The sequence below is a fragment of the Pseudopodoces humilis genome, chromosome 3 (genome assembly GCF_049639895.1).
Source record: "Pseudopodoces humilis isolate 2021_Gansu_Grassland_sample_001 chromosome 3, ASM4963989v1, whole genome shotgun sequence".
Classification (NCBI taxonomy): Eukaryota; Metazoa; Chordata; class Aves; order Passeriformes; family Paridae; genus Pseudopodoces; species Pseudopodoces humilis.
Window position 1 is genome coordinate 68,060,020 of NC_142202.1, and position 262,133 is coordinate 68,322,152.

At 42.5% G+C, this 262,133-nt stretch overlaps 2 protein-coding genes across 16 annotated transcripts; both read left to right on the forward strand.

The window, feature by feature from the left end:
- Positions 1-61,779: 61,779 nt before the first annotated feature.
- Positions 61,780-199,427, forward strand: FYN (FYN proto-oncogene, Src family tyrosine kinase). 9 transcript variants are annotated; one of them, XM_014263524.2, is made up of 15 exons: positions 61,780-61,874; positions 121,744-121,814; positions 122,390-122,551; positions 145,652-145,786; positions 158,118-158,375; positions 158,932-159,028; positions 162,985-163,083; positions 164,190-164,293; positions 168,504-168,653; positions 170,984-171,148; positions 175,350-175,529; positions 177,300-177,376; positions 177,480-177,633; positions 186,038-186,169; positions 196,488-199,427. In XM_014263524.2, the coding sequence occupies exons 5-15, from the start codon at positions 158,129-158,131 to the stop codon at positions 196,694-196,696; spliced, it is 1,614 nt and encodes a 537-aa protein (XP_014118999.1). In that variant the 5' UTR covers positions 61,780-61,874; positions 121,744-121,814; positions 122,390-122,551; positions 145,652-145,786; positions 158,118-158,128; the 3' UTR covers positions 196,697-199,427. The 9 variants fall into 9 exon arrangements, with proteins under 9 accessions (XP_014118999.1, XP_087908568.1, XP_087908566.1 ...); XM_088052442.1 differs by lacking the exon at positions 122,390-122,551 and adding an exon at positions 171,623-171,778; XM_088052440.1 differs by lacking the exon at positions 145,652-145,786.
- Positions 199,428-205,764: 6,337 nt separating this feature from the next.
- Positions 205,765-231,986, forward strand: TRAF3IP2 (TRAF3 interacting protein 2). Of its 7 annotated transcripts, XM_014263329.2 has the most exons (10): positions 205,768-206,107; positions 213,306-213,390; positions 213,640-214,392; positions 217,413-217,602; positions 219,905-220,080; positions 221,454-221,542; positions 223,243-223,311; positions 225,503-225,619; positions 226,730-226,804; positions 231,382-231,986. In XM_014263329.2, the coding sequence occupies exons 2-10, from the start codon at positions 213,375-213,377 to the stop codon at positions 231,526-231,528; spliced, it is 1,632 nt and encodes a 543-aa protein (XP_014118804.2). In that variant the 5' UTR covers positions 205,768-206,107; positions 213,306-213,374; the 3' UTR covers positions 231,529-231,986. The 7 variants fall into 7 exon arrangements, 6 of the variants coding, with proteins under 6 accessions (XP_087909575.1, XP_087909576.1, XP_014118804.2 ...); XM_088053449.1 differs by lacking the exon at positions 225,503-225,619 and having other exon boundaries at positions 205,765-206,107; XR_015772254.1 differs by lacking the exon at positions 231,382-231,986 and having other exon boundaries at positions 205,766-206,107; positions 223,243-223,306; positions 226,730-226,805.
- The last annotated feature ends 30,147 nt before the right edge of the window (positions 231,987-262,133 follow it).

Consider the following 262,133-nt stretch of genomic DNA (forward strand, 5'->3'; position numbering starts at 1 on the left):
CTCATTTGTCCTTGCTCAGGCACCTCCTGATGCCCAAGAATTACTAGGGGAGGCTGCCAAAGACCTCACTAACACAGCAGCCATGTGTAGACAGAGGCAGTAGTGGGAGTAGGGAATCAAATCCAGCCCAAGCAATTCTGGCTCCCAGACTTGGAGCACTGCATGCCCTCTGTGGTTAAAAATGCAACCTGAATTGCCCCTCCAAACTCTTGAGCGTTTAGCTGTAAAACACTGAAAATCTGTTTTTCTTTAGCACAATCACTTTGTCACGTAACTCAAGATAAAGTCCAGGCAGTACCAGGATGACAAGTGGATGCAGCAGATCAGTTCATTTCATTATGTTACTCTGGTGTGTGGCAGTCCAGACACAAGCCATCCTTGTGTTTCCCCTTGAAAGATTATGAACATAACGCACAGGTGTCTTAAAAGTCTCTTCTGCATACAATCAAAACATAGCTTCTTTCTTAGAATCAGAAGATAGTTGAGGCTGGAAGAGGGCCCAGGGGGTCTCTAGTCCAACCCCAGCTCAAGCAGGGCTCATTCTGAGATCACACTGGGTTACTCATGGCTTTGTCTCTTTGGATCTGGAAAACCTCCAAGGGTGGAGGCTGTTCAACCTCTCCCGGCAGTCTTTCAGAGGGATAATAATGAGCAGTGCCAGCTGTCTGAGGAGATTCCAGGTTCAGTTTTCCCTTGCAGCTCCAAAGACACCCCTTTCACTCTCCAGCCTATAAGAAGTGAGGAAGGCCAGAGGACTAGCACATCCATTCTTCTTCTAGTACTGCAAGAGGTACACACAGCATTTATTTGAAATGTGGCTTTTCTCTTTGCATTGCAGAGATAAAGTATGTGACCAGTGCAGGACTGGGAATGCTCTGTGTGAACTAGCAAAGACTGGTATGATGTGAATAATGGTCCCCAGTCTTGGGAAACAGGAGAGAGATATTTCTGTAGGATTACCCTTTGGTTTTATATGGTGTATTTTGCTGGAATCATCTGGAGAACATGGTGTCTGAGCTGTAGAGAGTGAGACTTTGAAACTATGCTTAGAGTATAATTCAGCTGATTGGTAGAAAATGTTGGGTTTGGAAGGAGTGGGAGGAATGTTCATCCCCGAGGAGGACAATCTGATGATGTAACACATTAAAATGTCATTTTAGGTGGCTGGATGAATGCTCACATGTGTGCAAGTCAATCAGCATACCTCTTCAGCCTGAGAAGGGCAGGCTGCTAGGAGCACCACTCCTGCTATAGTAGGACTCGGCTCTCAAAAAAGGCAACAACATGCCTTCACTGCCTTTCCTTAACAAATGCACTTAAATGAGGCTGTCTGGACCTCACAGCACCTGCACTACCGACCCCTGCATGTAAAAGTAGCCATAAGGCCACAAAGACAGCGGCACTAACTCCTATGCATAAATAGTGCACCGGTGCTTTGACCACTGAGTATTGGAGTCTGTGTCTCTGCTAGTATTGGCTCTGATTTAAATAAATGGAGGCAATGTGCCCTTTTCCTCTCCTGCAGGTCTTTAGTGATCCCCCACAACCTAAAAACTAATGTTTTTAATGCCATGTCCAGACTCGGCAATAGTTTGTCTTTATGCTTCGTCCTTGCCAAATCTCCCTTGCAAATTTGATTATATAAAGCATCATTCATTTCCTGAACTAAACCTGCTCTGCTATCTGGTGCCATTCTAATACTACCCTGAACAGAATGTAATTTATTTGTATATTCAGTGACCTCTACATACTGCACACATCTCTTCGGTGCAAAAAAAAAAATCATCTTCCTGTCTGTGAAATATGTCATGTAAATCCATTGTCTTAAAAGATGGAAAAGTATGAATTATAAACCCATAAATGGATATAACCATGCATTCTAACTGGATTCAAGGTCTTAGACAAAATGCCAGAGGTATTTGTTATTGATACTTGCTGTGGGCCAGGATTTTCGATACTCCCTAGTGGGCTTGGTGGAGTTACTGCAACAAAACCCATCAAAGCCAGGGTTGGATTTGGTCATTCCTAATAACTGGGTGTTAGTTCCAGACACACACCAGAGTTGGAGTTCACCTTTTGGCAGGAAGGTTTTTGCACATTGTCCTGTTTCGTTGTTCTTTGGGCATGGATGTTACAAAGAGACTCCTCTGTTTCTGTCAAACCTACTGTTTGTGCCTCTTCCTTCAAATAAATAAACAGATGGGTAAAAAGGAATAGAAATATTACATGACAACATATTGCCTTTGTCTGGCCCTGTCTCACATGCTGTTTGCTCACTTGGGCTTTGGAAGGAAGCTGCCTTCTTCAAGACAACAGTGCTCCAAAAACACTGGTAGATTTTGCTAGGCGGTCTGCTTGCTATTGCTGGCAACTTGGGCACGCAGAGGCACAGACTTCTCCCTGCTGGGAGTGGCAGGGTTTGTTGCCAGACAGCATGGCATGCTCCAGGCCCTGGGATTAGCCATGCTCAAAGGAATGGTGAAGTTCCCAGCTGGAAGCCTGAGGCCAGGAGCTGTGATGGTCACTGCAGAGGAATCGCCTGCCCACCATCAACGCACTGTTGTGAGGTTCCTCTCTTCTCTGCTGGTCAGCTGCTCAGCTTTTGTAAATTTAGGGCAATTTTGCTTCTCTTCTAATTGAGTTTCAGACAAAAGTTGCGCTCAAAAATGTTCCATACCTCTTCTCCTGGAGCACCACCAACAACAGCATATTCTCAACAAGCTGACTAATGAACTTCTCCCAAGGTATTTCCAATAGGACAGAAATTTATCTTGTCCTGCATACCCACTTCAGCAATAGCATGTGCAACACCAAGATTGCTGTTGCAGGGGTAGAAGTGCTTTGTGCAAGGTTACACCATGTTCCCCACAGTTTGTGGGGGACCCACAGTGTGCCACTGTTTCTGTTTCAGCTGAGGTCTGCTTCCAAACTAATTCATAAAGCTCCTCCGAGTTATAATAGGCAACCTCATATATGAAGATATTTACATAGAGGTTTAAGACTAGGTCCCATTTTCAAAACTGACTTATGCAGGTAGTTGTCTGCACCCTATTTTCTTCTAAAAGGCCTTAAACACAGAAAAGATGCCATAAAGTGCTTGTATTCCAAAGCACACATCTCCGAATTCTTTCTATGACTATCAACAATGTGAAACTAGAAATTTTTTTATGTTGACTATTTGCCACCAAAGACAGCCTGAGTTTTCATGTTTCTGGTTACCAGATCATAAAAAAATATCTGTTCGCACTGAACAGGATCAGTCTGTGCTCTGCCTAGCTCTGTGGGGCAGGCTCTGTGCAATCAATCCAGAAAAGCACAGGCTGCAAAAAAACAGACCAAAGTGAAGGTAGAGACAGGAATAAAAATGAAGACAAATTGGGGGCCCACCAAGCAAGGCAAAGAAGCACAACTGCACCGAGCTAGCCTATTACATGCTGGAATGGGTCGATTCTGCATACAGCACAGCAGCTCTGCTTTTTTCAGTTTGATACTGAATTCACTGTGACAGAATAAACTCAGATCAGCCCAAACCGTATTTGCAAATCAGCTTTTCTCCTCATAGCCCAGCTCTGCAGGCACTGCAATGCTGGCAGCTCCAGCCTCCCCTGCCTTTCTCCCCCACTGCTGGGCTGCTCTGCAGAGCAGGCAGACAGCTGCTCCTCAGGGAGAAGCACCATCAGGGTAAATATTTGAGCAGGGCAGCTAATCCTGCATGTCAGGAGACATGTGAGTGTCCGCCGAGGCTTGTACAGTTCTCAAAGGGTTTCCATTGTTAGTTATAGGAGGAAATAGTAAAGAAGCTTCCCTAACTCCTGAACTATTTACACACATAGTTCGTGTGCCAGCTAAAAAACATTCCTGATGGAAATGAAAATAAGGTCCTAGCCAATGTCCTACCCAAACCTTCCTTGAGGGTAAAGCATGGGAGAGACACAAAAAATGAGTTGTATTTTTTCCCAAGCCACCAGTTGGGGATTTTTATTTTATTTTATTTTATTTTATTTTATTTTATTTTATTTTATTTTATTTTATTTTATTTTATTTTATTTTATTTTATTTTATTTTATTCTCAGTACATACTTTATTAACCTTTAAAAAAAAATCCCACATAAATAGTGGTGCATTCACATTGCTGTCTCTGGAATTTATTTTGGCACCGAAAGACAACCTCATCTCTTTGGTCTACAGGAAAGATATAAGATGCTCTCTCTAGACCCAGAGACACACGTAAATTGTAGGGCACTGGCCAGATCTGGTGCCCGTTTTTCATGTCAAGCATCTCAGGAAGTGAAACAGCTTAGAGAGAGGAAGAAAGGCTGCGCCTGCTCCTCTCCTTCCTGCTGGTGCCATCATCTCCACTTATTTTTCCTCATGAGTGAAGAAGGTCACCACCACATCCCTCCTCCTGCATGCAAGGAAGCTGCTCCAAGTTTCAGGGCTGGAAGGATTTATTCCTTCATTGGATGGGTACATTAAAAATAGCAGAAGCTGGGGAATTAGTGGTGGAAAGTCCAAAGAGCAAACACTAGGTGGGCACAGCAGACCTGGCCAAGGTCCAGGGTTCACAAAGATGGTAACAGCACGTGTTCAGATGCTTGAATGGGAAGATTTTGGAAAAGACATAAGAGAGTTCTTGTCCCAGCCCTCAGGCTATGTCTTTCAGGGTCTACAAAACAATGAACTAGCCAAGAGAAAAAAAACCCATACCACTTGATGACAAGGGTATGGAGAATAATGTGAAATTTCTTTATTTTTCTACTTAACAATTACACCTCAGCATATTTGTACAAAAGTGCAAAACCTATGGGAAACTCATTTTAAGCATTCACACTTGGTTTATTTTCATTTTCCTTTAGAGAAAAAAGCATCAAAATCTATAAATATCCAATGAAAACCCCACATCAACTCAAAATCTCCAGAGGGATTGCAAGCTTGCCCAGCTTTCAGGAAAATGCAGCTGAGTTGTGTTGGGTTGACCCCCTCAACAATTCAGTTGTACAGTTATGTTTTGCATGCCTGTTGCAAAATTTCCCTGTAAATCATCAGGGGAAAAGCAAACAAACACCTCTGTTGCACAACTATGTCCATTTATTTTATCCCAATTCTTCGGTTCAAATAACATGTTCACCATTACCACCAGGATGAAAGAGAAGAGATGGCAGGAAGGAATCATCAGGTGACTTGCCCAAATCTCATTAGCCATGGGGGTGGAAGGGAAGGACAAGACAAAAGAGCACAAAACAGGAAGGGGTTAAGGCAGAAGTCTCCCAGCGAATGATTGCACCTGAATCAGGCATCTCCAATCCAGAAAAGCCCACAGGACATTTCAAACAAGTGAATAATGTGTCTGGGATCCAGGGTTTTCAGTACTGTTTTGTCTAAAGGATTATTTCATTAGCGTTTTCTATAAATGAGTCATGACCTATTGATAGCTACAAAATTCTCCATATTTATTCTGAAAAAGTTGCACCTCAGAGATATCACCTTATGTTTTTTTGCCTCATCAAAATTCTAGCTTGCCACGTGGTGAGAGACAAGGTGTTGACTCTAAGTGGGACAATGCAGTGGCAGAAAGCAAAACCAGGGAAATCTAAAAGGGATAGAGAAACAGAAGGTTTAGTGCTGCTGGAGCCAGATCATTCATGAGGCTGGTGTCCCATCATCACTGCTCTGGTCTCCTGCCTAGAAAGACCTCAGCTGCAGCTGAGGGGAGCAGGCACTGTACCTAATACCTCACCCTGCCTTTTCTGTTGACTAATTACCAGAGAAAGGATACCCTGGAGTACCTGGGCAGACAACCAGGAGGCTTCTGAATAAACCAGGCATGGCTCTGCACTGCAAAGCTAATTAGGAAAAAGGAAGAAAACCTTCCCAATTTAATTTAAAGGAAGAAAGATATTACGGTTCTTTTTATATATATTCTTAATAATATTCTCCACCCCTTGCCTTTTTAAATCTCTTCCAAACCACCTTAAATTCACTGGAGAAATGCTCAGTCTTGCATTAGGTACAGCCCTGCCATCTGTCAAATTATTTTTTTTTTTATTAAATAGTTGTTTAATATCAGGGGGGAAAAAAACCTGCAGCAGTGGCTTAGTTTTTTATTTCAGTCAGATACATGTTTGCTCTCCTAAATGAGTTCAGAAACAAGCAGCAACCCTGACATTTCCTAGGGAATTCAGTTCATCCGGGACCCCATCCAGACGTCCCAAGGTTGGACTCCTGCCTCAGAGCCTGTCTCGCCAAAACTGTAAACCAGCTTCAGTGATGGCAACGCTGATCTGCTCCTGTGGGCATCTTCATGCAGGAAAAGGAAAAGGTTCATTTTATGGGAAAAGGGCTGGGTTTTTTTCTCATAAGACTATCAGGTCATGTAGGTTTGTATACGTTCCAGAGAGACTCTTTGAGGGAAGACTACCAAGGTATCAAAAGACCCTTTAACCAAAGGAAGAGATGGATAAGAAGACACGACAGTGGGAACCTTAAGCCAGACAAATTCTTGTATTTAACAGAATGAACTATAACAAAATTTATGGAGGGATGTGGCAGTTCTCTGCCTTTGTTTTAGGTGAGATTCCCCTAGGTGTCCTCCAATGGGGACAGGTACATGTCACTAGGAACCCTTTCTGTTTCTGGAGAGCCACAGGTGCTTTCATGGTTCATTTCTTCAAATGGACACTTCATCTTCAGGCTGAAATGAATTGCATCTGTTTGAGTATCTCTGTACCTTTTTGTCTCTGGTGACCATCTTGGGGTGGCATCTGAGGAGACAAGGGTATGTTTTCTGTTTAGGCATCTCTCTGGCACAACTACGTGACTGAAACAAGTAATTGTTCCCAAAGCTTAGATGACAAGGTACATTGTAAGACTTGATGCTCAGACATGCTCAGATGACCCCAGAGGCCCTTCTGGCCTTCTCTCTGAGTTTCTGGGGCTGGCACCACAGCAGAGCCATAGGCATGGCATAGGCAGTCAGGACCAGCCCATGATCCAGATGACTTTGAAAAGTGCGTTTGGTTCCCTGCATCATATGAGGGGCAATGAGAGGGGATGCTGTTTTAGCAGTGCCCAGGGTGAAGTCACAGGAGAAATCAGCCACTAGCAAGCAACAACTTGGCAGCTCTGCCCAGCACATCACCTTCTATGGGCTTCTTCCTTTCAATATAAAGAGGGCATCAGCAAAAATATTGAAGGAGACTCACTAGAGAACCTCTGAGCACTGAGGATTCATTCATTGTCACTGTTCTGATTCAAGCCTCTGAAGATATTGAATATGCTCACATTACTCATTCACTCTGAACAGAAGAAATGAGCACTCTGGCTTCTGTTTCCATGTACTTAAGCTACATTCAATAGAAAAGAAACCCCAAGTGGTTTTTGTTGAGACACCCAGGTAAGGTTAGATAAACTGGCAACTGGATTTTTTTTCTTATGAAAATATAAAAGGTGTCATTTTGAAACTGCTTATTTGAGATGCTGTTGCAACTGCAGACAATGGCAGATGTTCCATGAAATATGCTGCTTGGAAGTAGGATATTTAGAACAGTTGCTGTATTTGTGGTGGGGAGCTTGCATTGCTCCTTGCATTGATAAGACAATGGTCTTGTCCAGTTTCACATGGTAACTCTTTACTGCTGTGTCAAAACACAGGCAAATTTCCTCTCTGAAAGCCAGCAGGCAGATAAAGGAAACAACTGCAAATAATGCTCTGGGGCTTCTATACTGACACTGAAACAACAAGAAAAAGCTCATAGTTAATCTGCACTTGTGAGGTTTTCCCACCCTCCAGAAGTTCTTCCCCACAATGGACTCAGACTTACTCAAAACCTTTCAGGGGACTTAGTCCTGCCCCAACTGCAGCTGGATCCTGACAAAAATAATGGAGAACCGAGGCAAAAATTGCTTCCCTGAGTCATGTGTCCAATTCAAGGCAAGGTCGCAGTGTGCTGGGAGACAGCCCGGGGTGCACACGCATGGATGAGCGGCACTGCCTGACACCCAGCCCGCGTTATGACAGCAGCGAGAAGGTGACACTGAGCGAACTGCAGAACATGCCACCCAGAGCTTTGCCATGGGCAAATGCACTCTCACAGACATAGCCCAGAGGATGGAATTGCAGTGGTACAGAAGGATAAAGCTCAGCTGTCAATTAAAATCTCGGCAAAGTCTCACTTAGCATCCACGTTGCTCGTACGCATGTGTGGGCAGCCTGAACTTTGCCCAGATGGAGAGGAGGCTGGAGGGGAGGACAAAATGACACACCAGCTCAGGCAGGGTGGTCACACCACCTAAATCAAGCAGCTCGTGTATGGATTGTAACACCTCAACTCCATGCACAGCTCACATTGTCTTCAGGCATCTTCAAAGCAATGAACTGAGCTCAGCTTTTCCTCAGTGATGCTGGACCTCCAGCCAGACACAGCCAGGACTCAGCGTGGGTCTGGAGCCCTTTGTAGTAGTTAGGGCAGAGACACTGATCCAGTTTTGGGGAAAAGTAAATGTACAAGTACAGATATGAGCAGTGCTGTGCCTGCAGCCCTCGGGGCCAGGTAATGATGTCTGATCTGTTTTATTATAGTGGAGAGACAGCCTCTGGCTCTAAAATGTACCTGGTCATTTTTCCATGTACCTTCTGCTAACAGAATCCAGAGTGCAGTTGCCTATTATGCATTAAATCAGGAAATTACTATCATTAAAAATCACTTTATTCAATCAGTTTTATAGTCATCTGGCAGTTGCCAACTTTTGTCTTCAACTGCACACTGAGACTTTGTCTACGTGACTCTCAGCCCTTTGTAGGTCTCTTGAAAATAACAAGTACAACTTTAAAATGTCTAGTTGGGGTCCTGCAAACAGAGTTGCCATGGCAGCATGGAAATCTGGCCCAGCAGAATATCTTTGCTTGCCTTTCCAAAGGTGACAAACCAATCAGAGCATCCAATGGATACTTTTTTAAAACGAAGTGGGCTTAAAGAAAACTTGGTTTGTCCTTCTCTCTTAAAACAACAACCTGAGACCTAAAATCAGTAGTCACATAAGAAAAAGAGGGAGGCCACTGGCATGAGAGGCCTGATAGGATCAGAAACCCATGTAAGCCTGTTGTGAAATCAGTGCAAGTCCCCAGCAATGAGAGGACAGATGTGTTGCTGTTGGTGGCTGGAGCAGCCCTCAGCACAGCAGTGCCTCAGTTTTCCCTTTGCTTCCTGCAGATGTCTGTCACAGTAGTGATTACTGCCACTGAAAACACCTGCCTTTATTCTCCTTCCTTCCATTCCTTCTGACAGGATACATTGCTGCACTCGGAAAGCAAACAGCTTTTGCAGTTCTACTGAATATCAGTGCTGTTATAAAATATTTAGAAAAAATGCACACAATGCAGAAAATAATACTGAACATGAGTTTTTAGTATTTTCATCACGCCATAGGAGTGCCTAATATTTAACTGGTATAAGAGCTGAGAGTACCTTCCCTCCAGGACCCCAGGCCTTGGTTCTTCAAAGACTTCAGGATGAGCTTTCAGTGCAGTTGCACAGAGGGACTGTTTGATGTGCATAAAGGTTTGTGCCTAAGTATTTGTAGGGCTGGAGCCTGACCTGATGAGCACAGAAAATTGGAGAAAACTATGAGTAGCTGATCAGTTCAATCTTGATTGGACAAAATCAAAGCTGAGGCACTCAGCAGTGCCAAAAGCCATTTAGGACAGGTAACTTCTGACCCTTTTTGAGAGAAATCCAGGAGTTCTTCTTGAATGCTCAGGTTAATTGAGTCCCATCAAGGCCTGAGGAATATAAACAACCTTAGCTCCACCAAGTTGCTCACATTACATGTCCAGCTGTACAATGATGAACACGGGGAGGTAACAAAGGGAATCCCTCATTATTTATGCCCTGTCACTTGATCTATAATTTAAAATCTCTGAGATCCCTACGTCTTTATATTCAACCTCACCCAACACAGAGCTTTATTTTGAGCCAGGCAGCTCCAGATCTGAGTGCAGAAACTTCCTGTTGGCCTACATTTCTTTCTGCAGACTGTCCAGTCTGGATTTGAGCTACTCCTTCTCCTGTGTAAACAAGTCCAATAACAGTAACACAAGCATATTCCCAGCCTGCCTGAATCTGAAATTCAACCACTTGACTATCTTGCTCCTTTTAAATAATGACACTTTTTAAGTCTTCTCTGAATGTATCCCAGACATTTATTTGTAGGCTATAAGGAACTCCCACATTTATCTTCTCTAGTGCAGCCTACATGACTTGTTGCATCTTCTTCTATATTTGCCTTCTCCTATTCTCCATCAGCTTTTTTATCTTCTTTTTGTACTTTGGCTCACACCCAATCTCTGATGGAGCTCCTGCTAGTGCAAGTTCCAAGGAACAACACTGTGCAGGGTGAGGGGCTCCCTTTGGTCCAGGCTCCCTCAGCCATCATTTCTCCCAAGTGACTCCTTGTTCCCAGCATGGACCTTGCACATCAACAGCATAACAAAATAAGGGGACAACTAAGCTGCAGTTTTTCTGCGGGTGCTGTGTTTCCCCAGGTGTTTTTTCCTCTAAGAGGTGATCTCTTTCCTTATAAGGGGTGGGAGGGAAGGAAGGAGGAATAGAAACATATCTGGGTCATATCTTCTTTCTTTGGGTTTTTATTACCCCTCCTTTTACATAAGACATGTCAATAGTTTGGAAGCCCTGTAGTGAAATCCTCTTGTCGACAGTCAGGGTCGGAGCAATACATATTGGAAAAACCATAACAGGACAAAAGCTTATACAGGTTTTCTCCAAACTCAACATCCATCCCCAGCCAAGACTAGCTGCTCCCCAGCAGCCCAAAGCACAAGTACCCCATGGGATGATGGCCTGAGTGCCTCTGTCCCCATAGTCAACCCCTGCCACCCTCAGCACAGGCTGGCCTTAGCCAGAGACAGTGCTTGCAAAGGAGCTGGTCACTGCCTCACGGGTTGGGGTTTTTCAGACTTATTGTTGATTAGGTAAGCCAGTCTTTCTTGAAAATGAGGGAGGAATTTCAGGGTTAATAAAAGAAAAGAAGGAGAAGCAATGAACCAGCCCAACATGGGTACCTGCATGCCCAGCAGCTACAGGGGAGGTTGTTCAGGGTGCCTCTCCACTGGCCACGACTACTTGGAGATCAATGCTTTGACTTGACTGTCAGTTGCACTTTCTCCGGGCTTTGCCCAGGCTCTTGTAGACAGCTGCCTTGGTGAGGCTGGCAGGAGACTAAAAGCACTTGTTCCTGAGGCTGTCTCTTTTGTCTAAATGTGGGTGGCAACACACACCATTTCACAACCATTATTCTCCTTTCCAGAGGGGCAGGGGGGGAGTTTGGGCTGAATTTTGTAGTGAGGAAAGACTGAATGTTTCACAGTCCCCTTTGTGTCCTGCCAAGGTCTTATACATCGAAAAAATCCTTATTTCTGCAGGAAGTGGAATATCTGGTGGGAGATAGGAGAGTAATTGCCCCACATCCAGCAGCAAGTCCAGCAGATCCTACATTTCTCTCCACTCGGGTAATTAATGCCATTTTGGAAGTGTCAAGCAGAGCACTGTGGAGAAGCCTATATCCTGATAATCAGGAAAAACCCACAGAAAATGTGAAAGAGGCTTTTACTGTGATATTCCTGGATGGCTACAGCTCTGAGGGGCAACCACTGGAGATTTCTTTTTATAGCAACAACAGATCTACTGTCACCTAATGGGGACTGAGAATTTGGGTCATAAGCTGGAGCTTTTGCAAAGGGACTTCTGCAAATGCAGCTCTGCTCTGTGCAGCGCTGCACGCCGAGCATCAGCAGGTAGAAGAGGAAAAGGCGGCGCTGGGGCTCCCAGGTAAACACTGCCCTTCCCACCTTCCCACTCTGAAGCATTGTGTCTCAGTAGCCAAAACTCCCAGAGGGACAATTTTCCTACTGCACGGCGAGGCATCCCACAGGGAGTACTAACACCACTCTGCCGGGAAGGTTGGCAGCTGCAGGACTTGCAGGGAGAGCTCTGCCTCGCCTGATGAAGAAGGACAGGGCGGCTGACACGGACGGCGCCCTCCCGCTCTCCCCGCGGCGGAGCAGCCGCGTTTGGAACACTTTCTTCCCAGGGAAAAGCTATCTGGCTGCTGCCTGAGCAGCTGTTGGTTCACACTGCCAATGACAGAGGGTGAAAATGTGCTTTTTACAAGGGTGGTGGTGACAGCGTGCCGGCTCACGGGCTATCACCTCCGGGCCATGGGGCTGCCCTTTCTGTGCCCAGCCGCAGCTGTAGCTGCGCTACTCGAGCCGGGAAAAGGCATCGATCGAGCCGCAGATCCAGGGGAGAGCACACGGAGCTCCGGGGAGAGGACACGGAGCTCCGGGGAGAGCACAGAGAGCTCCGGGGAGAGCACACGGAGCTCCGGGGAGAGGACAGAGAGCTCCGGGGAGAGGACAGAGAGCTCCGGGGAGAGCACAGGGAGCTCCGGGGAGAGCACAGGGAGCTCAGTGCTGCGGTGTCCATAGGGAGGGTGCCCGGGACACAAACCAGCGCTTGAGGCAGCTGCCGGTGCCCAGCAGGAGCCTGGGCAATTTATAGAAGAGAAGTACACGCTACCCTTGATTTAGAAGTTTACTTTGTGCTGTCAGAGGGAAGCAGGGAATTATGATGGTATTTGCCCCAGAGATATTTTTCGGAAGCTGAGTAAGAGGAAGGCGTAAGCAAAATTTGTTGTGAGACAAGAAACATTAATAATGAATGGATGTTTTCCAGAGTGGAAATAGATTACTAAAACAGGCTGCTCATCTGACCAGTGGCAATTTGGGAAAAGATTCAGACAGAGATGTGTTAATTTGGCTAAGAATAGAAATACATTTAATTTAAACACAGCTGTAATGTGCCACAGAATCTACAGAGGAGTCTCTACAGTGACCATTGCTGGGGTTTCAAAATAAAAGAGTTTTGAGATTTAGGAGATATTATGTGATATAACACTCCTGGTTATCCCTGCAGGCTTTTGGGGAGAGTCTTCTGTCCTCCTTATTCCCAACAGCCAGACAGAAAAAGTTCAGGTTTTGCAGCAACAACTATATTTTGGAAGTCACATCAAACAGCACAATGTTGCAGAAAAATACACAGTAAAAAAATAAAAATCCCAATTTCTTTAATCTGAAAAACTATCCAAATTTCACTCCATGACTGTGCTGGGCCAAGGCATGACTGATCAAAATGAAGGGGCAGCAGCTGGGTTAGATAGCCCAGCCTTTCATCTAGGGTTGCAGGACAGCAGCTCTCTGCCACAAAAGAACAACAAAACTCCACAATTTGCCTGGAAAAATTAAAGATTTGGGCCCAGGGCCATAAATCCTTGGAGCACCAACTGAGTACCCAAAATTGTCCCCAGCACAAGGAATGGTGCCATGTTGACACACAGGGAAGAAAGAGCTCATCCTCCCAAATGTGAACTGATACTCCTAAATTAACACACTCAACCATCATGCCACAAACCTCAAAACTCATAAAGTTGTTTTGAAAAGCACATTATTTAAAAAAAAAATAACATTTTTTATTATTTTTCTGTTTATTCAGTCTCTAGACTTCTGGTCCCTGAGGTTAGTTCTGCAGCCAAAGGGCTACAGACTTTTTCCAAAACTGAAAGCCAAGTTTGCCAAGGAATTGTTTAGTCACACAAACCGAGACTGTAAGGAAAAAACACCATAGATCACAAGACTCCTGATAATTTTCTGGACTTGTCATCACACATTATTTGTCATGAAAGCTTGTGGAGGACGATGGTTTCAAAATCCTCTGAAATGCTTTCTGGTTTTATGGAAACTCTTGAAGAACTAAATACTGTATTTCCTTTTTAACCTTTTATTTTATTTTTCCTGGTTTTTTTTTGTTTTTCCTTTTTTCTTTTGTGCCATTGGGTTTTTTTTGCTTGGGGGGGTCAAATGGTTTTTGTTTTTTTGATGGTGTTTTTCTTCATTTTGTTTTTGAGAGGGGATTTTTTGGTGCATTTTTTGGTTTGGTTTGGTTTGGTTTTTTTGACTAGAGCAGTACCTGAAGTACTTAGAGTGTTTTTATACTTAGTATTTCAGAATCTACGTAAGGGAACATCCAGAAAGAAGCAGTTTTCTGTCCATCCAGCTGGATTCAGCTGGGAAACTTTCACTCCTCTCTTCAGCATATTCCCTAGTTCAGATTTTCTAATAAGAGAAGAGAGAAGTAAATACTAAATTAGCTTCTTTTATTGAGCAACTGAACAGACAGAACTGGAAATAAATGCATAGTATATGAAAAATGAGTTTGTAAAATAGGTAAAAATAGTTTTGTCAAATTTTCTAATTTGTAATCCCACACACAGTTCTGTTAACCTGCCAGTGGGTTAACAGCTACTTTAATAAATCTGAGAAGCAGCAAAAAATTTTATTACTTTGTCTTTTGTCTGTTTGTACTGTCAGTAAGATAGCAGAGAGGAGTAGCTATCAGAATTAAACATCCTCTTTTCCAAAGTCTGATCACGTACAAATATGTGGTACCAGGCACTAAAAGTGACCCAACAGAGGGATTTTTGCAGCTGTGGAGTTTCTGTGTCTGCCACCACAAAGCCTTTCATGCTAGGGAGTGCTGAGAGAAAGGCAAAAGGCTCACTGATCCCAATGCCTTTCTGTGTCCTGAAATTTCTGCCCACAGCCAGTGCCATTGCCCTGTAACCTCAATACAGCCACAACCACACCAGGTCTCTCCCCTCCTGCTTCCTCCCAAGCTTAGTAAATAAACTAACTGCAGCATTTGCTAAAGTACAGACAAACACACTTTTCAGCAACATGAGTGTGAAGGCTGCAGTCCCTCTGCTTCTCACCCACGTGTGTGAGGTTGCTCAATTAATGTGCCTAGCCTTAGCACTAAAATGAAATTCTGATTTTTTTCATAACACGCTACTTGACAATATCTCACTAAAAGAATGAAAAGCTCCACAATACCTGTCCTCCCAACCTCACATGCCACTTCCTCAAGGTTAAATAGCTCACACTGCACCACTGTCTCCACTTCTTGCATGCAATTATATTTTCTGTGAAAGTTTGTGTGCGTGTTCTTCATCTCACAGCAATTCATACAGACATACTCAGGTGGCATACTCTTGTGCCAGCCCTTGGAAATTGTCTGTTTTCTGTGAGATTAAATTCTTCCCTCCTAATTAAAAGAATTGCTCAAATTTGGCAAAATTAATTGAATATACTATTAGCTAATTTATTTTTAGTTAGACCTAAGGGAAAATCCAATTATAGATGACAAAGTTCTTCAGTGGATCTCCATCTTTTCCTTTCCCCTCAAGAAACTATTTCTGATGAGCCAAACCCTCCTAACATTTCCTACCTCCGATACAGCACTACCACTGCAGGCTGGCTGGAGAGCTGTATATGACCAGTCTGCAAACCAGGGTGACCCCAAGGACCTGAGCTCTGGGTTCAGGGACGCTGGAGGTGGTTCTGGGTGATGGCAGCTTCCTCCACCAGTTTGCATTTTGTAGAAAACCAGGCAGTACCCACTTTCCGTAGCTGCAGTGTCTGCCCCTGCTAGTTGCCCATACATGAAGTTAAAAGAATTCCCTCCTGGTTTAATTGAATATTTGCTTATGAAAAATGTCTTTGAGGGTAAACATTCCTTTGAAGACTGAAGGTTATTGCAGCTCTTCAGCCTGATGCTTATAGTTATCCACCTCAATGGCTTTTAGACACCATGGTATATTTTAGTTGAAGCTTTCCTGATGGTGTGCTGAGAGTTTCCCCAGCAGAGCTTTTGCCTTTGTAGGAAAGAGCAGTACTGTAGCACTGCGTGCCAGGCTCTGCTGTGAGGAGCACTGGGATGGACTGCATGCACACAAACTGAAACTGCCCCACTGAAAGGCCACAACAGCTCCATTTTACCAGCCAGCAGCTGATAAACAGGGACATGATTCTCTCCTCACAAATAATTAGAAGATGAAATAAAAAGAAGAGTTCTGTGTTAACACTCTCCTGAGAGGCATCTGGCATTCAGGTCCAGATTCTTTCACTGTAGGGCAAACCAGAGCTTCCCACCACTTCAGCATGATAGCAAGTGACCTCAGGACTCTACAAACCCCTCAGGGCTGGTGAGAGCAGCCCAGTTCCCCTGAGGGTGGCACCAGCATCTGCCTCCACCTGCACCCAGTCCTTCTTGCTGAGGTTGTGCTTCCCTCTGGAAGCCAGAGCCTGGCCCCAGGGAATGTCATCATCTGCCCTTGACACCCCTACAAGAAGGCTGCCTAGAATAGCTCTTGACAGTGTTCCTTCAGCAGGCCATGCTCCTCTCAGAGAGGCAGCAGTGGTCTGGTGTCCATCTCTGGGTGCAGGTACCTGTGGTGTCAGCAGCCATGCCAGGTAGAAAGGGCTCAGGGGTCGTACTTCAGTGGGAATGGCCCCACAAAGCACTGTTAGGGTGAGGTTTATTGCCTTTTGAAGGGTCACCTGCAGTTCTGAATCAGCATGGGCTGTTGCAGGCACAGCCTTTGCCAACCAGCTCCCCACAGCCAGCTCACCAGCCACTGCCCCGAGGCCTGGAAACAAAATTCCTCAAAGACTTAGTGATGCTCTCAGCAACATTGCACAGCTGCTGAGTGCCTGGCACTGGGGAACAACGATTTGCAGCTAAATGTTCTGCTGGTGCCTGCAGAGCAGTGGTGGACCACTGGAGCTGCTGCTGAACCATTTCCTCTGACCCTACTGTGGGGTTTTATCTTTGTATACCACTGCAGTGACCAACAGATCTTGCCTGCTGGGACTTGGCTCCTCCACTGGGAAGGCTCAGGCCTGTAATTTGTCAGACCAGATGCAGCTGTATGTAGGGGTTTTTTGGGTTTTTTTGCAGGTCTTCAATTGCCATCAAGGCAGATGTCTATTCCAAATACATATCTAAGGATAGCCACACTTTGCTTGTCCTCAGTGGATAAAAATATTCTTTGGATGCAATTTGTCTTCTCAAAAAGAGGGGTCTAAGCAAGTCAAGTCAGATGGCTCATGTGCAAGAAGGATCTACTCCTGTCCTTCAGCTGGAAGGGGCACATAGGGTGCCCAGGGCAGCAGTGGGCACCAGCAGTGTGTGGTCCCATGCAAGCAGCAGAGGTGCTCCCCAATACCCCTCCTGGCTCCCAGGGAACCCCACCTTGGAACTTCACAGAGATCTGCTTTCAACACCAGCAGCTTCTCCTCCTCTCAGCATCCTCACAAAGCACAGAGCACAGAGAATCCTGGCTGTAGAAACAAAAATGTGTATTTTTGTTATAATCTCGGTGGATATAGTAATTACATGCATCACCTTTTTATGCATATCTCTCTCCAGGCAGTTCTTCATCAAGCACAATGTCTGCCTGGTGAGATGCCTTCGCTTCTCTACTACAAAAGGATGCATCTCTCACCATCTGAGCTCTCATTTTCCCTGCATGCCCAGAAGATCTCGCCTAGCATGGAGAATAGCCAGACATCTGTGCTGTGTGCAGGGTAACAAGTGTCCTCTGTTTTCTCCCATAAGAATGATAAGGCTTTCACTGGATGTACTCTGAAAGAGCAGACTTCTTGCTCTGCTATCAGATGTTCTCCCTTATGGAAAATGCAAGCCCCAGGAAATAGTTACGGCTCTACATCATTTCAGACAGGGCCTGGCCCCAGCCAGATTTTCAAAGCCCTGTTAAAAATAGATTTTCACTCCCCAATTTAATTTTCTATCCAATTTTCTCTCAGTGCTGCACCACGCCCACACTATTTCTCCTTAAACTGAAATGCTTCCCACCACTGCTTCCTTTCAACACCCCTTACCAGGCTTGTCATTTACTGTACATCTGCATTTTGCAAGCCACAGCCAGCAACCCAAAGGACAGAGCCTTTCATGTTTTAACACTGGAGGGGGAGAAAGCTACATGTTAAAAGGAGGCACCAGCAGCTGACAAGGCACCCCAAAATGGGGTGGGTGTGAGGCTGAATGAGAGATGTGGGAGTGCTCTGATGGCTGTACAGTACTTGAGCATGGAAGATACTGGGGCAGTCTGACACATGAAGGTTATTTAGGGCTAAGAGCCTTCTTAAGGTAAATGTTCCTCTGCAATCACCAAAGAGAGAGAACAAGGTTCACAGACAAGTCAGTATTGCAGTTTGGAGAAGAGCTTTAAAATACAGTGAGAGCTAGATAATCTGCAGAAATAGAGTGCAATGAAACTGAGATTTAAGAAGACAGATGTGAAATGCTTCCTATCTGAGGGGAGCATCAGTCACATAAACACAGAAAGTAGGGATGTTACTTTTGCACAGCACAGCCCAGCCTGAGAGTGGATCCTGAGCCATACAGGAGCACTGCATGTGCATCCCAAGCAGGAGCATTGCTCATGCAGAAAACTTGCAGGGGCTTTTCCCCAGGTACACTGCCACGGGTAGGTCTTGGTGTGAGCACAGCATTTATCTGTGGGACATCCTTCTGTCACAACTGACAAAAAAATGCTGGAGGACATCCTGAGAGAAAAATGAGAAAAAGGAGTTTATAATAATCTAACAGCTGAAGAAGGTGAAACTAAATGTGTTCAAAAGAGGTAGCAAGATACCCAAAGAAATCAGTGAGGTGAAGAAGATTATTTCTACAATTGCACAGGCCACACCCCCATCCATTTATTGAGGGCAAAATAACAAGCAGAGTACAAACAGAGAAAGGAAGGATGAAATTATATGTACTTTCAAGAAACCATGCAGAATTTCCACAATTGATGGAAATAGATGTGCTACATGCTGTGTAGTCCAGGCAGGCCTGTGCTCCTGGCTGCAGCTACTGTGGGCACACCATGGTTTCATGCAACAATACAGCCCTGACAGGGTGCTGCTGCTCCAGCTTGTGCTAACCAGGCTCCCTCCTCCTCCCACCCACAGGAACCTTGTCCCATTGCCCCTCTGTTAACACTTCCTACACTTCATTCAGTGTAATTATCTTAATGAGCATTTTCAACATGGGTAGCCTTAGAAGGATTTTCTTGCTCAGAGCTATAGGCACTTTAAAATGTTACTCATCTTGCTCATAGAAGCGTTATTATTTCCTTTGTTTATATCACAGGTAATCTGTTGAAAATCATGACAATCATCCAGAGTAATACATCAGCCAGCACAGAGAGGTGCAGAGGGAACTTCCTACAGTGTGACACTTCAGTGGGTCCCCCTGTCCCCTGCTGGAGTTGGACACTGCCTCATGCAGAAATGGTGAGATGATGTTTTGAAATGCTGAGGAGAAATTGGTAAGCCTTTATCTAACTTCAGGGCTTCATTTTTTCCCCAAATGGTGTACTGTGGATATTCTGAAAGATTTCTTTTGTTCTTCAGGGGGAAGGCTATGCTATGCAGCTCTCTTCTGCAGAGGCTGGGGAGCAGGAAGCCCCTTGGAGCTCCCCAATTCTCCACAGCTCCCCAGAGCCACTGGGCTTGCATGACAAAAGCAGATGGGTTCATTCACTGGAGCAAGATGTCTGCAGGGAAGCAGCTCATGGGCTCAGTGAGCAAGGAGACAGGAGGACTAAGTAGTTTATGGCTTCAGCTGCCAAATTCTATGTCTGCTTCTCTGTAGCGAGGGTCACACTACTCTTGTCTGTCATCAGGCACTTTGCTGTTTAGTTTAGCCAACACCTTCCATATCAGAAACCCTTGGGCACATGGTTCTTGTAGAGGGCTCGGTTGTCTCACTTGGAGGCAGGGGACACCATGGCAAGGCGTGGTAGATACCCATCAGATTTTTTATGTCTGGCTACTCCAATGCACAAAGGACCCTTCTTCTGTACAACGATAATGGGAGAACTGCACACACAGCGTGGCAGCAGGAGATGTCCCACAATCCCAACAGGTTCCCTCCAACATATGCCCAAGAATAGATTTATCTTTTGCTTTTAATTTTTTTTTTCAGTTTGAAAAGAAGAAAACAAGCAAAGCCACAGGGTACAGTAAACTGCTTGGAAGGGCAATGATCTGAAGTTGTAGAAATCACCACAGTGCTGTGTTAGGACACTGGGAATTGAAAATGTTCAACAATAAAAGGACAGCTTACATTCAAAGGTGACATTCAAAGCAATTCAAACAGCATAATAAAGCAGTATGTAATGAGGTACACAGTTCGTATCAAAGGTCCTCTTATTAAAGGGCTGCTGAGTGGGCTATGCAAAAAGATTTAAAATAGACATTTCTGGTTAAACAAGGTCTCGTTTCTAACATATCTTCCTTTTTAACTGTTCCTGCAGTCAGGGAGGTCATATCATAAGGATAAATTTGTGACGACATAGCTGTTTCTATGGTAGCAAACTATTGTCATAAACACTGAGCTTTGTGATTTCACAGCTGGATTAAGAAAAAAAAAAAAAGAGAATCAGGCTGGAAAGGGAGGAAGTTTTTTATTCCAATGAGACTTAGGGGAATACAGAAGATTGCAGGCAAAGTAAATTGCTTTGTGCGTAAATGTTCTTTTTTAAGTTTACCCCAGTGTGAAAGTCCTTTTTAAGGGATATAATTTGGGTAACGATCCCTCTCCTATTTAAGTGCTCACAAGGCTAATGAGCAAGCTTGCCTATTTTTGGAACACTTCAGCAATAAGGCTGGATGTTTTGCAGCAGGAAGCCAGCAGTATGAAAATATGTTTTCTTCACTTTCCTGAAATCCCCTGACCCCTTCCTCCATGATTTTCTGTAACTTCACCATCTAGAAAGCAATGTACAGGTGAGGTTAGGTTATTTATGATGGTGAATAAACCCCACCAGCCACCCTTCACCTCCTCATTACTTGAATTATGGCTTCTTTTTATCAACTTTGATGAAACATCCGTAACTACTGAATGGAAACACCTGTCAAGGTGGACAGATACAATTATGTTATTAGGGAAAATTGTTTTTCTGACATGGTGATTTATGTCCTTAAGTTAAATTAGTATTGATAATTATCAATAGCCCTTGAATATCAAAATGCAGTCAAAGATATTTGGTTGTGGGAGGCTGGAAGTGGCCTGTGGTGCCAGACCACCAGAAGGTGTAATATACCATCACACCTTGGATGACAGGACTCATTTTGCCAGAGACAAATCCCAGAACAGATTTGCAGGCGGGAAAGTCCATTCCTGCATCCCCAGCCTCATATCCCAGCCTCTCTATGGGCAAGAGTGAGGCCTGGGGAGATCCCTGGTGCCCATCAGGCCATGGGCAAGCTCCTCTCCAAGCAGCATCCAGTTCTGCCTCCATGGGAAATAAGGCTGGGGTGTCTGTAGGTCTCTCCAGGGAGAGGGGTAAAAGATCCAGTTCTCTGACAGCCCTCAGTGGTCCCTGGAGGGATATCTGGCAGGTAACTGGCTTGTGTGAGAGGGCTCCCTTCATGCTCAGTGGAACAACCTCCATCCTCACTGTCTGGGAAGAGGCAGCATCACACGATGAAACACACAGTATTCCTGCAGGAATACAAGTGGTGAAACATCCTATATCTCCAACAAAGACAGAGCTCAAAGCTAGAGGAAGATTATTGCTGTGTGTCCTAGTGATTCCCCTGGAATTTCTACAGCAGAAACAAATTAAACGTAATTCATCATACAAATAATTAGCACATTTCATTTCAAGAAATCCCAGCTGACTTTACCTACTAGGCACTAGATTAGTGTGTCCTGCCCTAAAATGCATCTGACATTTAGCTTTCTAACAAAGAAAATTCCTGTGCAAGTAATCTGCTTTGTCAAAATATAAAATTACAGCCCAGGCAGTGCTACAGGCTTCAGAATTTCACCCTGTGCTACTCCAAAATGAAAATGTTTTAGAGCATGGAGGCTGGGCAGCCACAGATCCAGTGTGCTGATGTAGCCCGACTTTATTGACTATGAAAGTCTCAGGTGAGTTTTTTTTTTTATATTTTCTTTGAAAGAAATCCAAAATAAACAGAAAGGTCACTTTGTAAGGCTGCTTCCTTCCCATGAGATGGGAAATGGCCTTGCTCTGCAAGCTGGAATTGCTAGGTCTGGATACTGAGAGCTGTACACTAGAGGTCACTGCTATAATAAAGGAAAGAGCTGTCTAGCAGCTAAGGCACCCTATTTATTATAAGGTGACTCACAATGAAAAGCAACAGCTAACTGAATTATACCGTATCAAGTGCAAAGAATCACTGAATAATGCCTATTCAGCTGTGGATGAAAACTGAGAGATACTGAGATTTTTGGAGAAATGGGATAAAGGCACATATAAAGCCCTTTATTTTGAAACACCAGTTCACTTTTATCGGTTTCTATTGCTTTAAGTGGAACTGGATAATTATGTCAGCCTGTGGGATTTCTGTCACACTGGTTCTCTTCCTTATATCTTTTTTCTCTGAAATGAGTACTACTGGGTTGGCTTGTCTGGACCAAAAGCCCAGTGCTGCCTTAATCTCCAACATTCAATTTCTGCTAAACTATATTAGTAATAAATGGACACAAAGAATTTTAATATGAACCAGAGATGCAAACCAGTGGGTAATTAGTTGAGGATTACAGATGGGATGCCAGCGGAATAGTTTCCTGTAGAGAGATTGTCACTGCTTACTATGCACATGCCAACTTATCCTGAAGCTTCCCAAGTCTCCAAGCACGCTTGCCTCCTTGTATCTGTTTCTGTATGCTCCTAATTAGTGTCTGGGACTCTTTGTTTAATGAGGCACCCCACACTGTGGCAGTGTAGCTTCTCTCTCACGCGCATCTTGTGGCTGAGCAGAGATGATCAGCCTCAATTTTCAGCCTGTATTTCCCAAGCTTGTCTCACACTGTTATGGTGCAATTTAAGTCTCTTTTTTCCCAACCCTGCTGAATTATTAATTTCATTCAGGATCAAGCCATGTAACCTGTCCACAGCTTGTTTGCTGATGATTCATTACATTTCCTGTTTTGTTTCCTTTATAGGAACCATGGTTCCTGATGATTTTGCACATCTTCATGTGGCACATCCTGTGCAGGGAACTTCTTATCACAGTAGACAACAACATATTTTGTCAGCTGTTTCTCCTTATTAAGTCTTAGTTCCAGAATTTCACATCCTTCTGGCATTATTTTATCTCATGCACTTAATATTCACAATTTCATTCTTCACTTGCATCAAATGTCATGCGCAAGCGGGAGCATGACAGCAAACTTTTGTAGTGGTCAGCTGTGATACAAGGTTGGCTCATCTCATAGTCCTGGCCCATTCCCATGCTCACTTCTAATAAGATGTCTCATGTTTCATCTTGTTCAGGTGTCAGACACCAAGAGACAAACTCATCATGACTACAGAAGCCACCTAAGACCTAATGAGTTTCTGCACAGATCACTCCATCTCTATAAAGCGTTCTGCTAAAACATTCTTCATGAAACTTAGTTTATATATTTCTTTTGCAGTTATCATCTTTCTTATCCCTGAATAGTCTTCCTGTTTTCTTTCTTGTTTTCTGTAGCTAAGGAATAGCCAAAGAGTTACTCCTCAGTTCCTCTGACAATACTATTCAAATATCTGCAAATTATTTTTCCCCTTCTGAAATCTGATCTGCTGCTTACGCTTTTTAGGTTTCACATCTGCAACTGAAACTCAGGGTCAGCTTTGTAAAGATGCTTTATATGACAGGTTCAGGTCCAGTTCAACCTTTGCCTGTCTGTTATTTCTCCTATGCCTTTTTCAGCACAATCATTTCTTGGGTTTCCTACATCTTGAGAATCCATTTTCACTTTATATACACCAGAAACTGTTTCCAACATTCATCTCATTGCTATGAGTCTCTCCCCACCCAAGAAAAGGTTACTGGGAAAAAAGAATGTTAGGGTTTATTTTGGTCTAATAATTTTCATTTAAAGTAGCATGTGTTACATGAAGTATGCAGCATGCTAGAGCAAATTTTGGGAAGAAGCAGCCTGGACCTATGAGTACTGGTAGTGTTTTACATGAGTATTAAGACTGCTTTCTACTAAAATGTCTCTGGTCATGTCTATTATCTTCCTACACTTCTCTGTAATTGAAAACAACCTTGCTGTGATGCTGTTGAAATGTGGACAGGCTAGGAAAAAAAAAAACAGACCAACTCTTTTCTGGGCCCTGAACCGAATAAGCAAATTGTAATATGTTGGTCATTTGGAGGAATTCCCGTCATAGCATAACTCCCCCAGTTTTGCTCAATAATTGCAAAGTTCTTCTAGCAAAAACATAATTTTTTCCTGCCCTGCCATACATCTGCTGTGAAATGAAACCCTCAAAACAGCCCTGTGAGCAGCCCAGGGTGTCCTTCTCTGCTGTTCCCTCGAGCACCCTCTGCCACACAGCCTGTCCCCCAGGCCTCGGGAGCCTGAGCCTTGCTGGTCCTGCTGCAGCCACCGAGCTGCTTCCTCCCCTCTTTGCCGTCGACTTACTGGCACCCTGCTGGCACCCAGCCCTGCAGCATCTCCCCAGGCCTCCCTGCAGTACAAATAAATAATAAGCAAGGGGGTTGCCTCAGAGCTGCTGGCCAGACGGTGTTTCCAGGTCAGCGGTTCCCTCTCTTGGAGCCGTGAGCTTGGAAGCACTCGTGCCAGCGACACTGCCACTTGAGGCCGCAAAAGAACAAGGTCATGAGAAGAAAAGTTTAAAAATCAGTGCTTCAGACTGTTCATTTTTCTCAAATGGGGCTTTCTTTCAAATGCCTTTATAGAGCATTGCTCACACTGACCTTTCCAATGTGTCATAAGAAATAGGGGAGACTGCATTAAGGTTGGGTGTATTTTGATGCTGTTACATGCAATAAATCCAGAAACTGACTCCATTTCTAGGCTGGGCTGCTGTACATGCTCTTAATCTACATACACTCTCTGTTCTTTCTCCTAGGTTCTAAACATGTATGCACACATGGTTTATTCAGCTTATACCCATACTCTTGTTCTTTCTTTGAAGGTACCTGGAGACCGTGAGATCTCCAGGAGATTTTGCACATGAGCATCAGCCTTGTCTGGAAAGCTTTTTGGTGACATGCACATGGCACTTGGGGAGGGCAGAAGACCACAACAGGAATGTTTCTTAAATTTAGTCATAAAACAGAAGCAGCTTGTGGAGCTGGCACCTTCATTCATTTTTCTAATTCGTACAAATTCATACTGCAAAGGAGTGGTTTGGAAGACTCTGGTAAGCCTAGACTATAACCTAAATTCCAACTCCACATTTTATATAATACTTTTGTTCCGTGTCTATTTCCCTTTTGCAATTACAGAAATTCTAAGCTTGTATCTAAAGAGAATAGGTGAGTCATAACGTTTGTTGCTTCATCACTTATTTACCTGGAATGCATGAAGCTGCAAATATAGGAAGTCATTTTAATCTCAGATATAGATGTTTCCAAAACAGAAGGACAAATGCCCTATTTAGCTTGAAGATGGAGCTGGGCTGAGATTTGGGACACAACTCCCTGCAAGCACAAGGACCTGACCTTAGTGACCTCCCAAGTCCTTTCCAGGCTGGGATTTCCACATCTGCTTTATCCAAGTTCCCCCGCGGGTCAGCCTGATCGCGGTACACATCTCTCCGAGCGAGTTCATGCTCTCACATGGTATTTGTATGGATGAAGCTTTTCATTGTTTTCAAGTGTTGTCAAGGAGTAGAATTGCAACTGTACACGCGAAATTTCGTCATGTCACTTGGCTGAATGCTCCTTGGGGCTGGGATGGAAGGCGTACGATGAATTTTTGGATACTAAACAAATCGTTATTAATATTTAGCATGTTGTACTGCTGACTCATGGAAATTTGTGTGTAGAACTTGATTGTTTGAATGGTTTTGGCTTTATTTCTTCCTGGGTAGACTTTTGAAAATGCTAAAGTCCTGGCATCTGCCTATCTTGCTGTTTTCCAAGGATGTTTTTGGAAAGTTCTTGGAGACTAATACCAGACCGTGCAGACAGACTCAGAAACCACAGAGATCAGCCATTTGAGACATTCTCAAGCTTTTGGGACAGGAAGCTCTAAAACACTTTGATTCCCCCATAACCTAGGTGTTTAGGGGAACAATGTGTGTCCACATCATAAGAACAGCCATGTAGTACCTTTGAGTAGCACATGCTGGCCACCACTGTACAAGACATCTTTACTGGGAACAGCAAGCATGGCTAGTGTAGAGCTCCTGGAAAGGTCTGAGATGACTATAGAGGTCCTCTGAGCAGTAAGGCTTCTCAGTGGGACTTTTACAAACCATTTCCAAAACTCTTTATGTTCACAGACTGGTAGCTAACATAGGGTTAAGCTGTGGAGGCTCCTGAGCCTCTGTGACTGTGGAGGGAAGGTTCTCCCTGGTTTGCAAAGGATCAGTGGCAGGCAGGCTGCTGTTCAGCCAAGCCATGCAGATACCTCACATGATAAAGGGAAGATCACATCTCCTCATAAAGATTCTTGCTTGGTCCCCACCTACTGTTCCTCCTTTCCCATCCCATTTTTTCCCAACCAGAATACGAATGCATCGACTGTGAACATATTGCCATCCTTCGTGTGTGGAAAACATGTCAAAACAACAGCAAGATATCTGCAAAGGGTAATATTAACAATATCTCTCTGCCTCAGAGGGTCCTGGAGAAATTCATTAATTTATTTGCAAGATGTTCTGACTGGAGTAAGGATCCTGTAATTAAATTCAACTTACTCACTGTCAATGCCTTTATCTGCTCTTAGTAAGAAAACAAAGGAAAACATAAACATGCGAAGATATTCAGTTTCCAGTAAGACACACAAGAGACTCTTGTGCTCACAGAGATGGTTCTTTTTTCTCAGGCTTTCATTGCCCAGACCTTTCCACAGACATGTGGCATTTCATAAACTGCATCTCCGTGACTACAGGGATGTGGGATTTCTGGAGACAGCACAAGGTGACATGTACCATCCTATCCTCCATGCTTGTGTAACTCCTCCTTAGTGGATGACTGCCTACTGCCGTGCCACCCTGGCAGGACATTGCCTCATCCCCCAGCTGCAGCCAGACCCCCTGCCGCAGGAGACTTCCACTGTGCCCTGTCACACTTTGGCAGACCCTTAGCTCAGAAGGGCTCTGATAATTAATTGCTAGAGTATCACCAAGAAGCTTGAAGAGACAAGGGTGGGGTGAGCACACCACCCCGTCTCAAGGCTAGGAAGAAGCATTACACAAGCAATTGGGAAGGAAAGTCTGGCAGCAAGATCCTGGAACTCCCTGCCTGCAGCAGGGGATGTGCTTCTGGGACCAGGAGTACACATGTGCAACCAGAGAAGTGGTTAATCAAATCGTGTAAGAGATGCACAGGATAGAAGATACAAAATCTTGGTCACTAATCCAAAGGACTTTCATCTTAGCAGAGCTGCTGAGGCAAAGTTTTAAGAAGTCTGTTAATGAAAACCATTACCTACAATTATCATTACCATTGACCCCTCTGTGAATCTGCATTTCCCTGAAGTCTGGATCAAACCAATTTTTTTTATCAGGAGAAAGAAATTTTTTCTACTGCTTTCACACAGAAAAGTACAAGGTTATCTGCAGACTTTAAGCAGCACTGTAGAAAAATGAGCTCAGTGGAAGGTGCTAATGGGGCTGATTTTTATATCATCTGAAGGAGATAAACAGTCTGTAATCTAAAAACAAACTAATTTTTTTTAAATGTTTCAAGAAAAAAGGTGAGGGAACACACCACAAAACACAGCTCTCTTATGACAAGTCCAGAGAAGCACAGGGCTTGAACCTCTTTGATTCGTTTTCTTCTAAGAAGTACAAGACTACACAAAAACTATTTTTTAGTGGCTCTATACTGGGCATTCCTGTACCCACTGCTGCCATTCAGACTGGACAAGGAGCTAGCAGATTACTTTTTTCCAATTTGATTTGAAAGAAGTCATCTCAGAAGAATACTCTTGGTCCTAACAGCCATGCAAGAAAAATGTACATGTCAATATAGAGGAACAGAGGGAGTCAGATCATCAGCTCTGGTAAAATTAGAAAGAAGCACAATGGAATCTATTAATGCTACTCATAAGCAGTAAGGGCTGTAACATAAAACAGAAGAAACATAAAAAGCTTGATCATCCACAAAGACTATAACCAGTTAATCAGAAATAACAGCAGCAGGGGACTTACTATACCAAGAGCAGGCTTCACTTTACTGAATGTCATACTCATAATGAACTATTCTGGACAATAAACTGCAAAGTGAGCATGAGGAACCTGGAAAGCTAGAGAGCAGCCCCGTTTTAGTTTGCGAGTTAGTTTTGGTTCACGAAGAAAGATAACAGAAAGGGATACACCCCTCAGTTTGTGTTCACATGGAGGATATCCACCTACAAGCAAATCTTTGGATCCTGAGGATTGCTAGCACAGGGCAACACTGAAGGCACTGCCTGTAATGCTGCCATCAAGAAAAGAGACCACTAATCTTCTAATGGTCCTCACATCCATGAGGAAAACCCAACACAGACCTACAACCATAAAGCACAGTCGGCAGTAGGTCCTTCTTGCAAGGACAACAGTAGTACTTCAACCAAAGACAAGAAGAGATTCAAGCTCAGAGGCTAAAGGGGTCATCTGGTGGTGCTGCTTGACAAGAATGTCAGTGATTGCATCCTGTTGTGGTTCCACCCCATCCAGCAGCCCAGCCCCACACAGCTGCTCGCTCACTGCCCCACCAGCAGGATCAGGGAGAGAATCAGAAGGGTAAAAGCTGGAAAACTTGAGATAAAAGAAGTTTAATAGGGAAAGCAAAAGCTGTGCACACCAGCAAAGCAAAACTAGGGATAATTCACTGCTTCCCATGGGCAGGCAGATATTCAGCCATTCTCCAGGAGAGCAGGTGATGTGGGAAGACATCAACACCTCAAATGTCCCTTATTATTATGTCTTCTTCCTTATTCCCTTCATTTTATATAATTTTTATTTATGTAATGAACGTGATGTCATATGGTCTGAAATATCCCTTTGGTCAGTTGGGGTCACCTGTCCCAGTTGTGCATTCTCCCAACCTCCCAACTTCCTTGCTGCTGCGACAGGAAGAGAAGCAGAGAAGACCTTGGCTCTGTGTAATCCGTGCTCAGCAACAACAAAAACATCTCTGTATTATCAACCCTGTGCTCAGCACAAATCCAAAACACAGCCCCATACTAGCCACTGTGAAGAAAGTTACCCCAACCAAAATCAGCACACATCCCCAGTCTTCTGCTTTCTAAAGAAAGAAGACGTGAGAGTCTGGGATTTATTTTTTTTTTTTAATTAAAAAAAAAAAATTTGGGCATTCTCCCTTCAAAACAGGACAAACTTAAAACTTCATGTCTGCTCTGCATATGTGTGTGTGTGTGTGTGTGCTGGACCTTGGGAAGTAGAATGTGTTAGGAAACCAGAATAGTAAATTTTAATTTAATTTACCCTACCCAATGTAGGAAAGGGACCTAGCTGTTTCCTCACTGCTTATGCAATCTTTCCCATTGAACACTACCTCACAAGTCATACACCTCCTTTCCAAACATAACACTGCCTCATAATAAAACTTAGGAAAACATATTGAAAGGTCAAAATAACAGTAACAAGTTATAAAACTATTTTACTTATTCAAGGTTTCTATTTCCAATATCCCTTCTTTAATCTTTCACTTTCAATATTTACATACACTTTTGCAAACTTTATTAGGGTGATATTTTGAGTTTTGGGTGGACAGTGTTAAAGTGTTAATCCCTGAATACATTTAAACACCCCAACCAGACTGTGTAACTAAAATATTTAATGTCTCTATGGCTCTCCCTCTCCACTTTCTTGTAAGCAGTTTTCCTTAAACTAATCCTGAATGCCCTAGCAGAAGCTCACTTTTCTGTTGAGATGTTCTGCCAGCATCAGTGGGTATTTTAGCCTCATCACAGAGGGACTAAGCTGGGGTTGGTCCAGGTAATGGAATCTCAGCAGGGCAAGCAGTCTCACCCTCCCAACATAAAGTACTCCTTCTGATGGAAACCAGATCATGGAGAGCAAAAAGGGAATTACCTGTGTTCAGGCATTGTCCTCAGTAATTTGAGATATTCTCCAGTGTCCTGCCATCAAACACAAGTTAAAATAATGATCCAACTTCTGGGAGGTAATCACAGACACTCATGGAAGTTGCATCAAAAGAAGTTTCCAATTTATTATTTTGAAAAATGTGCATTTAAGCAATTTTCTCAAAAGCATGAAAGAGGTTGATACATAGCTAGAAATGGGATTTTGGTCTTCTAAAGAAAGGCATAAAACCCACCCCAGACTTCAGTTCTTCAGCATCATTCATTCTCTGAGACTCAGAGCATGGGCTCATGGTTGGGTGTGAATCCCACAGCTGTGGCTTTAGGAGTTGCTGCTGATCTGTGAGGATGCTGCATTTGTTGTGTGCAATATTCACAGAGCACATGCTCTTTCCAAACTGCTTATCATCTGTTTCCACACTGTTTGTCACCAACTCTCTGGCCCTGCTGCCATACCAAAGCAAGCAGAGTAGAACATACAACCACACCTCTTTCAGTCCCCTGCAGCAGTTCAGGCTTCATCACTGGATGTCGCATCAAGAGAGGTTAGGATTGCCCCAAAGGCACCTGACACATCCCATTTGACTGTCAGGCAAATTGCTCCCAAAAACCAGGTGATAGAACATGACTGGGGTTAGAATGTAGAAGGAAAATTGCAGCAGAGTCTTATACTTCCATATGTTTTTACTCTGACAAGGTTTGAGGGGAGGGGGCAGATCACAGCCTCAGACTTGTCCAAAGGCAGAGTAATCCTGCTTTAGGTTAATCCTCCCTGAAGCTTGGTACAGCAATGCTGCCTTGTGCTGGGAAAGGTTATGAATGGCACATTGACAGCTTGGCTAACAGACAGGTGTAAAATGAATTGGTGCTAACATGATTGTGCGCTGTCTCTTACTTCACATCCCAACAATATTTCTTGTGGTATCACGTGAAATGATAGAGTCTTAATTGAACCTAAAAGCTCTGGGTCCTTGATGGATCCTGAGGCTTCTGTGACAACAAAATTGGGTAATGAGTCCAATGTGAGTGAAAAATTTCAAATACTAAAGCTTCTACTACAATTTCTCTGCTCTTAGCTGTCTCTCTTATCCCAGTTTTAAAGCTTTTTCTGACTATGGAATGCAAAGCCCTGCAGGATTTTTGCTGCAGTCTCCAAACTGGTGTGGCTATTGTAAATTGAGAGTGCTGGTGAATAAGGATTGTTCATTTTCTGAGCACTACACCAGCTGCTGCATATCCTGCCCTATATCCTACTGCTCTGCCTGAGCTACAAGTGGAGTTCACATATGCCTTGGCTGTGGCTCCTGCATCTCCAATGAAATAATTAACACTTTCAATTGTGCACATTCGGGATGCAAATTGAACTGCAGCAGCTTCAGCTTACTCTCTTACTACAGGCTTTAACCACAGCGATGCTACGACAGGAAACCTCTGCACCTTTGCACACAGGACATTACTTTTACCTGCAGGTGCAAAGGAGGTCACAGCTTCCCCTGCACATTCGCCGCGCTTCTTCTGCTCTCATCAGCGCTTCGGTACACGGCACACGACTTCTTTTCCTCGAAGGGAAGCAGCGGGTGTGGCTGAGGCACTCCTATCCACATTGTCCCGTGGCCATGGCAGGCGATGGCAGCCGGAGGCAGAGGAGGATGAAGGCACTGAGGGTCTGTCCGGGCTCGGAGGCACCGGCACCATGGGGAAGTTCACAGGGAGCGACTGGCTGCTCATCGGCAGCGCCTCCTCTCACTCCCACAGCTCAAAACTTCTCCTGCATGTCTTCTTAGCAGGGTCCTGTCACCCGTGTCTAGGAAGGGAGGAAGCCCGGGCAGAGATGGAGCCTGGCAGACTGCTGCTCCCCGAGACTCCGCCTCGCCTCGGCTTCCGCTGCACGCCTCGGACGTGAGGGATGGAGGGGTCGGTGCTTGGAGACCGGATGAATCATATTTTCCGTGTTCAGCTGTAACCTGTGTAATTTCTTTATCACAGAGCATAATGCATTAAAACTGAGGCGGCTGCAGCGCTGTGTGGGCTGCCTTCTGGTTTCCTCTGCCGTCAGGACCCAGAGCCGTCCAGCTGCCCTTCCTTGCGTATCCCCGACGTTCAGGGCACTCACCTCTTGGCAGCTTTCTTCTTTCCCTCTGGTGCAGCAGGGCTCAGGGGTGCTGAGAGATGATAACTGCTCCTCAGTTGCTCACTCTGTGCCCCAGAAATACGAATCATCTTGGAAAAGCACACTGGGAGCATTAGCAAAGTGCTTCCTTCATCCGCAGCCCTGAAGCGTGTTTGGCTTCTCCTCACCTTGCCATTCCTTTAGGAGGTTTTGGTTCCTCCTGCTGAATGTTGCTGCGGAAGGAGATGGACAGTGCAAACGGGGAGCTGGAGCTGTGTGATGTTCCCTGCTCAGCTACTCCTACCTGCTTTGGCTGTGGAGGCAAGAAGTGCCTGTACCTCTGAACTGAACACGAAGCTTCTGCTCCTGAGCATATTGCCAGGAAATGCTGCCTGTGTCTGTCAGCCTCACCAGGGCCCAGAATAGCTGTGCTCTCTGCCTGCCCCAGATCTTCACCACCTGTGTGGATTTGCTTTTTTAATTCTGTCACGGCCCTCACATGAGCTGCCCAGCTCAAAGCAAATTTCTTAGTCATCTCTCTGTCTACCAGACATAATGTCACAGTGGTCACTGTGCCTTTCTATGTCGTGGGGTCCTGGTTTTGATTCTCTAGCTACACCTCCACTAGTAAGCAATGCTGTGTCATGGCTCTTCTCCTGGGGTTTTTCCACACTGTCAAACTATGACTGTGGTTATGTTGGATGATTCAGGCCAACACCCCACAGCGCTGTTTCAGATGGTGCCCAGGACCAGTCTAGGGTTAGCAGGGACAGGTGTCACCTTTAGCAGATGGGGTGGGTGCAATTGCCTTCATCTGGAGTGTGAAATGTACTCTGGTAGGAGCACAGCCTGTGCTGTGCCTCAATGACAGCAAACAGTCCATTTTGTGGATAGGGATAAGAACCAGAAAGCCAAACTTCTTTCTCTGTAGAGTTACTGCCCTCTGACCATCACTGGATGGACAGCTCTAGGTGGGCTTCGCCTCACCAGCCTTTGGCTGTTTAAATCTAATTATCCATTAATTTCCCTCTTAGTAAAGGAACAGAAACAGGAACCTCTAATGGGCAACCTAAAATAGATGGGGTGAGTCACCAACAGGAGACATCTGTTACTATTCACTAATTAAAGACAGAGCCAAGAGAACTAACTCAGACAACTTTCTTCACCCAGCTACACTTGGGTGACATGAATCTTCCTTTATGTGGTTTTTGCCTCTACCTAGCCTAGTGAGTCCTAGGAGAAGGCATTGCCATATGCATGTTTAACAAGTACACTTTAACAAATGTGTACATGTAGAGCTTCCTATGGGTTTTTGAACTGATCATTCCTGACTTCTGAATAATTATTTCTGCAGAATTAGCATTCTGAACATTTGCTTTCCAGAGGAATATATGTCATGCCATACAATCTGTGATGTGCAAGATTCTAGATTCACATAATAAATTAATTTCAGTTATATTTTTAACCAATATGTTTTTTCCCTGAGTTATACCACATGGCTGAAGGAAAATACACACTTCTGTTCATTAGATCCCACAGCTCAAGAAGCAATGTCTCAGTAGTAGTGACTCTGAGCAGCATATGTAAGAATAGGTTAGCAGCATCATCATTTTATACCCACTGAACGTGGCACTTGTGACAGCATGAATAAGTGAGAAGCTAAGGGGTGGTTCTGCCTGAGTCCTGTTCTTTTCCACTTTTCCATTGTTGCAGCAGGGATGAGGCAGGAGTATCAAAAGAATCCATGTTTGCTTCTCCAAAATACTGGTATGACAGTTGTCTTTGAAAAAGGGAATAAAACTCTTTTTCCTCTTGTCTCCATGTGCTCACAAGCGTGTGAATAAATATAAGCTGACACAGGATTTGTATGAGTGAGATACTGTGAAGCACCATTTTATTTTGCACCGCCAAGATTTTGGCACATCTCATGTCAAAAGGAACGGTTCACAAACCATGCAATTCACTCTAAAACACACATCATAAAACCTGTGGTCTGTTCCTAGCCACTGTACATGCTGTTTGTTCCACTTACTCCCTTCCAGTGTTAGTCTTCGCCTTTCAAAATCCTCTGATTTTCCCCCTCTCATTGAACGACATTAGTTACTATGGAAACTGTGGATACAGAACTTGGTGACATCCACATGGAAGGGATGCTTCCCAGGAACCTAAATATCCACTGGATGGTTATATGCCAACGTTGCATATGGCATGGATTTTGTAAAAACCCACAGAAGGTCACTGAGGGAAAAGAGGCATCAGCTGAGGTTATGATGAAAGAAACCCCAAATCCAGCCACTGGTATGTTTGGCAGTCCCATGACCTTCCTGGTGACAGCCCTGTGACTCAGAGGGAGAAGAACCAGAAACAGGCTGTGCTGAACCACAGGACTGTGGATTCCTCCCAGGAACTGCTCCACACTGAGAGAAACACACAAGGTCACCACAGCTTTTGTGGCAAGCTTTAATGATGCTTACCAGAGAACTGTTAGCTAAAGTTAAAAGTAATTAAAGAAAAAAATGCCATACACAGCACACCAAAAACATTTGTGACCTAGCTGTTTCAGAGAGGTTTCTTCTCATAATACAGAAATTTACCTATTGCAAAAAACCCTTTGTGAAGATACACTTGGATGGGTGATAGTTTGCTGTATCACCACGAGGAGAAAAACCTCTTGGAGGGATTAGGTCCTCTAGAAAACAACTGCAACAAAAAGAAGAGGTTGTGCAGAGGGAAACCTGTGGGGCAGACAGGAGGGAGATAGCACTGCAGGAACAGGGCAGAAGACTGGGATGAGGTGACTGGACACAGCACAGTCTCAGCCCAGATCTATGGATTCCCAGCCCTTGTTTTTGATAAAAATATTAATCCTTTTCTACAACAGAAGCACACAGCCTGAGCTGGGGCATTGTGCTGCAACCAAAGGTGAATATTTTGGAGGAGCAGTTGCTCATATAGACTTTTTTTCTAACTGTGTTTCCAGAGGAGTAGGAGACATCTCCAAGCACCTCCCAGTGTTTATCAGCAAAAGTCACTGCCTGGGCAAGTGCTGCCAAATGAGTATTGTAGGGTGATAAAATCCTCAGAGTGGAGGAATCATTTGATTTGCTTTGGGATGGGTTGGTTTTTTAATTTAATATGAAATGCCAGCAGTATTTCCATTCACCTACAAACCAGGTCAGCTGGCTGCCTTTAAGTATTGAAAATCCTGTTAATTTACCTGGATGCACAAAGGAGCAGGTCAGAAGTGTGGGCTCCCTCTTCATCCTTTGCTCCTTACCCCACAGCCCTGAGTGAGGACCACTCAGATTGCCCTTCCTCCCCTCGAGCAGTTCAAGAGGAAAAAGGCTACATTAGATTCAGTGATCAATGGCTGAGAATAAAATCTGACCCAATTTCAAGCTCTTCTTGAAAGATTTAAAAAAAAAAAAGGACTTTCGGTATTTTTTGGAGGTTGGTGCCATTGCAGCAATAGCAAACCTAGTATGGGCAGAAAGGTAAAGAGGTACAGATTGCATATTTTAAGTGGAACTATCCTCAAAAACAGCCAAGTAATTTAACACCTTGCACTGTTTTGTCACATTTTGGTTTAGCATCTACATGAAAAGTCATCATGTCCCATTTTTAGACGGCCACCTCCCTGTTCACACTGATCTTTATAACGAGCACACAAATCCCCTTCTATATTTAATGGGGGATTTTTGCAGAACCCCAGAAATTTCAGTGTGACAGAGATTTTAGGCTGGATACGGACAAATACACAAAGTGATGAGTTTTGCACAGTTTACCTAAACTTTCAGGACCTGCTCTCTCTTGCCAGGCTACCCTCTGACACTGCCCCATCCTCCACTTCTCTGCTCTCTCAGGGCATTAGCAGAACACAGGCTACCCAGTGAGGGGAGTGGCTCTAACACACTCCCCTGTCATTTCCCAGTGCATCAATTGTAGGGATTTTCCAGAGGGCTTTTTTAGACCCATCTGTTGTTTGTTCAGCCAGCCCCACAGAAACATATAAACCTGTTTTACTTGAAAAGGGAAAGCAGGCAAACCTCTCTGTGCAATTAGATTGAGTTGTCTGTCTGCTTTCAGCCAAGAAAGAGCTGCCAACCATGTTGAAGGAACAATTTACCTGACTGACATTTGAAGAGGAACAGAGTGAGTCCCCTAGATGAAACTTCTCTTCAGCCTCAGGAAAAAAAAATCTATTCTATTCCCACAGTTTTGTCTGAATTCCTCTGAGTCTGTGTGAGGCATGATGGCTCTGAACTGTTCTTACTTGAAATAAACTGGATGGCCCACCCCTAACCAAAACCAGTATTTAGAATGTGACAGAGGAATAGCTGTCCAAAAATTAACAACAAGCTGATGACCCAGACTTAGAAATTGTCAAAAACTCATGTTTGAAAATGTATTCAAAATTTACGTTAAATAAATATTGCTGGATACCAATAAATAAGCTACAGATACAGACTCAATCTACTTCTGCTTTTAGGAATCTTGTGTGCTACACACACTCAAATATATATATATATATATATATATAGAAGTGAAGTAATAGCGAAAAAAATAGCAAAAATTGCACTTGATGGGAAATCAACTGCCTGAAATCAATACTGGTCAGAAATAGAATGACTACAAGTTATAATAAGTTGTGCTGAGGAATAATTGAGTGGAGAAATGGAAAGAAAATTGAGCAGCAACCCCTCCCTATCTTTTCGAACAAGGAGATGTCTCAAAACTTAGCGACACTTTTGAGATGGTAAAAAGTAGCTTCAAAGCAATCAGCAGGAGAGCTGACACCCCAGAGCTGCAGAGTTCCAGACAGAGTGGAAAAAACGATGCTGAATCTGATTGCTAACATATTCTGTCCCTATACAAGTGATGCCACAGGAAAAGGCAGTGGAAATTCCAGAGCCACTTGCAATAGGGTCAAAAATGAAAACCAAGACAGGAAAAAGATGAATAGAAGGGCAGCACCATCCTCTGCTCACCTGCATCAACCAGCAAGACCTCTCCCTTATTTGCATTTGTTTTTGCATAGTGATGTGAGCTCTAGACTTGGAGCCAGGGGACTGAATTTTTATTAGGCATCGGCTGTCACACACAGGCAGCAGCAGCCTAGCAAGGCTTGGGCAGACTCAGTTTAGCTAAGCGGGACCGCGGCTGCTCTCTATAAATACACCGTGTGGGGGTAAGAGCCAGGGGGAGGGGAGAGCTATTTCTGATGAGAGAGACTTCCCAAGAAGAACACATGGCTGTGAAGGGAGGGCAAAATCCCTGCCTGCGGAGGGCACAGGCTCTGCCACTGTGACCGCCCTGCCGGGCTTTGCCTGGGCTCAGGCCAGTCCATTGGGAGCGGCAGGAGGGCTGGCATGCGCCCTGATGCAGAGCATGGGCACCAGAAGCAGCTCCAAGCCCGTGGGTTTGGCAAGGTGTGCTTGGGCAGCTGTGTGCTCGCAGGACTCAGGGCAGCATCCCTCTGCACACCAGGGACAGCAAGGCTGCCAGCACCGGGGCACTGTCACACAGCGGCACCCCGGGCTCCTGAGCCCCTCCGGCGCATCCATGTCTCAGTGGGACAGCCACACATTCAGCAGGATTTTCCCAAAGGCTTTGGCTGGAAAGGCCAGATTTCAAACAGGGGAGGGGGTGTCTCTATGCTGCCAGCAGCAGTGACTGTGAAATGAATACTAAAAATTAAATAAACACGAAAAAATACTCAGGGAAATACTGCAGTGTAATTCGTCGCTGCTGGTGCTCAGAAACGCTCAGCACACAGCTGGGCAAGGGTTCCACTCGAACAGTGAATTACCAGACTTGAATAACCTCCGTGTTTCTCTTTCCAGGACAGACACAGAGCAGAAGAATGGGAAAAGAAGGAAAGCTCCACCATAAAGGGCGGCAAAGAAAGCAACAAATGGGACATGTGACAGGGAAGGTCCTAAAGTGCCTTTAGCCCAGGAGGGGCAGGATGGTGCAGGATGGGGCCTTGACAGGGAAACACGCATCTCTTCTGCTCCAGCAGCTTGTCCCTGGGCTGCAGGGCATGCAGCCGGCCTTTCATGCTCTCAGCCCTGCTGCTGGACCCCAACAGGAGGGCAATTGGTGGCCACACACCCACAGTCCTCAGGCAGGGCAGTCCCTAAGTATCTGGCTGAAGCACAGGTTTTTCTCCCACCAGTGCTAGGCTATTACCATTATATTTAAAAGACTTACAGACAACCCACTTCTTTCTCTCTCTCTTTTTTTTTTTTTTTTTTTTTTTTTTTAACCAGAACTTTAAGTAAATAGGAAAGATTTGAAAGGCTTGCTGGGGAGGAGTGTTCTGTCCTGGTAAAAACAGTTGGTTCAGATAAATAAATATTATGTTCCTATGTAGTAGCCACACCACAAGCAAGACAGCACTAGGAGCCTAACAGCAAAACTACCTTAATTTAAAACTTCATTTCATTCCCCAAGCTAAGAAACATACACAGAATATAAAGAAGGATTTAATTTTTTTTTAACTCATCTCAAATTTAATAACTACTGGTATTTCTGGTAGAACTAGTAAAGAAATATGTGTTCAAAATATAAATTTTCAATAATGAAAGCAAGGTTATAGACTGTAGGGTATAAGTTTCCCAAAACAAATTTATTCCTTTTCAAAACTAAAAGATAGCAGAAGAAATATGATAAACACTGGACTCTTGAGGCCTAGTATGAAGTATTTGTGCAGAACAGGGAAACATTTCTATTAGAAGCAGTCATCTCTAGGTTGAATCCTTATGTTGGTTTCTATCCAAATTCACTTAATTCTTAATTGTCAAGTTCACATCAGAAGGCAGTTCTGTGGCTTGCAATTATGACTTAGCAGCAACAGGATTTCAAGATGTAAAATAAAGCTGCCACCAGACCTATCTCAACTCCCATTGCAGTTCCAGAAGTTCGCCTTAATGGTATAATCATATTCTGACTGCACAATCCTATCACTGTAGGATTTAGAGCCCCCTCAGAAGGGTGATTTGGAGACCTCCAGTGCTGAAGGTGTTCAAACAAGTGAATAAATGGTCATTGTTTGTTGTGGATTTGTCTATATTTGGTACCCATCTGCTTTCCTGACAAGACCATGAATGGCACAATTTGTAAAATGCATGGTTTTATTATGCCTGCCTGGAAATTACCTCACCTAAAAAGTCTGTTTCAGCTGACTGGTTTGAAGTACAGTGCACTGCAAAAACTCTTCTTCAACTATGTAATCTAGAGCAAACCCAGAGTTTATCAGCCTCCATATCTGACTTCCTACATTCCATATCACAGCCCTTCACTTCTCTGGTAATGCTTTCAAATAAATATAAGAGGCTTTTCCTAAATGTGCGATTTATTCAGCAGGTCACACTGGGGTCTCATTTATGAGATAAATCATGGTGTAAGAGAGATGGCAAAGAGACAAGAGCTAAACAGCTTTCCAGCTGGGGGTATGAGGTGATACAACTTTGGAAGATGCTGCTGGACTGAAGGAAAGCTTGGTAAACACCAGCCCAGTTCACCCGGACAGCATCTGTGTGAGGTCTACAACTGGCTGGAAGGAGTTTTGCTGCAGAAAACAGCTGTTCCCCTCAAATTTTGGTGATCTCACCCCTTCCTTCTCAACATGCTGCTTTTTGAAGCTCTAAATACCAGAGTTTTGAGGAAAAAGCTTCAGGAAAACTGAACATTTCCCCTTTTTATCTGGAGCAGGCCCCTTGATGAAGTTCACCCAGAATCAGTCTTCGCCAGGGTAATTTGAAAAGCAGACCCAAGCTGTCAGTGTCCTGTGCCTTCTAACCTGCCACCCTCCTCTCTCACCCCTCAGGACAATGATGTTTATTGTCACAGCTGATTTTGATGGCAATGTGGGGACTTGTTTTCTTCCTTTTAGTTGACGTGCTACAGAGATACTGCTGGGAGCAATAAACATCCCCATCCATTCACAGGGGACCAAAACCCACCCTGAGGTGATATTTTGGGATGCAAACAATCAACTTCAATGGAAAATTGACCAGAAAAAACATTTCCGAGCTGCACTGCTGATTCCAAATATGTAGAGAGGAGCTTAGCTCTCCTCCTTAGTGTTAAAATGATCCCAAGAACACAGCATAATAAATTGTTCAAAGGGAAGAGTGGCCCCTATATCCTTTGTATCTGCCTTGCAGTGGAGAGCTTGGCATTGATGTTCCTCCTGCCCGCTGTCTCCAAACTGATCCAGAGTTTTCAGTCATTGTGAGGGGATTTTTAGCTCTGCAACCAACATGCATTCCAGGACCACCTTGGCTCCATCACCCCTGGGCAGAGAGACATCATGCATGTTCCGTGGGACTGCACGGCCTGTGGGCTCCTCATGCCCAGCAGCTGGCTCACCCAGGCAGCAGGGTGTGAACTGAGCCGTCACACCCACCTGTGCTGTGAAACAAAACACTGCTCTGGCACAGATGTGCACACTCCACACCCACATGGCCCAGTCCGGGGCTGGGGCCACTCAGCAGTCTCCCAGGGGAGTGTGGGTGCCAAGGAATGCTTCCCCAATGTGCTTTGGATGGGGTCACTCACATGTGGATAGCAGAGAAATTTACCCAGCTGGCCCCAGCATCAGTCAATGCTGCCTTGTTTTCCTGGTTTGCAAGTAAAGCCAAAGAGCAAGTAGAGGTCAGTCATGCCTTCTAGACACTTCTTCAAAACTTGCACAAAGAGGTATGGAGTTACAGCAGGAAATAATTTTAGAAATATGGTACTGTATATTAATTTTAAGGTTTTCTTGTCCCTCTCAGGAGAGTGGCACTCCTTCATTTTAATAGAAGGGAGACAATCACGTTCCTGAACATGGATTATTGGACCTCTCCCAGTGACTGTTCCTACCATGTGATCTAAAATTCTTGTTTTCCTTTCCCCAAGCTTGCAGCCAACTAAAGCATTTGTTTAGGGGAAGCTTGTCTAGAATTATGCAGTTCTAAATAGAATCCCATGGAGAAGAGAGATGAAGGAAACATGGCTTAGGTAGGAGAGGTGGAAGGCTAAGAGGTTTACTCCAAGCTTTCACAAGACGTAATGAATATGAAAAGATGTACACAGCCCTGCAAGAAGTTTAGCAGCTCCTGTCAGTTCCATCATGGATGGTCTCCTTGTCATCTCTTGCTTCATGGACAGCCATGATCTAAATACAAATCCTAAGTACAGCTGCATGAGGAATACACTGCCTGTTTTTTAGCAGAACCAAGCCTGTGTCAGTGTACGCAAACGTAGAGAGGGAGTAAAAGGCAGCGGAGATCATGCCTGTGTGTGACAGAGTGGAATAGCAAGATGAGCAATGCTGGCTAGAGATGTGACTCCACTGAGGTCACAAGGGCTTCCGACTGCCCCAAATCAGCTCCAGCCTCAGACCTGGGAGGATCTGGGCATATGTAAAAATAGGGTGTGGAAACAACCTTATCTTTTTAGCTGCTTTCCTGTTTTACATTTGCTGCCTGCTTTAAGCCACATCACAGGGGCTGGGTAGGGTTAGTGCAGAGCTGTTATGCCAACTCATTCTTGACTCCCTGGTGAGAGAATCCCCTCCCTTGCTTTTTGTAGTGCTCAAGTGTTGCCAAGGGATCATCACAGGGCTTAGCACAGAGCTCATGTTGCTGGCTCACTGTATATTGTACTGTGCTGTTATTCCTTCACTTTTCTGCCTAAGCAACAGCTGCAGTAACTTTCCACCCCTGGGCTAATTGACCAATTAGTCCAAACCGGGATTTCCATGAGGTGGCACACACCTGTATCTGCCCGTGTTTTCTTTGTTTGCCTCATTGAGTGCAGGCAAGAGATGGGAAAGTCTGACCAGTGAATAAATCTACCCCAGCCTTTTGCTACTGGCTGGCAGTCAGCAGACAGACTCTGGGCACAGGGATAACGTGTCCAGATGTGTCACTGCCAAACTGCCTGGTGCCAGGGAAATGTCCCTTGTCATACCAAGCTTTTTTAAACTTCTCTCCACAGATCAAAGTCCCTGTAGCCAAACTAATGCTGTTTGCCTCATAACAGTTTCCGTCAGAGGAAAGAAGAGTGGACCTGCTTGGGGTCATCTGCTGTACACAGCCACTTCAGGCAGAACAAAGGGAGCTGCAAATAGAGGAGCCTGCATCCCGAGACTGGCTGCCAGAGTAACAGGCTGTAGATTTCCCAAGACATTTTGACCTTCCTCTCATTTCAGGAGGCCCCTTTGGTCTCAAGTGTCCACATAACCATACAGAAAGGGGAGAGGAAAACTTGGATTTTACGCTGTTTGGTACTAACCCTGGGAGACATCCCCAGACACAGCCCTCCCTCATCAGATTTACGCTGAGTCTTTATGGAGTCTCACTGCCAGTGCCCCAGCTACAGTGGTCTTTTCTGTTTAAGGGTGTCATGGGATTCACATAAGGCTGAATTGCCCTGCAGCCCATACAGTTAATGGGGGAAAACAACCAAAGCCTACCTGAAGCCCACAAGATGGTCACAGGCACTGTAAAACACAAGCTGGTGGAAAGAAAAGCAGGATAAGGACCAGTAGCATTGATTATGTGTGCGATTCAGCTACAGCATCAGCCTGGGATGACTCCCCTGAGGAAGGAGGAATCTCCCTGAGGAAGGTTTTCTAAAAGAAGCTTGATTTCTGCAGCCAGTTACCACACAAAACTTGGCAATTTGCAGCACAAGCCCTTTTGAAGGCTTTTTTCCCCCCTCCTTTCCCTGCCCCTACCACAAAATGTATATCAAACCCAGGACCCCAGAGTGCAATCAGGGCAGGAAAACAGTTGGACTAGGAAATCTTTCCAATGTCAACATCCTCTATCCTGGGGCCTTGCTTTCTGTGAAAAATGGACTTTGTGTACACATTTGCATGGACTGGGCTTAAAGGCAAAGACCCATGCTGTGGGTTTAAAAGAAAGTTAAAAGGCACTCTACATCCTAAAGAGATTGTGCTCCCTGAGTACTCCAGTGATGTATTAGCAACATTCAGCAACATATTTATTTAGACTGAGCAAAACCTTGGGCATTTCAATGCAGAGAAGCAGAGGCCACAGGGTTCTATACCAGACCTCATAGCCATCAACACTGTAAACCGTTCCTCCAGTCCTCAGCAAAAGTGGAGTGATTTAGGGATGCCCGGGCTATTCAGACTCCCAGCATCTGGGCTGGAACATCTATGGCTAAACAGATCCCTAAGGCTTTTTATGTCATCACCCTTAATTTCCAGTGGAGCAGGAAAACCCTGGCTTGATCATTTCTGGGACTTCTACATGTAGCCAGCCCAGCAAAGGCAGAGATAAGAAACCGAACCAGTGCATTAAGGCTGGTGGTGGCTGGTCCTGAAGAGCGACCAAGCAGGATCTGCTGAGCTGCACCAGTCACTTGAACCACTGGTTAGGAATTGCCACAGCACCATTGTCTTTCTTCCATGCCTCATCCCACCTCAGTCTCAAGGCTGATGAAAGGTAATCCTTGATGCAAAGCTACCCAAACCATGCTTCTCCTAGGGACACATATCCCTGCCAAGAGAATCCATAAAACAGGGACATTCATGCCTTATATGCCGAAACATTGCCATTTCAATAGACATACTATTAATTCTGCAAGGCATGAGCATTTTGAGAATGCACAACACCAAGAAGCAGCTTGCTTCACAAGACTGACATGCGTATTATTTTGAAGGAAGTCGTATCCATGTCTAAAAATAAATCTATGCCATTTCCCTGCTTGAATTTCCTGTAGAATACAGAGACCTAACCAAGTCATTCTCTTTGAAGGAAACATTTGAGATCATTAGCAACTTGCCTGCTGGGAGGTTCTCAAATCCAGATGTCTTTGTGGTAAATTTGCACAGAGCCTTTGATACCTATTTATCCCCTCATTTACAAACCACGTGCAACTCATAAAGTCAGCACTACACTAAGAGAGGCATGACTGGTGATTGCAATGCTTGCAATAGACAGACCTTGCATCAAAATGAGGTTTCGTTTTTAAGTGAAAAGTTAACTTCCAGGCACAGTTCTTAATTTTAAACATCTGAAAAATTAACATTCTCATTTTGGCCATTTTTCCAGGTCAGATGGTAATGCCTGGATATTCTCTGGACAAACTATCTCATCCACAGTAAGTGTCTAAATATTTGGCTCACTTCTGTAATGTATGTAAGTGAAGAATTATGTTGTTTTTATGAATCACCCCAGAATAAGTTCATCACCCCACATCATAGGTTTTGTTTCACTTCTGTGGCTGGCTTACTAAAGGCAGAGCACTTGTGTTACACCCTCTGACAGTCCCCACACACTTTGGCTGTTTCATATTTGGATGACCCCAGTTGCTTTAATTTTGGATAATTTCTTGAATCCCTTCAGCACCTGTCAGCTCTAGACCTTAAATATGCTATGGGTCTAGGGGTTTTGGTGGGGTTTCTTTTCATTTGATTGGTTTGGTTTCTTGGTTTTGAGGGGTTTGGAGGTTTGTTTTGTTTTGTTTTTTGTTTTTTCAGAGGGTTGGGGGCTTTTTTTTTGTTTTTCATTTTTTATTTGGTTTGGTTTGGTTTTGGGTTGTTTTTTTGTGGGGGGGGGAGGTTGGGGGTGTTTTGTTTGTTTGTTCATTGTCTGTTTGTCTGTTAGGGTTTTTTTCATTTGAGTTTTTTCCTAGAAGTTAAAATCTCTTGACTCATTTATATTCCATGATTCTAAGAAGATTTAAAACACAAAGGGACTGTCCACACAGTGCATCCTGCAGTGGGTCCCCATTCCTTTGGTTTCCTTTCCAGGCTCTTCTTGTTACATCTTCAAGTAGCATCTTGTTCATGGTCATTATAAGCTTGAGCAGCCCTTTGAAGGAAGTCACTTGCACCTCAGTTTGGTGGAAACTGGGGCTTACAAGACTAGAGAAGGTTACACGGGGTCTAATGGACCCCAGTAAGCCATGCAGAATAACTTTTATTAAAACATGTAAAATAATCTTCATGTTTTATTTGGTGATGATGTCTCTGATGGAGAATATCAACCAGTTTTGGGCACCGTCCTTTAAAAAAGACAGAAATTTAAAAATGAGGGTGTAGGAAAAATGACTTGCTAGGAAGGGTTTAAGTTGATTGGTCTAGCAGGAAAAAAAAACCTAAGGAGAGACATTAAAAGCCTTTAAGGGCAAGACAGATGCAAAAAGGGAGAAAAGAAATTATTCATATGTTCTTTGGAGATAGGACAAGTGTAATGTATTTTGATTGCACCAAGAGAGACGAAGGGTTGGTGCGAGAGACAGCTTCCTCTAGTGATAAGGACAGTAAACAGTGGAAAAGATTGCCTAGGGAGGTTGTGGAATATCCATCACTCTTGGCTTGTAAAAGAAAATGTGACAGATGTGAGTTGGAATCATTCTGGTATAGCTGGAACTGCTTTGAGCAAGGACTGTGGACAAGTTTATTCCTCAAGGCAGTCTACCAGAGCTGTTTTTTTAATATTTGGTGATAATGTGCCTCATAGGCAGAGACAATTAAATATGTCCTATATATACATGTATATATATGTATATAATATAATACAATAAAAAAATAAAAAAAATCTCAAGAAAATAAGGAAGATAAAAAGGTCTTGGACATCACCAAGTTTTGGGGAGATAGAGGTGTGCTTTAGTCTTCAAAGAGTCCTCTGATCTGTTTTTGTTTTGCATAAAGTTAATATAAAAGATCACTTTGTAGGCAGCATTAAGAAGCCTGTTGACTTCAGAGAGGTCACTTAAGGGGATAAGTTGGGTGGGTACTGGAGTAATTTCAAATACTTCATCGAGTTTCTTGTATCCATCCCAGTGGTGGGCCTCATGAGAGGAAGTGCACATATTGCCTGGCCAAGCAAAGATTTGTGCTATAAAGTTCAGAATCCTTTTGGAAGAGATTCAAAACTAAACATAATTTAAAAAAAAAAAAAGAAAAATGAAAAGAAAAAGAAAAATAAAAAAAAAGAAAAAGAAAAAGAGAAAAAGGGAGGGAGGGAACAGGGGGAGGGGGTGGCACACAAAAATTCCAGTTCCAGGAAACTGAACTGAAGTTTAACAACCACATACAGTAAGGAAGAGAGAATTAAGCTGGCCATAAATGTTTATGATGTAAATATTAGAGGTCTGCTCACAGTGCATGTCATGAAGTCTCGGTTTACCGTGTTTCATGCTATGTACAAGGATTACAGATATCCTGGTGGGGGAGGAGTTTCCTGGGTTGTCTCTCTTCCCATGGAAGAAACAAGAAGAGTATGTGTTTCACAAAGTCATCTTTCAGAATTCCAGTTAACTTCCTCTTCTCCTTAAATCATCCAGTACTCTAATATAAGCCTCCTAAATGTTCACAGTTACTTCAGTAAAATCCAAAACCACATCCATCATATTAAGGTGCCTTCCCCAATAGCAACTCATTAACAGATCTTCCAAATTCTGACTTCACTGACACAGTATTTAATGAACTGTTGAGATTCAAAGCAGAATTCCAGTGATGGGGAAACTGAGGTCTAAAACAGCAAAGACATAAGATGACATATTTCCAAAAGCTTCACAGCCTTTACTTCTGTGAATATTCTCATCTGTGCTAGAATAAACTTGGAGCAACTCCACTAAATGTGGCAAAAACCCCAATAATTGCACATCAGCATAATCCCTCTGTGACATCATGATCAGTCCTGAAAGTGCTCTCATGAATTACCATTTAGATCGTACCTTTTTGAAAGCCTTTAGCAATAATAGAGAAGAAAACAACTTCAATAAAAGCACCTCACAGTTCTTCTCACTGCATAATGACATTTGATGAAAAGAGAAAATCTACATTATTTTTTGTTTATGAAGCTGATGTGGTTTCCAAATGCACACAGCAAAGCCAAAATACTTAATAAAGCATTTCCAAGATAAATGTTGCTAGTTTCAGGATATTTTATGATAAGTGTCTAAGTAGATGAAAAAATGGCATTTGAGAGGTTATGAGTACATTACACACAAAGAAGAAAATGATTGCTTAAAATGACATAATAGTTTTGATAGTCAAGATTTTCAAGTTATGGGAAGTGGACTTGTAACAGCAATTAATGCTTCCCTTTCCTCTCCAAAACACTCAGACCTGTGACAAATACAAAGTTCATTCAGAAGCAAAAAAAACCTCAGAGAAACTCCCCTCTCTGTCCTGATATAAGTGTAAGCTTTAAACTTACATATCACTAACTGGAATGGTCTGTACTTCTTTAAATAACTTTAAATTAAACTTTTGATCAGGATTTATGGACCACTTGAGTCTCATAAACAGTATGTAAATTAGTAATATATATTTTTTCAGCTGGAATGCTGGAGAAGATGGAGCTTCCAACAAGTATTAATTTCTTGGATTTTTTCACTTGAAACAGAAAATTACATTTTTTCCATTCAGTACAAAGCAAAAGCATAATACTCAAACATACCTAATATAAAGCCTAAAACTGCCAAGTTTGCATGACAAAAATAAAGGTGGGGGGTAGTGGTCGGGGAAAGTGGGAGAAAGAGAATGACTTTGGAGCTAAATGACAGCAGTTGGTGAAGATGAATGAAGAAAATTGAATTCTCTGTGTTTGTATTGTGTGGATTAATTTACAGAGCCTGAATGTCTTTGAATGCCCTTACTATGGATACATGAATACTTTTCATCAAGAAAAACACCCTTGGTGAAGAATAAAGAAATTACTAGATTTCAATACTCCTAAACTCTGTATGAAAACCCCACGCTGAATAAGAACAAAAATCACAGATTCTTATAAACAAGTACAATCAGTCACGGTTATGTAAACATGAGTATATATTCAATTTGTAAGCACATATTTAAAGGAAATATGGTAAAATCATTTTCAGAATAAGACATATTATAATGAACAAAATCATAGCACAAAGGGGGAATTTTTTTCTCAGGAGAAAGTCATTACAATAGAGGGCTGCCAGAATGGGCTGCATTGGACTGAGGGCTCACCACAGAGCCACATTTCTCTTTCTTGGCCACCAGTGAGGATGCTAACACTGGCATACTTTTCTCTGGCAGCAGTCCCACTAGTGTAGAAGCGAGGATAGCTAATTCCATATATGCTTACTCTTGGGGTTTTGTTTTGGTTTTTTTTCTTTATTTGGCCCTGTGAAGCACAGTCCAGGTGGCCAGGACAGCTCACTCATATGTATTTTAACACTGAACAGAGGATGTTCAGGTAATGAGAAAAGGTCTCTATAGGGCAAGGGACTCTTTGGTCCCTTTCTTCTTTTATTTGCTATCCGTCATGTTTCCTGGGATCCTCTAAATTTGTACCTAAGCCTCATATTACTGTTCTAGGTCATGAATTGGTCAAGTTCCTCACAGCTACTTCCTCCACTCCCTTTGCTCTTATGTGAATGTTTTGATACAAAATGTAAGTATAGTTTCTAGATATGATAAAACCTCAAGTGGTACTTATTAGACATTTTTGAGCATCTCACCTAACGGATCACTCTTGAAAACTGTTTCCAACATTTTATTTGTAACTTCATGCCTCTATTAATTAAAAAGAAATTCCATACTACAACACTTTCACTTCCTTCCTTGCAAATTTGACGCTGTTCTGCAATTGTCCTAGCACAGATCATATCACTGTCAATAGCTGATCCTTAGACTGGAAAATGCAACATTAAATATGCAATCTAATGCCAGCCACCACATTTGTTGACTGCAGTTCCAAGACAGCTTTGCTCTTTGGTGTGCAAGTTGGTGTGACTGCCAGTAAGCTAGAGGGGTTTGTGATTCTACAAAGGCTCCTCTGTGCCAGCAGTGGGAGCATGGAGTAAGCCCAGTGAGCATGCTGGAGTGAGGGCTACCACGGGAATACTGACTGGCTCTGGAGGCATGAGAGAGCTGGTGGAGGAATGGTAGGTACCTCTTCTTCTCTGCTTCTTCCCCTTTTAGTTTTACCTAGGCCAGCCCTCCAGTCTGCCTTTTTTTTCCAAGAGGGTCTTGTTTAGCAACTCTGCTTGCTTTTACAGGTGGATCTGCTCCGAAGACTACACAGTTAAAATGCCTGAACTTGCCAGATGCCAAAAGTCTTGCTCAGAATTGCATGATTTGAGGCATACAAAGCACCCTAGCAGAAATCTTTGCCTTGCTTCCCAAAACATGCATGAAATTAGCAAATTTGTTGAGAAAACTGGCATCACAATGATGTCTTCCCATTCCAGAAGAGCTCATGTGATGCTAACTGGTGGGGCTCTGCAGTGTGCTGCACTGCACAGTGATAAGTGATAATGACCTTAGTTTGTAGGGTCATTAATGCTGATTAGATCTTGAGCATCTGCACTTCAAAAATATTTGGGACAGGACAAAAGTATTGTGCCAGAAACAGCTCAAAACAATAGGCCAGACCAGAACAAGGGGGAGAAGCCACAAATTGCTGATTTTCTGGGTGTTTGGGATTAGCTCTAGTTTTTTCAGTGACAATATTTAACAGTACTGGTTTTGCAGAGAAAACCATCCACAACAATTCATGAGAACACTGTGAGTAAAGTATACATTATATATGTTCTGATATAAAATACTAGTTTTAGCCAACTGATACTGTTTCTTTACATCCATGAGACGTGCTCTTAGTGAAGTCCATTGTTTTTCCCACTGTGCTGACATTAAACTCCCTTAAAATTCCCTGGGTAATTACAATGAGTGTTCATAGAGCTGAGAATCTGGCCCATCTGACTCCAAGCATCTGTGAAGTGTGAAGCACAAACCTCTGAAAATTAGATTGTTTTGTCAAAAAATCATCTTAAACTTTAAATATTCCAGAAGCAAGAGATGTCAAAATAAATTTTGCACACCTCAAAGCAGAACAAAATAACAGGCTCCAAAGAGTAAAGAGAGATTCCTGGCTTGTGCTTTAAGTGCTCCCTTCTCTAAATTTAAATAACAAAAATATTTTTAAAAGTATGAATCTCTTGGGCACTGTCATATTATGTCACCAAATAATTCATTAAGGAATGTTAGCTCTACCTCTGCTGTTTGAAGTGCCAGAGGTTTCTTTGCCCGAAAGGGCCTGCTACTCCCAAGGACAGAGGGGAGAAGAGGGTTCTCTTTGTATTTTTCTTTCAGAGCACAATGGATTAAAAACAAAACACAGCCAATCCTAAATAATGAGATAGTGAGGAAACTCATTCTAAAGGATTCCAGAGTGCTGTAATAGTATGTCACCATCCATAGTAGAACAATGCTTTGTTCCCTCCCTGTGCACAAATTGCTTGATTGCTTTCACTGCCACAGTCTGTTTCCTAATATTTGGCATGACATTTCCTGCTTTTAGCCTTGGGCTTATATGGGTTTGATCCAGCCTTCCCTGAAATTAATGGAAAGACTGCTACATACTTCAGTGTCCCTCTTCCTCTTGCTGGGGCCTGTTGGCTGCACCAATGATTTCTCTTGCTTTCATTTTGGCTGGCCTTCAAGTGTTCCAAAACATCATGCCTCTTGTTCTGTACACATGCACAGACGGAAAGAGGGAGAGACAAGATAAAAAATCCCTTTGCCCCATGTGGTGGCCAAGGGGCATGGAATGGTTCACGTGGAAGCAGTGTAGGGAACAAAGTGGGCTCCCTGTCCCAGGCAGCCCTCGGCAGGTGCCCCAGCCTTCCCCAGCTGCTCCCACTCTACTGAAACTGCCAGTACCAGCAAAGCCAAGAGTTACTGCAACTCTCTAGCTTTGTCAAACACTACATGTTGAGTTTTTTGAGGTCCTTAGACACAATCCCATGCCTGGTCCTGGTATAATGCCTCCCACTTGGGTGATTTGTCTTGCAACATTAAAATTTCTCAAAAAATGAGTGTGAATACTGTTCCTTGTTTACATGTTAAGATAGCACTTAATTATCTCTAGAGATAATCTCTCTTTGAGTGATCTGCTTGCTTGACTGCAAACACTCTGGGTTTGTGAAGCATTGTAAAGAGTCAGGTGTATACTTTCCAGGTGCTCACTACCAAAATACATATCAAGCTATTCTCCCACTGAGGACCAACAGCCTTGCACTGCTGGTAGTGGGGTATTTAGTAATTGTGGGCTGATACTTTCTTGTCTGGCTTTATCAATATAAAGTTCTTGGAGGATTGTAGTTTGCCCACATTGGCAGGCTTTGGCCCATAAGTATTTCTCTTTCATCCTATTTCTTGCTCTCACTACCACTTCTGTTTGATGGGGTAAAGTACCAAAGGTATATATTCATCTTGACAGCAAGCATTTTCACCAGGCTTAACACTTTGTGTAGGGAACGTTACTATATTCAGGGATGGTTTGGCATATTTTCCTTTTAGCATCTTGCTTTTATAGGTCTGTGGCACTTTTATGTGGTGATTAAGCTTTGTCATCATAGCATGAAGGTGACATAGGACTCCTCTTCCAAGGTAAATCATCTGAACAGAGTGGCCTAAGTCAGGGCTGTTATCTGAAAGCACGAGGCTGTGGGTACCAGGCCTGCTGAAATGATTCCTGCTGTGGTCAGTGCAGTGTCTGACAGTCATCTGCTTCCTGTCAGACTGAAAGACAGTCCACAGTATGTGCACAGACAGGGAGGCATGAGCAGCCAAAGCAATTTCAGGGTCTCAGGTAGGTCAACTCATTTAGGCAGTAGTGAAAAATAATCTGTGGTGTGAGTGGGAGGGCATCACCAAGATTTAACTTTTTCTGAGGCACCTGTAACTATGTCTACACCACTAAATACAGGAGGATCAAGGACTGATTCCTGGTCTCAGTTTTCAAATGAAACACAGTAGATCATGCCTACTAATCTGCAGGGTAGTTACTTGAAGAAACTTAAGTTTTAATCATCCAAGAGAAGTCAGGAATGACAATTAAACAGTGTGGACAATGTGCTACCAATACTCCAATTCATTCCCACACTCTCCCTTATTTAGAGCACAGGCAAACAAAATGCTATGTACATTTCATCAGCTTTGGGTTGGTTTGGCACATACCCACATGAACCCCAACCATTTACCAGGTCTTTGATATCCCTGGCCATGTCTGCCAAACAGTGACATCTCCAGGTTTTTGGAGACACACTTCAGTTTCAGAAGGTGCTCTGAGGAAGCGCCTGTGATCTGAATGCTGTGAGCCAAATGCCTTTATCTATGATGCTCTATCTTGCATGCCCAGACTGCCTCAAAAATTCAAGTACTCTGTGCATGTGGGTGGGAGTTGTCCTTTGGCATATGCCAAGTTCCACAAAATTATAGATATGAGCACTTGTTTCATATGGTTTGTTGTCAGCTTCCTTTCAGATGCTTCTTTGACAATGGTAAATAATTGGCTTGATTTCTTTCTGTGCCTTTCTCTTACCCACTTTTCTAGCAATTTGAGGATCTCATATCTTGGTTCATCTGCTGTGCTTTCATGACCAGAAAATTGTCAGCTATGTATATCTAATTCCCACTTTTTGTTGTGTACCTCAAAATTGTAGCACTGCAGTTTCAGCATCATGGAGAGTCACAAGCAATGACTCTTTTAAAATGCTCTCTAGTTATTTAGTGTCATTTTCTACTTCAGTTGCTTTACACCCTCAAACCTAATGGTGAAACAACTTACATCAAACATGATTGCTAGACATTTCTACTTCCTTTGGGTGTCTTTTGGTTCTGTGGTGACAATGAACTCAGTCAAAAAGCTACCAGTGTCTTCCACTGTAGGAACTGGTACTCCAAACTACAACTCACTAGCATCACACCGTGCTGTTACTTTTTCATACAGCCTATTTTGAGACAGGATAAATTATTATCTGTTTTCTGGTGGTATGTGATGGTTATTTGTGGTCACCATTTCTGTGGTGGTTTTTTTTCCTTTTTTTCAGAATTCAGCAGCTGTTCGATGGTGAGGAAATAGTATAATGTCTGCTAATTTTAAAAAAACAACAAACTATTATTAAAGCCATTTAGAAATTATCTTTAGATGCAGCTTTGCTGCTTTTACCTCTTTGGCACATAATCCTAAGGAGATCAGCAAATGCATGTGAATGACATGGTAGAAAAGCACCGTTTTCTGTGGTTACAGTCAAATTTTATTCTACTTACTGAACTCTACCAAACCAGTTGTGGCCAGCAGAAGGTTGTGAGATACATGCTGCTCCCAGGAGATTCAGCTAATCCCACTTCTGTTGTTGACAGGGATTACTCACTTCTTCTGCAGACAGGAGCCTGAATGTCATTGCCAACTTTCTTTATCTAGATGAGGTCCATAATGTTGCAGAGGAGCCATTTGGCTTACCTGGGTGCTTTTAACATTGCCACTGTTGGCCATGAAGCACTGGGAATCATCCCTCTTTTCCAAAGCAAGTAACCCTCATCCAGGAAGGTATTTAGTCATGAACTCCAGCTGCCTTGTCCTGGCTGCAGTGCTTTCTGAGCTTTTCCTCATCCAGCGGGGATGGGGAAAGAAGAAGCACACTTACACACATGCTTCAGGGACACCCAAAAGGCACTTTTGGGAAAAGGAAGCTTGATTACCAGCCAACCCTTCTAAGTTCCCAAATGAAATAAACACTGAAGTGAAGTGAAGCATGGGTATCTGAAAAGAAAGAACATCCTGCTGTTCCTGGTAGGAAAAGTGTGTAAGAGAAGGGTGAAGCAAAACAGCACACAGTCATTGTGATCTGTGTAAGAGAAGAAGCTTATCCCACCTGACTTGGTACAGACATTCACACAGTGACACCCATGACAGCCCTGTTGACCTCGCCTTCAAGGGACTCAGTAATGCTGTCAGTTTGAATTTTATACCATCCTACCACCATTACAGTACTTTGGTTGACTGAGTTTTTCTCTCAAACAAGACTGAAATCTTATCGCTTCACATATTTCCTACTACCCTACTGCTTGTTTTGCATTTGATTTCCTGAGGGGTTTTTTCATTTTCCATCATTGGGTTTTATTTTGGAACAGGTTTTTTGATGCTACCTTGTATTCATATCATTAGGTTTTTTGTGGTTTACAGCATCATTTCTGTTTCCATTTCTTTTCTGTTCTTTTCACCACATTAATACCATGTGTCTGCAAAACCTGATTCTTGGTCTCACTTCCCATCTGCCTGACAATGTTATTTCGTATTATCAGTACATTTAATCTCAACGACTCCTCTTTCCATGATTACTGCATACAAAATCTTTGTGCAGGGAGACCTTTATTATTCCTCAGATTATTCATTTTTCCCTTTTAATTTTGTCTAGATTTTACATCTGTGCATTTGGGTTTTTGCACTCATATGGATACCTTTCTGTGTTTTTTCTCTTCTACTAGTGCATTAACAGTTCTGGGTCTGGCTCATCTTAAATCTTGCATTTACAAGGGAAACTGTTCCTCACCCTTGCATGCAGCTCCGGGTTTTGGAGGCTTGTTGAGGAACAATCTTATATTTTCAGGTTTGATAATCATGGGAGCTTTGAACAGTTCAGCAAAATGGTCATCCGTTCCAGACTAAGCAGATACCCTTTTTGGGTAGAAACAATCTTTAAAAGTTTTTAGTTCTGCACTTGGGTGAAGACAGGTTAGTGCTGACACATCTGTTCAGCACGTGGCTGCACATTTCAGAGAGCATTGTGGCCACATTTACTTTGTTCCTCCTTCTGCCTGGCTTCACTACATTCTATGTCTATTTTCCAGTGCAGCTAGGGACTGTCCAAATGATGAGCATGGTCATCTGTATACAGGCTGCTATGGCACAGTGCCACAATTATTGGTTTTTCTTTAGCTGAAGGATCCAGAATTCATCCCTAATGACAGATGCAATTGCAATTGCCAAGCAATAAAGACTCCCAGTTAGAAAATAAGCTAAGGAGGACAGGTTCACTTTGACATTGTCAACAAAACAGTCTGTTCAAAATACTACAAGAGGTGAGAACGATGCAAAAAGAGGGCAGTGGCATTCAAACCTGCAGCTCCACAACAGCATTCCGTGGTGCTGCCAATGTGATGACAGCAAGGTGAAGGCTGCCTTGTGGGAGGTTTGTACTGAATCACATCCATTTGCAGGTGCCAGCAGACACAGTGTGGGTAAAGAGCACGATGAGCACACTGCTGGCTTGGACAGGTTTTCCTTGGAGACAACACCAGCGGAAGAGGCTCTGATTAATAGGCTGAAAGCAAATGCAAATCTTATTAATGCTTACTTGGAATCCAGTCCACAAGGCAGCATCTCATTAGAAAGAGGGTTACTGTCAGTAAAAGAGTGCATCAAGGCTGTTGGTGTGTGATAGGGACAAACAGACGGGGAACTAGAGAGAACACAGCCTCTATGAGCATGAGTAGAAAGGGGCAGATTTGGGAAAGAAGGCACGTAAGACAATCTGTGAGAAGCTCAGCCCCTACCCCAAATTGTGAGAACATCCATCAGCACTCCACTGTCAGCAGATAGTTGGAAACTATGTACTTTGTACATTCCTAATAGTTGTTCCAGGCAGACAAGGCCAACCCACTGCTTCTGAGTGGTAACTACAGCCTCCAGGAGGAGGAGTGGAGGCAACCAAAGGTTTCTCCCAACCCTCTAACAAGCTCATTAGCATATGCCTTTGTTAATGATATACATGGAACCGGTCTACTTCCAGCTGACAGATCTCTTGGCTATTTTACCATTAGGAAAAAAAACAAAAAACAAACAAACCAAGCAAACTGGGAAATCACATCCAAAAATAGATGAAAAGAACATGAGAAGTGGAAGGTCAGGAGTTCAACAGTTGGGTAGTGCCAGAACTGGGACAGTTTACATAACCTTGCTGTAGCCTCCCTGAGTGCATGCAGCAGTTAGTCACAGGAATATGAATCGGTTTTTTGAGAGGATCCTGACTCATTTGGTGACGTAATGGCCAAAAGGATTAGAGAGAAAAATAGAAATATGCCTCTCCTCACATTCAGGAGATGGCACTGTGCAAAAATTCAGCCCCACAATGGAAAGAGTATTAGTAATTTTCTTCATGCTTCTGCAGTACAGCCTGCCCAGAATATTTAGAATTCTTCACAAATAGTAATTAATCTTCAGGCTGCACAAGAAAGAAGACATTTCCATCCCCATCTTGTACACTGGGGACAGAAGCACTATAGTCAAAGCACTCCCTTGGATAATCTGAGCCTCCTCATGGAGTCAGTTAGTTCTTAGCACCTGCTGACATTTTAGACCTGGAGATTGCTATGTTGGTTCTGTTACACAGCGTGGCTTGGAGACAGTGACAGACAAGAAACTGTTTACTTCTATTCTTTTGGCATTTGGAGGTATTTCTTTGAAAAGTCTAAACTTCTGGGAATCACAAAGCCCTGTGTGGGCCTATTTCCTGGAAATATATCTGCAGTTTATCAGTGCATCTACTATGGTGTTGGTGTCTGCAAGTAAATGAAGAAAGTGGCATTTAAGAATAAACTTGGGTTTTATTCTACTGTAGGAAGCCAGCCTTCCCAGCATTCCTCTGATGCTCAGGAGAGGGCTAGTGCTGACAGAAGGAGGAGGACAATGGCACATCTTTAAAGTATATTATCTGTTCATCATCTCTACAAAATTATGTGATGTAATATACACACTGCCTCCTGTATCTTTGAAAATATACTATCTCAAGAATAGAACTGCTATAATTCTAGGCTGGATTATAAGTGCAACAAATTACTGTTGTCCCCAGTGTTCCTATCTCACAGGCTCCTCACTGTCATTTTGAAAATATTTTTTACTGAAAGTCAATACCTTTTACCAACTTTCACAGAGAATTTTAAATGTTTATTTGAGTACATAAAATAAAAGTAAGAATTTTTTTCTCACTTGAGTAGGATGTGACTTGTAATAAATCTGGAAGTTATGAAAAATGTCTTTAATATTTTTATGCTATTTCTCGAATTCCTAAGGTTGTCCTATGTCTGTGTTTTCCCCCGTGTCAGTGTGTAGCCACAGAGAGTGCAAACACATCTGGAACTTATAAACACAGAAATTTAAGCTTTAGACAATGCATGGTGCCATTTGAAGATGCTATTCTTACAGTTTAACACCTGCTTTGCTGGCTTTGGAAAACCTCTGCGTAGTGTCTGAGGAAACACCTCTTCCAATTTGTTTTTTGGGATATTCTAAGACAGTTAGAAAAGCAGGCTTCTATGAATGTAAATGTTCAAGATTAGACCCTCTACAGCAACAAGGAAGGCTTCTTCTGTTTATTTCTTAAAGATATAAGGTGATGATGTTTCTTCTGTCTACTTGCTCTCACAAATAATCTACCTAATACACAAATGCCAAAGTGCTCTTTTCCTATCCCTGCCAATACCCTTCCTTCAGCTTCTGTGTATTAATGTGACTATTGCTGATGAGCATGATGAAGAGCTCAGCACAAACCTTCCCTTTTTGCTTCCAGGTTGCTGTTCACACCTCATGTTGTTGTCCCCAGGGAGGCAGACCTGCCACCTCAGCCTTCCCTGGCAGTAATCACCTGTGAGTCAGCAAGACCCATTTAGCACTCCCCAGTTGAAGCATCTCCTGAAAATATAGTGGGATGTTTGAGGCAAATACTGTCAGCCTCCTAAAATACTGTAGGCAAGTTCAGATCTGTTCCGCCCCCCCCCCCCCCCCCCACTACCCACTACTCTGTAATTATTTATAATATGCTATACATGACAGGCTGGTAAAATACACCCAGCCAAAACCAAAATGAATGTAAGTGTTGCCAAGTTAGCAATGTAAAAAAGGGAGGAAGTGTAAGACAGAAGATAAAATGGTGAAGCAGATTAGTGACCTATCAGTCTGTGACTAGTGTATTGGTTTGAGTGAAGAATTTGAGCATGACGTTTGTTTATCCTTATGAAAGGTAATCGCAATCACTACATTTGTTATTTAAAAAAAAAAAAAAAAGAAAAAAAAATAAAGACATGGTAACATTTAATACTTTGGGGATCTTTAAAAATACAGGTTCCTTAGGATCTGACATTTACAAATTATGGCTCAGAAGAATCCAGCAAATAATTCTGATGGTTATTCCTGAGAGCCAGCCTAGTTTTACCAAGAGTGGTTTGACACAACCAAGGAAACTGATGTCCTGCCCTGTTCTACAAAAGAGCTGCTTTTATATCTCTTTGCTATTAAGGCGTGAGCATTTTTGCTTCTCAAAATATTACCTTCCATTGAAAACTGTGGATATTATTTATTCTTTACACATTCATGATAGCTGTTTCTGACTTCTTGCCCACTGACAAGCCCAAAAGACACTTGTGTGTCATTTTGTGATTGTTATCTTGTATTCACAGGTGCTAAATTACTAATACTAATAAATCCTGATCAGACTGTAATTTTCATATTGCTGTGAGAAGCCATTTATCTCTATAGGAAGATAGGAGCAGGGAATAGGAAGGAGAGGAGAAAATCTTGACACCACATCTTTTAGCACATGTGACTGCAAAGTCAAGGTTTTGACAATATTTTCATGAAAATGACTAATGGAGAAGCAGTGTTTCAATGGACATTATGTCAAGATTTTAATGAATAAATGTTTAAAGGGATGTTGGAGAAAGGAGAAAAGAGTTTGGCATGAGAAGGAAGGCTACACAGATGAAGGTGAGAGAAAACAGTGTCATGGACTTAAGGAATTTAGAAAAGTTGAGAGAATAAGGGGAGAGTATAAAGAACTCTTCCTACCTTATGTAGGTAATTTTAATTATATCTTCTGTTTAACTGGGAGAATGTCTGTCAGATTTTCTGGGTGATTCCTGAAGGCATTTATCAATACACTCATGGTGATGAGTACTAAAGAACAAGACTTGTGTGAGGAGGAGCTGCTGTGGGGACAAGTGGGCTTGACCCAGGCAGAGGGAACACTCCAGCACTGCCACTGGGGCTGCAGGAACTCGCAGCAGCTTTGTGATCCCAAGGGAGGGACAGGTACCCTAAAGGGGAAACCCAAGGCTTCTTCCTATGCTTCCCATACAACTACCAGCACCTGATTTCTGGCTCCACACCTTGCTCCTCTTCAGCTATACTAGCTCAGAATCAGACTTTCAATGACATGCTGCTGAGCCAGTTTGTCTGCCCAGGCTTACAGCAGCTCTTTGGCTGCTGTGTGATATTGTTTTGGTCTCCTTTCATTGATTAGTTGGTTACTTTCTAGTTTGGCTCAAAAAAGAGTTTTTTGTAGTAGTTTTTTGTCTGGGCTTTTTTTTTTCTTTGTGCCATTCTGGTTTTCATTCAGAGCAAGAACATTCCAATTTTAGACAAAGTTTCTTTATTCCCACTTTTTTGATTATAAAATTAAGTCCATTTCTTTCCTGTAGCTTTTGCAGAAAGAATATCTGATTGTTTGATTTATTTCCAAGGCGCTTAAAGTCCCCAAGAAACCTCTATTGACTTTTGGGGAGGTTATATTATGCTAAACTCATAAAAAAGGCAAACAAGGCATGCAAAAGTACCCCTTTCCCTAGAGCCATGTGCTGGCTTTCTGCTGAGGAGCCTGGAGTATTAAGACACCACCTGCAGTCCTGATAGTCTCCAAGACAGAAGCCCATAAATGTGCTGTGTCTCCAAACTGCTCTGGGCCAGCTGAAGCTCTATTCTGAGGCATGAACTGGTGCCTGCTGCTGGCCCAATGGCTGCAGCCTGAGCTCCTCAAAGTCTACAGGATCAGGATCCCAATCAGTGTTTCCAGAAAGGCATAACCAAACCTCTCCACTGAGCTGCAGTTTTCATCCAACAGGAGGAAAATCAAAAGTTGGTTTTTCAATTGATCTATACGTTTCTACTCTTGTGTTGATTATATATTTTACATGGCAAAATAAATGATTTTAAAAATCAATCTGCATAGAAGGATTAGGATGGAAGCTAAAAATGAAGCTACCTAGGAGCCTGAAATACTTGTTTCTTTCTACATCCACAATCAGGTTTAAAATGAGAAGTGGCACAAGTGACACTTTATTTTGGAATTCCCCATCTTTTCCAAATTATTTCTATTAATTTGTGGAATAAACTCTGTTTGCTCCTGAAATTTAATGATCAAGAGTCATCTACACACAACCTACACAGTCATCCAGACAGAGAAGTGAAACCCATTTTTTGTTCTGAACACTCAGCTGTAGACATCTTGATAAGAAACAACCTTATATTTGAACTTGTAAAACTGTAATTTCATCAGGAAATCAAATTGTCAAGATGATGTAATTCTCTGGTTAAATACCAGCACACAAAAATGAAGTCCAGGGAGAAATGGGAGAGAAATGTAAGCCTCATTTATTGAAAACTCGTGTTATAGTTCTCCTTGCTCTTTCAACATATTTAATTAAGTTTCTCTCCCTCTGCATTTGTATTTTGTATGTGTCTCTCCTGTTCTTGTTGAAGCCTAAACTGCAATTTCTTCAGTCCTAAGGCAAAAGAGCTTTCCAAGCCTAGGAGACAAGTGACAGCGAGATGTGCCAATCTGTCAGTACGGGAGCACCCAAGGCCACAGACGGGGCGGTGCTGGGGAGGGGACCTGAAGCTGGAGCATGTGGTGCTTTCAATGGGCGTTGGAGGTGGATGCAACACCTTGAGAAATGCTGGGAGGGTTTATGGCGTTGCCGAGAACCTGAAGGGAACAAAGTGTTCAGAGAAGTTTTCCAATCGCCTGCCTGTGGAGCAAGGTGCCCCGTGACTGGAGGACAGGGCAGCCCGCACACCTTTGACTACAGCGCAAGACCGAAGCCCCAGCAAAGGTGATCAGCGCTTCTGTGGGGACAGCAGGTACACCCCTGAAAGACAAACATCGTGGGGTTGACGCTCCTCCCAACACGGCTGCTGGAATACTCCGCGATTAAATGTGGAAAATGGAATAAAACCATAACTTTGGAAAACCTCCGCATATTTCATTACCGCCGTTGCCTTATCACCCGGTATTGCCGAATTCAAGAATTACGGATAAAAAAAATCATAATAGTAAAACAAGCCGTCGTCTTTCACAAAGACGTATAATCTGTTTAAGACTGTTCTCCCATCCATCGGGTATGTCGAGACGTTCAGCTCCCTCCTCCTCCCGAGGCGCCCCAGCGGCGCGCGGAGCATCGGAAACCGCTCCGGTGCTGGCAGCTGCCGGTCGCGAACCGCGACGCGGAGCGACCACCCCTCCTCTCCTTCCTTGTCCCTCCTCTTCGCCCCCGGTTCGCTTCCTTTCCCAGCCCGGGTCGGGGTCCGCCTCCGTCGCGGCCGCGCCGGGCGCCCGGAGCGGCGGCCGCTGCCCGGGGGCGTCGGTGGGCGCTGCCCGCCCCCGGCCGCGCGCCCCGCCTCCCCCGCCTCTCGCCAATCAGAGCGGCGGCTGCTGCGGACCGCGCTTCGCCATTGGCCGCCGCCGCTGTCAGTCAGGGGTCGCCCCCGCGGAGGGGCGAGGCGGGCGGGGGGGCTGCCGGCCCCGGGCGGGCGAGCGGGGCCGGGCGGCGGCGGCGCTGCGGTTGCGCCATCTGTCAGGAGCCCCGGTGGGAGGGAGGGAGCGCCCGGGCCGCGCTCGCCCGGGCGGAGCGGAGGCGAGGCGACGGCGGCAGCAGCGCGGACAGCCCGTGCGAGCTCATCCCTGCCCAGGCTGCGGCTGTGCCGCCGCACGGAGCCGCCGCCTCCGCGCCCGGCCGCGGCTCGGCGCAGCGCGTCTGCCCCGGGGAGAGGCAGCGGCGCCCGGAGCGGCGCCCCTCGCTGCGGGCGGGCGGGCGGGGGCAGCCGGCGGAGGAGCGGAGCGAGGAGGATGCGAGTGCGGCGGCGCCGCCCCGGCCCCGCGCTGCGCTGAGCTGAGCTGAGCCGAACCGAACCGAGCCGCCTCAGGTAACGGAGGGGCCGGAGCCCGCCCGGGGGAGCGGGGGCGGGGGGATGCATGCATGCATGCACGGATGGATGCTGCGGCGGGTCTGTTTCCTTTGTGCGCCCGAGCGGTGATGGGGTGCGGGGGCTCCCGGCGAGGGGAGGCGGCCGCGCTGCTGTGGGTCTCCCCACGCACGCACACGCGGACCCCGCGCCCGCCTCCTCCGCCGGGAGCAGCGCGGGCAGGGCCGGGGGCAGCGCCGGTGACCGCCCGTGCGCGGCCCCTGCCTGCCCGGGGGTCGCCCGTGTCCGTGTCCCCCGCCCCCGCGGACGCCGGCCGGGGAGAGGGGAGGGGGCGCAGCACAGGGACGTATTTGTTGTCGCCGAACTGCGAAAAAGGGGAGGGGGGGGAAATAAATAAAAAGACTTTCTCTCCCTCTGAAATAAATCGTATAGGATTTGCGCGTCTGTGACAAAGGCCTCATTCAGGGAAGAAAGAAGGGACGCACAAAATGCCCAAGGGTGGTAGGATGTGAAAAGAGGCTTGTTTCTTGTCTCTCCCCTAGAGCCTCTCTGTTCCTTCCCAGACGAGGCCGCTGATCTGGTGCCAGTTCCTTTTCAGCTACATTTTAGATTAGGGATACCAAACGCCACACCATGGGTGCCAGCGTTTTGCTGCGTCTGCAGAGCCACAGTGTACGTGTCGCTCGACCTCCTTAATAATGCTCAGTTTGGCCTCTCCTTCCTCGGGATCTCGCCTGATTTCTGTTCTGTGTGGATTCTCCGTGTTCGTGAGCTCTGGGAGAGGGCTGTCCGGGGAAGGGGGTCACTTTGTGGAAACGAGACCGTGGTACCTTGGTCCTTTTAGCAGTGCTGGAGGAGAAGGTTTGGGCTGAGTGGAAAGCAGCCCTCTGCAGTTGCTCATCAATCACTCTGATACGCTCTGATTCTTAAAACGCTAAATAACGAGTGACCAGGGCGGACCGGCCTTTTGAAATGCGTGCACAAGACTGGGAACGCCTTTGAGACCTTGTCATTTTCCTCCTTGTATACAACCTCCTTAACTCCCACATCCTTCCTTCCACCATCCCTGCAGCTGTAACACTTTTCAGGATCTCATTCCCACACCCCTTTTTATTTTTTTTTTTTTTTTTTTTTTTTTCTTTTTGTCTTGATGTCTTTTTAACTAGAGTTCTGGAAGTTGGGAACAGTTGCAGGTGAAGATCTGTTTGTTTATATGCTGGTGGAGGAAGTGTTTTCATTACGGGTTGACTCGTCTGGTCTCTCATGAGGAGGAACACTAAGCTAAAGGGACACTGTCAACTTGAAATCCAGAGAATGTGCATGATGAATGGAGAGCTGTGTCCAATATTACACCCACCGTTGAGCTCCCTGCTGGAGATCTGTGGCTTTTATAAGCCTGTCTTCTGACTGTGTGGGTTGGTCATGCAGTGAAGGAGTAAAAACACACTTCAAACAAAGTTCTGTTGAGTGAACAAAGGAGTGCAGAAGAAAAATACCAAAGTGGGAAGGGAGGGAAGGCAACATCGCCAACTTCTCGGTTACATCCATTGTAGCCAGTACTTGATCCAGTGGGAAACTGGAGGGGCTGTAGTTGATTTATACAGTTGCACATTTATTTAGTATCAGTAAAGTGGAAAGGTTGTTACCTTTGCCCCAGTGTTTCAGGAGTTTTCAGCACCTTGATGTGTGTGCTCAGAAAACTGGTAGCACTTGATGGATGTCAGTAGGTCAGTGTCTTTTCACAATGTAAGAATAATTTTAAGAATGGTATCTCTTGCGAAAAAGACATTGGGTTCCTTCATGAGCCCTTTTTACCCCATAAAGCTATAATTTTGATGAAAGAGAGAAAGAAAGATTCCCTAATTAATGCTTTAGAAATTTGTATTTTGTCGATAGTAGGCAGCAGATTAGTTGAAATGTTCAGCTGTTTCTTAGAGGGTGCCTGTAAGCATCCTTCTTCTCCACCTCCAACAAATTACTGCCTCATCTGCATGGCTTGTCTTTGGCAAAAGAAACAATTTTCAATATGAAGTTGTCTGATGGTAGGCCACTGTGATGTTTTGTGGTTTATGCTTCAGGCATGTTGTTTCAGAAATTCTGTGTTGCCTGCTGGTTAAGGACACAGTGGCATAAAATACCCGTCAAACATAAACTCTGAACAGCCTTCTCTGGAAATTATTTTGATGCTGAGTAAATAGATGTCCTCAGTGAGGGACAAATGACTTCGGCATATGGGCATGGCAGTCAATGTAAGCCAGAAATGAATAAGGTGGTATAAAGAAGTTGGTTATTAATAATTTTAACGAGTGTTAAAAGCTAGGACCCAGTGATAAATTTCTAATTCCTGTAAGTAAGAAAAACATTGCTGAGGAACTAGTTCTTTTTGACAGACTACAATAGATTCCACAGTACCTTTATGTGAAATACCTAAATGGTGTAATCTGAAATTCATGAGTGGAGTCTGATATGGTGAGTGCATCTGTGACCACTGGTCCTGTGGCTTAGCTGAATTAAGCTGAATATGCCAATCTGGGCATGGTATCACCTGCACTGATTTACAGTGTAATAAAATTATGGCTAAGGTGAGTGAAATCTGTCCAGCACATTTGTGATGATTTCACACTGTAATATGGTACATCTACAGTATCATATGTTTAATTGTGTTAAGGAAAGTTTAGAGCTGTTTACCATCCTATGCCTAGTCACTTTTATTTAACCAGCACCTTCACTTTTCTGTCTTTACTGTGCTTTTACTTCAGGGAGGAAAAGAGTTGGAGGCATGTGTTTTCCCTTCGTCCTTCTCTCTGGGGTGCACATTAATATTTGATTCAAACTTGTTCTGTAAAGTTCTGCTTAATTCAGTTTGGGCACTACTTTGAATGTATAATAATGGTGTTTGCTTGTGTCATGGACAGTGCTTTGTAATTTGCTTTATGGGCAAGTCTGCTGCTGGCAGTGTGTATTGTCAAAGTGACCTTCCTTTCAGAGGGAGAAAACCAGTAACTCCTGGCCCTCTCCCACCCCTGCAGCTCCCATAGAAGTGTCTTCACAAGTCGTTTTGACCCATTACTCCAAAAACAGGACTTGAACCGACAAATCTAGTTCACCCGAGCAGTCTCATTGAAATCCAGCAATTAAGGATTCCTTTGGTGACAAAAGGCCCGACAGATCCGTATTGTGCAAGTCGGCCATTTACTTGAGGCGAAACCCAGGGAAGGGTTTGTGTGCCTCGGCGTGGAGCACCCCGAGCTGTGCTGCCTGTGGATCTCTGGGGATGTAGCTGCTCACTGTGCACCCCAGAGCTGCCTTCCCAGGGCTGGGGAAACACTGCCAGGGCCACCCAATGCAAAGTGCCTCAGAAGGAGGTGAAACTTCAGGGCTGCATCTGCAAACTTCAGGGCTGTGTCTGCCTGCCTGCTGGGCGCCTCACTTGGTACCTCTTGGTGGCTTGAGGTTAGCTGTTAGAGTTGAAAAACCCTAACCTGCTTTAGGTAAGGTAGTAATAATAATTTATATAAAAGAACAACAACAAAAAAAACCAAAAAACACACCAAAACCATAAACAAAATAACAAAAATCCACCAAAAAATCCAAAAATAAAGCAAAAAACTAACTTTGCATTTCAGTAGATGATAAACGTGCAGGTGTAGAACTGGGATTTCTAGTATTTGCATCCTGTCATGGGTTTCGCCCTTAGTGCCTGACTTCCAGACAGAGAAATGACAGGTGCAGATGAAACATGAAAGGTTGAAGCTGTTTGGGTTCATTGGAGGAGTGTGTGACACTCCAGGAGCGAGCGCATGAGCCCCGTTAGCACTGTGCTCTAGGGCAGCCCCACTTGTTAGCTCGAGCAGGACTTTGGTTTGGGGCAGGTAATCTGCCTCCCGGTTTGAGAGTGGTCAGGTTAAACCTGTCTGTGGCAGGCGTCCTCGAGCCCTGAAACTAGAAACGGGCCTGACCTTACAGCCAAGGAGAAGTACCCTGCTGCTGTCCTTACCACTGGCTGCAGGAAAGCAATCACATTTTGTAGAGCTTTTTTGGAACTTTAGTTCACTTGGAACGGAAACAAAATTGAACAATATCGCTGCTTTTACTGGGGGAGGTGAAAAATCATTTTACTTCAAGTCAATCAAAACATGATGCCTCATCTTGCTTCTGACTGTTTTAAATGGTAACTTGCTGTGAAAACAAGGATCTCAACTCAAAATACTGCCACCTGTTTGGAGCAAAATAGAACCTTTGACACCTTGACATTTTACTAGAGTATAAAATCAGCAGCAGTTTTGCAGAGCTTTAAGGTGTGGATAGAACTAAATCATCTTGCAGAAAATGACTGTTGGATTTTTCCTGGCCAGCTCTATTCCTTGTATACCATGAATTTGACTGCATGTTTTTCATCTGAAAGAGCTATCAAAAAAGATACCCTGGCAGTATCAACTGATCAAATTAGTTGGTCTGGGTTAAGTCTTTTTTCAAGAGGGAAGAGGACAGCAAATTAATTTTAAATTTGCCATTTCTAAAATGCAGCTCCTTTTTTTGTATCAAAGACATCCCAGTTTGAATGGATCTATTGATGTTGGTTGTGACCAGGTGCTATGGGGAGAGGTTATGCCAAATTTTCCTGCCCAGCTTCTCCTGATTCAAAGAAGTCTTGCACCCCTGAAAGTTGCTCCTTCCACACTATAATTTTCTAAAGTATCTGTGAGTAATAAGTGCTTCTTGCTTAAGGCAGAAACCTAAATTTTTAGAGCAAGTTCATTGATGTTCATCATACCGAGATGTGTCTTAATGTGATGAACTCTACAAGGCAGCTGCAATGTGAGAATGTTTTGATGAGAATGGGGAAGGTGACCCTTCTGTGCTTATTTGTTTTACTCTATTTTGCTGGATGTTTTAGGAGGCAACAATGACTGGAGGCCTTTTCTAGCCGAGGGAAATTCTTTGTTCCATCCTGCTTTAGGTTCCCTGTGGCTACAACCAGAAAGGATGGATGTTGAGAAGCGTCTGTGAGTGATGTGTTCAGCACTTTAAAGTACAAAGGATCCCAGCCAGAGCTCCTCAGAGGAGCCAGAGACACTTTTAATGGTATCAAATCCTGTGCTGTGAGAGAAGTTAGTGTCTGCTCTCCCCAAAACAAAGGCACTATCGCCAACCAGCCCTGAACAAAAAGACTACCTCACATAGCTCACTTTGCTTCACAGCTCTTGGGGTGGCCTCTGGAAGATCATCTGCACATCCTCCAAGCTCCCTTGCAGTGGCTCTGGGAGCTCTAAAAGACAGATTAACATCTAAAGCTTTGGCTGTGTAAGGATGATTATAACCTGAAACTGAGACCTTACATTTCATACAAACTGAACCATCAGTAGTGAAGCTTCCAAAAATGCTTGAAAAATACTGTTTTATTCACCAAAGTGTTTTTGCTCGCAGTGGTGAATTTGGCAAGTGTTTTGAAGCTGAAAGTGATGGTAATGGCACCAGGACAATGTATGAAGAAGAGGAGAAGTAGCTGGGGTGGAGGGACATTGAGCAGATGAAGGGAAAGCTGGCTGAAGCAGGCAGAGGAAGCTGCCCTTGTGTGCGTGTGTGTGATTGAGGACATTTGCTGTAACAGAAAATAAGTGTTTGGCACCACTTTAACATGAAAATAACTCTTGCTTTAGTGATTTTGGGAGGAGTAAGAAGGAAACCTCAAATGATTGGCTTGGCTTGCGTGAAATATCTTCTCTGTTTAAAATTGTCCTTTTCCTCTTGGCTCCAGTTTTCCTCTGTTAACAGATTTGACCAAAATAGTTCTCGAGCCTTTTTGGTATAGTCCAAGTTGAAAATATTTTTGCCAGATAATCTCAATCATGGCAGGTCTAAATTTGCTATATGAAGCTATACAGAGAAGTTAAACAGGCTGTGAGAATGAAGATTAATATTAAATGCTCCTTCAGGTTTGTGCTTTTTTTAAGGAAAAACTTTACCGTTCCATGAGAGTTCTCTAATGACTTGTCTGGTGATTCCTAGCATCCTTTTTCTTTACAATTTCTATTATTTTACTTGTTGGGGGTGGGGTTGGGTTTTTTTGTTTTGCTGGTTTTTAACAAATAAACTTTAACATTCATTTGAAGGCTTTTTATTGTATTAATAAAGACCTTTCAACCTCCCTTGTTTTTGAGCAACCTGTGTGTGAAAGAGCACTTTGTGTAACGTTGATCTTTGACTTGCAGCTGTACCACTTACAAAAAAGACAGCTCTGAAGGTTTTCCTGGCATGACTTTGGAATATCATGTATTTCCTATCTTGGCTCCTGATAACAATGTACAGATAATTGTGTTGGGTTTGTTGGGGTTTCTTTAATTTTTTTTTAACAAGTATGTTGGGTTTTTTTTCCCCCTTTGTACCTGACCTTTAAACCACAGAATCGCCCTGGGGCTTATGGTTGAAGCTGACGTTCTTGCCCAGAATAATTGAAAAGAATTGTTGTTTGTTAGTTCAGAAGTTCTCCAAGCCTGAAGCCACCAAAGTGGTGAAAGTGAACGATGAAAGTGCTGGGCACATAGCTTCATCCCATACCTGGTCAGTTCTTAGGACTTAGCAAAGAAAACCAGCTCAAAGCTCTGTTTGGAAGACAGTGATGATTGTGTTCTCCTGCCAGCTGCTTTCACCCCAGGGACAGAGGGGGAGAGCAGGTGTAAGCAAAACAAACTCTCACACCTTTAAAAGAGAGGATATTTGTTTGTTCTTGGGACTGTTTTTTCTTTATGGGTACCCCCCTCACTAGGCAGCTATGATGTGTTTTTTCCAAGAGAAAAGAGCATCTCTAAGACTCAGTATGAAAACCTCTGTTGTCTGAGTAGGCAATAGACTGTTTCTTGTCCTAAGCTATATGTAAATGCTCAGTGTTTGTTCGTGGTGGTGAGGTTAATGGTGGAGGGTGTTTATTATGGTGAAGTTAATGACCTCTCGCATGTTTTTAGGACTCCCTGTGAACAGGTCTGCTTGCATGTTGTCAATGTTGCTAATAAATTTTGAATTACAGAGAGGGAGCCCATATCCAGCAAATTTCTTGTCTAAAGGCCAGCAAAAATGCCAGTTCTGTTGCCTGTCTTCCTCCCTGGGAAGCAACTGAAATCTCCTAAATTTCCTTCTGGGGTTCATCTGTGAGACAGCCAACGGATTATGAAATTTTTGGATGTTATCACTCTGTGCAGCATTTAAATTGGTGATTTCATCAAGAAACACTCTCAGTCCCATTTCCAAATTAATTGAAAATGTTTTGCTGATTTCTCTCTCTTCAAGAAGGAATAAAACTATTTAAAACTAATCTTTGAATAGTACAGTATCTGAGGTTATTCGTAATTTTAATTTACAGTCTTTACTAAATATGCAGGCCTTTCTTTCCAAATATTAGATTAGGTATCTTTGAATGGTCAGTGATTTTTATATTCATAAGACCTCATACTTTGGACATGTGAAGAGAAATAGATGTTGGATTTTTATTTTATTTTTATTTTTTAATATCTCTTCTATTTTATTCAGAAAGGCCATGGCAAACCACCTTTAAAAGGAGGAAAAAAGTGTTTAATGAAACCTATTGTATTAGCTGTATTCACTGTTGGAAAACTTTGTAAGCCTATCAGCCTACAGCTGGGATAAGATCAGTGTGCAGGAGCTGACAAGCTGAAGAGCCAGATTTAACTCTCAGTATATAGCAGGCTTTATGCTCTCAAAAAAAACCTACACATAGCATTGGCTTCAATTTATTTTGAACACCTCTCTAGGAGTTTCTCTTTTGTAGAAAAAGTAGTGAGCCCAAAAATTGGACTGAGAAGCGAGCTGCTAAATGTTGTGACCTTGTGGAAGGAACATCCCCTACATTTGAAGGTCGGAAGTGACCTTTTGTGCACTGGGGGAGGTAGAAGACAAGCACTGACTGTCTTTCTTGCTTAGGGCAGCATTACTGGCATGTCTAAAAACTGCAGAACTCCTTGTCCTAATGTTCAAGTGGGGCTGCCAAAAAGGAACAAATAGGGCTGCAGATAAAAGTGTACAGGGAAGACCGCGTCCCTTTTCCTCCTCCTCAGTCATGGCATGCAGGGTGGGGACAGCATCACTGCACTGCTTGATGACTCGACATTCACAGCAATTTGCTGCTAGTCCTGTAAAAGATTTTAAGAAATTCTTTCATTTATAGATTTTTTTTTTAAAACCCCTGACCAATCAGTATGATTCAGTGATACTGAATTATTTGTATAATAATATATATTATATTATTAATATATATAATATATTACATTATACATATATACCTCACCCTTAAGGGTGAGATAACCTTGTCTCTGCTCTTGCTTATCTCTTCAGCAAATCTTAATTCAAAATCATGAGGTTATATTGTTTGGGGTTGGGGGATTTTTTTCCTTCCCCATGCAATAGAGTAAGTTAGTTAGTTCTGCTTTATGAAGCTGAGTGTATAGATGTAGGTGTTAAATGAGTCAGCTTAATCTTGCTTTTGTGGTCAACTCCTCCATGATTTGTCATGTAAGTTTGTGTCTTGCAGAAGATATCTGTCATCCTTTAGAGCTAGTGTGGCACAGCAAGACTGTTCTGAGAACAATCTGGGCCTGCATGTGGACAGCATTGCTGTGGTTTTATTTCCTTGGGTAGAGCAAGTCTGGGACCCAAGATAGGCCTGCATGGTGCTGTGCCAAGGTGGGCAGAGGAGCTGACATGTGAGGCTCAGGAGAGCCCCAGCAGCCAGAGGAGCAGTGTGCTCATGTGCCTGCACTGCTTCCAGGAGCACCCTGATGTGTCCATGGGTGCTGTGAGTTATCTGTGTGGCAGTGTGTGGTGTTGGAGGGACTGTACTTTTACTTCTTGACACAAAAAAGAAGAGACAAGAGAGCAGTGACCAGAAAGAGTGGATTAATAGATGAATGTTCATTTTAATAGCACCAGACTACTCAAACTAGCTTTTTTTAAAGTTGTTACTAAACTTAATAATTTTTACTATTATTGTTATTATTTTCTTTTTTTTTTTTTACATTACACCCATGAAAGAAGAGTGATTATGTTCCACAGGAGCTTCATCTAGAACAGCTGCCCACAAACTTTAAGGTGACACAGCGCTATGATAAGACGCAATGGTGCTGTGATAGTATGCAATGTTTATTTCCAATCTACCTTGTTTAAAGAAGGATGTGTTCAAATTGTATTGCCATAAGAGCTGGAGAGTAATTCTTGATGAGTGGGGTCTAACCAAAGTAAGCTAGTACAGAGAGCTTGTGGTTCAAGCTAAATTTTGAAGTTTTAATACATATCTGTAGATTTCTTAATGCCACCGGGCTGTTGTTGACACTCTTCCAAAAGTGAAATATCACAGAAATATTAAGAAAATGCAGGGGAAGCAACTCTGCAAGGGGAATAAAATCTGTTTGCCGATATTGTAGGTACCCCAAACTGCTATAAGAATTTCTTCCATAATCGGCAGTATCTTGCCACTGTGAGGTGTAATTTCTGAGAAAATATCTTGAAAATGGCAGTCAAATCCTGTCATGTAGATTTACTTCATGATTGTTGGTATGGGAACTTGCTAAACCTTTTTAAATTGTGGCAAGTATGTAGCTTTGAACTCTTTCACATCATACTTTAGGAAGGGGGAGGGGGACAATGGGCAGAAACTCCTAATGTTGTTTGAAGGAATGACCACCTATGGGGTTTTTACCCAATCATATTGTAAAAATTTATTTTCTGTAACTGATCTCTCTCTAGAGATAACAGGTTTCTTTCTAGTGGTACTTTTTTATTAGTTTTTCCATTAAACTACTTTTTAATAGTTCTTCTAACATCTCTGAGGTGAGCTGGAGGTTTGAAGGAAATAATCTCCCTGAATAGAATAGGGATAACTTCAAAGGCAGGGCCTCATCCAAACAGGTTTTGAGTATCTCCCAGGACAGACTGAGCAAACCCAGCTCTCAGTCTCGCCTTCATATGTCAGATGCTGCAGGAGCTTTGTGGACATCCACTGGACTCACTCCAGTACGTCAGTCTTTCTTTTCCCAGGACTCCCAAACCAGACCAAGTACTCCAGATGTGGTCTCACAAATGCTGCATAGAGAGGAATAATTACCTCTCTCCACCTGTCAGCTAATTAAATTGCTTATTTGGTGCCAGATCTTCAGTTGCTGCCAGTTATCTTAATTTCCCTCAAGCTGGAGCTGGTGGAAACTCTCCCTTACAGGGGAGTACTTGTAGGCTCTGTCACCTCAAAAAGAGCAGGAGCAGTGATGGTCCTTTGCTGGAGTTACAGGAAGGAGGTGACCAATCCAGTGTTTGCGTAGAGAAAACTGCAAAGGTTTTCCATTTCCCCAGTGTTTGTGTAGAGAAAACTGCAAAGGTTTTCAATTTCCCTCTAGTTACTTTTTTTGCACCAGTCCTTCATGCCTCATTATGCAATATAACCTGAAGCAGTAAGTTCACATGTTTTGGTAAAACAGTGAAGAAAGTGCCCACTAAACAGCCTATACAAAGAGATGCATTGTGTGTGTATTCTGTTTGTTTTCTTGGCAATACTTTGGCTATTAGCTAAGTTACCCACTTTAATGTTTGGTAGCAATCATACATACAATATGAGGATTGAAAAAAGATTTGTGCCATCCAGGTGAGCCTCATGGGGGCTGTGGGACAAAAACTTGTGCTTAAAATTTTATACCCAGAAGGTGTTTTCTTCTCCACTAGATTTCTGAAGCTCTGTCACTGTGAGTGGGCTGTTATAGGTGACTGATGTACTACATGTGCTTTGCTGTAGCTTGTGTTTTTTAAGGTCTAATCTTCCTACAGTACTTGATTATTTTTTTCCAAACACACACAGAATGAAAATTTCATGGTTAGTGGTTTAAGTACTGAAATTAATATTTTCCTGAAAAAACACGGAACAACTGGAGTACAAGATAAACCCCCAACCATCCACAAACCTGTGCACGTGGGACTTACCCTGCAGTTGTTGCTGCTTCTAAGATGCTTCCCATCACCTAACTTAGAGGTCCAGCATGGGAGATCAGCCGAAGGTGTAGATTTTGTATCTGCATGTATCTGCTTTAATATATGATGTATTAATGTTTAGTTTAGGAGATTCTGGCTCACAAGTAGCTGTGGCAAGGGAAGTGTGTGAGGTGTTGAGTGCACGCTGTGGGCTGCCTGATTGACTGGTGGTCAGTGGGACGGCTGGGCTGGGCGCTTGCTATGCCTGGAGGACCTCCTGGGTATCTATCTCATCAAAGAAAAAGGAAACCTTAACAGCCCACTGGTGTAAAAGGAAGTGGTAGAGAGGTTTGAGTAGGGGAAGGTTGCCAAGGGAGGGGAAATGTCAGGCTGCTCTTTTTTATTTTCCTTTTTCTTTTTTATTTAACCTTTAATATTTATTTCCACCAGAGAAGTTGTTCAAAGTCTCCATACTCTGGCTGCTGCTACCACTGTTTTCCTCCTCTGATTTTTCTTTGGGTATTTGTTCTAACTCTGTGGCACTGGCTGTGGCTGCCAGAAGCTCTTTTAGTGGTCCCTCTTTCATCTGTCTGTTCCCAAAACCCGTTTACAGGAATCCTGTCTTCACGTTTGCTTACCTCAGTCTTCTCCACTGCTCACCTTCCTTGCCTTGCCTGCAAATCCTTTCCTCTCCCAACACAAATGAGCTGTTTATCCTTGAGCTAATGGGTGTTCACAATGCTCTGATCATATTGTTGCAGAACTGCTTATATTCACGGTGATTAAAAAATAAAAAGACGGATTACTTTTTTGCCCAGCCCCAGAAAATTAGTTGTAATTTTTCACTCAGTACAGTTACCATTGTAGGTTGTTTGCAGCTCAGAGTGAGCAAGAAGCCCATCCTGGTTTGGAAGCAACCCTTGGGTTACACAGCCCATTCAGGTTACTGAGGCATTGTTACGTAGCAGAAGGACTTTGTGCAAGAGATATTTCAAAATGGAGGCTTACTGCTAATCTGTTCACTGTTTTGTGTGGACAAATGGGGAGTTTTGCCTGTTCACAGTAAATAATGGGCACACACACCCCCTGGCCCATTGGGGACACAGACCTTCTGGGTGCTGGTGAACAGCTCTCACCGTGGCCGCTCAGGTGAGGTTCACCAGGAAAGGTGCCTGCTCTTATTGATTTTCTCTTATGTAATCAGAAACTAGTGTCACTTGGTCCAGTATTTAAGCTCTCATGGGGTAGAGAGTGAGAGCTGAAAGCATTCAGAATTTTTGTTCCAGTTTTGATTTAAGTCATGTGAAGAGCTCGCAAGTTTTATGGTGCTAGGTTGCCACTTGAGTAAAATAGTTCCAATGGGAAGATGAGGGTGATGTGTTTCAACTCACATTTAACTATGCAAAATTAAACTTAGGTTATTGTCAACAAGATAGAGAAGTGACAAAAATTCATTTTCTGAATAGTGTGATGTGTATTATCTTGGTAGAAACTTTGGGACATGAGGCAAAAACAGCACTGAGTGCAGGAGATCAGTACCTGTTCCAGACAACGCCAGCACCTTTAGTCTTCTGCGTCCTGACCGCGAGTAAAATTTGGATGGTGGCAAGACTGGACACCAGTGTTACCACTCTCAAATATTTAAGTACTTGAGTGGTTTTGGAGGCGAGGAGGAAGGGGTGGGAGTTTAGGGCTAGAGATACTACATATTCATTTGGCCACTGAGGTCCAAGGTACTGTGGTGGCTGCTGAAGATCTCAGAGGTGACTATCTTTTTCTTATGGAATAAATGTGTGTGTATGTGTCAATACCTTCTAATTAAATCTAACACATTCAAATTATGTTAGAGGTTGGCTCCACCAGTGTGACTCAGGTATTTTTAATATATATACTTTGATTGCTCTGTCTGGAAGACTAGTTGGTAGAGCTGATTTGTGGCTGATCTATGCTGTTTCGAAATTGCTGATGCATAAACGGGTGTAGTGGAGGCTGATCCTAAAAATATTCTCAATTTTCTTATGTTAATGTTGGCAGATGTTTCTCAGCAATACACTGACTTCTTTGTATATTGTTTTTGATCTCTTGGGGGGAAAAAAAAAAGAAATTAAACAAGGGAAGTCCTCTATAAAAGGAGTGGTAAGAGCTGGAGCATTGCTCAGTATGAGACTTTTGACACTATTTTCTCTTCCCTGCTTTGCAATAGTTAAAGCATTATCAGTCCTGTCCAAACAGACCATCCCACTGACTCCCCGTGCCCTCACCCCTTCCACCCTGGCCAAATCTCAAACCTTCCTGAAGACACTGATGCCCTCCTGATGGCTGACCTTGGCTGTTCAAGCACGCTGGCTGCCTGTGTGCAATATGTCTATGAACCAAAAATGTCAGAAATGGTCCTTTCACGTTACAGATGAGAGTCAGATTTCTTTTTCTCATCTTCTTGTGACTCTATTCTCTGACAAGCGTGTGGTGGCTTACCGCTTGAAAAGTGGTGCCTTGGGGCTTGACCCAGAGCACATCATGTATTGACTGCTGTTTTAAGGTGGCTCATTATTCCCTCTGGTTCTTTGGTGTAGGAATTCCCAATGCCATTTTGTCAAGAATTACTTTTTGGGAACTTAAAAGAGCAATTACCACATATGCTAAAGAGGCAAAGTAAGGCATACAGTGTATTAAAACAAAAGGATAGGGAGGATCTTAAGTAACTTTATCTCTGAATCATAATTTTGCAGACTACCTTTGCCGATGTGCTTAAATCTGAGGATGTGCCACATGCTTGGACTAGAGGTGCATATGTACCATTGCCTGTTTATATTGCTAACTGGTTTTGAACACTTTTTCCTTTGGGTTTTGTGGGAGTGGGAGAACATGTTGAAGAAGACATCCACCCCTTTTTGATTCAGAGGGAGAGAGACCTGGATGATGACTTTTATTAGCAGTGGCCAAGCCCTGAAAAAAAGCAGTACAAACATTCTTGGCAGTAGTTTTACCGTGTTTTGAGGGCACTTTTTTCCTTACCTGGTGTTCACAAGAAACTGCTAACCTAATTTTGGTATTCCTATGAGGGCTCACTTGTGGTGAGTTGCCAGAATTCCTCAAATAAATTTTAAATTCCTTGTTGGCACCTATGGTTTGTGTTCCTTTGTTTCAGTTTTTACTATCAGTTATTTCCCTTTTTTTTTTTTTAATTTATTTTGCCTGTGTACAAATTAGCATTCTTTAAGAGAAATATTTATCAAGCAAAGTAAGATTAATATGAAGTAGAAGAAATTCTTTGGGTTTACATAATGAATGTTTGAAGATTCGTGCCACTTTCATGGCTTTCTGAATCTGTACCTTCAGTCTCCTGTCCCTCTAGTGTGAGGGACCACACAGTACAGTTTTAGGGTGGCAGGACTTCTCTCACCTTTTTAGGGAGACATGGAGCAAAAGGAAAGGCTCAACGATACAACTAACTATGAAGTAAAGGGGAGAACAGGAGGCTGCATTAGTAAGAAACAGAGCTTTGTTGGCCCAGTGATTACAACTTGATATTTAAATTCAGTGACCCTTATTTCTAGGAAGTTCAAACTGGAGCTGCTTGATACCTGCAGTAACAATTTTTTTTCCATCTTTTCAATGTGGAATCTTTATCAGTAGACTTATTTATCAGGCTTTTATAGAGCAAAAGTAACCCAAGCCACTTGAACTCACAATGCTCAATAGAGGACTTGAGAGCCTGACAGCCAGTTTGCCTTCTAGGCATACCCAGCAATCTCCCAGACTTGCTCTACCAGCCAGTCATGGCATTTTAGTGACATGACCTGGCTGCATCTGCGTCTCAGTAATGTTCCTCCTCAAGTTTGTTGGAAAAATGGTTGCCTGGTGTGTAACCAGAAATAATGCCTTACTATATTTAAATTCACATGGGTAGCAGCCGGAATGTGTAATTTTCCATCTCTTCTTGCTAGGAGTAGGGATTTTTAATGTCCCAAAAAAGATGTTTCATTTGTGTCCCTTTCATTCTCCAGAAGTTCAGGAATTGTCTGCTTGATCTCTTTAAAGTCTTGCTGGTTTGATTTCAGTAACAGTTATGGAAACTACTTGGTATAAGAAAATTTTGGGGATGAATTGAGCAGAAAGGGGAGCAGACAAAACTTTTCATTCTGTTTGCAGGCTGAGGTTTCTATGTCTGTGCTTTAGTCTAGAAGTTTTGGCTAGGGCCAGCCCTTTCCTCTGGGAGTATCATGCTCTGACATTTCATATTTGTTCTGCATTTTTAACAGCAATAAAAGTACCAGCCAACATGCTGCTTTTTTTCTTTACTTCTTCTGCTTTTACTGGAATTGAGATAAATTCATTCCCTAGAGAAAAAGAAAGAAGGAGGGAGGGGAGAGGAAGAAATATATTGCTGCAATGTTGGGTGCTGAGAAATTTGGTGTTTCTTGAGACTTCCTGTTAAGCACTGGAGGGTTTGTCAGTTCTGTTAACCATCTCTTACTCTTTTTGTGAGTAAGCATCCTGCATTAGTTCTCACTGAGTAGAACTGGACAAATTGTGCCACCTTGGCTTAAACTGATACTGTCTTTTATTAAACTGGTACAGTGAAAAGGATTTATCTGCACATGTGTGAGCTCTAATAGATTTTATTCAAGGTTGGACAGAGTTTTTGGGGTTTCTTTTGCTGGATTTGGTTTGGCTTTTTATGTGTTATTGGTCTGGGGCTTGCCCTTCTGCAGGATGCTGCTACCTTGGGCTGGGGTGTTGGCCTTGCTCTTGGTGAAAAGGGTAAAGGGGGGTGTAGGTGTCTGTCCATCTGTCCACACTGCTGTCAGCAGAATACCTGGGCTGGCTGGTTAGTGCAAAGACAGCCTACAGGTGCTGGCTGGCTGAGCTGCCGACACTTGGTGTGGATCCTTACCATGGAGTCAATGACACCCTGAACCTCCAAAAGGTTTAACAGGCTACTCACATCCAGTAGAATGCCTTCTTTTTTTCCTAGTAATCTTACTCTCAATTGCTATGCAGATGTGTCTAGAAGAAAAACATAATGCACATAATAATTTGTTTTTATTATCTTCTATGTGTTACGTATTTGAGGGGTCTGCTAATAGATGTGCAGAGAGATAATTTCCCAGCTACTTCAGAGAGTTAGAAGTTTGCAGTTGCAATAGTTCTGCTGTCTTTTGAAAGGGACTTTATGTGGTCCTCATAGAGGAGCATTTGAAGTGTTTGGAGATGTGTGGCTCCTAGGGTATTGCCAGTACTTCTATACTAATAACCTACTACTTCTCTAAGGGAAGTTGGTTTTCTTAAGTACAGAAGAATAGCCTTGAGTTGCCTGCTCAGTTGCAAATAATTGCCCAGAGCTTTCCAGCTGCTGTAAGAGCTTGTACATCAGCAGTGTTCAGTAATGGGTGCTAAGTGGGAGGAGTGCCCACCCATAATCTCTGCCAAGTATCTCTCACTGCTTTCTGCAGTGTCTGTATCCAGAACTGACATAACATGTATGTATTTACATCAGCATTGACTCAAGCTGCGTCTTAAACCACAAAGCACACAGGCATGTTGAAATAAGGGCGGGCAGATGCCAGCTGAGGTTTTGTGAATCTTGCTTTTCTGAGAACAGCTTCTGAGAGTGACACAAAACTGTGCATGGTAGAAATTTAGGATATGCAGGGGTCTTGAATCATTCCAGTCCTAATAGCACAAGTTAGGATACATTGAATGCAGGCCCCTGCTGATTTCCAAGGAGTTCAAGTGAACAGCATCTCCAACTGCTCTCTCCACTCCTTGGCTATTGGGGAGTTTTTAATATCTAGCTGTCATCAGTATTTGCACAAAGCATCTCTGTTATCTTCAGTGTACTCGGAGAAACAGTGGACCAAAAGGGAACAGGTCCTGGAAGCTTGTCTGTTTCTGCCTGCGTTTCTTGCCTGTGCAAGTAAAATGCTCTGTCACTTTGAAAAAGCCTTCTTCATCTTTCAGGGCTGCTTATGTGCTTTTTTCCCATTCTCTCTCCTTTTTAATCATCTTGACCAATTCCTCTAGCCTCTCCGCATCTGTTTTCCAGCAGAGAAAAGACTTTCAAGCAAGTTGAGCAAGAAGTCATGGATTACAGGGTCTGCTTTGTCTAATCTGGAGGTCATTGAACTGAAGATTTGAGGGCTTGGACTCTTCTTTCTGGAGATAGTAACAACCCATGAAATCTGTTGATAACTGAAGTGGTGTGTACCCCTTGTCCTTCTCCTTGATTGTAGTTAACCCAGCAGTAAAAACAGCATGCAGTTTCCCATTTCTCCCTGAGCTTAAAAAGGAGAGACTGTGCATCAGCCTGCTGATTAATCACACGCACTCATGTGATGAGAACTTCTCAGGGGATGGGAAACATTTGCTTTTAACAATCTCAAAATAGTCTCTTTTCAAAGAACGTTTCCTTGATTTTTTTTTTTCCCCCCCTGATGTCAAGGATGCTTAAGTGCTTGCAGTATCAGTGTTTGTGTGTTACAGTTTGGGTTTTAGTTGCCTGATGTGATCCCGGGCTTTTCAGCTGAGAGATTCCTGTTAACTTTAGCACCCCGTGGAGCAGACCTAGGCAGTAGCAGGGGAGATTGTCTCCTGCTGAATCGCAGCTTCACCTGTTGCGGGATCTGGGAGGTGCTGCGTGAAAGAGGGGGGGGAGTTTGTAGGAAGGAAAGGGCAAGAACCTGCTAGGCATCTGGTAAAGAGGCTCCACTTAAGCACACTTTGTTAAGAGAAGTGACTTACTTTGCTGTGTAGCAAACTAATAAACTCTGGGATGACTGGAGAAGTGTCAAGTTAGTGCAACTACAGAGGAAGTCAATGGACTCATTGCCGTGGATGTACTGAATAATCAGGCTTTGGTTCTCTCAAACTGGGCACCTAAATAACGAACTTCAGAGTTTATCTTGTCTTTGTCATCAAGTACCAATAATACTCCTGGTGTCTTAGGATACTATTAAAAAATGCATGCTTTGTGAGGGAGAACTCATGTGCTGAGCAGTGCAGGGACCCATAAGTGAGCTGGTTGTGTTTCTGGAGCAAGCTGAGAAGACAATTCTGTAAAACGACAGTGAATGTCAAAAGGAAAAAAAAAAAAAAGTATTAAACATCTACATTGAATAAGCACCAGCCATTTTGGGCACTGAAGGGGAGACTCTGCTCTTCTGGGAAGCTTTGCCGTGTGACCATGTAATTAAGAGCTTCATCACAGTGAAGTCATGGGCAAGCTGGGGGAGGGCAGGCAAGTGAGAGCGGCAGTAACAGCTCTGGGAAGTCTGGGGTTTGGGTGCATAACTTCATATGTAGCCTTAATATTTTTATTATACAATAATAACCTTAATAATTTAATTAACCTTAGTATTTTAATGTGCAGACGTGTGTAATTGGTCTTTTCACATGAATCTGCAGTGAGGTGGGGAAAGCGAAAGCTGAGGCGTGAGGCTCTCTGTTGTTCAGGTATGAAGCAGCACGCTCAATAACCAGAGAGGTCTCACTAGGAACTCGTGTTGCAAGTCAGCACATGTGAACCACACTCATTCGCTGTTGCCTGCAGTGCTTGTGGCAAAGATGACAAACCAGCCTTTGTGCCGGCGAGAAAGCAGCAGGACACAATGCAGAATGGAAATCTGGTGCTGTTGGGACAGGAGGCATTCCCAGGCTCCTCACCTCTCCTTTCCTATGGCTGGGAGGGTGTTGTACACCTGTGTGGGGAATGGTCTGAGCCACAGGCTGGACTTCTGAGCACCCCAGCGGGTTAGGGACAGCATGGTTTCCACTACAAGGAAGCACCCTGGAAGAGCTTACAAATGGGAATTCCATTTTTCTAATTATCTGGCTCTAGCTTGGGGTAACCAGAGTGGTTTTGTTTCTTGTTGGGTTTGCTTGGGTTTTTTGTTTGCTTGAACACTAATAGGAGTTCAGTCTGTACCATGTTAAGAGCTTTTCAGTCAAAAAATGTGAAGCAGCTCTCTAATGCATATGTATGAAATCTTACTGTCCTTTACAGGTAATACAAAGCAGAGTCAGAACATAAACAATCGATCCCGTGTCTGTCAGCACTGTTACTCTGTTTTATTTTAAACCTAATTATATTTGAAAGGTGTAGAGGAAATTGAGAACTTGACTTTTGGCACTTATCAACACAATCTTAATTAACCATCAGCACCTCTTTTCATGCATTTCTACAAAGAGCTCAGTCCTATAATCTCACTTCCCTCATCTCATTTGGTGGTTAATACTCCCAGGTTAATTTCTCTTAACTTTGTTATATAGTTCATCTTCTGTTTAAAAATAAGAGGTAAAAAACTTCTGAAAGCTGTTTGGGCTCCTTGCATGTCAAAAGGACAAACTCTTCAAGCTGTCCTTTTCTGACTCTCAGCAAGGGACTTCAAGAACATATCTAAGTCTCTCTACTGTGGCAGTGGGGTAATAGGATATTGTGAAATGTACTTGTGCTGGTGAGTGAGATTATAGGATGAACAGAAGACATTCAAGGATGAAACTACATACAAATTTTACTTGCTAAATGAGGTGTTTGTAAATGAGCCCTTTGTTAAATGTGAACTGAAATTTTTTGTTGTTTTTCCTGACAGAGTGGAAGTAGAAGGCATTAAAACAGTCATTGAACAGCTGGCATGTGTCAATCAGAAAAAAATAGAATAGAATCAAAAGGTTATGTTCTTTGTGTTTTTCAAAAATTTCTAATTTTCAGTGTTATAATGACATTTAGTGTTATAATGACTTTTACCTTGAACATGACAGGTTTGACTAACTGTCAGAGATATTTTTTCTGCTTCTTTTTTTTTTCTTTTTTTTTTTTCTTCTTTTTTTTGGTTTTTGTTTTTTGGGTTTTTTTGTTGTTGCTGTTGCTTGTTTGTTTTGTTACTGCTACCTTGGTTTTTAGAAGGAGAAGGGAGAGGATTGTTAGAGGAGGTCAGGGGTGGGGAGATATTTTTTGGCAATTGACTTTTATTTGAAGTAAAGATATTTTTAAAGCCACAAAATATCATTTGAGTACTATAATCCCTGGTGTGCTTGTATAAGCTATTTATGAATTATAATAAAAAAGAAAATCCTGAAAAGCCCATGGTCAGTAGTATTTGGACACTTGATGAAACACTTTAAGGAGTCTAAAGAAAAGATAAAACTGCAATTACTTCCTATGCCATTGACATTATTGTATGAGTAAAAGCTGGTTCAGTGCCCGCACTGCATGTCCCTGACACAATGTTGATGACATTTTGAGAGAAGTGGGTAAACATTTATACTGCGCTCTGAGAAAAGGTTACCTGAAAGCCTTTTGATGGAACTTGGATTTGCAATTTCAGTTTTGTTTCTTTAAACACAAAAATAAGCCCCAAACCAGCCCCAGGTCAGTTGTGTCAGTGAGATGTTTTCTTCCCTGGGCTTAATGGAGCCAATCATAAGATATGTATATATATATATTTTTCTATCTCAGGTGTTGTATCATTGCTTCTAGACTTAAATATATGAATATTTATTTAAGACTATGTTCATATTGTTCAACATACTAATAGTACGAGACTTTGCAAAATGTGATGGTGCTTGTGGTTGTAACTTTAAGAAGAATCCATTTGTGTTTAACGACACAACTTGCCAGAGTGTACACTTACTGAACTGAAAGGGACACATATCCTGTGACTGGTTTCCTGTGAAACCCAGGGGGCAGAAGTCTTTTCCACTGTCATTTTGTCTGTTGGTGTAAAATAGAGATTATCTGCTGTCTGCCATTTCCTCTTCTCCCTCCATCTCTATTTCTTTCTGGGGAGAGGGGGAAATAAATTTTCTGTCTTGTGCAGATGTTAGCACTGCAGGGAGCCTGTCTCTCTCCAGCTTCAGGAAGCATTTCCCAAATGGACTGTATGGCCCTTTGTCTTTTATTTCTTTTTGTTCGATTTTATTTAAGATCGTTAGTGTTTTGTGCTGACAAATTCTACTACACGCCAGTAGTATGTGTTTGTGGAAGAGTAATCATGTTGTGATTCATTTTCAAGGCACTTGTGTTAAAACAGCATATGAAGGAAAAAATATTCAATAAAAAAATTCTGAAGTACAACTCTAGTGCATTTGCCTCAGAGTCTGGGTAAAGGTGCTTTTCAGCAAGTTTACAGTAGTACATACTGTACTGCTGTGTGACCAAAGCATCTGTGTCACAAAAACACAGTGAAAAAATGCTAGATGTCCATGGTAATTGAGGGTTTCACTTCTTTGAGAACTGGAATTTTCTACCATCTATTTATTAAGACTGCTTTCATTCCACCTCTGGAGTGGGATGAAACTAGTCTTCAATCTTCTTGTGTCTCAGGACAATGAAAATCTTGCTTGCAAAACTCCCCTGAAGCCTGAGAGAAGGAAGCACCATGTCTATATGATTTTTCAAACACTTTTAAGGATCAGAAAGATTTTTTTAAAGGGATTTTAACTTATCTTTAAATGTTTTTCCCTTGCTCTCTCCCCCACCCATCCAGTGGTGTGCAATACCAATGTACTGTTTCCACTCCCATACAGAGCTGCAGCCTAGTCTAGTTGAAGGGGTCAGGGAATGAAACAGAATGAAAACCACACTGACTTACTTTGTGTTCAGGAAAAATGTCGTGTCAGTGGAACATTCAGGAGAGACACTTCTTGGGCTGTTTAGTCTTTGAGGAAAAAGTAGTATCTATCTACAAAGTGAGGGATCTTTGTGCCAGTCACAAGTCCTGAAATAAGCAGTACTTGGAAGTTCTAGTTCCACTTCATTCTTCTGGTGCTTGCTTGCAATCATATTGCATTTCACTGGTATCTCTCCTGATCTTTAGAGCTCATGGAAAGCTCAAGTAGTAAATGGAAACCTTAATGCTTGTTAATAAAGTGGAAAATATTCACCCTTCTGTGAATCTGCTGAAGTCAGAAAATCAGTAGTGAGAAAGAAGGTGCTGTTTCTTGCAAAGAAAGCCAAACAAACAAACAAACAAAAAGGTTCAAGTGGATTGGTATTATAGCCTTTGCAGGGAGCAAAGAGATGAAGATCCTTGGACAAAAACTTACAAGAAATAGTGTGTTTGTGATATTTGCAATATTTCCTTTTCTGTGCTGCTTTCCTCCCCTCGTCAGTGGAGGCTGTTTATTTATATGGAAATAAAATTTGTTTCTGTACTTGAGGTGGACCAATGTTGTCTGCCAGAGCACAGCTGCAGCCAGCCCTCTTTGAAAGAAACAACTCTAGTGGAATTCTTCTATTGCAAGGTAAAGGAGAAACAGCAGCAGGGTCCAGGTGAGGCTGGCTTTTTTGTTTGGGTTTCTTTTTGATGCTCCCGTGTGTGTTACAGGGAGCTGCTGGGGGCAGAGCTGCCCAGAAGGGCTCTGAGGTAGAGCATGCAGGCAGCAGATCACAAACAAGCCTGGGACTTTGAGTGGGCATCTGTCGGAACGTGGGTGAGGTGAGAAAGAGAATTTGGGTGGGGTTTTGTTGGTCTTTTGGTTTTTGGGGTTTTTTTAATAAAGGTTGAGGAAAGGTTCAAGGGTGGAGGCAGTGAATGTAGAAAATACAGCCAGGACAAGAGTCTATCTACAGAAAGCAGAAAGGATAAAGCTAAAGCAAACAATGTCGCTGTGAAATGAGCTAAAACCCCCAGTCCTGTATAATTGGTGAGAGTGGGTTGAATCCAAGAAGTCAAATGAAGTTTTTTTTTAAAAAAACAGAAATTCTCTACATTCATTGACCAGAAAGCTGCTTGGTTGTGTTATTTTAAAATGAAGGCATATGTATTTTGGTATTTCAGAAAGTGCTTTTGCTTAGAATGTGGCAGGCTGGAATGTCTTTCACTTAATTTGGTTTATTACTAAAGAGTGGCATAATGGTTTTTTGCATTGTCCCAGTCTAAGCATAAAGGCCGGTGAGACAGAGGTAAAGATGGTGAAATACAGAAATGCTGAGTTAAGCTGAGGGCAGAACAGCTCAGAGCAGCAGGCATGGAGGTGTCTGTAGACAGAAGGAGGATATGAGGCCTTGGAGAGGGATTGAGCTGGGGAGAGGGAAGCAAGAGGCAGGCTAATGTCTTGTTTAATTTGTGAAAGTGTTTGACAGTTTGTTTCTACACATATCTTTGCTTTATCAAGCACATACATTGTAATTGCAAGTTCATTGACAAGTATGCTTGATTAAGAGAGCTAGGAGAGTTGGCAACAGAAGTCTCAACTGGTGGGAGAAAAGATGAGAATTTTTATTTGGAAGATGCAAATTGAATGTTTTACTGAGAGGAAAAGTTGCTGTACAAGAGATTTTTTTGGTGTCTGCCTGGGAGAGTAAAGTTTAAAAATAAAAAGGAAGAAGAAAGAGAAAAGTACTTTGTTGAAGTTTGAGGGAAGTGATTTGGATAGTGAGCAAATACAAAGTTCAGACCTTCAAGTCAGATGAGACTTGCTCAAGCTGTTGTAGTTTTGTTGTAGTTTTCCAAGACAAGTTATTGAAGAGAATGGCAGGCAGGTGAAATGCTTTCTACTAGAGAGGGGCGGGAATCTCTGCATGCAGAGCAGGAGACAGTCTCCTTTCTCCACCCATTCACAAGACAGCAGCTCTCCAGGGAATGGGAGAGAAGCTGGATTTTCTGGGGTTGTGGCTTATAGGGGCAGGGAATCTGATTAAACTAACAGGAGATGCACTTGGTGTTTCACAAGCTCCGTTTCATAAACCAGTGGATGAGCTATTTTTGAAAAGTCAGACCCCACTGCAAAAGGCAGGATCATCTCTCACATCTGTCTGAAGTGGAGAGGAGGCTTTGGCTCCCGAGGAAATTTTCTTACCATAGTGATGGTGGAGCTGTTGTGTAAGTCTCCCTTTTGAGAAGGACAAAGTTACCCAAAGCTATTAAGGTGAAGAGCAAATTAATCTTCCCCAAACCAGAGCTGTGGGCTAGGTGCTGTGGCATTTTGCATATTACTCGGGATAGGAAAACATGGAAACCTCTCTGCCTGCTGGTCTGTACATACACGTGCCAAAATGCCAAAACAGTCTTCTGTGGTTTTAGCTGTCTTGAAATGGGGGATGTACTGGTGCAGGGCTCTCGTGTTTATTCTCAGTTGCTTTATAGTTTTTTCCATTCTTGGATTAACACATGGAGATACAGGGTTTTTTGCATTTTGGTGTGGGTTTTTTGGAAGGCTGTGGTCTGCAGCAGAGGGGAAGGGGCAGTGAATAGTGTCAGGGAATGAGAGACAGCCAAAGATGGATTTACAAGCACCCATCTGTCCTTCTCCAAAGGGAAAGCAGCGTAATGGCAGTAAAACATACTTTCCTTTAATCTGCTTCTCTACGCCTTTATCTCAAGATAAACTGTAAAATTCAAAGTATCAAATAAAAGCATTGCATAAAGGGCAGCTATTGCTGTACCCTGGAGCATGATGTGCAGCACAATAGGAGACTCTTCAGCAAACCTGGAAATCACAGTGTGGAAATAGGACAAACGTTCAAAAATGCTCTTAATTAACTTGCATTATCAGTAACTGCACTGAGTTGGTTTCTCATTTAAAATTTCAATCTAAGGTCATTTTGACTGGACTATTTCATCATTATTGCTACAATTTAGCTTTTGCAATTGGAACACTTCAAAAGTGATGGCCTTTACTATCTGAGAAAAAGCTGCTCCGAGTTCTGGCTTTTAAGGCTTTAAACTTACTCTAATATAAATGAGGAAAGTGTAGCTTTGCTATGAATCTTACTTTTTTTGTTTGAGAAAGTTGGGAGCTTTTCATATCTATTTAGATACTGATGTTTTTAAATTTGCATACAGTTCTTTGAAATTCCACCTTTTGTTGCCACAAATGTCATTTTTGGTTCGAAACGAAGAATGATGAATACTTTTCCAGGAGTCTGGAGCTCAAGGATTAATGTGGTTGAACTAGTTAAATGTTAAATCTATTCAAAGTAAAACTGCACAGAGACTGCAAATGTTCTTGCATGCAAGTAAATCCTTTTTATATTGAGTCCAGTTTGCTAAAGACGTAACTGCTCTGCCAGCTTGTTCTGTACAGATAAGTTATGTATGTTATAGGCACTCTATCTTAGGACACTGTATTTGCTGTTCCTATTAATGCTGAGCTGAGATTGCAGTTTAATTCTGCTTTTTTAGAGTGGGAATCAGCCTTTTTAATGGAAAAGAAGTTGCTGTAGCACACAGTATATTTTATACAGAGACTTCATATCTCTGATGGCTAGAAATAAAAGTTTCTGAAGAAAATTATATGAACTGTGATAAAAGTTTAAATATTCTCTCCTCTCCTGCAAGTAAATATCTCTCCAGCCTTCATCTGATAAGAGTCCTCAATAGGCTTTGGTTGCACTTAGTTACATCTGTGAAATGTATGTATCAAACATCCCAACACCATCATTTTGTACAAGTAAGCACTGTTGAAACTTGTGCTTATCACATGACTGAGAAGTGTGAAGTCCTTGATTTGCCAGACTGGCTATCCATTCCCTTTTATCTAATTTTAAACAGGAAGATTTTGCAAAAGTGTAGTCAGGATGATGTTTTTATTTCACCTGACTTATACAAACCCGCGGATAAAGCGCTGTGGAAGAGCCACTTTGGAATTCCAAGTTCAAGTACTCACAAGTTGGGGAGTGAAAAGAATTTATGCTGGGACAAGTTTCAATGCCCTGTGTTCTGAGAATAAAAGGTTCCCTTTTTTGCCCAGCTACATTCTTGGAAGTGACTGGGTTGTTTTGGCTGCAGCTCCTCAGAACACTCAGCCTGAACTCAGGGCATACAACTTCAGCACAAAAGATCCACAGATGCAAAGGTTTCCTAAGCAATGAAGTGCAGTGTGTTGGGAAGTTACAGGTACCCCCAAAAGTAAATTGCTGCTTTTTTCCATTAAGATTTGGGATTTAAAATTTGCATGTCAGAATTTCACTTGATCCATTTCTTTTTCTGCTGCTGGAATCATCACACAGCCTTTCTTTTTTCCTTCCTCTTTATTAAACAAAAGGCAGAGTTGCTACACCTAGGTCATACCTGTGGCCCAACAAGTCTAGTAGCTCGTTTTGACTTAACCAGATTGTGTTGCTTTGGGAAATGTTTTTAATACCACATGAGACAGAGACTAGACAATGAATCTTCTCTTACCTCCTTGATAATTAGACTGCAATAAAATCTTACTCGTGACATTTAATAGCCCTTCTAACACCACTGGCAGCCATGCAGCAAAGCTAGGTGCTGTTCTGCATGTAGCAGATGTGGAGGAATGGACCTACATTCCTGGCCCACTGATTTCTCCCAGAACTATAGAATGGGTTGGGTTGGGAGTGTCCTTTAAATGTCACCTAGTCCAACCCCTGCAACAAGTGGGAACATCTTCACCTAGATCAGGTTGCTCAGAGTCTTATCCAGTCTGACCATGCAGACTACTAATTGAGAGTAAAATTTATTCCTTGTATTGTGGCTTAATTTCTATAATGGGTCTTCTTCCTGAGTTTGAGTTCCTTAAGGGTCTGCAATATTCAGAGATACCCACCTCGACTTCAACAGCAACAAAGCTGCCCAGATGGTTCTGCAGATGTTATCAAGCACCATTTATTCACACAGACTTTTCTATAGGGGATGTTAACCTGGGCCTCACTGTTTCCTCAGGATTGTTGTGGTCCTGAAATAATTTTGGAAAAAAAAAATAAATCTGCAGTGTATATGTACAGTTAGTGGAGTCTCTGATGGCAAAGATGGGACTTGAGATGTAAGTGTAGCATGAGTTTTTCAGAGTAGGGACTTGAGGGTAATCTAAAGGCTTAAGAGTATATCTGTGAAATCAGGAGAATTCACATAATTTGAGGCTATTTCTAATTGCTTCTGCCATGTGATATTGAAAAGAAGAGAATGATCTCTCCTACTTCCTGGTTGCAAGATTACCAAACTGCAGACCAGCCATCTATAAATGGAAATATCTGTAATTTTCTTTGTTTTCCTGACTAATTCTCAGTATTATGAGAGCTGTAGAATTACTGTGAGTGAATCAAATATAAACCCATCCAAGAAGTAAGCAGAGTGTTTCCAAAAATTATCCTGGTTGGGATATAATAAGTTTTAAATCGGTGCTTTTATATATAAAAATCTGTGGCCAAAAACTCAGTAAAACCTTCAAAAACCTTCATTTCCACTTCAAAGAGAAGATTTATTTAGCTTTCAAGTAATCACAAGGCAAACATGGCTGTGGTCTGTAATTTTTCTGGATGTAGTTAAGAACTATTTTTGGAGGTTTGAGAGCTGTTGATAAAATTACAAACTACTTGCGCTTCCAGAGCATTTCCCTCACTTTGGAAACTGCAAATAGACCGTAGTGGTCTATAACAAAGTTATGTATTTCAGCCATAAATAATGCATGTTTGTGTTAATATATTTAATCATTAGTGTGCTGTATTTGCAGGAATTATTCTGTCTCCAGCCTAGCTACCATTGTTGCTTTCTGTTTGTAACTGCTGAAGTGCTCAAGAAGTACCTGTGCTTTCGGGGAGCAGACTGGAAGAAGTGGGTTTTTTGTCTTCTAAGTGTCCCATGGGGGAAAGAAGGCTGATTGTGGGTTTCCCTTTTGGTGTTTCTGTTGTCTGAAGTGCCACTGCCTGGCTGCAGCTCTCTGGGACCTGGGTAACCAGGAGTGTGCAGAGGTCCTGGAGCTCACCTCCTTGCGGAGAACTAGGGCACGGGGGGAGAAGCAACCTCAGCCTTAATCAGATGCGTTTGTTATCCATGGAATTCAGAGAGGCACGACAAGAGAGCTACAGTGGGCTGTGTGATACTTCATTTCCACGCCCTTGACTGTTCCCCCTACACGTCTGTGTGGGTCAAGTTGAGGGCACTTCCTAACCTCCTGCTGGGGTGGCTGGGTGGGTGAGACCTCTCCATCTGAGCCCTCTTTGGCTCCTGCACAAGGAACGCAGGCACTTTTGCACTTCCAGGAAGTCACGGCAGCCCCTCCTACAGTGAAGTAATCTGCCTTCCCTTCCTTTTTTATCTGGTTAGGCTTGCTGCTGCTGTTTTTTGTTTTGTTTTTTTTTTTTTGGTAGCATTTCCCTTAATGTAACTCTGAGAAGCTTCTGAACTAATCACGGATAGCTAAAACAGTGGTTGTAAACTTAATCCTGTCAAATATACATCTACTTTCAGGAAAGACACAGTTGTTTTTAATTAAATCAGATATTATCTCTGCCACGATTTTTTAAAAGCACAGGAATATTTTAAATTCTGGCAGTATACGGAAATGTAGCAAATTTGTAACAAAATGGATTAACTTCAGCCAGGCTGCTTTCTTGGAAAAAAAAATCCTCTGAGGTAATTCTGTCAAATTAGCCTGGTAGAAAAGATAACACATCACATGGAAGAACATACACCTTTTAACAGACTTGAATGCGCATGCATTTGTTTGCAAAAGGCTTGTGTTGCCTCCTTCACGTTTTTCTTTCTTCCATCCTTCCTTTGTTGTCTTGTGCCTTTAATTATTTTTGAAATCCCAAGAAGCAGCTGTATCTGTACTGTGTCTCATAGGGTAGAGACACAGTGATGTCTTGGAGCTCTCTGAAGTGCTGCAGAATAAGCTCTAAGAAGAAGAAGAAATCAGAGTATAGGCTTCAGCAGAGTTTCCTTTCATCAGGATATTCAGTGTTGCAGCCATCACATAAACAGCAAAATCAGGTCAGAACTGCCAGACTTCCCCTTTCTGAAAGAAAATTTTTTGTAAAGCTACCACTTTAAACTTTAGAAACAGAAGACTTTATAAGTATCATTATGGTTTATAATACAGAAAACAGTCTTACAATAAGTATATTGCCTCAGGCAGCTTTACTTCAGAATTTTTCTTCACTGAGTTTTGTAGTATGTGTGCTGCATAAATTAAATCTGTGCTCTGACACTTCTAATTCTTAGGGAGATTCTAGTGATGTGCTTGCTAATGCACTCCTCAGTGCTTTAAGGCTTTTGCCTTGGGTTTAACTCTTTGATTTTCACCCTGTTAAAATGAGGCAAGTGGTTATGGCTTCGTTCAGCGGGTGCTGGGGCGTGTGGCCAGAGCCACAGAAGAGGTTTCTTCTCGTCTTTGTCCTCTGCAGAAGGTATGCCGAGCTGGAATGGAGGAGAAAGCCTGCGGTCCTCTGACGTGACAGCCCTAAGTGAAGCTGGGACAGCCACGTTAGAACAGATGGGTGAATGAGCCCCTGCTGCTCCTCTTCTGTCGGTAGCCTTGAATCTCATAACTCACTAAGCCAGCCGGGCAAAGGAGCCAACATTTGTGGTTATATAGTGTAGTGAGCTTGGATTGGCATATTGGTGCAGAGGGGAAGCTCACCTTGCTAGGTGCAAGGTGCAAACTGCTGGTGGAGCTTGGACTAGCAGGGTGGATTTGGAGAAGAAACTCTGCAATTGTGAAGGAAAGCTCTTGTGAAACTCTGACTAGTTTGTGAACAAGATGTGGCTCTCTAGTGTGGAGCCAGATGTTGGAGAAAGTGGTCCCCAGTCCTTGCTCCTGTTTCCTTGTAAGGCTTTGCTCATCATCCTGGTCTCATCAGTCTGTGTTTTTTGGAGATTACTCAGGACTCTCAAGTCCTGGGATACAAAATTAAAAGCTTAACTCCAGTTAGTGTTTGCCTCTTTGTGAGGATTGGCTGCTTTTATTTAGTTGTTCACATTAGGATACTGGGCAGCAAGATGGGGAGCTCAGCTTCCATTATTCTTTCCAGTCAGCACCTCTGTGTCAGTACCAGCTTCTTCTGTCCTGCTGTGAATCTCTTCAGACCAAATTTGTGTGGCTCTGATAGAAGGGAACCAATGTTTTCCCACCAAACTCAGGTATTTGCTGAAGGTCTCTGCTTTTACTACATCTGTCACTGGCAACTATAAGAAAGCCAGCATCATTTTGGCTACTGAAGCAATTTGGCAGTTTATTGTGTGTGTTTCAGCAGCACTAATCAGAGCTGGATTTGACCAAATTGAATTTAAGTTTTGTTCACTTCTTCACCAGTCAATGGAGATATAATGATGTCTTCTGGGGGGTCGATGAGATTTCACTACACAGGCTAGAAGGGTTTCTCTTAATTGAGTTTGACCTCTAGTAGTTCACTGTTTCGGTTTTCTTTTCTAGCTTTCTCTCTAAGCCTGACAATGCAACCTTGACCTTCTGCGACCTAAGCTGGGGCTGCTCACATGTGAAATGCCACAACTTGGACATGATGATCGTTGTGGGTCCTTTCCAACTCAGCATACTCTGTGATTCTGTGCACTTCAGAGACATTTCCTTTGACAAAATGACTCCTAGATTGCCCCATTTTTGTAGGGCATAAGCAATCATATTTTTTAAATACAAAAAATGCTGTGTATAGCAGGTTTTTTAGTGGATGAATTTGATTTGTTTCTTTTTGGGGGAGAACTGCACTGGAGATTGCCTTTATGTTGTTGACATGTAAACTTTAATTTAATAGTATGCTTATTAATGCTTCCAGCTGTTTTTCTGTTTTATTCTAGAAATTAACACTTCAGCCATTTAATTAAAACCTTTGGGATTTTTATCTTTTTTTAAATTTCAGTTTCTCTTTTTAGTTTAAGTATCTTCTGTATGACTCTTTAACCTAATTTTTAAAGTACTTTTAAACGGTTGGTTTGTGATCTGAGTTATAATGAGTCAATATAATTTTCTTTCTAAATTTGACCAGTGAGATGAAGAGCAATTCAAAGTTTTCTGATAAGCATGCATGGAGCTTTGGATTATTGCTTTCTTTCTGTGTATTCTAATGAGTACAGTTTCATCCTTTTGGTTGCTTCCAACGGGGAAATTAACTTAGAAGATATTTGCCATCAGTTCATGCATGCAAGAAAAAAAAATTGCTTGCAAGAAGTTTTTAAAGGTAATTTCAGCATGATCTTTATTTAGTATTGCACCCATTAAATGAGTGTGGGGAGCAGTAGCTACTTAAGAGAAATGAGGTGATAAGAGAAAACAAGAACTGTGGAATAAGTTGCAGTTTGTGGGTTTCTGAGCAGCAGCTGCTGTATAAATTCTCAGCCCTTTGCCTGGGCTCTCCTGCAGTTATAACACGGGATAAAACTGTACTTTTGGATAGTTGACACTCAATATGCACCTTCTACTAGAAGTTCACAAGCTGCCACAAGCTATTATATAGGATTTGGGACCATAACATGGGACTTCTGGCCCAAGGTTCATGAAGTTTGAGCTACACAGATTATGTCTCCTATCTACGCAGACATTTGTATTAAACACTTACCTTGTAGTCATGTTAGTGCAATCTGCATTTTAGGACCGAGGGGTGCTTTGAAGGAGGCCACTGTCTTTCCCCATAGTAAACAATGTTTCCTGAGTAATCTGGGTAAAGACTGTAGTTGTCTTTGTATATGTGTTCAGTTCCATTCCAAACGGCCACGGCATTTGAAGTTCCTAGATAAACCTTCATCTATCATGATTTACAACATGCAGATTCAGGATTTAATCATTCACTTGAGCTGCCATTGTTTTCTGGTGATGTATATCTTTGAGACTACTTTAAAATAATCCAAAAGAAACTAGATACTTGGCTTTGTTTCGTTTTTACTGTTTCACAGTGTCACTAATCTAAAATCAAACCTTATTTTTTATTATTTTTTAAATTATTTTTCTCAATATAAACAGACAACACAAATTTAATTCCTTGCTAATGTGTCAAGCTGATGTGCATCTTGGTGAAAGCATAGAGGAGTCTTGCTTTTGCTGTGGTAAAGAAGCCGAAAACCAAACACTTAGCTCTGGATTGATAAAGCAAGGATGGAAGCAAGAATTAACCTCCTCCTTTTATTTTTTTTTTCTTCCCCAAAATATTCTGATGCCTTGTCAAATGATTGCGAATGAAAAATAATTTTGCTAGTGTATTTTAAAATTATTTTTCAGTTTTGTAATTTGACCAAAGTATATGCTTCTTGTGTACTACATAATGCTTGCTCATATGATGAATGTATGTTTTAATGAACCTATCAGAGCCAAAAATTAAAGTACCATTAACAATTGCCTCATATGTAACAGCCATAAATTAAAGTGCAAGAAGCTCCACTTCAACATGTGGAAGAGCTTCTTTACTCTGAGGGTGGCAGAGCACTGGAACAGGCTGCCTGACAAGGTTATGGAGTCTCTGGAGACAGTTAAAACCCCCTGGACACATTCTGGTGACACCATCTTGGTCAACTTGGTTGGAAGTTGGCCCCTTCCAACTCTAACTACTCTGTGATTCTGTATCTGTTTCAGAAACAGTGATACCCCCCTCCTACATCTAGCTTTCCTGACAGCACTGAGGGTTGTAAACCCTCCTGTCACAATTTGGTGCAGGGTGATAAACTGCCAGCCTCAGCTGTAAGCTGAGCCTAGATTGTTTGTCAGCCTATTTTAATAACAAAAAATCTGGAGATTGATAGGGAACTTGCTGAGGTTAATGGAAAGACCCTAATCAGTGGGATTGAACCAGTCATTGACAGTGCAATTCTTTGGCAAAAAGGCCCTTCTGTGAGTATTCTTTCAAAGTACTTCTCTAAAAGCAGGGTGCCATTGGCTGCTTGGAACCATTTTCAGTCCCTTTCATGCGCTAGTTTTTCTTTATCATGACTAGTTAGCAGCTCTTTGTGTTTGCTGGTCGCATGGCTACATGTGCAGTGCTAGTGCTGGCTGCTGAAGAGCAGATTTTGAATTAAGCCTTTGGGTGTGCATCGAGAGCTCAGCTGCAGATGGGAAGTGCCTTTCCTGTGGAATTTACATTAAAATTGTCACATGTAACATATCATTCTGCAGTCAAAAAAATGTAGATTAGGCTGTAATTCATGAAACAGATATTGAAATTTTAAATATATGATTTTGATGGATTATATCTTTCTTCCCCAAACTCAGTGTTGTCTGTTTGTAATAAAGCAACTTCACGAAATTATACATGAGAGAAGAAAGTAGACCATTAGATGTGAGCCTAGGGTTGAAATATTTCTGCATATTATTTCCTGTAAATTCTCTGTTCATATGTGGGGCTGCAAGTTTGGGTTTTTTTTTAAAGTGCAGATGTATCTGTAGATATCAATCATACTTAACTGAATAGGCTTTTCAAATATACCTATCACACAATGTGGTTTCGTTTAATGTGTGTTTAATTAAACATATATCTAGTCCTGCAGTTGTTAATCTGTCAAACTACCCTTGGAATCTATAGCCATCTGATCAAATAAAAGAGGGCTGGATAAAATCTCATTTAAGGTTTTGAGGAAGTGCATGTCTAAAAGAAATCTTTACTCCTAATTTTAAATAGTATTCTAGTACCATGTAAGCTTTCAGTTATTTAGCATTTCAAGTGTTTCCTCCCATTTTGATGGTGAATTGCTGTATCTGTATAATTTTTCTTGGATCATTTCCTGTCCACAAAAGACTTTATCTTAATACTGAGCCTTTCTAGTAAACACTCAATAGATAGGAAGTTATAGCTTCATAATAGACCACATCTCTGTGGAAATCTGTAAACATCCTTTTACCTCCCTCTTTTTTTTTGAGATTTATTCATTAGTCATTCCTTGCTATGCTGCTGGATTTGTGTGAGAGCTTGGCAAGGCAGTGCTTGTCAAATAGGAACCTTTTCGCTTTGTCGATGCTCCAAACTAAAGCTGTACAGAGAAGGTGTATCAGTTTGAATGCTAAGGTACTTTAGGTATCCTCAAAAGCAAAGTTAATAACCTGATAGGCATCTTTGATGGCCAAAGGAGGAGTTTTGCACAAACACAAAAGTTGTGTAATACCCTAGGAATATGTTTTTCCCCATTAGCACTTTGGAAAAGGTTAGTATCAGGAGAGGGATAAGCTGATGACCACAGACTGAATACCACTAGTAGGCAACCTGAAACAGTAATTTTTGTGCTGAGCTGGTGGTCCTGCCCATAAGGTGACCTGATTTTCAGCTTGTTCTCTGCACACCAAAGAATATCAATGTTAACCCGTCTCCAGCTCCCCAGTTTTCATGCCTCAGGTTCTTTCCACAGCAGGACTCCTGTTCTGCTCCACATCATGAGCTCGGGGAACCTCAGCATAGCAGTAAGCACATCTGGGACTGGGACCCATGCCTGGCCAGCCTGGCTGCCTGCTGAACCTGCCACACCTGGTGTTGGTCCAGCAGGAGAACGTAGCACCAGGAAGAGCTTGTGTTTCCTTCAGCCACAGCTTCTCTTTGGGTTTGCCCCATTATGCATCTCAGTGAGGAACTCTGTCAGCTGCGTCTGCTCCATTGAACATCTCTTTTTTTGCTTATGGATCAAGACAAATAGAAACTACCTCAGTCGAGATCAGCTTCTTCTGTACCTTTTAGCATAATTTCTCGTACTTATTGGTTTGAAATTTGAGATTTATCTCCAAGAAATTCCTCTGTGTGTGCATGCATAATACATAAAGATTTCATCATCTGCTTTCCTATAGTCACCAACTTAATTACAATGGCTCCTAGGAGAGATGCACAAAATATTCTGCCTGAGGTTGTTTAAATGAAGATTTTAAGGTCTGGAGAACCAGGAAAGTCTTCATTTCTAATTCCAGAAACTGCACTGGTGATGTTCATGCTTTTAATTCCTTTTCTGGTTATTTTGGCAAAGCGATGGTGAGGTGATTTTCACTAAGAAACCTCCAAATCACGTCAGTTTTGAAAAGTATCTATTTCCTTTCCCCCATGACTTCTAATCTCACGTAAGAGTCCATAAATAAGTTATATCACCTAAGGTAACCTAAATTGCATCAGAGGTGGCTGATGTAACTTTTCTGAAGCCCAAAGCATCGCTCTTGAGGCAGCCACCTGAGTCCCCTCATTTCAGTTCAGCCAGTGTGACTCGTGCTTCTGCATCTCTCTTTTCTTATGTGAGCCAAGGAGCAAAGGCAAGTGCTGCCTTCATCCTGACTAAACTGAGGTTGTGAATTCACTGTGTTTGAGGCCTGGGGAGTACTACCTCCCCTTAACCTACTGATCTGACTTTTAAAATTATTATTTTTAATATCTGTTATCTAGAAAAACTGACAAGGATATCTCAGCTCAGGCTTTACTGTGCTGCTGTAATGCAAACCAAAGGAGGGAGATAACTTCTTTTATGCGCCATAAAAACTAGCTTTACTGGCTTTCTTTGGAGAGCTCTCTCGAATCTCAAGTCTGTATACTTTGTCTTCTTACCTTCCTGTTTCTCTCTCATGCTTGTGCCTTGTACAAAATACCTGTATTTCTGCATGTCTGCTCTATATTATTGGATGTTTGCAGAAAAAGTGAGTATCCCTCTCACAGAACCTTTTGGACAGCTGGTATAAGGAAGGAAATGGCCTGATTTGTGTATGTGAATTACTGACACAGTCTCCAAATACCTCGGATTGCCAAGTCAGGAAGGTCTTTTCAATGAAAGCAATATTTCAGAGACCTGATTATTTCAATTAGATAAACCATGGATAATCACAGCTCTTTACTTCTTTCTGACAGATCTAATGTTATTGATGAGCTGTGGTGGGTTGATCCTGGCTGGACGCCAGGTACCCACCAAGCCACTCTATCACTCCTCAGCTGGACAGGGGACAAAGAATGTAATGGAACATCCATGGGGCAAGATAAGGACAGGGTGAGATCACTTCTGGTAGGTACTACCACAATCAAAACAGTTGGGGAAAGTTAGTTTAATGTTACCAATCAAATGAGAGTAGTACAATGAGCGATAAAAACTGAATAATAAAATACCTTCCTGCCACCCTTCCTTCTTTCTGGGCTTAACTTTATTCCAAATTTTCTCTACCTCCTTGCCCCAGCAGTGCCAGGGGGATGGAGAATGAGGGCTGTCACACACTTTTTTTGCCACGCCTTTCTCCTCAGAGGGAGGACTCCTCTTCACACTCTTCACCTGCTGCAGTGTGGGATCCCTCCCTCAGGAGAAAGTCCTTCCTCCATGAACTTGTCCAAAGCATGTCCTTCCTACAGGCTGCAGTTCTTCACAAGCTGCTCCAGTGTGGGGCCCTTCCAGTAGGGCACAGCCCCTCAGGAGCAGGCTGCTTCAGCATGGGTCTGCCACAGGGTCACAAGTCCTGCCAGTAAACCTTCCAGGGCATCACAGCCTCCCTTGGGTTTCCACCTGCCCTGGTGAGTGGCCCTTCAGGGGCCTCAGGTGGATGTCTGCTGCACCATGGGCTGCAGGAGGGAGCCTGGCTCACTCTGGTCTGCACCAGGGGCTGCGGAGGATTAAAGTTCTCTGTAAGGCTGAGTGCCACGTTGTTTATGTTTATCAAGAATTAGCATTTTTTTCATGTTTTGTGCCTTCCATAATCCAAAAGAAGTACAGCTGGTAGGGGTTTTTTTGTCCCCAAATAGTGTTCCAGTTTTATTCCTGCATGAATTAGCAGCCAAAGAAGATTCTGCAAGTCTCCTGTTCCCTAGCCTCATTTGGAGCTAGCAAAAAGGAAGCAAATATAAAGCCAGTCCAGTTTTGTCACTGTTCTTTGCTCTGATATTGACACATAATACATTCTTTCCTTAAAACATGCAATCATGATGTCATTTTCCATTTACTTATCTGCTGTTAATTTCAATAAAAGTTTCGTAGAGGCTCAGAGATTAGTGTCTGATAATCAGAGTAAGTCTAAAAAAAAAAACAAATCAGCCAACAACAAAAAAACCAACAAACAAAAACTTAAAAAAAATTATTTATAAGAAGATTCCTTGTGTATTTTCCAACTTGAAAATAAATGACTGCAGCTTGTATTACATGAATCTATAAATAATTAACCAGCTTCTGGTGAATGTGTAGTTCTGGAAGTCCTGTGGTACTTCCTAGGTGAATGCTGGACACAGAGAAGGTTCAGGTCTTGTCTCTGTGTCATCACATAATTTAGTAGAACTGGTAGTGAACATGTTTTTTCATGGACCTATATTAACTGGTAAGTTGAAGCTGCCATTGGTATGTTTGGTCCTGTGACGTCTGATCACAACTGGTGTGTTGAAATAGTAATATTCCGGGTAATACTGCCTCGTGCTTAAAGATGCTCCTTCCTGTGTGGTGGCATTTGCTGTAACTGCTCATTTGGGGTGTCACCCTGCCGCCCCTTCCGGGCACTGACCTGTCTCCTTCCCACACAGAGCTGCTCGTGCACAATTGCCACTACCCGTTGGCGTAACTGTAACACTATTTCAGATGTGGGTATGTGACTTTCCAGTTGCTTGCTTCCTGCAGAAGGTCCTAAAGCAGGACTGTGTTGTAATGTCCACTGTGCCAACCGCGCGCGGGTGCTCTGCTGCAGTCGCTGGTGTTCACTGAGGAGAAGGAGAAGCGCGTCAGAGCTCCTTTCTGTAGAGCTGGTGTCCTACGCATCCTGCACTGCTGGCTGGTGAGCAAGTCACGGCAGCTGCGTGTCCTGCTGGATGTGGAAGTGTTTAGAAGAGGAAGAACTGGAATGAAAGCTCTGATCCCATGGTCAATATCTGAATTAACTCTAAGTCTGTCTTCTTCTGGAGTGACTGCAGGGCAAGAGATGATGGAAATGAGAGTGGTTTTCTAATTTCCTACTAGAAAATAATTTAATTGCTGAAGAGAATGAGGCGACTGTTTACCGACAGGGCTGTCTGAAGACAGAGCTGCAGGTAGGAGTTAATACCACCTACTGATTTTTCAGCTGTGAAAGGAAACTGGTGAATAAATAATAAAGATTATCTGTTTCTGTGGAACAGTTATCATTAGTAAGCGTGAAGGGAGGTAGCTGCCATTAACCTCCTGTGTAGGAGCTTATAACTGATGGTGCAATAACAGTAGCTATCTTGAGAATCATGTGGCCTTGAGGAAAAAGGAGTAATTGCTTCATATCTCCGGCTTTCCTTCTTCACAGTTGTGCTTTTCACAGTGCTGTTCAAGAATCTCCTGCTCAGCTGTGAAGGAAGGGGGTTATTTGGTGTGAAACACCCAGCGTCACTGTCCCATCCTTGAGGTCTGCATGGCACCGCTTGCCAGCTTGGGCGTTGGTAGGGATGCATACAGTGTGTGATTAATCTGAGAGCTAATTAGGTTCTTACCCTGACTGTACTAATGTGTGTCTCGTGGGGCGTTCAGATGGACGCTTAAGATTTCATTCTTTTCCAACTACCTCTCCCCGTCCAGGCTTTCTAAGAAATAAGGATGTGTATGATTTTAATCTCTTCTTTGCTTATGGGGTGCCAAAGGTGGTGTTGTCTCAAAGTGACTTGTGCTTTTGGGGACTATTTGAGGAAACTGCCTGGGAAAATCCAGCCTCATTCAAATGCCAAGTTGTATGCCTGGGATAATTAATCACTTTCAAAAAATAGTAATTGTCATTTAGAAAGCCTACTTCTTCTAGTCTTTTGGAACTGTTTTGTGTAATGTTCAACTCCTTATTTGCATAGACCTTGAAGTGCTTTGTGTGAAGACTCGGTATACTTTGCTAGCTTGGAGTATAGTCTTACTCTTTATGTGGGATTTTATTAGGAGATACTCATAATTTTTCCATTTGAGGTTTTGAAGAAGCATTAGACCAGCAATTCTAAATTGTGCAAGTGCTGTTTCCCCAGGATATATAGAGTGAATAGTTTTGGGGTTGTTGTATCTTTAATTCTGCATACTGAAGCCTTAAGCCTTTTATTATCTCACATGCAGATGAGGAAAAGGACATATGTGAAATCCTTAATTATTTGCCCTCTTCCGGTCTTGGTTTTGGGAGCTGCACCAGTAGATTCTTTGGGTACTCAATGGAATATTTTTCTTTTTGGGAGACACTTTTCTGTTAGGAACAACAAGATGCTTAGGTGCTTCCAGGCGTATTTTGGTGTCAGTACAAATCTCCCACGTAACAGCACGACATTAAAGCTTTTGAAACTGGAAGGTCTTTTCTTTCATGAAATATCTGGCCCAACTTATTGAATTACAGGTAAGAGAGCATTCACTTGCATTCAAGTTGCTAGTGTTCTTGGTGAGCCCTGAGGTTATTCTCCCTCTTTCTCCACAATGAACGCACTGCTGGAGAAATTGGCAGTAGGCATCTCAGATACCACATAGCCTCTGTGAGGAGACTGGATTTTGTTCCTCACTGCTCCCTTTTTCTCCTGGAGAAATGATAGTCAGTTTGCCATGGTCTTTACACTTGCCAGGAAGGAAACTTACCTTTTTTCCTTTGCAGAAAGTTCACTGATACCTGCAGTTCCTGTCTCTGGCACCCAAATTCCCCACCCTAAAATGGGTAGAGGATTATTTAATGGGTTGCCATTCCACACTGGTTGTAGAAGCCTATTCAAGTACGACCTGACTTTGTTTTGTATGCTCTGCTGACCATGGTGAAGCCAGAGGATGTTCTTTTTGGGTGCATTGAGGAGCATGGAGAGTGACCACATAAACAAGTGCATCCACTGACCTTGTTGCTACATTGCTGTTACCAAGTTATCTTCCTCTCCCAAGCACACATGACTAATCACAGCTGCAGAGAGCTGCAAGGGGATAAGCTTAGAGGGAAAGAGAAATCAGGCTGACACAGATGTTTCACAATCTGAGAGTAGTGTGGTCACCCATGTAAATCAGGTTACAGTTAAAGAAAGCTTTTTTACATGCATGCATATATCTAATGGCTGCTTGCAGTTGTGTTTAGCTGTTTAGGTGGGTACTTCTAATGCAGATTGCATTCAGAAATGATCAGTGCAAAATATTTTAAATCCTTCATGCTCAGTTGCTTGTGCCCACCACAGACTTTCTCTTACTCTGTTTAAATAAGAAGCATGTTCTAGTTATTTTGCCATGTTCTTCTTCAGAGAAGTAAAAACACGAAGTTGAAGGAACAGGTGATTGATCAAAACGTTGTTGGATACCTTAGTAAAGTTATGAAGCTCAAGGCAAGGTAATCCTTAAGGATTTAAACTTCTATTGAATAGAATTTAGAAGCCAGTTTCCTAAATACCATATTTGGGTTTTTCCCTAAATCTTTTAACAACACTCACCACAATCATTTTCACAATTTGTCACAGCTCAGAAAGCTGCTAACCATTTTCATTCCTCAGAAATCACTTACTCTTCTGAAGAAGTGAGTAATGGCTTCCTAGCAGGAATAAGTACCTAGCCAGAGGAAAGTGGTGGCACGAAAAGCAGGTGATGCTTTATCTACACACAGTTGCTTGTCACAGCTCTTATACAAGCCTATGGGGCTCTGTCTCCCCACACTGCCTGACCACAGTCTGGGTGAGGTTCTGCCTTATTGACTGTTCAGGGCATGTGTGCAGATATCCTGATACAGCTGTTGGAGTCTTGGCTATGAGGTGTGCAGCAGTGGAGGGGCTCTGTAGAACATCCCCCTCATCTCCCAAGGTAGAGACTCGCTTTCATGGTTCCAGAGCTTGAACCCATGTACATTTTTGACCTTTTGGTTTTCACACCTGCTGCCAGTGATGCTCCAGGAGGGCACTGTGCAGATTGTAGGGCAGATAGTACCAGTGCCAAACCACTTGTGCCACTGTGAGAGGGGGGAGCGTTGGTGGGGAATTATTTTGTGGGGATAACTTCTCCATACTCACTCCTGACCTTTTTCACTGTCCTGAAAATTTCCTCCGGTAACTGGGCAGCATCGCCTGGCATTGAGTTTTGCATTGAAATTACATTGAAATTACATTTCTTTCACCTTCTGTAAAGGACTTCCTTCCACCACTATTAGGCAGAAGGAAGTAGGCTCTTACCCCACACCACTTCCTCCACAGTTTAAGATTTCTTCTGAGGTTCCTACATAGGGATGAATGTTTGATCTGCTATCAACCTGCCTCCCACAGTTTGGGATTTTGTAACTAGACAAAGATGATGCTTTGCGTACTTTTTCTAAGCACCCTTCAGCAAAATGAGTCTCTGCCCTCTGAAGGGAGCTCTCTGATGGGCGTAAGAAGCTGAGGCTGGGCTAGCTGTCTGCAGTCCCTGCTGAAAGCTTTGAGACTTGCCACAGGGGTGTGTGCATGGGCCACAGGTTCTGCTTCCATCTCATACATCAGTCATGCTCTGAGCAGTGGTGATGATGGGCTGGGGGTGTTCCCCAGCTGGGCGTGGACCTGCTAGGGGTGCTCTCTGCCTTCAGACTGGGAGAGCAGCTCCCTGGCAGAGAGGGAATGAAGGGAATCATCTGGAGAAGCACCTGGGTTTACTTTTCCAATATATTCAGGGGTTTGCTTATGTTCAGAGTTTTGGGCTCTTCCTTTCTCTTTCAGGTGTTTGCTTTGCCTTGGTTTTCAGACCACTCTGATAGTGTAAAGTTCAAATGAAAGGTTCCAGTTCCTATCTGAGGTTTTTCAAACAAAAAGGTTAAATGGTTTATTTGTCCCTTTTATCTTTCCAAAGTCCTGCAATATATTCTCACTAAGGTGTCATACTTTATGTTAAGGGAGAATACTTGTGATTTTGTGAATGCAACATTTGTGGTGGATTCTGCTGCACCCTGGAAAGGAACTTAGATTTTACTGACAGTAGGAAGCAGTTGTACATGCTTTCTGGTTTTTTTCCCTGTCTAAAGGAGCATGTTTCTGTAGAAATTAGTGGGAATTTTCACATTGAAAATTAGAAGGATGAGAATAACAACACAAAGCTTCCACACTAGGCGTCCTTAGTGGTGTTGATCCTTTTGATGTAAATCATCTCATTCTGCCCTTGTGAAGATCCTGCTCCATAAAATCCCTGTCACTGAGAGTGATGAATTCTGGATGCAGAATGAGGACAAAAAGCACATTTCTTCTCTGTGGCTAAGCCTTTGAAATTGTTGGCCCAGAGAGATTATCACTGGAAATTCTGTAGGACAGAGGGTATAAAAACCTGCAGGAGGGGAAAACCACACATACCTGATGACTGTTTGCATCATGTAGACACTTAATGGCATGAAGTGGGCTTACCAGAAGCAAAAAATATCAGGAGCACTGAAGGTTTGGCTGAAAGTGGGCATGGCAGTCTGACATCCCAGAGATATAGTGCCATAACTCACCCAAGTCTAAAGTATAGAGTTACAGCTTTCTAATGAAACATGGAAAATCAGCTTTCAGGTTAAAAAAAAAAAAAAAAAAAGAATAAAAAAATATAAAAGCTATCTTCTTTTTTTTTCTTGCAAGTATTCTGGTAATGTATGTTTAATAAAAATCTTCCATCTGCTAGAGGGAAAAATAGAACTTGTAAAAGTTCATTTGTGAAGCCACTTCACTGGCAAAGAGCTAATAAGATAAATCCAGTGTCTGAAGAGGCTAATACTTCAGTTTGCCCAGAAATCTTGGTCTTTTAAATCCAGAGCTACAAGCAATGTTTTGTTGTGTGTTGTATATTAGGATAAGTACAGGAGACCTGATAGGATTATCTGTGCAAGATGTGTCAGCTGGAGCTCTGCTGTATTCATCTTCAGTGCCAAGCAACTCCAATTCCTCTTTGGTCAAACAAACTTTTTATTCATCGAGGTGCAGTTGTTTGCCAGAGCTATTTGCAGTCATGTGTCAGAGGGGGTACAATTAATACATTGTAAAAAATATGGTTTTTTTAGTGGTGTATGCTGTGGAGATTTAATAGAACCCTGCTGACAGTGCTCTGAGGACCAGTGCAGGGTAAGGATTTGCCAGATCATAGCTTGAAATTTTTCAACCAGCAGTAAGGAAAGAGTGTGTGAGAGAGCCTGTGGGAACTGCATTTTGGTTCAGCAGTGTCCGCTAACATTGTCAAACTGCCTGTCTCAAAGTGTTAAGGCTGATAAACTGCCAGTAATTATCATTTAGAAAATTAGCGGCTGCCAAAACCATCACACACATCACATGTGTTGGTTGGACTGGTTTGAAATTACTTTGCTTAAAAAAAAAAAAAAAAAGAAAGAAAAATTCCCAAGCCTGCATCTGCTCCAAGAATAGCGTTGAGTTTTGACATATGACAGTTGGTGCTGGCAGAAGTTATTTTTGTTGTTCAGAGTAGGCTTGGGGGATACTTTCTTGGAGTGCGTCACTACTGCTATTTACCGTCCGGGTAACAGGACAATTGAGACCTCTGAGTATTTGCAGCAAATCTAAATAAATAACTGAAGTGTGTGGGATCTCCTTTCCCTTCCCTTCTTTATCCTTCCTTGCCTATGACACTGGACAGAGAGAATTAAAAATAACAGTTTGCCAGAAGGAAAACTTTCTTATTTTGCAGTTGATTTCCAGCCACTGCAAAGAAACTGAATCGTCATGGAAGGGCTGAGCAGGACAGAGCAAAAGCTTAAAAGCAGCTTTGGCTGCACACCACCATCACTTCGTGTCCTTACAATCCTCCCAAACAGCCCATATGTAAAACACATGGCTTGAGGCAGAGCAAATGTCATTCATTTCCTCCCAAAGGAAGCTGAGTGCCACTCTGACCCAGAGCTAAGGATGATATGAACACAAGCATATCACACAGATATTGCTGTGAAGGAGGATGAGGGTGGTGAAATGACCATGTAGAAGCTTGAACGATGTTTTTCACGCAGAGGTTTGTGATTTGGTCAGTCATCAATGAATAAGTTGGTGCAAAGTCTCTGAATCAGTGATCTGTAACTCTGAAGGACTCAGTTGTCAGCACAAGAAATTTTAGCTTACATTTTAGTGTGTGTACCTTTCTACTACCATTGAGAGCAGGGGTGTAAAAACTTTGTGTGCTCTCTACTTTTCTCTCCAGGCTGTGGATCAAGACAGGATTTCTGGGGTGGCACAGCCAACCTCTGAAGTTCCTGTTCACACATGCTCACCTGTGTTGCTCACCCATCATTGTTTCATAATTTAAACCAAAACATTTTGGAGTGATTGATATTAAACCCCCATGTCTCAAAGACTCAGTGATTGGTTCAATGTAATGAACAGGAAAATCAGTTGAACTGAGGTAAATGGAGAATTGCAGCAGAACAGCCTCTGCATCTAAGGGATAGAGACAGCTCAGGGTTAATCTTCATCAGCACTTCTGATTTGTTTTGGAAGTATACCTTTTCAATAAGTGATGACTTGTATCAGCTTAATCAAACTCTTAGTGAAATACAGGAGACTTTTCTCTTTTCAACAAATATTTCTGGTACTGTGAAGCAAGTACTCAGAGAGTACCAAATGGGAATGGAAATGAAAGCAAAACGTGTTTCATTTCTTTATTTCATCTATGTGAACACTTTACTGTGTTTAATTCTGTTAATCTAAAATTATAAACAAACTTAGCCTGATATAATCTAATTTTCATTATAGATACCAAATGCTATTATGCTGGGCAACAAATTGGCTTAAGATAATTCTGTCTTTACAAAATAAGATTGTAATCAACAGATTTATAGTTTAATAAAGTCTCATGATATATGTATACCCTATAGCTTTTGGAGCTTTATTTTCAGTTCAGAGTTCCCATTAGTCTAATTTAAGATTATTGGTACAATCATTTGATTTAAGATATGCCTTTTTATAAACCAACAAAGAGTGTCAGCATGAGATACTGAAAGGAAGCAGTGTGAGGGAACCATCTATGAGATGTTTTATTGCAGAGTTGTTAATGGATGAGACTTTGTGACAAAAGTTCGCAGTGAGAGCCTGTGTTCTCTCTAACTTTGGAAAGGGCAGGGGACAGTCAGGATATGTAGGGTCCCAGCTGAGAAAAGTGAGATTATTTTAGTCTGAAATAATGCTTTTGCCAAAATATAAAAACTTTTGTAGGTCAAAAATACTTTTTTCATTATTTTCTTCTTTTCAAAGTCAGTCTAAACTGTAATCTCTGAACACCATGGTCTAGTTTATTAGTCAGATAGCACTGATCTTGAGATATAAAAGCCCAACAGCAGAGCCCTTACTGACAGGGATATAGAAAACAATTGCTTCTTATTTATTTAAGTACTTAAAAGAAATTAGGAGTTTGTCTGTGTGTACATATTTTAGTTTCTGATTTATTCATCTACTATTTTTGTACTTTGAAACAGCAAATCTGCTCCAATTGCTTTTTTTTTTTCCAAAACAGTTTCTTGTTTTTATAGAATCATAGAATGGTTTGGGTTGGAAGGAACATTAAAAATCATTTAGTTCCAACCACCCTGTCAAGGGCAGGGACACCTTCCTCAAGACCAGATTGCTCAGAGCCCCGTCCAACCTGACCTACAACACTTCTGGGGATGTGGCATCCACAGCATCTCTGGGCAACCTATTCCAGTGCCTCACCACCTCTGACTAAAGAATTTATTCCTTATGTCTCATTTAAACCTACTCTCAGTTGAAGGATATTTCCCCTTGCCCTGTCACTACATTCCTTTCTAGAAAGTGTCTCTCCAGCTCTCTTGCAGCCCCCTTTTGGTACTGGAAGTTGCTGTAAGGTCACCCCAGAGCTTTCTCCAGGCTGAACAACCCCAGCTCTCTCAGCCTACATACATAGGAGAGGTTCTCCAGCCCTCTGATCATCTTCATGGCCTCCTCTGGACTCACTCAAGCAGGTCCACATCATTGCCATGTCTGGGGCCCCAGAGCTGGATGCAGGGCTCCAGGTGGAGTCTCACAAGGGCAGAGCAGAAGGGCAGAATCTCTTCCCTGGCCACGCTGCTTTGAATGCAGCCCAGGACAGAGTTGGCTCTCCGGGCTCTGAGCACACATTGCTGGATCATGCCGAACTTCTCATCCACCAACACCCCAAGCCCTTCTCCTCAGGGCTTCTCTCAATCTATTTAACCTCAGGCCTGTATTTGTGTTTGGGATTGCCCTGAGCGTGATTGCACTTGGCCTTGTAGAGTGTCATGAGGTTTGCACCTCTCAGACCTCCTAAGGTCCCTCTGGATGACATCTCTTCCCTCCAGGATGTCGACTGCATCACACAGCTTGGTGTCAGCAAACTTGCTGAGGGTGCAGTCATGTGCCTGCAGTTTGCTCAGCTTCTTGTCTGAGCAAACTGGCAGAAATAATTAATTAAGCTTGCATGGTAAGCAGGCTGTGGATCTGGGTCATTTGTAACAAATAGGTGAGACTTCATGAAATGATTTTGCTAACCTGATGAGGTGTGTATACAGGAATGTGAGTTTCTAGCTGGCTGGCTGTGTGTGATCAGACTTAATGTACACCTTTATTTCAGAAGGTGTATGAAATGTGAGGCTATGTACATGTTGCTCTGGTTTGGGGTGTTCTGAAGGGGTGGCTGGGGAGAGACCATGTTCTCTTCCTCCTGGTTTGTCCCTGTGCTCTTTCAAGGAACTGTAATCTTCCTTAGGCATACTTGGATTAATGCTGCCTAAGATCCTCTAATTACATAAATAAATTAAAAACATGCAGGACTTGAGGAACCTGGCAAAGAGCAGTCCTCCTTGATCCTGTGTGTCCATGAGCAAGGACAGGCACAGCTCAGAGCTGTGAGCAATAGGCCATGGCACACACGGCACAGGCAGCTCTCAGCTATATGGCTGAGGAGGCTGGGGAAGGGTGCTGTGACTGCCCTGGGCTCAGACCATCAGTTCCCTTTTGTGCCACAGCACAGGAAGACCTTATCTGCAGTATAACTGGAGCCAGCAGGGTGTATATCAGAGAGTAGCTTCCCTCTCCCCATGCCCCCCTTCACCCTGCCTTTAGAGTAAAGACAGGGTTTCTCTGGCTAAAAAGCTGCATTTCACGAGGACAGGAACCAAAAGACCGTTCATTTGTATGGTGAGTTGCTATAAATAGCTTGCTCTGTTAACATAAATTCTTTCTGTGAATCCTACAAACAGGGTTTTATTCCAAGCCTACAAAATGCTTTGTATACCCTTGTTACTTTGTACGTGGTGATGCTGATGCTTCCCCCCACAAAATGAAAGAAAAGTCTGACTCTTGGAGAGTAGCACTGTTCTGTTGAAGGAGTAAAGGAGTCAGCCTTGCTTAACAGGCCTGTTGCAGTGTTAACCTTTTACATCACTGATGCCAAAATGACCACTGGACATTTTTAAGGCAAGTGAGGCAGGACTTTCTGAAGTCCACGCACATTGGTTTTTAAACCTTCAACTAGGCTGCAATGTTTTCTGCTGCTCTGCTCTCTACTAATGTTTGCAGTGGGTCTGGGTCAGAAGCTGTAGCTACTGCAGGCCTTGAAAGCTTTGCAGGGCTTTTAGGAAGCTTGTAATTGCTCCACTGTGAATCCTAGAGTGAAAAAGAACTTGCCCAGGAGGAATGTCTTCTCTTACTTCTCGTGCAGTGAGAACTCTATGGACATAAATGGTCCCAGCTGTATGATATGCATCTGTCACTCTGCAGCTTTTTATTTTCTTCCTTTTACATAGTCCTGGTACTGGAAGCCCTCTCTCTGGGAGAAGATTTTCAGTTTCCATTTAAATCCATTTCTGCATTTGACTATCAGATGTTCAGTCCACGTCCCTTTTCCCCTCTTCACATGAAATGGAAGCCAGTGAGCTGTTCAAATTTTCATAGAGCTGAAAGATGTGACCCAGAGGTGTCTTTCTGGAAAAGGGAAGTGCTTTTTTGTTCAGGCAGTTGATCAAACACACGTGTTTTTGAGGAACCAGGCTCTCTCTTACCTCTTGTCCTCTTTTTTTCAGTGCATCCATCTGCTTGTGGAGACCGCTGTTCCCACTGCCCATGCACGTGTATGTCAAGGTCAAATACAGATCCCTTTCTTGATACCCTTCCACACATGAGGTGCTCCAAAGTACTTGTAAGCTCTCTGTCTGTGTGGGTGGGTTGGAAGTGCAGTAAGCAGTGGATGGGCACGTGTGTAACTTGGGGAGAGGAAGCAGACCAAATACACTGCTTGTTATCCAAGGTGAAAACTGCAGTGCGTGGTGAGCAGGGCATCCTGACATGCCAGGTAGCCTTTCTGCACAGACTGTTCAGCTGCAGTGCCAGTGGCTTTGTGGGACTGTTGTGGTCCCAAATTCTATTGATAATTTGCCTTTTGATTTAAAAGTATAGGCGAGGGAAAGGAACTTGACGCTTTTATCGTGTGCAGTTTGGGTTTAAAACATGACTATCGATTAGCTGCTGCTGGTGGTGTTTTCTGTTGAAATCTTCACAACTGGCCCTTGCAGCAGCTCCCAGATTGTGCAAATGGTTTTTTGGAGGGGAAATTAATTAGCTGGCTTGTGTATTCAAAAGAAAGAGGAAAAAAAAGTCTCATCTCTTTGTGGCTTTCAGGCATGCATCCCTCTTTTTTCCATAGTTGTTAGGAATATGTGCTTCCAGGGATTGTACCGTCAGCCTGTACCATTCATACATTTTGTAGAGTTCATAATCAAATGCGTTCACAACTGAAAGTGGCACACGTGCTGCTCTGAATGCTCCTTCTCAGATGTCTCCTGCTTCTGGTAACCCACATTCTGCAGCTGGAGGCTGCGCTCCAGGCACCGCATGAATGGTGCGTCTTGTGCTTCGGCGAGGCGGAGTGAACTTGATTCTAGGTCAAAATCAAATGTGACATTTCCTAAGTGTGCGAGTCCAAACTAGTTACAGCACTAAAAATCAGAGCCTGTGAGTACTTTCTGTGTGTTATTTCTCAGTGTTTTTCAGTCTATTTTACTCCAGGTGGGAGGGACATTGAATGTGGGTTTATTATTCTGGTTATACCTGCAAAACTGAGAGTAGGAAGAAAATAAACCAGTGTCACCTCATCACATAAGGGTGGAAAAGACCTACCCTTGCAGTACCAAAAACCCACTTCTGTTGTTCCAGGGTGAGGGTATCCTGTTTACAAACAACAGCCTAGATAATACCTGCCAGCACAGCTTCTCAGATCTTCAGCCTGCTTCTCCCTGCTCCACTGTTCTTCCCCACAGCCCTCACAGGCGCAGCGAGAGCAGGCAGTGACCCAGATGCGCTGCTCTGAAAGTGCCATTTGTTTCCAGCACTCAGCATGCTGGCAGATTTGACACATGGCTACACATGCATCCATCACTGGACCAAAATACGCCTCTCCTGTGCTGTAAGGGGTGTTGTATCAGATAAGCCACTGCTGACAGGGCCAGTAGCTGTTCACACATCCTCTGAGATGTGTGGCAGTGTGGGTGCATGGGACACCTGCCCTCCAAATGTGGATTTGTTGAGCTGCATGATGCAGTCCTGGTGCTAATTTTTTTTTTTGACTGCTTGAATTTTCCAGGGGGTTAGCAGGCAAGAATTTTGCTATTGCATGCTTTGTTACCAATGCTACCAAAAAAATAAGGAGAAAGGCCTTTTTTCTACTTCTGTTTTTTTGTCAGGGAGTACAGGGCTGTTTTCTTTCTCTACTCCAATTCTGACTGCAGCTTCATCTCTGATTCCATTGCATACAGAGCTATTTAGAGCTATTACATGTATATATGCAAATATGTGTTTATACAAATATATATTTGCACACACACACACACACACATATATATATAGAATCACCAGAGTCATAGATACATAGATATATGAGGTTGTTAAGACTAGAACATGAAACTAGTTCTCTCTCCCCTCATCCAAGCTATAACCTCAATCAGTCTTTTTTCACTTCTTTGTGGATACCAAGCCATCAAGTCTCATTCAGCATGACTAAACAGATAGCCATTGATACCTCCCTTCCTCCCTCCACCTGCAGCTCTCCCCATTATCTCACACTGCTGTTGCCATGGACAACATCAGTGTCCCTCAGCCAGACCAAAGTCTGTCCATCTCTCAGTTCCCTCTGTCTCAGAGTAAACTCTGAGAATGGCAGATTCTTCTTGCATAAGGTCTCTTAATAAATGCCCTGTGCTATCTGCACCACACAGTTGAAATTCACATCTAAGCACTCACATGTTGTCTTGAATTACTGCAACATCCTTTTCTCTGGCATCTTCAAATTATAATTCCATCTGTCCAGAGTGTCTTTACAAAAGGAACGTATCCCATTTCCTCATTTGGTAGCAGTGTAACCTTCCCTATGCACTCCTCTGCTGATTTCATCAGCACAAGGTGCCTATCTTTATCACCAAAGACCCTCCCTTCCTCTCTACTTCCCATCTGTCAGCCAGCTCCAAGAGGGCATGTTTCTCCTCCAGCCTCCTGTGATGCCTGTCTCCTCCAGTGCACAACTTGCTTTCTGACCCATCATTGCAGATTTTCTGCTGACCTCACCCACCCAGTTAATATCGGCAGGACTACTGTCTTCTTGTCCTTTAGGTCTCTCCTTTAAAATGTTCTGGTTTTGTCTGGGAAGCAGGCAATGCAGAGCAGCTCACCACCATCTTCAGACTTCAGCGTGCAGCACTTGCACAAGTAGTAAGCACTCATTGTAATTTTAGACCTCACTGAGATTAAGGCCTTAACCAGCATCTCCTGTCACTGCAGGCTTTTAAAAATAGGCTGAACATGCACAGTAATAGCAGCATTGTAACCATGGCAATGGAAGGAAGGCAGGGTTTGCAGGCAGGGATCTTACCAGACCAACTGGCGTGTCTGAGGGCTGGACCGGGATGACACAGGGGAGAGGTTTCAGGCTCAGGAAGGGACTGTGAGCCTCAAAGCACATCTCTTTTTCCCCAGCTAGGTCAGGTGGCCTAATAAAAGGAATAACGTAAGTATAGGTGTTGCTGCCTCGAGCAGGGAAGCCACCCTGATGGTCACTTGAGGTCCCTTTCGATCCTGTAGCTGTTTGAATGGGCAGACATGACTTCTCCTTGTCCTTCTGCTGTGTGTTCGAGCATATGCCAGTCTTCTGCTGATACCAGCAGAAGGTCTCTGAATATCAAGAAACCAGAATATCCTCATTAAGGATCTTCTTGGAGGATAGGAGAGTAATGTATCGCTCTTTGAGCGGTGGCTGGCTTTGTGCAGCAATAAAACATGAATATTAAACAGGAAATCAATGACACTTCTGAAGCATGTCTGAGACAGAAATCCAGATGTTGTGTGGGGATATAGGCCCTTAAGCCTTATGTCTATGCCACTCTTTTTTTTTTTTCTTTTTTTTTTTTTTAAGCTGCCTCTGCATAGTTGGCGTGGTGTAGGAGTGGGGCATAGCAAGAGAAAAACCAGATTTTTTAGCCTAGTTTCCTGAGGAAGTGGGGGCTAGGCTGTTAACTCAGTGTGTTTGTACACCAGTCCTCCTCTTTATAAGTTTGCAGGCTGTCTCCAGCCAGGGAGGAGCCTTCAGGGGCAGCATTTGATTTCCCAGCTCTTTCTCCGGTGCATGAGCTGCTGCCTGGAGATGATGGGCATGGTGGCAGCAGGAGCAGGGTGCTGCAGACACCCCTGGAGCAGCTGAGCAGTGGCTGCAGCGGGGCTTGTGCAGTAAATGTGACTGGGTACCAGGCATCTGGGGCTATGGGAGAGCCAAGGGCACCAGGGATGCAGTGTGGGAAGGGCTCTCATTGTAAAGTTTGCATCACGAGTCCAGATCAGCTGGAAATTCAGTTTCATTAGTTCCACTGATCAGGCATTTCCTTAATCAAAATTTCCTTAAAACAAAAGACGAAGTAGGGAGGTTGTACTGAATAGTAATGACATTTTAAATCCTTAGAATATTTCAGCAAAATTAATGCTTATATGTGGCTTCTGTGCTGCAAAGAGGTTTATATTAATGTAGCACAATCCTGGAATTACATGAACCTTATATTTTTCTGGTTCACACCAGGACACTTGCTTTCTGAGGGAAAACCTGTTGTCTTTAAGGGCAGTGTGAAAGAATAAAGACTTGATCTGAAGCTTGAGGCTGAAGCATTACATCAGTGCAAAATCTTTTCATTCATAGTTCTAGTGTGTTGTCCTGAGAATTTAATTTCCTGTTTGCACTATGGGAGAGTCTTTTTTGGAAACCACTAGAGAGCAGGGTTGGTTGTTTAGGGTGTTTTTGGAAGGTAAATTGTCAAAATACAGTAATTTTTTTCAGTCAGTCTTCTTTATTTATTTTATTTCCTGAATATAGAACCCAGCAACATGAAGTTTCATCATTAAAGTAAGTAAATAATCAGTGAAGTAGCATGAGGGATAGCCCTCCTTTTATTTTCCTTTTTTTTCAATTATCCCCATCCTCAGCCCATTGATGATTTTTCCTACATTTTGCAATGTTTCTCAGATTTAAAGGTTATATCCTCTTCTGTTTTGTCTTATTTGACAATGAAGGGCCTTATTTATTTTCTTTACTTGTCTCACTATTTTAAAAAATAAACCAGAAAGTCAAGTTTTTTGTTCTATTTCCAGTACTCTTGTTTATTTTGAAACTTCCAGAAAGAGATAAGAACATCTTAAGAAAAATGCTCTCTAGAGTAATCCCTTAAAGAGCAGCAAACAAACACTACAGATTGGTCCTAAAGGCTGTGCTTCCTTTCTGGGAGGGAGGGAGGTGGGGAGAGAGGATGTTTTCTTTTTAGCTGTGCTCTAATCATCCGATCTGGGATTTGATAATCTCCACAAGTCTGAAACTGCTGCCTCCTCCTGTCTTCCCTTTTTCCTGCCTCTCAGAAGATTAAAGTGAACATGGCAAAAAGGAAACAGTTTATTTTCAGCTTGTTGTAGTTAATAACTAGTTTACAGCGCAGCATTTTCATTGTTTGTATTCTAATCATGTTCCTATATTCTTGCACTGTTTACTTTTCACATCACGGGACTTCTTTGATACAGAAATAGGTTTACAAATTTTACATTTTACATAAAATTTACATTCTTGCAAAATTTCAGCCTGTTTTCAACATTTTCATATTTCACATCAGGAGGTGTGACACACGTAGGCGGAGTAGCTTCTGCAAAGATTTGCCTTGCCTTCCCCCTCAGCAGACTGGGCCATGCTTTCTTTTCACTCCCTGACAATTTGGAATTACATCAGTTGTGAAACCACAATAGGAAGCGATCAAGCCATTAAAGTATTGCATGTACCAGATATAAGTATTATTTGGCTCACTCAAAATTAGCTAAATGCATGTATTGACTGAACTGCAAGAAGCCATTAGTAAACACCCCCACTTTGTCCTAAGAGATACTTGTGCTGAATTCTTTTAACCTTTAAAGCCTTGAAGTAAATTTGCTGGGACTTTGAGACTGTGTTCCCATGTGTGTATTTTTAATGATTTCTTCCACAATGGGAATGGCTGACATTTTGGGTCCTGTAATGTTGAAACACTAGCATATATACTCTATACATATATTCTCTATGTATCTGTTCACTGTATGTCATGGAAATAACATCCTTAATTAAAACCTTCCACACTGATCAATGCACAAAAATATTTATTGTATAACTAAGATGCTCTCTTAAAGGGAAAGGGAAATTTGTTTATAATAACAATTGCTTATAAAAGCAGATTTTTATATACAAAAAAACTACATTTGCACTGCAATGTAATTGCACTTCTAAATGGCCTTTACTGCTTCTCCAGAAGTTATATAAATACATACACTGTTTAGCCAGTTCTGCTAAAGGTCCTTCTGGGTCAGTCCTGTATCTTCAGAAGGAAAGCATTTTCTTCTTCAAAACAAACTGGAAAATCAATTATTAGAACAAAAGCTTCTGAAACTTTGCATTATGCATGGGGGTTTTTCCCCTTGCTGTCTTTTTTAACTTGCTTAATGATGTGACGGCTTGTTTCTGGCCATAGAAGTGTTTCACTGATGCCGCTGGGATACTGGGCAGGTAAGGATGAGCAGGCTGAGGGTGTAGGAGAGGGATGCAGCACTGGCTCTAGCCACCATGTCCCTGCATCTCTGTCTGCCTGTGCCTTCCCTCAGCTCCAGAGATGCCCAGCAGCATTTCTAGGAGACAGCTCAGAGGGGTAGAGAGTTCAGTCTATTTTTAGGAGTATGGTCTCCATTCATTTATTTTTTAAAAAATTGTGTTGGGGCTTAGTACTTCTCATTTTTCTGCAAAGAAACACAAGCGCTGTTCCCGTAATTAATGAAGTAATTTTTCTACTGTTTGGAGAACTAAAGTGTGCTGCTACAATCACATGCCTCTCATATGTAACACTCTCAGTCTGAGTGCCTACTCAGTATTGAGCCTGCTAATAGCTTTCCCTGTGGATTGCTGAGCCCCGTGGCTGCCCACGGCCAGGACCCAGGGACGGGCAGCTCCAGGGGGAGGCCGAGCTGTGTGCAGCAGGTGCTGGCTTTCGGCTTACAGGGAGCTGCACGCTTGCTTCTCTCCCCAGCAGTGCAGTGACTGCAGGGGTGCCACAGGGTTTGGGTTCTTCCCAGAACACTTTCAAAAGGCAGGATTTATGAATGGGCCACGAGTACCGTCGCGATCGCCTTTCTGTCGCCAGTGGCTTCACTGTGTCATTGCTCACGGTAACCACCGGCTGTCCCACTGAGGGTTTCTTAAAGCTGTTGGCATCTTTTGTTTCTTTGCATCTGCTTCTGCTGGGTCTCTGTACACACCCACACTCTCTGCCTGTACTGGCACTTTCCATGCAGGAGTGGCTGGTTGGATGGTGCTGTGTTTCCAGATCGCAGCTTTATGCTTTCAGCTCTGCCGTGTAACAAAGCCAAGCTGATGCTTGGAACAGGAGTTGTGAATGAAGATTTTGTTTAGTTTGTCCAGCTTGAAAGTAGATAAAGGGGAAAGGTGCCGATATCACCAATACTGAGCCGGCAATATCGAGGGGCTTGAACTACCTGGGTGAATGGCACAGCCCAGGGTGAAGGAGAGTGAGCAGCCTGCTTTGGCACAACATGGGGACCAGCTGACAGCAGCACATCTGCTAAAGGTAAGTCAGGATAGCCAGTGTGTGAGGAGATTGAAGTGTCACAGAAAAGAGACAGTTGACCTTTTGCTTTTTAGCGCAGTTTGTGGGTTTCTTTCTCTTCATAGCTCTGTTTTATTAAATCAGAAAAAGTTCGAGCAAAGCCTCTGTGTTTTCCCGGTGTTTTCTTCCCACATTTCCTGTTTCTTAAGACTTGTTGCCACTGCAGTGGTGACTTTGCATCTGAGTTCCTTCTGCTCCAAATGGAAAGGGCAGATGTGTTTTTAGACAGGAACAAGTTGAATGGTGCAGACAAATGTTCTTGTTTTGAAACTACTAAACCACTTTTGGACTCCTTTAACAGAGGGACCTAGTTATCCTTATTTACATCCTGCGTGTGCGGAAGCTTTCCAGTAACTGTTTTAGAAACTCAGTGACTTTCACATGAAAAAATGCAGAATGCCTGTCCCATAACCACTCTTCTTCTTTCCAAGTTTTGGCATTGTTGCATGGGAGGACAAACCACGAGAATAGTAGTGTCTTAGTGTAAGTCTTCTAGTGGTGTTGGTGGTTGGTGGTTTTTTTCCCCTTTGCTGTTGTCCAGGGTTGTGTCTGGACTTGTTGCAAGAGCAGATTTTGTTGGGAGCTCCCTCTTTCTGCCCTCAGCTATCTCTCCCCAAGCCTGTTGATGACCGGGCTTTTTCATATCGTGTGCCAGCTCTCTGGGACCTCACTTAGAAAAGGGGTAGTTTCAGGCTAACAGGGAGGCTTTTGTCTCTGTGTAAGAACAAGCCTATATGCTTCCCTTAAAATTTAAATGTTTTATTGTTGGAAAGCTTTCAGATGTTCACAGGATAAGGGCTCTTTATTTGTGATCTGGCATTGCACAGTAAAGGATTATTTTATGTAAGTTAAGATGTGCAGTTCCTTTATAAACTGGCTGTATAAATTCAGTATGTAGGAGATTGTTTTTCTCCTTCTGTTCAGTGTTGCTTCTAGAAAGGGTTTCTTGGTTTTGGTCAGCTGGAGGTTTTTTTGGTTGCTTGCTTTTTGGTTTTAGTAGGGTTACAAATCTTAGATATTGGGAATAGGTGGGAAATGCTGCATGCACCCTATTAAAAACTGAAACTTGTATGCTTCCATAGATTTGTTCAAACAGCAATGTCAGCAGAGTCCTGGGTGACAGAATCCTCAGCCAGTCTGAAAAGGGTAACTCAAGACTGTTAGAGCAGAGTCCTAGTAACCTACTACTGAAATGTACTTTCTGGACCAATTCGTGGCCCAAAATCTATGTGGTGTGATGTGTTGTAACATGAGCATGACTGGCATTGAAACAGATGAAAAAGGGAGGCTATTACTCTGGAGAGACTAACCAACACTTTCTTTACAAAGTGGATCCAGCTCATTTACTGGTTACACATCCTGATCCAGACATGTTCCTTTGTAAACTGTTCAGCATGAAAAACTTCATCTTCCCAGTTTTTGCCAAGTAAGAAAGCAGCCCAAGCACCCGGAATGCCTGCTTCTACTTGAGGTTTGAAAAAAGAGCAGCAGAAGCATGTTGCTAGTAGAAAACTGATGGATGTTTATAATTGTGTAGATTTTCTTCTGTGTTTCAGTGCCATAAATTCAATTGCATCTACTAGCATTTGAAAAGTATGTAAGACCACTTACAACCAGCCACTTCCTCCAGCTGGGTGAAACTCGTATGAGCTGCAACATGTACCAGACCAGCACCCTCTTTGTGGCTGTTTTTATGCTTTCAGTCATGTTGTTATCTGTTTTCAATGGTGGGTAAATTGTTACTGAAGTTTTTGTTCCAAGGAACAATCAGTTTTGTGGTTTCACATCTAGGACTATCCTCAATGCACTTGATCCAAAGATACTTGAAATTGGTGAGTGCTGATAGATTTGGGAGTGCAGGCTTGAGAAAAAAGTACTTACCATGTCTGTTTTCAGTGATTTCTCTTTTTCCAGTAGTAATAAACTTAATTCTAATCCCAGTATGAACTGACAAAAACACATCTGAAAAACTGACGAGGAAAAATAGAGGTTGTCTCGTGAAGCAGACAATGTCATGCAACCAAAGATGAAAATGATGTCTAGTTATGCTACTTGCCACATTCTGTTTGACAAAATACTTCTTTCTTTACAAAAAGAAAGTAATTTTCCCACAAGACTACAAGTAAATACACTGCTGATATATATGTAATGTTACATATGTTACATATATAGGAGGGGGATATGGGTTTTTGGTAGAAGGTGGCAGTTTGTCGAAGCTCATGCTGCCTACAGGAAAAGGCTGTTCCTGGCAGATAATAACTCTGATTATCCCCCAGAAGGGTTTTGCTTTTTTTGGATGTTTCAAATCATGTCGCTCTGAGATTCAGCGCAACTTTTTGTGTCCACTGGTGTGCTAAGGATTTTCTGTATCTTGCCACGTAGGAGGAGATGCTTGGACAGCTTTCATTTTGGTTAGACAAACCATTTGTTTCCTCCTTTATTTGTTATACTGTTTGTAAAAGAAGCCTATATTGGTGTGCCTTGAGGCCTGTATTGGTTTATTTTGCATATCCTATGCTGTACTCTCCAAAGTGAGCAAAGCTTTTCAGAAAAGTCCTCATCAAAATTTGGAGATACGTATCATGAACCAAAACCTTCAAGAAAAGGAATATTTCCCCTACATTTTTGGGTAGAATGAAAATCATTAAGACTAAAATTGAGTTCAGTACTGAACACGAGGAAGGAGTGAATAATCTTTGGTTTAGTCTGCAAGCTATGTCCAGCCCTCACCCTCAATTATGCAGCAAAATACTTCCCTTCCCTTCTCCCCTCCCTGTTCCACCTCCACGCTTCTCTTCTCCTTTGTAGTCTAAGAGATAGAACACATTTTTCACTGTCATCTAAAATCAAGCAAAAAGCTTCCCCAAGCTTTCTATCTGCCATCCCTACAGTCCTGAAGATCTTGCAAGGCTAGAGATGTGGCAAATTGCATGTCTGCCTTGGACTTAACCAGACACCCCTTTCCCTAGCCCTCTTGCTAGTTTTTGTCATACATGATCTCAGTGAAGGGCTTGGATGACTCCCTTGGCATATATTAAAGCAGCTGCCTGCATTCCCATGCTGTAACACGGGAATGTTACATGTAACTCTTGGTCCATCCTTTCTGTCTTTTCCTCCCTTTTACCCTAGAGTCAGCACAGGCCTTTTTCTTTTTTTTTTTATTTCTTATTTTATTTTATTTTATTTTATTTTGGTCACTTTGCGAACTTGTCTGAAGAATTTCCTGGTTTAATCCTGGTTGCTGCACAGGCATTTGTGCTGGGGTGAAGGAGGAAGGGAGAGAGGAAGGGAGCGCTGCTGGGGCCGCCTCCAGAAGCTCCACACCAGTGCTGGGGGAAGTTCAGCCCCTTCTGGCAATGGTGCCAGCCCCTGTCTTTCAAGTATTCCTGGGACCGGCAGCATGGAGTACAGAGTTTCCTTATTTGTCACTCCTCTGAAGAAATTGTTAAATTAGTCTCATGGTGTAGAAGAAAATAATGAGCTAATCCGGAGTTGAGGTGCCATTGGATTTTTTTGGACCTGGCTCATTTCTTAAGCTTCTAACTTTTCTGCATGCAGATTTTATCCAATTAGTTCGGAGGCAGAAGTAGAGTTTCTTGACTTGATGTTTTCTTTCCAGGCCAAATGCCTGGAAGCAAGGGAGGGAAATAGATGGCACTGGAATAATAACCACCTTCCCTGAGTTTGAGCAAAGCAGTTAAGACCCACTTTTTTTTTTTTCAGTGTTTTCATAAACTCTGCCAAGCTGTACAAAAGGTGATGGGAGAGGAGGGGGTGGTTTTTTTTTTTTTTCTTTATTCCTTGGTATACCCACTCTTTTCCTCAACTGCTAAACAAAGAAAGCAAGCAGAGAAGATACTTAGTTTGTACTTTTCTGTTAGAAAATATCTGTTCCTAAAATCTCTCACAACATCCTCCTCTGATTTGTAATGATGCTTTTTTTTTTTTCTATTCTCCCCACCCTGAACCCTCCACTCAAATGAAGTCTGAACTTTATAATATCAGACGTCTGCTTGCTAATTGGGACTTAGAGCAATGTGATTCAGTTTCCATGTTTTAGAGGAATGTTTATTTGGTTATTCCTTAAGAGAAATTTTAATTTCATAACTGCTTTTTATGTAATGATGACCAGTAAAAATAATTTGATTGAAGAAGCCATTCCCCTTTTGTTTCCTGTTTATGCCTGCAGCATCTTTCAGGAGAGGTGCTGGCACAAGAGTTGCTGTTTCTGCAGCTGAGGCAGGTTTTCATGATCAGTACACAAGTCATCTGTGTATAGCTGTAAAGTTACTCATCCAGCAGTAATTTCACAGACACCTCTCTGGTGGAAAGTTCAGCCACGTACTTGAGGGAGAATGGGACCTAGAAGCAGTTCAAATTTAGTCTGGCTTCACAAGTATGGACACCTGGGCGCTGAAAATCGTGCTCTTCTCCATTTGCTGCACAGTTACCACTCCCAATGCTGAGCCACCAGCAGAATCTCTGCATCCTCCATCTTCTAGGAGTTTACAAACTAAATGTTTCAACATCATTGTTAGTCTGTGCTCCACGAATTATTCTTTCAAAGATTTTGCCTCAAGGAAAAATAAGGCTTGGCTGTCATTTGAAATTTAATCAGGGTCGGCAAAATGATGGCATTTGTCACTTTTGCTCTTCATCTTCTTCAAATGGGCCCTAGTGTGTGTCAAGCTGGATGTTGTGTTGGCTTCCTTCTTCTCCCTCTTTGTTCTCCTAGAGAATGCCAAGTAATTAATACAGTCTAAAAATGAAGTGTGGCACAACCCCCTTTTTCCCTTTGTGTAGTTTTCAAACAAGGAGGCTGTCATGAACCTACGTGCATCCAATTCCAAAACCAGTTTGTTAAAACAAAATGACTTAGGAATACAGGGTTGAACAATTTTTTTTAGGATTGGATCTAAAATAATTGGCACACTTGCTGTGAGCTGCTGCGCGTTTCATGTTGTTGACCTTGTCTCCCTGGAGTCTGAATAGCCATCATGTCAGTGACAGTGATGTGTCTGAGCAGTCTGAGGGAGTCCTGCAATTATTTTAATATTTTGCATAATACTATTGGAATTCAAAAATTAGTTGTGAAGGTTCAGATCCAATTACCTCTTTCCCTAAACCAGGAGAAATGGTGGAAGTTGGTGATAAATGTCAGTAGTGAGAGAAAAAAGTGTAACAAAATTTGTGGTGTTCCAGGCACTTACTATTTTTTTCCCCTTTCTCTCTTATTTTACAGGGCATGTTTTCGAGCCATTTGTGAGGAAATGTGGTGAATGTAAACTTGCTCTGTTTGGAGGGGAAATTGTGGTAAGTGGTGCTGTCTTGATAAATTTTGGTTTTTAAGGAGAATTTTCAGAAAGATTGTTTTAAATTTTTTCAGTTTTAATTTTTTATTTTTTTTTTTTGGCTGTGGAAAATACAGAGATACAGTTGATTATATGTGTTCTTTCTCTGGTACGGAGACTCGCAGTATGAGAAGCATTGACAGAGAACAGCATGCTGGGCCTCAGGGCAAGGAATGTGTTTTCATTTGCTCCAGTGGCATCTGCTTATTGTGTTTGTAGCTGTTCCATTCTGCTGAAGAGTGGTTGAGCTAAAACCTGGAGTAGAAGAAATAAAAAGGCCTAATTTAAAAATGAGGGGTACAAAAGAAGCATGCTAGCTGTATAAAAGATCAGGAGCAAAAGTAATGCAGAGGCAGCACGTATTTCCCAAAGTGGTGGGAGTGTCCAGTCACTGTACAACCTTTCCATCTCTTCCCAGAATGTCTGACTGATATCCTTGCCACGTGGAACTGGGATGGACATTTGCTTATGTCTGAGAGATAAGGAGATAGTTAATGTGTGCTATACCAGTTTTCCTATTCCTCCTTTCCACACCAGGTGACAGGCTTTGCTGCTTGCCTGACTACTGCAACACTTCCAGAGGCATCAGTTTCCAACAGCCTTCTCTGGTCCTCAGTGCTCTGGGAATATGGCACATCATGTGTCTGTGCTGCTGAGCTGCACCACTCTGAGGTAGAAGGAGAGAGGGAAGAGCGTGAGGTAATTAGTGACATGTCCCAACTAGAGGGAAGTAATTCAGAGAAAAGCTCTTCCAACCTGCAAAAAATAAAGGCAGCAGATCTGGAGCAGTTTGTGGACTCATCTTGCTTTTCCCTCTAGGAGACCGTCAACATACACAGTTCTGGATAGTACCAATCAATCACTCTTGGGAAAAGAAACAAGTCAGCAGAAGACTGTTGTCCCTGTTTTCCCTTGGCCAAGCAGGATATTGGGCTGGTGCTTTTTCTCCAGGCAGAATGTGCAGATTGCAGATGAAAACTGGCTTACTCTCTCCACTGGCAGAAGAGTCAGGTAGCCTGCAGGGTAGAAAACTGAAAATTAAAGACAGGCTCTGCAAGAACACTTGTTCTTTTCTACCATTTAAAAGCCCCTAGATCTTGTTACATCATATAGAAAGATCTGGATTAGCTAGCAGATGTTTAAATGTAGATCACTTACCTTTCTGCAGAACATTTACTCTTAGAGACAGGAAAAGATAGGATAGTCAAGGCCAGAACTTCACAAAGAAGCTGGCCAAGCACATCAAAAGTCCTGGACAATTGTACCTGGGTAAACCCTACTACAGCTCATTCTTTTAAATTAATTTCTCTCTTCGGATCAGCTTTTCTGACAATTGTGAATGTTGTAAGTTTGTATCTATATACCTATGAGAAATACAAACAACAATTTTAAAACTAGAATTTGGTTGAGGGGGCATAGATGAGCCACAGATCAGAGCATGAGTTCATTAGCCCATGAGATTTTGTGGTGACTTCCACAGAACTCTGTGACTTTACTACAAAAGAGGGTAGGATCTATATCTAGTTTTCCTTCTGGTGGTAGTACTGATATTTTGATCCTAAATGTTGTCCACTTTCATTCCTTACAGATTGGCTGAACTTTGTGTGGGGTGTGACAAACTTCACAGGTGAAAAAGAGAGCTATTTGGAAATAGTGATGCTATGTAACACCAAGGAAAAAAGTTTATCAGCAGACCTGATAGTCACATGGTTGTGTTCTAATTTTCCTTCAAAGATGCTTCAGCTGAGGCCAGCCTAGTCTCCATGGCTGACCTTAATAAGAGAGCATAGTTCAAGAGCAGCAAGGGGGAAGCAACAGAAGCAGCATGCTTCTTAGAATCATGGAACAATCCTGGTTGGAAAAAACTGCCCCAAAACTGCCAAGAAACTTGTACAAACTGTTGTCTTGTCCAAACCCCCACTTGAAACAGGTCCTATTAGGTCAGGTTGCTCAGGGATTTGATTTTCAAAATTCAGCTGGCTGGAAACTTTACAGCCCTTCTGGGCATCTGTTATGTCTGACCATCCTCAGAGTCAAAAAAGTGTTTTCTTGTTGCTTCTTGCTGTTCACTGTCTTGTCAATGTGAATTCTGCATCTTCTCTGCCTGTGAGAGGGAAGTCTTAAAGAAGACCTCAAAATCAGGAAAGTTGCTATGTGTGGCTCTATGGAAATGTGGTGTGATGCAGATGCAGAAAACTTGCTAGTGGGGAAAAAAAACAAACCACAATGTGGCTCACAGAGGTTCCACTTGGGCAATGTTTCTCGACCTGTAGTTGGTGTTCAGACTCAAAGATCGTGGCTGCTTGACTTGGTTGAATTTTGAAATGTGGAACAGGATTAGCTGACAAATTGGTACACCTGAAAGCTGCCAGCTTTCCTCACTTACTTACAGTGATGTAAGTCAATGAAAAAAGGCAATTCTCACTGCTGGGTTGTAAACATTGTGGAATTTTTTCAAATCTATCTGGAGCTGGGTTTGTGCTCCAGGATTTTGCTCTAAAATTTGTTTTCCTGCAGCCATTAAAATACATAAACAGAGTGCAAATTCTGTTTGTTTTCACAGCTGTTCATTTCACTCTTCCCACTTCAAACTGTTTGCAACATCTTATTTTGAGGTAGAATAATCAGTGACCTTGAGCTTCTCATATGTAAGGATCTCTGAAATATCTCTGACCCCATAAATTCCCAGAGAGTTTAAAAATAATTGCAAAAAATATAAGACAAGGAAGCAGTTTTGCCCAGCCTCTGTCCCTAACCTACTGAATCCAAGAAGTGCCGGACATCAAGAGGACATTTTGAATTTATTTTGACATAGCTCAGAGGCTCAGCAGTTATTTATTTATCTTGTATCAAAGTCCTAGAAAAGGTCATGCAGCCTCTAGATCAAAAATTCATAATGGATTTAAGAGCTGATTAGAGACATATACTTGAATGCTGGGAGGGGAATCTTGGCTGAGTTTAAAACTCCCTCAGCTAAGCTGATGACAGTGTAGGAAGACCCTTCATTTGATGAGATTTCTATAAAGCAGCCTTGTGGATGTCAGAGCAGATATTTGTGTGGCACTGCAGGTTTGCATGTGGCATGTGGAAGGTGGTCACAGAGCAGCCACCCTTCCACATCACAGGGAGTCACAAGAAGCCTGACTGATGTAGGACAGAAAACCTTGAGGTGATCTCTGTTGTATTTTTTCCCACAGTCACACTGCTGTTTGCCAGTCCATGCTCCCCTTGAAACTCTTGCTTTTCATGACATTTTTTGTATTTCTAAGCCTGACTTACACGGTACAGTTTGGGGTTCTGTCCCTGCAGCTGGTTACAGCCATCAAGATCAGGGCAGGATAAAGCTGTGAATTGAGGGACTGCTGTACCATAAACCTGACCTGCATCTTTCTGCACCAGGTGTGCAACTGAGCATTTGTCCATTTCTTACAGATTTCCTCTTCTCAGAAAAGCTGTGAATGCTTCAAACACAGGCCTTAACATTTAATGTGCATCTCAGGGCCTGGGAGTCCATGGCTCTTTTCCCTCTGAATTTAGGCAGGGATACCTTCCCAAGTTGAGGGTTTTCTGATGTTTCAGCTGAAATCTGAGATGCTTTGCTTCTATTTGCACACTTTTCCATAGACTAGAAGCAACTGCACATCTTAAATAATGGATCCAGTTATTATATCAGTAGGTCAGATATATCAAGGAAAATTCAGATTTCTGCTAATACACTCATCTGCTGTTTTCAGACTTTTTCCCCCTGACCTGAACAGTCAGGTTTTTCTTCTCTCTTTATTTTAAAAAAATAAAGAAAAACAAACAAACAAACAAAAAAAACCCCAGTAGGTAATGGCTTCTTTGATTTTAAGTAATTATAGAAAACCAAATTTTCAGCATCTTTACACATAGTAAATTTGTTTGCCTTTAGAAAGACTGTGATATCCTATGCATTCCTGGGTGTCCAGTTTGTATGGTACATTTATATCCCTGATGTCTACCAAAAATGCTATTGCATTGCTCCTGGTAATTCTTCACACCTCTCAGGTTTCTGAGAGAAAGTGTTACAGAGCAACTATGTATTATTTGTGTTCTCACTACAAAAATAACCTGCAGGGACTTTTGCTTTATTACCTGTATTCTGCCATACCCACAAGAGGATTTGCCCAAATCATTAGCTGTTCTCTGTAATTAGGGCTGACCTGGTGCATTTTGATCCTATTTCTAGCAGCTTTTAGCTTTCTGAAGTCATTCATTTGGGCATTGATGTGCCTCATAGTGTTCTTCTGTTGCATATCTTTATTATCTCTTCCTAAGGGCTGAAGATTATCTTTCTCCTTTAGGAAGGAAAGTGTGGGAAATGCTTGAACATTTTGATATATTTGGGGTTTACCAAGATTTGCTATGCTATGCTTGTAATTCCTTCAATTTTAGTCTGTTTCTTTTCTTCCAGTCTAATCCGTTCAGAAGATACGGATGTTGATGCTTTTGGGTGTAGTAAATGTTAAATCTGGTCCATAAGATTTCTGAGGGATGTCGTTTGTCCCCTGACCAGAACTGCATGTGTCCAGTCCCAACCAGATTGGATTTAGTCTTCTGTCTGTGAAGCATTGTTACACTTGTGTTCAGTTTATTAAATCAGATAACCCTACACAGCAAGGTTACATTCCAGTCTCCTGCAGAAGAGATCTTTGTGGCTCAGTCTCTGCAATTTTCCAACATTTCACTGGTAATTCATTTAATATAGCTTTTTTTTTCCCTTCCTCCCTGCCCCTCCACAATGTTTGAGGTGATCCAGTTGTTGGAGTTACTCAGCAAAAGAGAGTTGAACTGTGGGCCATCTATGTGGATGTCTCTCCCACTGTAGCCACTAGAGAAGAAATAGGGAAGGACAGTTAAAACAGCAGATGGAACGCAGTACTTCACACAGCTGTATTTCCCAGCTCTCTTGGCTGGCTCAATGGTGAAGACGTTTGCAGTGGATCATGGTGTTACAGCAGCTTGAATATCCATGATAGGTTTTAGCAAGTGCTAAATTGGTTGTGGGATTTTTTTTAATCTAGATAATAAGCCTTCCAGCTGCTCTGTTAAAAGAAAAACATTACATTTTGAAAATTCAGATGTTGCCTTAGGGAGTGTTACATCAGTGTTGCTCTCTTCTGTATGTGCATTGGTTTAGTTGATACAAAAGCTCTTGTTCCATCACAGGGGCATGTTTCACACCTTATCTTCACCTTCCTCCCCTGCAGAGAGCTGGATACAATCACATACCTGGTACAGAGCTATCCAGCCCTTTAGGAGCTCAGAATTAGATGTAGAACAGCCTTGCAGGTGCTCTCATGACCAGCTCTGGTCACTTACAGTGTAACTGCAGCTTCAAGCAGGCAGGTGCCACCCAACTGGTCGTGGGATCCTGGAGCATTGTAGGTGGGATCTCCAGGGAATTTAGTTGCTAGGAAGCATCACCTCCTTAGTGAGCTCATGCAAATTAAGGTTTATTTTTTAAGAGGTTAGTAATTTGGTTGTTTGGGAGTCTTCTGTGAGATCAAAACACAAAAATGTTGGCACCTTGGCACCTTGCAAGTTTATGGTCCAAATCACAAAACCTCTCCAGCTGTTCAAGTTCAACCAGAAGTTTTCCACATGAATAAATCACAATCCAGTTTCCCATGCCTTGCTTCAGAATTAGCTTGAAAAATTTTGGCTGACATCATGCCAAAAATCCAAAACAGCAACAAAGCAAGGGGGAAAAAAAAGCCTCCCAGCAGACACCCAGTGTGGAGAATATTGCCAAACTTGGATCTGTTTGTGCCAAGTTTATAATCGAGCAGCAACAGGGTCTGAGTAGGCAATGCTCTCAACCCACAGCTAATGAGCCCCTCAGCGTAGGGAGTGAGGAACACTGTAGAGAGAGCCTGATAATGCTGTGTGCAAGATATAGATCATATCTGGGAATAAAAAAGGAGAGCATGATCTCTGGGCATCAGATAAGGCCATTTCTATGTATATTACTCTTACTAAAGGAATAAGTGTTGTAATGACAAATAGATCTATAGGTAGAGTTTAAGGCATGCAGACAGATGGAGATTTTCCTGACCTAACTGTTCTGTATTTTGCAGTCCAAGCCACAGCACTGCTTTTCTTCTGTAGTTTCTTTTATGAAATACAGGAAAAAGGAGATGGTTAAAGTAATTTTCTCAACGTTAATTCTGCCTCATCAATACTTCATGGATTTAATAGATTTTAGAGTTGCAGTCATTTGGGAGATTATTTTATCAGCCAGGTTCAGTGGAGGTTGCTGAAACTAAGTGGAGGACAGAATTCATGTGTGTGTGATACAGAATGCTGTGGTATCAGAGGATTTGTTTAGGAGATTTCTCTGTGCTGTTTCTGAAGTTTTATGTTGGGCACTAAATATATTGCATATAGGCAAGTGATCTCTTCAATAAGAGTATGGTATGGATCTCCAGGTACAAGTGTGTCTGTTTCCACCTCATAACATAAGCACACTGCTCTAGTTCTTCATCTCCCGCTCATTTAAATGCTCATCTGACACAAACGTAATGAAACTGCATATAAAGGATCATGAAGAGGAGGAGAGATCTCATTGCAGATTACCAAAGCTGAATATTTTTGGACATTGGGTTATTTATATTATCATTCTGCTAAGCTCAGAGATAAAAGAAAGCCTTGGATGCAATCCAGAAAAATCAAGAACAGAAACTAGTGTAAAGATCATGCATTAATGTGTGTCTTGAGAATGCCTGCAGTGCTGTATCACAATACCCATTCTGAAATAAAAATTAAGATGGGTGGATCCTGAAGGCCAGTGCTCAGTGATGGGGGAGATTACTGCTTGAGGTGTCACACTCCATTGACTGAGGTGGAAAGCTCTTTTTTAGGGAGCGCTCCACATTGTTCTGCAGCTGCCCTGCTAGCAGTGGGAGACAGCATTCACTTTGCGGCCTCCACTGGTCTGGAATAGTCAGCTCTTCCCAAGACATACTCACTGGTGGTGATTTTTAGAAAGTACCCAGTGAGCTTAAATTCATGACAAGTTTGTGTCCATGTTAGCTCTGAAAACCTCAGAGCTAACAGAGGTTTATACAGCATTCTCATAAATAGCATTTTGTCCTGGTGACCTTTATACCTGCTCAGCACCCACCTATAGGAGTCTACCTAATATAGAAAGTCATATTGCTGCTATTGTTTTTAAGAAAAGAAAATAATAAAAGATTCAACTGTGTAAATGTCACTCCTGCCCAGCCTGTTTAGTATTACAAGACAGGGAGAAGTCTGCTTTGAAATTTTCCCTCTGGCAAAAGCTTGAAAAGCCTTGAATATTGTGCCCATCCTTGATCGTGTCATGCAACGGTAGCAGTGAAAAATACAAAATCTACTATCTCATTCTGCTAGGGTTTTGAATGCTGTGCTGAGCATTAGTCTTCCTAATCTTACAAGGTGGTGTTGCATCCTCTAACAACCTTCCAGGAAAGCTGTGACACGGCTACCATCATGGAAACATGGTGGGATGGCTTGCGTGACTGGAGTTCTGCAATGGATGGCTGCAAGCTCTTCAGAGGGGACAGGAAAGGAAGGAGAGGAGGCTTTGCCTATTAGGGAGCTTTTAGACTGAGTAGATTTTGGGGAAAGTGACAATGAGGTGTGGAACACCTGTCATATGAGGAGTGGCTGAGGGAGCTGGGGTTGTTCAGCCTGGAGAAAAGGAGGCTCAGAGGGGACTTCATCATTCTCTGAAGCTGCCTGAAAGGGGGTGATAGCCAGGTGGGGGTTGGCCTCTTCTTCCAGGCAGCAAACCATGGGATGAGAGGACATAGCCTTAAGATGCACCAGGGGAGCTTTAGGTTTGTCATATGGAAGAATTTCTTGACAGAAAGGGTGATTGGACATTGGACTAGGCTGGGGTCACCATCCCTGGTGGTGTTTAAGGAAAGACTGGATGTGGCACTTAGTGGCATGGTCTAGTTGACATGGTGGTGCTTGGTCATAGGTTGGACTCAACTATCTCAGAGATATTTTCCAACCTAATTGATTCTGTGTGATTCTGTGATTTGAGATATCATTGATTTACTGACATAAGTTTTGTGCTGTTATTTAATTGAAGTGCGTTTCTTACCTTGTATATTGTTTTATGCAAAATCATGATAACTAAGGGTAGTGACTTTACAGGCAGAAGGATAAAAATAGCATGAGACATTTTAGATTCTTTGCAAAATTATTAGTTAAAAATAGACATAGATTGTTAAATAGGAGCTGAAATGTTAACTACTTTGATCCCTAGTTAACAAACACTCCCATTCATGCAGTTAAGATGCTACATAGAAAGAAGACTCTATGTGAAAGAAACTTCAACTGTACACTATGGAAAAAGGATTTTGGGTCATCTCTTGTCTTCTTTTGCTGCTTATCAAAATTTAAAAGTTTGTCTTTTTCTTCAGTGGGAACTTACACCAAATTGAAGTACAGTGTGCTTTAAGCTAGTGATTGCATCAGTCACCAGCGACTGTTACTGAGGGGTGCTGAGTCTGGTTATCTGTAATTGGACAGAATCATCAGTCTGGGGAAGTCCTCATTTTCCATTGTATTTGTTGCTTGTGCGTGATACTTAAGAGTCTTTGTCCATTTTTTCCTCATCTGCTAATTCCTCAATATTAGGGAATTAGTGTCTCTGTGCATTCCATTTACTATCAAACATAATCCCCTTTTCCCCTATTTCCTTCCATTTGCATCCTTTGATGAGAAATATTTAGGCCGCTACATGTCTTTACTCTTGTCAGACAGAGGCTGGTGAAAGATCTGTTACAGGAAATGCTGCTCTATCTATAGAGCAGGGTATCTCAAAATGCATGCTTAGACATACAGAAAGCAGAGACTGACAGCTGATAGATGCTGTAGACTTCTTATTGTTTTCTACCATGGTCATTATGCCAAATGTATCAAAACATGGGGAAACAAATTTGTGTACAAGTGAAGGGGCATACTTTCTGGCAGGGAAGATGATACAATACCCACTGTCCTATTTTTAAGATACCCATTATGACCATTTTGGTATCTGCTAAATGCCTTTGTAGAAGCCCAAGATCATTCCATTTGCTTCTTTAAATGCTTTTTCTCTTAAGTTTTGCCCTCTAAATGACTGTAATTACACAGGGAGGCTTAGTTTGAGTTTAACCACTGGCTTTCCTGTATGTCATTAGATAGTGTTGGGGGATTATCAGGCACAGTGGTAAACTACAGTTTGTGTCTTCGTTTTCTTTTTCAGATTAGACTGTTTGTAAGCCAAGTGTTTCAGATGACAGAGAAAAAGAGAGCACTAATCAAAGCTGACAAAGCAGAAGGAAAGCTTTTGTTGAACTACAAGGCTGTTTGCAACAGCCTTTTGCTCACCCCAAGGAAATAAGAGCATGCTGAAGACACAAGCTATGTTACTAGTGTTAAACAGAATTCTTACGTGTTGCTATGAACATATTCACCATTTCTGTGTTAGTGCAGCATGTGCCTTCCATGTGTGTGTCGCCCTGTGCACATGGTGTAGGTGTTATCCAGACACAGTTACTTGTCTGATCATGCGTGTGGAATATGCCATTGGCTCCGATCAGCAATAGCGAATCTTGCACGGAGCTGCGGCTCCTGACGTGCTCTGAGCAGTTTCACATGGTTTATGCTCATCAAAAGGTGTAGCACCCTTCAGCTAACATCTCTTGCAGCAGTCTGCAAAGGGACTATGTATTACATAGCTGGCAAAAAGCAGCCCAGCTTGAGAACACTTCAGAAGTGTTGGGAAGAGCTCTGAGGAAGGAGCTCCGTTTCCAGGCAGAGAGAGGAAGCACTTGAGCTGCTTGCTGTGCACAGCCAGTGGTCTTTGGGGGGAGCTCACATTCACATCAGTTTTTGCTTCACCACGCAGTTTAGGTCCCCTAACTTGCATGTGCTTTTATCCATACTTTTCTGCATGTGTGATTTGGGTGAATGTATGTGACACCTGTATTTTAAATTTTGTGGGAAACACAGGCTGTTACTCTGGTGTTGCAAGACCCCTTTTACAGCACTTCTAAGTTTCCAGAAATCAAAAGAAAATGATGGGGTTTGTTTTGAGGCATATATTTGAGACAGCACTGAAAGTCATTTGTATTGCAGGGGTCTTCTAACTGATGTATGAAGTATTTCTTTTAACATCAATAGTTTCTATTACTGTATTAAATATTTCCCTGGTTGTGCTTCTGATTAAAGAAATAAAAAAATCCTAAGCTGTCACTTTTAACCACCTCTTCTTCTCTAAGAAAACTCTTGCTCAATACTATGAGAGTCCAGTACCATTCCAGGCCACCCTCCTGCTTTAGTCAGAGCTGTAAGAGTGCTGCTGTGTGGAGAATTTTTGTGTCAAGTTATCAACACTGTTCTCCTTCCACTGTAACCAGCAATTCTCAAGGTATTTTTTTTTTCCCAGAATATTTCTCCTCTTTTTGAAGCTACTCATAAATGTAGTCAATGTCTTGCTATGCTCTTTTGAATCTCTTATGTCTGGGATAAATTCCAGGAGCTTTATGGTGTGGCTTTAGGCTCTACTGGGTTGGAGATGCTTCTGCTTGTCACCCAGACAAGAACTCTCCTTGACTATTTAACACAAGAAGAGAAAATAAGAATTTTTAAAAAATAAAATAATATTTTAAAAAAATACTTTAAACCCCATGGGTAAAAGTGCAATAAAAAATATATAACCATTTTCCTGTTCCAGGGTGGAGGAAGAAGATACCCTAGGCACAGCTGGCAATTAGTTGTATATTTTCTTCAGGTTTCTAACCAGCTCTCATAGAAGTCTGGTTTTTGATGGACAGTTCTCTAATGATAGTGGACAGTGAGAGCAGAAAATTTAATATGCTCTGCAAGTCAGGGATGGTTGAAGTACCAGAAAACTGTGAAAGTCTGAGAGAAATGCCCTTGGAGCTTGCTTTGTCTGCTCACAACTTGCCCTTTCTTGTATTTAGCCAGTTTGAGTCCAGGTCATCTGCCCTAGGCTCCTCTGTGTCAGTGGAGCGGGGGAGTGTGAAGGGAGCTGATTTTTAATATCCCTTTTTTCTCTTTTTTTTTTTTTTTTTGCTTTTATTTTTAACCCAGGACACATGAGCAAAACAACAGGCTGTATGCCAGTTGAAATCATGGTGGTTCATGTAAAGTGTCAGAGTAGCTGTTGGTGCTGTCAGAAATCTGTTCTTGGTTAGTTTGGCAAGGCAAAAACTAGTAAGTGACTCTCCAAAGGTATTTCTGTGATTATGTGGCAGGTAATGACACATTTACTGTGTTAACAAGCTTGACTGTAGCTTGCTTGACATGTCCAGCAACCTCCAGTTAAACTTGCTGTAACTTACAGAAATGATTCCTTCTGATATTGCGTGCTAGTACCCTGCAAGAGTCTGGAAACATCTAAGCCATCCTAATCCATTTATTAAATTTTATAGGTGTTGCTTATCTTATGATTTAACAAAACCTTGAGAGATAGGATTCTTCAATGGACCCCAGTTAAATCTTTTGCAAGGGCTGCTAAAGCTTGGAAGTAGAAAAAACTAACACTGCAGATCATTTAAATCTGTATTATCTCATCAGTGGGTAATTTCCAAACCCCACTTATTCTGTAAATGTATTCAGTAACCAGAAGAAGGCTTAAGTATGTGAGAAATCATACTTTTATGTGCTGTAAGTCATCTCACCTGTGTTATGTTTGTTCTGGGTGAAAAACAGTGTCTGACTGTGACTGGGAGCCTCTCCAGGGATCTCATCCTTAAATCTGCAATGCTGTGATTTACAGGAACAGCCTTGTGATGCCTCTTGAACCTTTAGGAGCTTCCTGTTTCTTTCTTAGTCTTTCCAGGACTAATGTAATTTTAGCTACCTCTTAGCAATTAGATTAGGCACAGGCAACTTCCTTGTAAAATTGCCTGAGCAGGTTCTTCCATAAACTGTAATAAACTTCTTGTGGCTCAGCAATGTTTGGCAGGATAATTAAACTGGACTTCAGCACCACAAATAGGTATGTAGTTAAAAACCAAAGATCTGCTTAGGTGCTTGTTTGTGCTTCTATAATCAAAGGCTCTGTCATGGCCATATGTGTCCTCAATTTATGGTTTCTGCTGCAATCTATGCATCATTCACCCTGGAAAATCACGTTTTAAGTAGGTTGGACGATAAAGCCCCCTTGCACCTCGTATCCCACAAATGTGCCAACATTAGACGGTTTCAGATTGTGCCATGTGTGTCTTCAGCGTTTATTTTAAAATAATATCCCAGATTGTGTTTATTTTAGAATAATGCTATTTTTAAAGAATACCCTTGAATGTTCAGGGATCTTAAGACAGAGGAAAGAGAGCAGTTAAAGATTTCATAAAAATCAAGAATCACCTTTGTGAGCATCTTTCCAGGTACGCCTGAGAACTGTACAAACCTGACAATTTCTTTTTCATGCAAGGGCTGTATTGATTTTGTGCAGCATGACACGTTCTGCTGGGTCTTTGTGCAAAAGAAACTGTGCTAACCTCCTGCCCCTTCCCCATCAACCTCATCACTTTCTGACTGCATGTGTCTGGTGCCCCTGCAGCTATCCCCATAAACACAAATGCCCCTTTAAACATCATTTTTCAAGTGTTTTCCTCCTCATTTCAGAGACCACAGAGAAAGCAGAGTGTCCCTGTTCACACAGAGACATACCATTACATTTTCAACCAGTAGTCTGATTGCTAAAAAGAAAAAAAAAACCCCACCCATGGGTAATTAGTACTGTGTGTGTAGTTAATCGATTTAAAATTAAATGCCACTGGTGCTGCTGAAAGGTCATACTAGATTTTGTTATTGCTTTAAAAAAAATCTGGTTTAGTGAAGACAGTCTCTGAGAAGGGATATTGGTTCTTTGTGCACTGCCTGCAACAAAAGAGAAGCTGGGGGTGCAGTTTCCACAAAGGATGCTGTAAATTTTATTATCACCTAGATCATGGGGTTTCTGTGTTGACTTTAAGAGAGAAGCCCTTCAGTGTCAGGAAGTGGCTGTATCTTCTTACAGCAAAAGGAGCTCGTGTGCCAGCTGTCTTGTGGGTGAGATAGGAACTTCATCTCCTGCTTCCTAGTCCATCATCCTCATCATTAGATGATTCTGCCTCCCAGGCAGGCTGATTACTTCATATTTTCATTCATTAATGATTTATCAGACAGCTCCTCCCCTAAAGGCTCATCTCCTCTGTTATACTCACAGAGTATACAGCCCACACACAACCAGCAACATGTAGCTGCCAGCTGGCTCTCTGGCTTTGGGAGAGCAAGCTGCTGGTAGCCCTTTCCACATCTCCTGCTGCCCCCTCCTCCCCTCCACTCCCAGCTGCTCGCCTGCTCCTTGGTGGCTTCTTAGATTGCACCAAAGCCATTAAATCTCCATGTGTCCCATCTTCCTATGCCATCTCTCCAATCTGATTGTTTAATGTGCTTTTCATGACTATTTTTTTCAATTAAAAAAAACAGAAAGGGAGATGAGGTGACCCCACCTGTAATGTGGCCGTGCTTGTGTCTTTGTCATGGAAAGAGAGGCGTTTTGGTGTGAGGGTTTGCTCAGTGGTGACTTAGACTTTAGAAGAGAAGCAGGAGTGCTGGGGAGAGACTGAGCGAGCTGTGTCTGTGAGCAGGAAGGTGTGGGCTGGCAGCAGTTTCAGGTTTTGCTATCAGGTGCTTGGCACAACAGCTCTGTTGAAATCCCTCTCCAGTTGTCTGTGTGAGAGAGTGATTTTTATCACAGTGCTAAAGATTAACTCTATTTTTGTTCTCTGTTCTGCTCCCAGGAATCAGGCATGCTCTGAGGTCTGGGAAAGAGAGTCCAAATGAATTCTCATGATGAAAGGGGGGAAAATCCAGAATTGTTTGCTACTGTCCAACTTGTCTGCTGAAGGCAGGTGGTGACTGAGAGCAGTGGGAACAAGGGCTGCAGGACAGGAAGAAAAAAAATATAAGCTAGAGAAAAGGAATAAATGAAACTCCCTTGAGACATTTATATGTGAATGTACAACTCCTGAGTGCTTAGTCTACTCTTGGCAAGTGGTGACTGATAGCTGATTTTCTCTCTTACCTCTCCCACACCCTCCCAGCATCTTCAGAAAGGACATATGACGGGAATAATAAATCTCATTATTTTCACAGGCTAAAATGGAAATTATGGATTAAAAGTGCTATGGATGCCTCTGTGGAGAAACTGACTGTTCCTAGGATGCCTAAAGTATATTTTTACTTGCACTGTTTTTGAGAACTTTCTGAATAATTCAGGGCCTCCATTTACCTCTTTGGCACAACACTTTTAAGTAAACCAGTGTTAAAGGCATCCCTTTAACAGCTGAGCAGTTGAGCACCCCTTTTGCTCCTACTGCTTGAGGGTATCTAGAGCCTGACACTGCTCAGGCTTTGGGGGAAGTCTGGATCTAAATCTAGATTGGATTATCTTTTACTCTAGGTCTCTGAGTTGGAGCTTTGTGCCGCTGTTTTAAGGAGGGAGATGGAAGGTGAAGGGGAGTTCAGGCTGACACACATAATGGTGCTGTAAGACTCATCAGTAAGACTGATGCCTGAAAAGGCATCATTTGGATGCCTTTGGCTTTGCAGTGGAGAGAGGTGTGTGAGAACAGTAGCTGGTTGTGTTCTTTGTGGAGCCAGGTGACTGAAAAACCAGGGTCAGCTCTGAGGGTGTAGGAACTCTTGCTGCTCTGTGTTAGAGGAGGCTTCAGAGCTCTCACAGAAAAGGTAGAAGGCCATGGCAGGCTCACACAAGCTGAGGGGGAAGTGCATTGTATGTGACTCAGTTCAGAACAGGGGTAAAACCAAGAACCACTGCAAGTAACTTATTTCAGGGGGTAGTCTGTGAGCAGAGCAGGGACTTGGGACATGGCTCTTGCAAGCCTCTAGACCAAGGACACAGCCCATTGCTCGCTGTGAGATTGGTGCATCCCAGAACTGTGGATGAGGATGGCAACTGAGATGGATGAAGCACTTCATGCATTAGCAAGTGTGTCAAAGCTTCTTCCAGGTCTCTCGGTAAAACCTGTCAAGCCTGGCGCACGACTGTCAACAGAACTAAGGGCTTGTTGCCTGAGGAGATTTCCATCAGTAAAGCTGAGTGTGAATTTACAGCACCTGACTATTTGGCTCTCTGTTCTCTGTGTGTGTGGTGTGTTACCTTGTGCATAGGGTGCATTAACTGTGCAAGAAGTTGCTGTATGCAAAGAGTATGCACTGAATTTCCATCTAGTGCTGTCTGGGCTAAAGCACAGTTTACCAGGCAATTGTTTGTTTTTTCCTTGCATCCCACCTCTTAGCTTTACCACTTGGATTGGAGCACAGGACATAAAAAAGAGGGAATCTGAACTTTTTCAGATTCACCTTTTCCATGCAAAATGTGTACTACGCTGTTGTTGCCTTACTGAATTGTTGCATTGGTCTCTCTCTTGTAAAAGGAACGAGAGAAGGATTTTTGTCAGTGCAGTAGGTCTTCATATGACCTGTCAGAATCACAAACTGCTGCAGATAGAAAGGGCATCTGGAAATCATCTACTCCAACCCTTTGCTCAAACCAGGGCCAACTTAAAGTTAGTGTCTCAGAGTCATGTGCACATGGGGTTTGTATCTCTCCAGCAGTGGAGACTCTACAGCCTCTCTGGGCAATCTTTGCCAGTCTTCAACACCCTCACAATACAGGAGGTTTTTTTCTCATGTTTAAACAGCATTTCCTGCTCTTTAATTTGAGCCTTCTCTTCTCCAGGCTGAGTCGTCCAACTCTCTCAGCCTTTCCTTATAGGATGCATGCTCTAAACTCTTGAGCATCTTTGTGGCCCTTTTACTGGATCTGCTCAGATAAGTTCATATCTCTTCTGTACAAGAGATCCCCAAATTTTCAGGGATCCCTAAACTGAATCCAGCACTCCAGTCATGTCTCACCAGTGCTGAATACAGGGGAAGGATCATATTGCCCAACTTGCTGGAAGTGCTTTTTCTGATGCAAGCCAGGAGGCTGATGACCACCTCTGCCATAAGGGAGTATTGCTGGATCACGTTCAACTTAGTTTCCACTGGAACACTCAGATTTTCTCCTGTAGTGCTGCTTTCAAGCTGGTCAGCCCTGGATTGCCTGAACCCTGCTGATTCAGGTTGGCATTTTCAGCTTTTTCTCGTGTTTAATGTGTCTGTGGCAGCTATTTCTTTGTGCAGACTATTTGGTCATTTTGCATAACTACACTATTGAACTAATTAAACTATCGTCCTGAAATCATGTCCTGTGGAAAGCAGTTCACAAAACAAGGCTCAGTGAGGCTTGCACCAAAATGGTAACCCACCTAACATATTGGGGTTTATTTCCTCCCTTTTTCTCACGCTTAAATGTAAAATAAGCATTATACTGAAGGAACCAGGCAAAGGCTAATTTGCCTCATTTGAATGTGAAAAGGAGCCCACATCCTTCCTGTGCCCTGCAAAGAATGCAGAAAGACTTTGCAGAGAAAACAGATGTACTAATATGTATCACTTGTTGGGGGCAGGGGGAATCCAGGGTGCTGCCATGAAAGCGGTGCTGAACTTGCCGGAAAACAAAAGCACCAGCATACAAAACATAGTTCTGGGAAGCTGACAAGGTTGGGACTCTTTTCTTTTGCTTTCATTTATGCTTCTGGCATCTGAAAAACTGCTCTGGAAAAAAATATATGTACAAAAGAAAACCTGGAGCCTCATTTTTCATGCTTCATCTTCAGGGAAGATGGTTAAGTGCCCAAATGCAAACAAAAAGCAGAGGCTCCAGCCCAGCCGTAGGGAAGTCTCCTGCATTTCAGAGACAATATTGCCTTGCCAGAAGAATACACTACTGACATCATAAACAAAACAAACCTAACTTCTGGAAGTATCCCTTGATTTTATTTGTGTTTTAAATACCTCTCTAACACGTAAATATGAAAGAGTTTATCCTGTTAGCTCACAAAAAATGCAGGATACAGGGGGGAGCTTTAATGGTCTGATGGTTTTCAGCATGGGAGATAGAGAACAAATGAATTCAGATGTTACTTCTGCAGCTATGCAATCCAAGTCAAAGTTCTGTCCTTTCCTGACCCATCTGTTTATCCCTTTCCAAGAACTTTGGCATTGAGCAGTCAGCACTGACCGGTCAGCTTGTGAATCTGCTGCTGTTCATAATTTCCTAAATTCAACAACTTGCCTGATGCAGATTTGGCCCTGTAGCAGTATAGAGTCTCTTGCCAGCTTTTAGCTTGCAGACAGGAGGCATGTGGCACTTTATAATTTATTATATACATGTATTGTCAGTCCCAGTAATAAATAGGAGAATGCTTTCAAGTTTTCTCTTAGAAGGCTACCTCAGACTTCCTAAATTAAAAACTGGTTTTCCAAAAGCAGAGAAGTGAAGTGTAGCAGTTACTCAGATTTCTTTGTTCAGCAGTGGTAGCTGAGTAACAGCCATGGGTAGGTGTAATGCTTAGTGAAGATGTGTTCTTTTTCCAATGCAGCACACTGGACGTTTTCTTACAGTCTGCAATACTGAGGTTCACTTCAAAATAGACATTTCTTGCTTGATCTGCTGTTTGCAGCTTTAGAAAGTGTTCTATATTCACAGGAATTTTGAATCTATAGCACTGGCATAGAAATGTCTGGCCACGGATAAGACAGGCTCAGTAACCTTGAAAAGTGAAATTTCAAGTCCACTTACCTAAATCACTTAGATGAACGTGAATGGAGCACAACAGCTTGAGGTGTTTGAGTTGCAGTTGTTTTGTACGATCAGAGTAAATAAAATCCTGGCCTTGAACTGGGATCTTTGTATTGGAACAAACATCTCAATGCAGCACACTGCAGAAGGAAGGAAACAGAAGAGAAATTAGATCACTTTCCTGCATTATTTCTTGTAAGTGTTGTCTTCTTACGTATGGAACACACATTTCCTGTTGTAAAAATATTGTAACAGCCTGCAGTAGCCAAACAACAAATAATCTGCTGTTGTTGCAAACTGGAGTCAGAGGAGCATGTTTAGAGAGAAGTATTAGAAGACTGCAGATGATGGCATCTCTCATGCTCTGAAAAGACAGTGAGTGTGAGCTACATAACTGCTGCTGTGATTGTCCTAACAACCACGGCTTTGCAACGTGGAAGAAATGACAGACTGACTCTTCATTACAAATGGCAGTGTAAAGGTATGAGAGCATTTGGTTCTTGCTTTCTGTTTTCTACCATCTGTGCATTTAGACAGAACCATGTGGGTATCTTAATCCTCTCTTCTTCATGTCCCTTTATCCTGGAGTGTACATGCTTTATTTATCTCTGTGTACAGTGGTATGGGTTTGTACCCATATTCCACACATTCTCTGACAGCACCATTAAGTCCCAACTGCATCAACTGCACCAGCTGTGTTTTGTGTTAGGTATCACGGAGGTGAGAATCCAATTCAATGACAGAATCACTAATCACAGAATTGTTTGCACTGGAAGAACTTTTAAAGTTCGTCTGCTCCAACACTCTTGCCCTGGACAGGGACACTTGCCATTAGACCAGGTTACTCAAAGTCCCATCCAACCTGAAATTAAACATTTCCAGCAATGGGACACCTGCAACTTCTCTAGGCAGTCTGTTCCAATGTCTCACCGCCCTCACTGTAAAACATTTCTTCCCATATCCAGTTTAAATCTACCCTTTTTCAGTTGAAAACTGGATTTTTTAAAAAGTCACTACAGGTCCCGGTGAAGAGTTTCTCTTTATGTTTCTTATAAGCCTCCTTTAAGACTGTTTGAAGGTCTTCCTGGAGTCTTCTCCATGCTAAACAACCCCAACTCTCTCAGCTTGTCTCCATAGGAGAGGTGTTCATCCCTCTGATCATCTTCATGGCCCTCCTTTGGACTGTTCCAACAAGTCCAAGGTCTGGTGCTGGAGATCCCAGAGCTGGATGCAGAACTCCTGGTGGGATCTCACAAGAGCAGAGCAAAGGGACAGAATCACCTCCTTCGACATTCTGGCCATGCTGCTTTTGATGCAGCCTAGGATTCAGCTGGCTTTCTGGGCTGGAGTCACACGTTACCAGCTCATACCGAATTTTTCATCCACCTGTACCCCCAAGTACTTCTCCACAGGGCTTATTTCAGTTCCTTCATCCCCCAGGCTGTACAGATGCTGGTGGTTGCCCTGACCCAGGTGCAGAACCTTGCACTTGGCCCAGCTGAATTTCACAGGATTTGCACAGTCCCACCTGTCATGCCTGTCCAGGTCCCTCTGGATGACATCCCTTCCCTCCAATATGTCAATGGCACCACTCAGATCAGTGTCATCTACAGGCTTGCTGAGGGTGCACTTCAGCTCACTGCCTATGCCATTGATAAAGATCTTGAACAAGGTAGGTGTGGATGGGATACGAGGAAGAAATTCTTTACTGTGAGTATGGTGAGTTACTGGAACATGTTGCCTGGAGAAACTGTGGATGCCCCATCCCTGCAAGTGTTCAAGGTGAGGATGGGTGGGGTTTTGAGTAACCTGGTCTAGTGAAAGGTGTCTCTGCCCATGACAAGAAGTTGGAACAAGATGGTCTTTAAGGTCCCTTCCAATCCAAACCATCCTATGATTTTATTACTAAATTGTTTATCATTCCTGATGATTTGTGGCCTTAAAATCCTTATTGCCTGAACCTTGTGATGCTTATGCAGGTCCCAACATAGAGTTAAAGATTCTGCGGCTTCTGATGCTCAGCCAAACTGTGGACCGCAACTTGTGGCCACATTCTGGGGGCAGGTCACATAAAGAGCAGTAGACAAAGGACAAAAGCCTGCTTCTACTTTGTGTAGGGGTAGTTTAATGTTCCACATCAAGTAGCTTCAGTGTCTGTTAGACATGATCATTCAGACTGCACTTCCTACGGACATTAAAAATTATAATCTTTGTCTCTTGATCGTGGTCAGATAACAGATGCAGGCTTTTATTGTGGTAGAGTGACCCACACAAGTAGCTGAAGAAGAGCAAAGTGAGAATCCTCACAAGACTTTCTCTTCCTGGAAACACTCCAGGCACACAGAAAGGGGAAGCTTTAAGTATCTCATCTGGTTTTTGTGTTATATCAGTGCAGACAATCTTTCTGTATGGACTGATGGGGGAGGAGCTGGAGGACTGGGAGAAAAGAAAGACTGTAAATAGCAGAGCTGGAAGCCTTTCTTAGGAGAGGAAGTAAAAGAGAGAGGAGGAAATGAGCTTGGCATCTGCTTTTTTGTTTGGTTTTTATTATATAAAGTTGAGGGACCAGCCACATTCAACCCTGGTATTTTCCCTGGTGAGTTCTGAAAAACTGTATCATTGATGTGTGGGTCTTCCTCTTTTTTGCAGAAGTCATTTCAGGAGCAACATCACCAGGTGGAGAGGAAAATCTTTAGCTTAGTCTTTTATTCTCAGGATAGACATTGTGGCATCGTTGATCTAGTTTCCTAGCTTTCATCTTTCCCACGGAAGAAAATACTCCCAGCTTCTCTTCTTGCTATCCCTGTGCAGAAAAATGTTAGTGTTGCCTCAATGTTCTCTGACTTCAAACTGTGAGTAGCAAGGCAGGAAGGTATAGTCCTGACAATTATATTGAAAGCAGGTCCACGCAGCCCCCTAAATTTTAGAAGCATGTGAGAAAGGGAAGAAGAGTGGTTTACATTAAGTTGAGGGAACTATGCTAGGAACGCTTTTGAATGTACTGTGGCCATAAAGGACTGCATTAGGCTGTTCTTGGGGTTTTAAATTACTGTCTTCTATAGGACAGATGTTTCGTGCATGTTGTGTGCAGAGAGCCAATTATATACACAAGTTGTATAAATTTAAGCTATAGATGAAATGCTGTGTATACACATAAATGCTACTTTAGGAACATTTGTCTTGGTTCTCCCTTTCTTAGACAGCATGTATCAGTATTGCTGCTGGGAGGTGGGCATGTGTTTGGGCTGTGCTTTGTTTCCTCTCATTGTTTTCTTCAGTGAGGAAAGGAGATTGGATAAAACTCTCTTCTGGTCTCTGTTGACATCAGCACATTCGATCTGCCTGCGTCCAAAAGAATTATGTCAAAGCAATTGCCTGCATTTGTTTCTTAGCGTGTTCTCCAGCAGCTCTGTCGCTTGAGGGTTAGACTGGAATACATTAAACTGGAATTGGGGCAGAAACTGCAGCCAGCCTCAGGTCAATGGTGCCTCTTGAGATTTGTGAAAGTGACACTTCTGGGGTTCATTGCATTAAATTCCATAGCATTTCTGTGTCTAGTCTGGGTGAATTACAAAGGCAGATGGGATGGTTAGCTTCACATTCTCCCATTTAATTCTGTGTCTGTGTGTCTAGAATAAAAGGAAAAGCCTTGCATCTGATATTTTGCAATATTTCAAAAAAAGATTTTTTTTTTTAAATCCATGTATTAAAGCTCTTTGCTTCTATGTAGTTTTTATCATTTCTAATTAGGAAGATTATCACAGTTAGTTCATCTGCAAAATTCTATTTCTGGAGTCGGGCCTATGGTACAGATCCTTGGTACATCTTTTGACATAAGCCTTTACAAGATTTAAAAACACATTTGCATGTATGCTTAACAGAACATCCTCATGCTGTAGCTGAAGTTGTGCCAGAGGGAGAGGGGGGAAAAACGCATCCAGGAGGACAGAAAGTACAAAGATGCAAAAATGTACAATTCAAACTGAACTTTTGCAGGCTCTGATTCCTCTTTTATTAGCAGCTCTGAAACCTTGTCCTCAATCAGATTTCCCTAAACTTCTGCTCTATTAGTGACTAAAGAGTTGCCAAACACAGTTTTGAGAAGTGTTGATAGGAATGCCAGGTAGAGCAAAGCTGAAGTGGTGGGGGGTGTGTGAATGCATGTACACATACATGTGCATACACACCACACTTGGACAGTTTTTCTGTCTTTTTCCTCCCTAAAGTTTTTACAAACTTTCTTGCTGTGATTCATTCTGCAGCAGCTTTGTACTACATGTTTTCTGAGGACAGGATGTTTCTTTTATGTTTGTAACATACGACCAAGGTTTTACTATGCTGTGCGTGCTGTGTTTCAGCAGGCATCACTTACTGAGCATAAACCAAAAGTTTGAAAAACACATTTTTTCCACCTGTTGAACATAAAAATAACTGCAGAACCATAATTAAATTTAATTAGATGTTTGTATGAAATAACGCCTTCTAAATCTCTGGAGTGGCATATGTGAACTAGTCCTGAGCTAAGTAATTGAGATTATTTTTTCTGTTCTATTTGCAGAATTTACACTGCAGCATTCAGTCATAAATGGGTTCATTCCAGAAGCTTAAAATGACATGATGCCAGCAACTGGCACAAATCAAACACTTCCAGCCTTCCCACTCCTGCATATTGACAGGATTAACACTTTCTGGCCAAAGGCCCAGGTTAAGACAGACAGCACACACAAAAGCTTGTGCTGCCTCTTTAAAAAACACCAAATTTAAATATTGGGAGGCTGTGAGATGAAGCTAATGTGGTCACCAGTGCCCCACAGCTGAATATATGGCCCTCAGGAGCCCGAATGCCCAACCCCAGCCTTGGGACAGATAGCCAAAAGCTTTCTTGGCAGCACCCAGTTCCCTCAGCAGGCAGAAAGGGAAGGAGATGTTCTGAGTGACCTGGGAGATTCCTGCAGGAGTAGTACTCATATCCATTCATTCTGCTTAAAGGATCTAGCTTGTTTTCCTGAAGAAGGTAGCCAGTCCACCGGTTCATCCTAAAAGGGTGAATTTGGGTGAGGAAATATCTGTGAGTTATGGAGGACTCTTTTCCACAGCATAATTCTCTGAGGTCACCTTCTGTGACCAAGGGGTGCTGGATGAGATCCCAGCCAGATCCCTGGGACAAGGTGGGACTGCAGACAAAGTGAATTGCTGAAACAAGGAGCCACTGGTGCTTTCTCAGTGGCAGAGCTGTAACAACACCCATCAGTTTCCTAGAAGTGGTTTCCTTGGCACGTCAGTGTGAGGAGCTTTGTACAGTGAGGTTTTGTGTGCAGCCGGGTGCTGGGAATCGAGAGGGGCTGCCGGCAGATCCTGCAGAAGATGGACAGCCGGGTGTCATCCGTACTTAGATGGCACCTCATCCCCAAAAGCCTGGGGTTTCCCCAGAGATGGTTTGTAAGCTGTGAGCAGGGAGGCTGTAAGGATTGATAGCTGCAAGGAGAAGGAGAGTTTCTTGGTGGTGACAGAAAGCACAGTGTGATGCAGTGACCACTCAGCTCGCCTGCAGGAGGTCCTGCTGTGTAACAACCCATGCCCATGTGGGCATGCATCCTTTTTGAATCAAGCATGGTTACTTCCACAACTTTGCAGAGGTGGGCGGGACCTCATAGCCTGATGCAAAGGGTTAATTACTGGTTAATTGCCTATAACACATTGCTGAACAAGCAGAACAAACTTGCCTGTCCACAGTCTGGATTGGAATAATTTTCAGTCCTGATGCAGTTTCGAACTTCGCTAGATCAGAGCCTGCTCTTATCAAATTTATTCAGTGTAAGAATACTGCTATACTATGAACAAAATAACAAATTCCCTCTAAGAGTTTTGTTTATAACAAAGCCTTCTGTGGCCCAGTGCTTTCAGTTATTTAATTTCTCTTCCCTGAACACTCTTCCAGTTTTTCCAGCAGTTTTTTTGTAAAATGGAGCAGCAGAACCTGATACATTATTCATGGAGCAGAGGAATGAGAACCAAATACAGCATCACCGTAACCTACCTACTCATCTTTTGATTTTCATTTGTTTGTACAGCTGAGGCTTACATTAGCCTTTTTGGCCACAGCCTTGCGTGAGGAATTCATGTCGAGCTGATTGCTTCCCAGGACCTTGGGTCTCAAATTCAGTCTCTGCTTTGGAGGATAGAGTCCTCTCTCTCCCTCTCATCCTGTAAGTATGGCCTGTCTTCTTCATTCTAATAAGGTGATTTTGTGCTTGGCCATATCAACACCTAAACTGGTTTTTCCCATCTTTCTACAGACCCCAGCTGCTCTGTGACAGGCTTGTTCTTTTGTGGTTTGTTTTCTGCCATTCCCAGTCTCTGTCTTAATGACTTAACAATGTTAACTGACAACGACTTAACTTTAGTCCAGATCACTGATAAGGCTATTAAATAGTAAAGGAATGATCACCAATACCTGTGGAACCCAACAGGAACCCATTTGTTTGCTAATAAATAGTTTCCCATTTACAGTTACTCTTTGGTTTCCTTAATTTATCAGCTTTTTAATACTTGTAATATGATTGTGGACTCAAAAGTGACTTCAGCATAAAATAGGTTTAAGGTTTTAGCCTGATCTTGTATGGTGCTCCCCAGCAATGGAGTTCTGCTCTCCATGTACAGATGGAGACACTCCATGTAGGCTTCAAAGCATTCATGAAGATACTCTACAGAACAATTTGAATGACAGATTTGTAATACAGTTAACAATGCTGCCTTCAAGTGAACTTGTAATTTTTGCAAGAAATTACATCAAATTAGTTTGACAGGATCTATTTTCCTTAAAGCCAAGTTAATTGACTTTAATTACAGAGCTTTGAAAAAAGTTATTAATTGAGGCTGATGTTGGTTGTTCTGTCCTCTGCAAAATACTGGAAACTCATCCAACTGGCCTGTAATTACTTTACTTCTCAAAGAGTAGCCCAGTATGAGCTTTCTTCCTGTCCTTGGTCCTTCCCCAGGGGTCAAGGGCTGCTTTAGATGCAGTAGCAGCTCCAAGGCTACCTCTGTGAGCCTTCTGAGACAAGTTTATTTCTAGCAACAAATCTGAATCACCCATAATCGTTTATCTGCTGCTTAACATCCCCTCTCCAGGGGCTGCTTGGTGGGAAGCTATTTCATTATCATCATCATAAACAGATCATCCAGCCTTTTACCTGTGTGCTAACCGGAAATATTTGCTGAATAACAACTTCTGCTGTCATATTGTTATGAACAATTTTGCAATTTTAATTGTTCAGGATTCATTTTTCATAAACTGCTTAGAAAAGGTAAAAATGTATTTCCCATTTTATGTGCCTTTATTTTTTTCTAGTATCTTCTTGATTCCTCTATATAATCTTTATTTTAGTTTTTTTTTGCTCCTTGTTATCTCTTCCTCTTTCCCCTTTCATGTACCAGTTTTCTATATAACATTTTATAGGTTTTTTCACTTCTCTGGTAAACCCAGCTGTTGGGTTTTTTTCGTTGTGTGTTATTTTTATCTAGCCCATTTCCATGGTTGTAACACTGTAGGCATTTAGGAAATGTCTTAAACTGTTTGCAGATGTCAGCAACTTTCGGTATGTTCTGCCTTCAGCCTGATTTGACTCCCATTCGCTCTAGTTCTGTGAAACTGCTTCTCAGAAAGCATGCACTACCACTTTAATTTATGTATCTATAAAGAGCATACGCTCACACATTGCATGAAATTCTGGTCTGGATTTGATTGCAGACAATGTTAGCCATTTGCACAGGAAGTGTTGGTCCTTTTCAGTCTAAACAACCAGCAACCTTCTGCTTTGTGATCGTTTCCTCTCTACTGAGACAAAGTCTTGAGCAGGGATGCTGTGGCTCCTGTGCTAAACCACAGGTGACTCACAGGCAGTCCAGGTGTAGCTACAGCGCACAACCAGCGGTGAGTTGTGCTTGTGCCAGCACCGCAGCTCCTGCCCATTGCAGCTGGGGCAGGAAGCGAGTGGGTCCTGCTGCATGGGTACCTGTGTGACCACCTTGGGGCTTGGCTTGCGTGTGGTGGAGTTGAGCTCTTCACCTTGTGGTGATCGTGCTGTGTCCTGCTCCTATCCCCTTTGGTGCTGCAAGGCCAATGGTGTAGATGACTCATGTAGCTAATTGGCAGGAGCTTGATTTCACAGGGTTAGGAAGGCCCATCCTTTGAATTTAGGGGTTAGTAATTTGTAATTTATAGCCCTTTGGAAAGTACAGGCTTGTGTTAGTGCTAGTGACATAAGGTCTCCAGAGTAACACAAGAGGGGATTTTGTACTTCTTGTATGGAAGTGTTGAAGAAGGTCATCATTCCCGTAACTCTCCAAGATTATTTATTTCCAAGTTGTCGGTCACTCAGATGCCATTTGTGACACGTACGGCCTGGCACCACCCTCTTCCATTTGGATTTTTTAAATTGGCTACAGCTGTTTCTGTTAGTAATATAATAGTCTAAATAAAGCTGTTATTTTTCAAGAGTGCTATTTTGCATTGCTACTTCATAGGCAGAGGGTTTATCCATTTTTTTTTCCAGAATCCTGTAATTAGCATATAAGCAACTGAAAAGGGTCATCTTCTCACAGCCTTTGCTTTGGCTGATGTTCTCCTCAATATCATGGTTTGTGCTGAATGTGCTTGTGGTTGCTTATTTGATCTGACTCTCACAGCCAGCCTGGTTTAGAGTGTCAATTTGTTCCCTACCAAGAGGTCCTTTTCCCTTTACAACACAATCCACAGATCTGACACGTGTCCCCTGTGCTGTCAGGACAGCACAGTTGTTAACTTCAGTGGCCTTCAGTTTTTTGTCTCTTTGTGCTAGGAAACAGGGAGGAACTCCATACAAGATCTCCAGATCTCCTGAATTCTCAGGAGCTGTGTATTTCATGAGGTGTATCACAGAACAGTTATTTTCAGTGAAACCCTCCCTTTCTGCTCCAGATTACCATCCAGTTTTGCCTTTTTGTTTTAAATACACAGAAATAGAGAAGCCTCTGTGGACTCTTCCTCATGCACTGAGGCTGCAGAATATGCTTTTGGTCAGTTGGGTTCAGCTTTCCTAGCTCTGTCCCTTCTCAAACCTCCTAGCTACAGTGGCAGAGTGAGAAATTAAGGTCTTGGTGCTTTGTGAGCACTTCTCAGCAATAACTTAAGCATGGGTGAATTATCAACATTGTTTTGGTCACAAAGCTAAAGCACACACAGCAGGGTTTGGGATGGTGTGGAAAAACTGAACCCTGTCCAGACACAGTAACCTTACCTAAGGTGTCATCTGGCAGTAAGCTGCGGTCACACACTGAAACCACAGTGGCAACAGCTGGGTTTGAGAGAACAGGTCTCACTAGAGAACTTTTCTGTGGGTGTGTGAGCACAGGCAGTTTCTGTGTGTCCCCATTACTGGTGTAGTCAGTACCTTCAGCACTCACTGCCTTTATCACAATGTGGTTGCCTCTCAGTTTGGAGACCCTGCCTGTCATCATCTCTGCTGGTGTGGATTGAAGCCAGCTACAATGATGGTGAGAAAGCTGGGTGTTTCTTTGTGGGCTGGCCACAGGCAAATATTTCCTTGTGTTTAGGAAGAAGAGTATTTTTTCCCCCAGTGTAACTGGACAAATAAGGGATTTAAATAACTATTAAAATGTTAGCAGTAGCAACCTAGAAGAAATGAGAACCCTTCTGGAGGGAATGGTGTCCAGAAGGGTTTCAAAGTCTCCTGATTTGAGACTCATCTTGCTCCCTTTTCCTTGCTGTCACATCCTCCAAGTTCTGCAGTCACAAAACAGAAATCAGACAAGGCAGAGAAGGGGTTAGTTTTATTCCTGCATGGGCAAAGGGGGATGGGGAGGAGCAGTGAGGGTTTTTTTTGAGAGAAAATCCTTTTTTATGCCTCTTCCATAGTCCACAGTGGCAAACAGGCAGAACTTCTTTACTGTGTCCTTCCCCTTTCCCCTCTTCCTTCCCTGCCCATCCTGATTCACATTTGGCACTCTGCTCTGTGCCGCTCCCATACTGCGGGTCAGATGAACACCCATTAATCCTGGGTAGAATCTAAAAATAAGAATTGAAAGAAAAAAATCAGAACAGTGTGAATCAATCTGCAATCATCTTTCTGTTCTCCTAATGGCAGAAAAGAAAGAGGAAATCAGTGGAGAGACTGTTTTACTTCTTCTCTTTCCAAGACAAAATTATTCCGCATTTGCAGCAGTTGTTCTCTTGCTATAGGTTTTCTAATTTACACACTTAAAAGGCACTTTAAAATTTAGGTGCATTAGCTCAAAGTGCTTATGCAAACCATCCACCCGTTTCTCTGTGCTCATGAATAGAGCAGCCTGATGAAGGAGGAATGCAGCTTGAAATCGCACTGTTGAATTTACATGGTGTTCTCTCAGAAGCAAGGATAGATCTATCCTTTGTGGGGGTTAACTATAGAGTAAGCAGTGTGTTTACTGCATGTAGCTGCTGCCATTAGTTCTTCATTTCAAAGATTCACGTTTTAAGCATAAAAAAAATTCCTATGTGCAGTTTTGAGTCTGACTTGCTCTTCAGTTCCTGAGTGTAAAACCTGCAGGCCTTTCTTCTGAAGTTAGTTACACATAAGACTCTTTCTTTTAAATTACGAGTGAAATTTGGAGGTTGGTGGGAAACGAAAAAATGCCACAGAACAACTGTTTCTCAGAACTACTGCATTTTTCTAGGGCATCTTTTTTTCAAAGTAATGAAAGCCCTGAGACAGTGTGAGGTATAACGCAGTTGCTGTAACTTTAAGAGATGGCAGCATGAGCCTTTAATTGCTTCTTGTGTTTTGTTCTGGTTTGGTTTTGCTGAAAGGGATGTATCACAGGGAGTGGAAGAGAATTCACTGTTTTTTTGAAAAAGATGAGGCCCCGACATTCACAGACTTGGCTGGCGAAGAAGCTGCACAAGACTAAAAGGGTGGAGATGTGTCCTTTCATGGGCAGTTTGGAGGGTTTATCTTCTCTTCCTGCACTGGGGAGGTTTTGATTACAGCTGCTCAAACAACATTGTGGTAATGCAGCTTCCTGTGGCCTTGCCAGGTGATGTCCCCACCAGACAGCTACCAGCCACTCCCACCACCACCGCTGCCCCTCAAAGAACGTGGTTATTGTTCCTCCTGCCCAGCCTGAGCACTGATCTCCTTTTTCCTCTCTAATTTGTAATGAATAGATCGTGTAGCTATATGGGTAGTAAACAGATTGTCTGGGTTGTAGTAAATCTCTTGCCAGAGAGGGACCAAGACATTCATCGCTCTTCCCTTCCTGGCCCTGAGTGGCCACTCACCCTGCCCCAGCTGTGCTCACAGCCTCTGGCAGAAGCCAAAGCTCTGGTTGTAGTTCAGTGAAATCCTTCAACATGCACCTCCTCTTCCCTGGTCCTGACCCCCCAGGCTGGCTGAAATTAAATGAGCAAGGTGAAGCCCAAACCTTCATTTTACATAACTTTCATAATGTCTTTTAGTTCTGGTCCCAAAGGGGAAAAGAGGGAAGGCAAGCACAGGGCCACGCTTTGCAGGCACATGTGAAACCTTGCCTGTAGTGTCAGGAAGCTGTTGTTTCCAGGACTGTGTCCCCAGTCACTCAGTAACAGGGAGGAACAGCAGGGCAGAATATGGCACTTCAAAGCCCCTTCCAGGGTCTGCTCTTCTCACAGCAGCTGGAGCTGCTCCCTTTCCTGAGCCCCTTCTGCCACCATTGTAGAGGACTTCCAAGGCAACTGTAAGCTGACAAGAAACAATAGTAAGAGCACTCCAGCACTGTAAAAGGCATTTGCTTTGAACTCGGCTAAGACTGCTCTTCCAGCCATGGATGTCCATGGACACTGGGCAGCAGCCTGACTTTTGACTGCTGCAGATGAACAATTGAACTGCTGGGGCTTTTTCTGCTCAGCCCACTAAAGCAGAATCTGGGAGTGAAGCATTAAAGATCTCCCTTAAAAATCAAATTATGCAGCCCAGGAATTTTTTGAGTGTTGGTTTGAAGCATACTTGAAGTTCTGCCCTGGTGTTTCTGGCATTTTGTTCAAGAATATGACTTTATGTACGTGAGATTTTCTGCATATCTTTAACAGTCAGAGGACATCCAGTGGTAGTCCTGTGTCGTCTCTGAAGTACAATTTTAGTGCAGCATGACAAGTGTGGTGCACATGTAGATATGCAAGGATTCTACACGAATCTCCAGCTTTGTTCAAGGCTGAACCGGACCTATCACAATGCAGTAAAATTATATTCTTTCTAGATCGGACCTTACGATAAAAATTATATGTATATAAAATAGCCTGCAACACACAAGCCTAGGAAATAATGAATTTGAATTTTAAAGTTTGAATTTTAAAGTATTTGTTGTATCTCTCTGACCTAAAAAATTGTGGAATCACTGGCTAAGATGGAATGTAGGCAGTCCTCTAAAGTGTCCCAGAGTTAATAGATAAAAAGAAAAATAATGCAATAAATGGTGCTGTTTTATTCCATCTGTTTCATTTGAGTTGGCTTGAAACTGACACAGTATTAATTCTGGAGATCTAAAATGCTCCCATCAGCATAGATGTGAGTCAAAGAGAGGTCAGCAAGCAGACAGCATGAGAATTACTGACCTAGATAAGACTGGTTTAAAGCACCTATTTGTTGCCCAACTTGGAATGCCTTCCTAGCAACTTTGTAATGGTCAAAGTGGGCGAGTGAGACTTTTCTGAAAACTGGGGAGTTTAATGTATCTGTGAGTTGTGTTTCAAAGTATGTAATCCATCAGTTTCTCTCTAGGGAGCTGCTAGAAGGGCATGGAAAGTAAGACATTTCAACTTCGGGGTAGATTTCTGTGTTGATTATTCCCGCTATACAGCCTGTGGGAGGCATTTCACAGTCATTTCTAAAGTCTCTTTTAAAAATTCTTGGAGTTCTTATTCTTGGAAAGCCTTTTCTGTCCTCCTTGAATCTTCACGGTAACTCAGAATGTGGCATTTTGAATATTAAATCCTACGGTAGCTCCTAAAATTTGGTTTGTTTGATGTCTCAGACTGATAGTTCTGTGGTGCTTTCAGCAAAACATAAAGCACCAAGAAGATGGCCCTTAGAGATTTCGTTTTTCACAGCCATGCTGGATGCAACCCTTAGTTCGATTCATGCCTGTTCACCACAGAGACTGAATAAAAGCCAAAGGATTTTGTGCTTCTGATTTCCTTTTAACATAACTATTTCTTAGCTCAGCTTCCCTGCTGATGCTTTCCAGACAAGATTTGTAAGACTTGATCAGAAAAAGGCAGTTGCCAGTTATCCGGCCTATCCCTTTCATGTTTTTTACTGAGAGAAGTTACCTTAAAAATATGCCATCAGATTTTATTCCAGAAAAATCCAGGAGGAGGATTGGGGTCTGAACCTGCACTCCATCTCTTCAGCAGTCTGGAGCCCTTTCCTGTGCCAGTTCCCTTTTGTGTGTGTGGGGTTGGAGGACAGAGACCACAGCACGGATCGAAGGGTGCAGACTAGACAGGTTTATCCCTGCATCTCCCAGTACCTCTCTCTCAAACACCCTTAGAACCTATTTTCTCTTACAGCTCTAAAAAAAGAAGGTCCTGAAGATGTACCATAATTCAGACTTTCAGCTGTGAGTTGCAAAAGCTTATGAGAAAACTTCTGATGCTTGGAAGGAGTGAATTTACACCATTCTTCCCCCCATCCATATGCTTACTACTGCAGAAGCAAAGGTTAATCAGTACTTTTTGCTTTTCAGATATCACATGTTGGAACTTTTACTTTTAAAATAGAAGTATAAAAAAAGGAATTTTCTGCTACTCTTGGACTTTTCCTAGGCTTTGATTAGCTAGCAGAGGATGGCTTTTATTTTTGTTAATGGAGTGGATGTCTGACTTTGTTGGGTGTTTCAGTTTTTGCTTCCATTTTGTATCAAGAACAAAAAGAAAAACCGAAGGAGGATGATTTACAGTAATAATAATAATGTTAATACATTTCCTTAGCCTTCATCTGTATCCTACTTGAAAGTGATTAAGGTACTCTGACTATATAAATGATTAATCATGATATAATGAATTTTATATCTTTGTCAACTAATGTTTCCACAATGTGGGTGGAAACTACTCTTCTGGTTATGCACGTGTTAGATTGCTTGGAATGTAAATGTTGGAGTCCAAGAAATGTAATGAGGACAAGAAAGGAGACAAATAACATAATGTTTACTTTCATTTGTCTCTAAAGAAGTCTCAAAACCCATGAAAATATTTCATGGTTTTATGTTTTCATGAAAACATGTTTTACATTGCCCATAAAAACACAACTTCAAAATAAACAAATTCAACTTGCTTGCATTAGAAAAATTCATTTTAATTAGGCCAGTTACATACCTTCTAACATTACCAGTGTCAGACTATGATAATGCTGTGTGACCCATAACTCACACATCTGAGAAATGCTGCCTTTCCTAGTGGAAATGGATTAAAACCTTGTTCCCTTACTGTAAGATGCACAGCATGTTGGATGAGCAACATTGTGTGCTCATCTCTAGAGAGTTTAGTGTAAAACAATTCCAGATTTTGTTTGGTGATCTCAGAGCTGGCTGAATAATTCCAGCCTTCCACAGCTCCAAATGCTGACATGCAGGGAGATGAAACTTTTGGATATTAAAATCCTGCTCTGTGATACGGAAGGAGATTAGTTTTTGGATTCCATTCATTGACACAAAGGCCAATTCTGAATGGAGGTGATATTTACTGTCCATGAAAACCCTGAGTAAGCTGGAATCACTTCAGGCATGTACATACATACATGTATTGTCTCACATTTAGCCAACTCCCCACGATGCTGCTTCTTTGAGCCAAGAACCAACAACTTTCAGGGACTTGGCTTGAAAAGATGTGTGCATGTAACACCCTCTGTCACATTTTACAAGAGGCTGCAATCAAGCAGTCTTTTTTACTTGGATTGTCTAGACACTGTGACAGTGGGAGGGGACAAGTGAAAGAAAAAGCCCGTTTTGTCAGTCGTTCACTTTGCATCAAATGCTCCTTCCCTGTGTGCTGCCGTTGCCAGAGAAAGGATAATGCAAGCAAAAACCAAACAAAAATCGAGACATTTATAATTCACTGGTTCTCTATACATATAATTTCTAGTAATAAAATCCCAAACTATTTTTTTGAAACTACCAGTACATATGTATAGCATCCCCTTGTTTATTCACTTTTTCCAGAATAAATACTTTAAACAATTTCTCTTTTTGCAGCTGATTTGTCATTTCAACTTTCTCCTTATCAATGTGTAAATGAAATATGTAGTGTTGTCTTGTCAGCAGCTGTAAATTTATACGTGAAATATTCCCAAATTTCAGTGGGATTTTTTTTCCCCGCTCAGCTGAATGTTTGTGAATGAGCAACCAAAAAACCACTTTCCCTCCCACTGGTCTCCCAGATTTCATGTTTCCTATTTTCCTATTTTTTTTTTCTTTAATTTTCTTCTCTACTTTTTTCATGAAAGCACATGGGAAAAATAAGAGGAGAAACAGCTGGGAGGAGAAAGGGAAGAGGTGATAGAGTTTCACAGGGATGTAAGTCTGCAAGCCAACAAAAAGGCTGTGAAATTATTTTTTAAACAGTAAATCCTGTGTATCACTTAGTTGCTTTGAGGTGAATAAGCCCATGTTGCAGCTTTTAAGCAGACTGATTTAATGGCTTACTCTTTCTTCCCTGCTCAGGTGGTCAGCGCCTCTCCTCCCCTCCTGTTGAGCTGGCATTTCTCTCGTGGTGTTTCCCATGCAGCATTGCTCATTGCCCATATTTTGCTCTCTGCACATCACAGCCACCCTTTCACAGAGGTGTAGCAGGGTCCAAGTAGTGAGTCCCAGACTCATCCCTCCCACCCAAAGCCTTCTGGGCTCTGAGAGCAGGGAGATGAGCCATCACCCTACAGGGCTCTTGTCTTCCACGTGGTCCTGCTTCACTCCCTGGCAGTGCTCATAGGACTCCTTGGTTCTGAGAGGAGCCAAACCTCAGTTCTGAGAGACATCTCCAAACAAAGAGTCCCCAGACCCAGACCATCCTGCTGTTCAAATGGTAAAAGCAGTAGCCATGATTCCACAGGCAGTTTTTCACAGCTGATAGGAAGCTGGCCAGGGCACCTCTGCACCTCTCATGGTCCCTGTGGGCTCACCTGGTGTCACTGCTGGTCCTGGGGAGCACAATACTCTGCATCTCCAGCTCCAACCCAGCTTCCAGGGCGAGCAGAGGAGGGAGGTCAGCATGGCTCCTGCAGCACTAACAGCAGCAGTGTATTTTGCAGTCTCCAGGCTGCAAACTCCTTCCCCTCAACCAGGTGTTGCTGTAGTTTCTTGAGGGATCCCAGCTCATGTCACCCATGCAGCAAGTGAAGAGTCAGGAGTCCATATTTCTGTTCTGCTGAAAAGAGCATTTTGGTGAGGGAACCCTGCTGAGTGGATGTGGTATCTTGAAAGGAATAAAGAAATGCAAAAAGGGCAGTTTTAAGTCAGGATAAAAGCAAGGGAGGGTAGACCCGTGCTAATTGCGAGCAATACAACTACAGGAAATAAATAAAAATAAAATTACAGCATAACAGAATCATTTAGGTTGGAAGAGACTTCTGAGATCATAGCATCCAACCTTTGATCACCACCTTGTCAGCTAGACCATGGCACTGAGGGTCGTGTCCAGTCCTAAACCCAGTCTGGGTCTGATCCCTTGGTAGTCCTGTGTGTGCCTTGTGATTGCACTCAAGATGATCTGTTCCATAACCTTCCTGGGCACCAAGGTCAGACTGACAGGCCTGTTCCCATCCTCCTTCTGGTCCTTGTGGATGGCTGTCACATTGGGCAGACAAAATGGTGCTTCTTTCTCTGAACAGACTTGTAGAATAACTGGAAGTATCTGCAAATTGTTGAAAATACCCTTCAACAGAAATGTTTTACTTTTTAATTAGGCAGGTTAGATGTGGGAAGCAGGTATCCAGACTGTGGACTGTCACAGTAAAGCAGGGAGCTGCTGCATAATTTTTCAACCATTAGCACTGGTGAAACATTCTTTTTCTGAATCACAGGAGTTTGTCAAAACCAATTTCCTGTGTTGATGTTGGGGTGAGGCATAGAAAATAGCCAGCTTGGCAGCTACAGAAAAATTAGGAAATTTAAAAAAGCACAGACTTTTATTTACCCAAAGTGACAGATATTGTCTGAAATGTGAAAAGAAATGTACTTAACTATGTTTTTTTCCGTTCTCTGCGTTTTCTCCCTGTCTATTTATATATTCTGAAAGAAAGTATGTCTAGTAAGTAATTTTTTAAGATTTTTTTTTTGCCACTTCTCTTCCAACCCCACTGTTTAGAGTATGTAGTTTGTGTGCTAGGTTGCATCTAAGAGTCACTTTACTGGTTCAGATCAAGGATTCATCCAGACAAGTATCTGACTCCGTAGGTTCAACACACCCAACTCCAGAAACTCAGGTTTTGTGTCTAGGTTCAGCTTGGGCCAATAGGAGAAAGTTCAGTAACACCAGCACATGGATTAGAGAAAGTCAGAGCTAGCAGATGAAAGGTGACACCAGGAAACAGGACTAGCCTTGCAGGACTGCTTCTGAGATGTGGTGAATCACCCTCTGTCTCCCTCCACACAGAGAGAGGAAGGCACTGAAATAAAGAGAGAGATTAACTCAGGCCCTGGTAGTGCCCCATGAGGGTGCTGAACAAAAGGTTACAAGAATTACAAAAACTTGGAGCAACCTTTTTGAAGCTGTAATTTTTGAAACCCTTTCAGTTTCACTCTGTACAAAATCTGTACTTGGAGTTGCTCTGCATTTGATGTGTTAATTCTTCTGGCACTTTCTCTAGTTTCTTAACATGTGTACCTTTGCCAGCCCCACCTTCTGTTACCAGTGGTTTTAGCCTTCAATTTGGCATTGCATGAAAAGGAGCTTCCTTTTTTTTTTTTTCAGTTGTGCCCTCTGATAGCTCCCTTTTACTTTCTTGATGTAATAATTTTTGGCTCACTGTGGCTGCTTTTCTGCCTGCCATGCAGAGCTCCAGCAATGGAAGAAGGGTTTTGTCTTTAGGTCCACACCTGTGTAGTTGGCAAGGTCAAATATGAACCACAAGCTAAGTGCCTTATTCTTTGTTCCGAGGGCAGTCTTGAACACCTCCACCTGCACTTTTTTTGGCTGACTCCTTTGCCTGCCAGTTGCATCCTTCTGGCAATGGGTGAGAAAGATGGGTTTCATCCTCTTTGTCCCTCTATGTCAGGGCTGGACAAAGATCTGCCACTACCCTAAGAGCAGGCAGGACCCCTTTCCTCAGGCCTCCATGCAAGATTCCTGAGGGGAAGATTTTGTGTGAGCTTTTTTCCAGCATGCTGCTGTTTATATTCAAACCACTGCAGGTTTTTTTCCAAAGTACTTAACTCTTGAGCAGTGAACTTAATTTGAGCCTCATCATTCGTGCGTTTGGAGGAGATCTGGTGAGCATCAACATATGAACACCTATCCTTTCCTTCCTCTCCTAGGATTTTAGATAATGGGCTGTGTGCAATGTAAGGATAAAGAAGCAACAAAACTGACTGACGAGAGGGATGGCAGTTTAACTCAAAGCTCAGGCTACCGCTATGGGACAGACCCTACTCCGCAGCACTATCCTAGCTTTGGTGTGACTTCAATCCCAAACTACAACAACTTCCATGCCACAGGAGGCCAAGGATTGACTGTGTTTGGTGGAGTCAACTCCTCCTCTCATACAGGGACGCTGCGTACAAGAGGAGGAACAGGTGAGCTTGAAAGTCTTATTTTAGTGCTCATAGTGTCAATCATGCGTCTACAGCAGGGCCTGCCTGACTGTCCCAGCATGTTGGTTTTAGGAAGAGTTATTTCATGAAATAGTGTGAAGAATTGAAGTCAGGTGGAGTTTGGTCTTCATCCCTACGTTTGCTAATTTGCAGGTTCACTTGGGGCTGAGAAATTATGCATACATGCTAAATTTGGCTAACTGCCTCATCCATCTACCAGGGAATGTAAAATGTGGGCTGAGCCACCTCAAGTAGTTAAATACTTGGCATGGCTATGTCTAAACTGTCTCTTCAACCCCCTTTGCTTGCTTGGGATCCTGTGACTGCACAGAGTGAAGGAGGTGGAGTGCCCACTGGCTGCATAAGACCAGAGAGATGAGAATCATTCAAAAAGTTTGAGGGTTCAGTTTGGTTTGCTCCTCAGCAGCTGGAGTAGTTTACCTGTGGCTTAGCCACATCACCTCTTGAGGTTCCTTTCCCTTCTGTCTTTTGTGATGGAGTATAACCCACTTTTTTATAACCCTGTCTTTTTCTTTAGGTGTAACTCTTTTTGTGGCGCTTTACGACTATGAAGCCAGAACGGAAGATGACTTGAGTTTTCACAAAGGAGAAAAATTCCAGATACTTAACAGCTCGTAAGTTTTAGGCTTGGTAATCTACTTTTTAATAGTTTCAAGCTTATAATGTTTACAAAAATGTTTGCTTATGTTACTAGTAAAATCTGATGTTGGATGTTCAAGTATGGAGGGGATTTATTCTATGCTTACTTACTTGTCCTTGCATTTAGTGCACTTTTGCAAAGTGCTGTATTGTTGGGGGAAAAAACTTAAACCACATGCAGCTTTACTTTAAAAAAAGTGTTAGATTGTGTGATTTACTGCTTACATTTTACAGTAACCCCACGCTCAGAACTGAAACTACCAGCACTGTACTTTATCAGTAGCTACAGAGGTTCTGCAAGGCATGTACTAACACTTTTTCCAATCTGCTGCAAGTATCCCTACACAGAAATGAGCTAAAAACTGATTCACAAAAGAGTCATTATCCAGACTCACATGCCAAGTTTAAAAGCATTTTTGTCCTTTTAAAGGTAGGTGATGCAATCAGAATATGCAAGGAAGTTCTGTTTCATCTGACATAAAAACCACATTTCCATCCTGGAAATCATCAACTTAAATTTAATTTTATCAACTGCCCATAAAAAAAGAAATCCCTTAGTGATTTAAAAATAACTTCTAAAACTCACTGTGCTACTGACCTATATCTGAACATCTTGTAATTCTTGGCTAAGAGCATAAATTGTCAGTCTCTGTGTTATGTTCACTACTGCTATTATGTAGAGCTAAAAATGAGTTAACAACCAAGTATGTCACATTCTAAAGGCTTTGTGATATTGGTCTCCTCTTTTTTTCTTATAATATGTGACAATGAGGCAAATTCACCCCTGGTGCAACTCCTGTTAATTTTAATATAGCAACTGCAGGTTTGGAATTGGCTCTATGTGCATTGAAGTTTTTAAAAAAGTCAGGTAATTCTGTGGAATATTGCATGAAGCTAAAGAGCTTTGATGTAGATGAAAGCACAGAAACTTCAGTTACAACTTGTAGAGGGAACAGCAGTTTAAAACCTTTCTGCTTCTAAATTAGCAGTTGGAAACGAACCCTTTTTAAACCTACGATCCATTTTTGTTCACACTGCCTTGTGCTTTCCTAACCTTGCACAAACTATGCCATAACTTGAAACAAGATTTTCCACACATTATAAATAACTTGTATGTGCCAGTTGGTGAAATCTGGAGGTACTCACCAGGACTTACAGAGCAATCATCCTTGGAGTTGGTGAGACAGAGAGATGCCCCTTCATGTCAGTGGCTGCAGTACATGCATTTTGATGCAGGTAATTTAATTACTGCCTGGAAGAAGGGTTTATAAGAAAGGAAAAAAGACCAAGCATTCACTGATTTTCCTGTAGGATAATAGAAGCTCAGTTCCCATCGTAGTTAGGTCTATTTGCTTATAAACATGGACTTAACCACACCCCTGGAGTAGTGACAATGAGACTGGGAATCTCCAGAAAGCTGCTTTTCTATAAGAATGCTTCCTCTCATCACTTACATCAGGAATTATATGAAATAAGCCCATTTTTTAAGCACCTGCCAATGCTGCTTGCAAATAGAAAGCGTATATGAGCAAGAAGGTAGTTTGTCTGGAATTTTTGGAGGGGTTTGGATTTGGATTTTGCTATATCTCCCAACAAACGAAATTTGGTTTGTACTTTGGAGTAAACATTCAGTGCAGCATTTGAACCCAGAAATTTTTTACTAGAGGCAGTCTGGGTGAAAGAGGTACCCGCAGAGTGGTTCAGAGCAGAGCCTGACTTTGGGGCTTCCAAACACTGGGCCATCCCCAGCATCCCCACCACCACACTCTGTCTGGCCCCACTGACTAGCTGCCTCCTACCTCAGCTGCAGGCCCAAAATCAAGGGCTGTGAAAAAAGCCTATATTCCTCCTTTCTGGCAGTGGTTTGAGAGATTTAAGCTTCTCTGTCAAAGCAGATGTTCCTGATGTTGCGATCATCTACGGGACTGCATTTTTCCTCCCTAGATACGACAAAATACCTCCATCTAGTGGACTCTCTGCACAGTAAGGAGAAGAGAGGGAAAGGTACAATTTATGAAGCTCAGTGTGGCGTAATGCCTCAGAAATATTGTACAGCAGCACATGGGGAAGGTTTAGCACTTCAGCTGGCAATACTAGAGATAAACAAAAAGGGCCATTTTCCTGACATACTAATGCACACAGGGTGTATTAAAATAGTGTCAACTTCCAGCCTCTGCAAAAGGTATTTGCACTTCATGTTTCTTGAACTGTAAAATTGGAAGCGTCTTCTTTTTGACTAATCACAGCTGTTTTCTAGTTGTTTTCCATAGAGTTTGTGCTCCTTTAAACTATTAAATAAAGTGAAGTTGAAGATTTAAAGAATTCACCTTGACACAACCTCTCCTTCCAGTGATAGCTTAGACAGTGTGTTTTTCTGTAACTGCTTCCAGAAGAGGCTGAATTCTCCAGTCACATTTGATAACAGTATTTTATTTAGTGAACAAGTCTCTGGTTTACAGAGAGGAGAACTGAGAAAGAGTTTCTAAGCAGTCCAGAAATAGAAAAGGGAATGCTTATTAGTAGTGGTAGGAGTTAAACACTGATGAATCTAGTGCTGATAATGAAATCAAAATTGCTAAATTCCAAACCATTGCATCCTGCAAAAAGCTGAGAAATAAACTTCTCTTAAAGCTGCACATCCTGCAGCAATGTGCATTGCCTGAAAGGCAGTACCATGCCCCAGTGTTTACACCAGTGTAAGACAAAAATTCATGCTAAGCCTACAGAATGCTGCCTTAAGATGGTCCTGCATGAACTTCTTCACATTTAAATGTTGCAGAAGAAGAGCTTTTTCTAAGTATTTGAAAATGCAATCTAATCCTGTGCTACCTCCTCCAGGTGGCCAGCAGAGGGAATCTAGACAATGAAGTGTGATCCTTAAGGGCCATCTAAAATGCCATGTTGATAGATGGCTTTTTGATCTCTTTGGGTTTCAGATTAATTATGCTCATAGAAGTTTAAAATTAGCTGTGAATGTGACATTGTGTTGTGCTTTAACCTCGGAGAACAACTCAGCCCTGCACAGCCACTCATTCACTTCTCCCGTGGTGGGATCAGGGAGAGAATCAGAAGGGTAAAAGTGAGAAAACTCATGGGCTGAGATAAAGGCAGATTTAATAGGTAAAGCAAAAGCAATGCACAGAAGCCAAGCAAAACAAGGAATTAATTCATGGCTTCCCATGGGCAGGCAGGTGCTCAGCTGTCCCCAGGAAAGCAGACTTCCACCATGCCTTACCATGACTTGGGAGGGTAAACACCATCACTCCCAACATTCCCCCCTTTTCCTTCTTCTTCCCCATCTTTACGTGCCAAGCAGGATGCCATATGTTATGGAATACCGCTGTGGTCAGCTGTCCCAGCTGTGTCCCCTCACACAGACCCAGGCACCCCCCCACCCTCTCTGTGCTCAGGGGAGAGGCTGAAAGGGCCTTGACACTGTGGGAATGCTGCTCGGCAGTAAAGAAAACATCCCCGCGTTATCAACACTGTTTCCAGCACAAATCCAAAACACAGTCCCATAGCAGCTACTTTGAGGAAAATTATCTCTATCCCAGCCAAAACCAGAACAGAGCATTCATTCTGGCAACTTTCCTATAAGCTCTTTCAAGGGTCTGTATTAGAATAATTGCTATGGAGACAGTTTGCAATATTCTAGTCCAAATTCAGCCCTCACCAAACCTGATTACACTGGGTTGTTCCGCCTCTTCGCGCCATGATGCTGCATCTGAAAGGTTGCAGAACTAATCACTGCTGCAATAATTCTAGATGTAAAGAAATACCTATATTATTTGGGTTTAGATGCAAACAACGCCGGTGATAAAGAGGTGATAAGTGGCTTCTTATGGGCGGTTTTGGGTGTTTTTAACGAAGTCAGATCATTGTCTTTACAGCTGTGTCTTGCTCTCACTTCTCCTCACCTCCGTTTCCACAGGGAAGGAGACTGGTGGGAGGCCCGTTCCTTGACAACAGGCGAAACTGGTTACATTCCCAGTAATTATGTGGCTCCAGTCGATTCCATCCAAGCAGAGGAGTATGTTTTCTTTATTTATTTTTTTTCCTAAAGACCCATTAGTGCTGTATTAGAAGGAGGTGTGAGGAGTTGGTTTTGATTGATTGCAGCGATTTTTCAAATTACTTATATTTATTTCAGTTCTTAACAGCACTGATAAATAATTAGGTAATTAGTAACAAAAGAAGCACGAGCTCAGTGCTTTTTCAATGTCAAAACAAAGGAAGAAAACCTAAAGGAGCACAGGCCTGCTTCCTTTCCTCAATTGTCAGCTAATTTCAAGCTTTAACCAAAAGGTGCCCTTGCTTTTCCTGAACCAAGTTGTAAAAATATTTTGAGTCAATTAGTGTGCAAATTGTCCATTAAAGAAGGCACGTTGTATCAACAAATACAAACCTTGGGTAGGTAGGATGCCCACAATGCATACACAAGGCTGCCTAATGAGGACTCATCTCTGCAAAGAAAAGGAGTGATGTGTGTATTCATGTTATTTCCAATATAAGAGATAGAGTGGAGGAGCTTATAGAGCTGAGCAGGTACTGCTGGAGTCTGTACTTCAGGTTGTCCTTGGCTGATTGTGAAATAACATAAAAAAGTTGCTGCAGAAAAGAAAAAAGGCTGTAACTCTGAAAGCCTCATATAGAACCACAAGTAAAGTGGTTGAATCTCATCCTTCTACTGAGATTTCATAGCTGTGCTGCAACAAAAATATTGAGTACTAGTAAATCATGGTGTGAATCAGATATTTATAGCAACCTCTGTACAAATACTGCTCTTTGGCAGCAACAGTTTTCCACCCTTTTCCTTGTGTATACCTTCCAGCCACCACATCTGGGTCTCTGTTTGTCCAAGTCTGGCCTTTGTCAGAGGACACCAAGCGTTCTCAGCACCTACTGATCATGGGCTTAATGCAAAGAGCTAGTGCCCAGCACAAGGAACATCTGCTACATGGTTTGTCACCTTGGCTTTCCAGCATGATAAAAGACACACACTGTGACTAAAATGGCCAACTGTATCTGAGTAACCTCAGTTTCCACACAGAATCCTCTCTTTGCCTGGGCTTTGTGACACTAGTTAGTAATGCTAACTAGCTGACATTGTCTTACTATGTCTGGTGTTTCCCTAAGGTGGTACTTTGGCAAGCTGGGCCGAAAAGATGCCGAGAGGCAGCTGCTGTCGTTTGGAAACCCCAGAGGTACCTTCTTGATCCGGGAAAGCGAAACTACCAAAGGTAGGCAGGGGAAAGGTATTCTGACTATGAATGAGAAGATAATATGAGAAAAATCATGCTGAGTGTGTGAAATATTGTTTTCAGTGGTATGAAGGTAGAGTTAAGTATCATTTTGCATGTAATTGTGCTAGGGAATTGGATGTCTGGATATCCTAGGGTGAGTGTTCAAAGTAGAGAACAACTGAAGTACAACTCATGCTCAACCCATGGTATCTGCAGTGCAAGCCACATGGTATTGAAATACTGGATCCTTGGAGGGAACAAAACAAAGGAGAAAAAAATTATGCAGCAGTTTTAAATTCACACATTAACAGGAAAAAGACTTGAATATACTTCTAATTAATATATTCATAAAGTATTCAACTGTATCCATTCTGTTGAAGTCAAGTGGAAGGGTGTATTCTCCTCCTTCCCTGTAAAAATATTGGAGGAGTTCCAGTTTTCTTGGCGGGTGCTATTTTTGCTTTTACATTTTGCTCACAAGGCCTGTCAACATCTTCTTCAAAAGCTTCACATATATGAAAAGATCTTTCTAATTCATACAGCTATTGAGCAGAAAACCTGCAACTAAGTAAAAACAAACCTGGCCATTTCTCAATTAACCAACAATCCAAAACAAAAGCTGTGGGAGGCAAAAGTAACTAGAATTAATTCCATACAAGTTCTGTAGTCTAATGATGGTTCACATAATTAAAGCACCGATTTGTCAGTGCTTTGATCAGAGCACACTACCAGCTAGGCTTGGCATCCAAAATGTCATGGTTCGTGAAGGAGTTTAAAGAAGAGAAGCAGTACTTGCACTCCTCTCTCCTTGACCTATTTTCAGATGCTGCATTCAATCATCTAAAATTGTAAGTTTTGCATTATTCCCTGCTGAAGTCACTGGATTCTTCCTTTGCTGCCTATAACTCTGAAGACTGTTTTTGATGTAAAATCTGAATAGACTTGCTGTTGTTCCAGGCAGACAATTTCTTGTCACCCACAGCTTCACCATGCTTCCCATAACAGTGAGGCACTCTCACCAGGAGCAAGGCAGGCTCTAACTTGCTCTTTTTCTGCAAATAGCCTCCACCTGTTTTTTTTCACCAACAGTTGCTCTGATGTGTGTGAGGAGCAGGACTTCATCCCACTCTGTGCCAAGTTTGAAAACTCATATATGCAGCCATGGATCCTAAAAACAAACACAGCACTGTTTCTCTAAACTACATTATCAGTTTAGCCTGGTTTCCCCAGTTTTTATGCAGTGATAGGGGATATGCTTTGCAACACTGTTTACTTAGCTAAGTCAGGGGTTTTTCTAATTTCACAAAAGCATTGGGAAAATGTAGTAATTCATCATGGGTGGACTTAGAGCAGCAAGTTTAATTTCTCTGCATTTGAACTCAAGGCTCTCTATATCTTCAAGCAGAGTTTGCATCAAAGCTATAGGAAAAAACAAACATGCATGGTTTATTTTGTAAAAAAATGCCTATTTCCCTTCTCATCCTGGTGGTGTTTGAGTATGTTGTTAGAAGAAAACAGAAAGCTTGTTATTCAAGAGAGAAAAAAAATCAATTGGGTGGGCTCAAATGGTGTGTTCTGCCATAAGTCTTCTCAAAATGCTCTACCCCAACTACTCATTGTAGGCCCAAGGCAGGAATTGTTTTATGACCTAGAATTGTCCTTTCTGCTTTAAATAATAACAATAATAAAATTAATCAGGATCATGTTAGAAGTATCATCACGGATGATTTCAGCATGAATTTAACCTCCCTTGATCATGGTTGCCTTACTTTCAAAATAAATCACATGGAGCTGGCTTTTCATTTTTTCCATGCCTGACTACCCAGGTACTTCATCAGGTCTTGTCTGTATAATCCCTCACCTGGTTTCAATCTCCACCTTTCAAGACTGTCTGGTTTTAGTTGTTTGGCTTTTTTTATAAAAAATCATTAGTAAGATATATTGTAATGTCGTATTTCTGTCCCAAACTGTTATTACTTATGTCTCTTGTATTTAAATTTATCATCAGATAATAATGAATAATATAGATAACCAGCAGCCTAAATAAATTAATAATGAAATACATCTTGGTTCTTGTTTATGTCCAGGTTTGAACTAAAGCTCCAGTCCTGCAACTTGATCTGAGGTCAGTGGGGGTCCACAGAAGGCCACCCACACAGCTCTGATTGCAGACCTGGAGCCACAGATTGTTTACATTTTCCTAAAGAATCTAAAATAGTGACCAGATATGCAGGGAGCGTGACTAAAGAAAATACAGCTGCTGCCAGTGGATCAAAACTCAAAAATGCGGAGGTGGAGAAGACTGCCTGGAAAATTCTGAAAGGAGGCAGACTGCCCAGAGTGGTGGTACACAGCATGCACAAGATGTGCTTGCAAATCACCAAAAACCTTTGAACTCCTAGTTGAGAGAAATGTAGTGACTCAGGGGGAGAACCTCTTCAGAAAACTGTCCTAGACAAACAGTATTTTTCTACACTTAGAAATCATAGAATACCAAGAATGCCAGCAAGGCTGGAGTTGGAAGGGACCTTAAAGATCACCTAGCTCCAACCCCACTAAAATAAATACATAAAAATAAAATAAAATTTAAAAAAAAAGAAAAAAAAAAAGACATAAAACAACCCCTGACATTTCTTTAAGGGTACCTCCCATTCAAGTAAACCAGAATCATCTGTTTTAAGTGCTGGCTCTTTTCCTTCTATATAGGGGACAAACAATAGGGAATTTGAGAAGTCCTTGGAGTCAGGGTGGAGATATTTTGTTCACTGCATCTCAGGGATGATCCACCCACCAGTGTAACCTGTTGTTGGTTAATGTGGTCAAGGAGGCTTCTTCCTGAGGATACATCCAAGAAAGACACCTTACACTGGGACCACCTTTCATGGCATACAGAACTATTTGCTGGTGATTTTCCTTTTCTGCCCTTAGCTGACATAGTTACCAGTGAAAGCAGCAGAGGCTCCAGAAGGAGGACCTTCCTGAGCTCTCTGCAGCTGGCAGTTTTCTGTTCTCCTTTTAATGCCTAAATTCCCTTGATTAAAAACAATATTTGCCTGAGCCATGAGCGAGGACTTGTCTATTTGCTGCCTTTGAAATGGGCCGTGTTTTTGTTCAGATGCTGCATTATGCTGTAGAAAAGTGGCTTTGCTTTTGACGCCGTATAGAACCAACACATGTGTCACTGGATGTAAAACAGGACTGTCCTCCAGGGTAAGACACCTGAACATGGAGGTCCCCACGTAGGTGGCCGAGCTGTTTTTGCAGTCAGCAGGAAGCCAAGGCTCTGCCCGTGACTGCAGACACTGCGTGCCCCAGCATTACACCACAGTGCCATGAGACTCTTGGAAACCGGGCTGGGATTTAGCCACCCTCATAGCACCAGAGGCTTATGTATGGGCATATAAACCAAGCCCCCAGCCCACCTGCAGACTGCCACCACTGCACCTAAAACTAAATCCAGCCCATCAGCTGAAGTTCCTTTACCTGGCTGTGAGCACCCAGAGCCACTTCAAGTGCCTGCAGGGCATCCACATGGCTGGAAAAGTGTGACAGCCTGTGGGAAAACTGCCAAGCAGCATGTCCTGAGGCATCTCACATGGCACTTAATCCCTGTGCTAGGGCATCTGAATCCCCCTAGTAAGCTCCAAAGCCCCACATGGATCTGGGGAGTTAAACATGAGGTTCTTGCAGATGTGTTGGTGCTCAGTCTTGGTGTAGTATTACCTCCCAAAGACTGTGGTGTACAAAGTGTGCTTATTTGGTTGTTTATAAAGAAGTTTGGGATCCATCCAGGTAACAACACTACCCACATGTAAAGTCATTATCTCCAGAGCTTCCTGTGAAAATCTTGATATTTATCACCCACTTGCATTTACATAAAGTACAGTATTTGCAGTGTAACCTGACACTTAGATTAGGAAAAGTAGATTTACCAGCCTGGAGCAGTAAATGTTAAAATGTGAGTTTTCACTTACACAGAAGTCCTAGTATCTGTCTAGAACATTGTGAAAGATACATGTTGACATGTTGTGTCCCAGGATTTCTCTGACACTTATCTCATTGTGTTAGATTAATTTGTTCTTTTTCAGGATACAGTGATCTTTTTGGAAGCAATTTCTCTTTCACTTTGTAACAACGGACCAGAAAACCAAAATCTTTATGACTAAAAGCTAATTACAGTTTTTTATTTCTCCTTTGCTTGGAACAGGTGCCTATTCCCTGTCTATTCGAGACTGGGATGATATGAAAGGAGATCATGTCAAACATTATAAAATTCGTAAACTTGACAATGGTGGATATTATATTACAACTCGGGCACAATTTGAAACTCTTCAGCAGCTGGTTCAGCATTACTCAGGTAATTTTTCAGATAATACATGGCACTCTGAAGTATTTTAAAACAAAAGTGTTTGCTACTGAGGTGATCTATGTGTAAGATGCCCTAAAGAATCATTTGATCTATGACTCTTGCTTGTTGTAATGCATCTTCCGTTATCCCTTTCCCATTAGAGTTATAAATGTCTTTGAACACCGTTCACAGGATACAGCAGCAGAGCTTTTAAAACCTTACACTTTACTGTGCTAAAGGTTTTGTCAGCTCTCCCTGTTCTAAGCAAACAGAATTACAGAATTTGACTTGCACCTCTCCAAGCGTGAATTCCCTGTGAATAAGTGAGTGCTAATATGTGCCATTTTGCAGCCTACTGCTGTTAATAAAGCAAATAGGAATTGCATTGTGGAAGTCAGTCACCTAAAACAATGGCCAAAAGGCTTGCATATATTAGATACATTACTTATATTTTCCCACTGGATTTGTGTTCTATGTGCAAAGTATTAACATTTAAATTATATTAAATAAATAATGCAATATGCGTGTTTCTTTATGCACACTATTTGTGTCCACCCACTAAGCTTTTTTTTTTTATTATTCCTGTGAATAAAGTGTAGCATGCACTATTCCACCCCAAAGTACACCCTCTTGTCACTGCTAACTGGTGTACAACAAATGCATCTTCAAAGCCCCCCAAACCTCTGCATAGGACAACTGGTTCTTACACAGGAGATTGCCATGCTCCTCAGCATGGTCATTTTTTAAGCAGAAATTTGTATTTTGAATTATTTTCTCTTTGGGGGTTTTTTCCCTTTACTTAAGCTTTTCATAATATTATTAACAGATTACCCCAAATGCTTGCTGCTCAAAAACTTTTCATAATTTTTACTTGGGAAATCAACTTCTCTGTGGGGCATTTTTTTCTGTATTCTTTGTATTCTCTCTGCTGTATTCTTATGCTATTCATACTAGACATCTGGCTGTCTTCTCCACCCAATTCCTGATGGGTGTATGCTGCCAGGGAGAATTTCTAGTTGTTTCTGGTGGCTCTACTTCAAGCTAAATGAGGTATAAAACTCATATATAAGGAAGATAATTTACAACCTCACCTACCAGTTGGTATATGTCAGATTTTAGTTTCCTATTGGTGTATTTTCCATGCACAGATGTAGAAAAAAACAGATCTGGAAACAGCCATTTCTGTGCAGCACAGAGGCATAATCAGTAGGATCCAGGCAGGATAGCTCTGGAGGCATGGTACAGCACTCCAGAGGTTTCCCCTGCAGTCTCCAGGGCCCAGGTGAACACAGGAGCCCTCCTTCCATCCCAGCCCCAGCTGACTGAAACCACGAGGGCTCCCTCTAACTGCTCTGCACTCTGAATTCTGGGGGAACCACAATTCACAGTTGTGGAAGTGAGGTGGAGCTTGGTGTTGCAAGGAGCTTCAACGCTTGCCCACCTTATGATGCTGAAACAACCCTTTCACCTGCATAGAAAGAAACACTGCACAGAAGAATACAGATTATGTTTGAGTCTGAAGTGCAATTGCACTTCCCCACCTTGTTCTGCTCTGCTGCACCTGCTTTAAGACACAAGTCTCTGTGCAGGCTTTACATTGTAGTCTGCTTTGTGCAGCGTGGTGTGCTCCTCATCAATAGGTGCATGTATGTATTTCATGTTTGTATGTATCATTGTTTTCACTCTTGCCAAAAAATCTTGCGTGACTTTTGTCACAGTTCAGTCTTCTGTGAAGCTTTGCAAGAGATAATATCATGAACCTGCCTCAAACAATGTAGTACTGGCTGCGTATGCTAATGAAGGTTTGCTCTAGAAGGAATGTCAGACTTGCATGGCACCTAGAAAGACACCTTTTCACACAGCAGAATATAGAGAATGCCTTTTCCCAGGCTACAAAAAGTCCACCAAATTTTCATGGCCGTGATTTTTCAGGAAAAAAAGAGTAATTAATCTTCTCCCTGTTTCTTTTACTCAGTACAGAAACAATTCCGCTTGTAACTGACAGACTATTTTTAAAAAGCTATACTGTACCACAGTAAACCAGTCACTCAAGATGTTATCTTAATGCAGCATTGTGGGAGGGGGAGAATCCTGGGTTCAGAGAAAAAAACAATGGTGGTCACCTTCCATTTCAGGCTGTGCAGAGACTAAAATATTTCCTGTTCTGTCTCAAATGAATATGTTTCAATGTTCAATTCCTAATCTTCCAGGATGCTTTGTGGTATGCAACTAACAGCTGTTGTGAGTAGCATTGTTTTTATGCTTACTGTATTTGTTTCATGTCACACTTTTTTTTCTTTCCTCTCCTTTGCTGTTGGCTTCACTTCTGGCTCCATCAGAGAGAGCTGCAGGTCTTTGCTGCCGCTTAGTAGTCCCCTGTCATAAAGGAATGCCAAGGCTTACTGATCTGTCTGTCAAAACCAAAGATGTCTGGGAAATTCCACGAGAATCCCTACAGTTGATCAAGAGACTGGGAAATGGGCAGTTTGGGGAAGTATGGATGGGTATGGAGCAAAATAATTACTCTAAAAATAGCTGTCTGTGTGGGGATTACAAGATGGAAGGTGAAAATGTAGGACATTGTGACCCATAAGGAAAAAAAATTAGTAAAGCTCAAACTATTAGGAAAAATGTCATTGGAATCAAGTCTTTGACTTTGAAATTCTTTCATTTTCAACTTTTACTATAATTGATGGCAAAAGAAAACTGAGAATCCATGTTTCCTTGGAAGGTCTTGATTTTGACAAATTACCACTGTCTTAATAATAAATCAAGGCTTACATAGTAATATCTTGGCTATACCAAGAAGCCTGTTTCTGCAAGCTAACAAAAGAAGTTCTTACCTCCAGCATCCAAAAAGCAGTGTTTGCAAATGAACTTTAATGCAGCACTGAGAGACCCTCACCTTCCATCTTTCTCAATGCATGCATAATTTTGGATTATAAGTGTGTTTTTTTTATTAATTTCCTCTCCTATAGAGAAAGCTGATGGTTTGTGTTTTAACTTAACTGTGATTGCTACGAATAATACCCCACAAACTGTTGGATTGGCTAAAGATGCATGGGAAGTTGCACGTGATTCATTATTTCTGGAACAGAAGCTTGGTCAGGGGTGTTTCGCTGAAGTGTGGCGTGGTAAGGCAGAGAATATATTTTGCTTTGGATGGATCTTTTAAGGCCCTCTTGGCAGAAATAAACATTTCAAGTATAGATCTTAAAGCTAAAAGAACAGAATAGTATGAAATGTTAGTTTATATTGCCTGAAACAGTTAAACATAAATAGAGTAATCCATGGGGTAGCTTCCTTTCACTTGCACACAGTGGTATGACAGGTTAGGGCATTAAAATACATTAATTGCATTGGGTTTACTTGGGTAACTACACAATTGCTAGGTATTAAAATAGGAATGATGCTAAACCTGTAAGGCAGAATGGCTAACCAGAAATTAATCTGGTAAGTAGACTTTTTTTTTTCCTTCATGTGTTGTAGCACTGATGGAATCAGACCATGAAAATGTTTCCATCCACTCTCCCAGTTTAAAAATAATGGCAAATATCAGCAAGCTGATACTGCTGATATTGAGCTAGCTTTCTCATGCATCCACTTCTTCAAGTCTCTGAAATTTGTGTCTGCAGCAGAACCCTGTAACTCAATATAGAGACCAGGGACAACAGAGGCAAAACTTGCCAGGCCCAGCTGAATCCCCACTTTGAAGTCCAGAAATACTGACCTTTTCCAAATCCACTGACATTGTTTTCTGCACACTGGACAGCTTAACTTACCCGTCATTGGCCTCCTTCTTTTAATGAGTATAAAACAACAAGCAATTTACAATTTACATAAATCTTAGTATGGCCATGGCATTAAAACACAATACAGTGGCCATTTCATGAGATGTGGCTCAATTTCTGTGCCAAATTCCATTCTGTATAGACTCTAAAATTACCAGTTCAAATAAAGAATCACTATATGTTGTTTCTTCACAAAAATTTGAGGGGGCAGTTTGACCACTCCTTTTATTGCAGTGACACAAAAATATGTACAGCCAAAACAACCAGCGGTTCTCCTGGGCTCTTGCAGCTGTTTCCCATTGCAGGACTACAGCAAGGATCACAGCAGCAAATCTGTGAGATTTACAGAATTTATAGACTAGAAATATAGAAACTTATAGAACCTCACACCATTACAGTTGACCTGTTGAAAAGAAAGCTGCCTACATTTCTATTAGCATTTCCAGATAATTGCAGTTTCTCCTTCTTGTTCTCCATCTTGAATGCATGCACAAGTTTGCAGTTGAAGTCAAAACTTAGTGGTAAGCTCTGTGTGCCATAGACCTTAAATCTATACAAGTTAAAGGAACAAATTAAAAAAAAAAATTTAAAAAAATCAGCTATGAGATATGAGAAATAAAGTGCCAAGTACCAGTACCAAGTATCTGTCAGAAAAGCAAAAATTATTATTACAACTATGAAATTATGTTTCTTAATGTATAGTAAAAAATATGTTAACAGCCCTGGAGCATTACCAAATTGGAGTAGATTAACACAGTAAAAATGAATAAAAAACACATTAAGTAGTAACTAACTACATATAGGAGGAATTCAGAGGGAAGTCTATGCTAATTTTCGATTAGATAAATATACCAAAACAGAACAAGAAAATGTAAGAATTTAAACTGTAATCAGGGCTGAGAGGATAAGTTAACATTCTTTTTTTAAACTGGAGAAATTCATTAAAGTCTTTAAAACAGACTTGCTGAAAACACTTCATGGTAACAGTATGAGCCCGGGGATTTTTATTAAAACCTATAGTACACAATCCTGTTAACACACGAGGTGAGATCCTATTTTATTAATGCCAGTCTGGTGCCCATGAAACTCTGGTTTTATTCCTGGTTCATATAATTTGTGGTACCCCTGCAAAGTGGCTGTGACTGATGGCACACTGCAGTCTGAAGCCTCAGTGACTCCAGACAAAACACACTCCTGTCACCCATCAGAAAATATTTTGTCCACCCTTCCTGAAATTAGAGGCAAAGCCACATCCTTCCAGCTTACACAGGAGTGCCACTAGAGCAAAGTCCTGCTTCATTCTGGTTTGAAGAACTGAGAGAAATGAAGGCTTCAGGAGTCCTACTGAAGTGTGCTGGGGCAGCAGAGGTAGTGACTCAAGGCATTATTCCACTGACAGAACAATGATACCTGGCACTGAACTGGCAGAAGGAAATCGAGGCACAATGAAAACCAAACCTGCACTACACACTTTTGACTAACATGTGCCTCAAGGCCCCCCAGACATTTGGGATTGCCTTTTAAAAGTGAGGAGCAACACAGGAGCAGCAGCTCCTCCACTGCTCTTCTGCTATCCTCAGCCAGGCAAGGTGGACCTGGGACCTGAGCATTTGCACAAAAAAGGACCCATTTTATGGCTCATTTTATACTCTGGCAGGTTGAAAAAGCTCATGATAAAGTTATTTTGGCCTAAGCAGTTCCCATGCAGCAGCTGAGCTATTATTATTGTTCACGTACTTTTAACAAAGACAAACTGGGTTATTTTACACAACACACTTTTTTCATGACGCAGCCTTTGTGTGCTTTGTGGGCTTTCTGCTATCCTCATGCTTAAGTGCAGGGGAGTACTTTTTAATGTGATTAATTCCAGAAGTAATTTAGTGTTGTTCTGCCTTATCACACAGCAGCTCCCTATCTACAGATCAAATTCAAAGCTATGTCAGCCCTGACTCTGGAGCAGGGTTCTGGCTAGTCTGGGAAAAGGACAACCAGAAGGCAGAAGGAAAGTGGTATTTCTGCCTATTTTAATTTTCCTTCCTTTTCCTTCCCACACACAAAAAAAAAAACAAACAAAAAAACAAAACCAAAAAACCACCCCACTGTTAACATAAATAGGTCTGGGTTTTATTTCTTTCCAGTCCTCCTCCTCCCCCTTGCAAATACTCAAGTGAAGCTCCACCTCTTGCAGGATGCCCTGAGTCAGCCTTGCCCAGCTCTCTCCAGGTTCTTGTGCAAGCTTTTGGGTGTTCTAGAAGGCTTGGTAGGTGATGGCTGAAAAATTATGAAACTTGTCCATTTCAGTGCTGACCACAAGAGCGAACTGAAGTGGACAGGAACACTTCATTTTCTGTCAGCAGCTCCTGGGGATAAGGAGGGAAGGGAAAAAGACACATTTCAGTTTGGAAACACACCTGTGTTTCTAAAATGAAATCAATTCAGGATTTGTTTCTCAGGAGGATGTTGGTTTTTTTCATCTGACTAGAACAAAACTAAAATGTGTTGCAAATGAGAAGTTCTGGTTTAACCAGTTTTGTTGCCCAAATCTGACTGGAGCTGTGTTGTTGTCTGTAGCAATTACTTGTTAGCAAGGGATTACACAAAGATGAGTTTCAGCAGTCCCACCTTTCTTACTCAGAGAAGGTTTCTGTGGAGATCACTGGAAACATTGTCTGAGTAGGACAATGCCAGTTGTGCCCTGGTGCCAATGGGAGTGTTATTTTTCAGTGTAACAGAAAAAGACTAGACTATGAAGGAGGTGTGGGAGGAATATAATGATAAGGCAACATGGGAAACCAAACTCTTTTAAAGAGACCCTATATTAAATGTCCTTGCTATGTTTCTCCTTGCTTGCATTAGGCATCAGGCAGAAAAAGGAGCAAAGTTATTTAAGCTAACTAAATGTCTGTGCTTGTAGGTACATGGAATGGAAATACTAAAGTGGCTATCAAGACCCTGAAGCCTGGCACCATGTCTCCAGAATCCTTCTTAGAGGAAGCCCAAATCATGAAGAAGCTAAAACATGACAAATTGGTCCAGCTTTATGCTGTGGTATCTGAAGAGCCTATCTATATTGTCACAGAGTACATGAGTAAAGGTGAAGCCAGAGCTGCTGTGCTTGATCATATTTTTTTCTTTATTGGTGCTCCTTGGGGTTACAGAGGGAGGTACAATGGGGTGCATGCAAGGAAGGAGAGAGGGAACAGGAAACTAAAGTCACCTCTGGCTTCAGAAGAATGATGAATTCCACTATGAACTGGGCCTAAAACCTGATGTACAAAGAAAATCTGTTCTAACTGGGGGAAAGAGAAATGGGTGCAAGCTAAGTGATTCCAACTGCATTGGCATCTAAACTTTCCTGACAAGTGATTTGTCTTTTCTAAGTTTGATGATACTACATGCTGCTTTCCAAGATCCTAGCTTTTTCTGGCATCAGAGAGCTCTTAGGACATCTTCTTTCAGTGTTCACTTGTTGGCCTAGGATTTTTTTCTTCATTTAGCCAGTCCTGAATCTTGTCTCACTGCACCTCCTTCTCAGATCACACTTCACTTTCAGTCCAACCCAATATCATCTTAATACATGATTTGCACATGTTATTCTTTCCCTCCTCTTTTTCCTTCACCTTGCCCTTCTCCTTTGTCTCTTCCTTAAGCTACTTAGCTGGTAACAGTGTAGTAAAATGAGAAAAAGAAAACTTTTTGCTCCATCAGATCTCCAGCAGGGGTGCTGAGAGGAGAGCAAAAAATCTGCTTGTTTTGGAAAAGCAAATGAACCAAATAGGAAACATAAGTTCTCTCAGGGAAGTTTCATTGTACATTGGAGGATACACTCTGAAATTTTAAGTGCATTCTTTCAGTCTATTTGGAGTTGACTTTTATTTTCCTGGCAGGTGCTTGCCCACCTCCCTCCTCAGAGGCATCCAAGCCCTGACTAACTCACACTTTAATCATATGTCTCAGTGACAAGCATATGCTTTTTCCCTTTAAAAATAAAGACTTTTCAAAACCCTTCTGAAGTACAGGGTTTATTTTGGCTTACTTTACTGGTTTGTACTGTAACATTTTACATCTTTGGATCTGAGCTTGAGGCTGACAATTTATCAAGGGAGAAACGCTTAATCATCTGTCTTTTTCCTTTATTTATTAAACCAATTCCTTGACCTTATTTAAAGGAGACTGCTACACTTCTCTGTTCAGATACAAGATTAGGACAGGAGCTATAACATCCTAGGCTCTTTTTTTAAAGCCACAGGGTACTTTCTTGTTTTCCCTGGCACGGGAATGCGATGTTCTTATAACTTTTGCTAAAGTTGCTTTCATTTCATCTCTTCTTTGTCTTCTAAAAGTAATGGTTCATGCTGTATTTAATTCTGGGTTACCTAGAGGAGCACTGCTAATGTCTAATGAAAAATAGCCTCTGCTAATGCTATCCCCCTTGGGCTCACCAGGCTCCAGCCTGACCTTTCTTTTGGAGCAGGTTGAGCTGGGATCTGACTTCTTCCATAACCTGTGTGGCTTGGAACTGAGCTGCTGCTTTGCAGTTAGCTGAGGCCTTTAGAGAGCAGCAGGTATGTAGTTTTAAGGAGCACTGGAAAAGTTAAGATCAACTTTCTTGCTAGTGGTCAGGAAAATTTAAGACAATCCTGTTTCCTTTCCCTGCAACTCCCATTGTACTAGTGGCACATTCTTCTGCAAGCCAGCTTAAAGAGTGAAGTGAGTACAATAGGAGAGTTTGGAGATATTATGGGATTTTTTGAAGCTGTCCCTTGAACTTGAAACATTGCTGTCTTTAATATTGCACATATTGCTGCACCTCCATTCTGATGAGCTGTTTTCCTGACATCTCTCTATTGTGTCAAATTTGCAGGGAGTTTGCTAGATTTCTTAAAGGATGGAGAAGGAAGAGCTTTGAAGTTACCGAATTTGGTGGACATGGCGGCCCAGGTCTGTCTTCAGAGTATTGAGCACTGAGGTGTGTGTGCTTTGTAGCCCATGTATGTGTTGAGTTTGTTTTAAATGCATGGTTTGTCTTCCCTGCTGCTCGCAGGTGGCCGCAGGAATGGCGTACATCGAGCGGATGAATTACATACACAGAGATCTGCGGTCTGCAAACATCCTGGTGGGCAACGGCCTAATATGCAAGATTGCCGACTTTGGATTGGCAAGACTGATTGAAGACAATGAATATACAGCCAGACAAGGTAAATGCAGCAGGAGGTGTAGCACTGAGCGTCATTCTTGTGACAGGGAAAGAGTGGAATGTGGTTTGGAAAAGCTCTCTCTTATGCTTCAGGGCTGCTTTCAGTAAATCCTGAACTCATATTAGCTCCTAGTCAGAAGTTCACTGCTCAATGCATGTCCTAAAGAGAATGTCTTATTTTGTTGTCTTTTCTTTGAAAACAAAAAATGAAACAAAGGTGATGAGTGACAATGCGCCTGGAAATGCAAAGACAGGATCTCCATGGTGCCGTAGCAAAGAGGGTATTTTACTTATTGGTTATGAGTCTGAATGTGGTAATCCAGAAAAGTATTTGTAGGGTATTTCTTTTGTAGTGTGCCTTCTAGTATTTGCTAACCACTATTATCACTCCTGTACTATTCTTACTTTATTTCAAACACGTCTAAGACCTGTGCCTCTGAGCAATGCTGTGCAATGCTTCTATGTGCAGAGCTGCCTCTCTGAGCACTATATCCTTCCTTCCTGCCTTCCTTCCTGCCTTCCTTCCTGCCTTCCTTCCTGCCTTCCTTCCTTCCTGCCTTCCTTCTTTCCTTCCTTCCTTCCTCCCTTCCCGCCTCCCTCCCTTCCTCCCTCCCGCCCATTTTGCAGTGCTGCACAGGGTGCTGGGCACAGACGACCACTGATACACTATAGAAATGTATCAAAGAGTTCTGTAGCTTTTTCTAGAGAGCATGTGTGTTCAAACCGAGCCATGTCAGAGGCTCTTTTCTAGTTATTCTTTACAAGTCACGCTCAGTTGTCAGATGTTGGTCCAAGCTGCAGAGCTACAGTTCTGTTCTCTTTCTACTGGCAGTACTTTGGTAGGGCTTGCTCAATATGTGTTGGTAAACACAACTCCATCCTTTCAGTGCCAAAGCCAAGGAGGATCCTATTAAACACTGTTGTACAACACCAAAAAGCAAGGGCCAGCTAAGCACTTCATAACCTGCATTTACTCCCTCCTCCTGTGAGTTTCTTCTCTCAAACAAAGTCCCTGTTTCAGCATGGACCCTGTCATTAATTCTTAGGAAACAGCTAACCTCTTTCTGTAACTTTTTTTCCAAGTGTTGACAGAAGGAGCCTGAGAGTTTCCAGGATGCCTTGCCCTGGCTTGGGAGCAGCAGCAGCTCTCAAGTTGTTCTCACCCCTTTGAGCTGCTGCCGGCAGTACCCAGTCACAGGGATGTGGATCACAGGCTGCATCCTCCCTAAAAGGTGCCTGCTTCACAGTCAGACAGCAAGGCCTGATTGTTTTGGTGGGGTTCTTGAAGAACCCGTGACAGATACTAATGCAGAGCCTTAACTACTATTGATTTCAGCCTGAGGGTGGGAATTGCTTCTTGTTAGAAAAAAATAGGCTTGTGTCATTCTCTCTAGAGCAATAAGAGTGTCTGGAGAGGCTCTGGTAGACAGAAAGCTGCCTGCTTGCTGTTCCCCTGTGTAAAACAAGGAGAGTTTTCCCTGAACAAGGCAGGCAGATCCAGTCTGCAAAATGGCTTTGAAACAGTGTCCTATATTATCTCCATTTCTGCCTGGTTTGCTGCCATGTCTTTTGTTCCCTTTGGAAACCACCCAATGTATAGTTTTACATGACTAATTATTTGTTTTCATAGACAAGTATGTGACCTACTTCTGGCCAAATCTCTTCAGGCTCCTGATCCCTAGGAAATCCTATGATGACCTGTTTGCCTCCCAGTTTAAATCTCTCTGAATAGTTTTGCCCTCTTCACATGTTAAAAAAGCCGTGAAAACCTGCTTGACTGATATTGAAGAGAAGTTTAGATTTTTAAATAAAAAACACTGGATTTGAGGTGGAGAAAATTTGAGAAAAGTATGACACCAGGCCTGGCAGGGAGAGGGAGCATAGCTGTGGGTGTCTCCTGCTTTTTTTTTTATGGCAGAAATCACTTGTATTGAGGAAAAAGTGTCTGGGAAGGGAGAATTAGTTTGGCTTTTCAAATGCCTTGCTGGTGAGCTGGAGATCTGAGTCATGTTTGCCTAGCTTCATCTCCTGGTGCCAGGATGGAGAAGTCACCCCATCCTTCCCATACTTGAGGGCAATAGACAATACCTCCCCCTGACCTCCGAGTCTGGCTGAAGTCCTTCAGAATTCCTTAAAAGAGAGACCCAAAGAGCTGTAACCCCAGGCATCACATAGAAAGGTTTTCCTACTTTCATTAATATTTTTTGTCCCTTCTTTAAGAAGTAAGAAGGGGTGCTTTTTTTGACCAAGTAGCACACACTCGATTTACATTTCATTGCAATTCACCTGGGTTCTAAGCCAGGGTGAGCCTAAAAACTTTAATTTATTGAGAGAGAAACATGGTTTCTAATTCACCAATGGATTTTTATTTTTTTTTTCCAACTGGAATTCAGTTCTGGCTTGTTTAGTTAAGCTTCAGTTTGAGCAATGCTTGTTGGAGACCACAGTATCAGGAGGAAATGGTTGCCTCTGCTTGTTTCCCATGACCTATTACTTCAGCCTCCAAGGGGATGCATCTGGGGACTGCTCTGTTTATCTAGCTGACTACTGCTTCAGTGGGAATTTTGACACAGGAGGAAAGCTTGGCCAGCAGAGGGGAGGGGAATGGGGAGCACTCCAGACTGGCAGCTCCTGTGGGAGAAAGGAAATGTTTTTCCTTGCAAAATCTTAAGATTAAAGTCTCTGGTCACTCTCCTCAGCAGTCATCCTTCTTTTGGCTTAAGTGTGTTAGTACAGAGCTCATTGTTGGCATGGGGAAGAGGTGGTTTTCTCCAGCTTCGCTTGATCTCCTACTCCCTTCCCCCACTGTCACTTTTGTCTCTGATTAAATATTTTGAAAGGAAACAGATGGAGATGCTTTGAGCCCCAGTGGGCTAGAGTGCAGGATTCCTGAACCTGTGTGGGTATTACTTAGCCTGGTGGTAATGTTTTACTGACCAGTTTATTTTCTTTTGGGTTTGAACAAAGGAGGCCTGACTGCTCCTGATTTATGAGAGGTAAATAAAAAGCAGTTCGTTGTCTGCGCTGCCATTTCTCAGCAGTTGTCAGGAAGGAAAGAGATGGTCATGCCACTAATGATTTAAAGTGTGTGACTAGCAGCTATACGCTGCCATTAAATAATACAAAAAAAAAAAAAAAGTTCTTGGCTTGTAATGAACATTTGGCTCCTTTTGCTTTTAGAGGAAGTGAGTAATCAAAGGGGAAAAACACGCCTGTTTAGAGTGACGCCCATTTCAAAGGCTACACGGGGGGACTGTATTGCAGCCTGTCCCGTTGCCTCTTTTGGCTGTTGCAACATCTTCCCCACACACGTTGTGTCAGGCATGGAGTCTTGCTTCCTTCCATTGGTGATGATGCTTGTGTCAGCCCTGTAAGGCAAGACTTAAAACCCCTGGTGTCCTACAGGACAAAGAGAAACTTCCCACCACCTCCAGCAAAGGATTTCCCACGCAGTTCTGCTATCCTTACACTGATATGGTTCACAGTCATGTGGAGTTTTGGCCGAGCACATGGCAATTTTGTGGAGAGTGCCAGTGCTCTACAGAGTCACTGGGTAAGAATTGTTACTATTCTAAGCAGCAGCAGCTGATACGAAATTTAATTTTTCTTAATAAAAAAAAAAGCGTAGAGTTATTTTCCAGGCCACGTTTCTACTGCACACACTAGCATCACTTGCAGTAGTGCCACTCTAAGCATACATGAAACAATAAGGATCTTTCTGATGCCTTCCAGACGAGTCAGAGCTATTTTGGGAACTCTAGTATGTGTTTGTAAACTCTCAGATCATTTTTGCCTCCTTAACACTTAGAAGTAACTCCTTCCTGCCCTGCTTAAAATCAAGTGAAGCTTCTTAGTTTGATTTCCTAGAAATAGGTAGGGATTCCCCCGCCCCCTGCTTCCAGGTTCTGTCCAGTCCCTTTGTAGGGACTTGTTCACCAGCTGATGAGCCCAGTTTTGTTTGTGACTGACTGTACTGCAGGCTGTAGCATCCAGGGCTTTGTTCTCGCTCTCTACCTGCCATTCCCTGAGCCAGCCCAGGAGCAGACAGGGAAAAGGAGTCCTGGTTCTCAGCCAGCGGGGTCCCAGGGGGATCCCTGATCCACTCCTGCAGCGGTGCCAGCTGCCCTGCCAGGAGGAGCATGGTCAGGTCAAGAGGAAGGGTGAGGAGAAGGGGGGCTGCAGGCAGAGAGCCAGAGGGGTGTTCAGACCCACAGTCCTGCCCCTCGCCCCCCACTTCCTGAGGAGGGGTCTGCCTGTGGAGCCTGCTCCTCATCGCTGATGTCTGCCAGGCTTGTAATTTCATGTTCGTTCTCACAGCACAAAAAATGTAATTGCACGGTCCCTCCCACACGGCACTCATCATCGCCTGCCGGGGCTGATTCGTTTCCTGTTTCGTGCTTGCTTCAGCACTTCATTTTTACCTTTTGCAGCTTTCCCTTTCCAGCCCCAGAAGCAATTCAGTGCCGCCCCACATTCCCTGATTGCTAACCCAAGAGGTCCCCCAGTTTTTGGGTCTTAGAGCTTGGAGTCCTCCACTGGGTTTGGTTTTAAGGTACGAGAGGTAGCAGCTTTGTAGCATTTCCAGAAACAGGATCATTATCAAGCTGGCAGTGGCTCTGGGGCATGAATTTCAGAGGTTTCTACTTCATCAAGATTTAGATCTGAAAAGAAACCAAAGCTCTGAGGGATTTTCGCTTGCCTCAGAAGAAACCATGCTGAGAGTTGTATCTCAAGGTCACTCAATCATCCCAGCCCCCTCTGCTTCTTCTCATCACATGACCTGTTTATACCCAGCAAATAATTAAAGCAGGGTCATGGACTGATTTTTTTTCCCAAGGAAATTCTCCTGGGAGATAACCTGTGTGAATGCCTGGGCAGGGCTGGGCAGAGGTCCCAAGAATAGGGCTGAGCCTCACAAAAATGCTCACAGGCTCTGGGGCTGGCTGCTCTAACCATAAATTTTATCAGCAGCTTTGGTTACGTGTGATTACAAGCAGTGCAGAAACCCATAAAAGGCTTTCTCCAGGCTGTAACGCTGCAAAAAAAAAAAAAAGGGGAGACTGAGATAAAAGCTGCAGATTAGTACCTTGTTTTGGGGCAAAGACAGGTTATCCTGACCTGATGGATGCAGTGTGCTGTTGGTGTTCATGCACAGGGTTAGTGATGTGCTGGTTTGTAATAAAACAGGTTGCAGCAACAAAAAGAGAGAAGTCCCTCCCGCACTGATGCAAAATCTGCCTTCAGAGTAGGAGATGGGCTGCCTTGTCAGCTGGGGTAATTTGGCTTATCAGATTTATTAACATGCTTGTCAGTAATACACGTTTTAACTGATACTGTAATTTGTTTGCAGCACAAAGTCAGTTTGTTTAATAAGTTTCTGAGTCCTGGGCAGAGAGAGGAGATGGGTTTTTTAATCAGTGTATTGGGAAGAGAGTAAGCACAGGAGCTGTGTGTCCGTCAGGAACCACACATAGCATCCGGCCTGTGCTAACACTCCGTGTAGCCGCAGCAAGCAGGAGGCTTCAGGGCAGTGCTCAGCACATTTGGGAATTTTTGTGCTTTCACAGCAGTGCACTGTCTCCAGTTCCAGGCATTGAATGAGAGGCAACACCTTGGAGGGATCCCTGTTAGACAAACACACGCCCCACCCCCATTCACACAAGCTGTGTGTGAGCTCCTCATGTTACGGCAGTGCATGTGTTGTACCTGCCGGTGGCCAGCCTGGTGTGTTCTCCCTGGTCTCTGCTTCACTGCCACACTGGACTGCAGACTCTTTTGGACCATCTAGCCTCCAACATGTGTTGCAGGGCCAGAAAACCATGAGGCAGGGATCTGCTAGCAAGCTCTCTGCCAACCTTGCATTTTTCTCCTCCCCATTTACCATTCCAAATCTGTCATCTATCAGGAAATACTGCACAAACTGCAGAACATGATTTTTTATATTAGTTGCTTTAGACAAAGAATCATCCACAGCAGGGGCAACATAGAGAAGTAATGAATAGCTGTCATGTCATAGGAAAGCCCTCAGCACAGACCATTCATCTTTCCAGCAGTGCTCATCCCACCCCAGTGAGGATTGTACTGCTCTAGCTCTCAGGATAAGGGATGTCCTGGAATTGATCCCCCTTCTCAGGGACTTACCTTGCTTCTCAATTTCCTGTGGTTTGACAACACGGAGCATACTCATCTCCCAGTGGCACACTGGCAGTAGGTTGAGGAAGACAAAAATACTGGAGGAGTTGGCCACAAAAGAGTCTGAAGAGATTTCCTTCCTCCAAAAATGAGTTGTAGGTGGTTGCTACCTTTGGATCTGAGTATGAAGCACAAGGGAATCAGAGCAGGTTTGTCAAAGTTTCTCAGAAAAACACAGCTGATTAAAGAAAAAGAAAATGGTTGAACAGAATGTGTGCAACATGTGAACAATCAAACTCCCCTGCATGACCATCTCACACAGCACCAGCCAACAGCCAAGGCTTCAGGCTCCTGGCCAGCCTGGAGCTATTCCTTCGTTCATCTGGCACAGGGTGTGTGTGTGTGCTGTCTGGGCTGCACGCAGGAGAGAGCAGAGGGACATTGGCCCTCACGTTCAGGGCTGCCTGCACAGGCCCATCTAAAGACATTCACAGCAGGCCTGGGCAACCTGACTACCAGATACCTGCAGCTTGCAGATTTTCCAGGGATTGGCATGAGCTGTATAGCCCCAGGATCTCCTGGCAGCTGGAGCAGCCAGTTGCCAGCGCCACGTGGCTGCTGGTGCTGCTGAAGCGGGGCCAGCTTCCAGGACAGAGGCTCAAGTGGTGGCAGCTTCTGCTGCAAAGGACTCACACATCACAGCCAAGGCAGAAAGAGAAGATGAAGTTCTGCGGATTTTGAGTCTTGTAAACTAAGATTGGTCACACAAAGAAGTGTAAGTGAAGGAGATTGAGACCAAAGCCAAGCACCCTAACTGTAGTTAACTGCCTACATATCAACCAATGAAAATATGCAAGAGACAGATTTTAAAAAGTGAACAGGCATCCAAAAGTCCTCTGGCACCTTTGAAAATCTAACCAGTGATGTGCTGATGCTTAGCTAGACTTAAGCTCCTGACTTTAGGCATTAGGTATCTGAAACTTTCTCTTGCATCTTTTTCATCCTTTAGCAGGACATTTTCAAGCCATTTAGCAGGGCTTACTTGAGCAACTGCAATACTCCCTAGGAAAATATGTATTTGTACTAGAGTACTAGTCTCTCTTAGGATCATTTACATGTAGAGCAGAAAAAACTTTAGCACATCGAAGTTTTACTAAGTAAGGAGATGAGAATTACCACGTTTACTTTTTACTCAAGTCATGTGAGATTGGGGTGTATGGCAGAAGATACTGGACATTGAGCCCTGGATGTGATGGCGGAACAGTGCCCTAAGTTCACTCCCTGAGAGTGATTTGTTCACATTGTTACACTTTCACACTTTTTTGAAAGCAAAGGGAACTTTAATGAGAGGGTGGTGTGAAGTCAAAGTCAGTCTGTTTCCAAATTCAAGAGTGTTTGTCACTAGGGATCAGCAGTAAGCAATGCAACTCTTTTGCCTGTATGTTAATACAAGACACCAGGGAAATGTCTGCATATTTTTTCTTACATACTATGAGTTAATTATTACCACAAGCCTTTTCTTTAAAGTCGTACTGAAAATGTTTTCCCTAAGAAAACAGTCAGTGATTGGAAAAGCAAATAAATCAGTGTTTAAATGCTTGTTATCTTACTATCCTTACTGCAACTGGCTCCTGCAAGCTCTGATGATGGATGAGCACATTAGAACTGCACGTATTTAAGGCACTACAGGCTTTTCAGTGCCAGGAGCTTAAAGTACACTGTCAAGTTATAAATCATAGGCCAAAGTTGTGCCTTGACATCAGGCACTCCAAGCAACTCGAATGGCAGTATTATTTTAAAGTCCTTGCATGTTTCTAATGAAATATTGGATTTGCTTTTAATTTTTGTTTTCAATATGTTTGTATGCATTTTGTTTAGCTTGAGCAGGCAAACTGGGAAGTGCATATCCAGTATATCTCAGTTCTGCTTATACGTGCTAACTGTGTTTGATTTGCAAATATTTAAAACGCTTTGGGAGGTTGTTTTTAAAACTGGGGTTTTTTTTTTCATTTTATAAAACTTCAAAATTGAGTTAAAATGTTCTATTCTTCTCTTGGGATGTGTGACAAACTAACCCTTTCCTGCTTAGTCTTTCCTGATGCCCTACACATTCTGCCCACCTGTCCTCTCTGACTGTACTCTGTGGAGCTGTTGGTTAACACTTGTCTGCAGCTCCTTCCACCTGCACCTGTTGCAGAACACAAGAGTTACCTGTGATCTGGTGCTTTGGTTCTGTCTCCGTTCTGGTTAAGATTCATGCATTCTCTCTTTAGGTGCAAAATTTCCCATTAAGTGGACTGCGCCAGAAGCGGCTCTGTATGGGAGGTTCACAATAAAGTCAGATGTCTGGTCTTTTGGGATCCTACTGACAGAGCTGGTAACAAAAGGGAGAGTGCCATACCCAGGTAAGAAAAATGTCCTGCTTCATCTGGAAAAAGGAGTGGGAATGGGCCATATGTTTAAGCTGAAATGTTTATTTATATTCACTGATCTCAAAGGAGAGTGGCTATAATGTGTAAGTTTTGTGTATGCTTGAAAACAGTTCTGGCTCAAAGCTGCTTTGTAATGGTCATGATAAAAATGACAAGAGGACAGTTCAACATATCAATTTCTACTGTTTTCATTGTGTTCAATTCAATTAATATAATTTCTAGACAACTAATGAAAGCTGTGTAAAAATACTATATTCTGGGGCAAATAGCTCTCCACAGTATTGCATTTACTTTAAGATACCAACAGTTAAATTGCCACAGAGGCCTTACTCTGTTTATTCTGTCAGTCTGGTTCACTGCAAGGTTTGATGACTGTCTGAATGTCTGGTACTATCAAATCTCTTTTTCATAAACTCTTAAGTTTCAATCCTTGCTTTTGAGATGGATTGAAAGGGAAGAATATAGTTCTGTAATGTGCAGACCTCATGGCAGGGTCACAGCAGGGCCAGATTCTCTACAAGGGGGAGCTGGAGGCCCCATGGCTCTTTGTTGAAACCCTGCCAAGTGCCCAATGGATTAAGATTTGTAGGAGGGGGTGATTGGATCTGCATTCAGGTTCAGATCTGCATTCAGTGCCTGAAGATTGTAGGCATTCAGGTGAAGAGGAAAGGGACAAGGTGAAAGCCATGCATTACATGGAAAATAATTTAATCCCTTCTTTTTCTCATCAACACAGATATTAACAACAGGGGATGCCCTGCATTTCAAGAATCACCTAGCTGCATTTTTAATTTTTTTATTAAAAAAAATAAATTATCTAAATACTCAACAGTCTGGCTGTGTACACTGCGGCTGATTTAATGGAAAGTGCCCTACAGCAGTTTCAATTTTCCAATCTGTGCTGTGATCAAGCAGTCAGATCCATATATCAAACTGAGCAGGAGAAGCATCAAGGTGGAGTTCAGTTTATCCTCTGGTGTCTCACACTGCTTCAGAAGACTGAACTCAGCAAAACTAATCTTCCAGACTTCTACCAGGAATTTCAAGTTTGCTAGCGCCTAGCAGCCAGTAGCTGATATTTGAGAAGAGAATATGGGGACTGGAAGGCATCTCATGATCAGCAGTGAACTTTGGCATGATTAACAGCGAGCAGCTTAGCAAAGGTGTGGCTGTGAGAACCGAATGAGGTAGCAGAAAATATAATGGCATGTTTCTGTGGAATGGATGAGTCCCTCTGCCCAGCACTTCCCCTTGTGGGGTGTTGCCTCCAGTCAGAGCAGCTCTGTCACCAGTCAGCACAAAAGTCTTCTTGCCATAAGGATTCCTGGTAGTGGTGTGAGAAAGCTATGATTTCTGCAGGTTTATTGAGGGTTTAAGCAGACATGGCATGCTGTGCAAAGGTCAAAGACAGAAGAAAGATGTATAAGCTTTAGTTGATGCAGTGTTGCTCCCAGAGGGTGGGCAATGTTCCCGACTGGGCTGCAGGAATTCTCTAGTCACTGGCAGCAGAGTGGGTGTACAGGCCAGGTGTCACCAGCCAGGGCAGAGTTAAGGTGAAAATACCATTCCATGCAAAAACAACCATTTAAGTATGTTTACTCACTAGTCTGTAACTGAACACAGGGTTGGCCATGGCTGCAGATGATGTCTGCACTTCATAAATGTTTCTTTCCCCCACCAAAGGAGAAAGAGTCCGCAGGATGTGCATTTAAGTGCTTGCAATATATAACTTCTTGTAGGAGCCATGACAGTAATCTCAGGCATGGGCTGTGTCTTGAAATTCTGGACAGTTTTATTACGTGGCAGCTTGAGCACATCAAAGACAGCAGTGGGATCTCTCCCCTTTCAGCACCGTCCTACCCCTTCATCCCTCACTACATAAAGCCCTCACATGCCCAAAGTCCTTCCAGCTCACTCTCCTCCACCTGCACCAGGAAGACACCAAGTAGCTGGAAGCAATTTTTTGTGTGTTACATATCACTTAGCAATTTTCTGGACAGACATGTACTTCCTTGGTTACACTCTGCTCAGGCTCTATGCCAGGGCCATTCCTTCCCACCAGGACTCCCCTATTGCTCATCTGGGAGGTCTTAACCGTTCTCATGGTCACCATCACTCCCCTCTGCCAGTTTTACATGAGATCTTACATTTGAATGTCCAAAGTCTTTACAGATTTCAGTCCAGTCTCATTTCCCAGACCCTAAATGGGAAAGCTTTTACAGGCTGAGGCAGTGGTGGAAGGGAACTGGGGCCTTCTCAGAAGGATCTGTCTTTGCAAGTGGATTGAAAAGAGAGCTTGGACTTCCCAAGGTGACAAAAGCATCCTGAGCTCTGTAGAAAAGAGTCTCTTTTCCCCTAATGCAGAAAGGAATCATCCATCTCCTGCTTCATGCTGGGAAGAGGAAGGACCTAGTGAAGGACAAAGTTTCATGAATACCTTTTCCTGTCTGAGATAGGGAGTAGGGTTCACATGCACCCACGGGGCTTTTCTTGCCATAATGGCATGGCTTGCACAAGGAGGAAGAATGGGATTTCTGTCACCCTGAGAGGCAAGACTCAGCCCTCTTCACCCAAGTAGACAGCCCATAGGTTGGCACTGCCAGCACTTCGGTACCCAAGATGTGACACTGAAAAGTATCAGCCTTGAAACAAAGAGGGTCATGGAGCTGTCTGTCTGCTGTGATACCCGGTTTCTGAAATAGTTGTGGGCATGTTGTCCTGATGTTCCTGCTTACAGCTTGTAGCAGGCTGGGGGAAGTGGGGAGAGGCCCTCAGACAAAGGGATTGCTCTCTTGCTTGACAAGCTCCTAGTGCCTGGAGAGATGATTCATAGCACACATCCCAGTCCTGGGGTGGTACCCATGCCTGCAGGACACCATACCTCGTGCCTTCCCATGTCTGGAACCAGGCATTGTTTTAATCTTGTGTAAAAGGAGGGAGAAGCACAATGAGTAGGACAGAGGGGAAAGGCAGGCAGTTTACAGGAGGGAAACAGACTGGGTGGAACAGAACTTGGCATTCTTTGTCCTACAGATTCCAAGCAGTTCCTGTCCTGATGCCCCATTTTGGAAGAGAGGCTGGTGCAGTGTTGAGATATATGAGCAGTAAACATTTTGCTGGTGGAGATAAAGATCGAGTTCATAATAAAGCCTTGCCCCAAACCTTATAGCTCCCACAAGCAAGACCAACTTTTTGGAAGGTGTCCTCATATTTATACTTCAACCAACCTGGTTCTCTGTCAGTGGTCATAATGGGCCACTATGATAACTAATTTATGCCCTTTTTTTATGCTTTCTTATCCTTTTCACAAGGCAACAGATGAGAATAAGCAACTTTCACAGCCTTTCACACAGAGGTTCTATTTCCACTATTACGGTGGAGAATGAAAAACAGATAGGGCCAGAGGAGGAGCCAAGCTTAAGAAATAGTCTGCTTAGTGGACCTTTTTCAGTGTCAGTTTTTTTTCTCTTTGACAAATTCCCTTCCCTAGCAGTAGCTGAAGAATTTGTGGGTTTTTAACATGCTACCTTTGGGATAGGCAAAAATCTCAGTCGCACTGAACAAGCACCTCTGACCTTGCCCCTTCTGCTTTCTGCTGCAGTTGTCACATCAAGAGCATTTTCATTTTAACTCTAGTGTGACAGCTACCATGAAGCTACTCACGTTGCTGCCTCTGGCCAGGCAGGTCTTTGAGTCTGGGCTCCAAGCAGCCCTGCAGCCTTTGGGCAGCGGTATTTAGTCTCCTCATCCCTGGGGAAGCTGGGCCACGAATGCCAGAGAGCATGTAGTACCCAACCCTGGGGCCAAGTACATAACCGTGAGCCAGCACAGGTAGGTGGGTCTAACATCATCGTGGTGAGTAAGAGGTTAAGAAAGATGTGTACTCACCACATAGGATAGATAATGTCAAGTGGGTTTATTTGTAAGCAAGGAAGCTCCACTCACAAATGCTGTAGCTCAAGGTTGCATCTATTCAATGTTCTGTGTTATACCAGGCAAATAATAACTTATTTTAAAAAACAAAACCAAAGCAAAAAACAGATATTGATAGTCTAGCTTGGAGGATGAGGAAATGTTGGGGGTTTTCAGGCTTTGATTTCCAAGTGAAGTGGCATGACTTCCAGAGTTTTAAAACTTGTTCCTCCTTTTCCACTGAAATAACTTGGTTTGCACTGCACTCAGTAAGAACAGCATTCAGAGGCTGTCTTCCATTAGGAGCAGCTGTGCTGTTCCCTTCTGTGCACTGTATTAGTTTGATCACTGCTCTGAAGGCATGCAGTGGGTCAGGAAGGAGCATCATTCTCTGTCTGTGTTCTGGGTTTGCATGGCCAAGCTATCGTAGTGGGGGGATGCCTGAGAAGAGGCTGTGACCTTTTGGGAGGCCTGTGGTGAGAGGAGACTCTGCTGGAGCAGCCTGTCCTTAAAGGACCATGGAGGAGTGACCCACACTGCAGCAGTTTGGGGAGGACTGTTGCCCATGGGATGGACCCATGCTGGAGAAGTTAATGGAGAACTGTCTCCCATGTAGGGACCCCAGGCTGGAGCAGGGGAAGGACTCCTCTCCCTGAGATGCAGGAGGAACAACCAGTGATGATAACACTCATTCCTGTCTCCCCACACCCCTGGGGGAGGAGCTAGAGCTGAGAAGGAGAGAGGGGTGTGGATAAGGAGTTTTTAAGGTCTTGTTTTTTTTCTCATTATCCTGCTCTGGTTTTGTTTGCAATAAATTCAATTGATATCTCTAGTTCTAGCCTGTTTTGCCCATGACACTATTTGGTGAGTGGTCTCTCCTGGTCCTTATCTCAGCTCATGAACTCTTCATTATATTTTCTCTTCCCTGTCCAGCTGTGGAGTGGAGTGAGAGAGGGAGGCTTTGGTGGGTGCCTGGCATCCAGCCAGGGTCAACCCACTACAGTCTAAGAGAAGAAAGTGATAATAAAGTAGCCTGAAACAACTGCTCTCCTCACTGGACTTCACATGTCCCAAAGTAATCTGTATAGCTCATTAGTTTGAATGCAGGGACAGTCCCTAGTTACAGTAATGTTTTCTGTCTTCTGGAAGAGCAGCATTGCCCAGATCCATGCTGTTTGCACATCTGCTGTGCTACATCTAGTCAAGCTCCTAAGAGCACCCAGAAGTACTTTCCAGTGTTTTCTTTAGCCACAGTTGGAAACTCCACATCCTTTTTTGTGTCACAGTAACTCTTAAAGTAACTCTTAAAGTCACTGTAACTTATAATTCCTACAGCTTTCCTAGGAAAAGCCAAGCAGTGTTTAATTTCTGTCCCCAGTTTATATGGGCAGTAGATTTTTATTGTACTGAGCATTAGAGTGGTCATATCCTGTGGCATCCTGAGATTATTGAAGGTTTCATTAATAAAGCTGGATGGTGGGAGGTTATTTGATTTTTGGTCTTCTTAGGGAATAAAAAGCCAATGGAAAAGCCATCTTTTGGGAACTGGATGTTTTCTTCTTGGCCAAATCACAGTTCTTAAAACATCATGAGCACAAGCTGATTTTTCATATAATTCTACAACGATAGAATAGTCTGGGTTGGAAGGGACCTCTTAAAGGTTATCTAGTCCAATCCTACAATAAGCAGGGATATCTCAAGTTACTCAGAACCCTGTCCAGCCTGAACCTGAATGTTCCCAGGGATAGGGTATCCACGACCACTCTGGGCAACCTGCTCCAGTGTTTTACCAGCCTCATTGTAAAAACCCTTTTTTCTTATACCTAATCCTAATGTAGTCTCCTCAGTTTAAAACCTTTACCCCTTGTCCTATCCCAACAGGCTACCAAGCCCCCTTCAAGTACTGAAAGACCACAATAAGGTTTTCCCAGAACTTTCTCTTCTCCAGACTGAACAATCCTGATTTTCTCAGCTATTTCTCATTTCACAGCCCTCCTCTGGACTCACTCCAACAGTTCCATGTCGTTCCTGTGCTGGCCCCCAGAGCTGGATGCAGCCCTGCAGGTGGGGTCTCAGCAGAGCAGAGGGGCAGAATCCCCTCCCTCCCCTGCTGCCCACGCTGCTCTGGATGCAGCCCAGGTCAGGTTTGGCTCTCTGGGCTGGGAGTGCCCATAGCTGGGTCAGGTCCAGCCTCTCCTCCACGAACACCCCCACGTCCTTCTCAGCAGACCTGCTATCACTGTGTTCATCCCCCAGCCCAGACTGATACCAGGTGTTACCCCAGCCCAGGTAGAATAGCTGTACCACACAAAAGAATATTGCTGAGTATTTTATTTTACAGATTTAAGGATTTTAGGATAAACTTTTAAGGGGTCTGGAAGCATACTGCAAGCAGAATGTCATTTATTATTTATTAAGAGTTGAAACTCCTGGGTATTCATTAGGAGAGAGAGGAGTTGTACAGACTGCTCAGATATTCTCTCTGTGGTGCTAGAAGTGCAGATATGACAGACTCCTGCTATCAAAAGAGAAGCACTAAAACTTGCAGGATAAGTCTATAGAATAGGTAAAAAAAATAGGTAAACATAAATAGGCCGTTTAAGAGGTAAAATGTATACCTGAAGCACTGCTATTTTTATAAGCCTGACTAGTAATTCAATTGATTCAGAAATAAAAGTCTTTGAAACTTTGTTTTTAAATTAGCAGTTCATGTCAAAACTAACAGAAGTTCTTTGGCAAATCCTAGGTGCTTTAGCCCTTGCTGGATGTATGAATTCTGGTCAGGAACATGAGGATTACTTGCTTTAGTTTCATAACTGGGGTTTACTGCAAGGGAAGGGAAAGGAGAAAGGAGAAAAGAAAAGAAGGGCATATTCCTGGAATAAACTGTGATGAAAAAACCTGGCTTGACTCACTGTCCAGGGACATAAAAATGACTGTGATTTCAGAAAGCAATGTCTCTTTCATATTCTTTTTTCTACCTTTTTGTTAAACAAAGGGAAGTGAAGCGCTGTTTATATTTTTCCTCCCCCTTCTGTGTCCTCAGGGTTTTTCTTCCAGCACACAGTTCATTATCAGGTTTCAGAGTGTGCTTTGCAGCACTGAGTAAAGCGCTGGATAAAAATACCAAACATTTGATATCTTAGAACAACAAATCAGTTGGGAAGGAGCTTTTCTGCTGCTGTTGCTTCCATCCATGTTGTACTTAAGGATGTACTGCCAAAATAAAAGCAAAGAATGCAGTTTGTTAGTGGTTATGTATATACAAATAGATGAGTTACCAGCAACAGTTATTTTCACAGCCTTCAATGTGTAAGGGAAGCGAAGCACAGCAGAAGTCCTCACCCCAAAACACGAGGTAATTCAGCTGATTCAAAGACAAAGGTATGAAAAAAGGTGCAGATTCTTGTTCAAAACACAAATTTATAAAACTAATACTGAGAACACAACATGGTTTTTTTTCTTGTAGTATCCTGAAAACAGCAAGGCTAGAAAGTTTGGGGGTTTGTGGTGTCTAACAGACCAGTAGTGTTGTTTTGTAGTCTAATGAAAAAGTAAAGTATCTTTGGAAATGTTCTTGCTGGATAGTGAGGAACACCCAAATACTTACTCAGTGTGTTCTGGTCTGTTGTGAGCCTCTGTAACCTAACAACATCAGTTTAGAGTCAATAATATAAGAGAACCTTAACTCTAGGCAGAATCTGATGTCTACAGAGGCTTGTTATTAGTCTGTTTTCATAATTTTGAAGACCTAACCATGGTCTACTTTAGGAGCCATTCAAAGTGTTCGCTCCTAGTTATAGGCATCTAACACCAAAAATGTGGTGGTTGGATGCAGCATACAAGAAACCAGTGCTGAAGGGTTGGTCTGCAGGTTAGGGAGTACTGCAAATCAGTAATCTAACATTTCTTTTTGCAATTATCCCTGCAAAAGGGAGCATTAAGGAGAGGCCTTAATTAAGTAAGAGTTTTCTGGAGAGGTTCCTCCATGCACAACAGGCAGCAAAAGAAGCCCTACTTCTACTTTGTCCTTTCCCTTCCCTTGCAGTAAAACCCGTATATGAAGCTGAACCAAGCACCCCTTGTGTTTGAAAATGGGAGTGCTGCAGTAAGCTAAGCAGAACCATGCTGTGACCACAACATGGATACCTGAGAGCCTAAATATAAATACAATAAGTGGGGGGACCATGCCAACAGTAGTTAGAGTGACAGGATAGGAATATGATCCTTGCCCAGACACTGCAAATGGATATCAGTAGGATATCAGTAGGAGGAAATTACCCTGGCAAGATAAGAGGAAAAGGGGTTTTGTAATCCTAACATGAGATGAGAATCTAGATGGGAATAGTCAGGAAAGGCTGAATTTTGCACATGTTTCTTTCTAAGCATCCTTAATAATTAACACATCCAGGACATGAGGATATAGACTAAAGACTAAATCCAAGGTTACAGCCAACTAACCAGCCTAAATGCTATGTAGTGTAAGGATTTTATTCCTTGTAATGGCTTAACCCCAGCCAGTAACTTAAATACGACACAGACACTTGCTCACTCCCACTGCCCACCCCCAGGCCCCCCAAAGGTGGGATGGGGAGGAGAACCAGAAAAAAGGTAAAACCTTTTCTTCTTATCTTGACAGGGTAATATCCTCCTGCTGATATCCAAGAGGTTGAGATAATAACAGTTTAATAACTGAAATAAAGTAAAATACAATAATAATTTTATTGGAAATGAAAAAGAGAGGCATATAAGCCAAGAAAAACAAATGATGCACAGTACAGTTTCTCCCAGCTTCTTGTGCACCTCCTCACTGGCAGAGCATGAGAAACTAAAAAGTCCTTGACATAGGATAAACTCTACTTATCAACAACTAAAACATCAGTTTTTTACCAACATTATTCTCAAACTAAATCCAAAACACAGCACTGTACCAGCTACTGGGAAGAGAGTTAACTCTATCTCAGCCAAAACCAGTCATTTCTACAAGTCAAAGTGTAGAATGGACAAATTAATCTATGTTGAAGAAGGTGATTGAATTATTCCTCACAAATAAGTTTACAAGAAATATGAGGTTTTGGGTTCTGGAGGTGGGACAAGCAAACTCTTCAAAAGGACACCCTGCAAAAAGAAAGTGGAGGATTCCCAGGGAAGGACAGTGTCATGGAAGCTAGGAAGAGGATAAGCTAACAGAAGGTGCAACATCGGGGTGTTGGTTGCTAGATTCAGTCATGGAGCTGGTTCTCCTGCAGAGCTGCTTGGCAGGAGAATGAATTCTGCAGATATTTTTCAGCAGGGGACTGGGGCAGGACAAGCACAAAGTGTGCAGACTTCCTCTGAAACACCTCTAGATGCCTACAGTGCCAGTCTTACCCTAGTACTGTTAAAAAGAGAGAAAAATTCTCTAAACTAAAGCTGAGGATGACTTGCAGTTAATGTTTGGTGAAAAGCACATCCGAGGAATCAAGGGGTTACATAGAAAAGAGAAGGTAGCAAAGGGTCTGGCTTTACTCTCAGAGTCTAGCAAGATGAGTCACCTGGAGATATTTAAAAGTCTGTAGATGCGGTGCTTAGGGACATGGTTCAGTGGTGGACTTGGCAGTGTTAGGTTAACAATTGGACTCAGTGATCTTAAGGGTCTTTTCCAACCTAAATGTTTCTATGATTCTCTGAAGGTAATACAACTTCTTACTGTTTTCTTTTGAGAGAGAGAGAGAGCTATGGTTCTTTAGTGGAGATGTTTTACTTGGCGTTTGACTTGTCTTGTGAGCAGCTTTGTTCTGTTTTGGTTTGGGAACAGTCAAATATGACAGAAACTGTACTAACCAGCACAGATGGAGGGATTGCAGGTCAGCAGCAGTAAGCTTCTGGTCTGACACTGAAGGCAATGCTGCTGGACAACCATGGTAGCCAGGAGTAGCAGAGTTTGTCTTGAAGTCCCTGCAGTATGACCTCACAGGATGCTTTCAGAAAGGCCCACACTCAGTGTGAGGGTTTCAGAAATCCATCTTAATTTCTAGAATTTTGAATTTTCCATTCTTTGCAATGCATTTGTTTTCCTTAAACACATCACATATTATGCTTCACAGTTCCTTCTGTCAGAGAGGGAAAGCACCAAATCCTGCCCACTGTGAGTAAGCCAAGAGGGTAACCATGGGAGCAGTGTTCTGCTCATCACTGCATCCTGAAACCCTTTACTGAAAAAGAAAATAATCCAGGTTACCTTGCAGTAGGTGAGGAGCTGAAACAGGACATCAGTGTGATTGTGTTTCACTTGTCTTTAACAAAAGAAATCAGTATGATTGAACAAACCACCTGTGTTGCAGATATAGTTATACTTGGTTAATTATTCTGCAATTTACTTTTTGTCTGCCCTTCACAGGCATGAATAACCGTGAAGTCTTGGAGCAAGTAGAACGAGGTTATCGGATGCCATGTCCTCAGGACTGTCCCATCTCCTTGCATGAGCTTATGATTCACTGCTGGAAAAAAGACCCAGAGGAGCGTCCAACTTTTGAATATTTACAGGGTTTTCTTGAAGACTACTTCACTGCAACAGAACCCCAGTACCAGCCTGGCGACAACCTGTAAATCCCTGGTTTCCAGACACTGTCATGAATTACCAGGTGTTTCTCAGCCCTGCCCCACCTGCTCTCCACCTTCCAACTCTGTGATCGGCTTCTCCAGAGTGCAACATCTTCCAGCACTGCAGTGCACAGGAGGGGCTGAAGCTGGGAACTTCCACAGCCCTTGTCTATGACCACTTGTCCTAACAATCTGAATGTCCTGGATGAAAAGGAGAAAAACACTTGTTTTTTCTTAATCAAAGACTCCAAAACTGCATTGTATTGATGTTATGTAAACTGCAAAACCTCTGTTCATTGTAAATAGTAACTCAGTGCCAATAACTGATCCTAGTGCTTTCCTTTTTTTAAAATGCAAAACCTATGTGATTTTAACTAGTCTTCTCCTGATTCAACTAAAAGTATTATTTTCCAGAAGTGGCCTCTTTGTCTAAAACTTTTTTTTTTTTTCCATGTTTTAACAAATAAAAAAATCAGGACAGGTGTTTGGGTTTTTGCTTTTTTATATATAAAATATATATAATATATATACATACCTGTACATACAGTATATGGGTGCTGTTGCAGAGGAGGCTCATTTGGAATTGAATGACTCCTGCTGCAGCTGTACCCAGAAAGCGATAATTTTACTGCAGACATGAAAACACTGGTGGGATTCTGAAAGCCAGTGATCTAATTTTTGGCTTTTGCCAAGCATGATTTTTTTAAATTGGATTGCACTTTTTGTTTATGATTATGTACCTGTAGATGGTTGTAACTTTGCTCTTTCAGGAATCACGTGCTGTATTTACAGTAATGTTTCCAATGTTTGACAAGTGTGTGATGATTTGTTCTTGAAATTAAAACGAACATATTTAAAGCAAGAAAACTACACCATCACCGTTTGAACTGGAAAATTGAAACTGCAAGGACTTCTTGTATCAAAACATGTATACTGAAATGTTTCAAAAAGATTTATTAAGCAGTGTAACCACATTCAGATGGTCTTAAAATAATAGCATTTTAGCCATGTCCCCCCGCTAAACTATTGGTCATGCAACTAGGATTTTTCTGTTTTATGTGTAACATTTTTCCATTGTAAAATAAGTGTGTTAAGTGTCCTGTACTGCTAATGAAATTACTTTCTCTGTGTCTGCAAGTTCTCCAGTGGAATTACTATGCACTTCTTTACATTTCATGGGGGATGCACAGAACAAAGTATTATCTTTTCAGTTGTCTGTACCAGCCTTGAATTACTTACGTTTAACCAAAAAACACAAAAAAAATTCCTTTCTATTTCTATTGAGTTTTTAATACTGAGTTGCAAATTTTAAAGTCTTAATTACATTTTGTTATGGTTTATTCACAAGTTTACATTTTAAAACTGTTTAACTTTCTTAATTTAGTAATTAAAAAAAAAAGAGCATTTTACATTTGGATAGTTGTTTTTTTGTTTAAACTGTGGAGCTAATGGTGGACATGAGATTAAAAACTTTTCAAGAAGGGGTGTCATGCCATTTGGGGCATCATATTTCATAGGAGTACGGAGACCAGTTACCTATGGGACATAATTTTCCAAATTACGAAGTCAATATGTTTTTAAATAGCTGGAGTTCAACTGTAAGGAAGATGGCTGAATGCATAGCTAGTCTCTCATTTTTCTCTTCTACAGCACTTTGTTCTTTATTAGTTCTGTTGCATTTAACATGAATACTTTTACATTTACAAGTAAATGTACAATTTGCAGGAAAAGCTTTTCTATGTCATGTATTGCTGTTACCGCTTTAAAAGATTGCAGCCAACTAAGACTTCCTGACAGCTGAAACTTTTTTTTTAAATTATTTAGTACTTAGATTGTGAATTCATAATCTGAAGATTCACACATTTTCTAAAGAGAACCTTTCTTCATTTGTGAAAACTAACCCAATAATTAATTGAGATTCACAGAACAAATTGTCATCGTTTTAATATTTTCTATACAAAACTTTGACTGAAAATCCTCTTGCAAAGGAGGCTTCCACACTTAGCCTTTCTCAAAGTGTGAATTTATATGGCAATGTTGCTTGTTACCAGATTTCCATGATAAATTGGTTAACGTTTTACATGTAGAGTCTATAAGTAATGTTATGTACATTATATATTCAATGTTGCTGTACCTGTAGCTGTGGAGTACTGAAGAGGCCATGATCCTTGTTGGACTTCTAGCTTCCTCTTAGTACTTACAAAGCAAGTCGTGGCCCTCTTTTTTTTCCCACAGCTACCCCCCTGCCTTAAAATATCATCCATGGAACTGAGGACTCGATAGTAACTCAGCGGGCTGGCGAAGCCAAAATGTCACCTCCTCAGCCCAGAGCCCGGTGGCGAGGCACGGCCATTCTGCCAAGTTCCTTAGCAGACTTTGCTACGCCACAAACTTAAGTGCAGTTTCCATCTGTGCTGCGGGACGAGCCTAAAACGTTAGTTTGCCTGTGTTTCTGATTGGAAGTAAGACTCAGATGGGGCGTTGTTGGGGTTTTATGGCCTTTATTTCTGATTCTTGGGTTTGCTGTTTCTTGTATTGCATTCGGTCTCCGAGTACCATGTTGGTCTCTGCCGGATCTCTGCCTGCAGCTGGCTTGTGTGCAGACTGGTGCCACTGTTGAGTGGCAAATCCAGACCATTTCTCATCGGTAGCTCTTCTGCTTCTTTTTCTTAATGTTGGGAGTTTTGTTGTTTGGGTTTTTTAATCTCTCAAATAAAAACATTAGCAAAAAATTTAACCAAGGTTGTTAGGTTTTTTTGCTATAAATTAATAAAAGCCTTTTCATAAGCACTGTGTACACACCACAGGTAGCTGTGTGGTGACTGTAAAAGTAGAATTTATGAGATTAAGGATCTCCTTTTCCTTCCAATATTTTTTTAATGTAAGACTAAGTACATTCCACCCAGATAAAAACAATTGGCCTAATGCTCCCCCCACCAGCCCACATGATTCCCAACCGATCCATGGTGTGGTGGCTGAGTTCCAGAAGAGGTGTTCTGGTAGACCTACCAGCAGCAGAAAGGACTCAGTGGGGTGACACAGGCATCTCTAAGCCAAGTTTAATTCAAGACCAGTCTCAGGAAAAGTGGCAGCTGGAAATGGTACACTGCTGCAAAAGGGATGGTTAGTATGGTTACTCTATTTCTGTGAGAAGGCAATTATGTGAGACTTGGTGGTCTTTGAAAAAGACAGAAGTTTGTCAAAGGCACTAACATGATATTCTTTGGCTTTTGTGAACAGTGCTCAGTGTAGTTCTGGGTGACAATCTGGTTTTGATTTAATTACCACTGTAGAAAAACAAAGTAAACACAGAACGGGGGAGTGATTAACTGCTGAAATTACAAGAATAATCACAAATGGAAAATTTGTCTCCAGTGTGAGTCTTTCTCCTGAAGCCTCTAGACTGGAAAGGACTACCTGCAGCCCAAGAAGGCAGATTGCTAAATATCTCAATCTTGCCACATAACTTCAAGGTGAGTGGAAAGCTCCTCAAATTTATTTTAAAGTGCAACATCCTTTTCTCAAGTGCTGCAATAAAAAATGCAGCACGCTAATGAATGCTACCATATTGTACCCAAGGGGTTTAAGGGCCTCATGCGAGGCTGAGCCCAGGCATGCAAGAGCTATTAGGAGATATACAGTAGCTCCTCTTCTAAAGTGTAGACAATATTCATTCATCAAAGAAGCCTTTTCCTGTCTAATGGGAAATTACCACCAGCAGTGCAGACAAAAGGATATTTATTTTCTCCAGTTGTGTCAGTTTGAGGGTCTGTCTGTCTTTCAAGAATAATTGAAGTCTGTTTGTAGCTCAGAAATCTCATTGTGTTCTGCAGTCTTGGAAAGCAGTGATTATAATTTCCTGTGACTCATACACAGGGATATTTTATCACTGAGGGGACTCCTGTCAACTGGAGCAGCATTCCCTGCCATCTTGACTGAAGAAAGGGGCACTTCATTTTCAGACTTTCCTGCACAGACCAAACCAGAACCCGTGTCCTTTCTGCAGAAAAGGGGCCCCTTGCTGGGATTGCCACATTAGTGCTAGTGTCTCCCTCTCAGTGCTGCTAAATTTCTCAGGAGAACTTCTGACAGCTAAAATCAGGCTGCTGAGGTTCATTTTGAATGTTAGAGAGGAAATGCTGGCTTCCTTTAAGTCTGTGAGATATTTTCTGTTGACTTTTAATACAGAGCCTATTCTTATGTGTGTGTGTGTGTAAAATTACCTGTAACTCAAAAGGCAACTCACACATAAGACATCTACACAAACATCAATCTATCTCCTTGTATTCCTCCCCTGTAGCTGAATGCTTAACAAAAATGTAAAACTGGGACATGAGTAGATTAGAGGACAAAATGATGTTAACAACAAAAGAGCTGCTCTTTTTTCTTCTTGTTTTCCTTTTTTATTTTTTTTCCCCTGCTGGTTCCCACTACATGACCTGTTACAATCCCTATTCCCAAACCAGCAGAGGTGGTAGCAGCAAGCGCTGCTGCTACAGCCCAGAGATGCTGTGGGTCTCTGGCTACTGCAAAGAGCAGCCTGCAGCTGATTTTAAAGTTGGGGAGAGAAAATGTTTCTCCCAAGGGCATGGCTGCAGTTTGGAGCCAGCGGCGGAAGCGTGCAGGAGTGCTGAGAGAACTGCCCTCCCAGGAAAAGCAGGTCATTAGCTGGTAGGCGCTGCATGGTGTGGTGGAGAGGCAGAGCCAAAGGTTGCAGCAGCAGCTGTGTTTGCAGCACCAGCTGTGCTCACAGCGCCTGTGCTTCCTTGTGCCCAGGGATTTGGGTGATGAGATTAGAGCAGGCTGAGGAGCGTGAACTGTGGTTTCTGCTTCCAAATGTAAATATCTTCTCTGCTACAGCGTAGAGGAAAATAGTGTATGTTCAAGATGGGGAAAAAAATCACAGGACTGGTGTGGCCTGTGACTGCGAGGCAAGTGTTGGTTCTGCCTGACCAGGCCAGATGGAAGTTTGATTGTTTGGCTCATTGTTGGGAATAACTCGGCATTTAAGCTCTGTGAATAGCTAAAAGGGCAGAGAGTAAAGAAATGAGATTATCCTTCTTCCCCTACAGCCAAGCTAGAGCTTGCCAAGGGCTCTGGTTTGCTTTTTTGTGCATCAGCATTTGTTGCTGAGCTCCTGCACCCAGAGCCTTGTGAAGTTTGCCCAGCTACCTATTGTCACAGCTTCACACAAAATTCCTGAGCCCTGTAATGGATGAATTCAAATCTGGAAAAAGAAAAAAGAATGCAGGGCTGCTTTGTGAGTGTTGGGGCTCAACCTCATGACAGAGGCCTGTCTGTGAGCCCTGGAATTCCCTGTGCTTTATTCACTGCTGAACTTCAGGCTCTGGGCTGCCTGTCAATCCCACAGGCTGCTGGATTTCCCCAACTAGAAGATGCTACTCATATAGGAAGGGTCCCTGGTGTTGGGAAAGGGCTGCAGGGGTCCCAGCAGAGCCCTCCTAGGCACCACATAGGGCCTGGCCCATCACTGTTCCTGGGACAGGCTTCCAGGAGAGAGTGGGAATGAAGAAGGAGCCTGCAGCTTCCCTGGAGGCCCCTTGGACACCCAGAGCTGCCATGCTCTGTTGGCAGCAGTTCAGGCACAACTGTGTGGAGCTGCTGACGGCTCTTGGGGTGGCTTGGCCGGGGCTGTGTTGCTACAGCCCATAGTCCCAGTGACAATGGAGAAGCAGATGCTAAACCCTGCCCTCCTAAAAAAGCAAAGGCAACAAGCCACATGGGGAACAGCTTTGTGTCTTAAAGAGAGAGGACTAGTTACATTTGATCACACGAGAGCTCAAGTGTTCCCTCAAATTCCCATGCCTCCCAAAAGCAGTGCGGCCGCCAGCTGAGCTTTGTCTGTGACCTCATATACATCCAGTGTATAAAACACATTCCACATATTGAACATTTGCATATGTTACATGTCTTTTGTTCCACTTGGGTGGCCTTTTCCTCCCCTCCCCCCCCACCTCCTGCCCCATTACTCATCCACACACCTCCCGTCATGTTATTCTGGACGTGTCATTTCTGAAGGCCTATACATCCCTATCCTGTGGAGAATGGGGGCTCTGTTAATTGTCAAACATTGAGTGGGGAATGATCAATGGGTGACTAATTGGATGCAAGAGGGAGTAAAATAGGTATTACTTAGCTTCTGCTCTTAATTAAGAGGATACATAATGCTGTGGGGAAAATCTTAACAAATGGCAGGAGGGCCTTTTGTCATTATGCAGGGTTTGATTACAAGCATTGCACAAGCTAACATCCGGGTACGGTTTTCTTTCCTTTCAGGTGTCTCTCCAGGTGTGACTGAAAAATGCCAAAGCAAGAGCCTTAAAATAAAGTAAGTGGAAAATATTTTTGCAGGCATGTGCCTAGCAATGTAAACAGCAAGGCCCCAGTTTTCCTCACAGTGCAAAAGCAGCAAGGGACAAGCCACATGCAGAGAACCAGAGTGAGACCATCTGCTGAGGCAGACAGGGTTAAAGGCTCACTGCAATGTCTCCAGGTTAATTCACAGCACCAATGTTAAAAGAGGAGCAACAAGACAGAGCTTTATTTGAACATTTAATCATTTGGAAGCAAAAACATTCATGATTTATTTCTCCAAATACAGAGATATGGTAGGAAATATGAGAAGGGGCACTCGATACCAACACTTTCTTCCTAAAGAAAAAAGAAATACTACAACTCCTGAAGGATTAGGAACCTTTTTAGAAAAAAAGGTCTGTGTTACTTGCCTTGCCAATGAAAACCATCCTGCATTTGAATCTGTCCTTTTTATGACAAGCCCAATATGACTTATCACATTCTGCTTGTAAATAATGTACAAACGAGACACTAACTTTAGAGAGCTCAGTTTTATTTGGCTTTCAGTGAGTGAAGCCAGTAGGGTAGGAAGACTTCAAATACATAAAAGAGGCCTTCAGAAGGCAATTATGGTGGCTTCAGTTTTGGAGATGAGAGTGGTTTTTCAAATGCTGAAATAAACTTGGGTATCTGTTGTTCAAGTTTCCTAATCCAAAAATGAGTTAATTGACAGCAGTTTCTACAGCTTTGTAGGAGGGTACTTAGGCTCGGGCTGGACCTTTGATACCCACTCTGCAGACAGTGCTGTTAACAGAGTCAGCAGAGTGTGACTTTCAACCTATTTTTCCTCTCCTTGTCAGGCTGTTAATAAAGTACGTAAAGCTCAAGTGAGAGGAAACTGCTCCAAATTTCTGCTGTTTTCTGGGGCTTGGCAAGTTAAAGAGGGGACAGAGACTGGTTCTTTGGCCACATCTGCAGACACCATTAGGTCTCTACATTTCTGGACCTGGGACTGCTCGCACAAGGGACAGATCTCACAGTCAGAACCTTCCTCTACTGGCCAACTGGCAGCTGTCTACAGAGGTGGCAGGTGGATAGTGTTGTTTGCTGGATGTTACAAAGCAGTGTCCAGGGTTTGACCAGCAGAGAACAGAGAACTGTCCATACCCATTGTTGGTGAGGGAGGCCATCCACCACTTGAAGGGACTCCATAGCAGAGTCTTTCACAAAGGAACGGCACAAATGTGAGTATTGATGCAACTTTCCATGGGACACTCTGCCTGCCAAGTCCCCATGCTGCCTGCATTCCCTGAGGAGCGGGTCATCACACAGCAAACACTGCATACATCCCTCACATACATCCCAGGAAGGTCAGGCACTCCACAGAGCAACTCTCCCTCCCTGCTTCCATCCTGTCAGTGCTCACCAATGTCCTGATTTTGGTTCCTGTGTGGCCGTGGGCCCCTTGCCACCCTCACCCACTGTTGCACACAGGTGGCAGTGGAGCCGTCACTGCTCCCGAGCTGGAGGCCAGTGGGAAAACTGGCAGGAGAGGCAGCCACCCTAGCCCAGTGTGCTACAACTCAGGGTTCAGGCAGCCTTGATGAAAATGCCAGCTGTCAGGGTGTTCATGGTGCAAAACAGCTGTGCAGCGCAGGCCAGGCCAGAGGGATTAAACCTCCATCTGACTCAAATGACTGCGGTTATAATGCAGCCACTCCAGCCTCAGGCATCTAGTGCTCATCATATCTGGGTCTGGCTGGGACCAGCAGGGACTGTCCAGGAAGTCTGGCAGCAGTCAAGGACAACTTTAGGATGCTCCAAAAGGGAACCCTTGCCTTGGCACAGGAGGGAGGAAGCGGGGAAGAAGGGGGTCAGGAAGGCCAGTTCTGGGGCCAGGCTGCAGGGCATCACTGCACTGCCATCAGTACAGTCATACTTAGTGCTCGGATGGAGGCTGCTCCCAGCTGCTTGGGGTTTCCCTCTAAAAATATGGGTGGTCATTCCCTGATGAGAGGAGATAATTCCCTGGGTCACCGCTTTTCCTGTGGACCAGAAAGAGCGGCTGGCAGAGTGGTGGGCATCCCGAGAAAGCCATTCCCGGGGGCTGGAATGCTGGGCATGCGACCCCTTCCTCCGGCCCCAGTGTCCCAGGAAGGGCACAGGCAGGAGCAGCGGTGGCACTGGCGGAGTCAGGAGCTTTGGGGATGGTTTAGTTGTCCCTGTGTGTGCAGGCAGAGCTGCCAGGCTCTGAGGCAGCGTGGGGTGTCCGCCCGTGCTCATCACTTGGAGGATGAGGAGCCCAGGTTGCAGCTGAGTGAACCTCCTTCTAGGGTTAAAGTAAGAAAATGAGGGGGGAGATCAGGAAGAGCTTCTCGGCAGGGAGATGCGCTGAGGGGGGTGGGTCAGGACAGTGGTGTGGGCTGGGACGAAAGCGGCCGGAGGGGCTTTCCTGGGGCAGCTCACCCAGGATCTCCGGAGCTGCTCGGCTCCCAGGAGCTGTGAGAATACAAAAGTTTCAGCTTGTAGGAAAAGCGAGTTTCTGCTCCTTGAGAGTGCAGAAACTTGGAAGTGTCTAGAAATCTAACCTAAAAGAAAGAACCAGACGAAAAACCCCTTTTTTTGTTGTTCTTTATATAGTTCTTACACGCATCATGTGATTGTCTTCTGTAGTCTGAATCACAGCCGATTGAACATTCGGCATTGACGGTAAGCGACCGAGGGCTGAAAGCAAGGGATGACTTTCCCGACGAGGTACACGGTTTAGGAATGACAGCGGGCTTCCCCCTGAGTTCTTTATCGGCGGCGCTCAGGCAGGGAGAGGCGGCGAGCGGCGCGCAGGGAGCTGCGAGCTTCCAAGTGTCACTCCCCCACCGAGGCTCTCCCGCCGCCGCCGTGCTGAGCCCTGCCTGCCTCTTCCACTTCCTGCTGCAGAGCCAGTTCTGCCGCTCACCTGGGAGAGGCAGGGAGGCTGTCGTAAAAGGAGGGGAAAGCCGCCCGGCCGGCTGAGGAAGGAGCCCCGGGCGCGGCGGGGAGCGCAGGAGGCGCGCAGCCCTCTCGCTCTCCTCGGGCAGCCCAGCGCGAACCTCCCTCGGCCGCAAGGTAAGAAGTGCCCGAGGTGCCGCCTCTCTCGGCCCCTGTTTGCCATCAGCTGCTGGCCCACGCCGGGCTCTCGCTGGGGCTTCCTCCCCGCCTTCCAGTTGCTGTCTCGCTCGCTTTCTCCCCCCTCTCTCGTGTCATCAGAGCCCGACTTTCACAGATGGTTACAACATGTTTCAGCCATTTCGCTGCAGTTTGTTTGTTGGTTCTTTTATTATTATTTTTTTTTTTAAATCAGGAGGGGTTTGGGGTAAACACTGGGGGCGGACACGCCTGGTGTCGAAATGCTGTCCTGCCTATTTACGTAGTTGCCTGGCAATGCCTGGCGGCCAGGCCTGATCCCGCTCCCGCCCTACCCGGCTCGGCAGGCTCAAGGTGCTGTGTTGGCAGATGGTCCTCTCCTCCTTCTCCCTTGCCCTTCCCTTTCCTTTCCCCTTCCCTTCCCCTTCCCTCTTCCCATTCCCCTTCCCCTTCCCCTTCCCTTCTCATTTCCATTCCCCTTCCCATTCCCTTTCCCCGCTGACCTGGGGCTGCATAGGACAGGTCCACAGACGTGGTGAGGGAGAGGCAGCTGCAAGGTGCGAAGCAGACAGGATCGCAGACCCTTTTTGCTCCATCCTCTATAGCCTTGGCATGGGAACAAGGTGGTAGTGTTCTTTTCAATTAGGATAAAATCAGCTATATAAAACGTGTTCCCATTTCACCCAGTTTCAGGATACAGATTTTGTAGGGTTAGCACTGGCTGGGCACCAAGATTGGCACATCTGGGCGTACTGGCCCTCAGCCACCACCAGCAGCCCCGAGATTAGAAATTCCCATTTCCTGCAAGCCCTGGGTGGGTTCAAGGCCTGGACTGGCCACACCAGTGCCCCACCATGACCAGATGTTGCTGTGACACCCAAGGCGGGTGATGCCAAGAGACAGGGATGCCAGGGTGGGAGGGTAGCTCCCGATGCTGCTGCTGCCTGCACTGCTGTCAGCCTCTGAAGCCGGCCTTGCCCTTGCAGAGTGCTGGCAGTGTCTGGAAGCATGCTGTATTTTTTATTTTCTTATTTTCCAATGGAGTTGAGTTTTCTTTCTGCTTTCCTTAAGGCAGGAAGCAAGGCATGTGCAATTATGGTGTTTGTGTCTGTCAGTGCCCCCCACCCCCAGCAGTGGCTTTTGAAGTTTGGCAGAGGGTACATGTCTGAAAGATACACACATTTCTGCACGTTTCATGACTGCAAGTGAGCGAGGCAGTTCTCACGCCAGCTGAGGGAGACACGTCAGGTCCCACAGGCTTCCCTCAGCCTCCCACCGCCCACGCACCTCGCAGCCCTCGTGCTGCAGAGCAGGGAGAGTGGCTAGGGATGGGAGAGACGTCAGCCCTGTGAAATACCAGGGCTTCTTTAGGAACCATAGTCTTCAATGTAAGGCATGAAGCTATAGGAAAGCAGGCTGAGGAAATTGATAGCTCTCAGGGTGATCCCCCCTGTCCCACCCCACTGAGCCAGCCCCAGTTTTGTGACAGGAGTTTTGGATGTCCCGGGGTCATGGGATATCCCAGACTGGGGATTCTTTAGTGCTTGTGGGAGTTTTGTCAGCACCAGACATGGGTGGGAAGTACCCTCTGGAAAAACAGTCACATTTTTAAGGATACCAAAGATAATTGTAGATATTTTCGTATTTCACAAAGTTTAGAAAACTGGCAGGGATATATCTGAGATGCCTGTTTAGATTCTGCTAGGAAATGTCACCCTTCTAGTTTCTTACTACTTATTGCCCAGCATTCCTTCAACATGTATATCGATGTCCACACTAAAAAGGCAAAAAATATCGGGTCTGCTCTAGCCTTTGCACCATGGACTGTCCAGTCAAGCAGCATTAGTGCTACAAAAGAGTTTGTGATGTTTGCCATGCAGGCAGGATTTGAAGTATATTCTCCTGGCACACATAGATTTTCCTGCCAATGCTTCAGAAAGTACATGAGAGCAACCATATAGCCAGAGGAACATTATTTTCATATTATTTTTCTAATTTTTCCAGAACTCATAAAAACAAACATTACTTGTCCTAGAGGGCTAAAAGTCTGGGCTAGGAATGTGACACGTTGCCTTAGTCTTTGCTGTGGAGGGTACCCAAGGGAGAGGGTCAGCATCTGTGATGACAGAAGCCAAAATTTCTCATGGTGAAGTGTGAAACTCTGAAGCTTGGATTTCCTTGGCAGTTCTTATTTAAGTTGTGGACCCAAACCAGTTCCCACATTTGCACTTGCTCCTCCTGTAAGGATTTCTCTCTGGGTTTTTTTTTTTTGAGGGAAGTTGTGTCCAGTGCTTCTGTAGAGAAAGCTGCACGTAGAGCAAGTGCTCTTGCACACTTATCTGACCCCATGGCAACAGAACTCCTTGGGATCTCATCATGGGCATCCTCACAGCAGCTTGCAAATTCTGCATACACTTACTCCCATCCTGCAGATGGATATCAGCAGCACCAGGGAGCTTAAGTGATTCAGCCAAAGTATGCAGGAATTATTTGGAAATCAAGAAATTCTTGTCTGTTCCCCCCACCCCCTCTGCTTGTGATCTCAGCTAATCTCTACCCATGCCATTTCAGAAATGCTGTGACTGGTGAATAAAAAGCCCTGTCCTTGTGTGTTGTGCACCAAGGAAGGTGAGGTTTCTTTCTCATCTTGATGTTTTCTGTTTTAACAAGGTAGACAAATAAAACTTTGATCAAAAGAGTAAAGGTATTTTCCCCCTCTGCAGAAGTGGCAGAGAGCACAACCATGCCTGTGTTGCAGTCTCTCTTTCCTCTGTTTCCTCATGACAGAAGGTTTCTAATCAGAAGCAGATAGATTTTTAGTGTGTGTTTTGGGACAGCACATCCTGACAAGTCTTCATGCTAGAAAGCAGATGAAACCTGATGGATTTTGCAATCAGCTGCAAGAAAATAGTACAGATGAGCTGAGTCCAACACCCTTCCCCTTGTCCCCTTGCCTCCGTGAGAGGATTTTTAGGGGACTTTGGCCATTGTTTCAAACTTGGGTGCTCAGGCCCATCTCTACTGACCTGCAGAAGAATTTGCTCCCCTTCATTTATGCTCTCCCTGCAGGTTTCCAGGAGTGGCCATGGCCAGCAGCATCTGGCTCTGAGCAGGAGGTCGGGGTAACTTCCCCTGTCTCCCTGGCAGAAACAGAGGAAGAAGCTCTCTGGGTGTGGGAAGCCTCACAATGAAGATGGAAAGGGGTTCTTGTCAGGAGCTTGAATCACTGAGCACCCACCCACAAAGGTTATTTGCTGAATTAATGCACATTGCAGAACTGGGTGTATAAGGAGAGGAAAGAAAAAGAGTGGATTAAGGAGTTCCCTTGACATTTTTGGGAGCAGTCCAGGCTCTGTCCCTCTAGGAAGGGCCTCCTCACTTTATTACAAGCAGGAATATAAGCAATGGCTCCAGCTGGTTATCAGTAATCTCCTGAATAGTCAGAGGTGCAGGGGGGATATTAAATTCTTGACATTTTCTGGCAATATCATGAACTGACTTGAAGTGCAGTGTCTTTCCAAATGAGGTTGGGCACGATCTCTGCTCTCCAGCAGCCTCTGTGCCAGAGCAGAGATCAGGCTACAGGTTTCTGAGGGTATTTCAGTATGCTGAAGCATTCCTCTCCTCTAGTTCTTCAACACAGGAGACCAAGCAGGTAATTTTCTGCCCTATGCCTAACTGTATTTGCAGGGTAATCTAACTAGAAAAGTCAAAGGAAACAAAATGAAACTCAGCAGCACAAGGCAACATAAAATACAGGGATAATGGGCTCTTTTGGGTCTTTTTCCAAAAGCCAAGAATCTTCAGCTAAGCAGAAACAACACCCTGAAGTACTGCTGCTGGAGGAGGATGTTTTTGAATAATCTGTTACATTTTCAGCAATGTGGGGATTTCTCTTGGGAATTCCCATCCACATGCAATTGCCAGCGTTGCTCAAAGAATGTTCAGCATGTCCTGGGGTTAATTTATCCCTGGGGCCATCACTATAGGCAGAGTTCTGCTGTTGTAACAGCTCCTCTCTCCAGCCAGGGCTACTGAGGGAGGAGGAGGAGGATGAAGTCACATTTCCTACTTTCTTGATGCCAAAGCCCTCATCCCCTTCGTGCCTTCTACCTCAACTCTGTGGGAGCAGGGGCTGTGCATGGATCTCAAAGCTCAGCTTTTGCCTACATCTTGCAGCAGGATCTAAGCAAAAACCAATCTGAAAAAACAGGAATCTTTTTCAGGTGAAAACGTAAGTGGTGGATTTGGTTGTCACTGCTGTCTGACCAACTTATTTCACTCAGGTATTTTGAGTAAATTTTAAGCTCAAGTTACACAGGAAGGAAATAAGGCTGTCTTTTAAATATTAAGTTGATTTGAGAGATGAAGAGGCATTTATCCATTCAGAGATAAATAGAGGTTAAACTAATAGGAAAGACATTTTTTAAATATTCTGAAGTAAGACATTTGAAGAGTTGATGATTTGCTATACAGTTTAATAAAGTCTTAATATCCCTGACTACGTTAAATAATAAACTTCAAGAGAGCAAACCTGAATTTTCCTTGCCCATGTTGTCTCTTTCAGTAGATTCATGAAGTTCATTTCATAGATAGCTAGATGTTAGCAATGGAACTAAAAAAAGACCAAAAACTTTGGAGGTTGTAGACTTTAGTAACTTTTAAATCCCATCTGACACCCAATCCAAAACCTATGGAGCTCAATAGAGAGATTTCCATTTACTTCATTGAGCTCTGGATTGAGATCTTGGTTTCTTCACAGAAATCTGTTCTTCTTGTCATGGTGCTAAAGGCTATTGAGTATAGAGGATCTGAATTCAAAGTGTTTTCTAGCATTTTTACCCAGCTATTTCAGAGACCATCAAAACAGCATCTTGGTGTATGACGCATTGCAAATTTGTTTCTGAAAAGTCTAGTTTGCATGTTTGCTAAGGATTAGGTCGAATGGAGGGATGATCAGATAATGCCTGAGGTGGAGCTGTACCCCAGTCCACAGCTGAGTTGTGCTTTGTGAACACCAGGGTGAATTTTATGCGAGGAACCAGTTTACTGGAGAGGGGAATAAGAGTCTGCAGTGTGATTTGTGCTGCCGGAGCGTGCGCGTCATTCACTTTTACGACCAAACGTACAGAGATATCCACAAGTTGAAGCGTGTCTGAGCAGGCACTCCAAAGCCAGCTGATCCAAGGGTCAGGTTTACAAAACTGTCGAGGTGAGCAGAAGACAGCTGCTTTGCAAGGCGTTTGACAACCTCTCCTTCACAGGTGCTTCTCTCTCAGGGGACCACTCAGCAGCTTTAGGGCCTGGTTGGTGTAAATCTGACTGTGCTGAACTGCCCTGCTGAGTCACCACCCCAGGGCAGTCATCATTTAAACAGACATCTGACCAAAGGTCCCAGGCAAAGGGCACTTTGCCACCCTTACACAGCACAGCACATCCTGACACAGTCCTGCGCTGGTGCTGAGAGGTCGAGGTTTTCTCTTTCCATAACATCAGTTATGCCTGTCAGAAAAGACTCAGTTGGCTGGTGTTTGTGACTGGGCGTAGAGGAAAAGGGGTGCAAACCTCAGGGAGAGACATGATGGTGGGGAGCTGACTGTCAGCCTTTCCAGCCTGGGCGCTGGAATGGCAGGAGCTGGTTTGGCACCAGACCCAGCGCTCTCGTGCAGGGGCTGCAGCTGTCGGAGCAGCAGCGTGTGTGCTGTGCTGGTGCAGCTAATAGCTGCTCTAAGGACTTGCCTACATGGGAAAATTTACCAGTGTAATTATCCCACTGTAATTATCCCAGGATAACTCTCCCTGTGGATGTGTTTAATATAACATAGGGTATGTATGAATATATGGCAAATCTTCAGCACAGATGGGGCTTAAGTTACAGAGAGGAGGAATGTTTACATTGCAGCCCAGCAGCAAAGCACAGTTTATATCCTACTTCCTAGCAAATGTTACACCCAGAATTTTCTGTGCCAGAGGTACTTTCAGGGGGAAGTATGTGTCATTTGATCTGATCAGCAAAAATGTAAAGCCTCAACCTTGCCCTGTAACATGGGGCACAACATTTGCTTTTACAGAATTGCTGTGAAAGCCAGGGTAAAGGCTTGGGACACTCCTTTGTGCCTCTCTGTGATTCTGTTCAACATTTTTTTATAGAGTGGTCATTTAAATTTGACTTTTTTTGCTCAAGATGCTGTGACTGAAGTTGGGAGAAACCCTTGGATCGCTAAAAGCTCTTCAAACATGTTGTGATTTTGACTTTCTACACCAGGCTTTCAGACGAGATTATTTTGCCAAATGTTGTCATTCCCATTGCTTGAGTGCTTAGTCCCCTCTCCTACTTGGGATTTTAGCTTCTTCAATCTGATAGAAGGTGAATGGCTGGGGGAATGATGAGCACCAAGCACATTTTTCTATAGTCCATGGTTGGAGAGAGAATTTGCTGGGAGGAAGGTGAGCTCCACCCTGTAAGAGGATGAAGATGGCTGCACTTCCTGAAGCCTGCTCAGCATTCACCTGTCGTGCTGTTGTCATCCTGACTCAGGGTGAAGAAGAGGCATCCATCATCAGGAGTCACTTGGCTGGACCAAATTTACTGATAGCAGCCCCAAAAGGAATTCATAATTGATAATGTTGTTTTGGGCCCAAGTCAGTTCTGAAGGAAAGAGGCAAAAAAAAATCCAACCAATAACTAATCTCTCTAAATTATCTTTTAATTTACAGCAATTTAAAATAATGAGTCGTGTGATAATAGACAGTAAGAAATGGTACAATATAAGCAGCAGCACTTGGAAATAAGATTTTGAGTTGAAGCTACTCAGCTAGGTCTGTGGTGAAGTTTAGATCCAATGCATCAGCTGTTATTAGAAGGTCAGGAGTAAAATAATTGCAAATGGTTGTGTTGCCTGGATTGTGCCTAAACCAAACCTCCAAGCTTAAGCAGTCTGATCTACTGTCAGGTGCTAGAATTACTTCTGAGAGATGGTTCATCTGCTTTTGTCCCCCTCCGGTGTCAGCAGGAACAGTGGGTTTCAGAAATCCCTTAAAAAACACTTGATTTGCGCAACACGATTTCCAAAACTTTAACTGCTGTTTCTTTTCCAGCATCTGAGATAGAGTTATTTTAGGATTATTGCCCATGTGAAACTGCACCATGTTCACAAGAGTCCTTTCTGTTGTTTTCCAGCTTGCTGAAAAATTCTGGCCTTGCAGTAAGGCAGCTGACTCACTTCCGGTTCAACGAAAAGATTTGGAAATGGCCTTTGTGTCAGGTTAGTCCAAACTACAATTCTCTACTAGCTTCACTCCAGCTAACCTTCTACTTTCTTGTTTTGGCAGAAGTCAGCCAGACCTTTCTTGCTGTTTTCTGACATCTTTTTAAAAAGCATTAAAGTATAAAGAATTTAAAGAATACATATTTCTCTTCAGTATTCCAGCTCACAGTCACTGAATGGTGATTGATGAGAGGCATTCGACTGTGTGCCTGTCCACCTCCAGTGTTACTTCTCTCAATTTTTCAGGTACTTTTGTGGGTCGAAGCATACCAGTTGAAGTGGATGAATCCATGCCATGGTCCCAGTTACCTGAACACGTCTTGGAAAACGCTCTGCAGCCTTCTGGAGAGGATATGGAGGATGAGGAGGCCCAGAGCCCACGTGTTGCTCGAACACCTCGAGCCAATCCATCTTGCCTTTGCAGAGCACCAGCGTGTCGTCATTCAGCACTGTCCGTGGAGCCTGAAAGCAGCTTGTGGTCATCAAAGGATACTGATCCTGATGGAGTTGGACACTCCTGTTCCCCTGGTGAATCAATATCAGGAGTATTTCCCTCGAAGACACATTCTATAGGGATGGACAAACCAGGCATGCAGCCAAGATCACAGCTTTCGGCTGACACCAGGCACAACTCCAATAAATCAGAGCAGATCTTGTCTGATGTTCCTGAGGACTCACTGGAGGAGAGCAGCCAAGGGAGTTCACAGCCACAGCAACCCTCAGGAAACAGACTCCTGGCAGAGCTGGGGACTGTAGATACAGGGTACAACTCCCAGTCACAAGACGTCATGGGCATCAGGCATCTGGAGCCCCCCTTACCACTGGTGTCTGTGCTGAACCCCCAGGACCTCCCAGGACCACTGATCTCCAGAGAGTTTTTGGGACCTGAGCAACAGCAGTGCCCTCTGTGCCAGCACTTGCCCCATCCCAACACCCCCTCGCAAGCCCACGGCTGCTTCAGGCACCGCTGCCCGGCACAGCAGCCCCCCCAAGGCCCATGTGAGTAGCTCCTCTCGCCCCACAGGAGGTTCTCTGGGTGTGTCTCAGCCATCGTTCACTAAGGGCGTGTTCCCAACACAGCATGCGATTATTAAGCTCTTTAAAACATCTAGCTGCAGTCCATTTTACAATTTCAGATTTTTGGGTTATGTGGCTGGACTCTCTGCTGCAAAACCTCTGAACCTCTAAGTTAAAGAGGTCGCAGTTACTCATTGAGTGCAAGCGAATGATTTTGCCTAGAAACCAGCCTTTGTCGGTCATGCTGAGCATGCACAGCCTCTCCCTGCTGTTATTTCATATTCTAGTCATTTCCTTCCTCCTTGCATCAGTCATTCGGCAGCCTCCTATACCGACTCAATTCCTGTTGTTTTCATAGATTTCCTTGCTCCCCCTTGGATCCCCAAAGTTGAGAATTTCCTGCCAGGATCAGGATGGGAGGTTACCCTTGATCTCCATAAATAGTATCTCCCAGCACTATGGCCAGACTCACCCATGTGTTTTATTTCTATGTGAAAAGAGCGTGACATCCATCATCCTCATTTTTTTTTTTCCGTTGTCAGCTGAAATGAAAGCTCATTACTTAAAATGGAGCCCTCTCAGCTGCTGGTGATTGTGTCGCTGAGCGCTGATGTGACTCCCTCAATATGGGCGTTCTGGCTCTTGGAGACTACAGCACAGTTTACAGCCTGCTATTAATTAGTATTCCTTTTCAGCCTCTGAGATTTTTATCTGTTATGAAGTGAGCTTTGAACATTCAACAGCAATATCATTGTTTTGATATAATTTATGTTACATTAGGCTCATGAGACCCTGACCTGTTTTGGGCTGCCTTTGTAATAAAAACTGTAGGCCTGTTCTGATAAACTTATTTTTTTTTTTTTTTTAACCATTTTTGTGACTCCACGGCATTTATATTGCATCTGTTTAAGGAGTTTTGTCATTCCAGCAATGTGCTATAATCAGGTATATGAAAGAGGAGGGTTTCAGAAACTCAGTTTCCAGCTCTGATTTTGGAACTTTGTAAAGGGGAAGGGGCTACAGATGGACTTTCAACAACATTTACAGCTTAAAATGTCCTCTGGTTTTCTTTTCCTACCTCCTTTCAGTTCAGCTTTAAGCAGACAAAAAGCTGGTTGCACAACACCCCTCACTATTTACCTCCATTTACCTCCTCCACAAGCAGGCATCTGAGAAATAGGACATTTACTGAATGAGGACATTTTGTTTGAAAGCTGGAGCTCTGAAAGGCTTTCTTCAGAAAAATCACTACCATTCCAGTCATATCCAGAGGGCAAAAAGAGTAAAATAAACTCAGATGGCTGGAGCAGATTTGGTCAGGACCAAGAAGCTGGCAACTGTACTCCTGTTTCTTACATGCCTGGTACAGAGTAAATCACCTCCTGACAGCTCCTTGTGTCTCAGATAATTGTTGGGCAGTGGCAGCCCACAACAAAGCTCTGCAGTTCGTGTGCTGCAACACGCCTCCCCTGGGGAAGAGCAACTGTGCCCAGAGGCTCTAAGCTGGCTCGGGGCACCTGCTGTTTGAGATACAACAACGAAACTGTTTCTGAAGTCAAAGAAGTGTTCACAACAATGCCGTGTGCCCAGGGATCATTTTTTCCGATATCTGTTTTTGAGGGATGTGAGGGTGTGTGGGCACACACGCCTGGCCACGCTGTGCTTTGAACTGTGGCTGCATCCAATCTGCTGTAGCAGCAGACAGATCTAAAGGAAGCTGGTGAAACACTGGCCTTAAAACCTCCAAACCAAACTGAGTGTCCCAGATCCCTGCCACCTTCCCTAGAGCTGGTCATGAGGAATCCAGGAGGAAATCATACTGACTTGCAAGATGATTCTCTCAGACCCTTTCACCCTGTCCTGATGCAAATATTAAGGGGGGGTGTGGGAAAATCTCCTAAAACAATCTCAACAAATGCAATGTTGCTGACTCACAATTTCATCAGGAATCTGTGTAATTATGGGGTTGGTTGGAGGGCTTTTTTCTTAGTTGTTGGCTCCCAGAATTGGAATATTTCATCAAAGCTTTGTTCTCTTTCTTTATCCTCCCCTTAAAAAAAATATATATATTCCTCATGGCTGCTAGGGAAAGGAAACCATGACCCAAAAATAGCTAAAATGATTTAAAAAACAGTTTTGGGGTAAAAGAGCATTTGAGTACTGCAGCTTTTAGAGACAGCTCATAACACCATAATCATGCAGTGCTAATAAGCCTTGTCAGGCTGGACTTTGATCTGCACACAGCAGCTTGGAAGTGCACAGAGCTGCTGCCTAATGAAAACTGCAAGCAGAAAGACTGAGAGAAAAAAAATTCCTCCTCCCCAATTGGGAAACAAACAGCTTACATTGCTTTCTCTTTCAGTTTATGCCAACAGTTCCACTGTACGATAGTTATTAATCAGTATTACGTGTGGCCAGCAACAGTAAAGGTTTTCAGAATTACTTGAGCAAAATTATCACTTTGGGCTTCCCCTGCAGCGTCTTGGATGGCAATGGGAGCAGCAGCAAGTCCTTAAAATGTCACTTTGACAGAAAATTCACACAGGGTGAAGTAACAAACTAAGCGATTATTTTTCCTCTTTTCATTTACAATAATCACAGTCTGTTTAGTCCTAGTGTTGCAAACTGATTTGTTCCAGGATTTTGCATCTGCTTTCATGAGAACTTTGGGATGATTCATTTTCACAAGTCATTGCCAAAAAGAAATTAGAAAAAAAAAAAACCCTACCAAAACCACTGAGGCACAGTAAGTGCAGGGACAAAGCAGCCCTGAATGCCCACCCCTGAGCAGGGATCTGAACCGTGCCATATGTGAATGGGAAGTAGCAGGCTTTAGACTCTAAAACATTCCTTCATCTGGCTTCTTTCAGAGCAAGATACCTTCAAATGCCTCCAAACTGCTCAGTTTCCCGAGACATGCCTGGAAAGGAATAAACACAAACTGAGGCAAAAATGTGTTGGCTGAAATGATAGTTGCTGCCTTTATTTTCTCACCCTCCCAGATGGCAGAGCTCCTTACCAACATTTTGCAGAGCCATCGCAACCACTTCCTCCTGTTCCTGGACCTTGCATGAGAGTTATCCGCCCGGCCCAGCAAGTCATCCCAAATTACTCAAACCTTCGTGCTCCCAGAGGCACTGGAGATCGACCACCCCAGAGGACGTGCTCCTCCCCTGGTCCTCCTCGATTCCCGTAAGTGTGCCTGGCAGGGTGGGGGTTGTGGGAAGTGGAGGTTCCTCTGATCTGATTTTGTGGGCTTTCAACCAGTAATTCTGAATCCTTGTACTGTGAGCGTGCCCAGGCTGCAGAAGTACATGTGAGATGCTGGATTGCTTTCTTTATTTGCTGTTTTATGCCCAGTGGGGGCCTGACCCATTCCTAAAGGACTTCAAAAGCGGATACCTGATACGTTGTTAGGGCACGCCCTGAAATGCACGGTTAAGGAAGATAAATGCTTGAAGGTTAAAGGGATGAGGGGCTGAAAAATATCTCAGTTGAAATCTTAGAGCTCTCCTGCTCACGGGCAAAGGTCAATTTGGTGGCTTGCTGGGATCTTCAGCTTTACACTGTACCAGCCTGGGACAACTCAATCACTGGCGTCCAGTGATTTCCTTCTTACCTCTTCTGTGATGCAGAGAAGAAGGGAGAAAATCCCATCAGTTGCTGATATATTGCTACACTGCAATTTGCAGCCTTTTCTATGATTTTTCATAGCAAAATGATCTGATAACCTTTCATCCAGGGCTTTTTGACTGATTTTCAAATATTAATTTACCAGGCCTTATATTCTTACAAGTATCTCATTAGCAGATGGCAAATCCTATTCATGCAGGTGTTCCTTCAGACTCAGCTATCTAAAAACAAACTGAAGCTTCATGTTTTGAGAATATCTGAAATCAGGCTGGTTTTATTCAAGTGCCACAATATTTTCAGAGGTGTTAAACTTACAGGCATCTGTGCTTGAAAATGTCCACTTATGTGACATGGTCTTGGGAGACCATATTTTCAGAGGTGTTAAACTTACAGGCATCTGTGCTTGAAAATGTCTACTTATGTGACATGGTCTTGGGAGGGAACTGTTGGACAGGACAAAAGAGGGCAAACCACTGAAATAGCATTCTGCTCTGGCCTGTGAAAGGTTAAGGGCTGTAACAGAAAAGTGACAGCAAGATAAGGGAGTACCTGCAGCAGAGAGAATTGCACTGAAGAGTTTATATGAAAATGTAAAAATATTGGGGGGTAGTGGGTATCCTTTGCAGTAGTAAGATTTAAAACCAGACACCTGATTTTTGGCACATTTGTTAGGTAAGGTGGAGTTTCAGAAAGATCTGCAAATTAGCCACTGGGTAGTGTTTTTGTGGCCATTGATGAAGCATGTGTTGCTTTTATTAGTACTTTCTTCTGCTAAAAGAGATCCAGAATACTCGGGGTCTGTCCTGCGGCTGCGTGGCTGCTGCTTGCAGGCTGACTCCAGGAACAGCAGTTATGTGTTGGTAATATTTGCCTATAGAGTGTTTTGTAACAGAAAACATCTGCACCAAAATGAATAAACCAAATCTTAATGTGACAACAGAAAACATGCTGCGACCAACCTGTCATCATTCATTTAAGGAAGGCTAAGAAAAAGAGAGTAGTCTTGATTGACTAAACATCATGGCTGTGTGGGGAAAAGCTCTCAGAGAAACATAAAACTCATCCAACAGATTCAACCCAGCAGACTGCAAGCACACCTCATGTAAAAATCTCTATTATAGATTCACCTTCCCATTGACTTACAATCTGAAGCCAAAGTGTAGTAGGACGAGAACTGCTAAGCTTCCTAAAATCATCCCTTTCTGTCTGTTTACTACAATGGAGAAGACATTAGGCAAGGTTATTGCAGGTCTGGAATGCCAGTCCCTGACATGAGAAACCCTTGTTTGGGTCTGCTGTTGCTGGTCAAGAAATTAACTTTGTTCCCTTTGGCAAAACATTGGGTTTGTCCAAGACTGGAGGCCCTCTGGAGCTGGAGCTGGAGTGCCCTTGTAAACCCATTTTCCCAATTTCTCTGAGCCTCTTGTGCTCCCTGGGACATGGTGAGAGCATCTGAGGTGCCATGAAGCATTCTTTACCTTTAGATAATGGGAAGAGGTTACCCAAAGACCACCCTGCTCCCGTATGTGCATAACAACATGCACGACATTATTTCTCACTCAGAAACAGCCTTTGCCTCTGCTAATTGCAAGCTGAACAGCTCTCAGCTATGATGTGACTTACTTCCTGTGATTAATGTTATTTCTTTGATAAACTGCTTCTTGTGGTAGCCTGTCACCAAGGTATCTGTTCCAAAGACACTGTGATAACTAAGCAGATGTGCTGAGCCAAGCATTTCTGGGAGAACTTTTCACAGCTAATACGCAGATAAGGTTCTTAGTGTGTTATTAAAAGGAAAAGAAATTCAGAATTTTGCCTGAAAATAAGTATTTTCTAAATCCTCCAATGCTTTTCTTTGTAGAAACCAGCTATACAACCAGCTACCTAATGGTCAGCTGCCCCCCAAGGTGTTTGGCTTGGATGAAGCATGCGGTTGTCCTTCTGACAATTTTCTGTCTCCAGCTGCTGTCCCGAGACCTCTCAGTAACCCTGCAGTCAGGGGAACTCTGAGAGCCAGCAATCTGCCGGAGGAGTTGCGTAAGTGGTTAGCAAATTTGCTCTGTGCAAGATTTTACAGCACGGCCTAACAGCTTTAGGTGAGAGAGCTCCAGAGTGGTGAAAGGGGGAGAAGGCAGGGGGAAATGACATTAAGACACAAAGACAGCAAGAAAAGAAAATACCAAGTGTCACCACATCTGTTGGGTGTGAATGTCTGTGTTTGGTGGGATGGAATTACCCCCTTGAATCCTGAAAGGGTAATTGTCATTAATTGCTTGTTATTTTGTTTACAAAAAATAAATAGTGTTTAGAATGTTTTCATGACTCCTTGCTAAACAGGATGTTGCTTTGAGGCAGGAGGGGCTGGAGCTTACAGTAAAAGACTAATTACAAACAAAGCCTGAGGGATAAAATGTTTCTGCCTGTCCCAAACTAGACAAAAATATTGAGCCTTGACCTTAGTTTCTCCCTGAACTGGTGAGTCTGGAGAGGACTCTGGGACATGCTGAGGGCAGCACAGGCTCTGCCTGACATGCTTCTACTGCCACCAGCACCACAGATAGAGTCATCCTCCAACTCTAAGGGCAAGTCAGGTTTCAGAAAAATAGCTTCTTTCTGAATGCCAAGCTGACTAGTAGGTGAGATGTACCATTGCTAAGAACCCTCCACAGCTCTCCTGAGGTTTCAATTTTTCCTTTGTTCTCCATTCTGCGTATCACCTTTCAAATCTCGCATCTCTCTGGCCTTTAGGAGTGAGGCATGATACCAGATGCCACTCTTGGATAGACCCCACTTTATCAGTTAGTGTGTCCTAGATGGAGGAATTACTGGGTAAAACAGGGTCATCTGTGGTACATGCACAGCTGGATTAGATCAGCCAGCTGGTTTACCCTGATGCAAATCCATGAAAACCCCTCCCACAAGGGCAAGAACATTGTTGTCACCAGCCATGCATCCTGCCTGCACAGGGGGTTAATGCTGCTCCAAGGAGAGGCAGAATGACATGCATAAGGGCCCTTCCAGCTCTGTGTCGTATCAGTGGGTCTGGCGAAAGCTGTGCTGGCTGCAGCTAGTGCAGGTAACACGAGCTGAGGGTGAGAGCCCAGGCTCAGGTATGCCCAAGTGCTGGGAAAAAGCAGCTCTGGTCACAGGGCAGGGGGAGCAGCAGAGGGATTTACCCTCTGCAGCTTGCCAGTAAGGCAGGAGGAGCTCAAATCTAGAGCAGGGTTTTGTACAGGGGGTTGGTCTCAACACTGAGCCACTGCACCATCCCACATCCATTTCGTAAACAATCCAAAGAGACCTAAGTGGGCAGAACCTGCAGCGTGGTAGAAAAGGAGGGCTGTGATAGTCTCACCCCCTGAATGGTGTATTTGAATGTGTTACGTATTCATACAGACTCTCTCTCCCAGGCAAAGTCTTTATAACCTACTCAGTGGATACGGCAGTGGAGGTTATGAAATTTGTGAACTTCCTGTCTGTAAATGGATTTCAAACTGCTGTAAGTATTCCTTCTGGAAAAAATTACTTTCAACCAGGGAAGAGGTTTTTTTTAAAAAAAGCAGTGGCAATACACTGTCCATTTAAATGTTTTTCTGGTTATCATCACGTTTTGTAGGCCAAGGAAGATACAAATAGATTGAACTAGTCCTGGTTTTGCATGCTGTAATTTAAATGATCTGCCTTTTTGTTTATTCCTCTTTTTACTGAATTTTGTGCTTTGAAATATGCTTTAATAATGACCCTGGAAAATTTTACTTAGTGACACCAGATGGGCAATAGTGTGAGGTTTTGTGAGCTATTCCATTAATATTGTCTCATATTTGATCTGTAATATCAGTGTTACAAAAGGTCAATCTAATGTTCATCCTATCCTACCTTTTTTTTTTCCTCCAATGCTATTACATCATTGATTCTTTAGATGTGAATAGCTTTCTGCTAAAAAAGATCTAAAAGTAGATTCTAAAATTCACACAGCTTAATGAAACAGCCCATCTCATGGTTTCGTTTGCTTTGTTATCCCTTTAAAAGTGATTTTGCTTTGTTATGCTTTTAAAAGGGATTCTAAAAATCATTGGCCTGAAAAGGTCTGTGTCATACTGTCTAATCCCATAAACCATTCAGATTTTAACTGAATTTCTCATGAGTTTGCTTCATCTTAGAGGCCCACAGAGGCTCTAGGATTCAGTGTTCATCAAAATCTTGATTCGTATTTTCTTATTTCAAGAGCATATGCTATCTGACCCTTCAACCTTCACTCTGGCTCCAATTCAGGAAAGCATTTAAGCAAGTGGCTATCATTAAACTGAATGAGACTCAGTGGGGGGGCTTTGCACATGCTTATTTATTTTCATGAATCAAAGTTTTTTTTATAGAGACTGCAATTATACTTCTCTCCAGCAGTTCTGTACTATGATCAATTCATAAGAAAGTTTCTGGGCACCATAGCTTTACAGATTAGAAGGCTCATTAACAGCACCTTTGCTGGACAGGCAACTCTTGGAGCCTATTGAAGAGTAATAGATACAGCAAAATGGCCCCAAAGCAGGGAAACAAGTGGGCTCTCTGCATTCAGAAAAGGAAAAAGAAAGACTTGAGAGCAGATCATGACTCTTATCTCGAAGACTTGGAGAAGTTAATACTTACTCCATTGGTCACAGTCACTGACTGGTGGTTTCTGAGTTTACTGGGCATGCAGAGAAGCAAGCAGTGTTGGTATTCAGTCCTATGAAGTCTTCCACTGCTCTGCTGTCACTGAAGTCTGGGTGACTGCACCCAGTTATCAGCGACCTGACTGACTTCCCACCACACACCCTGAATATTTAGTTCAATATGAAGCTAAAGCTTCATACTCAGTACAACCTTGCAGTCAGAAAATAGCAGGCATTTGCAGCTATACAGATGGAGAAGGTGAGCAGCACCTTGTTGTTCCCAGTAAAAAATGCCTGGGAGTTGGGGACTGGCAGGACAGCCAGTCAAAGGGCCAGCTGAGTGGGATCCCAAGGATGTGCCTGGCTCTCTGCCTGCTGCCTCTCCAGCCTGACTGCACAGAAAAGGGGAGAAATGCATGTACATATTTCTTTCCTAAGGGAATTGGGCATGCTTGTAATAAACAAGGGAAGGAGTAGGTCCTCTATCAGTGCTGTAAAATGGGGAGGAAAGGTGAAGGAATGCTCACCACAGACTTCCATTCTCTTGCAGATTGATATCTTTGAGGACACGGTACGAGGTATTGACATCATTAAGTGGATGGAGCGCTACCTAGGTGATGTATGTAAGGGCAATTTAACCTTGTTTATAGCAGAGGTGATCTGAGGAAAATGGTTGAATTATTCTAATACACAGCAGGGACAGAATGAAAATGCAAGACCCTACTGTTGTCTTCCCTGCCCCTGTAAAAATAGTAGAGGTGTTTCAGACAGAGTGTAGGCAAATCTTTGCATCTGATGGTCCCAGAGCTCTTTCTTTAAGAAATGAAGTGCTAATCCTGACATTCTTGGCAAATTCTAATCCTGTCTGTTACATCCATGCTGAAGCTGCCATTGGAAAAGTTGTTCCTCCATCGCCTTTTTAAATAGTGGGGTTTAGCTGTGCTTGGTTACAGTGGTATCTGTATTTCATCCCAGGCTGCATGGTCATGGCTAATATTCATCCTTCTCACCTGTAGCTTTTACATGGATATCTAAAACGCTGAAGAGTTCTTCTGCATAAATCATCCTACATTTAAACTGGAAATTGATATTCTCTTGGTTGATATATAGATTTGCTCTCATCACTTTACATATATCTAAGCAGTAAAACAGATTTATTTTGCTGCCAGTGCTGTCCCCTGCAGCAACAGCTTCCTCTGAAGTTCCCCTGAGCAGTGAGTGCACATCTTCTTTAGGATCAAGCCAGGTGGTCGGGCTATACCAGCACAGCTGGGTGCAAACTGGCAATTCTGTCACTGGACAGGAGCCATCATGGACTGGCTTCCTTGGATTCTCACCCTGCTGAGTGCCCATCAGGTCTCTAACTCACTCTGGCCAGTTCTCCATGGTTCAGGAACAGGATGACAGAAGTGGTGGACCCTCTTCCACCTGAGCAAGGAAGCTCAACCATCTGAGCCACCCCTACACAGGTGTCCATGCAGGACAAATTAGGCTTGGGCTCACTGTGTGTAATGTAGGTAATGAAACCAGAAGACAGGGTGACTTTGCTTTTGCCAAAAACATCATTATCACTTAAAATACAAGCTGGCAGATTTCCTCTGGGACTTGTGCACAGTCAGTAGGAGAAACCAGTACGTGCAGAGAACAATCTCCTGTCTCCACCTGAGGATTTTTCTCTGACTACCCACCCTGTAAAAGTTTGGTTTCCCTCACTGACTGTAGAGGCAGTTTCTAACTTCAAAACCCTTACATGTGTGTGGAGGAAGGGACTGCTTGGACACAAGCAGAAGAAAGTGTGCAACTGGGCATGTCTCTTCAACACCCTCAACATCTGCAAATGCTTACACACGTCAAGCACAAGCAAAAGTAATTCTGGAGTATGTTGAGCCAGTGTAAGGGATAATGGCTCCTTACCATATTTGACCCTGTGTTGGAGCAGACTCTCTTGATACAGCACAGAAGGGAAGAGTTAATTACATACCAGGCTGACTGTGACCCACAGACCTGGAAGCCTTACACAGCCTGATGTGCCAGGGATGAAGCGCAGGCCTCAGGTAAACACAAGTAGGAAGCTTTCATCTGCTGCATTTCAGCTGGGCTGCCATTAAGGAGGAGAGGTATCTCCCAGATGTAAAGAATGGCCACTCTCTGGAAACCAGAGCTCAGTGTGGGGCTGGGAGTTGGGGACTCAGAGGTAGGTCAGAGGTAGGATCTGGGCTGTCCTAGCAAGATGGAGGAGCAGCTCATCATGACAGAGCTGCCAGGTACCCCTAAACCTGCCCAAGCCATCCACAAGCGCCCCCCCCCCCCCAACCACCTCTCTGCACACTTTGCCATTAAGATCAGCAAGAAGATGTCATTTCTGCCACTGAGAGCCCTAGAAGTAGCTTCCACAGACCACTGTCTTTAGTAGCTTTTTGTATAAAAAGCCATAGATGACTAAATAGATGCACTTCTACATAAGCTGTTGGAAAACATTTGGGTCTGAATTTGAAGACAAAAGTTTTCTGTGTATGCACATAGACACTCTACACTGATAAAAAGTAGCTTTTTATGACAGGGATTCCAAGTGTCAACTGGTAGCTGCTAATACATCTCTTGACATTTAGATTTTCTATATTGAGATGTTGAGAAATAACGAGCAGAACTAGTGTGTGAGTTCTCCTGTATTTCCTGCCAGAATGAATGAGATCCTCTTGTTTGCCAGGAACACAAAGATCACTTAAAACACAAACTGGCAGATTTCCGATCTGCCTCTACCAAACATGCTGCGTTTCTCAATTTCATAAAAGTGCTTTTCTCCCTAACAGAAGACAGTGATGATAATCATAGCAATCAGTCCAAAATACAAACAGGATGTGGAAGGGGCTGAATCCCAGCTGGACAGGGATGAACACGGCTTACATACTAAATACATCCACAGGATGGTAAGCAAGGACATGCTTTTGCTGTTTTTACAAAGACTGTCTCTTCTTCTCAAAAGACAAATCTGTCTCCAAATGGCAGGTTCTTTGCTTTGTTTTTCCTAATCCCCATAGTTAAACACCCCTCTTTGGAATTCATTAATCCTTCCTCTCATCAGCTCTGTATACTCATTAACATCTGCTAAGAGGTTCAAGGAAGAAAAATCCTATTAAACATGCTCCTCTTATTTCTTCATATTCTTTATTGTTCAATGTTTTTCCCCTCCTTCACCTTCTTGAGCCCTTGTATAGCCCTAAGCACAATCTTATCTAATAGCGCCTGACCTTCCTCCCTCTAAACCAGCCCCTGTTGCTTCAGCCATCCTGGGGTCTTTTCTTAGGCAGCAGTAAAGCTGACTGAAGGATGGAATTGCAGAGCAAGGGCCAGAGATGCAATGTGGGGCTCCTGGGGACTGCACATTGCCAGAGGATCAGACACACAACTCCACAGCCTGTCACAGGATGGACATTTAGCCCAGAAGAGCCCATAGAGCCATGAAGCTGATCCATTCTCCCTTGGTTTGCAGTCTTGCAGTTTGGAGCCTTTCTCACTCTGTAAACTATCTGATCCCCCAGTTTGAATCTGCAGTCAGGTTTCTCAGAAGCTGTCACCAGCAGATGAGCTCTCAGCAGTACTCTGCTGTTTGTACCACCCTTGGGATGCCTGTGTCCAGGGGAGCAGGCTGGGCCCTAGCTCAGACACAGACCTGGCCTCTGGCTGACATCTTTCACCAGTTTGTAGGCCAAACAGGGATGCTGGTCAAGTCAGGCTTCACCAGTTCGAGATGGATTTCATGGGATTGCATCTGCAGCTAAACCCACAATTATTTCTCACCATGAAACTAAATGTTCAAGAAATGGTGACGGATCTTTCCTGTATCCTTTCTGTAGCAATGAAGAATTAGCTTAAGTGGCCAAACCAAACAACACTGAGTCCACCAGCAATAGATCAAATCATTTAAACAGAAGAGCAGTTTAAGTAAGCAAGGAATACTTTTATACATAGGGTTCAGATGCATACAGAGAAAAATTGTCATGTCATTACAATTAAACTGGCATTTTGTTCCATTCTAGATGCAGATCGAGTTTATACAGCAAGGAAGTATGAACTTCAGATTCATCCCTGTGCTTTTTCCGAATGCAAAAAAGGTAACATACATGCATGCTTATATACTTGCCACATGATTAAGTGCGTATTATTTTGATCACAGTGCAGCAGATGGAATCTTAAAACCCAAACACTCAATTTCTTGGTTCTTAATAGCCCACAAGTAATATTCCAAAGCTTATAGGTTTATGTATTCCAAAGTTTATAGGTTTATGTACATGCAAATAAAAAACATTTCATCTACAATATAAATCAGTGTATAAATGTATTTCTCATGATGAATGTACAACTAAAACTCAAATTGCCTTGAGCACTGAAAGAATTTAAATGGAGAGAGGCAATTGATCCAGGAAGCATGCTTTTTATATTAACCCTTTTATAATTTTGTCCAAATGCAATGCTGATGAGTGAGATGGGCAGGATTTATGACTGGTGTGAAGAGAGGGTCTGGAAGAGGGTGTGTTGAGAATATAAAGAGTATAATATAAAAATATAATAAATAAAAGTACTAGGCTGTTGCTTGAACTTTGACGGGCCCATCAAAGGCAAACTAAGATTTTTTAGGACTTGCCATTTCATCTGCCCTCCTTACTTGTTTTGAAGATACATTTGAGAATAAGTAATGCAAAAGATTCCCATCTCTTCTACCTCACTGAGAGAATCTCTTGCATTTTTACCAAGACAAAAATAATAAAAGGCTTCAGTTATAGCTTCCTCAATCTCCTGTGTTGTATATATATTCACTGTTGGGTAGCTATCATGTTGCCCCTAGGTACAGCTGCATTTTAGAAAAGTGTGGAAAAATTCTTTATATTTCTTTGGGTGCCCAAATTTTGGAACATGAGTCAAAATTTAAACAATGTTATCAATGGTTATAGAGCTGTGCAGTCTCATCGCACTTGTGGATTTTAGTGTAATGAAGTTCTTTATTTAAGTACCAATTTAAGATGGATGAAAAGATAAAAGAAATTTGAAAATATGTCCCTGGGTTTGTAAAATACGTGAGGTCCTGTGGGTTGAACAGTACTTCTGGTATTTCATGTCATTCAGACCCCTTCCTGAATGATCCCAGTCTGCTACTTACCTTGACTACGTACCTGGAAGACAGCAATGGTGGGAATTGGGCAGGCCAAAGGCAGGGAAGTAGTCAGTCTTTGGTGGGGGGAAAGGGCTCCTAACCTCGGGGCTACTTGAGTGCCCACCATGTGAACAGACCACACAGTCTAGAGCCACTTGGCACCTTAAGGGTTGCAGAGGTGTCCCATGAGGCACTATAGCTGCCTTGGGGCACTGAGACAGAACAACATGTGAATTTCCAGGATTGGTTTATCCAGCTCCCTCTATTAAAGTATCAGGCTCCAGACATCCTTCCTGCCTATCCTCTGTAGTCCCACATAACCCTTCAGTTTTTCAAGAGGTGCCTTTCTCATTAAATTATGCAGATCAGCATTTTCTACCTTAAAGCTGTTAAGCTTTAGTCTCTTTCTCCACATAATCCTTTGCTACATCACCTACCTTCACCTAGCTACTTAAAGGTAATGTAACTGAGGACATCATGGGTGGAAGGAGAGCATCAGAGCCTGAACAGGTTGCAGTAGTGAAGTCTGGAGGCAGTCAGAGGAAGTGAGGTACCTGAAAAACTGCCAAGTATATGTACAATTGGATGATGTTGGCAGGCAAATTACTTCAATTTTGTCTTTTTTATACTGCCCTTTATATGTTCAACTATTAGCATAGCTGGCAGTTGAAAAGAGCAGAAAATGAAGATTTGGAGGTTTCATCTAGGGATGGGGCTATTAGATGAATTAATCTCATACACAGCACATCATGAAGCACTGCTGGTATGTGAAAATTAGTCAACCTCCAACAGGAAGAGATCTGTGTGATCCAAGGAGCATTCATTAGGAAACTGAATAATGAGGCGAGGAATGCACAAAACACAGTTAAGGTGGAATTGGAATTTCCAGCTTCCAGTCACACACTACTGAGGGAAACATGGGTCTTGCTGGTTCAAGGTTTGCATGGCAACAATCCACAGAAAAGTGTCCTCCTCATCTGGCCACCTGATGACCAAAGCATTAAGCCAAGATTGCCCCATGCTAGAGGCTCCCTCTGGAAGCAGCCAAGGGGCGAGATGAACAGGGCTGGTGCCAGGGAAGGCAGGACATGCCAAACCATGCTCTGCTGTCACAGCCCTGAACAGTCCTGTCCTCTGCAGTAATACACTTGCCCTCTTCCTGCCAGTTTGAACTGCGGAGTTATCGGATATTCTCCCTATGGCATAGAGAGTTTCCTCTTAGCTCACAGATAGACAAATTTTAAAAATGTAAAGAACAGTAAACATTTTCCCATTACTCCCACCTGCAATGACAGATGCTGTTGCATGGCAAGGAAAAGTCCCTTTCTCACTCTGGATAGAAACAGGAGTTATAGCTATCCTTTACCTCTACACACCTCCTTCAAATTAAAACTATTGCCAGAGCTGATTCATGTGCAGGTGCTTTTTCACTGATTTCATTATGGAGGGTATTAAACAAAGCAGTTTTGGAAGCAAGGCACAGAGCTTGTCTCTGGATGTGTAGTGCCTCTGTCATTATATCCCTACTTCCTGATTTCTTCCCTACTACACATTTCTCACACTAATTTCCGTCTTAACTAATGATTTACCCATGTGGACCTCTATTAAATGCATTTCTGAAGTCCAGACTGACTATACCTACTGTATTTCCTTTGTCCAAAAAATGTAGTTTCTTATCAAAGGCAGAGAAAGAGCTCATTTGGTAAAACCCCCGCTGTATTTAATTGCATTTCCTTCTGTAGCTTTTAACAAGATTTAGTAAAGAAGCAAGTTCCATGTAACAATGGTATGCATGTGCATGCAAGCATAGTCATCTTTCTTTCTCCCTCAAACATTTGAGTCTCTTGGCCAGTTCCAAAGAGTTTTGTCAAAGGAGAGAAATTCATGAAGATTAAAATCCATTCCTATGCCAAAATAAAAAGACTAGCAGGTGGAGGCAAGAAGCCTTATTTTTGCTCCTGCCAAAGGGAATGCTGTCGGATCTTACCCTTGTGCAGTGAGATGTCCATCTGGAAGAACAACCCTCCGCTCTAGAGAGACCACTGACCACAGCCTATCCTTTCTCAGCCACTGGAGAAAGGTCAGGTTTGATAGATACCTCTGCCAGTCACAAAGCTGCTTGTTCAGAAGCCTAGGTGAGTTCATAGTAATGGGTCTGTAGGTGCCTGTGTGACTTACCTCCTTCTTCCTATACATAAATCCCGTAGCTCTAACAGAGTGGTTGCGTCAATTAACACAAACTGCTCCCTGAGCAGGGAAAGCGATGCTGCCTTGTTCCTACAGCTGTACAGGCCAAGGAAAATACAGCCAATTTGAGAAGTATGATCATGGGAATGAAAGGTTTGGAATGCAGCTAGGCTGTTTGCTGGCAGCAGGACATGTGCAGCCCATGCCAGGGCATCCCCTGGCAAGGTGCCAGAGATGTGTACGCCAGCAGCTTTTTGCTCTATCCTCTTGCAGCTAGTTCCACTAGCTTGACAGGAACTGTCTAACAGGGGCTATCCTGGGAAAACACTGCTAAGTAAGAGGTCCAGGGACCAAGTGCTGGATGTCCTGGCTCCTCATGTTGCTTAACCTGCTCATTTTGGCTACATTCTGGTGTCTCCAATTCCAAAACAAATCTCTGTCTCATGGTAACCATAAACTGGTTTTGATCAAGGATCTGTCCCTCTGTTAATTAGTGGTATTATAATAGCCCTTCACCCCTACACATCCAGGCTGTCCATATGGAAGCCTCCCAAGGCTGTGGGAACTTGGGAACATGAGGTCTGAGCAGACTTGTCTCCATCAGCCAGCTGTCACTCTCCAGTGCCATGGTGGTCCTGGCTTCATTATGTCAATGGACATTAGCCAACCCCTGTGAAGGACTGCACCTTTTCCAGGATGTGGGGAGTGGTGGAGGTTTGACCCTGCTAATCTGGAGATGCCTTAGTCTCTCCTCAAGCTTAGCGTCAGCCTCAGCCTTCTGCTCAGTTGGTCAGGGCACAGAATGCTTGGCGAAGAAAGGTGCAAGGGGAGGGGAGAGGGCTACCAGCATGTGAAATGTTCCTGTGGGGTCCCAGTCTTTCCCTACCGATCCTCATCCCAATGTTGAACATATTGTATGGATCCTCTAGTAGCTACTAAAGCGGCACTGAAGATTTCCCTGCTAGGGGCACTGAAATCTTTTCTCTTCTCATCTTCTCTTCTTCTCCTCTTCTCCTCTTCTCCCCTTCTCCCCTTCTCCTCCTCTTCTTTTTCTGTTTTCACAAGCTTTTCAATGCCTGTCATTACATAGACTTCCTTTGAAACATGGTGAAATTAGCCAATGTGATGGCAGAAGAGAAAGAGAGACAGGCAAGCTGTGAGATCACACAAAGTTCATTTATTTAGGAACCAAATACAATTCTGAAGCCAAATTAACTTTCTTCTTTTTACAGGAAGTGCCTAGAACAAAATGAAATCTTCCTTGGCAGGATCTGACAGAATCTGAAAGGTTCTTGTAGGGATTCAGAAGGATTTATGGGATTTAGCTTTTATTTTCCTTGTTTTTTTTTTCAGGAACATGTGCCTACCTGGCTGCAGAACACTCACATTTATAACTGGCCAAAGAATAAGAAGAACATTCTTTTGCGGTTACTGCGTGAGGAGGAATACGTTGCTCCTCCAATAGGACCTTTACCAACACTACAGGTTGTGCCGCTATGAACATTATAACTTAAAGCACATGACGAGTGGTTGTTAAAGGGTTGTTCCTGGCAGGGAGCCAGCACTCTTCCAGATGGCTCTTTTTGATGACAGAAGACACTCTTTCTGCTAAAGGAGTTGGTTGTCTTGGGTTACTCAGGCTCAGCTTGTTCTCTACCATGTTAAACATCTATTTCCAAAGCTGACGGGACAGAACTCTCTTCTCTAGAGTTTCAAATAAGCTACAAATGGAAAGAATGCCCACTTTTATTTTAACATCTGGTTTTAACGTATTCCTTTTATTAGTTATTATAGCAAACAAATACCAGAAATAATGCTGCAGTAAGTATAATATAAAAATTACATCCTCCTTTTTGCTCAGGGTTTCCTTAAAGATATTCCTGCTTTGTATAGCATTATTGAACCATTAATTTGTATATACGCTATTAAATATATTTGCCTTTTGTAAGGCAATCTTATATACCGTGTCCACTTTTATTATTGCTGGGGACAACAGAGAAATGGGTTGGATAAGGCAGGTTTTCCTTAGCCTGTCTTGCATAAAGAGACTTGTCTTCAATTAGAGGACTATCAGATCTGAAATCTCTGGAGTACCCTTTCCTTACAGCTTGGTCCCTCACACCTCCAGCGTGTTGCAGCAATAGTCCCCAAAAGGAAAACTGAATGCATCACTACGTCTGTGCTGTCAGTGCCATGGAACACTGCAGTATTTTTTATGGCAGGCCTTTAGCTTCACTACTGCTCTTCAGCCCTTATTTAAAACAGAGCATGTCAAAGGACAATTGGCATTTGGAAAGCCAGCAATTGTTAAGAGAAAGAACATTGACTCCTACAACTTGCAGTATGCAGTATGGAACAATAAAATAATCAAAGATGGAGAGCCACAGGGTGCTGGCCACCAGGATGGCTCAACAACATCACGTCTGCTAAAATTACAGACAACATAAGCATGACTTGGGTGAGGATTTTTTGGTTTTTAACAGCCTTAACCTTACTGAGATAACTGTGAACCCTATTGGCTTAAAATTCTGCAGCCCTTATTCTTTAGAGCCGTAGTACAAAGATCCTCCTCAGCTCTAATACTTGTCATAAAAGGACCCAAACACAGCTTTATAAAAAAGTACATGTGATTGCAAGCCTGGAAAGAAAATTAGCCCAGAAGTACTCCTCGTACAGTATCCAAATTATTTAATTAGCTTTCCATGGAGGTGGTGCCAGCATGGTGTGTTGATGCAGCACATGCTTTGTGGTGCTCACGGAGAAAAAACTTAAAACTCAGATTTTCCTTTAGCAGACTTATGCACAAATAATTGCAGCCATTTAACAGAAGCGTGTATTCAGTGTTGTCAACTCCTATGATTTTGATTGTGGTATTTGCTGTGCTTCTTGCAACTCCAGTTTCAAAAGAGAAGCTCAGCAACTGAAACAGACTAATACCTGACATGCCAGCAGCTTCCCAAGAAGGCACAATAAAACTGTGTTAGGCACTGGTACTTCTTGGCACTACTTACATGTGGGGAAGGGAGGTCTGTTTTTCATGGGATAAATTTTCAATTAAGAAAATAACTTTCTAGTATGTGGTGACAGCCTAAAATCATGACAGAAATCTATCTTAAATGGTCAACAAAGACAAAAGGAGTGGGATGTGGGTCAACATTTGGGGTCACCTGGAGTGCACTACAACATCGAGCTCAGCCTCTAGGTTGAGCAAATCTGAAATGTCTTGGCATTCTCTGCCAGCTCAGTATGGCTGCCTCTGTTATTTTAAGGTATCTGAAGTGTTTTAACACTGTGAAATAGTCTGTCTCAAATGGCTTCTGAGCCTCCAAGCCAATTTCTGCCACATTTAATAGGGAGAGCTCAAAGATATTAAGTGCCTGTGAGTTTCATGGTAAGAATTATCCAAACAGCAGCCCCCAAACCCACATGCTGAGTAGGGAGAGGTTCTGGTCTCTTACCAGGGGTGGACAGCTGTCCACCCTGGCCCTGGCAGGGTCTGGGAGGCCTTCTGCGATACACAGCCTCCACAAGTCTGGAGGAGAGAAGCATGTAGGGAATGAGGCTGTGTCAGTTTTGCTGCTTGTAAAGCAGCATATTAGGGAGTGCAGTTAAGCATTCAAAATGATTAGTGAGGCTGGGTAGTAAATTCCTTTCATCATTTTGGCTGTCATCCGAAAATATGTGCTCTAGATTTGCCACAGATTTGCTTGGTTTGGGCCAGGGAATTTCATTAAGTAACTCCTGCATCATGTGATGCACAAGGTTGCATTAAATGGTCCCGTGATTATTTCTATTCTGTTTGAACGATCCTTTTCTGCAAAACAATACTAGCAGAGTGAGGAAATAAAACTAAGCTTTGCTGTCTGAGAAGTTATAAGAGCCCAATCTATTTAACTGCCTGAGCCTTTTCTCTTTCCCTTTATTTTTTTGGGTTTTTTTTGGTTTGTTAATCGAATAACAATTCCTAGGATTCATTGATCTTTACATTAGTTAGAGCATGCTACAAGGACAGAAACCATGATGGGGAGAGTGTGAGTAATGAGCTAGCAGCCTAGTGAATCATTTCCCCTAAAGCTTTGTATTTGTAGAGAGACAGATGGTGGGAGCTGTGAAGAGGGAGAGGCAGGAGAAAAGCTGGTTTTTGCAAACAGCAGAAGTACAGAGGACTGTGAGGAAGGAAAAAAAAATTAAAAAATCAGCAGGTAAGGGAGAAGAAGAGGCTGAGAATACACCAGCTGTTTCAAAACTAATGCATTAATGTTAAAATGGATTAGGGTTAAGGGAAAATACACAAAGGAAATTGCAGAATACAAGAGCTTTGTGGCTGAAAGAGGGAAAATTTACCAAGAGCAGCCCTAAATATGTATTTGTAGATGAACTCTTGAGTCAGTTATTAACTTTATGTGCAAATAACAGAGAAGTAGCTGAAAGTATGCAAGACTCCATCCTGCAGGCTGGCAGTGCTGCTGCCCAGCTGGAGCTGCCAAGCTGCAGGTACCCACAGAGGCAAAAGGCATCTCTTAGATGGTGACAGCACCAGGGGTTTGTCTCACAGCACCTGTACATTTGCAAGAGGTGTGTGGGAGAGGAAATCCATTGTCCCTAACATGGAAAGTAAGCAAAGCAAGAAAGTTACATATTTAACACTGGGATGAGTGCTTCATTAAGGTAGAAATAGAGGATTTAGAGACAGCCTGCTTTGAAGGCTTGCCAAAACTCAGATGACATTAATGCATGTAAAGATTTTTTTATGCAAGTCACCTGTGTGACAAAAATAGGGTTGCAAAATTTTATCCCACAGTTAAGTTAGATTGGCCTCTACAGAGAGGGATGTGTAGGGTGATTCAAGTACAAAGTTAATTTAATAAAGCCTTGTATACAGAACAAGATATGCTACCCTAAGAGCTTGTTTGCCCCTGGTAGGGTCTTAACTGCCATCATTTGATGCCATTTAAGAAAATAAAGCAGCAGCCTTCCCTGCAGCCCCTCCAGGACCAGCAGTAAGGCAGATAATGAAACTGGTTCATTAAAATAGCTCCACCAAAGGGTGCCTTGCTGAGAGCCTTTCCCTCATCTCCAGCCTCTGACCAGGCTGCAGGTAACAGAGACATGGGCATCTCAGTAACAGCATCACTCTGGGCAGAAAACTTGGGCAGTGTGGTCAGGAGGCTCCGCAATGAGATCAGAAAAGGAGCAATTCCCACCATTTAGGATGCTTCTGGGTTGTCAGATGGAGGTGCTGATAAAGCTGATAGAGACCCCTCATCTTAAAAGGGAAGGGAATGTGGGAGGGAAGAATTTTGAGCTCTGTGGCCTTACAGTGCAAGAGGTCTACTGTGGTAATGAAGTAAAACATGTCTCAGGGAGTTCCCTCACCCTCAGCGTGCAGAACAGGTACACATTATCTTCCAAAGCAAACATCTCTCGTTACACTTTGGCTTTAATTTAACAGGTTCCTCCATGCCCACATCTGTAGCAGTCTGCTATTGTTTAACCTGTGTTTGGGAAACAGATCTGCCTGGAAGGTCACAGCTTTCATCAGCCTTCTCCTCCACCATCCTTTATCAGGATGTTGCTGCAGGGAAGCACTGCCACAGCACCCAGTTTACAATACTGATGGGCTGGCACTGCTCCCTCTCCCCAGAACCCCCAACATGGGTCTTTTGCAGAAGTTCCAGGCTGGCATACAGCACATCGGTATCATTACACATCTCCAGAGTGTCACTTCTCCTTGAGTGGTGCCAGTGGATGCTCATGCAGTCCCTTCAGCCAGCATGAACCACACTGGCACATGAACATCTCACAAAAGCCACTTGCAAAACCCTCTCTGAGACATCAGACACACCTCTCCCACCTGCATATTACAACCAGTGCAGGAAGAGAAATGCCTGTATTTGTGTGGTATTTGTATTACAAGTTATTGCTCACAGCAAGAGGTGTTCTCTGGCCTGCAGGAGAAGGACATCTGAGTAAGCAGAGGTTCCACTGCCATGGCAGAGGGGCACTGCATGCTGCTGCTCACACAGGCAAAGCCAAACCAGGCCCTGAGATGCCAGACCACAGAAGAGTAGCAGCCTGTCCAATCCACCTCCAAATTAGGCCAAGAATAAGATGGAATTGGTTAGCCCCACTCCAGCCTTCATCGGCTTGGAGCCCAGCCTCAGCCTGATCATGGAACAGTGCACAGACCACCAGCTGTGTGTCCCTGTCTGTGGCCAAGATCACTTGTAAACAAACAAAAAGCCATCTAAAGAGAAGTTTCCCAGCCTGACTAGATCTGCCAGCTAGGCTACATTTCAAGGGCTCGCTGATGTAGATTGGACCAAACAAATGTAGACACAAATGCACACAGACACACATACTCCCCACAGCGTGGCTCTGAGCACTGCATGTCACTGCACAGATCCATGCAAACTGCAAGAAATGTCACCAAAAGCAAAGGCAGGGTTTTAAAAAACATGTTCTTTATTGAAAACTATCAGGGACTTCTCCAGTTTCCAGAGGGTGAGGGGCAAGAGCCTGCTTGCCCACCTAACCCTCAGGTAAGGGGAGTTTCACAGCAACCTCTGCAGACACCAAGTCCTTGGGGCTAATGGACAGATCCAGGGAATCTCAGGTGAGACCTGGGTGAACCCAGTGGATATATAAATCCCTGCAGGACTGGCTGTTGTGGAAGGGGGACCTGCCAAGGAGTAGGAAACTTTTTAGTAGGGACCTACTTTGACTGTTGGAAAGATGAAGGCCTCTCTGTCTGACTTGTACCACTCTTCAAAGAATGGGAAAATGCACACTGTTGGAAAGCTCCAGAAAAACTCATAAGTGTGGGTTTTCTTGGGATGCAGAAGAAGGTACTGTAATGGCAGACACTGGACAAACATCCCACACTCCCCTTCAAACTACTAGAATAGTTAATAACTGAAACTGATTTTTAAAAAATCACTACTAGCACTACCTGCAGTGAACTCATTCTAGCTGAATTTCATTCTCTGGATTTTCCACTTTTTTTCTAAGGAAGTATATTCTGGAAATACTATATTGGAGGCCTTCAAAACTACCTTCCTTTACTTGGGCTGACAGTCCTTACAGTATGTCTGTTCTGTTTTCCATCAGCTATGCCCAGTGAAAATCTGGTAAACGTGATGCATTGTGACTGGCACGTTCAGCACTGCAATGCTCTCATGCCAGCCTCAGGATTTCCAGCAAGCAGCAGGTGCTGCAGTCCACTGCTAAAACACCCTGCAGTCTTCAAAAGAAGAAATTCGGCGAGAAAGACCTCTAAACAGATAACACTACTGGTGATTGAGTTGAACATCTCAGAAGCAGCGAGTGCATTAAAGGATCTTTCATCCCTAGGCTGGGAGAGGGAGTTGAACCCAGCTTGGCACTGACCAAGCCCAGTCTAGTCAGTATCTGGTAGCATCAGTTCTCAGTGGGCGCTGTGTGCATCTCACACATGTGCAAATGCACACAGACAGATGCTCCCACCACAGTCTTCCTCCCAGAACTTCCCTCCAAACAGACTGTACAGAGACACTGAAATCCAGCCTCAGCACTGATAAGGCACTAGTGGTTCCCAAATGCCGAACCAACAGCATACAGAGAACAACTGAACACCCCTCTTTACAGCAGACTAAAAATATCCTTACCAGTAATGGTTCCCCACATACAGAGCAGAGAATCATTTGGAAAACAGAAGTTTTATTCTTCACTTTATTACTGCACTGCTGCAGACAGCAGAAAGTTACCCACTCACTCTTCTCTAGCCTCTTCAGCTAAGAAGCTGAGACAATAGCAAAGTGGCCATTTAGGTAAGGTTGTTGAAGACTTACTGATTAAAGAACCACGTACATACAAAAATGATTGACTTTTATGGGTCCATTCTTCTCACAGCCTTACAAGAGACAGTTTTTTTTCCTTGAAGCACCAGCTGTGTAGAAGCTGAAACAGCAGAAAGCCAGCAGTAAGGCTATCCCAAAAGGAAGATGAAGGGGAGCTCTTAAAATAGGCACAATAGCACCTGAGAAGACCAACAGAGTACAATAAAGAAGTGAGAAAGAGGAAGGGAATTACACTGTAATAAAATTGAATGCAGTAGCAAAACTAATCAGCTAGCATAGACTCATCTCTTTTGGTCTCTTTTTTCTTTTTTTTTAAGAGGTAAAATAGCTTAGCATTTACTATATTTAAAAATGAGAGGAAAAAGAGAAAAACAGTATTTTCCTCCAGGCTTTTGTGTCCCATTTTAACTTAGTAGTTGGAAAGCAACCTCCTACAGCAGCACAGTCCCTCCTGAGGACACAGCCATACCAATGACAATTTGATATATCGGTATATCAGCAGTCAAGAGACATCAAGACAAGACAGGTACACAGTACATGGAAAACCCAAGAAATGAAAACTGAACATCTCAGGCCCTCACACTGTTTGATGCAGTCAAGACTTCTTGCTCATTCCAGACTGGAGTTAATTATTCCGAGGAGTAATTAACAGGTTGAATTTTAAGCTCTGGGCCGGATGGACTTGGCATTGGAGAGACAGGTTTCACCACTCCCTCAGAGCAGTGCCCAGACAATGGTGTGAATTTTGTGACTTGCTTTACTGGAGCTATACAGGGAAAAAAGCACCATCCTCATCAAACCAGGTTATTGTGTTTCTCTTGCCCATATTTCTCAGTTGTGCACACTTCCCTGGTTTTGATGTCTTACAGAGTAACTTGTCTCCGTCTGATGTTCCTGGGCCCAACAGCAGTTTTTTTAGTACAAAAAAATGTTCATCCAGAGACCCACATCAGGCTCAGCCTGTGCATCCCTACACAAAATCAACACTGGATCTGGTGTGACCTTGTACTGCCTTCACATGACATGAAATAAAAGGTGTAGCTCACCAGTGCTACTGTATCGAGAGGGTGGTGCTTGGGGAAAACTATCCAGGACATTTTTATATTAAGTATGGTCTAAGCCTACATCTGTGGTGATACCCAGACTGGTCTTTTGCAGAGAGCAAGAAGACGAGCCTTGATGACACACTGTCTGTGAAATAGCATTGGTGAGAAAATCCAGTGAGTGCTAGGAAATCTGGTGTCACATTGCTTGTGGCAGAGCTCAGTAAAATTAACGCCTTCAAGGACGCAGAGGAGTCCTTGACCTACCTGCTCCCTACAACCAGGACATTTCTTAGGTACATCACAGGGAAAGAAAGGCATTTATCCTACCAGCCATATGGGTACAAGCACAGGTTGCAAACAGTGTGTCTGTGAGCTCTGAGCCTGTCAGACAAGCCTCAGTGCCTCAACCCCTTGGTGCACCCAGGGGTTTAGCAAAGGCTTTGGAAGCATTTCACATCAGCCCAGCTATCGGCTCTGACTATCACACTGTGATAGAAAGCATGCTTCCAGTTCTGATTTCTCTTTTCTCTCACATGCTTCCATTAGGGAACCTCTAATCAAAAGAAGTATTCTTCATAATTTTTTTGTGTGTTGCCTGCATTTTACAACATTAGAAGCAGCTATGAAGATACAGCTGCCTTGTGCCTAGTGCTGGATACCAGAAGGCTGTTCTTACGAAGAGCTTACAGTCTGACTCTATCTGGGATTTGAGTGGCTAACTAAAATCCTTTGCAAATTATCTGTCACTTCTTTGTAAGCACTGCTTCCTTTCTTTACGTCTGAATTCGGACTGGGGATAATGAACTTCCTGTATCATAGACTGGGATACAAGGAAACTCATTGTACACTCACCAAGGAAGAGTACATCAGCAAGTAGCTTATGAGGCAGCTCTGAAGGGTCTTGTTAGAATGACTTATTCTCCGAGTTTCAGTGGTTTGATTAAGTGGATCATGTGATAAACACTTATAATGAACTTCTTCAGATGCTGCCAGGGAAAACCCAGCAGATAAAATGTAGAATCCCATGGCATTCCTTTCTGCATAACAAACTGATTGCAAAGACGGAAAAATCATGCAATTCACTGGCTTCTTCTCCCATTCAGGACAGCACAACAGTGTTATACAATTTTCTCTTTGCTGCCCCAGATTAAAGTATCCTTGCTACTCAGTCCAGTTCAAACTAGTGCAATTCTTCTCCTACAAGTCACCAGGCAGATTAAATGTAACTACTTGCAAGAAAGTCTAGTCATGCTTCTGAATGATTGCTTTCTTATTAAAGAACACAAAATAATACAAATAAACATGACAATGGTTAGAACTAGATGATCTTTAAGGCTGCTTCCAACCCCAAGCCTTCTATGATTCTATAGGAAAAAAAAAAACACCCAAAGAACTGAAGAAAACCTGCACATAAACTCACAAGTAACATGCTAATTTGGTCTTTTTAAAAACAGCAGGCCATAGTTGAGAGCATCCCTTGCAGTTTTGGTCTGGCCAATATCTGTAGGACCAGTGAACTAGGGTAATACATCAGCATCTGCTCTGCTCTCTCCTCACCCCCAGAAGGAAGCTTTGTTGCTTCTCCTTCTCAGCAGCACAGCCTCTCTTCTTCATTCTACCAAGCTGTATCTGCTTAAGCTACAGCACCTCTGCGAAAGGTATCCTGGCTCTGGCATGAAGCATGGGATGTATGCACTTGTTAGCCTGCATAAATTACAGCACTGCTTCTTCAAGGCCAGTGCCATATCCCTGACATGGGTGTCAGCCGGAGCTGTGTGATGGATGGGATGCCTTTAAGAAAGTCTTCTTCAGGTCCTGTGACTGAGATGAAGGAAAGACCCCAATTGCCTCTTCTCCTTGACTAGCAACACCCACCTGCTCCTGCTACCATAGACAACAGCTGCAACAAGACATGCCTGCTGGTCTCATCTAGCACCTGATTATTTGTCAGGGGTCTGCTACACAGAAAAGGATTTGGAGCTCTGTTGGCACTTTGAGGTGTCAGGATGGAGAAGGCAACTGTTTTAGCTGTGTGTGGTAAAGATGTCAAGAAGCAAGCAGAGAGACAGACAAGTACTGGACACTTAAGTGAGGTATTTGGTATTACTTGGGACCCTTAATTAAGGGTTAATGAGGGCATCCCCTTCCTTTAAGCTAGCTACTGGTTTTCCCTCAGTCCAGATCCCAGACTTTACAGAGCAGTAGCTGAGATGGCAGGAGCTGCAAAGCCAGCCCACAGTCCTCATGCATATCCTCAGGCTACCTTGCTCCATATCATCCCACTGAGTAATCAGCTCTTTAGAGTCACCGGGTGAATTGCCTTAAAGGGAATTGCTTTGGCAGTTCGGGTGTCAGTAGAAACAAGAGGGTGAAGGGTGGTCAGTGACAGGTCACCTCAGCATCTCTGTCCTGCCTGTCACCACCAGGTCTGATAGCTGACAATGCCACAGGGTGGAACCAAACTGGCAGTGCTAATTCTTCCATCAGACTTACATCCTTGCATTTCCCTCCTGCCTGCCACAAGGGAACAGTGCCCGGCCTGGCACAGAACTTGCACACCATCACTAGAAAGCCTGCTCTGGCACAGCACTTGGGAGAATTATCTTGGCTATGCCTGGCATTGAACTGTGCTCCCCACTGCACCTGCTTCCCATGCACAGGAGCAGTGCCACATCCCCTCTCCATTGCATCGAGCAGCCTGCTAAACCACCTCACTAAATACCACTTACCAAACCCCCAGATGTGCACAGACACACAGACAGCCTTGCAAGTGAGATCTTGTGCTTGCAGTTTGCACCAACACTAGAGCTGGCCCAGAAACAAGTCCAGTAGCATCCTTAAGTAAAGTACCAATGTGTTAACATGCTACATGAGTCGACAGCCTCATCACACCTAGTGCAGCTCTTAAAATGAGATTGAGGGAGGAAACACTTGCCAGATGAAGAACACAGGCAGGAATATCAAGTGGACTTGTCAGATGAATTACAGCATTGTGATGGGGGGGGCAGGGAAGATGCCCTGCCTTGCCTTGACCATCAGAATGCTTATCCATCTGCTCTGTTTTAATGAATGGTCCAGCAATTACGGAATCTCAAAGAAGTCCTAGAGAATGGTAAAAATGGTTTGTGTTTTTTTTCAAGCAGCCAACCTGTAAACACAACAGCAGTTTAGTATGAACATCAAACTGTATGTGAGCTTTCCTATGTACCCTTACTAGCCATTAAGTTTCCTCAGGTCATGCTATTATTCAATTAATGGGATTGCAAGCTATAAATGAAGGGATAGTACACCTCTCAGGTCTCATCAGTTGTGATGGCATGTGAGAAAGACGGCCTTATCTTGATTTATTTTACAGCAAAAGCTAATTAATGTATCTAATAGCAAGAAAAGATACCTTTAAAACTTGGTTCTATGCAATCAGTAAGAATCAATAACAATACTGCTATTAGACTAGTCATCAGAGAACAATGGAATTTTAAATCTGTAAACCAAGCAAAAATTTGCACATTCAATTATTTTCACTTGATAAAAGACTCTTCCACCAACATGACAAAACAGGTAAAGGTGTTTGTGCTTTAAACCATGGATGCTAACTTATCCACGATCTAGTCTGAAACTGTGAATCAATTTGGAGTGCCATCCAGCAGCTGTCTTTTTACTGGTCTTATATTTGTATGTATTAAATACTGTCTACAGATTTCCTTTGTAGGCCTGTCCCCAGGGACTGCAAACCTGGTGTGCTCAACTCATAAATAAAGCTAGTGAGACATGAGCAAGAAAAAAACATAGCATACTTCTGGGAATCACTCCAGGAAAATAAATATGCAAGATGGCACACCACCCTACACAAAGCTGGCAAAGGTAAAATAACATTTGGGTTCGATCATTATGGAAAAGAAAATAGTTCTGTGTTCATATTTACACGCTGATCTTCCACTGAGACAAAAGGGCAAAGGTAAGACTGGAGTTTGAATCACAGGAAAACAAACCTGGAAACAGTTGTGGCTTGTTTAACCAAATTGAGGGAATCAAGTCTGAATCTGATCCCTGGCTTTCAGAAGGCCCATGAATTCTCTCAGAATGGCCACAATCATTATTTCCTATCTCTGTGGCTGATGACTCTTCTTACGGCATATGCTTACTTTTAAATTCTAGGTATACATTTCCCTCAACAGCTACAATGCATGACTTTATACAGTAGTAATAAAACATGGTAAAGAACAAAAGAGGAGCAATTATTCTGCTTTCCTATAATGGGTTTGGATGAACATGCCCTCCTGTTCCCATCAGTGCTTCACTCTTTTTTTCTTGAATAGGATATTACATTTACTGGCAGGGACTCTTTCATCAGAGTTTATTATTTTGCTTCCCCTCTGCTCTTCTCTCATTTTCACTGTTTTCTACCTTTTTTTTTGGTTTGGGTTTTGGTTTTTTGTCTAGTCTCCTGAATCATTATTTTCCTATTAGGTTTTGCACTGTCTATTCTTCAGGTGAATTTACTGTTGTTATTTATGAGATACTGAGAAGTTTAACCCACTGTATATAATGTATGACAACAACAGGATTGCACAGAAATATCATTGTTTAAGGGATGAATTAGCAGAAGACACAGCCTGCAACTATGCAGATTGCAGACAGATGTCTACCTGTATTTTGCTTGGCTGTGATTTGGAAATGTACAGATTTCTTCGAGAGCAAAGTGATGTGCTCTCGGCAATTTTAGTTTCAGATTGGTCCAAATTTTTGCTTTTAGGGATGTTGGCTTACTGTTGTCTTATAACTGTTAGCCTGGTGATTGCTGGCAATTTTGCTTGTGTTCTTAAATTTTATACATGACAGTAGAACTGCACACTTGCTGTGCGGACAAGGGTTTACAACAAGCTATTTATTGATGCCACATTCCATTAATAAGTTTCAAAATTTGGAGTCTAAGGAAAAGTAGAAGTAGTAACTCGCACTATTTCAAATATTATTTGTTCAGGTACTCTTACTGTTGCTTTGTGTGTGTATTTTAAAATTATTTTATCCTTTGTATGACTGAACATGCTTATGCTATCTGGTATTGCTACTTTCATCGCACAAAGAACCTGTAGGAAAGCTTTTTATTCCTGTGATTGAATGACTGCTAAGATAAAGCACCAGAGTTTAATAAGAGGTATATATGCATATCTGCTGGAGTTGCATGTTTGTTTATGGGACTGCAAGAGCTGACATAGCTGATACAGCACATGTAAGCCTTGAGGCACCTGGAGATTTTCATTTGGACAACAGAACACTCAGCATGCCTTTGTGTGTGAGAATCCCAAGGGTGCAGGAGCGCAACAAAAGGAGAGAGGGGGCCATGTGGGATATGTGCACATCTAGCACTCATCATTACTGAGAGGTAACTCATTCTCTATTTTCCTCCTAGCAGTTATCCACATGCAGCATATATCTGTATTTTCACTGCAGTGCACTCAATAACAATCATTAGTTCCTTCCCTGGCAGACTCAGATTCTTAAGAGGTTGCAATAGGAGCAACACTTTATGCTGCAACCCATCAAGAGCTGTTAATATACATAACATCTGTTGAATTGGGAAGACAGATCTTCAGGATGATGCTCTAGATGTCTAAGATAAATAATTTTCTTGCTGAAATTGTCAGCACAGATGCTACTCTGACAGAGTATGATCTAATGCTTTACCTGGAATTGCTATAACAATCTGAAAACAGACATGCAATCTGCAATAACTAGGTAGGAAAAGTCAAATGAATATCTTAAAATACTTCACTTTTTGTAGTTAACAGGGCACTTGTTACATCCCAAGTGTAAAGAGATTACTGACTCCAATAATGTGGTTTGACAGAGGAATACAGAAAGATGAATTCTCTAGTTCAGGTAGAGCTCTGTAACCACCATTGACAGAAATTGGAGGATTCCATTAAGTGCTCTGTATCCAGAGCACAGAAGAGGGATCAGCTTGATTTTTCCATCTCTCTTGTCATTGAAGTGATGGCCAAAAGTCATTAAGGGCATCAATTTTTCGTCAAGGATAGCGACTTCTGTGAGCTGATGGTTCCAGACACAAGACCCAATCTGAAGCAGGGACTACCATATTTACCTTAGATGTACACTTCAAGAACCTTCAAGAATACAGTGAGGTGGGCAAAGACACTGAATATAGACTGTTGCAAGTTCAACTTCTTTGGCCTCTCAGGACTGGCCACTGCTTCAAAGCCAGAAGATGGTTTAAAACATCATGCAGCAATTCCTGAAATGTACTCGAGATACTTCACAGGTCTAGGAGGAAAATCTCATTTTCTCTGCCAGTCAGAAATGCCTCAATGAGATCTTACCATTGTGCAAGAATGAGTGAAAAGCAATACTTCCTTTTCTTAACAGCTATCCAGCATGCAGGCTAAGAGAGGGAAAAATTTTAAGTACAGATCCCAAACCCTTCCTTTGTTTGGTGGCTCCAAATGCTGGAAGTCCATTAGTTCTACAGTTACTCTTTTCAGATTTTGGGAAAGCAGGACTCTTTTGGCAAGTAGTGATTAAAAAAGTTAATTTTGCTGAGTCTTACTTGATATTGCCAAGTAATCTGCCAATTAGAAGGACTGACAGGAAAGAATAGAAGGAAACAACTATCCCTGGAACATGGAGATCATTGTCTTCTTGGCTTGTGCTTGAAGATGTCCATTCAGGGCAACTCTATTCTGAAAAGATGCCTTCAACTGTTTTTTATTTCCTGTCTGTGTTTGGAGGAGGAGTATCTGCTGAAATCTCTTAAGCAGATATTCTGCGGACTAAGCACAACACAAAGATTTTATGCAAACACCATAATTTAATTTCTTCCTGGCACAGAGAGTAATGTCACATTCTCACACCATTGACATGAAGCTATCTAAGATTGCTAACAATCATGATGACCTTTCTGGTTCAGATATTTGTCCACTGGAAACTGGTTTAAAAGTCTGACTTAACTGTAAAGAGGCCATCCAAAAACTATCAAACGACAATAACTTTCTGTCATGACTTGTGTGGTGTCAAGACCTAACCTATATCCTGTAAGCTACCCATTTCCTATAAGGAATTAATTTATCCTATCATATAACAGAATAGCAACCACCTATTCTGCACTGAAATACTTAACTGCTTGCTAGTATTTCAGTCTAGCAAGCACAATTTCCATCAACTGACAGAACTCTGAGAGTAAAGAGAGGTAAGGGTTCTGTGGTTTGGGGAAGTCAAAGGGAAGTTCACTACTTGGCTCAAAGGCAAATATCCATGTGATCATGTGCAAATTGATGGGTTTCTGTAGTTCACTGTCTTCAACAAGAAAAATTTTTAAAAAGGGGAAGGACACATTGATTTGTATGTGTGAATTTTCCAGCTAATCTTCCCACTTGACTTACAAGAAACTGAGTGATGCATTTGGGGTTTGTTATTTTAATCGTCACTATTTGAAAGCGCCCATCTGAGGGTAAATGAGACCACCACAGCTGTGTCCACACTGTAATTGAACCAAAAGTCCTTTGGACCATGAGCAAGCATGGTATAATCCATAGCCCCTCCTCCCCAAGCTCTATCTGGATACATTATGGCACAAGGGCCACCAGCAGACTGCTTGTGACCATTAGGATGCTCCTGTACTAACCCACCAAACTCACTCAGGTGCCCAGATGCCAACATGCCCTAAAGAAAGAGCATCATGCCCATTTCTGAGTTCAGGCCTGTATCCTCATAGTACAAGATGTAATTTTGTAAGCATCATCTTCTAAAAGGTTTCAGGTCTGCTTTCATTGGAGCACAGAACTAGGTCTTAAGTGATTATGCAAATGCAGTAATTATGTAAATCTATAAGACTTATGATAATTAGAATTAAGACTGAGGATGTAAATGTGGACCTTGCTATCTTGCATTTGGTGGGGGAATTTTTATTTTTCTGAACATTGCAATATACAAAAACCTTAATTCCAACACAAACATTTACTAACAAATCAGATTGATAGCCAGAATGATAAAGGTTAGGCATAATTTGTTATTTACAGTTTTCAAAACCATATACAAATCCCCGTGTTCTGAGTGCTAAACTCTCGTGACCTATACATATGTTGTTTGTTTTATTAGGCTACATGTGAATGAAGAGAACAGCTGCGACCTCCCCTTGTACTTCAGAAGGTCTCTGATAAAAAACAAACAAATCCTTTGTAAGAAAAAAATTCTTAATTTGGATTAATTCATTCTGCATATGTAAGGACTTATTATGTTTTTATTACATTAATATTAATTAATAGTGAAGAGGCAGGTAAGGTAGAATCTCACACCTGTTCATATGTAGTTTTGGAGTTATCGCTTAACATTTGAGTTATAACGCATTGTTCACCACCACTGTTTTCTAATCTAGAACCAGACTCACTGTAACCTGATACAACATTCATGTAAGCCTCTATGTGGGCTGAAACTGAGTTCAAGCAATGCCATTTCCTCTTTGTGCAACTTTCAGTTACCTAAAATATGTTATTAAAAGGATTTCCCTCTTTCCATACATAATTGAAGCAATACTTTGTTGGGTTGGGTGTGACTTTTTAAGTGTTATCACTAAACTGATTCTAGTAATTAACTACTTTTAACAAAGTCAGCGAAATTACTATGTCTGTGCTTATATTGCTTTTATTACATCAAATGATTTCTTTCAAATAGCTAACAGTACATGAAAACTAGGTGTGTATAACCCATTGTTAAACTAATGCATAACCTTATAAATCTTATAAAGATTTAGTTTATCAAAAAATGAGACAATTAATCAGTGTATGCTTTGAATGTGACTAGAACACAATGATACACATATTTCACTGTAAAGCACTCACAGCAATTATCATGCATTATCCCCTCTACATGCCTCCCGGACTGTGCACACTCCTTTTTTTCCCTAGAAAATACAGATCTTCAAATATAAGCACACATAATGAGAACACAACAACAAAACAAGAAAAAGGGACTCTGAACTCCACTGGAGAATGAGGCTGCTGCCTCCCCAACTACAAGATGGTGTTGATCAGCTTGGCTTTCTGCAAGACAGCTGCTCTCAGCTTCTGCTAAGCTGTGCATTTTGTATGGGATGCGGAAGAGAGGAGACAGGGCTACTGGGATAGGAGTCTGGAAACAGGGAATATTGTAGTTCATATTATGGTGTGGAGGGAACTGAAGAAGGAAAATCTAACCAAGCCATTGGTTTGTGACTCACTGACACCATGTATTTTATTTGCCTTGCTCTTGGACTGTGCAAGTTTGATGATCTCTGTCCTTGGTCTTCTTCCACTTACTCCCACTGCTATGTGAGCTTTTGCATGTGTCAAATGACCCAGATGTTTCTCCTCCACTCACCGTCTTCCAATTTGACTGAGCAACTCCTGTGATTAACAGGCAAAAATACATTAACAGGGTGTATTTTCAGTAACAAATTCTGCAGCTAATTGAAAACTAAAAATTAATTAAAATATTTTTAAACATTTATTTAGTAGATGAGTGATTTGGTGTCTTCTACTTTTTAAAATTTTCATATGTAATCATATTTAGAATAACTGAAATTCTATGATGAATTACCAGAGTCTGTTACAGATTCTCTGCCTTTTAAGACTAAAGTAACAGAAAGTTTTTTTATGCTTGCCATATTACTGCGTGGAGAGATGCAGGAACAGGCAAAGAAAGCAAGCAGAACATAGCTGTAGCTGGCTGAGCTCATTTAATCCAAATATTTAATAACCAAATGTTCCTAACAATAAATAAGAAATAACAATCTATTCTGTATCAAAGGGTATATTTGAACTCCCTGGGCAAGTTTGGCTTAAGCTTATGAGGTATGTGTTAGTGAAAAGGAAATACATAAACAAAAGATGAATATGTTCTGAACTATTCTACCAGCAAAGCGGAGGGGAGGATACGGGAATGAACTACACGGCTCTGTACTTTGTTCTTGAAACAAGCAGAATAACTTCCCTCAAAGCACACACTAAGAACTGCACAGACTGTGACAAGAGCCCAGGCCTGGCCAGATACCCAAATCAGCTCACTGTGCCCAGCTGGAGTCACGTTGGCAGTGGACACATTAGCTTAAGGCACAAAGCAGTGATAAGAATGTATTTACCCAGCTGAGAGGAAAAGTGCAGTAAATCTCACTGTGTCCTTTTCCACCATGTTCCTCAAACAGTTGCATAAACCCAACCCACATTTCTCTCTTACTGTGTCACAAATATAATCCTCTCTCTAATAAAATAATAATAGTAAAATATCTACATTTGAAAAAGCATGTTAAATAATTTGCAGGCATGATTAATAGTTCTGCTGAATGGTAAAAATCTGGTTAGAGCAGCTAGGGTATGACGTTTTTTAGGGGCAAGATAAAGTTTATTTGATTCTCTGTAACTGAGTGTCCTCAGCTGAACCTACCAGCCCTTTGCTGTGTGAGGATTGTAACTCAGGCTGCAGTTGGATCAGCCTCTGTTTCTATTTTTAGTGCAGATCTTGCTCCTTATTTAGTCCTGATTGCATAGCCAGAACTGCATTCTCAGCAGCTCAGTGAAAAGCCTGCCTGTTCCATTTTATAACTTTTCCAGACAAAAAGATGGGAAGCCTGTAGCTTTCCAAACAGCCTTATTTTAGGAGCTTGCAACATGATACAGTCCAAAAACCCAAGGGCCACATGAATCTCTGCTAAAATACTGTAGACTTTCAGAGCAAGAATTTGGCTGCTTCTAAGTTAACTGGGATATTAAAAAAATAAAAATAATAATAATAATAAAAAAAACCTAAAAAAACCCAAAAAAAATAAAAACAAAACCACCAACTAAAATATCCCAACAAACCCAAACAACCAAAACCAAACAAACCCCCAAATTCCCCAAAAACCATATTCACCCTAAATACTTAAAATATATCTATTGAAACAGTAATATACATCTGGAACAAATTCTTCAAAAAGCATTTTATCCTCCTTAGATTCATAGTTTAAAATCCCAATTCAGGAAAGCAACTACTAGCCGAAAAAGAAATAAACAAGGAAAAATGGAAAATGTTGGTTTTAAAGAATCTCTTAGCAGGGATGACCACACAGAAGTAAATTTCTGCCACTCAATTAAAACCATAAGAACATTTCTGGTTTTGCACAAAGTTTTCCCACTACAGCAAAGAATTTCTGCAATTCTGTCAACATCAGCTAAAATGCTTCACCTTCACTTCTAGCATTTGCTTCTAGAATATCTCCTCAGTCATTTATAGTTCGTAAGCTATAGTTCCATTTGTTGCATGCAAGTGTATAACTAAAACCAAAGATTAAGATGATCAGGACCACTGTGAGGCTATAAACACACAAAATGCAAAAAATCTACATGGATAATACATGTAGAATACATTTTTATCTATATGTACTGAAATACAATGTCAATAATGGGTCTTATTTTCATGTGAGAAGACACTGCATCCTACCGTACACAGAAATCACATGTAATTCCAAAAAGGTCTTTTACTCCCAACACAAGATAGTTATAGCCTTGCATACACAGACCTCTTGAATATAATCCTGAATCCTTTCACTCCAAACCTGCCATAAATTGCTAAGGAATCATTATGCTGGTCAGGCAGTGGTCACTGAATTCAGCCAGTTTTATTGTACATGTAAGGATGTGCAGCACTCCTGCTGTAGTGGGGAGATTGATTGCAGACAGAAATCTCCCTCAACTGCCCCTGTATTCAGGCTGTTGACTAGTCCTTTCATGGCACACTGAGAACACAAAGGCAGATTTAAAAGAAAATTAACTGGAGGAGTAAAGAACTAAAATCAGTGAAGAAAAGGAGGGACCATATATTCTCATTGTAAATTTAATTACCCCTTAGTCAAACACTGAACAAATTACAAAGCCAATACAAAACAAAAGGGCCATAAAAAGTATGTATTCAGTAGGTCTGCATTTGCATATCTTACAGATTCTGCAAAAATGGAGAATGTTCCAAATACATGAAGTCAAGTTCCATATCTTGATTTAAATGACAGGCTTGGAATGCCACAAGAAGTACTCAAGATCACTATCTGGAAGCCAGAGGGTTAGAAACTGAAAGAACTGGAAGTCATTAACTGAAAAGACCCAAGTACTTGAAAGCCTGTTCATTCTAGCAGCTCTCCAAAACCCTTGTACCCTGAGTAGAGATTACTGAAATTTGGGAATTTGGGATGTGGAGTGTCTTGGCTGAGCTTCTCAGTGTGACACATAAAGTCGAAACTCTAGCACATTTGGACAAATATAATAAAATACTGATACCAAGGCACCAATGTGCAAACTGGGGCAATGAAATCACGATTTGTGTGCCTACAAATTAGGAACAAAAATTTAAGCATGACTATTCTGAGAGAAAGGTATTTAAGAACAGAGCTTTTCTCAAGAAGCCACTCAGATTTTTTTCAAGATCACATTGAGAGACTGAACTGCACCTGAAATCCTTCAGAAAATGCCTAAAAACTAAACACAGCCAGAGACTAAGATAACTCCCTTTAAGCCCTTTGCAAGAAGGGACTTTAGAGCTGATGCATGACAGAGAAGCCCAAGAAGCTGATACTGAGTTGCAAGGGTCCAAGACATCATTTGGAAGTCTGTACACCTTTATATTCCAGGAGGGTATAGACAAGTTTTTCACAGGGAGGCCCTATATGGAATCATTACAAGATTTTCTCTAGCAAGCCTCTGGCATGGATTTTCTTATGAAACACCATAGCATAGTGCAAAAAGGATCAAATTACTCACAACTATTCTGGACACATTTTTTCATAAAAAACATGACTGCTGAATCCATTTGGAAGAAAACCTGATCTAAGTGTATATAGCTTTGTTTGTAATTCAACACTATAAAGAGTACTCTAACAAATTATGAGTATTTTGCATCTGATTTAGTAACTATTTCTGTATTTTCAGTTAAGAGTGACCACTTCTCTGTTTTGAATTAGGAAATCTGCATAATATTAAAATAAATTACTCAAGTGCCATTTTAAATCAAAATGAAGTAGGTCACTTTGAAGTCAGCTTTGATGGGCAGTTTTGTTGTTGGTTTTGGTTTACTTTTTCAAATGAGAGCATGAGTCTGTTCCCTCAGCACCACTTAATCACTGGTAACTTTCATGAAGAGCAAACAAAAGGCCTCTTCTATTTATCCATTATGTTCCTAAGAGGTGAGAACAGCTTGATGCAAATGAAAATCATTAAAGCATTCTGCACTACCATTAACTGTCTGAATATGTGTCTATGCAAATGCAGCACATTACCCACTGAAACCGCAGCCTCGTGACCTTTTGCAATGAAAATCTGTGCCTTATGACTCTCTTAACAGTTGAAATGTTTTCTATGATACGTCTTTGTGTAAGTGTTTAGTTTGGACAGGTACAGTAATGGAGTGCAAGCCATTTCACAGAAATACATTCAGTTTCAGATACCCCTTCACCCTCTCTGAGGAATGGGTAACATCAGAGATACCAAATTTGCAACCAAAGTGCTATGGTACGAATAATAAACCAAAACGTGATTGCCCAAATCTGTTCCTGCATGTATTTATACCCATAACTTCAATGAGCAGTTCCATTTAAGACACAATGAGCATATAATAATGCAAAACTGTAAGTGGTTTGTAGGATTAGAGGCCTAATTAGATATAAAACACACTGACCTAATTCTTTAGAACTTTGTCCTTTGTGCAGCCATTTATGCCCAACCTAAATGGTGTGCAGAACCCGGCTATTCCCACTTGGTGCCACAGTGTCTGCCTGATGGGTTAGCCCTCCAACAGCAGTACCTGGTGACAGTAATGCACCACAACTCCCGCCTTCTTAAAAGCCTGAACCAGAGACATATTTACAGTAGCCCAGGCAACAGGTTACAGGATATTTATTGCTGTTCAGTCTCTCCCTCTCCTTGGAAAAATTTAGGTTCAGTCTTCAGGCACTGCTGTATAAGCTTTCCTACAACTAAGCCCTTGGCAGAGGTTATCTCGCCCTCCTTTGGGACATATACCTTTGTTGCATACTTTTATGTAGCAGCAAAGTGGTTAGAACAGTGCATTATTCAACAGCAGCAGAAGAGGAACAGTAGACTGGATTCGAAGCTTTCCATTTGAAGGACACCAAGCCAACCTCTCCTGTCTCACAGTCCTGGCACTCTGAGGAGAATGCTGCGATCAGCAGGTAATTGTATGTAAAGCATCTCTTACCTCCCGTTTGGGATTTTGCCAATCATTGCTGATGACTGGAAGACTTAGAGGACAAAAAGAGTGAGGAAATTTTAATTTCCTAGGCCTGCTTATGTTTTTTTCATTGGACATTAATTCATTGGACATTAATTAGATAGCTTACATACAACTGAGAGCAGGGACAAAGGACCTTTAAAGCAGAGGCTCCCATTACTCATTTATTTGGATGTTATGAAAAGTAATTTTAAAAAGTAATTAATGCATTTCAAGGCCAGGCTGGAGGGGGGGTTTGAGCAAGCTGGTCTAGTGGAAGGCCTTTGGCAGAGGGTTTAGAACTAGATGATGTTTGAGGTCCTTTCCAAGCCAAACCATTCTGTGGTTCTATTTGAAGCACGTAGAAAAGAAATCTGTCAATGGAACTGAGTAACTCTAAAGGTCTTGTTCTGAATTTGGCAAATTGGCACATTTTAAAAACCTGATCTGATTTAGTAAAATGGTCCAAAGGAACAAACCTGAACACCAGACTGCCTGTCACTTGGGCCAGCATGCTGGGGGGCAGTTTAGGTCCATAAGAGCAAGAGCCATCCAAAGCAGCATTCCTACAGTGGTCAGGGACAGCATTGGAAGGCAGGTCTCAGCAGTCCTTTCTCATTTTGCAGTATAATTGCAATATATGGTAAGTAACATTAAAAAGGATCCAAAGGAGGAAATTATGAATTCTACTCTAATGCTACAGTCCATACCAAATAATTTGAAATTTTTAAGCCTTGGAAGTAACAGTGTTATAATTTTATAAATTATTAAAATAAAATAAGCTTAAAAAGTTTTGGGTTCTTAGGAACATATATATTATGCTAACAACAATACAGTATTTACTGAAAAGTTGTGCCTATAACAGGCTTATTCATCTCATTTTCTGTCAGCACATAAGCTGACAAAGCTGTTTATGTTTCCAGGTAATGCACATCCCTTTGGAAACTACTGCTGTATTTTCTCTTTATCTGAGTGAAATTTACTTCTAAACAGAACTATTTAATTTAAAAAATGCTAATACTTTCAAATTGTGATAAATGAGTAAAGCTACTCAGGATAAGCTTGAAAAACATGGATGCTGTGGATTCCTTTTTTTAAAATAAGTAATTTCTGAAGTACTTTTTTTTTTAAAAAAAAAAAAAAGCACTTCTCTGCCAGTAAGAAAAAAAATAAGAAATTGGGGAACTGACTAGTAACCTTGTCTGGAGCAAGAGAGGGGAAATTCAGACTACTGGCACTGAAAGCTTGCTCACAAAAAATAGTGGCAGATAAAACATGTTTGTTTTTTTCTCCAACAGCAACTAAGAAAGGGTGGACATTTTTCATAAGAAATCCAATTTCCTCTTCAAACAAATAGATATTAAAAAAACTTTGAATGCTTTTAAAAGCTTATTCATTACAGCACAAAAATACAGTCTGATTTTAATGTTTACCTAAAGATCTATCCTGAATAGCCACCATAGCTTCTATATTTTGAAAATTATCAAGAAAAAAATAAAATAAATAAATCAGGGTATGGAGAAAAAGTATTGTTTAATGAAAGACATACCCATTTTCATCAAAGCACAAGAGACCTTGGCACTGGCAATTCTTGTTTCAAATGTCCAGTCCTAAGGCCTTATTTCAGCATGTTGCTACAGCTTTGCAGACAAGCCCACAGCTATACTTGATTTACTGACTGATTATTTTTTATTTCCTTTTAAAGGTAAAGAATGTGTCTAAAGCCAAGTATGAGAATGTGATCACTTCTTGGAATGTCCTCTTCCCTCTCTGAACAATGTGAGACTCTTTCAAAGCTATTTTTATGGCATAATAATTTCCTACTTTCCCCTATGCATCAGTAATTTCACTTACCTTTTTTTTTGTTTTTTTTCAAAAAACCACTGTCTTAACATCTTAACACAAATGCATCAGTTAATTATTAGATATTAAAAATGAAACAGGTCAAAAGCCTCAGTCCTGTCCTCAGAAAAACAGGACAAAATACTGTCTCCACAAAATAGCTTACAAAGTAGCACAGGGAAAAGGAGGTGGAGGTGGAATGTGTGAAGAGGTTGGAATATAGAATAGTACTTAATACTTCACAGATTTTGGGGACAGTGTCGTTTCATCTTATTAACCAAGTCATCAAGTTCCTGCTTTTGGACAAAAACAAGTGTCATTGATTTTCTAGGTAAAATAGGTGCAAGATTATTCAAAACACAGCAGGAAACATGCACCATATCATAACAGAATCCAGTCACAGTCACTTAACTGCACAGCTCCCAGAGAGAACATGGCCAATTTCTGTACACTGCTACGTGTTTATAAGCAGCATACATTATTTTCCTCTCCAAAATCTGGAAACAGAGTCACAGTGTCTTGCCTTTCAATCAGTACAAACTTCAGTTAGCACATTGCATTAGATTAGCAGATCTGCTCTATAAATTTGGGGTTTTTCCCCATTTTGCATTTCCAAAAGTATGTACACCTCATGCTTTGAGACATAAAATGATCAATATATTGGTATGAAAATTAATTTTATTTTTAAGACTCAAATTGTTGAGGTAGATCTGTGTGCTGATGGGGTCTGCATTTTCAGAGTCATCCTTCAGCAGGTAGTGCTAGAATTGGTTGACACTTGCAGTAATACGAATATCTCAGTATTAAAATAACATAAAAACACCATCCCTTCCAGTGAGAGTAGTGAGGAAAAAAAGAACACTAGCAAAAGGTATTCAATTAGTGAACACTTTTGAAACTAGGCTTCAGTAGCCAAAAAATTAGTTTTTAAACATCTAGGTAAGAGCCTAACTCTGCAATTGCATTATACTTAATTTCAAACGAAGCAAGCCTGAAAACGTTAGCCTTAGAAGACAGCAGAATACTAGACAATATTTAGCTTACAATAAAACAAACACCACCACTTCCCCCAAAAGCCAGAACAAAATACAGAGTCCAAAGGAACCCTTTAGATATTACAAAACTTAATTTTTGGAACGCACTGGTACTCTAATGAAGCCTCAAAAACCTTAGGATGTGCTGCATAGATAACAATGCAGAGCAGGAGGCCCAAAGGACTGTGTAAAAATTCTGTAGCTTAGAGAAAACAGTGACTACTATAGGGCTCAAGATAAAAGCGGAATAAAGGAAAAGCAGTAATTTATCTATACCTGTGGTGCCACAGGAACCATTGTGAGGCCTTCTTTTATTTGACAGCTTCATTAATCCCCAAGAGACTATAATGTGGGCAACTTTGATGACACTGAGATACTTCAACATAAATTAATGAGGTTAAAATGCAGCCAGAAAACTGTAAAATTAAGTTGAATACAAGAAAAAGCAAGCTACTGCTATGGAAAAGACTGAGAGAAATATTCTGGAACAGATTCTGGAATATATTCATTGGGATGGAAATACCCCAGAGGCATCATATTTGTGAAAGATCTAAGGATAACAAGCAAGCAGAAACTACAAATAGATTTGTAAGAGTACCAACTAATTTAGATTTGGGTTGTATATTTGGAAGCAGTGTATCCTGGAGCAGGAAGGTAATGGTTTGTCTAAACATGGCTGTAGGCAGACTGTGCAACACTTTATTTGTGGACAGCCAGCAGAGTCCTTCAAGCCTTGTGGTGGACCAAACATCAATACACCCAAGTAATTAATTCCGCACTACAAATGGAGGTCACACAGTTGCCCGGACATAAAACATAAATTCTTCATCCACACTCTTTACAGCCATGTCTGGAAGTCACAAACATGTTCTAGGCATATTACAAGAAAGATCTATGCAAATTGGATGGAATTCACATAAAAATAACAGAAATTCTTTGGGAGCTAGAAAAAATCAAATGGAAATGTTACAAGCCTAAACAAGAGTTACTTTATTTACCTTAAGCTAAGCAAGTATAAAGTTCAAAATGCTTTTTTCTTAGCATTAAGTTTGATCAGGAAAATTATTTCAAAGAAGGAAAAATAAGTATTTGAGGTGATAAAAGATTATATATACATATTTATTTAGGAACTCAGAGAAAGCATATGCTGAGTTCTAAAGTTCAGAGGTAATTGTCCTAATAGAAAAAAAAATAGCAAGCATCTGAAACTTCAATGTAATGTATACATTCATATATGACAGACACCAATACCAACAGAGATGGACAAAATATTTAATGGAGCTCTGCCATCTCTAAGCTAATCTTAAAACATTTTAAGTTTACTCTTATAGCAAGTCCTCTTTCGGATAACAGATGGCTGTTTGTGATCTACATATTGCGCTGAGGCTTCTTTCACTTTGTCTGATGCATGAATGAGGAATGCCTCCCATAAGTCAGACTACATGGCAGAAAAAAACAGAGCATCTAAATTTAAATGGCTTTCACTCCTTACCATCCAGCCCCATTTCTGTGATTCATTCATAGAAACACATTTCCCATTTCAAAACAACAAAAATTCAAATAGTAACCACATACTCGTGTATTTGGCTACACAAGTTATAGAAGAATGATAGAGCTTTTGGCAGTTATTGTACTTGAGAATTTTCCATTATGACATCCTTCTAATTACTTATTATTTGAACCAATTGGGCTAACTGTCTTCACACTAGACATATTTCTCAGTGGAGACTTTCAACTAAATGCTTCAGCTATTCATCAGAACTAGAATATGAAAAATTATGTTTTACTTTCCTGTTTAAAAGCAATTCTTACAATCATCTACCTGAGCTGCATTGTGTGGAATAGAAATTTCAGAGTATGGAGGGATTGGCAGCTCTCCTGCAAAAATAAATCTATTACTTTGATTTTTTTTTAAAAAAGCTATTCAAATGCTCAACCACTATTCTTTGTATACTCCACTACTTGCCAGCAACTGCTGAACATACTGTTTCCTGAAATAGTATTAATACTCAAATGTTATATGTCATTACACACTGTTTTCTCTTTTGAGTCCTTCCCCAACTTTTACAGTCATTAGTACAAAGCAATAGAGGTCTTTAAACTACACTGGTTCAGCAATGCCAACAACTCCAACACTATTCCTCAATTATCTAAGACTTAATCAGTTCACCTTAATCAAATTTCATCTTTGAAATGCTCACTGTCATATAAGCAATCTCTAAATGTCACTTACTGCTATACTGTTAACTGCTTCCCAACAATGTGTGTTCTTGTTATACTAAACTGAATTCCTTATGCAGTCATATAATTATTTTAATCTTGACAATAGGTCATTTTCCAAGCATGGAAGGGAACCTCCATCACTTCTTGACATGTAGAATTCTGTCAGCAAAGAGCAGATCAGGAATCCCATCTTTACAATTAAGTGTTTACTGGCCCTTTTCTTACGTGATGCATGTGCTGCTTCTCAATTAAATACACTTTCTAAATTTTTTAAAAGAAGTGGCATAGTTCTACATTGTTACACATTAATTCTTTATTAATTTGTTACAAAATTAATTCTTTATTAAGTTTTATGTCTCAATTTATATAATTTTCTTGAATACTTATGCATTTTCCTGTAGGTACATTCAGTGGCAGGTTTTTCTGATACAGGGCAACACAGAGACCTGAAAATGTTAGAAAAAAAAATATTTAAAAAAAAACAACAAAGAAAAGGATAACTTTCAATGAAAACTGTTCGAAACTAAGTTGCTAAATGCAAATACAACCCAGGAAACAAAAATGGTCGAAGGTAGTTTGCATTTTCATATAAAGATTATGTATGTGATTTTGTACACACAACTCATATACCTAAGGCCACATGTTGTAGAAGGGCTGCCTTTTATACTACTGTCCAGATTTTCTGAAACAGAAAGCTGTACCATCTTCATGGTTTACAGTGTGTTCTGTAAAAGGATGATGAAAATTCATTTATCCTAATGGCTAAATTGTCTGCATTGATTAGAGGAGCCCATTATTGAAATGTTCAGGGATCTGCAATCCTTCTAGAATTTTGATAATCAGGTGCAGTCATGTGCATTAACCAGCAAACATCACATAACCTTTTCCATAATCTCATCAATCTCCATATTAAAATTTACTAAAATGCTCTGCCCTCCTGTTTTCACTGAAAGAATTCCATTTGTCCATTGGATAGAAACCTTCTTTCATGGAAAGTTCATTTCCAGTTTACACCTAATCATTCTACATTGAGAGTGCTCTTTGGCTTAAAATATCTTTTTCTTCTTTCTTAACTCCAAAGTCTTAGATCTTATTTGATATGCTGTTTTCCTTCAAACTTAAGTTTATTAGCAACTTTTATTTATATGCTAACTAGGACTGCACTAAATACATTAAATGGGCAGACTCTACCTGGAGCCAACTTCCAGTTTTGTAGTCCTTCTCTCAAAACAATCCATCAGAACCTCTCATCAGCAATTCTTCACATTATACATCTTCCTTTTTTCCTCATATGACACTATACTGAATCTTTATATGAAGCACAGATTAAATTTGACTATGATGGTGCTTGGATGACAGTTGGACTAGTAGATCTTGAAGGTCTCTTCCAGCCTTGATGATTTTGAAAATTGACTTTATTTTGTCAAATAATTATTTTATTTAAAAAATACACTTACCCCAACAGAATCTAATGTTACTACACCAAAGATATATATATTTTTTTTCCTTCTATGCCTTCGCATACCTTATGTAATCATTTGTTTCCTATGTCCCATACAATGTCCATAGGCTCTCCTTCAAGTACATTTTTGACTTTCCAATCACATGTTCTTGCCCTGACAGGTTTATTAAGAGCCTTTGCTAAAACACTTTTTTCATACTTCTAATATTTTAATAATTGAGACCAAGTTTTGTTTCCCATCAGGTTTCTAGTGACAAGACACTGATGGTGTAATGACATTGACTATACCTCAGAGCCTACTGCCTAGCCTGTAGCTAGTAATTGAGAATTAAAACAAACAAACAAACAAACAAATTGATACATCTCATTAATTAGGATCTTAAGCATTATTTCCAAGATTAAAAATGAAACTGTTACCCCTAGAAATTACTTCAGCAGCCTAAGAGCCACTTGGAGGCTGTTTGGCATCCACAGGTTGCTCAATTCTTGCTGTTCACATATTGTCTTTAGATTTTCATCTGATAACATCCAGAGAGTAATTGACTTTCAGCTGGTCTGATGCACATGCATGGTATTGCTTCACATTCTGGCTTTAGTAGGCTTAACGACCTGGAGTGTAAGCAAGGCTTGTCAGAACCCACATGTGAGGACTTCTTGCACTGGGTGTGTATGGAGCCTTAGAGTCTAAAACTATGGATTGTCACACATGACAAAGCAAGTACACGTTCGGCAGGCCAGAACTATACAGTGTAGTACCATGTATTTCAGTGTGAAGATTTAGATCTTCTTCATTCACTTAGTTAGTGGGGCCGCACTGGGAAATACCGTTCCTGTGTAATGCAAACAATCTGACTGTCTAGATTGGGATACCAGCTGGATGGACCACATGTCACTCTTTGTCCATGTGTCCAGGTTTTCTCCCTGCAGAAACTGTGTTTCTGTCACCTGAAAAAACAGCACCCGAGAATGTGTGAGCCACATTCAGCTCTCATTCTGAAATGAACAGCATGGATAAATCCCCTGACTGAGAAAGCACTCCAAGATTTCAGATCACAGACCTCAGAAATACTCAACATCCTTGAAATCAATAGGAACTCAAACATGGACAACTAAGTGGGTTTTGAAGTTAAGATGTAATGTTGGAAATTTTATCTTTGTATCATAGTCTAAACTCTTATCATCAAATTTTGTTGCATTTTGCTACTATAAATAGATATTTGAAAAATGTGGCTTTTCCCTTGGTCTCCATCATGTTCAGTCACTAGATGATTCTGTGTCTGCTTATATTTGCATTTGTAATTTTTTGTGAACTGCAGATATAATTTTGAGATCAGTTTTTTTAAGTAGCTACACAGTAAGCATTAAACAAAAATAAAAACTGATATGCCTTTTGTTTTAAAAAACAGGGCAAACCTTTATTGATTTTACTCTGTGGAGAAATTCTGACTTAAAAGACAGTCATCAGTTATGCTGATAAGTAATACTATTAATACTCAAATTTTGATTGTACAGCTGTTTAGCTGTGCATGATTAAGACCAGTTATATATTCAAGAGTGATTATTTTCATGCAAATACTTGGCTGGCTAATGGGGAGAACAGCTGCTGCTTAGCAACTGGAGGAACAGAGAAAGGGGGTGACTTGCTTTATAACAGAAAACTGGATAAAACCCTAGAGAGAGAACATAATAGTGTTTGGAGGTACAAGAGAAAATGAGTGGTAGTGCTCTCTAATCAGGATGTTTCCTTTTACAATTACTGACACTCTAAGACAGCAGAATTTTCAGGTAATGAAGTGTAAACTACAAGAAAATTTATATATCACACATGCACACACACATGCGAGTGAACAACACATAAAACAACTCTTAAAAACAAACACTGACACACAAATTGAAATGTAGAAAATCCAGAAACAGGCTTTGAGTCTGCCACCTATTGAAAGGGTTAAACCGATTTTCAGACTTCAGCAGCTTAAACTACCACAAGCTAAGCTTTCTGGAAGAAGTGCTCTGTTTCTTCCTGCTGCTCAATCTCAGTCCCTGCACTGCACCTCCTCCTCTGTGCGAGCACAGGCTTTCACACCCCTACAGAAAGAGGCAGATCAAGGACCTGATCGAGGTTAAAATCAACCCGTATTTCTTAATGGGATCACATTTACCTGGCTCAGTTTCTGAGTCAAGTGTTTTGTACAGCTATTCAAATGCTTGCGCTGACACGAGAAGGAGGGCAGGGGACCTCCTGTGACAATGCTGACTCAAAACTTTACTGAAAATACAGTCTTACCTTGGTACCACCCTGCAGACAAACCTACTCACTTGACTGCAAGACAAAACTGAAAACAGAAGTGAGCTGCAGGAAACTAAGGGAAACTGAAAAGGCACCGCTCAGAAAGCATGCAAGTTCCACAAAAGTGTCTGC

Bases quoted from the DNA above. Each gene is read 5' to 3' on its own strand.
- FYN (XM_088052442.1), top strand. From the start codon at position 158,129: ATGGGCTGTGTGCAATGTAAGGATAAAGAAGCAACAAAACTGACTGAC. The intron at 158,376-158,931 runs GTGAGCTTGAAA...CTTTTTCTTTAG, and splicing joins GCGTACAAGAGGAGGAACAG to GTGTAACTCTTTTTGTGGCG. The intron at 171,779-175,349 runs GTAAGGCAGAGA...CTGTGCTTGTAG, and splicing joins TTTCGCTGAAGTGTGGCGTG to GTACATGGAATGGAAATACT.
- TRAF3IP2 (XM_005518611.3), top strand. From the start codon at position 213,273: ATGTTCACAAGAGTCCTTTCTGTTGTTTTCCAGCTTGCTGAAAAATTC. The intron at 220,081-221,453 runs GTAAGTGGTTAG...TCTCTCTCCCAG, and splicing joins CAATCTGCCGGAGGAGTTGC to GCAAAGTCTTTATAACCTAC. The intron at 221,543-223,242 runs GTAAGTATTCCT...ATTCTCTTGCAG, and splicing joins TAAATGGATTTCAAACTGCT to ATTGATATCTTTGAGGACAC.